The 288,358-nt window shown below is 44.2% G+C and overlaps 2 protein-coding genes across 7 annotated transcripts; one reads left to right on the top strand and one right to left on the bottom strand.

Annotated features, from left to right (window-relative positions):
* The first annotated feature begins 6,606 nt into the window (after positions 1 to 6,606).
* Positions 6,607 to 32,803, top strand: ESD (esterase D). Of its 6 annotated transcripts, none has more exons than XM_062194177.1 (12): positions 6,607 to 6,691; positions 7,339 to 7,536; positions 10,723 to 10,763; positions 12,965 to 13,023; positions 13,137 to 13,208; positions 13,924 to 14,012; positions 16,176 to 16,274; positions 19,546 to 19,670; positions 20,289 to 20,408; positions 25,174 to 25,272; positions 27,105 to 27,266; positions 32,575 to 32,803. In XM_062194177.1, exons 4-12 carry the CDS (start codon positions 13,004 to 13,006, stop codon positions 32,653 to 32,655), a joined length of 867 nt encoding a protein of 288 aa, XP_062050161.1. In that variant the 5' UTR covers positions 6,607 to 6,691; positions 7,339 to 7,536; positions 10,723 to 10,763; positions 12,965 to 13,003; the 3' UTR covers positions 32,656 to 32,803. The 6 variants fall into 6 exon arrangements, with proteins under 6 accessions (XP_062050161.1, XP_062050159.1, XP_062050162.1 ...); XM_062194175.1 differs by lacking the exon at positions 12,965 to 13,023 and adding an exon at positions 11,255 to 11,310; XM_062194178.1 differs by lacking the exon at positions 7,339 to 7,536.
* A 20,778-nt stretch (positions 32,804 to 53,581) lies between these two features.
* Positions 53,582 to 261,071, bottom strand: LRCH1 (leucine rich repeats and calponin homology domain containing 1). The gene is made up of 19 exons (XM_062194174.1): positions 260,734 to 261,071; positions 157,485 to 157,629; positions 136,630 to 136,756; positions 126,796 to 126,901; positions 122,496 to 122,632; positions 121,598 to 121,725; positions 120,121 to 120,184; positions 117,117 to 117,225; positions 115,323 to 115,450; positions 111,289 to 111,356; positions 109,163 to 109,249; positions 103,893 to 103,982; positions 103,751 to 103,787; positions 97,350 to 97,403; positions 96,222 to 96,294; positions 84,698 to 84,807; positions 78,781 to 78,918; positions 73,328 to 73,405; positions 53,582 to 56,111 (listed from the first exon to the last, which is right to left on the bottom strand). The coding sequence occupies exons 1-19, from the start codon at positions 261,041 to 261,043 to the stop codon at positions 56,001 to 56,003; spliced, it is 2,100 nt and encodes a 699-aa protein (XP_062050158.1). The 5' UTR covers positions 261,044 to 261,071; the 3' UTR covers positions 53,582 to 56,000.
* Positions 261,072 to 288,358: the final 27,287 nt, after the last annotated feature.

The raw sequence follows: 288,358 nt of genomic DNA, 5'->3' as shown, positions 1-288,358 counted from the left end.
TGGTAAACAAGCATATAAAAGGATTCTGTACATCATGTCTTCCAGGAAGCACAAATTAAAATAACAGTGAGAAGTCAGATACCTATTAGATTAATCAAAAACCAGAACATTGACAACAGGCTTTTCACTCATGTAGGCCTGCAAGAACGAACAGAAATGTTACAGCTAAGTAATATCTAGATACTATTACAAATACTTCATTTATTAAAAAATAATATTTTTTTTAGGGCTGGTGCTGTGGTACAGTGGGTAAAAACTGCCGCCTGCAGTGCCAGCACCCTATATGGGCACCAGTTCAAATCCCAGCTGCTCCACTTCCAATCCAGCTCTATGCTATAGCCTGGGAACCAGTAGAAGATGGCCTGAGTCCTTGGGCCCCTGCACCCGTGTGGGAGACCTGGAAGAGGCTCCTGGCTCCTGGCCCCAGATGGGTGCAGCTCCAGCCATTGTGGCCATCTGGGGAGTGAACCATTGGACAGAAGATCTCTCTCTTTCTCTCTCTCTCTCTCTGCCTCTGCTTTTCAAATAAATAATAAACCTTTAAAAAAAAGTTGTTTTCATCTTGCTTAATTGTCTTGTTATTAAGCCAAGAATGAAAATTCCAGAACTTCCTATTTCTTGTATATGTTGCAATTTTGTCATATCAAACTGAGTCATCAACAGTGTCAAATTACTTATAATAGCTTAAAAAAAAATCTCACTGGCAACTTGCCAACTTCAAACAATGCACAAATAGAAGATGAGGCCGTGGCTTTGGCTTTAAGTAAAAAGACAGTAGCTGTACTTTTATAACACTTATTTGTCTGTTAGATGTAATTACAAGTGAATTTTCTCTAAGACTTTTGCTTTATTCCTCAAATTAATGAGGTGAGATATACGATTACTTTTCAAAATTTCATATAGCATTGTTTTTATATCTGGTTTATGAACTTGCTGCTACCTTTAAAACTTCACATTTTTATGGCATTGACATGCGAGAGTCCACGGTAACCTAAAGTCTATTACAGTATGACAATTTTTTTCTTAGTAAAAAGAGAAAGTCTAAGAAGAATGAAAAAAACCCTTAGATTATGTAATTTACAAACAACACAAATGCATGGTCCGTAGCTCTGGAGGCTGGGAAGTCTAAGATCAGGGCTCCAGCAGATTCAGAGACTGCTAAGGGCTTTCTGCTTCATCGATGACGACTTTCTGCTGTGTCTTCCCATAGTGGAAGGGGCAAGAAAGCTCCCTCTGCCCCTTTTATAAGGACACTGATTCATCAGGGCTCCATTCTCGTCTCTTATCACTTCCCAAAAGACACCACTTCTTTATACTAAACATTAGGGACTAGATTTCAGCATAGAGATTTTGAAGAAACACATACATTCAAGACACAGAAATCTTTCAAGGCTTCCAAAGCTACTGGGTGCCTCATATCAGTAAATACTACAACTAGAATCGGACTCAGCTCCTGCTTTCAAGGAAGTTATGTTCAAAATCACAATGAAATAGCAAATGCTATCACAGAGGTGTGGTTGGACAAGGGCCATGCACTGAGGAGTACTTTGTTCTACTTGAGTATTCAAAAAGTTTCCAGGGTAATATGCATTTAATCTGCGACATGAACAGCATGCAAACACTTGTCAGGAATATTGTGCACAGCAAGTGGTGTGTTATGGGAAAGACAAAAGGAACAGCAAGTGCAAAGTCATGGTGACATAGGCAGGCAGATAGGATTAAACCAACTAGACTTAAGAGCTGGAAGACCACACCTTCACCCTGTCCCCTTTTATGATCTCATGCCCCTACCTGATCCTACCTGTATGTAACCACTCCCCTTTTGGAAGTAAATAAAATGTGGAGGGTGCTGGGCCCCTCTCTTACTGTCCCCACCTCTCTGGGCGTGGGATTTCTAGCCATCTGCCTGCCCCTGCTTTCCTGCCCACGTGCTCTCTCTCCCTTGCAGCCTCTGGTCTACTCCCTGGAAAATCCTAGGATGAAACCTCCAGTTTAAATTCCTGACTCCTTTCTCCCTTAAATAAAGCCCTCACTCCTGTGTATTTCTCTCACTACATAAATGCTAAAGCTTACCATGTCGCCTGTTTTATTCAGAATTCTTATCTGAATAGATAGCAAGGACCCGAGAAGTATTACTATTAAAATCATTACTAAAGGTAACCCACAACAATGGTGACATAAGGATATGGAGGAGGCAGGATGAATAAGGGTGGAGGGGATAAAAGAGAATGAATAAGGGGTGGGGAAGACTGGAGATCTACAAAGCCATGGTGACATAAGAATATAGAGGGGTGGATGAATAAGGCGGGAGGAGGAGAGAGGCTGCAGACAAAGAAAAGGGAGAATCCATGACCAGCATTTATGTAAGGGGCAAAAAGAGAGGGTAATTGGGGGTGATTGTCGATATAAGTGTCTTACAATAAGCCCAAGACATCCACAAGAGATTTCTACCTAATATCTGATTTTGTATCACCTGCAAAGATATCCAAGTTGCCAGCCTGAAAAACATAAGAAAATAATCTCTTAACATAGTAAATGAAAGCGAAATGCTATTCCCCTGGAGCTACTGGACTGTGGGGACATAAAGCCCCAGTACTCACTCTCTCTCTCTCTCCCTCTCTCTAAGATTTCATGTATTTATTTGAAAGGCAGAGTCCAGAGAGAGGGAGAGACAGATCTTCCATCAGCTGGTTCACACCCCAAACGGCCACAATGATAGGGCTGGGTTTGACCAAAGTCAATAGCCAGGAGATTCATCCTGGTCTCCCATGTGGGTCTAGGGGCCCAAGCACTTGGGCCATCTTCTGCTGCTTTTTCCAGGCATGTTAGCAGGGAGCTGGATCAGAAGTAGAACAGCTAGGATTTGAACTGGCACCCAAATGGGATGCTGGCACCGTGGACAGAGGCTTAACCTTCTATGCCACATACCACCACCCCCCCATTCTCTTCTAAATCCTTGGTTTCTAGCAGCAAAATGCCAACCATGGTTGATCTGGTAATACCAGCCTTTCTCAACTTGCTTTACTTTTCTCTCCATGTTTGTAAACAATTTGAGAAGCATTTGTAAGCATCTTAGTCCATGTGACTAGTACACAAATAAACATGTAATTCTATCACATATGTCCAGTCTGGGTCAGTTATTGAATTACTGCTTCCTTTTAACTACATAAATCCAATTTGTGTCTTGCTCTGTAGGTTTATATCATCTTCTCATGATTATCTCCATAAATAATCGCCTCCTTCAAAGGAGCCCTCATCCACTTAGGAAAACAGAAGAGGGTCAAGAAAAGTTAATCCTTTCACATGAAAACTAATTTGCACTCAAAAAGTTGTTGAATTTAAAACCCATATAAAGAAAAAATGCTACATAAAATAATACATGAGAGTCATGTATTACTCCACATCAGCATTTCTACCAGCATTTCCTGCAGTGTTAGGAACATTTTTATCTGTGTCATCCAATGCATCATAGCCCTAGCCACAGGTGGCTATTCAGCACTCAGGTTGCGGCTAGTGTACATACTATAAACAAAAAGTGTTCCAACAGAATGACTACTGTGTGGGGGAGAGTATTTAACTAATTAACTTTCACCAAAACAATTTGTCAACTGGCCTTTGTCCGTTCCCATGTGTGCCAATGCTTAACAAATGGCTAGCAACCATTTTAGTCCAAAGAGACTTTGTAAATAAACCAAGAAACTGAAAATCAACAAATATGTAAGATGTCAAAACTGAAAGTATACTGTCGTAGAGCAGAGACTAGGAGTCTCTTTGGACAGGAAGAAATTTATAATTTTAGTTCTATTAACAGAAAGAATAACAATGGCCAATACAAAGTTCTTGTTCTGTGTCAGTTACATTTTAACCTCTGGCCCTTTTGGAGACACAGATACTAGGAATGTACTGTAAAAAGAACTGTAGGAATTAGAATTTAAAGGAGTTAAAAAAAAAAACACCACCGGAAAAATAAAATGGAAATCAATGCATGAAATTTGGATCTTTGCAAAGTGAATAAGAGATGGAAACAACTGCTGTTAAGGTCTGTCTGTACTATCTATTCTAGTTTGCTCTGTAGTTGTTATAAAGTTAAGAAAGGACACTGGCATAGGGCTACAAGGCTGCAATACTTGGTTGAGTTGCCAAGGTCCAAAGTCTGGTCCTCAGAGGAGTACACATTTAGAAACTCAATTTTATTGAGTAAACATCACATTCAGAAAAAAAAAGTCTCTTAGGAAATTTATCATTCCAACTAGATTCACCAGAGACTAAGGCATTATTAAGCTACATTCTGATTTATTAAATAACAAGTGAGGCTATTCTTTTCTGAAATGTCTCTAGGTGAGAATACCATCAAAATAAAGGGAGCTTTTGAAAACACCTATTAAGACCAATGGTTCTCAACTAGGGCTGATTTTGCCACCCTTTCCTTACCCCTGCACCGGTGGACATTTGTCAATTTCTAGAGACATTTTGGGTATGCAAGCATGTTGGAGGTGCCAGTAGTGTCTGGCCAGTAGAGGGCAAGGGTATTATTAAGCAGCTTACAAAGTACAAGACGGCCTCCCACAACCAAGCATGATTTAGCTCCAACGTCAACAGTGCCAAGACTGAGAAACCTTGATTTATCGATAGAAAAGCTGTAAAACCACTTCTCAAGCAGCATCCCTAACATTCAGTACATGATGTCATTCTCCTTGTACAACACCGTTTCTAGACTTGCTGAGAATCATTTCTGCTCTAGACTGAAGGTTTGTGTCTCCCGAAACTCACATGTTGATGCCTGAATCCATAATGTGACAGAATGTGGAGGCGAGCCCTTTGGGAGAGGTAATCACTTCAGGAGGAATGAGACTGATGTCCTTATCCATGGCACTAGTGCCTTTCCTTGAAAGACCACGAGACCCGAGCTCACCTTCACTCTGTCAAGTGAGGCTTGAAAACGAAGGCGTCACTCTGCTAACAGGAAGAGGGCTCGCACCAGAAAGGCCCACAGCTCATACTGGACTTCCAACCTGCAGAATTGGGACAAATATTAACGTGAAGAATAGATTTCCGTTAAGCCACCTGATATCTAATATTTCTGTTGTAGCAGCTGAGCCGAAGACAATTTCCTTTGCAGAGGCCTCACCTGGTTTTGGGTTCTTTCACTTTCATTGTATCATTTTGTTGCCTCCCTAAGATCACATCCGACTCATTATAGCTCAAACTGATAGTCCCTAATTCTTAACCATAAATTTAATTTTGGATCATTTACTTGGTAGTTAATATTTACTCACTTTTTATTACAAGTTTCATTATCTGAAATGTCATCCTTAATTTCTGAATTCAGCTTGGTTTGCCCTTCTATGCAAATAAAAATATACTCCTACTAATTTAAAGAAATAGATGTTGTGGATGTTATCCTTTTATTTATGCTGGGTAAAAGAAATTTCAGTTCTGATTATTATCACACTGTATTAATACACTAACCCTTTAGTAAAAGGACTTCGCACTTACAGGTCTTAGGCTAGTTTGTACCTCACAGCCATCAATTTATTAAATGAACATCTGTGACTTCGCTCAAATATTCATCAGTTCTAAGGAAATGGTAACCTCAAAACTGCAATCCGTTTTAGCTGTGAAACTCAATTTGAGGAAAATCCACTCTTCAGTGATTTATATTTTAAATCAGCAAAAAGGGAACTAAAAACCTTTTACATCAATGCTTTCACAAAAACGTGGTTTTGCGTATACACTGTTTTCAGCCTGAGTCTCAGTGACTCCACAGGCCCACAGGTTAGTTCGGGTCAAAAGGCATTTATGGCAAGGACGTGCGGCACACAGCAGATTCGGCACATCATCTCCCGGTGCCAGCTCATTCATGCTAGCCCACAGGTTCCCCTTACTCAGCAAGATCAGCTCCAAAACCTGCAAGGTCCCAGCTCGCCTTCAACAACTCTTGAGAGACCAACCCCAAGCGTGCGGCCCTTCCCATCAGCGGCCCTAGACACACAAGTTATCTGCCCAGAAAGTCAGCCTGAACAAAGTGCCTGTTTACAACTTGGCATTCCAACCACTTGACGTTCCTACAAACACTGGTGCACACATTTAGCTCTTCGGGATAAGTTTGGTTAAATCCGAGAAGCCAGAATGAAGGGACGATTTGCAATACCCAGCAACTCTCAGGTCAGCTTTTACTGAGGGAAGAATTAAAACCAGGACGTGGAGGGAGCTCCCACCACCTGTCCGGCCACCGGCCATTCCAAACGCCTCCTGGTTCACGCAGATACCAAGTTGGAGGCTCTGGTTTGTAAGTAACCGTACACCCTTTCCACGAGTTAAGCGAAGCCAGACCTCAGCTTTATTAAAGCCTCGGCCTCCCGTGGGCGCGCCCCGCGTGCCGACCCCGCAGCAGGTGAACCCATTCCAACTTCAAACGCCCGCGGCACTGCTGACGCAACCACGCCGGGAGGAGGGAGAACGAGATGGGCAGGGGGAGGGGCGGCCGCCCACGCGGAGGACGCCGGGAAGCGCCTGGAGAAGGAGGCGGGGCCGAAGGAGGACCCGGCCGCTGCGTTAGGACGAGAGGGGGCGGGCCCGGGGAGGGGTGGGGCCTAGTGTGGGCGGGGCCGGCCTGGTCCCCCGTGGCCATATTGACTCCCAGCCCTTCCCTGCGGCTCCACTGCTTCTGCACCGGGGCTTCCGCTTACAGGTAAGACCCGATCCTGGCAAAACACCTGGACGTCCTTGGCCCGCCTGAGCCTGGGGTTGCAGCGGTGACGCGGTAGGGCCTTCTGGGGACGGACGCCGAGGCCTGCAGCCCTGAGGTCCCCGGGCAGGACGTGGGGACAGCGATCCCGGCCCGGGGCGCGCGCCTCGCTTCCTAATCCCATTTGCTGCGCGGAGTCCGCCCGTCCCCCGGGGCGCTCGGGCGTGCTGGGAGGCTGGCGTAGTTCTCGTGCCAGCTACTTGGCCAGCCCCTCTCCGCCTCCTGGGCCCGTGCCGGGGCGCGCACAGCCCCTCGGAGCATTGGTGGCGCGGCTGGCTGGCCGGCAGCCTTGGGCCCTGCTCTCTCTGGGGGCCGCGACCTTGACCCGGGGGCGCGGTCAGCGGCGCACCCCGGGGGCCGCAGACCGGGGTGCCCCATCTTTGCGGTCCGCGAAGTCTCAGGGGTGTTCAGTGCCCGCAGAGGTGTGTCGGGACGGGCTTGGCGGCGTTTCTTTTGGGATCCTCATGGAGCTGGCATTGCTGGCTGCAGGAAAACTAACGTGTATGTGCTGCCTATAGCAAGCATGAATGAACTCCTTTCGTTCCTGGAGCAGCCCTAGCAAATCGATACATTATATACCCATTTTGCAGACGGGGAAGTGAGGCCTTGGATTAAATAGCTTGCCCAAATTCGTGTGGCTGTTAAGTGGTAAAACCGGAATTTGACCTCAAGGATCTGGTTGGAGAACCTGGGCAGAGACTGTTATACAGCGGCATCAAGGACAGCCACCCAGTAGAAACATCCAGGCCATCCTGGAATGATACGTCATTGGATTCGAGTGAAGTAAGGTGAGACCAGAAAATGTAGGGTCGGCCCCAAATTCAGATTTTAGAGCCACGTGAAAGTATTCAGAGTTGACAGATGCCGTCCTTCTCCACAGTGGATTAGATGTTGGTCAGTGATCAGGCCTTGTGCACTTTTATGGAAGACACTGCTTAGCAATAGGTAAATTAGGTAAAATGTGACAAAGACATTTGGGACTTCATTTGTCCTTACCTTTCTGTCATCAATCCTTCATTGTTTGGACTTTGTGAAAATGTAAAGGCATCAAACATCAAGAAAATTATATAATTGACTGCATTGTCTTCAATTTGCATGACTTACTGGTTCTTAACGACTGGTCTGATGGCCAGGTCAGATTAGCTCGCTAATCTGTCACAGCCAGGGTGTGGTCAAACATTTACTATTTGCGGATTAATTTGGGCTAGCTAATCCTGTTTCTTAAAAATGACTAACGATATACTTAGCACTACTAAAATAGGTAATTACAAATGGTTAAGACAGTAAATGTTATTTGATCACAATTTTAAAAATAAAAGTGATAATAGTTCTATGTAGGCCATGTTACACCACAGAACAGCCCCTCAGACTGGTTGGAGGAACTGCTATAGAACCCCCCAAGTTGGGTTCTTTTCTCTAACATGCAGAAAGCCAATCAGTGACATCAGGCTAGTGAGGAAAGGAAATGTTATAGAGTGCAAAGCAAGGAGTCAGGTAGCTAGGACTTCAGTCCCTGGCCCCCACCACCCAAGGGTAACACGGACAGGGTCTTATAAGTTCAAGTTGGGCTTGAGAGGCGCATACTCTGCTAGTGCCCAGGTTCTTAGTTGCTCTGAAATGCATGTGACCCTCCTTCAGTCAGCAATAATTCATCCTTCATGGAATTTTGATTATGGCAGAGTAGGAGTCAGTCTACTGAGGGCTCCAGGCCTGCAGTTACTGGAAAAGAAACCCTTGAGACCAGACAGCACATCAAGATGTTAACTGTTGGAGAAACGGAAGAACTCTTGAGTCCAGGGATTCAAACTTTGTGGGTGCTGCTGCGCCACTCCCTCAATTCAGCAAGTCAATTTTAGTAAGTGGTTTTGCTAAGCCAAGGCAGGGCAAGTATACTAAGTTAATGGAGGGAGGCTGAGGAGACCTTGGGAGATGAAGAGTTGATGGGGCCTGGCATCTACATTCAAAGCACCATAGGCTCAGTTCAGTTAGGCCGCAAGATCTCTTCATAGGGATCTGTTGAGTGGTGGTTTATATGGATTAGAACCCTGTGTTTTCATGCAGAAGTGGTTATAGTGGGACATACTGCTAGAAAGACGAGGAATCGAAGTTTTAATTTAATTTCTTAGGCATAATTAGGATGATGGCACTGGGAATTCAAAAGATCACTTCAGGATTCTTGAAATGTAGATTTGACAAGAAGAGCAGGGGTCTGGCAAATAGAGGCAAACAAAAGAAACGTTTAATGAGGGATGTAAAGGCTTGATTTTAGATTGGGTGAATTTTGCTCGCGAGTGAACATACCTTCACATACCTTGCCAGAAAGCTCCGGCAAGAAGTTCCATTTCCAGCACTAATGTGGAGGAAGATTAGATAGGAAGGTGCAGATTTAGATTCTTCCTCCCAAAAAATGCAGTCGAATGTAGGTGAGGGGGTTAGGGAAGAGGAGAGCAAAGGAAGATGGGGAGGGGGGCCCCAGAATTTGACAGAGGAAGATTTGAACAGAGGCAGTGGTTGCAATGTCAGGTGCTGCGTTGCCATCCACCAGTTTTGGGGATCTGTCTAGGTTGTTAAGAGCCAGTGGAGTGGGACACACTGGCATTGAAGACATGGGTCAAAATCCAAGGCATCTGAGGAAATGAGGACAAAAAACACAAGCAGAAGTATATATAGGAAACTGGAGACTGGAGAAGGAGAGAATAGGTAAAAATAGAAATAACTCAGATTTCTGGTCACTTCTGAAATTAAAGAGAAGAACAGTTAGATTGGACCATTTGGCCTTTTAGGAATGGATGCTTTGTAAATAGATGACTTTTTTTTTTTTTTTAACCAGATTGGCTTTAATGGTTTTTGACCATTCGCATGTGTCATGTTCTAAGAAAGAGAACTTTTCTTTCCCAAAGAATATCAGTGTTAACTTTCTAGAAAAATTATGTAATTCCTTCCTGGTATTGAAAATGTCTTTGATGGCTGGCGCCACGGTTCACTAGGCTAATCCTCCACCTGTGGTGCTGGCACCCCGGATTCTAGTCCCGGTTGGGGCGCTGGATTCTGTCCCAGTTGCTCCTCTTCCAGTCCAGCTCTCTACTGTGGCCCGGGAAGGCAGTGGAGGATGGCCCAAGTCCTTGGGCCCTGCACCAGCATGGGAGACCAGGAGAAGCTCCTGGCTTCAGATCGGCACAACGCTCCAGCTGTAGCGGCCATTGAGGGGTGAACCAACAGAAGGAAGACCTTTCTCTCTAACTCTGTCAAAAAAAAAAAAAGTCTTTGGGGTCTTTGTGGCAGGGGCGGGGATTGTTTTGTGCTTTGCTATTTACCCAACTGTCACCCTGTTCCTACCACACAATGTTAGAAGCTAAATACACTTGTTTACCTTTAGTAGAACCTACATAAGACATGCAATTAAAAAAAAAAAAAAGCACATACATATGTCAGTTTCTACATATGCATGTACATCTCTTTTCACTTTGTATCATTCATCTCAGCCGTCTTCATGAGCCTAGCCTGTGTTCTTAGCATGTCCTTTCTAGTCAGCCAACCCAGTGGTCTTCCAGCCTTGTCTCTCCTGCCTTTTCCTTCCCTCATGGTAAGTTTGGCCTCTCACTCCGAGCCAGGTGGAGCTATCTTCCTTGCCCTTCCTCTCCTCCACTCCTGTTTCCTTTACACTCAGTTGTCGACTGCATCTCATACTTCTAAATACCAGTTTGAGACTATTTTTAATTTACTTAACAGTGGAAATATAATTTCTTCATTACCCCAGCAAAGGTTTCTGACTAAGCCCCAGGCCTTGAAGCAACAAAGGTAATTAAGAGCCAAGGTGAAGTGGTGATGGGTGCTGCAGTGTCCAGGGTAGACAGTCACCTGCCTCAGAAGAGGAACATGTCTTCGTGTAGAATGCGTTGTGTGGAGAGCCTCTGTCTGATCTTCGCAGTGTAAAGTATCTCCCATTTGTACATGTTGGTTTTTTTCCTCGCCAGGATCATCAGCCCGTGGTGCAGACAAAAAAAAGAGTAATCAGGTAAATTTAAGTTCTACTGTTTATGAGTTACTCTGAAAGTTGAATGAAAAACAACCTAATAATTTGCTTTAAAATAGCTATTACTTTTCATATGGACACTTACTGAAAAATATAACATACTGAAAAATATAACAACCTAGTATTTCATAATATATAAAAGTATATCCTATCTAGTTCTTACCTTATGTAATTTTTTTTTATTTGTAATTGAAGGTAGTTTATAAAACAGTTGGTTGGGTGAACAAAAAAAAAACTTTAAAAAAAATTTTAAGGCATTCCACAATTTAAAAAAAAGAATATTTTAACTTTTAACTTTGTATTTGAAGTATTAGAAAAATACTTGCTTTTTAATTTAGAAACATTCGAAGAGCAAATAGAGTACTTTATCTAAAGTAGATGAATAATAGTACAGAATGATAGAAATAAAGGACAACCTAATTTTTTAAGTTTCACATAATTAGGCATTTAAAAATTATTCATTAATTCAACAGATAATTATTAGGAAACTCCTGTGTACCAGACACATGCTCAGTATACCACGTTTTGGGTAAGCAGACATAATTCCTAATAGGAAACAACTTAGCAAATTTTATTCTTTGGAGTCACGTGCATATGTATTAAAATTATACAGTATCTGTATTCATTATTTAAAGTGCAGTCATAAACAAGAATAACTGAAGTTAATATAAAATAATAATATCTATGGGGCAATTTTGCTTTTATAGGTTAAAAACCCATTAAACCCCGGGTGACCATTGTGCAGCAAGTCAAGTCGCCCCATGGGACACCCACATCCCATTTCAGAGTACCTGGGATCAAGTCACACCTCCCCTCCTAACCATCTGGCTTCTTGCTGTTGTGCATGGGAGACAGCAGATGATGGTTCAGATACTCAAGTCTCTGTCACTTATGTGGGAGACCTGGACAGAGTTCCTAAGTTCTTGGCTTTGGCCTGACCCTGCCCTGGCTGTTGTCAGCCTTCAGGGAGTGAGTGAACCAGTGGATAGAAGATCTCAGTTACTCTGCGTTTCAAATAAATAAGTCTTTAAAAAGAAATGGAAAAAATTAAAAACATAAAACACCTATGAACAGAGGATAATCTCTGTGAAAAAATGTTCTATAGAATTGGTTATTCTTAGAGGGTGTCTTTTTTTCTTTTAAGCATATTTAAAGATCCTTTAGAGAGGCAGCCAGCATCTTAGCTAAAGGTGGAGGCTCTGATGTCAGATTTCTTGGGTTAGAATTCATGCTCCCCAATATAAAACTATTCAGATTTATTGAAGAGATTAAAGATAAGATTGAAGCTGTTCTGACTTAGAATTTTGCAAAGATATAACCAACATTATTTCTTAAAGATTATTGTTACTTATCGTTATAATAATCATCCTCAATCTGCTAGTACATCTCCCTGAGAGGACCCCAAGAGTGGCAGTGCCCATTGCTGGTATCTGAAGCTGTTTATTTGGTGTGTAGGATTTCCTGCTTTATATTTCAATGCAGTGCTTGTAAGAACGGGAAAGAAATGCTTCCTTGAGAGGCACACAGTCAGTCAGTGTCAACAGACACTGATGATAAAGATGGTTTTTGAGGTATTTTTCTGTTTTAAAAAGTAATGTGTGGTATTTTTCAATGTCAGTTTAAAATAACTTTTATGTGAAAATTAAAAAGGTTTATTGATGAGAAATTAGTCACCAAATTTCCTAGTGACTTAATTCACTTATAGCAGGTTTATGTTTTATCATAACATCTGTCTTCCTTCATTTTAAAATTAACCATGACTATGGGGCTGGCATTGTGGTTTAGTGGGTAAGGCTACTGCCTGCAATGCCAGTACCCCATTTGGGCACCGGTTCATGTCCCAGCTGCTTCACTTCAGGTCCAGCTCCCTGCTGGTACCCTGGGAAAAGCAGTGGAAGATGTACTGAGTGCTTGGGCCCCTGCCACCCACATGGGAGACCCGGATGAAGCTCCTGGCTTCTGTCAGACCCAGCAGGCCATTGTAGCCATCTGGAGAGTGAATCAGCGGGTGGAAGATCAGTCTCTCTCCCTGTCTCTGTAACTCTTTGAAAATAAATATTTAAAAAAATAAAAATAAAACAACCATGATTAGCCCAAGTCCTTGACTTTTTTGTTGCAGTTGACAGGCTGCCTATTAATGTCTTAATATCTGAGATAAGTAATTAGTACCTTGAAATCTACAGAGAATTTTGGTCAGTGGACAACAACCACCAAACTTGTTAATGAGCGATGCTACACGAAGGTACTGTGGAAACCAGTTCTATGTTCTGGAGTTTATCTGACAGTGATCAGTTTGGTTTCGAGCTTTTCTGGAACCAGTGCTCTAGAATTAACGAGATTAATCTTCACTACCAGGAGAATGGCGTTGAAACAGGTTTCCAGCAGCAAGAGCTTTGGAGGGTTCCAGAAAGTTTTTGAACATGACAGGTAACTGCTAAGAACAAATTTAGATTTCTCTCACTTTATTTTGCTGTTTGCTTTGATTTTAAGCAAATCATCATGTTTAGGGTATCTCGTGTCACTTTGAATCTTTTGTGTGCCGTCTTATCATCTGACAATTTCATCCAATTTGATGATTTATTGATTTGACTGTATGAGTTAGTGGGGAGCCTGAATAAAGGCTGTCTTCATGTTTCACTTGTCTTGTAAATCTGTGAAAATGCCTGTGTTACGTTAAAAATTCTGAGAACATGATTAAACACAAACACACATGTTTATCTGCAAATGCATAATAAAGAAGTGAGAGAGCCAAGGACAATATTTTGGAGAGAAATACAGATGGGCAAGTAGTCCTTGACTCAGTAAAACTAGAAAGCTGAATTTTAAACACTAGCAAGAAAGAGCTGTGAAATGACACAGTTTATACAAAGCCTTAGGACTTGGAGGCACCAGGTACACCTGGAAGTGTAGGTAAAAATGGACCTCAGAAAAAGGAAGATGAGAGTTTTTTAAAAGCAGATAAGATCTCAGATCTTCCCAGAGTTTTGTGCAGCTGTTTAAGGGACAAAGTATCTTCCCCTAATGGCATAATCACTTATTTTGTGCCTTAAATCACTTGCTTTGGACCTTTCTGGATGTCTTTATAGAGATTAATTACTTGTGTTTGATGAGTGGCATTCATATTTTGTTGTTAAAATTACAGTGCTGAATTGAAATGCAAGATGAAATTTGCTGTCTACCTGCCACCAAAGGCAGAATCTGCAAAGTGCCCTGTATTGTATTTTCTATCTGGTAAGTATTATGCATTTGAGTTTTGTAAAGGAGTTTTTTTTCTAACTGGCTTATCTTGCCTTTTTATTTTAAGTTACTGGTGTGCATTCTGTACCATTCACAAAAGATTTAGAGGCCTATCATGGTCAACTCTGTTACTTTACTTTATCTTAAGGATAACTGTAGATGGCCTGAATTACATTTACTTTGTTTCTTTCTTTTTCAATTAGAACAATTAGTTTAAAAGAGAATGTGAAGCTTTGGATTCAATCGCAAGGGCTTGGAAAAATTATTTGAGTTTGTACCTACCCAGGCATTTCTGGAGTTTGTATAGACCTTTCCAGTCAAATGGGATGACATTAGATGAAACTGGGATGCCATGAAACTTCAGGTAGAAATCATAGACAAGTAACTTCTTTAAATGTTCTCTAGAATATTTTAACTGAACTCCATAAAGCTTCTCTGGCAACAATCTGGAAACCTTAAGGCTTCTTCATCTGTGGTTAATATTAAAGACTACAGAAATAGATTGGGAGACAGTAATATTGACATCCATAGTTTTGAGCATCTGTACTAACTTTCGTTCACAAGGTGTTGCTATTTCATCTTTTGAAGCAAACGTTGCAAAAAGAGAATCATAGCAACCACATTATGAGACAGGGTACAGGATTTCTTTTATGGGTGATGAAAATGTTACAAGTTAGATGTAGGTGATGTTTGCATAATTATGACTATTATAAGAATGATCGAACACTTAAGGGGATAAATTATATGTACAAATTACTCAGACACTTCATGTAAAATAATCATAGTTGCTCAAACAGAATTTAATTAACCATCTACATGGTTTTAGGAGTAACTCTTCTAGTGGAATTAAATTCACTCTATAATACAGTTCATTCCCATCTACTTTAATCAACAAAACTTTATTCTAACTAGAAAAAGGTCCACACATTTTCCTGTAGTATCTAATAAATTTGCATTTCTCAGGTGTGAGACATTATTTTCTATGTCCCAGATACAATTCAGGGGACTACATTTATCATCACATTTACTGATCCATTTGAGGTAACAATAGGCAATATGATCCTTGGTTTTGAAATGAAAGAACCGAGGCTCATAATAATCCAGATGGCTAGTTTTTAAGTGACTGAGTGGCAGCTAGGATCAGATCTTGTCTGAAATCCAAAACTCATGTTTTCTGGACTATTGATCCTGCTTCCTTTGAACACATTCACGCTAAGGTCTGCAGAGTTGCTGGTCTTTGGTCAGTATTTGGAGTAGTTCACCATCCTGATTCTGAAGTCTCTGAAAGGGTGTGCCAGGAAGGAACATGGTGGGCAAACAATGACCCTGTTTGTCTGCCATGACTGGGGAAAATCTGCTATGTCCTAACAGAATTTAACCATAAACTCCCATGACACTGTGTCCAGTGATACTTGAGACTTCATGTACGAATCTTAAAAATGTTTAAGGTCAGCTTCTTCATAAGTCTCTATGTTGGTTGTTAGGGAATAATTAACAACTGTGAAGATGTTCTTTAATTCAGAATTGCATCATGCTTATCAGTAACCTTGATGTTAATCATCAGATGTAGGGGATTATCTGGCCTTGGCCACGGGAAAAGGGCTGTTGTGTTTGGTGGTATTTCACTCAGGCACCCATTGCTAGTTCCTCTTTGGCCATTCTCACATTTTTATATTAGGTACCTGTAGAAAGAGAATTAAGTCCTCTCCTTTATTACATGACTGAAAAAGTATAGAAGTAGGAAAAATGACAGAAACAGTTCTAAAAATTGGGGCTAAAACTCAGTTTAAGGAAAATATAATGGTCTTTAATCTCATTTTAGTTCAGCGAGGAATACAAAGATGATTATGCTGAATTGTAGTGCTGAGAACTGTCTATTAAGGATATTCAGTTATTTGTGTTACGATGGCCATAGTGTTAGCTCCCTGTGAATATTTGTGTTTTGAAATTAAAACGAGTAAGTGACTTTAATAGCCTGGTTATAAGCTAGCTTAGTCTAAGACAGTTCTTATATTGATACTATTATAAATTTTGTTGAAAAGGATCTGGAATATCTTACCCAAAATTATTTCTAAGGAAAGATTTCTATTAAAAAAAGAATAAAGCTTAAGAGCCATTTCCATTATAGCATGATATAACGGTATTTTTGATCTTCAGGTTTGACTTGCACAGAACAAAATTTTATAACAAAATCTGGCTTTCAGCAAGCTGCCTCAGAACATGGCCTTATTGTCATCGCTCCAGATACCAGCCCTCGTAAGTGTTCTCGTTCAAAGATCCTTTCTAAAACTCTCAATCTTAAAGACTGTTATAAGTGGTATAACATACTTATGCATTCTGTAATCTTCTCTCAGTTTTCAAGTAACATAAAAACACTGTGCTGCACCTTTTCCTCACTGCATTTTACTCTTGACATGGCTCCCATGAGCAGTTAGTTTCTCTGTAGCCATTTAACAGATGAAGATACGTCCAACCAGAGTAGGAAGCTCAACTCATACATCATTTTGGTGCTAGTATAAAAGTAATAATGTGCAATGCATAGCAAATGCCTTTTTTTATTCCATAGAAAAACTGCCTTATTCACATAATTCATGTGTTTTTTTTTATCCTTGTTCATCAGTCATGCATTTAAATAAACATGAGTTTTAATGTAAATGACTAGAATATTCAGAGACATGAAAATATCAAGTCTTTGAGAACTCAGCCCAGCAGTTTTGTTGACTCTGAAAGTATAAGGAGATAGAATTTACGTAGTCGCCAAAGCTGGCCAAGTAAAAGGGCTGGCCTTTAGAAGTATTGTATTTCCTTTCATGGGCCATATTGGTTTTTTGTTTTGTTTTGTTTTTGGTTAATGTGTATTTTTTATATAAATTTTATTTAAGTTATACAAGTGTCATATTTCCTTTATACCACTATAGGAACATAGTGGTACTTCCCCTTACCCTCCCTTCCACCCATGCTCCAACCCTTGCCTCCCCCATATTCCTACCCTTAATTTTTACAGTGATCTTTTTTTAGTATACTTAATGATCATATAGTTAACACTACCCTAAGTAAAAGAGTTCAACAAATAGTATGAAAACAAAAAGCAAAACAAAATATAATTCCTCAATGAAAGACACAAGGGCTATAAACCATCACTGGTTATCAAAATGTTTATTTTACTTCAATACATTATATTTCAGGTACTCTCTTCATTACCTCTGATCAGGAAAACATGATATCTGTCTTTTTGGGACTGGCTTATTTCACTAAGCATAATAGTTTCCAGTTGCAACCATCTTGTTGCAGAAGACAGGATTTCATTTTTTTTTTAACAACTGAGTAGTACTCCATAGTGTATATATACATAATTTCTTTATCCAGACATCAGCTTATATACATTTGGGTTGATTCCATATGTTGGCTATTGTGAATTGTGCTACTGTAAACATGGGAGTACAAATAACTCTTTTAGATACTGATTTCTTTTGGTTTGGGTAAATTCCAAGGAGTGGGATGGCTGGATCATTTGGTAGGTCTATGTTCAGATTTCTGAGGTACCTCCATACTGACTTCCACAGTGCCTGCACCAGTTCACATTGCCACCAACTGTGGATTAGGGTACCTGTTACTTTATATCCTCACCAGCATTTGTCGTTTATTGATTTCTGTATGTGAGCCATTTGAACTGGAGTGAGGTGAAACCTCATTGTGGTTTTGATTTGCATTTCCCCGATGGCTACTGATCCTGAGTATTTTCTCAAGTGTCTGTTGGTCGTGGGCTGTGTTGTACAAAAGCAAAGATATGTCTAGTTAGAAATGGAATAATAGGCCGGCGTTGAGGCTCACTGTGCTAATCCTCTGCCTGCAGCGCCAACACACCAGGTTCTAGTCCTGGTTGGGGCGCTGGATTCTGTCCATTGCTCCTCTTCCAGGCCAGCTCTCTGCTGTGGCCCGGGAAGGCAGTGGAGGATGGCCCAAGTCTTTGGGCCCTGCACCCGCATGGGAGACCAGGAGAAGCACCTTCAGATCAGCGTGGTGCGCCAGCCGCAGCACGCCGGCCGCAGCGACCACTTGGGGGGTGAACCAATGGAAAAAGGAATACCTTTCTCTCTGTCTACTCTGCCTGTCAAAAAACCAAAGAAAACAAAACAAAACAAAAAAACAAAAAAAAAGGGAATAATATTTTAATTCAAAATAGCATCAAAAGTGTAAAGTACTGGGAGTAAACTTTTAAAATATGTATATGTATAAAAAGAAAACTAAAATTCTGCTAGAGATCATAAATGAAGACTTTAATAAGTGAGAAAATGCTGGGTTCCTAGTTGAGTAATTATATATCATGAAGAATAACTGCCCTCAAAATACATATGACTGTAATTCTATTCAGAAATTCCGGGTTTCGTGCCCTGGCTCTGCTCTCCATTCCAGCAGGAGGTCATGGCTCAGGTGGTTGGGGCACCCACATGAGACCCTGATTGACTTCCCGGCACCTGGCTTCCCACCTGGCCCAGTTCCAGCTGTTGCAGGCATTTGAGGAGTGAACTAGTAGATGGGAGACCTCCCTCTGCTGCCTCTTGTGTGCGCTCACTCTCCTCTGCCTTTCAAGTAAACAAATATCCCAGAGGTTGGCTTTGTAATCACATGCAGGTGTGTATAAAATAAAAACTAGTCAATTTAAAAGCGAATTTATAGGCCGGCGCCATGGCTTAACAGGCTAATCCTCCACCTTGCAGCGCCGACACACCAGGTTCTAGTCCCGGTTGGGGCGCTGGATTCTATCCCGGTTGCCCCTCTTCCAGGCCAGCTCTCTGCTATGGCCCGGGAAGGCAGTGGAGGATGGCCCAAGTCTTTGGGCCCTGCACCCGCATTGGAGACCAGGAGAAGCACCTGGCTCCTGGCTTCGGATCAGCACGATGCGCCGGCCGCAGCGGCCATTGGAGGGTGAACCAACGGCAAAAAGGAAGACCTTTCTCTCTGTCTCTCTCTCACTATCCACTCTGCCTATCAAAAAAAAAAAAAAAAAGCGAATTTAAAAATCTTAATGGGATATGTAAGGAAAACATAATGGAATGATTCCAAAGCACATTAAGGGATGTGTTCAGTTCAGGATACCTAACTGAGCACAGATATGTGCATTTCTTCCTTGCTAAGACCATAGCGGTAAAGCGAACTAAAGAAATGTTGGTAGTGCAGGAGGGTCATCAGGGAAGGGATCTCAACACAGTCACGAAGAATAAAGAGAGAGTGCCAGTTCCAACAGGTCAGACAGTGCGGAGACGCATATTCAGAGTACTTAGAAGGAAACTGCATTACCAAGGCAGGCCTTCTCCAGTGTGAAAGTCATTCCTTCTCATCACGTGGCCCCATTCAAAGATAATGGGGCCAAGAAATAGAATCCTACCATGTGTCCCAAAAGGCAGAGACTGCACAGTATTTAGTGAAGTGCTCTAACGCAAATGGATTTTCACATTCATCCAGAAATGTGGTGTTAAACATGAACACTTATGACAAGAGATGAAAGCACAAGATTGTTCCTTCATAGGTGGCTGCAATATTAAAGGAGAAGATGACAGCTGGGACTTCGGCACTGGTGCTGGATTTTATGTGGATGCCACTGAAGATCCTTGGAAAACCAACTATAGGATGTACTCTTACGTAACAGAGGAGGTAATTTAATTTCTATCATAATTATTAACTGATGACTGCCCAGAGTTTGGTTTTGGACACAAATTCTTCCAGTCTGGAGAATTTTAAACTAAGTACAATTTTAGCATTTTATAATTACTTTGAGGTCTGTGTTATCAAAGGAGATACTATATGAAACCCCCTTTCATTTCCCTGAAATTTCTTTTGAGCTGTCTTACGATAATAAATAAAGGCTGAGTTTGAAGGGATAAGTGTTAAAGCCATTACTTCTAGTAATACAGTATTGTATAGTCTTTGTACCTCTCTAAATTTTATAGGAGTTATAATATCTTAATCCATAATTCTTACCCCTCAATTATGTTTAGATATATTGCTGAATTTCTTTGGTGATTCACATAACTGTAAAACATTCTTATCCTGTTTTTTATTGTATAAAAAACATTTCCAATATTACTACATTGCTTATCTTTGTACATGTAATAACTGTTACCTCTGCCTGAGGTGTTTTCCTTACTTTTCACCTTTCTTAGTTCAACCCATTGTAAGACTATAATTTGGAGGTATTGATTGTGTAATTATTTTATATAACCTTGAAGTGATTTTCTGATATATTTTTTCCTGCTATTAAATTTCCTCCAGCTTCCCCAGCTCGTTAATGCCAATTTCCCAGTGGACCCCCAAAGGACATCTATTTTTGGCCACTCCATGGGAGGCCATGGAGCTCTGATCTGCACTTTGAAAAATCCTGGAAAGTACAAAGTAAGATTTCTGAAGCTCCTAGTGCTAAATATTGCTTGAAAATGTAATACTAGCAACTTCCGAAGATTGAAATTATGAAATTGTTTCAGTATTAGAACTAAATGTTTCTGTTGTAGGGCGTATGGGAGGAAGTTGTTAAATTTGACCACACATGTGTGCTACAGAACCAATAGCACAGGAATCTCATCAGTGCGCATGCTGGCTTACTAGAAGTGTTATAAAATGCAGCTTGTGTTTTATTGCTTTTATTCAAGCTATAGTTGTGAGCACATTTTCCTCTAAAGATTGTTGCTCTTAAGATATTGTGGCAGAATCTGTTAGTTATATTTTTATCATAAATATTTGTAAAGTGGATTTTGATTTTCTAAGGTATAAAAATATACTCATGGGGCCAGCACCGTGGCTCACTTGGTTAATCCTCCACCTGTGGCGCCGGCATCCCATATGGGTGCCAATTCTAGTCCCAGCTGCTCCTCTTCCAGTCCAGCTCTCTGCTGTGGCCCGGGAGGGCAGTGGAGGATGGCACAGGTGCTTGGGCCACTATACCCACATGGGAGACTGGGAAGAAGCACCTGGCTCCTGGCTTCGAATCGGAGCAGCTCTGGCCATGGCAGCGATTTGGGGGATGAACCAACGGAAGGAAGACCTTTCTGTCTCTCACTGTCTAACTCTACCTGTTGAATAAAAAAAATTATATATATATATATATATACTCATGGTTCATAGAACATTAAGAATTCTGTGTTCTTTCTACCTCTAATGAAAATTGAAATGTAGCTTGATTGAAAAACTTCATTCTCTGGCCGGCACCGTGGCTTAACAGGCTAATCCTCCACCTTGCAGCGCCAGCACACCGGGTTCTAGTCCCGGTTGGGGCACCGGAGTCTATCCCGGTTGCCCCTCTTCCAGGCCAGCTCTCTGCTATGGCCCGGGAAGGCAGTGGAGGATGGCCCAAGTCCTTGGGCCTTGCACCCGCATGGGAGACCAGGAGAAGCACCTGGCTTCAGATCAGCGAGATGCGCCAGCCGCAGCGGCCATTGGAGGGTGAACCAACGGCAAAAAGGAAGACCTTTCTCTCTGTCTCTCTCTCTCACTATCTACTCTGCCTGTCAAAAAAAAAAAAAAGAAAAGAAAAACTTCTCAGCCTCTTTATTTGAAGCTTCCCATATTCTTTCAGTGAGCCAAGTTTGGATAACTACTATTTGTATAGTGTTGTAATGTGCAAGCCAGCATATACAAGGGCTGAAATGAGGAATGATCAAAACAATGAGCATTTCCATGTTGCTTCTGTGTTTTAAAGGCTATGCCTGACCTCAAGACCTTCTTAATCCATTTCTTCCATTGTGAAGCCCTTCATCTTTTATTGAAAAATGACTATATTTCTCATAGTGTTTTATTGCTGTATCAAATATTTTACTTATAGTAGCTATATTACCAAAGTGAGCTACTTTCATGGTATGATCCTTGGTTTCCTTTCATTTAAATTAGGGGGTTTTTTTGTATGCAAGTCGATTTTTTTGTGTCTGAGGTAGAGCACTGAAACTATTTGAATTTTTTACTCTTTAAAAATGCTAGTGGACATTGCTAAACATATACATTGGTAAGTACTCTGAGCTAAGAGATTCTTTATTTTACAGAAGCACAAATATGTACTAAAAATTCTATTATATTTAGAAGCATTCCTTACTGTTTTCTCAGCAATATTTAAGGGAAGGAATGTCTTAGATTTTAACAAAAGGCATGCTTTTTTTTTTTTTTTTTTTTTTACTTTTATTTGATGAATATAAATTTCCAAAGTACAGCTCATGGGTTACAATGGCTTCCCCCTCCCAAAACTTCCCTCCCACCCACAACCCTCCCCTTTCCCGCTCCCTCTCCCCTTCCAATCACATCATGATTCATTTTCAATTCTCTTTATATACAAAAGATCAGTTTAGTATGAATTAGGTAACGATTTCAACAGTTTGCCCCCATATAGCAACACAAAGTGAAAAAAAAAAAATACTGTTGGAGTACTAGTTATAGCATTAAATTAGAGTGTACAGCACATTAAAGGCAGAGATCCTACACACTATTTTTTTTAAAAAATTAATTTTCTATGCCATTTCCAATTTAACACCAGGTTTGTTTTTTTTTTTTTCATTTCCAATTATCTTTATATACAGGAGATCGATTCAGTATATAATTAGTGAAGATCTCATCAGTTTGTGCCCACACAGAAACACAAAGTGTAAAAATACTGTTTCAGTACTAGTTATAGCATCACTGCACATTAGACAACACATTAAGGACAGATCCCACATGGGATGTAAGTACACAGTGACTCCTGTTGCTGACTTAACAATTTGACACTCCTGTTCATGGCGTCAGTAATCTCCCTAGGCTCTAGTCATGAGTTGCCAGGGCTATGGAAGCCTTTAGGGTTCGCTGACTTTGATCTTATTCCAATAGGGTCATAGTCAAAGTGGAAGTTCTCTCCTCCCTTCAGAGAAGGGTACCTCCTTCTTTGATGGCCCCGTTCTTTCCACTGGGATCTCACTCACAGAGATCTTTCATTTAGGTCTTCTTTTTTTCTTTTCCATGGTATCTTGGCTTTCCATGCCTACAATGCTCTCATCGGCTCTTCAGCCAGATCCGAATGCCTTAAGGGCTGATTCTGAGGCCAGAGTGTTGTTTAGGACATCTGCCATCCTATGAGTCTGCTGTGTATCCCACTTCCCATGCTGGATCTTTCTCTCCCTTTTTGATTTTATCAGTTAGTATTAGCAGACACTTGTTTGTGTGATCCCTTTGTTTCTTAGACCTATCCAAGCCCTCAAATGTGAACTGAAATTGATCACTTGGACTAGTGAGATGGCATTGGTACATGCCACCTTGATGGGATTGTATTGGAATCCCCTGGCACATTACTAACTCCATCATTTGGGGCAAGACTGATTGTGCATGTCCCAAACTGTGCATCTCCTCCCTCTTTTCCCACTCTGAAATTTAACAGGGATCACTTTTCAGTTAAAATTTAAACACCTAAGAATAATTGTGTGTTAATTACAGAGTTCAACCACTAGTACTAGAACAACAACAACAAATACTAAAAAGGATAAAGTATTACATTGTACATCTAGAGTCAGGACAAAAGCTGATCAGGTCATTGTTTCTTATAGCGTCCATTTCACTTCAACAGGTTTCCCCTTTGGTGCTCAATTGTCGCCGATCAGGGAAAACAAATGATATTTGTCTCTTTGGGACTGGCTTAATTCACTCAGCATGATGCTTTCCAGATTCCTCCATCTTGTTGCAAATGACTGGGTTTCATTGTTCCTTACTGCTGTATAGTATTCTATGGAGTACATGTCCCATAATTTCTTTATCCAGTCTACTGTTGATGGGCATTTGGGTTGGTTCCAGGTCTTAGCTATTGTGAATTGAGCTGCAATAAACATTAATGTGCAGATGGCTTTTTTATTTGCCAAATTAATTTCCTTTGGGTAAATTCCAAGGAGTGGGATGGCTGGGTTGTATGGTAGGGTTATGTTCAGGTTTCTGAGGAATCTCCAGACTGACTTCCATAGTGGCCTAACCAGTTTGCATTCCCACCAACAGTGGGTTAGTGTCCCTTTTTCCCCACATCCTCTCCAGCATCTATTGTTGGTAGATTTCTGAATGTGAGCCATTCTCACCGGGGTGAGGTGAAACCTCATTGTGGTTTTGATTTGCATTTCTCTGATTGCTAGTGATCTTGAACATTTTTTCATGTGTCTGTTGGCCATTTGGATTTCCTCTTTCGAAAAATGACTATTGAGGTCCTTGGCCCATCTCTTCAGTGGGTTGTTTGTTCTGTTGTTGTGGATTTTCTTGATTTCTATGTAGATTCTGGTTATCAACCCTTTCTCTGTAGTATAGTTTGCAAATATTTTTTTCCCATTCTGTCGGTTGCCTCTTCACTTTCCTGACTGTTTCTTTTGAAGTACAGAAACTTCTCAATTTGATGCAATCCCAAATGTTAATTTTGGTTTTGACTGCCTGTGCTCCTGGGGTCTTTTCCAAGAAGTCTTTGCCTGTACCTATATCTTGCAGGGTTTCTCCAATGCTCTCTAATAATTTGATGGTTTCGGGTCATAGATTTAAGTCTTTAATCCACGTTGAGTGAATTTTTGTGTAAGGTGAAAGGTATGGGTCTTGCTTCAAGCTTCTGCACATGGAAATCCAATTTTCCCAGCACCATTTATTGAATAGACTGTCCTTATTCCAGGGATTAGTTTTGGATCTTTGATCAAATATAAGTTGGCTGTAGATGTTTGGATTGATTTCTGGTGTTTCTATTCTGTTCCATTGGTCTATCCATCTGTTTCTGTACCAGTACCATGCTGTTTTGATGACAACTGCCCTGTAGTATGCCCTGAAATCTGGTATTGTGATGCCTCCGGCTTTGTTTTTGTTGTGCAAGATATGCATTGTTTTCTATTACAGATTAACTTCTAGGAGAAAACAAAGTTGAAACTCTGAACAGAAATTTCCATTTGTGCTTTAATTGTAATGTGTTGTTGCATTATTTTAAACATCTATATTAGCTCTTGATAGCATCTACAAAAATTATATTATGAAAGATTTAGAATCTAAGCCCAAAATATTATCAAAGGAAAAATTGTTCCTGACAAGTCAGTTTTTAAGCAAGCTACCAATAACTTCTGTTTTAAGCAAGTTTTAGGTGTCGATGTTTGATTTAGCAAAAATATAATTTGTTTCAAAATTTCTTTTGTTTTTGAAGTCTGTGTCAGCATTTGCTCCAATTTGCAACCCAATGCTCTGTGTTTGGAGCAAAAAAGCCTTTGGTGAATTTTTGGGACCAGACCAAAACAAATGGAAGGTAGGTACTGAATGATTGTCTTAATACTCATTCTTAACAGTTTTTAATCTTGTTAAAAATGTATACTGCATACCACAAGCATTGTATTCCAAGACTGCTCAAGTTAAGGCCTCAGAGCTAAGAATGTGTGTATATGTAGGTAGATGGAAGATATCCTAAGCTGTTTTTTTCTGCTAATTTATATTTTTTATTTCTAAATTAACAGAACCAAAAAGATCACATATTATTGCTATTTAACTTCCCTCCTATCAACTATATGTTCAGTTGTATAATAGGAACCAAAAGACCTGACTTTTTAACTGTTGTTGTATCTGTATCAAAATGCGGCATCTTAGATTTGGATTTTAAATTTCAGATCTGGAAAAATCTTTAAAAGTAGATCTTGCTACACTTACATAACTAATACCAATGGCAAGGCTGCTTTTTCAAGCATGGGAATAGGTGCTTCAAAATGGAATTAAAAACAGTCCTTTCTCATGAGAGTCATTTCTAACTTTACCTTTGTCCAGAAATGGGTCATTTGCAGTAGAAAATATGTGAGCAGATTAAAACCAACTTCTTTGCCCTACAGCATTTATCTGTTCGGGGTCATTTCCACATGGATCCCTACTTTCATTTGATGATCATTGGAATTCTAACAAATTAGAGTATTAGTTCTTTGTCACCACGTTACCGTCTTGTTCAGGCTTAGATAGTGTCATAGTGGCAGAGTGACTATGACAGGAAGAGTGCTGCGAGTGGTTAGCGGTAGGCACTCGGAGCTGGCGATGCACATACATCAGGGTTTTGGGTCTGCTTCCTGTGCAGTCTGTGCTGTTCCGAGGTCTTCTGTTGTGAAGATAATCACCCTCCCACTCAAAGTGTTGGACGAAAGACCTGATAACTGAGGGAGAGTAGGAAAGGGAAAGGCACAGGTAACCCAAAAAGGAATCTACTTATGTAATCTTCTCCAAGAACAGTATGCTTTACTATGTTAATTGTGTTGTGTTTAGGGTATTTAATTTACGGCTGAAAAGGAGGCCGTGTAGAATTGTGAAGTCAGGATTGAGAGCTCATTGGACTTTACAGGTTCCCTCCTACTTTCTCCTTTTAAGATAAACGGAAGCGGTCTTTAAAAATGTATTACTTAGGGAAAACTGGTTGTTGTTCATCTTAGTCACTGCCTAAAAGTAGTGGTTAGTGAATGTATTTGTGTATAATTATGCACAAATATTTGAAATTCCGTGGTAAAATGTGAAATTGTAACTAGTGGCAGCTCCTCACAAAAGACATTTGATGTGTTGACAGATTCAGATTATTTAAATGAGACCTGTGGGAACATGCATGTAGACAACAGAGATTTAGAGCTGTTGAATAGCAAAACAGAAGGCTGAATGTATTCCTATCTGGAATCAGAGTTAAAAAGAAACAAGACTTTGAAATAGAGAATATTTGGAAATAGAAGATCTAATGGAGTTAGAAGAAATTTTTGGATTTCCAGTTCGTGGAAGGATTTAAAAGAAAAAAATCATGATCTATTTGAGGTGAGAGGTGATTCACAATTTTGAAAGCTTAGAACAAAAAAAAAAAAAAGGCCATACTGTAAAGAATGTTTTTGGCACAGGCTTCTTGCCACCAGTTTTGGACAGCTTGAAAGCAGCAAAGAGGCTGTTACTAGACCATGCTGAAGACCATGTAGATAAAAACCTGGCAAGTCAGACTTTGAAGCCAACTTATTGACTTACTCAACCTTGGATTTAAATGACTTTAAAGCTCTGGTTCTGTAGGGTATATTCTGAGGAGTTTTTTGCTGGACACTTTAAGATTATTTCTTTAATGCTTCTCTCTTACAGGCTTATGATGCTACCCATCTTGTGAAATCCTACACAGGTTCTCAGCTGGACATACTAATTGATCAAGGAAAAGCGGATGAGTTTTATGACCAGTTACTCCCCGAGAACTTCATAGCTGCCTGTACAGAAAAGAAAATCCCTGTTGTTTTTAGATTACAAGAGGCAAGTACTAGGAACTTTTAGCTTGACCACAGTATCGTAACTATAAGAAAGCAAGATTGCATTGTTCTTTGGCTTTATTTTAGAATATGAAATACTGCCTTCAGTAAGGTACTTTCCAATCCTATTGAAATACTTGAGAAGTCCCCATTAAATTATACCTAAGACCAAATTTGATAGAAATAGGAAAGCTTTGGGCACTGAAAAATACCTACAGCTTTCTCCTCACCCTCATACTGATAAATAAGTTTAGTGCTTGAGTGCTACATAATCTTCAGCGTTCACGGACACACCTCTTCATGCATGCCCCACTGTTGGCAGTGGAATGGGCATCTTAGCCTCCAGAGCTGAGCACTGTTTATCGCACACACAGGCACTTCTTAGCTGTTATGTGACTTGCTATTTTTAGTTGAAGAATAATGACTGTATTTCAATTGACTTGAAAGTGTTTCCTGACTAAAACACTTGATTCTCTACCATACACCTTACTCAAAGAAATTTTGCTTTTATTTAAAAAAAAAAAAATACAAAATCTAAGTAGAATATAAACAAAATCCTTCAGGATAAAAAAATGAACACTGAAAATTATACCTGATCATTATTTTTAAGACTATGATTTTCATTCTTAAGAGTAATGTTAAATGACAGGCATATTGATCTAAAATGTGGTTTTGATGGTAAATGTTCATATATCAATAAGGCATTGCACTTCGTGGTATGTTTCAGTTTATAAAATGTTCAAACAGCACAAACTCACTTCAGTGTTGATACCACTAAATAAGAGTTTATTCCTTTCCTGTTCATCTGTTTGACAGGTGAGGGGACAGATCCGGAGAAATAACCTCCTGAGCTAAGGTCACAAAGCTAGGTTTGCTGAACCAGGGTTGGAGGCAAGGTCACTTGACTGCAGGTTCTATTTCTGTCATCCATCTAGCTTCTGAGGAGCACAAGGCGCAGTTGTGCATTACCTCCGGCTTGTCTAACTTGTGCAGCAGCTCTCAGCAATCTCCTTTCATTGTAGTCCTATATGGCATGTGAGTTTTTTTTAGATTTATATGAACATTTACCAACACAATCAGATTTTAAGTCAAACCAACCTTGAGAAATCTGAATACCAATTTGATGATAAAAACAATGTTGTGCTTAACCATATTAATTGTAGCTGTAAGTGATGTAAGAAACCATGTTTATTTCTGAATGACCTGAGGTTCTTGGCATCAGCCACGTTTGGTGCCTCATCTGCTTCCCTTGAGGCTATGCTAGGAATTCTGTTGTTTCTACAAAGTTTCTGCCTGCCAACAAAGTCTGAAAATCCCTGGAGTTCTTTTATAAAAACAGCATAAAATTAGAACACAGATGACATTCTTGTGGGGGGAAAAGTAAATCAACTTATTTCTCAAATGTCTGTATCCCAAGCAACTGTAATAACATAGTTGGCTGTACTTAATGAGGAGTCAAGACGAAGCCGTCAACTCTCCTTAAAAAAGAAAGTGTGGCGTCACCACAGTCACAGTCCTGAGCCAGGGACAATTTTGTGTTCGCTTTCTTGCCAGCAAGGCCAGTGTGAAGCAAAATGTATTTGAGTTTGTTGTAATCAAGTCAACAACCAAGTGCACGGGTCTGAGTAGTGGCTCCAGGGAGGCCATGTTCAGAGTTCTGGCCAACTCCCACTGACTTCCAGTTGCCTCAGGTCTGAGAGCTTCATCACCAGCCTCACTGGCTAATGATGAACACTGTGTAACTATTTCTTTGTGAAGTGGAAGCTACGAAAGGCAAAGTCATCTGGAAATAGGGAGTATATATACAAGTAACTGACCTAAGAAGAAAGAAAATCATTTCAATCGCATACATGATTTGCCCTTCATTCCTTTTCCTCTTTATCCTGGTGCTAAATGCTCAGTTTATACTTTATCAACCGTCAAATTGTGTTGAGAAGTGGATATAAGTGCATGGGATTTTTATTTGGTTAGGATTTTTATATACTATGTTTTATGTATTATATGTATGTTTAAATGTATATAATGTCTTGACTTCAGATACTATAAATTGAAAAAAAAAACAGTAAGTAGAATTCAATATCTAGTGTACAGAGATCAAATCTTAGCCATAAAAGGAAGTACTTGGGGCTGGCACTGTGGCATAGTGGGTAAGGACTCCGCCTGCAGTGCTGGCATCCCATATGGGTGCTGGTTCAAGTCCCAGCTGCTTCACTTCTGATCCAGATCTCTGCTGTGGCCTAGGAAAGCAGTGGAGGATGGCCCAGGTCCTTGGGTCCCTGCACCTGCATGGGAGACCTGGAGGAAGCTCCTGGCTTCGGATCAGTTGGGGAGTGAAACAGCAGAAGGAGAGGCAGAGAGTGAGAGAGAGGTCCTCCTTCTCTCTGTGTAACTCTTTCAAATAAATAAATAAATATTTAATAATTAAAAAAAAGAAAAGAAGTACTTAAAAATCCCAGTGACCTAATACTGAGGAAAATTCCAGAAAGAGCATTCCCTTTTTGGGGACTAGAAAGGGAGGACTGTCATACCTCTTCAAGTCTTAGAAGCTCTTTGAAAACTCCAAGGTTGCTTTGGCCCCTGCATCTACCTCTTAGAGAATTCCAGAAATGCCAGGACCCCTCACTCATCTCTGTATCCTAGCTTAGCACAATTATCTAGCACATGGACTCTCAGTGTTTGTTAAAGAAGCAAATGAGGCTGGCGCCATGGCTCAACAGGCTAATCCTCCGCCTAGCAGCGCCGGCACACCGGGTTCTAGTCCCAGTCGGGACACCGGATTCTGTCCCGGTTGCCCCTCTTCCAGGCCAGCTCTCTGCTGTGGCCCGGGAGTGCAGTGGAGGATGGCCCAAGTCCTTGGGCCCTGCAGCCCATGGGAGACCAGGATAGGCACCTGGCTCCTGCCTTCAGATCAGCGCGGTGCGCCAGCCGTGGCAGCCATTGGAGGGTGAACCAACGGCAAAGGAAGACCTTTCTCTGTCTCTCTCTCACTGTCCACTCTGTCAAAAAAAAATAAATGAAAAAAAATTAAAAAATGAATACCTTCGAGCATAGCCAGGCTTTTCAAATTGAGTGGGGAAAATGTGGGAACATACTGCCTGTTAGAGTAAATGTCCATTGCAGCTACTGCTGCACTGTTTCCTTTTTGAGAGTTGGGCGAAGGGCGACAGAATGCATTCGTGTATTTTCAAACTCCAGGAGTCAGAGCTGTGCCACCAAGGATTTCTCCACTTCAAGTGTGAGGCAGAGGACAAAACAAAGGCCCTAATTACAGACAGTGGCACCACGTGCCTAACATACCCGACCAGCTCAGTGAACGAAGCCACCCCTGTTTAATGAGATTGATAAACAGAACTTGAAACTAGTCAGGGTAACACTGGAGCTCCAAATCTGTAACAGCCTAGAGAACTCAAAATTGGCACTTTGACTTCTCCTGAGCCTTCTCTAACGAAGACAGTAGCAACCAACGGCGGAGGCTACCAGTTACCTGGCGGCAGCCATGCCAGCACGTCACACAGGTGAAATGGAGAGAAAAACCTGGTGCGAGAGCTCTGACTTGGGCTTTTGTCACATACGTTTGAGACATCTGTTTCCTACACCTACGTTTTCTATTGCATCCATCTTTTGATGGCAGTACATTTCCCAGGTATTTGGCCTAAAAATCAGCCTGTTTAATTCACAATTCAGGAATTAGAGTGGAAGGTGCTTTTCTTTAAATACTTTTCTTTGTGTAAGAAACTGCCTTTAGTTCTAAAGTTAATCAAATGGAACTGGTCTGATCACAGGGAGATGTAAATCCAAGTAATTCAAAGTTCAGCCTTCGTCTTGCCAATATTCCTGTCCGATTCACTTCCCCAATAGAAGGCAGATTGCTTTTAAATTACTTTGATGACTTTAAGCTAGAACGTTTCATTAACTCCTGAGATACACATTCTATACTTTTCTGGAAGTAACAGATTGAGAACATTCACTGATTCACCAGAACCCTGTGGATTGCCCTTGTTCCCTGAAACCAATGGGTTTTTTAGTCTATTTTTATTTCTTATATGCTTATAAAAATTCCCGTTTTCCCCCAGAGACCATTTACTAGTTAAACTTTTAAAAAAATCTTTGCTAGACTTTAACCTGTGGCCATTTGTTCTACCTTATATTTGCCCAGTGTAGCTGGGCAGCAAGGCTGTCCTAAAATTGTTTTAACACCCTTACAAGATCTTTCCCACGTTAATTTTTTTCCTTTAAGAGCTACCACTCTTTATATATTAGCACAGGTGTCAGAAGAGACTGCCTCCCGTTTGCCTACAACACTAGTTGTAATTGATAGGATAGACTGAGATGTTTCAACTCAGTTGCTTGGCACATTGCATTTTCTGTTTCATGGTAGTTTTCAAATGGTTTATTGATTTTTTTGCCCAATTTGATATAGTGCTAAGGAATGTCCACATGTAATGAATTATTCCTTTCTCCTCAAGTAAAGATATGATATGCTTGTGTAGGAGGTGGAATTCTTGCTTTTTTGGTTTTTAAGTGTTTGTTTTCATATACTTGAAAGGCAGAGTGACAGAAACAGACTACCTGTTCACTCCAAATGCCTGTAACAGCTAGGGCTGGGCCAGGCTGAAGCCAGAAACCCAGAACTTAATATATGTCTCCCATGAGGGGTAGGTAGCCGAGCACCAACTACTTGAACCATTACCAGCTGCCTTCCAGGGTATACATTAGCAGGAAGCTGGATCAGAAGCAGTGTAACCAACACACCAGTATGGGTTGGGGTACTGTGAGCAGCAGCTGAACGACCAATGACCACCCAGGAAGTGGAATTCTGTGGGATTTATAATGGCTGTATTTTACTTCCCAAGCAGGGATAGAACGTTTGATCATTTTTATGTTCTTTCCTTGTACTTTCCATGTTGCTTATGTTGTATTTTAAATCGTTACTTATTGATGTTAATGTACTTATTTTGTTAGTTGAAATGTTCGTGCTTCTAAGGTTTTTTTTAAATCTTGATTTTTTTAATCCTTGTTGCATAACCACTTGTCTACTCTGCACATTTAATTAATGTATTCTTTTCTGTCTTATGTTAACGGTAGCATTTAGTAGCTTGGCTATGTAGAATGTTTCCTCCATGCTTTTGTTGCCCTTTTGACGTATAATGAAACCATTTGAGTACAACAACAACCTTGATTTTGATTATAAACCTTTCATGAACTAGTATTTTGACTGCTTAGAAGCAAATGAAGTACCAGCAGAGAGAATGTCCCTGGCATTGAACTGTCCGAATGGTAAACAGATGTCTTCTCTGTATTTCATCTTCTAGGGTTATGATCATGGCTACTACTTCATTGCAACCTTTATTGCTGATCACATCAGACATCACGCCAAATACCTGAATGCGTGAAAAGCTTCACATAAGGGAATCACTTCTGGATTATGAAAGTTCTAATAAAGAATTGCTGAGAAAGATTTCAAAACATTGGATTTTATAGTGCGAAAATGGCTTCATTCTACAATTGAATCACCTTCTGAATAAACAAACCTACTTTTGACTTAGTTATTTTAGCATTGTTCACATTGAAAAGTACTACTTTATAGATGTTTCAATGTCACTTGGAAAGCCTTGTTGTATTAACCACAAATATTGTCCAGTCGTATGCACAGATTTAACCTGAAGTCACCAAGAAAAGTAATGTATTTCGTAGATACAAAATTGTATTCCTTTAAGAGATTAATAAATTTGGGGGCTGGCATTATGGCATAGCAGGTTAAGCCACTGCCTGCAGCACTGCATCCCAAATGGGCACTGGTTTCAGTCCTGGCTGTTCCACTTCCAATCCAGCTCCCTGCTAATGTGCCTGGGAAAGCCGTGGAGGATGGCCCAAGTGCTTAGGCTGCTGCCCCTATGTAGGAGAACTGGATGAAGCCCCTAGCTTCAGCCTGCCCAGCCCCAGACATTGTGGCCATTTGCTGGGTGAACTCGCAGATGGAAAACTTCCATCTCTATCTGTCCCTCTCTCTAACTTTGCCTTTCAAATAAATCTTAAAAAAAAAAAAAAAAAAAGTTTGCAAGATGATTGGAAAGACTGGTTGCTTTAAAGTGTATATTTTTCTGTTGAGGAGCACAAAGAACACATTCTAAACATTGAATATGAATACATACTAAGTGATAACCAAAGATGACGACAACAGGTTCTTAGAGTTCTAAGATTTGTACTATTTAAATATAGACTGTGCTAAAAAGTAAACCAATAGTACCAAAAAATGAGTGGTTTAAATACCACTAGTCAAAAATGAGCTTTAGAGTGAGTTACACACAAAATTTCTAAGGTTTCTAATCTGTATAAAAATAATTTTCTTCCAAAATTTGCAAAAATATGAATTTCCTAAAATTACTGTATTTGAGGTTTTAGTAAGAAGAACTAGAAGACTTGGGGTTTTCTGTTTTAATAAGGAGCTGTCATATATGATGCTTGGAGGCTTGCGTTAGCAAGTCCAGAACCCATGGGGCAGCAGTCTGGAAGGGAAGACCACAGCCAGGATGGAGCTCCACAGCAAGGGCGCGAGCTGCTGTCCACAGCGGGATTTCTGTTTCCCGGCAACTGCAGTCTGGCTTTAAGGCATTCTAACAGCTGGCGGTCCACCACATTCTCTCCCTTCTTTAGAGAGTTGATGAAATACCTAGAGTAGTACTAGAATGAAATAACTAGGGACTGTAACCTAGCCAAGGTGGCACATCATTATAAGAAAAGTTCTCTGGGGCTGGCGCTGTGGCATAGCAGGAAAGGCCACCGCCTGCAGCACCGGCATCTCAAGTCCTGGCTGCTCCACTTCCAATCCAGCTCTTTGCTACGGCCTGGGAAAGCAGTGGAGGATGGCCCAGGTGCTTGGGCCCTGCACCACCTAGGAGACCTGGAAGAAGCTCCTGGCTTCAGATTGTCCCAGCTCTGGCCATTGTGTCCATCTAGGGAGTGAACGAGCGGATGGAAGACCTCTCTCTCTGCCTCTGCCTCTCTAACTCTGCCTTTCAAATAAACTTTTTTAAAAAGTTTCTTTGCATTGTTTTTAGGTAAATATAAAATATTTAAATATTCTGTAAATTGACATACAGGATAGTTATATCAAAAACCCTCAATCACAACATAGAAATGACCTTTGAGAAGTCAATAGGTCACAGCTTGCTATTTTTTTTTTATATATGCTGCAAATACAGGCCTAGGGAAAGATCCTTGTCTATGCTTAAAAGATGAATTTCACACAAAAAATTCTGGAAGTCACATCATAAGGATCTTCACAGTAAAGAATCTGGGGCCGGCACCGTGGCTCACCTAGTTAATCCTCCACCTGCGGCACCAGCATCCCATATGGGCGCCAGGTTCTAGTCCTGGCTGCTCCTCTTTCAGTCCAGCTCTCTGCTGTGGCCCGGGAGGGCAGTGGAGGATGGCCCAAGTCCTTGGGCCCCTGCACCCGCAAGGGAGACCAGGAGGAAGCACCTGGTTCCTGGCTTCAGATCGGCGCAGCTCCAGCAGTGGCGGCCATTTGGGGAGTGAACCAATGGACGGAAGACCTTTCTGTCTGTAACTCTACCTCTCAAATAAAATCCTTAAAAAAATTAAAAATTGTCCTTTCACTGCTAGCTTTAGATGCTTCTATAATCACCTGACAGATTTCAGGTACTAGGGGCTGGTGTTGGGGCATAACAGGTAAAGCCACCACCAGCAATGCTGGCATCCCATGTGCATGTAATTTAATGTCCTGGCTGCTCCACTTCTAATCTGGCTCCCTGCTCATGGCCTAGGAAAAGCAGAAGGTGGTCTGAGTGTTTAGACCCTTGCCGCCCAAGTGGAAGACCGGGATGAATCTCCTGGCTTTGGCTTAGCCCAGCACTGGCCTTTGCAGCTATGTAGTGAGTGAACCAGCAGTTGGAAGAGTGATCTGTCTCCCTCTCTGTAACTGACTTGCAAAATAAATTTTTTAAAAATCAAATTTAAAACAGATGAAGGAATTTGACACATTTCCAGGGTTATATAAGAGATAACTTCTTAACACTCTCTAAGAAACAATAAAGTTACCATTAAGAGTAAAAAGAAAAACCACCACCACAAAATGGGTGGATGGAAACACTTGCAGTATATATATCTGGCAAACAACTTGAACCTAAAGTACATGGAAAACCCCCAAGTTCGTAAGAAACAAAACATGAACCAGCAAAATAGGCAAAAAATTTGAATAAGTATTAATTATGGCTAATAAACACATGAAAATATGCTTAACTTTTAATACTGGAAAAAATACAACTAAGAACTACAACAAAATGCCTCCACGGATCCATCTAAATTGCTCAAGACAGCAGGAAATCCCAAGAGTTGGCAAGGCTGGATGAGCCCATAAACTGGTGGCACTTGCTAAGGTGAACACTTCCCCACCCAGTGATTCCATGGTGAGATCCAAACAGAAACATGCATACAGAGCCTGTACGGGATGTTCACAGCAGCACTAACCATAATAGCCCAAATCTGGACATAACCTGCAAAGTGCATCTACACCAGAATGGGTGAAATGAGTCTAGTCACACAATGGGATACCCCCCCATGAATGAAATGAACACACCACAACTTGATACAGCAATACGTAGGGGTCTCAAACATGATCTGGAGTCAAAGAATCCAGTTACAAAGTCACATTCTGTTTTTTCCCCCATTTCATACAAATTTGCACACCAGACAAGACTTATCCATGGTATTAGAAATCAGGATGGCTTTACCCACATGAAGGGAATGGGTGCAGTCCAAGTACTGGTGGACAAGAGTTTGAAAGAGCTTTCATGGCTATATGAAAGCGCCTTTGGGGGAAGCGGTGATGCTTGCTTTCTTCATCTGGGTACTCAATATGTACAGTCACTCAGAAAATTCAACAAGACACACACTGGAGATTGATATACTTTTCCTTAAGTGTTAGGTGCCAAAGTTTACATTAAAATGAATTAAGTATTTACACAGAGAAGATCATAAATAAACTGTGAAAATGAAAAGTCCTGATGTTACCACAAAGGACACTTGCAAAATGAAATGTCGGGTGGTTATGTCACACAGAGATCCGAGTATCTCAGACCACTGAGAAGTGAAGGCAATGGGTAAGGCTGCAAGAGCTGACTGTCATGATGTCACCGATCTTGAAGATGCAAACAAAAAGCTTAGACAAAATTACGTCATGAGATACTGCAGCGGAATAGTAAATATTTCTAAGCTGACATTTAACTTTAAAAGATGTATTGTTACAAACAGGTATGAACTTTATATTTTAAAATATAAATATTCAAATTAGACAACAGTTTTGGGTATTAGCAAGTTTCTAGACAATGGAATTGAAAGATGTTTATTTTTGTGCAAAAATACGTAGTTTTCTTGTAATACACATTTTCCATGAACTTCTTGGAGATCCCTATTGCAGGATATGCTAGATTACACTGCATTGTAGAACTTCTAAAACCACAACCACTTCACTAAAATTAAAAACGCCCGGATGAGCGTTTGGTCTAGAGTGCGTGGGACACCCTTATTCCACAGCAGAGAGCCTGGGTTGGAAGCCCGACTCCTGAGTCCAGGTTCCCTCTGATGTACACTCTGGGAAGCAGCAAGTGACAGCTCAAGTAATTGGGTCCCCACTACCTACAAGTGAGACCCAGAATGGGTTCCAAGCCACCAACTTTGGCCAAGTCCAGCACCCCTCTACCAGCCACGTGGGCATCTGGGGAGCAAACCAGTGGATGTGATCTCTCCTCGCTTTCTCTCTCTCCCCTCTGCCAATAACTGAATCAATAAGCTTTATAAGTTAACACTGACGATTTGGGAGCCAAGATGGTGGATAGTGAGGACATACGCCAATAGTCTGGAAAATAAAGTTTCATAAAAGTGGAATTACTGTAGCCTCAGGAAAAGATTCAAGATAAAAACTGCAGAGGAAACGCTTCCGGATCTAGTGGATGTGACACAGAGGACCTACAAGGAGCCCACCGCGTGGAAACCCAACCGCGGGAACCGAGCCGCAGAATCTCCCCAGCACAGAAAGAACGGGAGGTAAGACAAAAGCCTCAGAAACGCGAGACATTAGTGGGGAAAGGCAGAGGCCCCTCCCTCCACTTGAGCAAAACAAAGAGCAGGCACCATTTTACATATGTAAAGCGGCAATGAGTACACAAACTCAGTAACTTTGGGTCTAAGGTGAAACTTGAGAACACATTGAGGGCTGCATAAACTCTGTGTGGTCCCAGGGGTAGATCAAATGAATACTCACAGAGGCCAGATTTCAACTACCCTCAATTCCACTCAGCCTTTCAGAATTACTTCCCAACGGAGTTAAAAAAAAAAAAAAAAAAAGAGAGAGAGAGATCCAGCAAGGAGCAAGGTGAGTCACTTTTGCACAGCCTTAAACCTGAAGAATCAAGCAGAGCTCTCTGGCCACACCCATCACAGCCTATAAGGATCCATCAAAGCAGACAGCCCACTTAGAGGCATAGTATAATGAGAAAAAAATCACCACAGCAAAAAAAATTTATGGTTTTTTTTTTTTTTTTTTTTTTATCTCCAACATGCCAAACAACAAATGTAGAAGCCGAGGTAACAAGAGCAAGGAAGACACTATGATGCCCCCAAATGAACAAGACACCCCAATCCAAGATTATGAAGATGATGAGATCGAAGAAATGCAAGAAGCGGATCTCAAAAAACTGATAAGAACATTAAGAAGTTCTCAAAAACAAATTCTTGAACTACAGAAATCCTTAATGGACAAGATAGAAAATCTCTCATGAAAATGAAGTATTAAGGAGGAATCAAAATGAAATGAAACAACTAGTAGAACATGAAACTGTGATAGTGAAAGAAACCATAATGAAATGAAGAACTCAATAGATCAAATGACAAACACATTAGAAAGCCTTAAAAACAGAATGGGTGAAGCAGAAGAGAGAATATCGGAATTAGAAGCCAGAGAACAGGAAAGGAAACAGTCAAATCAAAGAAAAGAAGAAGAAATCAGAAATCTAAAAAATACTGTCAGGAATCTACATGATACTATTAAAAAACCCAACATTCGGGTTCTAGGAGTTCCTGAAGGCATGGAGAGGGAGAAAGGATTAGAAGGCATTTTCAGTGAGATACTAGCAGAAAATTTCCCAGGTTTGGAGAAGGACAGAGACATCCTAGTACAGGAAGTTCATAGAACCTCTAATAAACATGACCAAAAGAGATCCTCACCACGACACGTCGTAATCAAACTCACCACATTGAAACATAAAGAAGAGATCCTAAAATGTGCAAGAGAGAAACGCCAGATTACTCTCAGAGGATCTCCAATTAGACTCACAGCTGACTTCTCTTCAGAAACCCTACAAGCTAGGAGAGAATGGTGAGACATAGCCCAGGTACTAAGAGAAAAACTGCCAGCCCAGAGTATTATATCCTGCAAAGCTCTCATTTATGAATGAAGGTGAAATAAAGACCTTTCACAGCAAACAGAAATTGAAAGAATTTGTCGCCACTCGTCCAGCCCTGCAAAAGATGCTTAAAAATGTGTTACATACAGAAACACAGAAACATGGTCACCAATATGAAAGAAGGTAAAGGTAGGAAACCTCACAGCAAAAGATCACAGGAATCTCAAACCATATATTAGAAAATATCTTTGGCAAATGACAGGGCAAAGTTACTCCTTCTCAATAGTCACATTGAATGTTAATGGCTTGAACTGTCCAGTTAAAAGACACCGATTGGCTGATTGGGTTAAGGAACAAAACCCATCTTTTTGCTGCTTACAAGAAACTCATCTTTCCAACAATGATCCATACAGGCTGAAAGTGAAAGGCTGGAAAAAGATATACCATGCCAACAGAAATGAAAAAAGAGCGGGCGTAGCCATCTTAATATTGGACAACATAAACTTTACCACAAAAACTGTTAGGAGAGACAAAGAGGGGCACTATATAATGATTAAGGGATCCATTCAACAGGAAGATATAACGATTATCAATGTATATGCACCTAATTACAGGGCACCAGCTTATTTAAAAGACTTGTTAAGGGACTTAAAGGGAGACTTAGACACCAATACAATAGTACTGGGGGACTTCAATACTCCACTCTCAGAGATAGACAGATCAACAGGACAGAAGATCAACAAGGAGACAGTAGATTTAAATGACACTATAGCCCAAATGGATCTAACAGACATCTACAGAATATTTCATCCTACATCTAAGGACTTTACATTCTTCTCAGCAGTACATGGAACCTTCTCTAGGATTGACCACATACTAGGCCATAAAGCAAGTCTCAGCAAATTCAAAAGAATTAGAATCATACCATGCAGCTTCTCAGACCACAAAGGAATGAAATTGGAAATTAGCAACTCAGGAATCCCTAGAGCACGTGCAAACACATGGAGATTGAACAACATGCTCCTGAATGAACAATGGGTCATAGAAGAAATTAAAAGAGAAATCAAAAATTTTCTGGAAGTAAATGAGGATAACAGCACAACATACCAAAACCTATGGGATACAACAAAAGCAGTGTTAAGAGGAAAGTTTATATCAATAGGTGCCTACATCAAGAAATTGGAAAGGCACCAAATAGATGAGCTTTCAAGTCATCTCAAGGATCTAGAAAATCTGCAGCAAACCAAACCCAAACCCAGTAGGAGAAGGGAAATAATTAAAATCAAAGAAGAAATCAACAGGATTGAATCCAAAAAAATTACAAAAAAATCAGCCAAACGAGGAGCTGGTTTTTGAAAAAATAAACAAAATCGACACCCCACTGGCCCAACTAACTAAAAAAAGAGAAAAGACCCAAATCAATAGGATCAGAGATGAAAAGGGAAACGTAACAGACACCAGAGAAATAAAAAGAATCATCAGAAATTACTACAAGGACTTGTATGCCAGCAAACAGGGAAATCTATCAGAAATGGACAGATTCTTGGACACATACAACCTACCTAAATTGAGCCAGGAAGACATAGAAAACCTAAACAGACCCATAACTGACACAGAAATTGAAACAGTAATAAAGGCCCTCCCAACAAAGAAAAGCCCAGGGCCAGATGGATTCACTGCTGAGTTCTACCAGACATTTGGAGAAGAACTTACTTACTCCAATTCTTCTCAAACTATTCAGAGCAATCGAAAAAGAGGGAATCCTCCCAAATTCTTTCTATGAAGCCACCATCACCTTAATTCCTCAGCCAGAAAAAGATGCAACATTGAAAGAGAATTACAGACCAATATCCCTGATGAACATAGATGCAAAAATACTCAATAAAATTCTGGCCAATAGAATGCAGCAACACATCAGAAAGATCATCCACCCAGACCAAGTGGGATTTATCCCTGGTATGCAGGGATGGTTCAACATTCGCAAAACAATCAACGTAATACACTACATTAACAGACTAAAGAAAAACCATATGATTCTCTCAATAGACACAGAGAAAGCTTTTGATAAAATACAACACCCTTTCATGATGAAAACTCTAAGCAAGCTGGGTATGGAAGGAACATTCCTCAATACAATCAAAGCAGTATATGAAAAGCCCACGGCCAACATCCTATTGAATGGGGAAAAGTTGGAAGCATTTCCGCTGAGATCTGGTACCAGACAGGGATGCCCTCTCTCACCACTGCTATTCAATATAGTTCTGGAAGTTTTGGCCAGAGCTATTAGGCAAGAAAAAGAAATTAAAGGGATACAAATCGGGAAGGAAGAACTCAAACTATCCCTCTTTGCAGATGATATGATTCTTTATTTAGGGGACCCAAAGAACTCTACTAAGAGACTGCTGGAACTCATCGAAGAGTTTGGCAAAGCAGCAGGATATAAAATCAATGCACAAAAATCAACAGCCTTTGTATACACAGGCAATGCCACAGCTGAGGAAGAACTTCTAAGATCAATCCCATTCACAATAGCTACAAAAACAATCAAATACCTTGGAATAAACTTAACCAAAGATGTTAAAGATCTCTACGATGAAAACTACAAAACCATACAGAAAGAAATAAGATACCAAAAAATGGAGAAATCTTCCATGCTCATGGATTGGAAGAATCAATATCATCAAAATGTCTATTCTCCCAAAAGCAATTTATACATTCAATGCAATACCAATCAAGATACCAAAGACATTCTTCTCAGATCTGGAAAAAATGATGCTGAAATTCATATGGAGACACAGAAGACCTCGAATAGCCAAAGCAATCTTGTACAACAAAAACAAAGCCGGAGGCATCACAATACCAGATTTCAGGGCATACTACAGGGCAGTTGTTATCAAAACAGCATGGTACTGGTACAGAAACAGATGGATAGACCAATGGAACAGAATAGAAACACCAGAAATCAATCCAAACATCTACAGCCAACTTATATTTGACCAAAGATCCAAATCTAATCCCTGGAATAAGGACAGCCTATTCAATAAATGGTGCTGGGAAAATTGGATTTCCACATGCAGAAGCTTGAAGCAAGACCCATACCTATCACCTTACACTAAAATTCACTCAACATGGATTAAAGACTTAAATCTACGACCTGAAACCATCAAATTATTAGAGAGCATTGGAGAAACCCTGCAAGATATAGGCACAGGCAAAGACTTCTTGGAAAATACTCCAGCAGCACAGGCAGTCAAAACCAAAATTAACATTTGGGATTGCATCAAATTGAGAAGTTTCTGTACTTCAAAAGAAACAGTCAGGAAAGTGAAGAGGCAACCAACAGAATGGGAAAAAAATATTTGCAAACTATACTACAGAGAAAGGGTTGATAACCAGAATCTACAAAGAAATCAAGAAAATCCACAACAACAGAACAAACAACCCACTTAAGAGATGGGCCAAGGACCTCAACAGACATTTTTCGAAAGAGGAAATCCAAATGGCCAACAGACACATGAAAAAATGTTCAAGATCACTAGCAATCAGAGAAATGCAAATCAAAACCACAATGAGGTTCCATCTCACCCCGGTGAGAATGGCTCACATCCAGAAATCTACCAACAGCAGATGCTGGAGAGGACGTGGGGAAAAAGGGACACTAACCCACTGTTGGTGGGAATGCAAACTGGTTAAGCCACTATGGAAGTCTGTCTGGAGATTCCTCAGAAACCCGAACATAACCCTACCATACAACCCAGCCATCCCACTCCTTGGAATTTACCCAAAGGAAATTAATTTGTCAAATAAAAAAGCCATCTGCACATTAATGTTTATTGCAGCTCAATTCACAATAGCTAAGACCTGGAACCAACCCAAATGCCCATCAACAGTAGACTGGATAAAGAAATTATGGGACATGTACTCCATAGAATACTATACAGCAGTAAGAAACAACGAAACCCGGTCATTTGCAACAAGATGGAGGGATCTGGAAAGCATCATGCTGAGTGAATTAAGCCAGTCCCAAAGAGACAAATATCATTTGTTTTCCCTGATCGGTGACAACTGAGCACCAAAGGGGAAACCTGTTGAAGTGAAATGGACACTATAAGAAACAATGACCTGATCAGCTCTTGTCCTGACTCTAGATGTACAATGTAATACTTTATCCTTTTTAGTATTTGTAGTTGTTGTTGTTGTTCTAGTACTAGTGGTTGAACTCTGTAATTAACACACAATTATTCTTAGGTGTTTAAATTTTAACTGAAAAGTGATCCCTGTTAAATTTCAGAGTGGAAAAAGAGAGGGAGGAGATGTACAATTTGGGACCTGCTCAATCGGACTTGCCGCAAATGGTGGAGTTAGAAATGTGCCAGGGGATTCCAACACAATCCCATCAAGGTGGCATGTACAAATGCCATCTCACTAGTCCAAGTGATCAATTTCAGCTCACAATTGATGGCTCTGATAGGTCTAAGAGTCAAAGGGATCACACAAACAAGACAAGTGTCTGCTATTACTAACTGATAGAATCAAAAAGGGAGAGAAGGTTCCAACATGGGAAGCGGGATACACAGCAGACTCATAGAATGGCAGATGTCCTAAACAACACTCTGGCCTCAGAATCAGCCCTTAAGGCAGTCGGATCTGGCGGAAGAGCCCATGAGAGTATTGTAGGCATGGAAAGCCAAGACACCATGGAAAAGAAAAAAAAAAGAGGAAGACCTAAATGAAAGATCTCTGTGAGTGAGATCCCAGTGGAAAGAACGGGGCCATCAAAGAAGGAGGTACCTTTCTCTGAAGGGAGGAAAGAACTTCCACTTTGACTATGACCCTATCAGAATAAGATCAAAGTCAGCGAACCCTAAAGGCTTCCATAGCCCTGACAACTCATGAATAGAGCCTAGGGAGATTACTGATGCCATGAACAGGAGTGTCAAATTGTTAAGTCAGCAACAGGAGTCACTGTGCACTTACATCCCATGTGGGATCTGTCCTTAATGTGTTGTCTAATGTGAAGTGATGCTATAACTAGTACTGAAACAATATTTTTACACTTTGTGTTTCTGCGTGGGTACAAAGTGATGAGGTCTTTACTAATTATATACTGAATTGATCTTCTGTATATAAAGATAATTGGAAATGAAAAAAAACAACCTGGTGTTAAATTGGAAATGGCATAGAAAATTAATTAATTTTAAAAAATATTATGTAGGATCTCTGTCTTTAATGTACTGTACACTGTTATTTAATGCTATAACTAGTACTCCAACGGTAGTTTTTTCACTTTGTGTTGCTATATGTGGCAAACTGTTGAAATCTTTACCTAATATATACTGAACTGATCTTCTGTATATAAAGAGAATTGAAAATGAATCTTGATGTGAATGGAAGGGGAGAGGGAGCGGGAAAGGGGAGGGTTGTGGGTGGGAGGGAAGTTGTGGGAGGGGGGAAGCCATTGTAACCCATAAGCTGTACTTTGGAAATTTATATTAAATAAAAGTTTAATAAATGAAAAAAAAAGTTAACACTGACTTTGCTTCAGGCTTTCATTTTTGAAGTCCAGCCTCCAAGTGATCTGAAGGAGGGGTGGGGGGCAGGGGTGAGAACAGAGACATCACTAAGGGCTGCAGCGGTGAGAATGACAAAGGTAGTAACCCAGAGGAGACTGGCAGAAGAGGCCAACTCCAGTACAGCAATGGCCCCAGCAGCCTAGATCATTGTCAATATGTAGTACAAGATGTTAGAACTGACACGAGTGCATTGAGATCGCCAAAAAGGAGATCGAGCTCTCCAAATTAGTATCTTGGGGCTGGCACTGTGGCAGAGCAGGTAAAGCCGCCACCCGCAGTGCCAGCATCCCATATGGGCACCAGTTCAAGACCCGGCTGCTCCACTTCTGATCCAGCTCTCTGCTATGGCCTGGAAAAGCAGTGGAAGGTGGCCCAGGTCCTTGGGCCCCTGAACCCACATGGGAGACCCTGAAGAAGCTCCTGGCTTCAGACTGGTACAGCTCCAGGCATTTTAGCCATCTGGGGAGTGAACCAGTGATAGAAAATTCTCTCTCTCTGCCTCTAACTCTGCCTTTCAAATAAATAAATCTTTAAAAAATGTATACATTTTGTGCATGCCTTATATATTACAGTGGTATGGTTATACACACAATTATAAATTAAAAGACCATATTAGTGTGGGCACATGTGGCAAATGTGAGATATCCCTCCCCTCAGATTATTTTACCATGACTATTTTAAACCACAGCTTTCTGAGTACTGTGAGGTCAACACAGCACATGTGCTGAACTGGAAATCTATACCCTGCCTGTACCAAGTCTGATTTCTAGAAACAAAATATCTTCTTCCAGAAGAACACAGTTTGTAACTTTCTCATCCATTAGCAGCCCTGGCAAGCCCAGGACAACAGGTCCCTTTGTCTTCAGAGCTGATGTAACAGTTTCTGTATTCTTGTCGCGTTTGGCTTGAGTCTGGGACTCCAATCCAAGGGGAAAGTTTCTGATTTCATATGTGTCCTTCACGACACGTCAGCCCTCGGCCCCCAACACTTGCTGGGCAGTTCACTTTGATGATAGCAGATGAGGAATAGAATTCTAGCACGTGCTCCTTGAGATAAGGGAGCAATCAGCCAGTAAATAAAGGCACATTTCCATCTCATTGAGTTTATTAGCCAAGTTGAGATATGGCTAAAAAGGAAGCATGGAACTGGGTGAAGCAAGAGACATGCCTGTGTGTGTTTAAACACTGCAATACAATTTTAATATTTAGCACAAGCTGTTCAAATTGTAGATTGCAGGCAAATTGCCTTATTGGTCACTGCCAGTTAAAGGATTATTCTACCCCAAAAAAAAAAAAAAAAAAAATCTTAGAAGAATAAAATCTACCCCCTTTTAAATCGCTTCCGAAACTATTTCAAGTGAAAACATTGCCACCTAGTGTTTCAATCAGGAGAAGCACAATAGACCACACTTTTGAGAAAAATTTTAAAATACGTACTGATACTGTTAACTGCTTTCCTTGAATGACAAATTTCTCCAAATATTAAATGATTTTTCCATGGTTACAAATTAAAAATTAAAGTTTATTCAAATCCTCTAAGTATTGCTTTCAGCTGAGGAATATTTTTAAAGATTTTATTTATTTGAAAGGCAGAATTAGAGAGAGAGGCAGAGGCAAAGAGAAAAGTCTTCCATCTGCTGGTTCACTCCCCAGTTGGCCACAATGGCTGGAGGTGCACCGATCCCGAGCCAGGAGCTGGAAGCTTCTTCCGGGTCTCCCAGGTGGGTGCAGGGGCCCAAGGACTTGGGCCATCTTCTACTGCTTTTCCAGGTCATAGCAGAGAGCTGGATTGGAAGTGGAGCAGCCAGAACTTGAACAGGCATCCATATGGGATGTCAGCGTTGCAGGCAGCAGCTTTACCCACTACACCACAGCACTAGCCCCTCTGTTTCTTAGAATCCCTAGCATCCCATATGGGTACCGATTTCAGTCTCAGCTGTTCCACTTCGAATCCAACTACCTGCTAACACACCTGGGAAAGCATCAGAAGGTAGCCCAAATGCTTGGGCCCCCATACCCATGTGGGAAACCCAGATGAAGCTTCTGGCTACTGGCTTTAGTCTGGTCCAGCCCCGGCTGTTGTGGCCATTTGGGGAGTAAACCCTCTGTAACTCTACCTTTAAAACAAGTAAAAATAAATCTTTTAGGGGCCAGTCCCAGCTGCTCCTCTTCCGATCCAGCTCTACTGCTATGGCCTGGGAAAGCAATACAAGATGGCCCAAGTCCTTGGGCCCCAGCACCCACATGGGAGACCTGAAGAAGGCTTCTGGCTCTGGCTCGGCCCAGCTCTGGCCATTGCTGCCATCTGGGGAGTAAACCAGTGGACGGAAGACCTCTCTTTCTCTACCTCTTTCTGTAACTCTTTCAAATAGAATAAATCTTAAAAAAAAAGTACATTGCTATAAGGACAATATTTACATGCAACAGGAGCCCGTCACACACACGGGACATGTTTTTGTAGGCATCTTCACTTTCTTGGCTGATGTTGCCAAAGTCTTCCTCTCCCTCAGAGGTGGAGAGAGTACATGTTTTTGAAAAATCAAATTTCCCAGAATGCATAGCAAAGAACTCAATTTCTTAGTTATCTAGTCAGCACCTGACTCATGGCGAGCCATCTTCTGATTTTTTGACTTTATGATGATACAAAAGCGACATGCATTCAGCAGAGGCCATACTTGGCATTTAGATGTGATCTTTTCTTGAGCTAATGATATGCCGTACCATCTCTTATGATGCTGGGCAGTGCCCCAGCGCAGCTGCCAACCAGCTCTGGTCTTCAAGGGGAATGCCCTCTTCAGTGTACCGTGCTGCTGTGATGGTTGGGAGTTTAGGTGTATTAAATGCACCTTTGACTTAAAGTATTTACAACTTACAGAGGGCTTATTGGGATGGGATACCATGATAAATCAATGAGAATCTGTATGCAAATAAGGAGCGACAGACCATAGAAATTTCCTGCTTTAAACAGAATAATCCAGCCCATATCTTGCTGCACAGAACAGAGGGGCTATCCCAGATATTGGAACAACACTTTGATTTTAAGTATGGATTCTGAAATAAGCCTTCTTGTGTTCCAGCTTTATCTAGTCATTCTGACCTGGCTTCTGACCTGGAGAAACCAAAGCCTTGTGCCTCACCCCAGGAGAAAGCCCGACTCTCCCTGCCCCATTACCCCCTAGAAGGGCCGATGACTCAGGTGGACTGAGCTGGTCAGAAGCACATCAGAAATTGGGCCCCTGTGTCAAGAATCCTAGGGAACACACAATCAGGCCTTCCAAACAGTCTCACCCTCACCCACGCCCACCCAGCCAGCAGCCATTCCCGTTGCTGTCCCCATTCCTGGGGCAGGGGACGCGTGGGGGAAATGCCCAGTACTCCACCATCTCTAAACCTTTTAGCCTCCTCACAGCGAGTGTTGGAGAGGCAGGCTCTGCACTCCCTCTGCAGATGCCTTGCCTTTTGGAAGGGGATGGCACCTGTGCCCATTATGAGGGACCTGTTTCTGAGCAGGCATAGGAAAAGCCCACACTCATATCCTGCTACACATAGTAGTGAGAGGGAGGTTAATAAGCAGAGTCTTTCCCAGGGTCACTGAGAGGATCAAACGAAATAACCCAAATAAAGCCTTCGGCCATTTGCTCTTTTCATTATTAGATAATTGGTGAATGCCTGCGTGGCAGAAGATCAAGTGGCTGTAGTGTAATGGCGAGAGCATGGGTTCCAAGACAAACCGCAGGAGTTCTGAATCCCAACTGCACTACACAGGATTCTTAGACCCTTGAACAAGTTACCTCCCCTGTGAAATGGGGATTGATTAGATGTGACCTCACAGGGTCACTATGAGACTTATACACCTTGCTCCGTGTCCACCTCCTGAGCCAGTCAGTTAGGTTGTAATCACTTTTCACTAGGGTTCTCCAGAGAAGCAGAATCAATAGGAGATTAGTAAATAGATAGATGAAGGATGATATAGATAGGTAGATAGATAATAGATATAGATTGTGGGTGATCCTGTACCTGGCGGGGAGTCTGCCTGCCCTGCCCAGGCAGGAGGTTGAGAGGGCGTGGTACACCACGCCTCCTGGGAAGGACCCCACACCTGACTGCTGGCAGCTGGTGGGAGCCCCAGGCACTTTTCCCGACCCCTGCTCCCTGGTAAAGGGCCCTGTGATTGCCAATCAGGTAAATAGCTGCCGGGTGTGGCCCAGACCCTTTAGGACCACCTGGAAAGCTATCCTAGCTACCATGACCTTCAAGCTGATTGGAGAAGCGTAGCGGCTCCAATATTGGTTCTATCCTGTAGAAACAGTGTGGCCCTGAATTAGTTATGCCCCTTCTGCTTCCCGTTAAAAGGTGTGCTTGGTCATTAATAAAAGGGACCTGTTCACCAAAACTGTCTGTGGAGCTTCTTGCTGAAGAACGCCATCGCTCCACCATCCCGGCAGAGCGTGGGCCTCACGGGTTGAGCCCGCAATATGTAGGCAGATATGTAGGTGATACAGATGACAAAGACATGAGAGATACAGATTAGACAGACTCAATTGAGAAGGGATTTGGGTCCTGCATTGTGGACCAGCAGGTTATGCCACTGCCTACGATGCTGGCATCCTGTATGAGCATGGTTCAAATCCAGGCTGCTCCGCTTGCAATCCAGCTCCCTGCTAATATGCCTGGGAAAGCAGAAAATGATGGCCCAAGTCCTTGGGCCCCTGCCACCCATGTGGGCAACCCGGATAGAGTTCCAGGCTCACATGATTATGAAGGCTGAGAAGTCACATGATCTGTTATCTGCAAGCAGGAGAACCAGAGAATCCAGTAGTGTGGCTCGGGCCAAAAGGCCTCAGAGCCAGGGGAGCCAACAGTGTAACATCCTGTGCAAGGCCAAAGTCCTGCAAACTAAGAGCTCTGGAGAGCAGGAGAAAACTGTGTCCTGGTTCCAGGGGAGAATTTATTTTTCTTCTGCCTCTTTGTTCCATCCAAGCCCTAAGTCAGTTGGATGGTGCCCACCCAACACTAGTGAGGGCAGATCTTACTCCATCCACTGATTCAGATGCTGATGTCTTTGTTTAAAAAAAAAAAATCACCCTTAGAGACATGCCCAGAAATATGCCTTAGCAGCTATCCGGGCATTCCTTATTCCAATCAAGTTGACACCTACAATTAACCATCACATCGCTTGGCAAGCATTAGGTATTTAAAAAAAATTTTTTCCATCTCTTATGTCCATGGCTATCTTTGTTAAGATTTTGAAAAGAAATGAATTATTGTAGGTCTTTTATGTTCTTTCCCTGTTAAAAGTATTTGTCCACTCTCACTGTCTGTAATTCTACCTGTTAAATAAAAAAATTATTTGTCCAGTAAGAGTTTGATACAATAGGTTTACTAGGAAGTGAACATTCAAATATAGAGGCACAGAATCTTCCTCAGAAGCACCAAGGAGAGAGAAATAACTAGGAGGAGCTGAGGGACGTCTCCCCAGAAAGCAGATGTTGGTAGACATCGGCTGTCAGTCTCGAAGGTTGGGTAGCACCACACAAAGTCAAGAAGATGGGAGCAGACATCCAAGGCAGCTGTGGCTCAGGGAACAGATGCAGGACGTGGCAAGGCGCGTGACAGAAAGGAGACAGGAGCAGCTGCCCGGTACGGTGTTAGCAGGAAGATGGCAGCAGAACGGAGAGAGTGTGTACGGCACACAAGTCCATTGTGCAGGTAACAGTGAGGCGCTGAACACGTTTCCAATAGGAGGAGACAGGAGACTCGTGTCTCCAAAACACTGCTCCAGTTGCAGCAGGCAGAGAAAAAAGAGGGAGACGGGGTGGGCAGTTGGGCCAGCGGCCACTCCTCCCAGGGGGAGATGCGGGCTGCTACTAAGGTGGTAGGGTTGAAGGGGAGATGATTGGGATGAACAGTGTTTCAGAGGGATCTGCGGGGCTCCGTGACCAAAGGAAAGGGACAGGGACGCATCAGTGGCACTCCTGCACCTGGGGAGCTGGCGATACCTTTGAGCTAGGAGATGCATGAAAAGGAGGAACTGGGGAGAGCAGATAGAGATCAATTTGAAACACATTTGATGAACGTATACTCTGTCCAACTGAGAACATACCATTCTGGATCTGTGAGAGACCTGGAACTGTGAAGATGGCTAGACTTTCAGGTCACTGCTGCTGGCAGACATCACCAGACACCTTCAGCATGGGTGCAAGAGTATGGGGCACTCCTTTTTTGAAACGGGGCATTGGGCATGGAAAGAAGACACTGGAACAAGATGGGGAGAAGACCCTTGGAGATAAAACTAGCCCAGGAGCAAACCAGCCTGAGGGATATATCAAAAGAGAGGGAAGTCAGTCAGCAAAGTTGTGTTATGCAAAAATAGCGTGGAAATAGCTCAAAGAGAATATTTCAAATGTTTTATAGCTCTCTAAAAAGCAGAATTATGGCTCATCTTCCAATTTTTTTATACTAAAGTTTGTGATAAACAAGTATCACTTCAGTAACAGGGAGAGAAACTCCCAAATTAAACAACAGCAACGTGGTAATATTCCGTTATACTGGAAGAGAAGTGGCAAGGAAACCTGGGCTTTTCCGGTTTGTCTTCCTTTCTGCTCTTTTTGCTTTGGCCTTCATCTATCACAGCATTAAAACCAGCCTGGGTAGGCTCAGTTTATCAGGTTTTGTATCATAAATGTGCTGCTTTTTGTATCTCCAAACATCTGGGTTACTGTCCAGGACTTTTCATTTCTAGGAACTGAAGTTGGGTGTGGCATAGCTAAACTCAAACTTGACTCTTTCCTACCTGCTCTGACCTTGAACCAATTATCTTAACGACACATCTCCCGTTGGCCTTCTTAGTTTGCATTCTGAATTAGAAGTGATGGAAGCCCAAGTAAAATTGACTTCATGCAAAAATTCACAGCCTCTTGGAAGTACTGACAGAAGGGCTGGTTACCCAAGGTTCCTCTCCTTTTGGGCCTAGGAATGCCAAACCAGGGATTTCTTTGTTGTTTCTGTCCCTACTTTTTCTTTCCCTGCATGTCCGTTTCACCTGCTAGATCTCGTCTAGCCTTTATGTTTGTCACCAGGAAATGAATTAAAGTCCTGGGTGGCTCAGTCCCTTTTGTGCCATTACAACAAAGTGCTGCAGATCAGGTACTTCATAATAATAAAAGAGACGTATCTGGCTCACCATTGTGGAGGCTGTCAAGTCCCAGATGGAGGGGGCCCAGCTGGCGGGGGATTTCTTGCTGGGTCAGCCCACGGAGGAAGGCTTCACACGGGCAAGGGAGCTCACGCGCATGAACCGCTGGGAAGGCACTGACTGCCTCCTTTTTAAGGAGCCATCTCCCTTGCAACAAACCTGCTCTATGGTAAGGAAACCGCTGCCATATGACGTTCATCATGGCCTGATCACCCCCTTAAAGGTCTCCGCTCCCAGCCCTGGTCAATCTTGAGTAAGACAGCTGCTCCTAAACCAATTAACAGCCAGGTGGACTACATCATGTGAAGAGCACAGGAACCTCCCGGTGCGTGCAGCAGGGCTAATTCCTAGAAGCATGGCGGGGGGGGGGAGGGGGGGGTCATTGCATAGGTGTCCCTGTAAATCTCTTCCTTCCAGGAACAAAGCCATGGTTTTTTGAGCTGACAAAGATGAAAGTGCAATTCTTCCAGCATCTTTTCAGGACCTACTGCAGACAAGCACTGCTCTAGAAATGGGCATCCGCAGAGGACTAAGCAAACGAGATCATTCAGACGGAACCAACCAACACTGGCACGTGGGTGAACGTGGGAAGTGAAGGCACTGGCTTGGAGGAGAGTCCTGTTTTTACACCTGTCCATGCTCAAGAAGTCCCGGTTCCTAAGAGAACTGCTGTGTTATCAGCACTCTCTGAGACCCAGCCTGCAATGGATCTTGGCTAGCTGACCTATGTGGAAGATGAGGGGTCATGGCTGCCAGATCTGACTCACCCAGGAAGACCTGGGAAGCGCCCCATGCAGCTGTTGGCTGGGGCGTGCATGGGCTCCGGGACTGTCCCCAGCTATGGCCAGTTCCATGTGGCACCACTGCTTGAATGGCCCTAATGCAGTCTTGCCCCTGCCAGGTTCCCCCCCGCCACACACACACACACCGTGCTGCCGCCTCTCCCATTGCCCTTACACACTCCCTGGCAGTCCCAGCCGACTGACGGTGGGAAGTGTGTGACACACTGGATTTCTGCAATGTGCAGAGGGACACTTCAGATGCTGGGACTTAGCACAGGAGTTCATCTCAAATCAGAACATCACAGGCCACATACAACTTTTCTGAACTGCACAGGTAAAGTTCTTAAACACTGACACTGGTGCCTGCAATGCCTGCTCAGGCTAGTGGACCCGGGTTTGTGACATGTTTGGTGGGATGAGCAGACTGGCCTAGATCAAGCGAGGTGTCATTGAGGCAGCCACTTCCCTCTCTGGGTGTCAGATACCATGGTTTTACAATGTGGGCTGAGCAATCTTAAGGCTCTGTGGAGATGGCTCTGGAGCCATCGAACTAAGGGTCAGGTGGGGGTCCTGAACCTGCACCCCAACTCCACCCATTTAGTTTGCTTTTGCTGTATGTTCTGTGATTCCAGTTTAGGAGGGAAAAAAAGGAATTATCCTGAGGTCTGTGGTGTGTGTGTATTTCCCACCGCCATATGGAGTCTTAAAAAAGTTGATGGAAAATGCATATTATGAAAAAAAGAGTATGCATGGATTTCAAAGATTTTTAGCACCAAAATATACCTATTAATTAATTCCATTTTTTCCTGTACCTTTTGAAATGCTCCGGTAATATGGTTCAATACCTCCAAGGGATGCCTGAAACCATGGGTAGTACCATATATATACCATACATATATATATGCTGTGTGTATATACTGTTTTTCCTAGGCATGCATACTTACAATAAAATGTAACTTATAAATTAGGCACAGAAAAACAATAACAGAATAATGATAACATCATAATGTAGTTTTGTGAATGTGCCCCTCTCTGTTGAACAAGACAAGACAGAAATTAGTTTAGGGACTTCAGTTGACTGTGGTAACTGAAGCCTTGGGGAGTAGAATCACAGGTAAGGGTGTACTGCTGTCTGTGTTTACACACAGACACATATATTCTTCTGATAGCTATATGTAAGTATGTATTTACTCTCCAGATGTTACACACACATGCACACACACATTCACACTAGATGACCTTCACAATGCTTCAGCAATGACATTCTATGACCTTTGTGTGTGTGTATGATCTAAGTCAATTTTGCATCACATGGGTAAAACAATCAAAGATGATTTGTACAAATTATAAGTTTTAATGGCTGTTAAATAGAAGGAAAGATATTTGCACTATATACATTCTGTCCACTTAGAGTACTGTCAGCCAGCCATGCACATTTTATTGCACATATAAACAGTGTACAAGGATCTTGAAGATGTCTTAGCCATACAAGAAGTGCATTTTAAAGGAAAAAAAAAAGCCCTTTTACAAAATACTGAAGCCATTTGTACTATACAGCCAACTTCAAAAAATACTGAAAATTAATATCAAAAGAAATATTTTAACTTTGAAAAAAAATCTCTCAAAACAATGATTACAGAGCTTCATAGGTTGCCATATATACATGTAAAAAAATATTTCAGGACCCTGCATTCTGAATGCCCATGAAGGTGCAGCAGTCTCAATTCCAACAGACAGAATGGATCTTTGAGTGTTGCTTCAATTGTATACGCTCTTTGTTCAAAAAAGTTTTTCCTCTTTACATCATCATGCTATTGACAAAACACGTTTCTGCGAAGTACAGGAAAATATTAAAATATATTTGAAGTTAGGTTAAAGTGCACAGTACGTTTGATAAGAAATCATTGCTAGCTGCCACTCCCAAGTCCCACGTGCAGAAACCCCTCCCCTGGCCCAGAGCGGGGAGCAACCTTTGCGCTGGTTCCTGTTGGTCTGTGCCGAGTGCACACTGCCTTCTTCCTGGGCTCTTTCCTTTTGCATTCACCTTTACATTTGTCTTAGAAACTGTGGCTTCTGCTGCCCCCAAACTTCTAATGGCTTTTCACAGAGGTGGAAGTGCAATGCGGTCAGCATTCACAGGACTCTGGAAGATGAACCACTGGGCTAGCCGGAGCTGCAGCGTGAGTGTGCATGCACGGACCTGCCTGGCGTCGGGGGTTACATGAAGCCATCTGTGAATCAGGCCAACACGGATGGGTTCCTTTCTTTCGCTGACGCTTCTCTTAGTCCTGTTCTGTTCGCACCTGCTCCCTCCTTGGCCGCCCAGACTCACAAACTCCACTTACTCAACCTTCTCGTTAGCCTGCTGTGGCCATGGTCGTGCTTACAGCTGCTCCACTGCTCACAGACAACTCATCTCGGAGTTTCACAGCAGGGATCGTGAATCTCGCAGTATTTTACAAACTATTTTGAAAACCACCAACTGGATTACAATCAAATGAACACATCTACTTCTCAAGAGTCCCTTCTCCTTTAAAATTGGCAGTTACAAGAAGTGCTGGTCTCCTGGCCTACGTCCTATGTGCCTTAAGGAATTTTTGATCACTCAAAGCTTCCTTTGAAAAACTTTTTGGTTAAACAATAAACTTTGTGTCTTCTCCCCATTTTCTTATAGCCTTCCCTCATTATCTACCTTTGGTGCTAGACTCTTTCTAATTACCCATGTTACAGTGCAAAATTATACTTCAAGACACATATGCTAACACTTATTCTTTGTGTTAAAACGTGAATGTTTTGTGCATAGCAAAAGAAGTATGAATCCAAAAAAATAACTGTTCACATTTTATCTTCAAGTTTAATGTGTCTTTTTTTTCCCATCACAGCTATTTACAAATAACTTTGGGGTGCTCTCTTGATTTCAGTCAGTTTTATTATATCAGGGGACAAAAGGGCTACTGGAATGTAGGAAACTGGATGGAATGCAGAAGTATAAATAAGAACAATGTTCCACAAACCAAAGTGGAAGTAATGCCTCCCCAGAAAACAGTTCTTTGTCACAGAAGCACCTGTTGTTTGCTTACTTTTTTTTTTTTCTGAATCATATACACCAGAAAACGTGATTACCAAGACCTAGAACTACTGCACACCAAAGAGGATAGAAAATAACTCAATATTTATATTAAAATAAAGTGTTTAACCACAAAAAAGCAGTAATAAAATAGTTTCCTAATTTACAATTTGCATCCAAAGGATGAATAACAACTCACTAATAAATAATATTCATATAAATATTTTGTATGTCGAAAATAGTTTTTTAAAAGGCAATGGTCTCAAGAAACTTCTTGAAAAATTTGGTGGTGAGAAACCTGATTGTGTCCCCCCCTCCCCCTACTAAACACATCATGAGTTTGGTTGTAACGAAACAAACACGTCTTGCTGCAAAACGGTTGTGCTTGGCGTTCTGGCAATGGCAGTCGGTGAGCGTGGAAGGGATGAGGAGGTTGTAAAGGCATTGATGCGGCGCTCAGCTCTTCACCGGCTCTCCCACCGTGCTCTAGATAAAAGTACCTGTCAAGTCGTCGCGTCCTAGGTCAGTTCTGCCAAGTGGAAAATCCTCCCTTAGTCTGAAAACCTTTTCAACGCAACAGAGTTGGGAAGTGACAGGCAGTGAGTGGGAGAGAGGGTGGACCAGGTGCCGGGAAGAGAGTTCAGGATCCCTGATGGAGCACAGTCTGAGTGACCCCAAAGGAGAGAGAGGGGCTGGATTCATGTGAATAGAGCCTTCGCGACAGTGACGTCTAGCAACGCCTGCACGGTCATGCCCACTTTGACCAGGCCTTTCTCTTCAAGGATGTGATGGGGTAGACATAATTTCTCCTAAAAAGAAGAAGAATAAAACATCAGTTTGCAGATGATCAGACTCTAATGGCCAACCTCCGCTACATCACAGCTGGGAGTTAAGTCGAGCGCTGGCCTGTGCCAGCGGCTTCACCTCTGTCTGTGCTCCTTGCCTTGCTTCTAACTCACTATAAAGGCATTTCTGTGTTGGCACAGAAAAATGACAATTTTTTTGCAGATGAGACTTGTTCCTGGAAGGCTCCTGATCACCCTGAAATCTGCAAAGGATCTAAACATTTAAGAAACCTCTACGTGGAATAACTGAGCTACATAGAGTCTGTAGGAAGACACACATCCATAATAGCTTCTATTCTTATAAGGCAAAACTGCAGAGAGCATCTCTCATATTTTAAGGGATCTCAAGTGCTGCGTATACAGAGCACACGCTGCTACACTGACCACAGACCCTGGTCAGTTTGTCCTGCTGCCTGTGATCTCTGAAGGCAGGCATGTTCATGAATCGGCATTCTTTCTTCATGGCTTACATAGAGAATTACAAATAAATAATTTTAACCACAGCCTTCAACTGTCTCTCTTCTAAGGCTCTTTCATGAAACTGTCAGTCGCAAATGTGCTACTACTTTCTCATGTATCACATCTGCTCTTGGGATGTGCCCTGCACCTATTACTCAAGGAAAATAATCACCACTTTGTATATAATAATCACTTCTATCATAATTACTTCTATTATAATCACTTCTATCATAATCCCTTCTTGTGTATAGAAGCTCGCATGCTCCCCAGAACAGTTTACAGAATAACATGACAAAATAGTACCACGACTTTGGCATCTGGCCCTGGTCTGATGTCACTCATGGGAACCGAGGGTGTCCCCTCAGCTGGGAAGTGTCCATAACAAATATTCTCCCCAATCTACCTGGTGACAGAACATTCTCCACAGCCCAGTGGTTAACTGTGTCTTGTTGTTTTTTTTTTTTCTTTCATTTTTAATTGACAAACAAAAACAGTATGTATTTATGGTGTACACAATGGTGTTTTGCCAGAAATACACATTGTGGAATGGTTCAACCTAATTAGCATATCCATTTCCTCACATACTTCGTTTGTGTGTGGGTGGTGAGAACACTTCAAATCCACTCTTATCAAGTCTCCAGTGTACATTATTAACTGTAGTCACCATAAACATCTTGAACATGGTTCTCCTGTCCAGCTGAATTTCTCTACGCCTTACCCATTGTCTAAATCCCCCTATTCTCTTACCCTTTCAGCCCCTGCTAAGAGGCTCTTTGCTTCTGGAGAATTCAACTTTTAGACTCATCATATGAGTGAGTTCAGGCAGCATTCGTCTTCCTGCACCCAGCTAATTCCACTTAATATAATGTCCTCTGGGTCCATCGATATTGCTGCAAACGACAGAATTTCCTTCTTCTTAAAGGCTGTATCAGTGAACAGCATTGTTTTCAAGGAGACCTTAAGTGGGATCTGCATCCAGCCCCAGGAGTGCAGCCAGCACCCAGCATGAGAGGACCAGAGCGCCCTGCACATGGCTGCTTCTGTTGCCGCGACTCGTGCCAGTGGAACCAGATCTTCCTGCTGCTCCAGTGCGGGACCCTCCATAAATCGTCACCCCTACAGGCACTCTGTGCTTAAACAGGTCTTCAAAGGACTGTCTCAAAGTTCTGGTGAGTCCTACACTCTCACAATCCTCCCATCCTTCCCCCTTCCCTAACTTGTGATTAGTTCATAGCATTTCAGACATGGACCCCAGGCCGGGGGACATGGCCACATGTCACCATAAGACAGCTAATTCTTCAAATTACAATTTTAACCTTGATTTCACGTAGCTGCTGTGTTCTGAATTAGAATGGTTTTGTCAATGGCAGATGAGACAGGCATGCAAGTTGATAATGCTTGCCAATTTAGCAGACACAGATCAGCGTGAGAGAGGAGGGGCTTCCGTATGAGTTGGGATCCAGAGGCCAGATCAGGATGCGTGGTGGCACAGTGAGGGGATGCCTGCAGCCAGATGTCAGTGCCCACTCTTCCTGACACCATCTGCCCCCGCTCTCCCTGGCATTTGACTGCCAAGGCTGATGCCACAGAGCAGGGACTTAGCGTCCTCATTCTGATGGCTTCTGGGTCACTCAAGCTGACATCTGGCTTGGCAGGAAATGATAAATGACGGCTAGGCACAGTGAAGCTCCTGGTATACCAGGCATTACCTGGGGAGAACAGGTCTTCAGTTCACACCTATACTAAAGTCAATTCAAAATGAATCAGAGTCAACTGTCTGAACAAAAAAATCTCTCCCAGCAAAACAGACAAATATTTAATATCTTCTCTAACAAATAAATGGGAGAAGTTTTCCAAACTAAAAAAAAAAAAAATAGAAAAAAAATCACCAAGGAAAAGATCAAAATAATTGTCTAAAAATATCAAGTTTCCCTGTGTCAAAACCTCTCAAACTAATGAAAAGATAAACAATAAACTGTAAAAGGTATTTGCATCAAATTACAAACGTTTTTATCTGACATGTAAGCTCAATAAACCAGTAACAAAAACACTAGGAGTTCACTGGAACACTGGGAAAAGAACACGAACAGAAACTTTAAAGAGACAGATTTGCCCAAGGCAGCAGGGCAAGACATCTCATTTCTGAATCTCAGTGTTTACTTCTCTTTATTCTCAGATGTGCCTGAATTCTAGCATGAATATTCCCACAGAGCCTGCCCTCTGTACAGCAAGGTTTTTATGGGACATGGTATCCTAGCCTGAGTCCTGATCAGACGACTGGGGCACAGTCTGTCTCCTCCAGTTAGAAATGGGTCCAGTCCCTTGGGGCCAGCGCTGTGGTGCAGCAGGTTAACGCCCTGGTCTGAAGCCCAAGCATCCCATATGGGCACTGGTTCGAGACCTGGCTGCTCCACTTCCAATCCAGCTCTCTGTTATGGCCTGGGAAAGCAGTGGAGGATGGCCCAAGTCCTTGGGCCCCTGCACCCACATGGGAGACCTAGAAGAATCTCCTGACTCCTGGCTTCAGATTGGCGCAGCTCCAGCCATTATAGCCAATTGGGGAGTGAACCAGTGGATGAAGACCTCTCTCTCTTTCTCTCTGCCTCTCCTCTCTCTGTAACTCTTTCAAAAAAAAAAAAATCCTTAAAAAAAAAAAAAAAAGAAATGGGTCCAGTGCAATCAGTGAGCACTACTTCCAGTGGTCTGCAGAGTTCCATGCTAAAGGTCAAGGGAGGGGAGGGTTCGGAGGTACAGAGACAGGAACGTGAAGGTATTGAGGTCTCAGCTTCCTACCAGCAGGACATTTGGACACTTCACAGACTTAGGTTAAGGTGGCTCAGGCCTGTACTTTTCCAATGAGCATCTCTCACCTTCCTGGTCTCTGCACTCCTAAGCCAGTACAGGGTCCAAATGCTCCCTTCCACCTACATTTATAGCCAGTAATGGGGAGTAGAGATGCTTTTCAACTTAGCATGGATGGGGCTACGTCCTGCTAAATATCTAACCCTAGGCACACCACAGCGTAGCTCCACCCTCCTTTAATGTGCTCAGAACACTTACATTGGCCTACAGTTGTGCAAGATCATCTCACACACGAGAAAGCGCTGAGCATGTCATGTAATTTATTGACTATGATACTGAAAGTGGAAAACAGAATGGGTGAAGGGGTATGGCTTGGAGCATGATAAAGTTGAAGAATTGTTAAGTCAGACCATCATAAATTGGGGGACGTCTGTGCCTAGAAAACATACAAAGGCCTCTTTCCATCCTTCCCGGCTTTCCCTCTTCACTCAGATTCCCTGAATAAACATGGAGGTGCCCCCAGTTTACTTTGATGGGGCTGAGGCTCCTAAGAGGACCAGCATGAGGAAACAGAAACCTTAGAGACACACAGCGCTCTGGCTATTTTATCCCAGGACTGGCAGGAAGACTCACAGGAAGTGTAAGTCAAGGTGCTCCCCAGAAGGAAGACCCAGGAGGACTTGCCAGAAATGGGGCAGGAATATCAAGGAGTGGCCAGAGGGCCATTTGCCCCATACCAATCCTACGACCACATATCCCGCAGCCGGGGGACAACCCTGCAGTGAGGTTAGACCCTGGAATGGAGAAGGTTGAGGACCGACAGGAGAGAAGGGCCTTCCAAGGACCAGGCAGGTGAGCTGGCCCTTCCAGGGCATGCCTGGTACACAGGGGGCCAAAGCAGAGAGAACTGGGTATTCATGTTCACTTTGATGACCTGAAGCTGCCAGGTCATAGGATCTTAGAGGTTTTTGGTTAAGAATGTGATTTCCTATACCCGTGGGCTGCTGCTTCTACACAGTGGAGACACGAAGTAGCGTTCTGCATAAAAATAATGTTTCTGACCCCTGTTGAAAAAAAAAAAAAAACATGCATCTGTTACTTCTCCGATGATGGAGCTCATTAGTGGCATTTACTCCACTTCTGAGCCACAGCAACAAGCCTGGAAAAGGCAGGCAAGCCATAGAAACCAAAAGCTAAACAACTCTGAAAGAATTCTCAGGCACTTCCTCTGCGCCTGGCACCAACGCTACAAGTTTGCACTGGATATATTTCTTCACGACAATCCTGCCAGGTAAACATGAACATCTCCATTTTGCAGAGGCAAAAACAGAGTTCAGGTAACTTTGCGAACATTACCCAGCTGGGAAATCCTCCACCTGGGTCTGATCCTGGAGTTGGGGCTCTTTCTAGGATATCATGCTGACTCCCATAAGGTCCTGAATCAGCAAGTTGATTCAAGAAAGGTTCCATGGGCCCTGGAGTTCTTTGATGGCAAGTCCCAACAATTTCAATGTCACAGGGACTTTCAATGTCACGGGGACGGACAAGAGAACCCTCAACTCAGTGAGGGGTATTAGCTTTGCCACGCAGATAGTTTGGCTTCTTTTTGTAGTGAATGATACATATCCCCTCCCAGCAGAAAGGACGCCACAGCAGGTGACTGAGTGGCTGTCACTGCCTGGTTTTCCCCTTCCCTTAGTTTCTTATGATCTTAAAGAGCCACACACATACTCTTAGTTCAGCCACTAGACTAAAATGAAATCACTCACACCAGCATATTCTGTTCAGATTATTTCTTCAATATCAAGACCTGAAGCTAACTTAAGCCTTAAAACAAAACTGTTGGGAGCCGGCGCTGTGGCATAGTGGGTAAAGCCATTGTCTTCGGTGCTAGGATCTCACATGAGCACAGGTTCGAGTCCCGGCTGCTCCACTTCTGATCCTGCTCCCTGCTAATGTGCCTGGGAAAGTGGTGGAAGATAGCCCAAGTACTTGGGCCCCTGCACCTATGCGGGAGACCCGGAAGAAGCCCCTGGCTTCGGTCTGGCCACTGTGGCCATTTGGGAAGTGAACCAATGAAAGGAAGATCTCTCTTTCTGTCTCTCCCTCTATTTCTCTCTCTGTTACCCTGCTTTTCCTATAAATAAATAGATCTTTAAAAATAGAAAACAAAGCTCTGTATTATTTTATCATTCCAGCACTTTCACCCAGCGACCTTGGTTTCTTCTAATGCTAAATAGAGAAAATGTCAACCTCTGGCCACTGAGAGGGCTTCTTGTCACTCCTGATTCTCTGCTCTGTGGCCTTACTACCGTCTAGTCCCTCCTTTCCATAAAACACCTCGTGCACACTCCCCTTACCTGACATTGCCCCGTCACTCATCTCCCTCTTCACGTGGCTATTGCAACATCCCTTCTAAGCCTTAGTGGAAATGTCACCATCCCAGGAAGCCTTCCTGGTTCCCCAGGCCCCATCATGGTCCAGTCCTCCTTCCACGCATTTCACAGAACCCTATACCTGATCTGTCTCGGGCTCTCATCTGCTGAATTCCCGTTTCTTTACCGAAGGATTCACTACATCAAGGGTCTGCAAACTAAAGCCTTCTAACCTAAAGCACTGCCTGTTTTTGAAAACAAAGGTTCACTTGTGTCGTCTATGTCTGCATTAGGCTACAAGGCAGAGTAATGTAGTTCAACAGAGACTGTATGGCCCTCAAAATAAAATATTTACTATCTAGGCCTTGATAGCAAAAGCTTTCTGACCCATAGCATAGACTGTAAGCTTTATGAGGTTGGGGTCATGGATCATGATCACTTTTTAATCACTAAGGTCTTCTACGGGGCCCATTCAGGGGTTGGTGTTGTGGTGCAGTGTGTTAAGTTGCTGAGTCCTGGTTGCTCCACTTACGATCCAGATCCCTGCTAATGCACCTGGGAAACTGGCGGAAGACAGCCCGAGCGCTTGGGCCCTTGTGACCCATGTCAGAGACCCATATGGAGTTCCAGGCTCCTGGCTTTGGCCTGGCCCAGCCCTGACAATTGCAGCATATCTCTCTCTCTCTCTCTCTCTCTCTTTCTCTCTCTCTCTCTCTCTTTCTCTTTCTCTCCCTCTCACTCTGTAACCTTTCAAGTAAATAAATAAATTCTTAAAGAAAAAACCCAAGGAAGGCCCATTCAATATCTGAGGAATGAATGAAAGAATGAACACAAGAAACAACAAATCTGCAGAAAGAAGTCAAAGTACAGGACCTTGATAGAAGGAAAAAACTGCACATTCTACATGAAACATAGATTCTTTTTAAATTGAGAACTGATTTTGAAATCTGAAGCCTAATTTTAAAAACTAAATATTCTGAAATGAAATCATATACAATACTTTGCCTCTAATCCTAAACCATCTTCAGCCTCCTGAAATGTTAATGCCTCATCCCTACCTTCTGCATAGCTCAAAGTCCCTTTATCCATGGGACTCCTTCTGAGACTGATGTGATTGCTTGAGACAACCGAAGCCATCATACACTAAATTTACTTTCTTAGAAACAAACAGCACTGGGGTATCCAGTGCCTTTATTTACCTACTGCCACTGATGATGTGCCTGCTCTGGGGTTTCTGCAGAGCCCCTTCCCACAACCATTTCCTAAGCCTTTCCCTTAAGAACAAGGAGAAGGAGGTACATACCCATCAGACAGCCCTAAATCGAAAGCACTATTATAAATTAATTAGTTGTCACAAATTCTGGAAATCTTGACACTGAGAGTTGCCACTAATCGGGGTACTTGGAGAAAAACCGGAAATGGCACTTTCTAAAGGAGACTATAAATGCATCCTTGGTTCTTTTTATCAGGCGTTGGAAGGAAATGACCCTTTCTGGGAAGAGGAGACTCAGTATGCACCATAAGCCACACAAACTGGATTCCTTGATCACCTCCCCGACCACAGGTGTCCTCAGGAAAGCCGCAAGGGCAGGCACGCACCAGGCTGGCACAGGAATTGCCATCTTGTGCGTGGGTATCTTGGAGAAGAGCCACAGAGAGGTCCAATAATTCTGAATAGAAATTAACAGTGGCAATGGACAGGGAAGTTCATTCACAGTTTTGTCCAAAGGACTAAATTAATTGTGTTCTGCCAGACACTGAATTTCTGAATGAAAAAGTTTCACTCAATAAATCCCACAAAGTGTGGCACATTAGGGTACAGATAGATTAATGACATAAAAATGTAAGTATATCCAAAAGCATACTTTGGATGAATTGAATATTAAATTTGGATGAATTGAAATATTAAAACAGCTAGAGAACTCCATCCATTCCATGCTGAAATTTTACCTGATTGTTCCACTCAGTTCTTACTGGTAGTGTTTTCCTTCAAATGGCAATCCTGTAAGTTTTCTCTCTTTTCCCTCCCCCCCTCCCCAGTGAAGGGGGAAGCCGATCAACAGTGGTGACCATTAAAACGGAAGCCTCAAGGCGCTGCAGAGTGAGGCGGAGATGCTGAGAGCCACGCTGGGTGCGTGTGCACAAACATGTCCATGGGTCCACAAGGACTTGGAATAATCACCCAAATGATGTTTATTAAGCAACTTATGGCTCAGAGCGCTCATTCATCGTTGTGCAAAGGGATTTTATTGTGTTACAAGAGTACAAGATAGCACCAAATGCAATTCAGTACATCTGTGGGTTATTCATACACAATTGAGGTGAAATAACTTCCACATACCCTGTATTTTACCAATCAACACAAAGCCAGGAGGAAAAAGCTCAGATAATTCAAGGTAGTATCATGGAAAGACAGTTTTCAGTTAGAAAAATCTGATGTGATTTAGCAGCAAGGACTCTTCATAAATATATTCTTCTAACTACTGGGTTTTCCATATTCCTCATCCCTTGCGTTAATGAAATTATTGAGAAAAATAAGATTATCTTTGTAGCAGCCATGAATGAGGGCTGTCGTCATCTCATTAAACTAAGACATTTATCTTAAGGAAGTTAACTTCATCATATCCCAACCTAAGAAACAGCATTTGGCAAACAGGATGTAAAACAAAGCATAGAAGAGACTGGCTTGACCTTGGAGAGGGCCGTCCCGGAATCCAGAAATATCTTGGCCTAGATAAGACTCTAATATAGTGTTTCTTTTACTTACAAACTGATTACATTGCTCTAAAAACACAAATAGTTGATATCTAATCCTCTAAGCTGATTTAAAAATAAAGCGATTTGTTACTTAATGTCACTGGGATCCAAGTTAAATGGACATTGCAAGACCAATTTTATTATTGGCTCCTGACATTGTGACCCAAGCCCCAGGACCAGGAATGTTGCATGACTCATGGCTTTTATATATATATATATATATATATACACACACACATATATGTATATATATATAATTATATTATATTATATATAAAATGAGTGCAGTCAAATCCATCGCATTCTGGACTTGCAGTTATTATGCGATGTAGCAAAAAAGCAAAATAATTCATTATATTATTCAAAAATAGAAATCCCTTCCGGGAAGCCGCACAGCAGGTCTAACAAGGATTAAGTAGTAAAATGTCATGAAAAAGTTGTGCGTAACCCAATCCTCCAGGTGGCGCTCTAGCAGCAGCGGCGCCTCCTTCCCTGAAGAGCCCCTCCCGCACCGGCAGAAGTGGGCAGCGATCTTTCCAGGTGCCCCTCGGGGTCGCCTTTACAGGACGCCGCGGGGAATCCAACTAAAGCTAGCAACGCAGTCCTTCTAAAGTAGCAGTTTTCAACTTGGTCCACAGCGGCATTATTAAAGGAGTCTACAGACCACGTTGGACTAAAATATGGATTTTCTGTCTCCTGTGCCCGGCGGCCCCACTACTGCTCATTTGCCAGGTGCTGCATTAGGACTGGAGTGAAATCCTGACAGCAAGGACAGACTACCCCATGCGAAATCCTGTCTGTCCCAGACCTGGAGCCCCCTCCCCTCAACTGCAGGCAGCAGCAGCTCCCTGGGAGAGAGCAGGGGCCTGGGGGACACTGCTGCTGGCACCCTGTGGGGCAGGGGGACCCAGCAAGGGGGGGGCACTTTGCTGTCACCATTGCTTTTCAGTAAAGAAGAGAAAGTATTGAGTGAGAACTGCAGTCTACAGGGTTTGTGCTTCTAGGAAATCGGATCTGTAAACGTTCAGCTTCAAAACTCGAGAGATCACTGAAGAGATGGCAGGAATGGACTTTGCAAGGCAAAAGGCTCAGATGGAGGAAGGACCCTGGGCCGGGGCCAGGGTGCGCATGCAGACGTTAGGCGGACAGAGCATTCCAGCGGTAAGTGATATAGACCAGTACTACAAAGAGAAGATGGACAAGACAGAAGCCTATAAGGTCCCTGGTGCGGAGGGCAGAAGTTGATTGTGGGGGTTTCTCCCCGAGTGCCAGCAGAGTGTCAACAGTCTTTCGAATGTGACGAAAATCCAACTGCAGGATGTCACCCGGAGAGCAGAGGTCAGCCTATTCCGAGGGCAGCCATTAGAACAGAAAGAGACAGTGCATACAATTAAAAATACACAGAAGAACAGCTGCAAAGAAGCACACATTTTTGGTTACTAGCACATAGCAGGAGGAAACCCTTTATTTCAAGCAGGTAAAACCCTTTCCACCATCAAAGATTTCAAATCCATTACAAAAGCAAATGCCAAGGTGTTTTAGGCCAATAGGTCAAAGAAATCCTTCGCCCAGAATCTCAGTAATGAGGAATGGCATATTCTGCATTTTATACACATTCTGGCATTCAAACAGCTTTCATTTCAAGTGGTATTATGTGCTAACCAAAAAAATAAGAGCTTTTTCACTTACAACATTTATAACTTGACCTCAAGGGGAAAAATATAAAGATTAATCCTCACTTCTCTTTTTGGTGCATGTTTGACCATGGTATATATAGAATCAATATAAGGTATTTCTCTTTGAAAGTTGACACATACACCTAATGAATTTTCAATTTGGAACTGTCAACAAACTCTAGGGAACATGAGTTCTAATTATGTTCCAAAAATACATTTGATTTCATATTTTGAAAAATGCACATAAACCGCAAGTCCAGCAGAAGTTCTTAGATGGGCAGTTAAAATACAAGGCCATCCCCACACAGGGTTAGCCAATGGATTCCTTCACCACTTAAGAAGACAGCAGGGGACTTCCATGTCTGGTCCCCTTGATAGTCCCCATAGGAGGAGGTGGAGTATCAACTTTATCAACAAGATGCAAAAATCAGATGAGTTGTTCTCTAACAGCCTACTGCTGCCAGGAAGCAGTTTTCTGAGATACCGAATGCCTGAACCAGAAATGACCACACGGAAAATTAATAGCAATTATAACTGGTAGGCAGTTAAGTTTGCTTCCAAATTCAACAAGACTTGAAAATATCTGTAATATATTTCACAAACACAGCTTTATCTCTAATTAGGCAAAGCATTTAAAAAATATATAGAGGTAAAATATATTTTTTCATACTTTGCTACAACAGAATCCTTAAGTTAAGCCTCACTGCTGAGGAGACACAAACTACAGAGTGACCGAAAGGTGATTCTAAGGCAGAGCTTTGGTCTTGTGCCCTGTGAAGTTAGCTTGGTGTCCTTTGGTAAGGAGGAATCGGACAACACTGGGTGGTTTGAATAAGATTAATAACATCCTAACGATTTCATTCATGAAGGTAGGAATGTCCATAAGAGATTTTTAAAGATTAATTAATGAGCCATGCTGTAGCTGTCCAGATTTCGCATCTTTTCTCAGTGGATTTGGAGCTACGACTGTCGAGTGTCTCAAGAAATAAAACAGCTACACACAGACTGGATTTCCCTGGGAGACAGGTGCTGGTTAAGGATTAGCAGGTAGGGAAACATCTCAGAAAAGAAGTTCCTATTGCAATGAGAAGTTTCTGTTGCAATGTTGTTTTTGTCCAGTGACATCTGAGCAAAGTAGACCTAAGATGGAGGCTTAGATGCGAATGGAAACGGGATTGTCACACAAGGGGTGCTTCCAGATTACAAGCACACCCTTCCTTCTGTAGCCAGCATTTCGCCACACTTCCCTGAAGCCTGTGGAAACAGGCTGGACTGCTCCCCTGAAACACACCCAGGGGACTGGGGTGGAAGTGTCTGTGCAGTTTCAGTGGACTCAGTAGGCAGGCAATACACTCCATTCTCCCATCCAGGACTCAACCGCATGATGTCCAGATTCGGGGCTTAATTGGGTGAGGCCTAGAGTTACACCCCGTGGTATAGGTTTAAACTGACTCATGGGGGCAGGCATGTGTCCCGTGGGTAAGACACCTGCATCCCATATGGAGTGCATGAGTTGAACACTCGCCTCTGGCTGCTGACTCCAGTTGCCTGCTCCTGTGCTCCTTTGGAAGCAGCAGTGACGGCTCAGCTAATTGGAATCCTGCCACCCATGTGGGAGACCTAGATTGTGTTCCTGGCATCAGCCCCAGTTATTTCAGGCATCTGGGAAGTGAACCAGCAAACAGGAAGTGCTGTTTTGTGTTCTCGGTCCCTTCTCAAGTAAGTTAATAAAATAGGTTAAAAATAAAATTAAAGTAAGGTATGTTTGCAGAATTTCAAGAAGTTGCTGTAAACACTGCGCTTGGGTCTTAAATAAACAAACAATCTAAGTCTTGATCTCTAAAGAAGAAGGAATGGGCCTAAGACTGGCAGGCAATTATCTGAACCGCCATAATTAATGCTCATAATTAATGCGCGGGGCGTGGGCCGCTGTGGCTGTCTGAGAACTGTACCTGATTCCAGCCCACGTCACAAGCCCACAGGCGGTCAGATCCAGCCCTTGTGATGAGGCTACCAGGCAAGGCACAGCTGCAACTCCCAAGGGAACTGGGGACCTTCTGATCTCTGTGCTTTCCAAAGCAGTCTAAATAGAGGGACTCAGAAATCGCACTTTATTTCTTCCTGAAAATTTAAAATTGGAAACTACTAAAAAAAGAAGGAAACATAAGATGGCAAAATTTCCCCGTGTGTTTACAGAGTGCCTGCAATTGCTGGAATGTGTTTGAAAACCACAGTCAATTCCCTCGGAGACCCCAGAGGCAAGTGTGATGATCATTCCCATCCGGGTGAACAAACACCAGTCCTTACAGCAAACCCAAGTGTGGGCCTCAGGGTCCTGCTACAGATGCCCAAACACTAGGAGCACAAAGAGAAATGGAGACAGACCCAGCAACGAGTCTACTTTTTATGGAAATTCTGAGAGTCAAAATTCTAAGAGGCGATTGTAAATTTCATTTAGAAATCTGGAATATATTTAATTAAACACTTTACTTTTGGAGATTTATTTATTTGAAAGGCAGAGTTACATAGAGGGGGAGAAAGAGAGAGAGAGAAAGAGTGAGTGCTCTTCCATTATTGGTTCACTCCCCAGATGGCTGCAACTTTTTGATGGTGCTGCTTCTAAAATGATTTATTCTCAAACATGTGCATGTGAAAGGCCATCAGGCCATGGAGCAGAGGTGACCAAGGGGAATGCTATCTACAAAAGAAGAAACTGATTTTACAAGTGAGAGATGAGCTCTCTTAATAAATTATGAGTATAAACATTAACGTTAATAATAAAAATAACAAACCCGTCAGTTGGCATCTCTGGTTATTCAACCTTAGAATAAACCACAATGAAGGAAAATTAAAATTAATCTTGTAGTAGGAGTCTCATTTTCTCCCCCGAAGTGTGAGTTATGAGTTAAATTGATACCAAACTCATTGATTTGAGGGAGAAAAAGAGGCCTAGGGCTCAAAGAGGATAACTAACTCATTTCTCCAATTCTCAAGATTAAAACAAACAAACAAAAAAAAAAGTAGCTTCAATTTATAGACTGTCTTTCAATAACAAAATTTCCAATCATTTACGTATCAACAAGTTTCTAAGTCTTCACAACAGGAATAAGTCAAAGAGTTTGACCCAGAGTTATGATCCCCCGGTAGGACATCTGAGTGTTTGGGTCTGAGTCCTGGCCCTATTCCTGATTTCAGTTTCCTGCATTTCAGGCCCTGGGAGGCAGCAGGTGATGGTTCACGGAACTCAGTGCCCCACCCACATGGGCGAACTGGACTGAGTTCCCAGCTTCTGTGTGGCCCAACCCCCAACTGCTGTAGACAACTGGGGACTGAACCAGCCAATAAGCGCTGACTCTGTGTCTCTGCCTCTCAAATAAATAAATAACTTTCAAATATAAGATCCTCTTGTAGAACTGTAAAAATGCAACTATGAAAGGCACTAAAAAGAAGACAAAGCTGTAACTCCACTGGTGCAGAAGCTGAGGAATTGAGCGACCTGTCCACATGGACATGGAATGAAAACCCTCTGCCGTCTACAGACTTCACGGGATGCCTGGGAGCCCCAGACTGGCAGCAAGGGGCCACGGGCTGTCAAGGGCTTCACAGCACCCGCTGAATCCTCTTCCCCATCTTCTCTCTGGAAACAGTGATGGAGACCAAGGCTGGGCAATCAAGTAACAAACTGCATTTCTATTCGAAGTCACCTGCCCACCTAGAGAGGGCAAGTCTGTTACATCATAGCAGGCTGAGCCCATATTTAAGATTGAGTAGGAAAAATCCCCTGGTGAACCAAATTAATACCCATTTAAAAAAAATACTTTGGATGCCTCACAAATTGGCGATTTCTCTTGACTTGAGAGGATGCTGAGAGCCCTACAATGCCTCTAAATTTAGATGGATTTGGAAACCCTCAACAGCCAACTCTGAATCTTCTATCTGGAGGTTGGAGGCCAGGCATGGCCAAATTGACTCAGAAATGGCAAAAGAAACCTCAATATACCAATACATAGCCTTATGAGCCCAAGGCTTACTAGAGCCAGATTCTTGTGTGGTACAAAGGCTATCTCCTGGAAGATCTGGAATCCCACCCAGGCCTGTCTTCAAGACCAAGCTGACAGAGAGGTCAAAACAGCAGCAGAATCTGACCAACCAGCCTCAACACCACAAAGGGACACAGGACAGCGCCTCACCCATCCTGCGATTCTGAGTGGAGCCAGTCTGAAGAAGCCCCATTTATACATCAGCGACACCAGAAACATCTTCTGCAGGAAGCAGGCTTACAGCACCGCTGGGGCACACTCGCCCGCTAACCTCTACTATTGATTCAGTGACTGGAGGGGAGGCCCAGCCGCATCCTGCACACACGCATTTCCTGACCATCAAACAAATGACAAGCCGGTGCCACGGGTCCAGCTTCGGAAGCACACATAAATGTTCAGGAACCATGATCAACCCTGAGGTTGCATTCAGGGAGACGTCTAAAGAAAATATAATAAACCATAACAATCAATTTTAAAATTGCCTCCATCCCATCCTATGACTTTATGTGCAGTAATATAGCTGAATCTGCCCACCTACTGTATTCCATCCATATGACCTGATACAATTACACAATTGTGCTGACTCTGACTTTGGTTTGTAGTTTCAAATTGTGATTCGATCAAGAAGGGCAAAACCTCAAGCCAAGAGTGCAGCTGTGACTTTGCAGCCTGTATAGGATGATTTATCCTCGTCAATGAGATACTGAGCTCACCAAATGCAGAGCTTAAGGTCTCTGCAGCTTGTGTGAATGTGCAGGTAAGACATGCAAGGCCAAGAAAATAGAAAAATCTTGCAAATTAGAGGGAACATCTATGCTGATTAATGGGAAATCAATGACTGTCTTGGTACCCAAGTATTAAGTTTGTTGCAATAGGAAAAAGTAATGTTATAGAACTATTTTTTGTTAGGTATCTGCCTTTCAAAATGCCTCCTTATAGATGGAGAATTTCTGCAAGTGGTCTTGTGATACAATTACCTTTTTAGTATCAAGCACCAGTCTTACTGTGCCAGACGTGTCTTCAAACATCAACCCTCCCACAAAGTGAAAGTATAAAGACCTAAGGGGGAGGAAGCCTTGTGACCGCTTACTTGTGACTCCCCAACAACTCTGTGTTATATTCCTAGAGGAAAACATTTTCTCATGCATTCTGTGAGAGGGAAATGTGCTGTCTTGACTACACAGGAAGACTGATCGATTGCTTTCCAATTGGGAATTTCTGGTATTCCACTAGAATATGCCTCACATCCTTTTAAAAGTCTTACTAAGAAGTCCAACTGCTAACAAACTTTTATAGTAGCAATGACCTTAAAGTAACTCTAATCACCAGTAAAGTGCCGTTGGATTATATGGATATATATATGTGCATACACACACACACACACATACACACACTGCATCCAGAGAATCACTTTAAACCTTAAAAACAATTTCAAAAATATTGTAAGCTATATACTGCTTACTAAGTATAATTAACTGGGACAAAGATCATTCCCTGTATTCCAACCTTCCTGGGAATTGTGAGTTGCCTATTAGTTTAGGGCCACTGTGCTTGGGGCATAATTCAGAAATTATGCTAGACTTTGCTCTGCATTCTATGATAATTTAATTTACCTTTTCCTCACTTTAAAAGGAAATTATAATTATCAATCTTGACTCACAATAAATGGCTTAAGGGCATTTCTACTTAATTTTGTTTCGATGTAAGCCAAAAAAACATTGATGAGTTTAAAAAAATCTCAGAGGGTGAGATCATAACTCATCAGTGCTTTCTAGCACAGACACAAATAATTTATCATGAATCCTGGTCTGAGAGTTTGGATTCACACATGGGAAATCTTACCAGCCCATGACAGAATTAGAAAAACCATTAGAAAAGGTTTGTTAAATATTTCACATATGTTGAAAGCCGAGAATGTATATGCACACAAACAATACAGACACACAGATTAACATTCTTGAAAGCAAAACTGATCACAAAGACATTAGTGCATCATGTAAAAATGGCAGTCTTTTAAAACTATTTTTGTAAGCTTCCTTTCACTGAGACAGGTCAAACCTAAACATTCTTTCATAATGCTCTCCTTTTCCTCAAATCCGATTAGAAACCAGTCACTAGCTCCTGACTGCTGAACCCCGCCAAACAAAAACAGAGGGAAGACAGAATAAGGAAAAAGAAGGAAAGAGAGGGGAGGGGAAAAGCTCCTTTGTTCATTTCCATAGGGTAATTCTGTCACACACTCAAAAGAATCTCAAGATTGGTTATTTTAGTTACTTTATCTTTGGGACATTAGGAAAACAGAAGATCACAGGAATAAAATTTCTATCCCTTTCTGTTTATCACACCCATGATACACTTCTCAACTTATACAGCTACCCCTGAATTCTGAGTGGATTGGCTCTTGTCCACCTAAGAAATACTTTTATGCTACTACTAATGGCAAAGTCTTTGAGGCACAGGGATCAACCCTTTCCCTGAGGCTTAGGCGGGGGCTGGGCTTGGGCAGGGAAAAGGTAGAGAACTGCCAATTGAGCCTACAGCAGACTAATGCAGAAAATGTCAATGTAAATCGTTAACAGACTATGAACCAACACACACACACCGCTATTACTGATGAAAATAATAGTGGTAACTAATATTTTCAATGTCGATTGTTTTGATCCACATACCAAAAATATAACTATAGGGATGAAAATCTACAATGAGTAGATGGCTGCAGGTCTTTTCCAGAGAGCGTGGCAGGAGACCCTCCACCTCCCCAATCCTACCCTACTGGACCTGTGAGAAGGCCCACTTGCACCCTCAATCATTTCTACCCTTCATTGAAAATCAAGCTGATTTTTTTTTCACGTTTAGAATTTCTCATTTATTTTCTTTCTCAGAATGGAACATACTCTGTAAAGTTACTTTAATTTGACTGTGATAAAGCAATTTAAATGAACATATCATTAGCATTTCTTAAGAGAGGCTGACACTTAAAAGCATGCTTTACATCCATTGAACAGTTCAAACACATGTATGAAGTCAATGTTTCACTACAACACAGTTATTGGAATGAAGTTTGATGTTACCTCTGGGACTCCTAATTTTCGGCAGGCTTCCAAAAAGTTTTCCACATTTCTTCTGCATTTGGCCATGCTGAGTTTGGGCTATAGATACAAATATACATAAATAGTGAATTAGCAAAAGACAAAGACTTTTAATAACAGGTTAAATTCTTAAACTTTATATGTGGCACAAATAACATGTTTATCAGAGAGAGAGAAAATAATACAACAGCAAATAAGAACACTAAGAATTACCCATCTAGAGATAAAAATTGTTAATATTTTGGGTTGTATTCTTCTAGACATTGTGTATATGTGTATATATGCAGTTAACTGTGTGTGTATATACGTACATCACACATTTTACTGGTATGTATGTATGTATGAAAGGTTTTCTACAAATATATATGTGTGTGTATATGTACATATACACATACATACATACATAGTTTTTATAGGATATTATTACTGTTGTATGACTTAATTAGTTCTTAAAATATATCATAAATATCACATTTCCCATCAACAAGTATATTTCTAAATGAGAGCTTTAATTCACCAGGTCAATTAATCTCTTTCCCACTCAAGCCATGCATTTAATGAGAAAGAGGCAGCATAAGGTAAATGCACTAAAAACACGTATGTTCAGGACTTAACCAAAATCTTTTCACAACTGAGTTAACCTCGGTTATGGATGACCTTGACGTTGCAGAATGGATAAGAGATTTAATTCAGATGCTGCAATTTCTACATTGTGAGCTGTAAACATTTTCCTGCTAAATTTGAATGTTCTGATCTTAGTTCCCTTGGAAAAGAAAGCAAGAACCATGAGTGATCCCAACAGTCTAGATGTAGGATCCATGTTTTATGAAGACTGACCATAGCCTGTTAAGAGTGAGAGTGAACTTGCTCGTACTCTATCTCATAAGGGCACAAGCCAATCATCATTAAATTCTGATTTTACACAGCATTTATTAAAAAAAAAAAGAACAACAACACAAGTACTCCTCCCTTACCCACTTCCTCAGAAATAAATAAATAGAAGCCTGTTCCCATGTGGAAGGATTTTATTTTCAGGCTAAATAAGTATTGTCCACTGTGGCTGGCCACAAGTTGTACCCCTCAATCCAACTTATAAAGATGTGACAAGCAGCTACCTGGGTGATTTTGCCCACCTCCCTGGTATGTTTTAGGACAATATCATTGCATTAGGCTTCCTGCAAGCAGAAGGAACAGACAGAAGACACGTGACATGGAGCACCAGAAGAATGGGGTCTGGCCCTGGCAGACAGGACACCAAGAGGCATTTCAGCACGCCAAGACTCCAGCATTTGTCTCTTTGATCATCTGGGCCCACTCTCTTTCTTCACCTATGTAGGATGTAAAAGAGTCTATTCTGAAACTCCAAAGATGTCCAACATCATTCAAAATACTTAGGTCAGCCCGGAGGAAGCCAGTGGGAAAATATGTTTGAAACTACAAAAGATAATTCAGTACCTCTGGGAGTGAGGGATTGAATTCTAGATTCTAAGATTGAAAGCTAGATTCAGATAGAGAAATATGTGCAACACATACAGTGGTTAAGGGTTCAACCTCATCATTGGCCAAAGCATCAAAGTTACACCAAAAAGTCAAAAAATACAACAGTCATACCAATTAGGATGTCAAAGTTTTTTGCTTATCAAATTCTTAAACATTAAAGAATTTAATTCTTCTAAAGAACAGAATCTTAGTATATTGAGAATGATAGTGATTCTGTTCAACACTATGGTCACTCAGTTTGGCATAAAAATGGACAATATTAGTTTCGTAAGTAAAAGGTGAGAATGTTGAATCCTGCCAGAGTACCAGCAGACAAGGCAGTCTCCCCCACTGTTGCTGGTGCAGACACAACATACCCAATCATATTTATTACTCGCCCTATACCAGATACTTGATGATCAGAGATAGAACTGTGAAACCCAAAGCACTCGTGGCTGTGGGTGATCCTGTACCTGGCGGGGGTGGGGGGTGGGGGTGGGAGTGTCTGCCTGCCCTGCCCAAGCAGGAGGTTGAGAGGGCATGGCACACCACACCTCCCGGGAAGGACCCCACACCTGACTGCTGGCAGCCAGTGGGAGCCCCAGGCACTTTTCCCCACCCTCCACTCCCTGTTAAAGGGCCCTGTGATTGCCAATCAGGTCTCTGGTGCTCTTGTTGCTTCTTGCTGAAGAACACCATTGCCCCACCATCCCGACAGTACGTGGGCCTCGAGGTTAGAGCCCGCACGTGGTCACTTCGCTCTAGTGTACCGGAAGTATTAACAAATTAAAGGAAACTACAGCATGACACAGGAGGGTTCCTAGTTGTGATGGGGTTGCTATGAGGGGACAAAGAGTAACAAGGAAGCTCAGTTCTCAAGGGCCAGGAGTGGTTTGCCTCCTCTAAATGCTGTGGTGGAGGAGAGCTGGGAGAGACAGACACTGAAGGGCTGAGGAGTCTGGGGAGGGAGCAGCTTTCAGGGCAGGCAGCCCCCTGTGGCATGCCGGGAATGGAGAGCAATGCAGATGGATGGCAGCAGGTTCTACGGCCACGGGAGGTGGGGAGGTCTGGGTGTGGTCAGATCAGAATGGCTTCAAGGAGCTCAAGGAAGAATGTTAATTTGTTAATAATATAACTGCATATTTAAAAATTTTTTTTTCTATTAAAGAAACAGAGAGAAATCTCCCATCTGCTGGTTCACTCCCCAAGCACCTGTAACAGCCATGGCTGGGCCAGGCCAAAGCCAGGGCCTGGGACCTCAATCTGGGTCTTCCATGTGGGTGGCAGGGACCTGACAACTTGAGCCATCACCTGCTGTCTCCATGGCGTGGAAGCCGGAATCAGGAGCAGAGCTGTGACTGAAGCACAGGCACTCTGCAGCTGGACAGGCATCTCCAGTGGTGTCGCAATCACTGCACGGCTGCCTTGCAAACTGCGTATCTAATGATAGTTCCTACACATATTGTTATACTCTAACATGTGTTACATGCTACTCTATTTTTATTCCTTATTTTTTGAAGATTCTTATTTATTTATTTGAAAAACAGAGTTACAGAAAGAGAAGGAGAGATACAGAGAGATCTTCCCTGTACTGGTTCACTCCCCAAATGGCCAAAACTGCAAGAGCTGGGCCAGGCTGAAGCCAGGAGCTTTATCTGGGTCTCCCACGTGGGTGCAAGGGCCCAAGCACTTGGACCATCTTCCGCTGCTTTCCAGGCACATTAGCAGAGAGCTGGATTGGAAGTGGAGCCGATGGAACTGGAGCTGGTGCCCATATGGGATGTGGATGTCACAGGAGGAGGATTAATCTGCTACACCACAATGCTGGCCCATCCATATGTTACTTTAATACAAAATGTAGGTGAAATGTGTCTAAGTTATTAAAATGGATATTTTAAAGATTTTCAATGACATTGGGAAATTTAGGTTTTGATAGCAAGGTGTAAAAACTAAATAATACATGTGAGAAACAATTAAAATAACTCAAATGTTCAAAAACGTTAGTAGTAAAGATGACAAATGTTAACAGTGGTTGACTTTGGATAAATCATGAGTTATTTTTATTCTGCTTACTTCTATTTTCTCCTTTTCTACAATCGGGCAGTATTTGCCCTTTTTTTCAGTTTAAAAAATTTTACTAAAAAAAGGAAAAAAGGTGAAACCAAAACATTTCTAAACAACCCTAACCTTTTTCCTAAAGAATTAATATAGTACAAGGGTACTTCAAAAATTCATGGAAATACATATTATGAAGACTGTGCAGGGTTTCAAAATTTTTTTGCACCAAAATAAATTTATCTTTTACTTCCATTTTTCCATGAACTTGTTGAAGTACACCTGCATACAAAGGAATATAGATACACAGTTGGCAGTGTCCTCTTATATCTTGTAAAATGATGACAGCACACTCAAGTTGGAGGTCAAGGAGTCTACAGCATCTCCCTCATGATTTGGGAAAGACTTCTTCATCTTTAATTCAAGACAAATTATTAGCTCAAAAGCTGGCGTGCAGCTCAGACAACTTCCCAGCAGCTTGATCTTCATCTGTGGAGGACACTGGGAAGTCTCCTACGGGACCCCAGAACAGAAGCACTGTCCTGCACTGGGGCTGCCAGGGGCAGATTTGGAACAGAAGACCTTTGTCTTCTGTTGTAGCTCCTCCCACCACGCTCTAAGGGAAAACAAGATGGGTGTGTGTGTGTGTGTGTGTGTGTGAATGTTCGGAAGGAAACTATGCTGAATATTACAGAAAGGAAACAGACAATTGAAATGGTATCATCAGCTAATTTCTCCTGCTGTCAAGAGAAAAGAGAAAAAGTAGGACAAGTAATTGCATGGTGCAGCCTTCCTGGAGGAGGGGCCCCTGCAAGAGGGTTTCACCAGAGCTGTCACCCAGCACAGTGATGACACAGTACGTTAGGGACATGTGTCTTAGCACTGGGGCCTCTGAATTTTAACAATCTCATATATAACACACACACACACACATAACATATATATAAATGATCACAACAGAGGCTTACATCTGAGTGTGTATCATGTAGCACCTCATCACATCCTCACAAAAACATTTCCATGATAGAGAAGAGCAAATCACATTAAACAGAGGATGAACAATCATACGGCTTTCAGAAGTGGACCTGCAATTTTAATGCAAACCATACATCTTTAGCACCTCAACTCTGCCTCTCCTAACCAATAGCAACCAGGGGGAGCGGAAATTCTCCTGCCTTCGTCAAGGCCCCACAGAGGCTCGACACAAGCTGCGGACTGACCCCTCCACTGGCAGCTGAAGAACTGTTGATGGTGGCTCTCATCTGGCTCCTAACACGCTCTGTGTCATCCGGGATGAGAATCTCCCAGGCAACTTGGATCTCCCCCACCAGGGAGAAGAGGATGTAGGGGGCAATAATGGAGTCTTCCCCTGCCCTCTCCCAGTATGTCAGAGCTCAGCGACTGATGGATGAAGTGTTGAACTCACCACTGGCCAACCCACCTCTGGCCTCACAGGTTATCCCATGGTATTCCCCATGGACTCCGCACCTTTTCAGAACTATTCTAAAATCCCCAATGATGAATCAAGGAGAGAGAGACTCCAAGCAGAAGGGAAGCTACCAACTATCAAAAGCTTTCCGCAAAGACTTCTCACTGTTGAACTGCACGAAAGAAAGGAACTGGTATGTTCCCAAAGTATTAAAGTCAGCATCTCAATCAGGAGTTTCTTTAAATTTGACATGTGACATAGTATTGTTCTGTTACTCACGTATGATTTTTTAAATATTCTCCCTTTCTACAGTGAAAATGTGCTTCAGACCCATACTGTTGCTCCATTTCTCTTTTTCTACTATTTGGGGCCCAACAGAAAGGATCTAAGTAGCATCCTACAGATCACTTTGGCATCCTTAACCAACAATACTGTGCAAACAGAGAGTGTCTCTTTAAGCGGTACTACTTACAACTGCTGGTGAGGGGACATGGATGCTTGCTACGGACCGCGGGCGAATGTGGTTGACCAGATGGCAGAGCACGACACCATCCATGAGTGCAGCCCCCAGGTCTTCGTGGAGACTCACCTTCAGTCGCATCTCAATGCTCTGTGGGGGAGATCAGAAGGAAGTCAGCTGCACCAGGTACAGCACCAGGTACATATGACCTGAAACGTTAATGTCATCACGCAAGATAAGGATAAGAATGCTTGGAAAACACTGACACTATTTAAGTCTTTTCAAACAACATCCAAAATCCCTCTACATAAAGACAATTTCAGTTGCATCTAAAAATTTTAATTAGGGGTTGGTGTTGTGGCACAGCAGGTTAAGCCACTGCTTGTGATGCTGGTATCCCGTATCAGACTGCAGGTTTGAGTCCCGAGTCCTGACTGCTCCACCTTGGATCCAGTGTCTGGGAAGGAGAGGGCCCAAGTCCTAGATGCAGTTGCTGGCTCCTGGCTTTTGCAGCCATTTGAGGAGTGAACGAGCAGATAGAAGATTTGTCTCTCTCTCTTTCTCTGATACTCTGCCTTACAAACAAATAAATCATTTTTTAAAAAATATAATTTTCCATTAGTATAATGAAAGAAATAATGAAATTACTTCTTGCAGCCAACGCTTCCTCAGCCTTGGTTATGAAAATTAAAATGCAAAACCAAACCTGATGGGTCTGGGATAGCCTGCACGGGGTAGAAGAGGGATTCAGAGATGCTTGTCTCGTGGTCTGTTTTAGTTGAGAAATCAGTATTTGATCTTTAAAAATAATTGCATTTTTAGCTTTGAAATCTTTCTAGATTCATGTGCATATCTAAGAAATAACAGATCCCATGGACCCTTGGCCTAGTTTTCTCCAATGGTAACAATTTTCACAACAATGGGGATATTGACATTGACCGTCAAGATACACAATGTTTCAGGGGCGGTGCTGTGGCACTGTGGCACAGTGGGTTAAGCCACCGCTGGCAACACCGGCATGCCATTCTGCTCCTTCAATTTCTGGATGCTCTGCTTTTGAATCAGCTTCTTGACCACTGGAAGGTAGTAGAACGTGGCCCACATACTTGAAGCCCTGCCAACCATGTGGGAGACCAGGATGGGATTCTTGGCTTCTGGCTTAGCCCTGGCTGCTGCAGCCATGTGAGGAGTGAAAGAGCAGATGAAAGAGCAGTCTCTCTCTCTCTCTCTCTCTCTGTCTTTCATTATAAATAAATAAATTTTAAAAAAAGATGCACAATGTTCCCATCACAGGATCCCTCCTATTGCTGTTTCTTGGCCCCACCTCTTCCCTTCCTCCCCAAGTACCTCTTTGGCCCTGCTCTCTCTCCCCTTTTCTGCTGGGCCTCCCACGTCAAGAATGTCAGATCACTTGTTATACTTCCACAGGCCCCTGAGGCTAGGTTCAGCTACTTTCTCCCTGTTTCACACTACTGTTCATACTAGACAATCTCTGTTTCCTTCTTACACTTTCATGCCAGTTCTTTCCTTTGTCAACTTAATTCTGCTGTGGAACCCATCCGCTGGGCTTTTTATTTTGGACAATGTACTCTCCAGTCCTGAATTTCCATCTGGGTCTTCTTTAGGTCTTCTAGTTCTTGCTGAAACTTTCTAGCTCTTTGCCGTGGTGTTCTATTTTTTCTCTTTCCAATAGCGATGTTCCACATTGCCAGGTGAAGCACTTTTATCATGGCTGCTTTAAAATACCTGCCTGAAATTCAAAACATTTTTATCTTATCGGTGTTGTCATCTGGGGGGTGTCTTTTTTTCTTTCAGTTTGAGATCTTCCTGGTCCTTCATGTGATGAGCAGCTTTTGTTGTAAACCTGGACACTCCTGTATTATGGAGTGAGACTCTGGATCCTACTTGGATGTCTCTTTTAGTTGTCTATGTTTTGGGTCATAGCAGAGGCGAGGGTTCCAATCAAGTTACTCCCAGATGGATGCAGAAGTCTGGGCTTCCCATGCGGTCTCAGTTGGCCAGCGGGGAGGGGGTGAAGGTAGATGACTATCTTTTTTTTCAGTCCAGATGTCTTTTATGTATTTATTTTTTATTTTGTTATGCCATGAGTTCCTAGGGAGCGGGTTCCAGCAGCTCTGGCTCCCTTCCATTGGTTCTGATGAAGTGGGCTTCTCTGGGTGGAGCAGGCTGGCGCTTTAGTTCAACCCAGGTCTTTGGCTTCTCTTTGGCTTCCTTCTCTCTGGCTTGCTTCTTTTTCTGATCATTTTCCTTCATGTGTTTCAGGAAGCTGTCGCCACTTAATATGTTCAATACGCATGCTTATTCTCTTGCCAAGAGTCTTGCCCTTCACTTGTTTGTTTATAATGCCAACAGCATGCTCGGTAAGATGGTAGACTCTTCCAGTGTTGCCACGATGACATTTATGGGGCCTTCCTTTGTAAACAGTACCCATTCCCTTGATGTCTTACAACATCACCTTTCTTGTAAATGCATGTGTATGTGGCCAAAGGAACAACTCCAGGTTTCTAAGAGGCCTGAGAGCACGTATTGGGTATCTCTCCTCTTTCCCTGTGTGTTCGTCTTCTTGGCGAATTCCTGGAAGATGGCAGTTCCGGCTGAAAGGAAGGGGAAGATGACTCTGAATGCTGGGTGAGGGTGGAATTCCAGGTCCCCTAGTCTCCATTAAGACTGCGGGAACAGACAGGCCTCCATAGCAACCGCTGGTGATGAAATCCCAGCTCCTGACTGGTCTTCTGTGAGATGTCTCAGCCAGGGGAGAAGGTTAGCCTCCTGACTTGGCCTTTCCTGGCGTAGGTAGGAGGACTGTCACATTTTTCTCTGCCGTTTAGCTGGAGTACACTTGACTGTCTAAAAGTTTTGTCTTGCTAGAAGGCTCCACTCCTGGTAGTTCAACTAAATAAATTTTGTTGGTTTGTTTGTTTTTAAAATTTATGCCCACTAGTGATTCCAATGACTTAATTTCTAAGTCTCAGACATAGGCAGCAATGAAAAAATCCAGAGAGCTTACAACCATGTTGTTCCTCTCATCTCCAGGACCTTAGCTGGTCTCCTCCCTGTCATCACTTTTCAGTGTTTGTTTGTGTATTGTGTATACAGCGTCTGGGGTACTGGGTGTACTTAGTGGAAGCAGGAGGGAAGAGCATATCTGCTCCATCCCTGGGGAAGAAGAAGTGATTGATTTTAAAACACGAAATGAAAGTTTGCAATAGAAGCTCGTTTAAACCAGATAACAGCCGACACAAGGACAACTTAATTTGGTGATCGGTAAAAAAACGAAGACTTGAAAAACAGTGCATGGAATAGTGTTAAATCTTCAGAGCTGTCCTATGTGTAGATACCTCATTTTGTTAGGCATTCTTTCAGTCTCTAATTTTGTATTACTAAATTAAAACATAAATGATCAACATGACCCATAATTAAGGGTGTCACACTTCAAGAGACATATCTAAGCTTCCTTGTATCTTGAAAAGTTTCCCTTTTAAGTTTACAGCACATCTAAATACTATGGGCAAATGAGGGACATGTGACTTCCCCTAGTGCTTGCTGAAGTAACCAGAGGGGCTCCAAGTGGAGGAAAGAGGTTGCTGCTTTTCAGTTCTTTCCTCCTGACTACCTGCTCACCCTCACAGAAAATGTCACCTGCAATAACAAACAGGCTCATCTATCTCAATTCAATTTGACTAAGCTTATTTGTACAACTCACTGCTCTCTGCAGTTCTGCACTTATGCTTCTTTTTATTTACTGTATGTTCCCAATAGACTACAGACTTCGGAATGGCAGGGGTCTTCTTCCTAGATCTATCCTCTGGAATGCCACCTGGCAGAGAGGGGCAGTCCATAAACATTCCTCACTGAAAGATTTAACATGAAACCTACCTCTTTCAAGAGGTCTGCCTATGCTCTTCTTGTTTGTAGCTATGGAACTTACCTATGAACCTAAAGAACTTATGTCGCCATTCACAATGTGCTGCCTTTGGTAACTAATAACCAGTGCACTATTCCTTGGGAATTGACCCTTGTGCTGTTATTTAATCTTCCATACAGCGCTGTTCTTTGTTATTTGTGGGGGATTGGCTCCAGGATCCCCCACAGCTTCGAAAAATCCGTGGATGATCTAGTGCTTTATATAAAAATGCTGTAGTATTTGCATGTAACCTACATACATCCTTTTGTATGTTTTATGTCCAGATTACTTATAATACCTAATCCAAAGTAAATTCTATGTGCATAGCTGCTAGGCTCTACTGTGTAGGGAAAAACAAAACAAAACAAAACAAAAAAAGGACTGTACATTTTCCTGAAGATGCAATTGGGTTGTTTTTCTTAACAGATATATTTGATCTGTGGTTATGTGATTCTGCAATGTGAGGCCCACGGTTACACAGAGCTGGCTGTATTTATTTCTGATCTTCCTAAGTAGACACAAAGACAGTGAAGGCAGACAAATACTTAAAAAGTGCCCACCAGGAACTAAGAAATATCACAAGGAATGAGCCAGGGTCCCTGCTTGACCAGCGACCACGCTTAAAATCTTAAGCTTTTTAAAACTTCAAATCTTCGATGGCACCCAGTGTCAGACTGCATCCTGGGTTTGCCCATTAAATGATGTAAAAGTTCTGATTAGGGCAGGGTACAAAGTGAGGAAAATGGGACACATCTTTACATTAGTGGAATATTATTCATGAGTGATAGTTTTTAAAGTAGACCTGAATTCAAACAGAACTAGCATTTATACATATGCATGAACATTTCCACTTAGATCCCTCACAAAGCTAGAGAGTAAAACTGTCTTTGTAGCACAGGAAGGAATGGGAGCCCTGAGTTGCTAACTGATTTACCCAATATCAGTTAGTAAGTGACCTAGCTGGATTTATTTATTTATTTGAAAGAGTGGATGGAGGAGGGAGGATTTTTCTGCATCCAGTGCTTCACTATCCAAGTACCTGCAATCGCTGGGGCCAGACACAGCAAGGAACCAGCAATTGAACTTGTATCTTCATGTGGGTGGCAGGAAGCCAAGAACTTGGGCTACTAGCTGCTGCCTCCCAGGTGCATTAGCAGGAAGCTGGATCAGAAGCAGACGTGGGACTCAGTCCCAGGCACTGCAATAGGAGATGTGGATGTCCCAAGCGGTGGCTTAACCCACTGTGCCAAAAAACCCACCCCCCAGCTGGATTTGAACTAAAATTGCTTACACTGCTTCAAAGTCTGTTATTTTTTTTAAAAGATGTATTCATTTATTTGAAATGCAGAGTTACAGAGAAAGAGCTCAATCTTCCATCCACTGGTTCACTCCCCAAATGGCCACAACGGCCAGGAGGGCTGGGCCAGGCCAAAGTCAAGAGCCAGGAGTTTCTTCCAGGTCTCCAATGTGGGTGGCAAGGGCCCAGCATTTGGACCATCCTGTGCTGTTTTCCCAGGCCACTAGCAGGGAGTTGGATTGGAACTGGAGCAGCTAGGACATGAACTGGCACCCATAAAGGATGCCGGTGTCACAGGCAGTGGCTTATACCACTATCCTACAATGCCAACCCTTAAAGTCTATTTTTAAAATGTTTGTTTATTTATTTGGAAGGCAGAGCAACACAGACAGACAGGGATTTTCAATTTGCTGATTCACTCACCAAATGCCCTGGGAAGGGCTGACACCAGGAGCACAGAACTCAATCCCGGTCTCCCATGGGGGTGTCAGCTGCTGCCCCCCAGGGTGTGCATTCACAGGAAGCTGGGTAGGAAGCAGAGCAGCTGGGACTCAACGTCCGCATCCCAGTATGGGATGCAGGCACCCCAGCAGCAGCCTAACTCCCTGTACCACACCACCTGTCCTCAGGCTCTGTTTTTCAAAAACGTAAAACACCTTTTCAAGTTCTGAAAATTACTGCTTCGTCGCATGATATTTTTTGGGTACCTCACGGAGTTGTCCCACCAGCTCTTTTTCTTCTCTCATCTGTTCCATCTTCCTCCGAATTGTAAATTGTGGGTCTACAGACTCCAAATTTCTCTGAGGTCTGAGAAACACTACAACAGATAAAGGGAAAAAAAACACCTTTAGGTTGTGCCCTCTACAGGTTGCCAGGCAGGCTGTTTATATTTAAATTAAACAAAATCTCCTTTTTTTAAAAAAAAATCAATTTACCCCTCAAACAAAGAAATCAGGATTACAGAGAAAGTTTGATTTGAATATTCTAAAGAACACTATAACTTAAATTATCCTGGGTTCTGTGGACTAAGCAGCTGGTTTTTTTTTGATGATAGTAATCTGGATAATAAACTGAGTCGGGCAGGTCTGGCTCATCATGGGGACCATTCCAGGGGCTCTGCCTCTCTCATCTGCCCACTGCTGTCACTCTAACTTTTAATTTACACTCACAATCCTTTTATTGAATTCAGATAATTTCTGTCCAATAAGAAGACTGTCAGAATTGCTTTACAGTTTAAAAATAAGCACAGGTTAATGCCGTGGGCTAACACTTTTTCGTGAACCTGGGTTAAGAGCTACATGGTTCTATATGGTTCCCATTTGAATGAGGAGGGGAAATTCTGCCTTCCACCACGTCACTGACAAAGACGTCCACAAAGCCAGCTCATGAGAGAGGAGCGGACACTCCTTTTAGAAAGGTTGGCAAGATTAGAGACAGCTTCAGAGATCATGCTGTTGGCTCGGGCTCTTAACATTTTAACTGCCAAGAATAGTAACGACCCGGTTCTCCGGGAAAGGAGGCCCCAAAGTGCCTGCTCTTAACCTCTGAAGGAGAACTTCTCTCACAGCCCAATCAAGATGTCAAGAACAAAAAATCTATATATGGAAGGGTGATTATAGCAGGGGCTTTAATTCAGTTTTTTATGCTACCAAGCCCAGGGCAGACTTAAAACTTGAACTTTTGTTCTTCCTAGAGATTTTTATCCTAGACTGCCAACATTCTGTGCACAAAAAAGGCAGCAAAGAGCTGTTAAAAGCCGAATTTGGTGTCATTTTGGACACAGAAGTCCAATTTTAGATATCAGTATTGTATAGGAGGCTGCATTGGCGCAGTGTAACGACAGACATTTCAATCGCTAGAATTTAAACAACAATTTAAACAATTTAAATCACATAAGAAGGGTATGCAACTTTTATTCTATCCTGACAAACACTTCCTATGGACTAGTTCAGAAACTATTTCAATGTATTTGGTTTTTAAAAATTAAAAATGACTTGCAAATATACTTTGAATAAAAAGGAGTTCTTGAGTCCACTCCATATAATCACATATCCTGTGCTCACCTAATTGTATCATTTTAATTTGTACCTTCCTATGTTCTTTCTCCATCAGCTCTAGGATGTTGGACTCAGCATGCTGATACTCGAGGGGCTATTAGAAAGTGGACACATCCTTAGTCCCTGACTCACAGTCGCTGGAGAAAAGAGGATGCTCTACCCCGTGAGGCCATCTGCCTTGGGGAACCTCAGAGAGGAGTCAGCCTGGGCCTGCGTGTCTCTGCTGGAAGCTACCCAAGGAACCTCAGGCAGACACTGCCAGAGGCACCTCACAAGAGGACTTTCACGGAGGCCCAGGAAAACCAAACCACACAGGAAGCAAGCCCAGTCGCTGAAAAACTAAAGTCGAGGCCCGCAGAGGGAGGACAGCGTGGGCAGAAAGGAAGAGATGGGAGTTTCAGGGAGCAAAGGGCTATGAGACAAACGCAGCAGCATGCAGCAAGTGGAGAACGTGCTAAACTTGCCTCTACTGCATCTCGACAGAAACAAAGCAAAAGAAATCTACCCAACGAAGCGTAGCTCTGGGAAGAGAAATATACTTAAATGTAAGACCGAGAAATAATCCGCACCCCCAAAGGCACCAAATTTACCAAAAAAGTCAAGGAATGTGGCCAGAGCTCGGTAGTTCACACAGACGCCAGCAAGGGGCGCTGCAACACCGTTTAAAAGAATGTAACCGTTTTCTTTGGTGGTAGAGCTTTCCCTTGCTTTTCTTCTGGGGATAATTTATCTAACAAGGCAAGCTTCGTATTTTCAGTGTGTTTCTATTGGCAGGATCCATTGCAAATATGAAGCTATCAGGAAGTTAAATGAACCGTGGGCTTTTGTTGAACTGCAGACAATCTGAGTCTCTATGAGATACCAGGATAACACAGTGCTGTCATTTGATTTCCTGGTGTTGCTTTTCAGTTTAAATATCTGCGCATCTCAAAAATACAAGATGCATGCTTGAGGGTTTGCTTTATGACTGTTCCACAATCAAAAAGTGTTTCCAAACATCTGAATTGTGGTTTTTAAAACGAACAGCTCAGGAGCCGGCGCGGTGGCTCACCTGGTTAATCCTCTGCCTGCAGCACCGGCATCCCAGGGCGCCGGGTTCTGTCCCGGTTGCTCCTCTTTCAGTCCAGCTCTCTGCTGTGGCCCGGTAAGGCAGAGAAGGATGGCTCAAGTGCTTGGACCCCTGCACCCGCGTGGAAGACCGGGAGGAAGCATCTGGCTCCTGGCTTCTGATCGGCGCAGAGCCATAGTGGCCATTTGGGGGGTGAACAAATGGAAGGAAGACCTTTCTCTCTGTCTCTCTCTCTCTCACTGTCTAACTCTGTCACATATTTTTTTTAAAAAAAGTAAAATGAACAGCTCAAACACATAACAAATTATTAGAAATAACTATATTACTACCAGTTTTCTAAATGTATTATACACTATGGAATACATGAGAATTGAAAACAAACTTTAGGCTCATAAGAAATTTATTAGCTTATTTTTCTGGGTTTGTTATGACAGTGATTTTGGGTAGCTCTATTTTTTTTTTAAAGATTTATTTATTTATTTGAAAGTCAGAGTTACACAGAGAGAGGAGAGGCAGAGAGAGAGGGAGAGAGAGAGGTCTTCCATCCGATGGTTCACTCCCCAACTGGCCGCAATGGCCAGAGCTACGCCAATCCAAAGCCAGGAGCCAGGAGCTTCTTCCCAAGGACTTGGGCCATCCTCCACTGTTTTCCCAGGCCATAGCAGAGAGCTGGGTTGGAAGTAGAGCAGCTGCGTCTTGAACCGGTGCCCATATGGGATGGAGGTGCTCCAGGCTAGGGCATTAACCCGTTGCGCCACCCCCAGCGCCGGCCCCAGGTAGCTCTAATTTTAAGGTAACTCTAATTACTTACATTTTTTTTCTTTTGAGTAATATTTAAGTCATAAATCCTGTGACCAAGTCTTCAGGAAATTCATCTATGGAAGAATTATTGTGGTTTTCTTAATTCCATAGCACTACATTTCAACATCCCCCCTACTTAATTTAAGAGAATACAAGTTGAACTTGAGGCTAAAAGACTAGATTAAGAAGTAGCCCTACAGTGAACTAATGCTTTTTTGTGACATAACTTATTTATTTATTTATTTATTTACGCTCCAGAGGGACAAGCAGAGCTCCCGTTCATTCTTTCCTTAAATGCCTGCAAGGGCTGGAGATGAGTCAGGCCACAGGCAGGAGCACTCCAGGACGCCCACGTGGAAGGCAGAAACCTCATCACCTGAGCCATCACTTGCTGCTTCCCAGGGTCTGCATTAGCAGGAAGCTGGAGTCAGGAGACAGGAATGGAACCCAGACACTCCAGTGGGGAAAGCAGGCATCCTGACCCGCACAGTAGCTGGTAGGCCAAGCACCACTCCCAGCACCTCCTTTCAAGCCACGTGCTATCCTGATTGTTTAAGTGTAATTTAAGGGGGGGGGGGGGGTCAGGAGAGTGAGTATGAGTGGTTGCATCTTTGTGCACTCAAGAAGAGACAGGGGGTAGGTGATTTAAAACATCGGAGGAGAATTAAACGTTTAACTACTATACGTCAAATAACTAACACTGAAATGAAAGGAAAAGTAAATTGTTTGTAAATGTAATTATTTCGCAGACCTGACAAATTTGCAAGCACAGCTCTGCAGAGAATGATGAGTACACTCACGAAGAAGATCAAGTTCATCCTGCTGGGCGGGGCCAGCATGTGGACAGCGGGCTGAGCCACCCCTCGGGATGCCAGCATCCTGTATCAGAGCGCTGGTTCAAGTCCTTGCTCCTCCGCTTCTAATCCAGCTCCCTGCCAATGTGCCTGGAAAGGCCCTGGAAGACGGCCCAAGCGCTTGGGGCCTGTCACCACATGGGAGAGCAAGATGGAGTCCTGGCTTCTGGCTCTGGCTCGGCCCAAGCTTGGCTGTTGTGTGGCCATTTGGGGAGGGAACCAATGGATAGGGGATCTGTGTTTCTGTCTCTCTCTCCTTCTTCTCTCTCTGTTACTCTGCCTTTCAAGTAACTCTTTAAACACAAACAAGCAAAGACAAAAAAAAAAAAAAAATCCAAACCCATCCTTGCAGGTACTGGTCAAGTTCCCCTGATGTTCGCATTGTCTCTGCCTTTTCCTTCGCTGTCCTCCCTGCACTCAGGCCAAGCGAAGCACCCTCCTATGAACGTATGAAACTTTCTCATGTCCAAAACTCTCTCACCCCCTTTTGTCTGACGACACAGACTTATCTGCCTCCGTCACAAACTGTTAGCTTCTGCCAACTGGTTCTCCTCCACCGCGGTACCACAAAACAGAGGGTGGGGCAGGATGAGTGTGTGGAATGAATAAACGAAATGGGTGTTTCAAATGCTGCCTCTTTCGAAGCTCATGCTATCCGGACAGTATGTTTGCAGAGACAAGCCTGTCCTGACAACCAATCAGCTGCACTTTTCCTCTGTAAGCTCAGACTCGAGGTCTGAATACTTTAGACTCTGAAGTCAGTTCCTTGAGAATGGATCTTGTCTGTCTTTTACGAGCTGTATCAATGGTAAGTGCAGCAGGCGCTCTGTGGGCGCTCAAGGATGTACACAAGACCATGTCTCCAGCTGCTGGAGAACAACTCTTAGTTCAGCAAAGAAAGCCTGCTGCTCGCAAACTCGCCCCAAATGCACTTCATCATTTAATTATTGCCTGAAATGCACTCTTTATGTAAAAAGCACCAATCCGTAGTCATTGTCTCAATTTAACTCAGTGAGAGATTTCTTCTGAGTAGAAACTTGAGATTTTGAAAGTTAGCTTTCACCTTCTCTTTGAAAGTTATGAACCTAGATAGGGTGTGATGTTTAAGATAAACAAATTCAAGGGTAGCAACTAGTGGCTTTGAAAAAATAGAATGACCTTTATATCCAGGCTACTGTGAATTATAAATCTGAGCAGATCACTCATTCATTCCCTTCTGTCCCCAGAGGAACTAAACACATTCTCTGTCCTCAAAAATGCTCCAGTTTCCACTCTCTGGTCTTGGGCAATCTACTTAATTCAGTGGCTTTCAACCTCACTTGAATACAACATCACATAAAGGGACAGGACCTAGGCGATTCTAACATAAAGCCAGAGTGGAGAACCCTGCAAGAACTCTGACATCCTCCATTTCCTTTTTTTTATTATTTTCTTTGTAATGGGAAACATAATACCTTAGTGAAAGATGAGTGTAAAGAAATGAAGGAAGCTGTCTATGCACTGGCTCAGGACTGACATGTCTGTTCATTCATTTTCAAGGTGATTAGTTAAATATCAACTTGAACTGTGGATAAATTAGCACTCATTAATTCATGGCAAGGGAAAAAGCAAAAATGATTTAGAAGAAGACAGGAAGGGTCTTAACTCCAAAGAGAAAGGACCAGGGGGAGAAAGTGCAAGGGCAAGGCAAGGAGCCGAAATTATGTTTTCAGGTTAGGAAGAAACCAGGGCAAAGCTGGCGCAGAACAAGACACACTTCCACCTCTCCAGCCCTCTCGGGATGGAGGCAGAACTTCGGGGACTGTGGGAACCCAAACTCCCAAGCGCCTTCTCACCAGTTCCCCACTGAAAGAGTCTCTTGGAAAAATCACTTCAGAGAAAATGCGGGATTTAAAATGAGAGAGAGTGGGAATGAAGCATCGGCGAGAATTTAAGTAAAAGAGGGATTCTTCCAGAAAGCAAGACCGTGAGAGAGGTACACAAAATGCCAACCTGACCCCAAAAAGAATAACTAGAACATATAAGTGAAAGTCAGCCAGCATTATGTTAGGGCGAGCTGGCCATAAGATGCCTCTCATTTGGAAAGGGTGAGACACCTGCGGACTATGAGGCAACAAACGTGCTGTGGAAGTCAGCTTTGAAAGATGAAGAGAGGCCCCCGAATGGGATCTTTTCCTTCAGAGGAACCAGCCTGGACAGCATAAAAAGTGGGCCGCGCGCCTCTGGACACACCAGCACGCACCCCTGTGGACCCACAGTACAGCCTCTTCCACTCGCAGCCTGTACGACAACATGTGTTCCAGTTACCAGGCAACGCTCGGCACAGAGAATGAAGGTGCACAGGAATCATCAGCTCCAGGAACCTGCACAGATAGCTGCAGAGAATTCCTACCACACAGAAAATCATCCGCTGCCTGGGGCGCCTTAGGGCAGATGACAGCCACCAGACCACTGGCATGATGCACAGGTCCAGGTGAACACCGGAAACAATCCTTTTCTTTTTTTCTTTTTTAATTTTTTTTTTTTGACAGGCAGAGTGGACAGTGAGAGAGAGACAGAGAGAAAGGTCTTCCTTTTGCTGTTGGTTCACCCTCCAATGGCCGCCGCAGTAGATGCGCTGCGGCCGGCGCACCGCGCCGATCCGATGGCAGGAGCCACGTGCTTCTCCTGGTCTCCCATGGGGTGCAGGGCCCAAGCACTTGGGCCATCCTCCACTGCCTTCCTGGGCCATAGCAGAGAGCTGGCCTGGAAGAGGGGCAACCGGGACAGAACCGGCGCCCCGACCGGGACTAGAACCCGGTGTGCCGGCGCCGCAAGGCGGAGGATTAGCCTAGTGAGCCGCGTCGCCGGCTACAATCCTTTTCTTACTAATGGGATTCCGCTTCAGAACCTCACGTGCATCCCTGGAAGTTTCACGCACAGACTACAATGCCCAGGAATGGTGGGAAGGCTCTTTTATTTTCACCAAGATTTCCACGATGATTCTTTCCTATGGAAATCTCAGAATTTTTCATAAAAAGAAGGTAGCCTGGCTTACCCCGGGGCACAGAGTGTGCACAGTGAACACCCGCACAATGGACGTGGATCTCACAGAGAGGAGACTCTGAAGGGTTAGGGCTGACCCAAGCAGCTCACCTCACCTTTCTGGTTTTGTTCAGTTCAGAAATTCTACTGCCACGGGAGACATCTAATTCTTTCCCAACTTTAAAAAAAAAAAAAAAAAACTGCTTTGGTGTCAGATATCATTTCTAAGGAAATACCAAATCAGACATAAATCTTTCACTCTCAGCTTTATTTCCTTTCAACAACACCAGACCCATAAATAGCCCTGCTTTGAAAAACAAAAAGGCCTCCACTCCTCTAATTTTTATGTTTAAGTAAAGGAATAGTTTACCGAGGAAGCTTCCAAGTGGCCCTCTCTGGCTTCCAACATTAACAACAGCACGATCTACAGAGGGGTTTGTTTCACTCCTGTTGTTTCTTAATCATATGGATTTTCAGTTAAAAAAATTCAGAAATTTATGCAATACTAAAATTCCTTTTATAACTATACTTCCTTCTATATAAGGAAACCATAGTATCATATTTGGTTGAATTTTAATCAGAAATCACAGCAACTGTTTTAATGACATATTTCCCAAGTATTGCATATAACAACCTCAGAAACAAGTAAGTGTTATCAGAAAACGTGTCATCCTATTATCTGAAACTGTATCATCCTATTGTATTTTCACTGTGATTACCTCTCACTTGCCTTCCCTATAAATCACACTGCTTCATATTATCTTTATCAATGTGCATCTTGAAGTAAAATGTTTAAAATTTAACCAGCATTTGGAGACTGAGATATATGTGGTGTATAGACCCAGACAATTCTGTTTGTTTTATTTTTATGTTTTAGGCTATTTAGGTATTTAATGGCACAAAACTGAGACAGTCATATTAATCCTAGTTGGATGTCCTCAATTTTTTATTCACACATTTGGTTCTCAGGCTAAGTTATCATTCTTGAATATTTTACAAATGAACTTATGTGCCAGAAACTATCAAAAGTCAAAATGTACAAATAATTTTTAAAATAAAAAAGAGAAGGCAAGTGATTTTTCTTCATTTTAGACAGTTCTCAACATTAACATTATTTTCTGTGCAACACTCAGGATCAGTCAAGTAACCTTTTTAATTACCTTAAAAATTGCCTATGGTTAAGTACAGATCATAAAAGATCCAACTCTTGAAGCATTTAGTTCAGGTGCAGAGCAAGCAGAGATATTCCAAATGTGCAAACCCCACATGGTTGTAGCCAAGCCACCAAACCCAGACACCCAAGCAGAAAAGCTAGGAAAGAAAGGAATGTCAGGTCTCCACCAAACCCAGAATAGTGGAGATAATTAAACTGTAGTTTAACAGTCGGCTAGATAATCACCCACATGCAGCTTTCTGGGTTTCCCTTTCAAGCTTACGCTTCCTTTGTCGTACGTACCAAGCACGCAGGTGAACACACGCTATCTCCGGCTGCACAGAACAGACAGCTCAGTATTGGCTCATTAATGAGAACATTGAAGAAGAGGTACAAAGCCACCTACCATTGTCACTGTCTCCTGCAGATGGAACACTGTAGCTAGAGTTGTCCCATGTTTGTGCCTGTGTAAGTTTGTTGAAGGAGATAGGAGGGAGAATGAGGGCTGGGTCTGCAGGAGAGCGAGAGAGCCAGTCCGCGTATAGTTGCACAAGGACCAGGGAAAACCAAAGGGGCAGCAGCATTTCACAAATGGCATAAGGGGCGAATGGAATGAAGTGGGTTTCATTTATATGGGATTTAATTTCAAATGTACGATATAGGAGGAGAATGAAGGGTGGCGCATGGAATAAAAAGAATGACAAAAACGGAATGTTAGTACTCATCAATCACATATTGGCATGCAGATAACACTGTTCGTCTTAACAGTTCTGTAGGCCCCTAGACTCAGAGGACTAGCGAGTCGTGTCCGCAGAGAGAAAGAGCAGCCACGGGTTACACCACTATAGGCCAAAGATCTCACCGACACCTTTCTAAATAGCTAAAATTCTCCCCAACACTAGTCGGACACAAAATTATTTCTTTCCAAAGAAATCTGCAAGTCTACTGGCAGGCTTTATTGACAGCTGAATCTCTTGCTTCAACTCTTGCCATCTCCTTCAATGCTTTAGGGGAGTGGGGTGGGGTACTCATAGGGTCTACTTAATTTAAAAATCCGCTTAGCCAGTAAATATCAATTTCAAGAATTTCTTAAGTTGGTCATTTATGAAATGATGACATCTCTTACATTTGCACTGAATATTTAAATAGTAATTTCAAATTTAGGAAAGAGCGCCATAATCTGTAATCCGATCATAAGGCATGGCTGGTGAAAACAAATGGACGTGGTCCTCAGAATACATACTTGAGTACTGCACTAGCTTCTTTGGGGGGAAAACACAGATGAGAAAAAATGTTTCATTTTTAGAAAACTATTAATCTACTTTAAAAATCTATGCGGCTATTTCAACTTGCTAATTTGAGCAGACTGCTTTTATTTATAACACAGCAATCACATAAATCCATATACTTAATTTTAAAATAAAAAATTACTTGGCTTTAAGCATTCCAAAGCTACTCAATCAAAAATGGTGGTTCTATTTACAGCATATGATCTCTAATTAATATGACTACGTGTATTAGTCTCCAGAAAAATGTGAAAAATAACACTCTCATATTTAAAAGTTGCTTATTAAAGTGAAAAAAAAATTCCCAATACATAATGCTAGTTTTACAGAGTTATAATATTGTCACTTGCTGTTCCTGGAGATAAATCAGCATTAGTTAGAGCAACCAAACTCCACAGAGCTTTCAACAACCAGAACAATTTCCACACTGGTTAGCACTGTTGTAAGGGTGGATGCCTGGGGAGGAAATGACCTTTGTTTTCTGTGGTTTGAAATAAATACTCTGCTTAGTTCTCACCGCCTCAAAGAATCTAAATGGTTTCGCAGTGCCAGTACAGTGCACACCCTAACTTCGGTCAGTTGACTCTGGACTCCATAAAAGCAGCAAAAAAGTCACTGAAGCAATTTTACAACTAAATTGCAAAGTCGCACATTCAAAAGAATATTGTTCTTTGGAGGTCCCCTCGACGTGTGATGTGCTCCATTGTGAAATATTCTAGGTTGTGTAAAACTGTCTAGAAAGTTTAGGAGAAAGTCTGTCGCCCAGAATGACGTCCAGCGGCCCTCGTGGAAGGCATGGAGGAGGTGTGCACCCAGACACAGCCGAGGGCGCAGAAGTGGCGCAGCCAAGGCCCACCCTGCCAGCTCAGGCCACATAGGCTTGGCTCCAAACACCAGCCACTGCAGTCTTATTTCACGTCCAATTTGCTTCTCCACAAAATACATACTAATTCTCTTCATGCTCAAGCATTTTCTCAACAGCGTTTTCCTTAGGAGCCTTGTTCCAACTTCCAGGAAACCACTACACCTGGCCACATGCTACTCATTCATCAACTTGAGAAGGAAAAACACTTCCTCTTAAAGAATCATCTTTGTTTCTTTCTTCCTGAGGGGGTGCCTTTTTTCCAAGATATACACATGCCCAACGTCTTCTGCTGTCAACACACTCTACTGCAAAACCCAACAACATCTGAGTTCTTTATAAGTTTTCACTCAAAAGTGTCTGAATTCTTTGTTAGTGCTGGCTTAGAAGCATTAGGAGTGCATGTGTGCTATTAGATAGCAAACAATCAAAAATTCCAAAACAAAGAAAGTCATACAAGAAGGCAGACAGCACCAGAACCTTAAATAAATGTGAAAATCAAAAGAACTAGGTTTTCTACAGAGAACCTTCCTTTTTAGGATCAGTAGTTATGAATGATGCAGATTGCTCTACTTCTGTGAATAAGGTAGGTAATGTAAGCAGAATGTTTTTCCAGAAGACTTAAAAAAATGATTGCTGACCACTCCTGCAAGCCTTGAAATGATCACTGTTGACAGAGCAAATACAGAGGACAACACACCAGGCTCAGAGAGCAAGTGAGGGATGTCTTAGGATGGGGTCTCTCACCCAGAGGCTACCCTTTAACTCAGCAGAGGGCCAGGGCCCACCGGGTGTGGAGAAGGGGCAGCTACTTTGTCTTCCTTGGGTAAAAAATCCCAGTACATTCTTTCTTCCCCACATGCATGCACCCACCCTCTTTGTTTTCTCCTTTGCTCTAATTCAAAAAGAAAGACGTCCATGCCTGACGACGGGGACTGAACACCTGATTCCCTGGAAACGAAGCTGCCAACTCCGATCTCCCAGAGCTGCTGCCAGGTTCTGATGCCAGGACCCCAGCAGGCCAGAACTGACAAGGATGTTCACACTAATCATGAATACACTGACAAGGCTAAGTAGAAACCACGGACTTATTTAGTGTGAGAAGGGGTGGAGGTTTGCATTTACCTGATCGAGGCTTCAGGCCGAACGGAGCTCCGCTGTTTGTGGTAGGAGAGACTGCAGGAGAGTTCTCTCTCAGCTGTGGCATCGAAAGGGAAAAGCGTTATTGAAAACCGAAGCAGAACTCTGGGTGCTTCTGCATGTTCAAGGATTATAGTAAAACCACTCCTGCTTTGCACACGCTGGTGTGCAATGAAGTCCTGCCTTTACAAAAAAAAAAAAAAAAAAAAACTCTCTGCAAATGTTTCCAGGGCGTAGGCAGCAGAATGTTGTCTTTAGGTGACCGGCTTGATTAGCATTATTATTATTTTTTTGGTTCATTATAAAAATGCTTCACAATGGCATGGAACTGGGAAGCCACCTCTCCCCGGGGCGTAACTGTATGCCTCCCATGAAGACGGGTGTTAATGCAGCCAGATGAGAAACAGAAAACAACATCCGGGTCTCTCACCATCCAGAGAACCCACACACAGAACCATGCACCCAAACAGGACATTCGAAACGCTGCCTGTTTGAGCAATTTTCATTCTGCTTTCTGTAAAGACGTCCCCTGGCTTGTTTTTGAAAACACCTCTCGGCCGGCGCCGTGGCTTAACAGGCTAATCCTCTGCCTTGCGGCGCTGGCACACCGGGTTCTAGTCCCGGTTGGGGCACCGGATTCTATCCCGGTTGCCCCTCTTCCAGGCCAGCTCTCTGCTGTGGCCAGGGAGTGCAGTGGAGGATGGCCCAAGTGCTTGGGCTCTGCACCCCATGGGAGACCAGGAGAAGCCCCTGGGTCCTGCCTTCAGATCAGCGCGATGCACCGGCCGTGGCAGCCATTGGAGGGTGAACCAACGGCAAAGGAAGACCTTTCTCTCTGTCTCTCTCTCACTGTCCACTCTGCCTGTCAAAAAAAAAATAAAATAAAATAAAGAAAGAAAAAGAAAAAAGAAAACACCTCTCACAAAACTAATCTTGAAGTATGATTAGGGCCAGAGAAGGCTATGGCAGCTAAGCAGAGTGAGATGGATCCCCCAGAGACTCTTCAATTAACTCATTAATCATAACAGGGTGAGATGATCTATTTCTGCAGAAGACAGTCTCATTCGGCCGGCATGAAATTCCTTCGCTTCTATTAATCTTCAGGAAATTTACCTCATTAGCAGAATACTGGCTCCCGTTACTCTGCAATGTGGGATCACTCTGCACCTGAAAGAAGAATAAAATGCACTATATGTTATATTAGACCATGAAACTGATGAGCCAAGAAGGCCATCTTTCTTACCTCATCCCTGACCCATAGGCACACAATGACTATACACCGAATTAATTAGTTAATGTGCTAAACAGCTAAGTAGGTCAGACTTCCATTTTTTCAGAATCAGCAGCTCTATTTGTAGAAAAATCCAAAGCACCAGGTGACCATTCCAAGGTATTTGTGATTATCACCTTGCCTCCGTAGCCTACCGAGCTATGGGTTTTATAAACAATCCAAGGTAGTAATTCTGATATACACAGAATCACACTGGGAACTTTTAATCGATACACACACTTGGCCCTTCAATGCGGTCAGTTCAACATCAGTTTACTCATGTGGCAACCAAAGGTTAAGAGAAGAGTGTAGGGAAAGTTCCATGCCAGAGCACGCACTGTCTGTAACTGTCCATATGACAGCCAGGTCTCCAGCAGGAGGGGCCGGGTGGGTATTGGGGGTCACTGACTACCCCTGAGGGTGCCAAGCAGTTCAGGAGGCCTTGACAGCTTCGGTTCAGCCACCAGAGAAAGACAAGCTCGGGGCTTGGGAACAAGATCTGCACACTGGGAGATGGGGAAGGGGCTTGGAGCCTAAGCCAACAGATTTGAAGCTCATTATTATTTATGGGGCACAGGAGCCCACGAGGGTGGCCAGATACTCTCTGGACACGGTAAGGATCCGTGACTGAGGCAAGAGCCCTGGAAATTCAGCATGAGAGGGACACAAAGACAAGGGACCCACAAGGGGCGCAGTCTAGTTTAGCCTTTTGTGCATGGCAACCAAGAGCCCCACTGATCCAGCTTAACAAAAACTTTGGTGATAGGGGCTGGTGCTGTGGAGCAGCGGGTTAAAGCTGTGGCCTGCAGCGCCAGCATCCCATATGGGTGTCTGTTCAAGTCCCAGCTGCTCCACTTCCGATCCAGCTCCTGCTAATGTGTCTGGGAAAACAGCAGAAGATGGCCCAAGTCCTTGAGCCCTTGCACCCATTTGGGAGACCTGGAAGAAGCTCCTGGCTCCCAGCTTCGGCTTGGCTCACCCCGGTTGTTGCCACTGTTTGGGGAGTGAACCAGTGGATGGAAGATCTCTCTCTCTGTCTCTCCTTCTCTCTCTCTGTAACTCTACCTTTCAAATAAATAATTTTTTTTTTAACAATTTGGTGATAGCCAATATAAGCTTCTTCATATATCCTACCACACAAATATAACTTTAAGATGCCAATTTTTATTTGTCATTGAGGAGTGCTACTGAAAATATTCCTGTCCTTGAAAAAAATCCAAGGGAAAAATGTATTTTTAGAATGAAATATCGTTAATGTCCCTTTAAAAAATGACTTAGAACTGCTAACAAGTAACTTCAGGTGTGACCCCTTCCTCTAATTTTTTCTACTGACTACCTGTACCCTAGGTAGGCTATACCTCATACCTCCTGTGTGTACAATCTGCCTGATTCCAGCAGAAAACGCACTGTGGAGAAAAGTGTGCAGTAACTGGCTCAGAGGCCCTCGTAGCATGGAGCCCTGGGCTTTTGCAGTTCAGTGTTGACCAGGTTAATGGCTGGCTGGTTGATGGAATCAACACACTCCTCATTAAAAGCAAGCTAGGGGGCTGGCGCCATGGCTCAACAGGCTAATCCTCCGCCTCGCGGCGCCGGCACATCAGGTTCTGATCCCGGTCGGGGCGCCGGATTCTGTCCCGGTTGCCCCTCTTCCAGGCCAGCTCTCTGCTATGGCCCAGGAGTGCAGTGGAGGATGGCCCAAGTGCTTGGGCCCTGCACCCCATGGGAGACCAGGAGAAGCACCTGGCTCCTGCCTTCGGATCAGCGCGGTGCGCCGGCCGCGGCGGCCATTGGAGGGTGAACCAACAGCAAAGGAAGACCTTTCTCTCTGTCTCTCTCTCACTGTCCACTCTGCCTGTCAAATAAATAAATAAAAATAAAAAAATAAAAGCAAGTTAGGGACATGGAACCGACTGAATGATTGATACATTCCCTGGAAATCAAATTTTACATTAGCATGCCACTAGGCTTCTCCAATAACTGAATGATGCAAGCACAACTGAGCTTCAGCGAAGTCCATGTGGTTTCATGAGCACAGAGCAAAACGTCAGAGAAGTTGCAATCTACACACGCACAATGAAATGCATTTCGGAGCATACATATATTGACTTGCATCAGGAATTCAGCTACCAACGAAGACGCAGAGGCCAGCACATCAAGTGAGCGGGGACGCTGAAATTCTGCTCACCAAACCTGTTCCTTCCTGTCTGTTTCCTGTTCCCTTCCCTTTCTTTTCCCTTCTGTTCCACAGACCCTGAATAACTAATCATGCTGTACTGGAGGGTCTGAGCCATTTGACTGAGAAAGAAGGATAACGGGAGATCAAAAAAAAGAGGGGATCAAAAAGTCGCATAAAAATCCACTTTAAAAAATGTAGATACAGTATACTTTCGCTGATGGGAATGAGAGCATGCTATACATTAAAACTATCTTGCACTGACAGGATGGGAATGTGACATGTTAAACATTTCTTTTTCAACTCCACCGAAATGTTTACTATCAGCTGCAATTCTTAGTAACTCTTTGAATTGGCAAGTTAAGTCACAACACCAACAAAAGACATTCAATCATTGTTATTAGAGTAGAAGATGAGATGAAAACCAGACCTAGACAAACTGGGAACTGGGCTCCTCTAGATTGGCTATGAACTCATCACCTGTTCCTTCCATACTCCATCGCCATTGCTGCATTTTCATGCACACGTAAGTACTACGGCCTCTCCCCGCAGGCCAATGCCTGCTCTTAAGAGGTATGATGCAATCAGGCCCCACTAAGGTATGTATGGCATGACCATGTGTACCATTGGTCTCCAGCATGGGAAGGCAGTATGTTACAGCAAAAGCAGAGCCTACCCACTGACCACAGAAGTGGCCCAGCCAGCACCTGGGCTTCTTGAGTTTCATGTTCTCCATCAGTAAATTGGACACAAGAGCTCCTACCTTTGGCTAGAACTTCATCTGGGGCACAAACTCATAAGAACAAAGATGACTTTGCTTTGTTCACTGTTACTTCTACAGTGTCCAGAGTGGTGCTTGACATGTGGCTGACATTCAGTGAATATTTGCTGAAGGAACAAAATAATGAGAACCTCTGACAGTACATTAAAAAGTTCATGGAAAACAGAATTGAAAGATGTTTCTTTTGGTGAAAACTTTTGAAATCCATGCAGATGAGGGGTCTTTAACAAGTTCAAAGAAAATGTGGATTATGAAAAAACTATGTATTGATTTCAAAAAGCTTTTTGCGTGTATGTTTTTTATTTAAATTTTTATTTATTTAGTTAGTTGCGAGAGAGAGAGAGAAAGAGAGAGAGGGAGACTGACTTTCCATTTTCTGATTCACTTCCCAAATGCCTGCAACAGCTGTGGCTAAACCAGGTCAAGTTCAGGAGCCTGGAACTCAATCTGGGTCTTCCATGTGAGTGGCAGGGCCCCACCTGCTGCCTCTAAGGGTGTTCATTTGCAGGAATTGAGAGTGAAGCCAGGACTCAAACCTAGGTATACTCCAATATGGGATATTGGTATCCCAACTGGCAACACTGCACCAAAATGCCCTCTCCTAAATTTATTTTTTATTTCCACTTTTCTGCAAACTTTCTGAAGTACGTATCCTTATATAAAAGTTTGGCATACAGAAAGACCTAGTATAAAAAAATCAGAAATACATGCCAAATTAACATCACCAATAAGGGACAGATGGACTTAGAGTAGCCCCAAATGTGATACCCCAAGGACACAATATCAACTATTCAATATCCAAATAAGGTTGCAGAACTTCAACCTAATCATGAGGAAACATCAGACAAGCACAAAATGGGTCATATTCTTATTTAAAAAAAAAAAGAGGAAGCCTCTGTTCTTCAAAACTTCAGAAAAATCAAAGAAGGTAGGGAAATGTTCCTTCCAGGTTAAAGGAGGCTGTGGATTCCTGACAAATGAACATACCACCTGCCACTAGACTGGGGAAAATGCTTTGAACAGTATCTATCATTTGATCAACTGACAAACAAGGAGTATAGATGGAAGAGTAGTGACAACATGTTGTCACTGTAATTTATGAAGCTGAAAACTGAAATGAGGTTATGTAAGATACAATTCCTGCTCTTAGAACACACCCAGAGAAGGGGAACTTTGGGTACTTCGGGTGCTGCAGCGGAGTTACTGCCTGGGAAGCCCTCATCCCATATCTGAGTGCCTGATTGGACTCCCGGCTACTCTGCTGCTGATCCAGCTTCCTGTAAATGCAGACCCTGGGAGTCGGCAGCTGATGGCTCAAGCACTTGGGTTCCTGCCGTGCATGTGGGAGACCTGGATGTAGTGCCGGGCTCTTGGCTTCAGTCTAGCCCAGTCCTGGCTGTTGAGGACATTTGGAGAGGGAACCGGCAGATGGAAGACCTCTCTCCATCTCTCTCTGTTTTTCAAATAAAAATAAAAGAAAACACACTGAAATATTTAGGGGTAAAGGACTATGATATATGAAACCTAATCCAAAGTATTTCAGAAAAAGATCTACACATATGTGTGTGAGGAGAGAGAGAAGCTGAGAGAGGGGTGGAGGTGGGCGACAAATCACACAGCAGCAAATTGGTAGAATGTCAACAACTGGGAAATTTGGGTACAAGATTGTGAGTTTTTGAAACTTTTTATAGACTGTAAATTTTTTGCAATCTTTTTCATAAGCTCAAAATTATTTCCACATAAGAAGCTTTATATAAAAAAAGTAAGTCTGCACAAAACCTAAAATCAATCTCATTTGGACAGCTCCAAGAAATGGGTTCAGGGTAGGGCAGCCTGCAAGTAAAAGACTTCCTGATGTTCCACTACTGGGTAATTCAGTGATGCCTCCAACCAGGGAGATAGCAGCACTATGACGCATTCTAAAGACTACATCAGCGACAGCAACAGAGTAGGAGAGCAACGCCTAACGCTTAGCCTTATGTGTGAGACCTTTCTTGAATCATCTCATTTGATCTTTGCAATAGTTATTATTATTGATCCTAATTAACAATGAATGTTACACTTAGAGAAGATAATTAATTTGCCCACAGTTAGCAAGTCTTTCGAGATGAGACCCAACATAATTCCGTGTCACTGCACTTAACAGTGAAATCATACTCTCTCCTCTGTTTTTTTTTTTAATAGAGACACTCAGCTACAGGATGTGGGCAGACACCTCAGGTGGTGTAAACTGGTTTATGGCCAATCTTGGCACCCAAAATTAGCCATTCTAAGCCCATTCACTAAGAAAGGATGAAACAGCTGTAAACTCTGTTACACTTCCAGATTACCAGCTCAAATCTTTCTCTATGACTGGGGCAACTTCATCTTTCTTTGGCACCTTGCAGTATCATCTGCAGTTTTATGTGCAAACTGTTTTCTCCACAGCCTACAGAATTTCACTCCATGTCACTCCACCAGCCCACCTGTCCCCTGTCCCCTGTTTCTCTTTACAATATTCTCTCCAAATTGCTAGTTCCCGTCTTCCAGGTCTCTTCTAGCTTATGTTCATCTGGCCAGTTCAGAGACTTCTACTGTGGCTCTAAAATCTACAAGGAAGGCCAGCGCCGTGGCTCAATAGGCTAATCCTCTGCCTTGCGGCGCCGGCACACTGGGTTCTAGTCCCGGTCAGGGCACCGGATTCTGTCCCAGTTGCCCCTCTTCCAGGCCAGCTCTCTGCTGTGGCCCGGGAGTGCAGTGGAGGATGGCCCAAGTGCTTGGGCCCTGCACCCGCATGGGAGACCAGGATAAGCACCTGGCTCCTGCCTTCAGATCAGTGTGGTTCGCCTGCTGCAGCGCACCGGCCGCAGCGGCCATTGGAGGGTGAACCAACGGCAAAAGGAAGACCTTTCTCTCTCTCTCTCTCTCTCTCACTGTCCACTCTGCTTGTCAAAAAAATAAATAAATAAAAATAAAATAAAATCTACAAGGAATGTCCCTACTCCAGTTTCTGAACATACAGAGCAGGTTCCCCATGTGTCTTAACTGCTGTGGCCTGGCTCAGCCAGACTACCTAATGTAAAAAATTCAGAGAACCTGATAGAAATGGCAAACTCTCATTTTTATTGGAAGAATTGGAACTAATGAGGGTAAAAGCACAAAAATGGAAAAACTGTCTGGAATAAATGTGAATATTGGCCTCACGCAGGAAAACATCCAGCCCCAACCCCATACGATGTTTCAGAGTGCGGTGAACAGCCGGCAGCAGCAGAACACGCACAGAACGCTGGCTCTTTCAACAGCAGCCTTACCTCACACCGCGGGGATGTCTCCAGCTGTATTTGACCACTGTAGAAACAGGGAGGGAGAAAAACATAGAAAATGGAATTCAATGCCCAAAGACTTCAACGTAGAAGGAGAAAAGACACTTAGCTCTTGAAAAGGCAAACGTACTTTAGTGCAGGATCTTGTAATTCTAAGGCTTCTGCTGATCCCACGGGGTACAGGTTTAAAACACCGCTGTCCGTCATATCTGTGCTTAATCTAAAGAGCAGGGGGGAAGCAGGTCAGCAAGGTGATTACACGGCAAGGTGGATGACTACTACACGTTGGGGCCACACTGGTCAAGTTGATATATTTAAAAAGTTCCATTTATCTTTAAGATTAAGTGATGCAATGTTTCTGATAGCAGTTTCAAAAATATATAATTTCAGAAAAATATAATTTTTTCATCTGCTATTGATACTGAAATATACCTTCTTTGCAAAATAACAGTAATTTCTGATAAGACACAATTTTTATATGTAGCATTTTATTCTAGAAGCGCGTTAATTTATAAAAAATAAGTAAAGATGTTAAGGATACATCACAGTAAATGTATAAATAGCATTTTGTTTTAACAGAGGGATCTCTCTGTAAGACACTAATACCCCCTCTTAAAAAAATAAGAATTCATAAGCAATTTGATATTCACTTTCGCCTTTGGAATGTCTTACACACAGCTTCTGAATTTCTGCAATTTTGATAGCTAAGATGTGTAAGACATCTATAAATCCAGGAATTACATAAAAGTTGCAAAACCATCTTGAAGGCATGAGTTCATATTATACAAACCTATGAAAATGTCAGCAAACCAACAAGGAGACCTTGAGAGAAGCAAAGACACAGGCAAAACAGGAAAGCAACAGCCAACTACATTTTCTGATGTATTCAAGTTAAACCTTGAAAATTTAATCCTACAACCAATGGCTTAACTAAAGAAAAAAAACAAACAGATCTGTGCAATAGGAGATAAAGGAAAAACTCAATGTGTGTGTAAACCTTTTACTACTAATAATTAGTCCCGGGCAACTAGAAATAAATGACCTCTTGAAGTGCCCTCTCTTTATGAGAAGCAAAAACAGAGCTCTTTCTTTATCATTATTAAACTGAATCACAGAAGTATTCTTATAAAATTAGATTTTTCGCATTGCAATAATTATTTCAGGATAAACAAGAAAGATCTAATGTGGCCAAAGTACTGAATTATTTTAGGAGGAAGTAAAATTCACACAATGGTTTATAAAATGATATAATTTAAAAGAAGCACTCCATAAAGATGAAAATTAAATAACAAGTTATTCCAGAATGTTCTCACTCAGAATGCAGCACCCACCAACCATCCTGACTTGCTCAACACCCTTAGCAAGTCATTGCCTTGCACATTTCAGAGCTGGAAGAATGCAGAGACCCTGAGGTCAACCCACTGCAGGATGGAGGAGGGCAACACGGAGGCCAAGAGGGAGGCAGTTCTTGCACCCCTCGCACATGACCATCGGGTCCCAGGCCCAGGATCCCATGCCACTGCTACTCCACCTGACATCTGTCCTCATCAATCTAGGCTTTGTACAGAGAGTTTCCTGGAAAAGCGATGTCAAGTTTAGAAGACAGAAGGGGGTAGGAGTTTGGTGTGGGAGTTCAGACACTGCCCAGCTGCTCGCACTTCATATCAGAGTCCTGGCTCTGCTTCCAATCTCAGCTTCCTGCTAATGTGCATCTGAGGGAAAAGATGTTGGCTCAAGTACTTGGGGCCCAGCTGCCTCTCTGGGAGACTCAGACTGAGTTCCAGGCTCCTGGCTTTGGCTTGGCCCAGTCCTGCTATTGTACGTGTTTATAGAGTGAAATAGAAGATGAGAGTTCTGTCTCTCTGTTGCTCCAATAAATATAAATATAAACATAAGTATATATATAAATTTTTAAAGCACAAAGAAAAGCAATAATTTAGAAATATTGCACAGTAAGACAACTGTTAACAATGATAAGGCATTATATATTTTTCTTAAAAAAAGCTAAAAGAAAGGATTTTCAGGGGCCAGCACCGTGGCGTAGTACGTTAATCCTCTGCCTGTGGTGCCAGCATCCCATATGGGTGTCCGTTCTAGTCCCAGCTGCTCCTCTTCTGATCCAGTCTCTGCTATGGCCTGGGAAAGAGGTAGAAGATGGCCCAACTCCTTGGGCCCCTGTACTCGCGTGGGAGACCCGGAAGAAGCTCCTGGCTCCTGGCTTTGGATCAGCGCAGCTCCAGCTGTTGCAGCCAGTTGGGGAGTGAACCAGCGAATGGAAGAACTTTCTGTCTCTTCTTCTCATTGTCTGTAACTCTACCTCTCAAATAAGTAAATAAACTCTTTTTTAAAAGTTTTTAAAAAAAGAAAGGGTTTTCAATGTTTTCACATGTAGAATGTTTGATGAGGTAAATATGTTTACCCTCATTGACCATTATTATAGAACATATAGATGTAATACAACATCATATGGTACCCCCCAAATATGTACAATTTTGTATATCTGTTAAAAAATATAAAAGAAACACAAAAATCGATCTTAATGTATTTCCTTCTGGTTTTAATTTTTTGTAAGCTTCTTATACAACTGGGACCTATACATACATATCTTTATATATGTATAGATATATCTTTATAATTGAGATGAAACTATACATTTTATACATTTTTAAAAAGTCAACATTATATGAGAAACTTTCTATAATATCACTAAAAAATCTTAAAAACATTTTTAGTTGCATCATATTCCACCTTATATTTAAGCAAATCTAAATTGTTTTTATTTCTTTTTCTTTTCTTTTTTTTCTTTTTTTTTTTTTGACAGGCAAAGTGGACAGTGAGAGAGAGAGAGACAGAGAGAAAGGTCTTCCTTTTGCCGTTGGTTCACCCTCCAATGGCCACTGCGGCCGGCGCACCACGCTGATCCGAAGGCAGGAGCCAGGTGCTTCCTCCTGGTCTCCCATGGGGTGCAGGGCCCAAGCACTTGGGCCATCCTCCACTGCCTTCCCGGGCCACGGCAGAGAGCTGGCCTGGAAGAGGGGCAACCGGGATAGAATCCGGCGCCCTGACTGGGACTAGAACCTGGTGTGCCGGCGCCGCAGGCTGAGGATTAGTCTATTGAGCCGCGGCGCCGGTCCTTTTTTTTTTTTCCCTAAATATTTGCTGTTCAAAGCATTGGTCCCTCATCCTCACCCCACGATCTTTGTTCACGTCTTTTCGTTTCTTAGGCTAGAACGTTAGAATTCATTTGAAAGATTTATATTCTTTTTTTTAAATGAGTTTTTTTCTTTTTAAAAAATATTTATTTATTTCAGAGACAGAGTTACAGATAGAGAAAGGGAAACACACAGAGAGAAAGATCTTCCAACTGTCGGTTCACTCTCCAAATGGCCAGAACACCTGGAGCTGAGCCAATCTGAGGCCAGGAGCCAGGATCTTCTTTGGGTCTCCTGTGTGGGTGCTGGGGCCCAAGCACTTGGGCTATCTTCTACTGCTATCCCTGGCCATAAGCAGAGAGCTGGATAGGAAGAGGAGCAGCCAGGACATGAATGGGATGCTAGCACTGCAGGCAGAGGCTTAGCCTACTATGCCACAGTGCCAGCCCCTAGATTTATATTCTTTGAATGATTGTTTTGGATTTTGATTACACTTGCATACTACTAAGGTGACTTGTGGAATGGTTTTTGTCAATTTCCTACCAATAGCACTGAATGCAACCCTCACAAGCCTAAAAGATGGGCACTTGTAACTCCACTCTAAAGATTAGGAAAGATAATGTGGAGAAGTTACACAACCCATCAAGCTACCTGATGTTGGGTTTGGGCTGGGGACCAGTTCCTTACCTATGCAAACTCAGTAAGCAGCCATGCTACTTCCTGATTCACCATAATTAATCTCTCTCTCTCTCTCTCTCTCTCTCTCTCTCTCGTCCTGTTTCCCACCCTCCACTAACTGCGTTGGTTTAGGATGTGGAATTCAGCTCTTGGAACAAGCCTTGATTAGGTGCCTATTAAGCCAGGCCCTGAGCCAAACCCTAGGGGAAATTAACAACATGAATAATCATGTTTACAAACCACCATTGCCTCCCTTCACATACAAAATACAGTCTCAGCTCCTCACTGCAGCACCGGGAGCCTCTCCTGCATCGCTCCTCCTGCCTTCTTGGGGAGCTGCCCCTCAGGAGCACCACCCCCCGCTGAGCCCAGCTGCTACGGCCTGGGGGGTCCCACAGCTTACACTGAAGCATGCCACCAGAAGAAGCTCTGTTCTCCCTGAGAGTTTCTCTGCTGCTCCCATTTCTTTACCTCAGCTTTTCATTCAATCCAGAATTTGCTTTCTCCTTGAACTTGCCAGTCACGAAAGGCCCAGATTAAATACCCTATCTATGAAAGCCAGCTCCGGTTTACCACTTTTCACCATCACTTCAACCAATTCCACTTATCAACAACTGCGCGAGGCAACCTCTACTACTCTAGTTTCAATTCTTAGAAGACAAGAACTGTGTTTCTTCATCTTTATATCCCCCAAGGTGCACACTGTAGATGTCCTACTAATTGTGCTCTGCTCAATTAATGTCTACAGAATTGAGATGCTTTCCAATCGGTTGCTAAAGATTTTCTACACTCAGCCTGACTTGCAGTATTCCTTCAGGACCAAAGGATACCAGTGGGACTTACTAACCACCCTTTGTGTGAGGTCTCAGAACCCAGCTAGGATCACTGAGGTATGATTTTTCCCATGCTCACCATGTGATAAGACTATATCATCTTCATATTTATGTCCCCAGGACGCCTGGAAAGTTTATCAGGATAAAGTTGGGATCTACTTCTCTAACAATCATATAATAGCCTGTTATTTGATATTGTCTTCCTGAAAAATATGTTGTCCACTGAAATTTCATTATCCATAGCTAAGAAATAAAAAAGTATATATATATATATATATATATATATATATATATATACACGCACACACACACACACACATATATGGCCAATTCAAATAAATAAAAATACTCCGCGCTTCAATTCCTAAGAAGCACTTATTTAGTTAACATATATTTGGTACCATTAGAAATAGGTATAGTAGTATTTGTAGTATTTGATATACCAGTTCTTTCTTTTTTTAAGGAGAAATTTCCTTATATTTCTATAAATTAGGATTTAAACCTTAACCAAGATAAAATATGCCCCTCTATCATATTTCTGTTTTCTAATATGAATTTTATGAGGAAATTCAATCCCTCTAGAAGTTTCATTCTTTTACTTTTGGATCTGGAAAAACAGGCAATTAAAATGAGCCCAAATTACATGTAAAAGTATACCAGAAATTGAAGTAATGTATTCAATAAATCAGTATGCATTATTTACACATAAAACCTGGGCCAGGGAAAGACACACGTACCCATTGGGATCTTGCAGCAAATCTACTGCTTCTCTCAGCTGCTCAATCATGGCTATATCCATGTCTTGATCTTTGGATGAACTTATTCTGTAACATGAAACCAAGCATGAGAAGGAAAACGGTCACCGAAACATGAACAGCATCCAGGTTCTTAAGAGCAAACATAAAAATCCATCTCATTCTCAAAAATGATCTTGACACATTCAACATTCCAACGAAGACGTGTCAGTGCGCTGCAGGGTGGGGCGCCAGCGTACAGTGGGGAGCCCCCAGTGTTGGGGGAAGCCCAGCTTTGCAGTGAAGCAGCTCGTGCGAGACCTCAGTGCCCATGGGTCCCAGCTCCCGTGCTCCACCAGGCGCTGCACAAGGTGGGCAGGCCCTCCAGCGTGCTTCGCTGATTTCCGGGAGACTTCCTCGGGGGCTCCACTGGGAGAGTCTGCACTAATTTCGGGCCTTCCAACTTCAGTTCAACCAGCAGAGTTGGGTCTTATTACCTCCCTATAGTACAAAGCCCTCACTGTGGCACAGTGGCTCCTGGCTTGGGCTCTCTATGCAGTAATATCATCTATGGACTCAAAAATAAATAAATAAATAAATAAATAAATATAATTTAAAAACAAACAAAAAACATGCTAGCCCTGATACTCTCAGTGAGTGTCACCAACAACTGCACATCTTATTTGCAGATGACCTATTTTACAGGCAGGGTTGAGAACAATCCTACATTGAGAATGAAAGTTCCAAAGTTTGTGGCTGGCACTGTGGCATGGTAGCCTAAGCCTCCACCTGCTGCACTGGCATCCCATGTGGGTGCAGGTTCATGTCCCAGCTGCTTCTCTTCCAGTTCAGCTTTCTGCTAATGGCCTGCAAAAGCAGCAGAGGATTGCCCAAGTGCTTCGGCTCCTGTACCCACATGGGAGACCCGGAAGAAGCTTCTGGCTCCTGGCTTTGGATCGGCCCAGCTCTGGCTGCTGTGGCCATTTGAGGAGTGAACCAACCAGTGGATGCAAGACCTTTCTCTCTGTCTCTTAAATAAAATCTTTAAGAAAAAAGTTCCAAAGTTTTATATAGTTGTTTATCTATAAAACAACTCTCTTTCCACATGGTTCTATAATCGAGGTAGGCCTCCTTGCTTTCTCAGAAGTATGAGTATATCCAATAAATACATGATAGTATAGAGATCAGAGAGGAACTGCCAGTGTTTTTGAAGACAAAGAGAAATCTCATCGTGGTAAGCCCCTTCCGCTACAGAACAAAAGCTAATGACGTTCTATAAGCAGAGAAACATTTAAACAATGTGGTAAATCCTCACCAAAGGGAAAAACCCTTTGGAAATTTCAGACCTACATCTAAGGTGATAGAAAACAAAATCCTGGGACCCGGATCCCAAGAGACATGGCCCAAACTCAGTTTCCCTGAAAGGGCTCATCATCTGATGTCACTCATTACCTTCTTTCTGGAAAGCTTGTCAGTTACATCTTTATAGACAATAGAGTAGAAGAGGTATCTGACTGGAGCCAGATTTCTTGGGTTCAAATGCTGGGGGCAAGATGATCAACCTCTTCTGCCTCAGTTGTGTCAACTATGAGATGGGTGAACAACAAGAAATCTTATGTCTCATAAGGACTGTTGTAAAGATGAAATGAGTTATAACCTAAGAAGTATTTAGAACAGGGTCTGGCATGTGGTATCTAATAAATGTTAGCCATGGCAATCAATAGACCTGGGGCCGAGGCATTGGAGTCAATGCTTTTCTCAGATCTTGAACCTAAAGACTCCCCATAAAGGAAGGGACCAGAATTGCACATGGCTTTGGGTCTAGGTGTTGCCTCCTTCAGGCAAATGGAAAGAAGGTGAAAACATTTCTAGTCTAGTTCTAGCCAGTTCTCCAAACCATACATCTACCCACAGCCGCAAATCACAACAGTCAGGCCGGAGAAGAGGTATTTCCTTGCACTGTACTGCCCAATGCTGTGCCAATCAGCGTGAGACGGGGAAAACTTACAACTTCTCAGCAAAATCAGCAGGTAAGACTACCAGCATGCCCGAAGGACAGTGGATCAAAATTCTACTCCCACAGGGCCACCTGTGTGCTTACAGAGTGGCTTACAGGGCCCAGCACTCACATTCCCTCGGTCGGCCAGTGCACGTCCTCTTCTATCCGTAACAGCTCTTCACAGTCTTCTGCCCTATCCTGCGGACAGAACACAGGGCCCTCTGAGAACCACCAGCTGGTCAGTGGTCATCGAAGCCTGCCCCAGCCCGTCCCGTGGCGGCGGCGTCCACAACAGCCGAAAGGCCGACACAAGCCACGTGTCCACTGGTGGACGAGCAGCCAATCAAGTACACACACACATAGGTGCAGAGTGGGGCAGTGCTCAGCTCCAACAGCAGGAAGCTCTCACACAGGCTAGACACACGGACAGACCTGGAGGACGTGCTGCTCGGCGAAACACGCCAGTCACAGCAGACAGACACGGGGCGACTCCACTTGGGTGAGGCACTAGGGTAGTCAAATGCGTTAAGACAGAAAGTACCATGGAGACTAGGAATGGTCTAGTGAGTACAGAGTTTTGGTTTTGCAAGACGAAAAATTCTGGAGATTGCCTGCAGAGCAATGTGAATGTACTGAAAGGATACTGAGGTGTACACTCAAAGACGGCTAATTAGTAAAGAGGACTTTGAATGTTCTCAACATAAAGGTGGCAGACATACAGTTACCCCGATCTGATCACTACACACTGGATACTCGTGTGTCTCACCTTGTAGTCACACATCAAAACTTCACATCCCACGCCATACAAATACATACAACTAGCATGTGTCAATTTTTCAACTATATAAACGTGGGAGAATAGCTAAGATGGTCAATGTTATGTTAACACAGTTATCATAACCGAAACATTAAAAAAGGAAACAACCTGGCCCCGGCCCACAGCATATGCTAAGTCAGCATCAGAAATGTAACACCCAACTGGATTCATTATCACTGCCCTGTTAGCACAGACAGATCCTTCCCTTGGGCTGGTGAGTCACAGGTGGATGTGCGTGCTAGTGCTGGGGAGAGGTGGTGTGTGTGTGTGTGTGCGCGCGCACACCATGCTGTTGGCAAAAACAAGAGTATTAAGGACTTAAATTGCATCTAATGGTTCTCATGTGCACAACTCTGGGGATTGGCTCCAGTGCTCCCCCTTGTTTCACAAAGACAGCGAGGTGGGAGTGGACACTGAGGCAGGAGGAAGGAGTGTCCCACTGAGGGCCTCCGCTCCCCTGCACCTGCATTTCTGACACACAGAGAGAGAGCTGCTGTACTCTGCCACCTGCCAGAATGGAAGCCACCCCCATGGGGACTGTGTCCCCCTGGCGAGGAAGGAACACAGACAAAGGACTGCTTTCCGTGGCAAGGTTCTGGCACGTGGGTGACTGACTCAGGACCAGCCAATTCTCCAGACGTGTCATCAGGACGAGGCTCTTCCTGAGCAGGTGGCTTCAACTGTGGGCCTCTGGCTCGAAACACACTGACTTTTTCTGTACTGACTATATTTTCAGTGCATATAGTCAGTGAGCATATAAATTACTGCCCCCCCCCCATGACAGTAGGTGAAAACAGACCACCAGGAATGACCAAGACAACTTGCTGTTATCTCTTCCTATTGAGTTTCAACCATGGGAGCCATGACTGTTTCCTTCTAATTTTCAGCTTCAACATGAAAGGTAACCTAGAGTATAAAACAGCTAGTTTTTTTTTTTTTTCCATGCAGAATAGGCTTATTGGGTTTCTTCTGTTAAGCAGGATGAGTATACAGTTGATCCTCATTATTGGTGAATTCTGTACTTGTGGATCTGACTCCTCACTGAAGTTTATTGGTAGGTGTCAAATTACTGCTCATGCAGCTTTTGAGGCCATTTGCTGAGTGGTGAAAACTGAGTCCTGGATGCGCCGGTTCCCTGCCTTCCTGCTTCAGCTCTCACACTGTGAGCAAGTGTAAATGCTGTGACTTAGTGTCACCTTTTCACTCTAGTGCTTTCTGTTGCAGACATTTCTATTTGAAACAGCCCTAAACATAGTGCTGAAGTGCTGTCTAGTGATCCTAAGCCCAAGAAGGCTACAACGAGTGTGTGTGTGACAAGCTTCCCTGTAGGCATTGAGTTACAGTGCGGTTGGCCATGAGTTCAATGTGAAAGAATAAGAATTACCTTCATATTCACATAAGGCATCCTTACACAGGAGGTCATGCATTGACTGGCTCACAAATATTTTGTGACCAAAAGCTCTCAGGAACCTAAGCTTGTATTTGCCCTTGAAGCAAAGACTCCTTATTGGCTAATTCAATATGCTCAGTGATAATTCAATACAACCACCATGAATGATCAAAACAGCCCACAAGTTATAAAAGTACAAGATGCTACTTTGTAAAGAAAATAGGGTTATGCAAAGCACAGAACCCTTGATGGTCAAGATAATGAGCAGGTTGGCACTCTTGCCCCTCCAGGACACACTCAGACACCGTTAAAGTGATGCAGCCATGCCCAGTGGGGGCCTGATTTTCAATGTATGATGTTTTCCTTCATTTGGTGTGGATTTATGGTTTCTTTTATTGCTAGGGTTCTTGAGCTAAAGTTCCAAGAGAAGGGTCTTCCAGGAAACCTTTGCCAACTTGAACTTCAGCACCTCTATTTTGCACCCCTGTTGGTCCAAAGGATCCATTCTGTAGAAAAGCAACTTCCATGGAACCTTTTGCTTCCTGAAATTCATGAATCTAATGATATCTGCTTTCTGAAACAATATGCTTCATTTTACTGATTGCTTTGTTTTCCTTGAGAACTTAAATTTGGGCATCTTTTTAATACATTCTTCAGGGCTTCCATCTTTATTTTAGGTTCTCAACTTCATGAACTCTTGATCAAATTAGAGAAAAACTCCAATTTTCTATGTTGTTGTGACTTGATTGTCCCACAGAGCTGAAGACGGGGGTTAAACCTTGGAGAACATGATTAGATTTGTACTTAGGAACGTGTGTGTGTCTATGTGTGTGTGTACAAGTGTGTGAATGTGTGCATGTGTGGGCGAGCACATGCGTGGGGGAATGGGAATGGGGGCATGCTGGGACTGGGGGCACTCGTACAGTCATCAAGTGAGAGATGATGAGGCTCAACTGGAGCAGTGTCAATGGAGACAGATTAATGACAGATTAGAAATACAGGGCAAAGAACTGAACTGGATTTTGAGCTTTCTCAGCCTTTCATGTAACATAGGGCACCACTGTAGATGGTATTCTACACACATCAGGTCCACTACCCCTGTCTGAGGACACAGGACACCCTGAGGACCCCAGGGGCTCACACAGTATAAAATTCCCTCCCAATTTCCTTCCCATCGATGTTAGTCTGCAGTGAGTCCAGCCACCATGATTTGGTCCTCAGAAAATAAGGAGGAGCACTTAGAGACCCCGTTCTTGAAGGGGACGTTTTAACTCCGAGATTACCACCTCGCCCAAGCCACAGCAAATCCGCATGCTACCCAAGCAAGAAGCCTCCTGTGAGAACCAAGGGCTGGCAGAAACAGACCATGCACCTGCTCATGAGCTGAAGAGGAAGCTCGCCGCCTGCTTTCAGAGAGCGCTCATCGTCCTCTCCTCCCTTTCCTGCTGTTAGGACAAAGCTTTGGCTGACAACTTGGGGACATCACCTGCCCTTTCCACAGCACAAAGAAGCTACAACAGGTCAGGAACAGGTGTCTGCAGAGTGACCTTTCCCAGAAGAGAAGATATTCACTTCCAGGTCCCCTCTTCTCTACACCCGAGGGGCACACTCATTGTGCAAAGCATTCACCTTGGAGGCACAGAAAAGAAGTTGCTACTCAGCTTCTACTAAGTGGTCGTGGTAACTCTAGTAAGTCTGCTAACTCACAGGACCCACTGGGAAGTGCGAAGTGGAGTGATTTCTGAATATACAAGAAAATCACGCCCATCAGCTGACAAATGGGAGGCCCGCATGGTCAGAAGAGACACACCAACTTTGGGAAGATGTTCTGAAGGCTGCAGGGTGGTTGCAACGAGCTGGAGGTTGAAGGTGATGCACTGGGAACCTTGAACTTAAAACCACAGGGGTCAAACAGAAGAAAACGAGTGAAAGGATTAGCTGATCCTCGAAACCTTGCCTTGACATAGCTCCGAAAGCCGGGGTGCAGGACATCTGCTCCGAGAGTAAAATGGTCCCTTTCTTCTCCTGCGTTGTCGTTGTCACCCAAGAGAGAAGGTTCTGGTTCAAATTCCTGATGAAATTCCCCTGTTAGGAAAATGTAAAAAGAGGAAAATGTGATTTCACGAAAAGAAGAATCAAGCACAGATGGTCCTCAGATCTGTTATCTAGTTATTTCAATCTCCCCTCTTGCCCAAGCTTTCTCTTACCTGTAGGATATGAGGAAGAGAAATTTTTTAAAAAGGAAGAGAAGGAAGAAAAGTAAAAGCAACTGAAGGGGCCGGCACTGTGGTACAGGGAGTTAAAGCCCTGGTCTGAAGCTCTGGCATCTCATATGGGCTCCGGTTCTAGTCCCGGCTACTTCTCTTCTGATCCAGCTCTCTGCAATAGCCTGGGAAAGCAGTGGAAGATGGTCCAAGTCCTTAGGCCCCTGCCCCCACGTGGGAGACCTGGAAGAAGCTCCTGGCTCCTGGCTTCGGATCAGCACAGCTCTGGCCTTTGCAGCTATTTGGGGAGTGAGCCAGTGGATGGAAGATCTCTCTCCCTGTCTCTGCCTCTCTCTGTAACTCTTTCAAATAAATAAAGTAAATCTCAAAAAAAAAAAAAAAGAAAGAAAGAAACTGAAAGCCCCAGACTGAACTTAAAAAGTCCGGGCCCCCGGCGCCATGGCTCACTTGGTTAATCCTCTGCCTACGGCACCGGCATCCCATATGGGTGCTGGGTTCTAGTCCTGGTTGCCCCTCTTCCAGTCCAGCTCTCTGCTGTGGCCCAGGAGTGCAGTGGAGGATGGCCCAGGTCCTTGGGCCCTGCACCCACATGGGAGACCAGGAGGAAGCACCTGGCTCCTGGCTTTGGATCAGCCCAGAGTGCCAGCCGCCGCGGCCATTTGGGGGGTGAACCAACGGAAGAAAGACCTTTCTCTCTGTCTCTCTCTGTCTAACTCGGCCTGTCAAAAAAAAAAAATCCTTAGAGGAAGAAGTAAAAGTAAACATGTTTGAGTTACTTTAAACCCTTCTCCCATCACTAATAAGAGCGCATTCAACTATTAGGGAGACAATCTGTATGTTAAATCAGTTCTGTACTGTTTACAGGGAGAGCAGTCACTGACACAAATCAATAAACAGCAAATTTTAGTATTTTCTTTAAAAGTCATTGGGCAAAGAGGAGCGACCAAAACATTGTTATCATGTACTCTGCTGTGGGCTTCTCATCGAGGTACAAAATAGAGTACAAAGACCCTGACAGTATGTAAGATACTGTGTGTAGTGACTACAACAGAACCCTGAATTTTAGAGCTACAAAGGATCTTCTCACTCAGGTGTGAGGGGATTAAAGTTAGTAGACTTGTCAAACTCAAGTAGACTGATGAACACACATCTCAACTACATTTCCCACCACCCATGTAGTTAGATGAGGTCATGGGGTGCAATCCACCTTGCAAGTGATGGGCTCTCCTTCCAGGCCCAGCCCCTCAAACTCCCCATGAGCAAACCTGCATGCTCAGCACCCGGGAGACTTCAGGAGTCCTGGGTCAAAGGTCCTGGAGTCACAGCAGGCAAGAAGCTCAGGTCTTGAATCAATGCCTGGAAGGAATTGCCTTCCAATCACTAACTCCCATTTCATAGTACCTGGTCCAGAGGAGATGCCCCACAGCTATTAACTGTTACCACTGTGCTATCTGTACACATGTTACTTTAAACAGAACACCTGAAGCAGAAAACAAGCACTTTCTCTGCACTTCTCATCCTCAGACCTTTCACTGGGCTGAGGCGATGATGGCACACATCCTCCTTGGTGCTCTGGTCTTCTTCCATGATATTTGACATTGGCACATTGAGGCTCACAGTGTCTTCGTCAGAAGGCTAAAACGACACAGCACAGTGCACTGTTTCATTCAAGAGAGAAGTGTCATCCACGGAGAGAAAGAAAACATCATTAATAAAATACCCTGAGATTCATGCAAACAGCATCGTGAGTAAAGACACCAGCCACAGGAAAAGTCTCCTGCCATGTGTTCAGAAGTTCAAAAACTCAACAGTGACTCAGTCCTTACACTGGGAGCTGATTACACGGGTGTGTGCTCCCTTTGTGGGCACTCATTGAGCTAACACCTGCTTTTCTCTGCATGTGTGTGTTTGAGAGGAAATCTTGTTAGATACCCAGCTTTTGCTAACCTAACAGCCAGGGTCAGGGCACTATAAATGACTGGGCAGTACCTTATATAACAGAGGAACTGTTATCAACATACCATCGCATTAGCTAATCTAATCTACTGGTCTCAGAGCAGTAAATCTAATCAACTATTTTCCTAGTAGCAATACTCAGATCTGTCAACAAAGTTGATTTACCAAAAATACACTAAAGATGCATGCGGCCTGCCATAAAGTCAACCTCGGAAACTCTATCTCTTTTCTCTGGAGAATACGTGCAACATCAAGCTTGGATTTATTTCCATCTTAGGCCAAGGAAACTATATTACATATATGCATATAAAAGTGCTTAGCAATTGCAGTAGGCAAAAATGACGTGCGTCCTGTGCACTTGTCAGAACAGAGCTTTGGTTTGTCACTGGAGTTAGTGCTCTCTGAGGTCTCGCCTCCCACGCGGACTGACAATGTTTATGCAGGAACCCTGGGACTCTGTCACAAAGGAGACTTGTGCAGCCTTGTTTATCTCCCTCCACCCCATTTTAGTGCTGCTCTTTGGTGAAAAACTTCGCGTATCTCGGGGATCAGGACCCTCCACGACACACAGCTGATGGTGGTTGGCTCCTAAGTCCTAGGGGCTGTCTGTGAGTCCCAGGGTTTGCCCCCATGTGCCTTTGGACACAAGCAGATTGGCTAGAAACTGGCGGATGACAAGCATACATGCCGTTCAGTCAACATATATTCATAGAGCCCCACACGCTCTTGCTTGCTGACCTTGATGGGAATATGTTAGAGGCAACTGTTAACTAAATCAGACAATGGCAACAGCCAAAGGAGAAATGATTCCTGAATCACACAATGAGACATAAGCGGGGAGGGAGAGTGACAGACCTTGGATGCTAACATATTTGCCTAAAACAATAGAGAGATATAGACTAATTCAGAGCCCTTATCATTCTAAAATAATACATTTCTTGGAGGTGTCCTTAGCTAATGAGGCTATAATGGGAGGCAAGAAAAGGCCAAAGGGAGGATTGTGCATTTTATTCTGTCACATATAATCCTGTCTACAATTGCTTTTTCTTCCCCCACCGCCCTTCTTAAAAATATAGCAAAATTCCAAAGACATGCATCTAATTAAAAGAAGGAATGAATCCTTGGGCTCTTTTTAGAATGATATTAGCATCCTACTTATACTAAGTGAGAACAAAAGGATAATAGAGTTCTTTGTGTAATGTTTTATTAATGAGCTTAATTAGCCTTGGAAGAGAGATAAAGGATAAAGCGGAGTCTGTTTAATAGGAAATATAATAGAATTTAATAGAAAATAAGCTCAGGGTGAGTAGTTTCTGAAACAATGGTCCATTGAGGGGACTTAGGAGGTTAATAAAGTGTAAGGGGATGAATTAAAATCCAACCTAGGAAGCAGCCTGTTTAGTGTCCAACTCTCCCCAGCCACAATAAACTAGTAATGTGGCTCATTTTCTTTTATTGACATTGGCTTTCTTTTTCTGCCTACTAACTCTTATTCCCTTTAATATATTCTGTACTGAAAGCTTTTTAAAGACTCCTAGGATTTTAAAACACACTGCTGAGTACAGCATTTTGTAGGAAAGAAAGTCAAATACCTTAGCGACTTATGAAACCTCAGAGTCCTGAGGAGAACTGGGAAAAAGCTTTCTCCTAGAGTCACACGTAGTAAAAATGCGAATTCCTTAGGTGGCGTAATTGATGGGCTGATTATAACGTCAGAGCGTTCAATGCTTCAGAACCCAGTAACTCCGAAAACCCAGTACCTTCCTGCATAGGGAAGGCTATGTTGGGGCTCCATTCCCTACCACATGGATCCTTCCAGTTCTCTGGGTCAAGCAGCGCCACTTAATGGTGAATAATAACAGATGTGGTAACCAAGACTGACTTTATAACCTCCACAGGAAGCCCTAGTGTGTGCGGCCTCTTAGCTGACAAACAACCAAACTTCTATTTGAGCAGATCACAACCTAAGAATCTCATTATAAAAACTACAGCTACTCATAAACGCATTTTCCGGAGGGTAACTGCAAAAACACGCCACCACTTGCCTCCTTAACTTTTATGCATAAACATCACAGCAGTCCCTGGTCCCTAAATCACCTTGTCACCTAACAGCAGGCAAATTCATAGAAGAACTTCCTGGGCACCTGCACACCACAGAGTCATATTTTAGGATTTATTGAGCATTCAAGGATATCCTACATAACCTATGGCTGTGGGAGAGGAAGACAGAGAGATTCTACTCTTGAGGCATTTACAAAATATTAAACATACAGAATAAGCCACCAGCACCCGACTTTTACGTAGAACTTTTAAATGGCTTCACAAACATCATCACATATTCTACGGATGCATCCATGCTCTTTCTGAGAAAGAAGTTCAATGAACGCTGGCAGGTGTGAGGCTACTTTAAAAAGTTGGTCAAACAAATGGATTCAGAGAGAGAGGTTTATGTTGGTACAAAAATGGTGAGAATCCCTACCTGGCTTTCTCATAGTAAGCATTTTCCACAAACTTTTTGAAGACCTAAAATATACGTAGGAATACAGAGGGGAGAAATCTGAACCCAAACTTTACCTCAGTGGCAGATAATCGCTTATCTCCATTATCACTTCCAACTCCCGAGTCAGAATCCTTCTTGCTGGGATAGATGTCATCAATATTGAATTCATTTAGGAAAAAATAAAATCACAAACTTTATACCAAGACACATCCATTCAAGGTCCAAAATGACTTTGCTATACTTTTACTGTTATTACAAGGGAACAAATCAGTGCAGGAATAAAGAATATTAAGACGTGCAGCTAATGAAAATTGGGTCCTCGTTCTGTCTAAATACAGAATATGATTGATTTTATAATCGAAGTTCATGCATTTACCCTCTCACTATGTGGTCTGCTCTTAGATGTCAGGCTGGTTCTTTGAAATAGTTGCCAATACCCTTATTTGTTATATAAAACAGCAATAAACTACATAACTGTTTTTACCTGTTACCTGGGGTTGGTGCTGTGGAGCAGTGGGTTAAGCCATTGTTTGTGATGCCAGCATCACATATGGGCACCAGTTCAAGTCCTGGCTGCCCCACTTTGGATCCAGCTCCCTGCTAATGCGCCTAGGAAAAGCAGCGGAAGATGGCCCAAGTGTTTGGGGCCCCACTATCCATGTGGGAGAACCAGATGAAGCTCCTGTCTCACAGCTTTGGTCTGGCCCAACCCCAGATGTTGTGGCCATTTGGGGAGTGGACCAGTGGATGGAAGATCTCTCTCTCTGTTTCTCTCCCTCTCTCTGTAATTCTTTCAAATAAATACATAAATAAATAAATACTTTTAAAAATATGATTACTTTCCCTAGGTCTGGAAACTTTTATCAGGTGACTAAATAAATTTGATAGTGTCTTTACAAAGATAAAATAATGAATCCACAGTTTAAGCATCATAAAAAACTAATTTTAAGTCACCTTGGTTAGCAGAACGGAAAGGAAAACTTTCTTCAACGAAGACTTCTCAAAAATAAAAAACAAAACCTGCAGTTTTATAAGGGTGTTCAGTGTGGGAATTTTGCTCAAGGCCTGATTTATGCCAGAAAAAGTCCAAGGACATGTGAAAGGGTTCTAACACTTCCATTCTAAACAGGAAGTGGCGAACAAAACCCATGCACACTGCATTTTTAAAAGACAATTCAACAGTAAAGCCTTCACAATGTCCCGGGGGCGGATAAAAAATTAAAAATAATTGTTAAAAAGATATATCTGACCTTAATAAAGTTATTTCAATGAAGTAAAAATGGCCCATATTTACAGATCTTAGTTGTAAGTATATCCACATATGAAAGGATTGATGACTGATTCAGAAAGGTTGTGTGAGATTTGAGAGATGCCAAAAATTTTCAACAGCCTCAATCTTCTCTTTCTTAATCCAATAATTCCTCAAACTCTGAGCTGTAAGCTTAAATTGGCTGCGTGAAGTAAACTGACTTTTGCAGTGAGTTACTTAGAAGGCCTGGGCCTAAGGAAATCCTAAACAGGGGCTATGTTAAAGTGAAGGCAGAGACTCACCTGTCTTCCACATGCTGGTGTAAATGGGGCCTCTCCATGGCGTGGAGATAAAGGGAGTCAGCTGTCTTCATCTGACACGCTTGTATGCTCAAATACTTAAATATGTGCACTTTGCCCTTTGTGCAAATCTATGGAGACATTAATAATGCACAGTTACTTGTCAATGAGAAAACAGAATGTAAACACTGTTACATGGCTCTGTGTATCTTCTTTTTCACCACTTCATTTTAAGTAATATCTGAACAATGCACACTCAATTTGACATCTCCAAAACATCCAAGGACTTTGGGAACTATTTCCTCCAAATCCTACTTTGAATAGAAAATCATGCATATTCAATTTCCAGTTTTTTTCTTGAGTCAAACAACAAAATGCTAACAGAAATGTGTTTTGAGTGTAAATATAATAAAAAAGTATAAATGTCATGGAGCTAGCTGAATTGTAACACTCTAATTACAGAAGGTTTACAAAGTTCTGAAATTACTGAAAAAGAAAAGAAACTTTAAATATTTCCAAAGCTAAGCATATGAGCTTTATTTCATTCTCATGCAGGTTAATATTTGAGCAGGCAGTCGTATTTTAAGAAGTTTAAATTCCATTTTCTGGGTAAGGAATTATTGCTACCTTTGTGAGCTACATGCTCCATGATAAGTTTCCAACGTGTGTACCAATGATCCATAAGCACACACAGAATTCCAGGGTTGGGGCCATCACAGGAGGGAGCCACACGTGGGTAAAGGGACTTGCCACAGCAGAAGGCAGCTTGGTGTGGCCAGATTCGCCCTAGGTTTCGCCTTTTCAGCGACAGTGACTGCTCTTGCTCACTCTAGCCCATAGGGCCCTAACTCAGCGCTGCTGCTCAGGCGCCTCCCCGGGGCCTGGAGCCAGGGGCCCTCACCTGCGCAGGAGGCGACTGCAAAGGATTGTTCTCCAGCAGCAACACCTGCAGCTGCTTCATCTCCCGAAAACAGATCGGAATCACCAGCACTTTGTTGCAGGAAAAGTCAAACTTGACCAGGGGAAGATCTACTAGTTCTAAGAGAAATTTTAGAAAAGAGAGAAACCTTAGAGAGCAATAAGATTAAACGGCTAAATACGCAAAAATTAATTTCCGTTGACCAGGAAAAAATATCATTTAGCACAGGTAAAAAGCGAGTTGTACATGAAGAACATACACTGTGTGTAGAGTATTTTACCAAAGGGAGTAAAATCTTTCATTGGGAACCCAATAATTTTAAACTGTTCTCAGCTCTGATAAAAGTTGGGAATATTTGACATTTACAGAATCTATTGTTTAAAACTTTTTTTTTTTTACCCCAGCAAAAGATTCACACAGGCTATGTTACATGGCATGTTTATGCTTTAACTTCAAACTGTTTCCAAGTAGCACTAGCAAACATATGGACGGTATGCTAATTACAGAATATTCTTATCCACTCAATGTATGTGGGCTGGTGTAATTCCAGAACTAGTTATAGTACCCAGGCTCACACTGTTTTTCCAACTGCATTTAAAAAATAGATGCTATCTAATAGAAAATTCTAATAGAATTTTCCAATGGGTGCTGTCATTCTGATTTGATGAGGCTTTCTTCTACTGGTTTTAAAAAGTCTTGCAGCTCTGCTAACAAGACAGACGTTATATTTAGCTTAAAATCCCCACCCAGTGGCACAGTAAACACTCAGTAATTTCAAGCATTCAAACCGACATGGGCAGCTGCTAGAGATGAAGTCAAATACATTCCATAGCGCAAGGGGAGGCTGAGCCATGCCACAGTGTGGGGTGACACCGGCAAGCCACCCGGGCCACTGTGGGAAAGGCGACAGAGGACAGCTTCCCCACACTCTTGGTACAAGACAAGTGAAGGCCTGAAAGGTGGTTTCTGAAATACACCAGGGGTTCCCAAGTGGAAACAGAGCAAAGCCTACCCTACATAGGAAGAGGAGCTGCAGGCAGTGACCCAGTGACAGGGACAGGGACCCACACTCTCTACCCTCTCCCCTCCACTGCCGGAGGGCTGTCAAGTTCAGCTCCGAGGACTTCCAACTCCACCAACAAAGGCTCTCTGGGTTCTCAGAACTCACCAGCTCTGGGAGCCAAGGGACTTTCCTGCTCTCATACCTATGCAAATGACGTGTCCCACAGATGGGGTAATGGGACTGAAATTCCAGAAGGAGGCAGAAGAGCTCCTAATTTCACAGGTTCCAAACTCAGGTCCATGGCGGGTGGGCTATGCAGGAGAATCTTAGGGAAGTGCGGTTTTTAAAACAAACAAAAAACAAAAACACAGACTGCTGGGCCCAAAGCCAAGGAACTGGTATTTTGGCGAAGGAATCAGCATTTTAAAAATTGCCCAGAGTAGACCACTGCTCAAATCCAGCTCTCCTCTCAGCCAGCAGGCTGAAGATTTGGCTCGGATCACACTAGCCATGGAGATGGAAGAGAGGGACTGCAGGTTCTGGAATCATGAAATCAAAGGAAGGTCGGATCCCGTCTCCCTTCATCGTGTGTGTCTGAGTTAGGGGTAACACTCCAAGAGGAATCCCTCCTTGGAACCCCTGCCAAGGCTAACCTGGCTCCTCACTCAGATTAGGTTGGCCAATCTGTGGTAAAACTGAACTGGACTCTGGATCTTTAGCAATTCTTTGTCACCTAAAGTAAAGACTTTGAAGCCAGACCCGAGGGCTGAGTCCATGGAAGCATAGCAGGAGGTAACTCACAGGTAAATAAAATAAGGAACGGTTTGATAATGACTATTTTCCTTCCTTTTAGTACCAGTCTGGGACACAATTATCATCGCAGTGTAGGAAAATAAGAACCAGACAGTTTCACAACAAGAAAGCAGGGGAGAAAATGATAACCCTGCAATGCCAGCACAGAAAATGTCAAAGAATTGAAGCAGAAAAAGGGAGTAAAAACAAACAAACAAACAAGCAAGCCCCACTTCCCCCTCACCACTGCAAAGAGGGACAAGGAACGGCTATTTTAATTCTCTGTTCATACTGGTCCTAGAGAGGACAAAACAGCTCTCCTCACTGCAGACCTGGTAGGACCCCACCGCCACACTGATCTGGGTAATTAGGCCACAAAATTGCTTTTCCTCCTCAAATTGAAAGCACATGAGGCAGGGTACCCAGAGAGGAAAAACATGTAAGTAAATATGGAAAGTCTTTAAATTCGCTTCCTGAAAGTCTTATCAATGCTCCTTTGTCAATGGAGCTCTAAAGTGAAGCAAAGTGACACTTGATATTCAGGAAATTATTTAAAAAAAAAAAAAAAGAAGAAGAAGAATATTTTCCAGTAAACTGAAGTTTTAGCCTCGAGTGTATTTTAAAACATCAGAACTGAGAAAACATGATTAGGGAAAGTATAGTGATTTGTAACTGATCTTGTTAGGGAAAGGAATGGTTTTAAGGCAAATGAGTAAGGGGGAGTGAGAGAAACAAAAACCTAGGTTTTGCAGGTGTATCTTTCTTTCCATACATTTCTCTACACTTACAGGCAGCTGTAGAATGATCGATTTTTTTTCCCCCTTTGAAAATCAGAGTTCATTACCTGTGATCGGTTCACAAGGATCAACATGGAAGCTTAAATCTAAAGTGTTCTTTAATGTGTAAAAGAGGACCTGTGTATAAATTTGCTGTTATTGAGAATTTTCCCTCTGTACTTGCTTAAACCAAGAACAAGAGTTTCATATATTCTACAAAGTGGGATTTTGGAGTGAAAAAATGAAAAATCAATAATATTCTTATGCTGAGTCATCTCATGTAATACATCTACATGGAGACTGCCTCTACTTCTACTTCTTAACATGCCAGTCACCAAGAGAAAAGGGCAAGATGACAGTCAGGCGCTTTGACCCTTCGTTGGCTGAAGTATGTCTCATTTCACAAAGTCCTCCCTTTCTCGAGCTCCGTTTTCTTGCCTGGAATTGGGGAAGCATTTCCAGCCACAGGTCAAGACGCAGGAACTGGATCGTGAGCATCAGGCAGCTCTCAAACAGCTGCGTGGAAGTCAGTTGCACCAAATGTCAATGGTTTCAAACCTAGGCTTTTGCTCTATGTTTTTAGAAATATATGTTTGAGGTCAGGTATGTCTAGAATCCCCAAACAAAACCAGAGGAAATCCACGTTTTAGATCTTTGTAAGCCAGAGTATGTTCCAGAGAAACCATGCTGTCCATCGACTCATTCCTGACCCAGGTCCAAACCCCAAGATGAACGCCAGAGCTGCTACCACCTACGACGCTTGCCCTCAAGCCGTAATGGTAAACATTTGCTGAGGAATTCCCCCCTTTCCACTGGATCTCCCACACTGCACATCATAGGACACACGGGAGAAGCCTTCAGCTGTCAGGGCAGGACAGTCTAGGACTCTGCCTTGGTGCTGGGTGCCAGGGAGCCGAGGCTCAATGCTGAGCCCCCAAAGCCATCATGGGCAACATTCAGTGACACTACCAGTGACTTCAATGCAAAGATCACTCCAGCAGCGGCAGGACCCCCGCCTCAAGAACAGACCCTAGATGCTGGGGGCTCCCAGTCAAGGATGGAAATTCTGACAGCTGGGCTCTGCAGGGCCAAGCAGGCTCCTGTGCTGGAATATCACACGGCCATGGCTGCCCTTTGTGTGATTGGCTGTGCTCCCTGTCACTCTTCTGCAGAAGTCTTAAACCCCAATACTGCAGGATGTTACTGTACTTGGAGACCAGGTCTTGAATGGGATAGTGAACTTAAAACGAGGTCATCAGGGTGGGCCCTGACCCACTGGTGTCTTTCTGAGACGAGGACACAAGCACACACAGGGGGAGGACCACAGGAGAACACAGGGGGAAGACGGGCATCCACAGGCCAAGCAGAAAACCCCCTGGCCAACGCCTGGAGCTCCGCCTTGAGCCTCCAATATGCTGAGAAAATAGATTTGTGATTGAAGCCACCCAGCCTGTGGTTCTTGTATATTCGACCTAGCAAACTGATCCACTCACCCACACGGCAGCATCAGAGAAGGGAGGGAGGGAGTTTTTTTGCTGCTGTGGCCCTTGACTAAAATTATCCCAGGAACATCGCTGTCCTGTTATCTGCATGTGACATTCTAACTCACAGTAATAGGCACATGGCCACGTGACGAGACCCACCCTCTTGAGAAGCGTAAGGCAAAAACAAAGGCCCCACGTGTTTCCTTCTGCATTTTCCCCTTCTTTACCTGGTGGCAAAACTTTAAGGTAATTTCTTCTGACATTCAGTTCTCGTAGAGACTTCAATTGACCTATTTGCTGGGGCAAAGCTGTGATCTCGTTGCAGCTGACATCCTGTATCAAAAGCAGAGAGAAAAAATACAATGTCTTTTCTCAGGAAATCAAGCGACATCTCCTGGGGGAATCTAAGTGTTGGGACAACTACACGGGTACACTTTTAGACTAGCCTCCGAGGTCCCTACCCAGTGACACCCAGCCCAGGGGAGAACAAGGCAGCTCACATCTTCAAACATCCAGAGGAGATGACAACGTGGAACAGAAGGCTGGGAGCAGCATTCGGGAACTGTTTCTGCCACTGACATGGCCTGCAACCCTGCTAAATGCTCACAGCAAACCCATGAGGCAGTATGATTTAGCCTAGTGTCCACAGATCAGAAAAACAAGGCTCAGTGGCCCAAGGCTGCCAGCGTCAGAGCTAACACCGAGAATGGATGACAGGCCCGCTGTTAAGTGTCTCTCCCATGGTGCCTCTCACCAGGAGGAAGACCACAGTGTATCTTGTCTTACTAAACTCTCCCAGGAGTACGACTGCACGGACTGGATGCACATCTTTGTAGAAGGAAGTTCTTATCATGTGGCTGATGACTTTCCCAAGCACTTGACAAACAAGACGGTGGGGTGTGTGGATTTGGTCCCTTACTTAAAAAGGCCTAGATAATATGCTGGTTAGCCTTGATTGGAGCTACTCCTGGTCATATGCGAAACGGAGGCCATGGCACTGACAATCAGACAGATCCTTATGATCTCCCCTGGTCTTGCGGCTCCTCTTGGCTCAGGAGCTGTGCCGCACCCTCCCCTCCATATTCCCAGCAACCACTTGCGTCTGGACCAGCAGACTGGTTTCCATACACCTGTCTCCTCCTGGGATCCATCCTCCACCGGGCTGCCAGAGGGCAACTGTCCCGGCTTCAACATGGGCAGGGGCTCCTCAGCAACTTCAGAGAACGAAGTACAAACAGGGCAGCGAGGGCCAGCACTTCTGACGCCCCACTGTACAGAACACCCTCTCTAGCATCCGACACTCACACCACGGGACAGCTGCTCCCCATCTCCGTGTGTGCCAGGTGACTTCGCAGTCCCAAGCCTCATCTGGTCCTCTTGTCCCCCAGAAACCTCATTCAAGCCTCAACCTCCTCTGTGAAACCTCTCACGAGGCTTCCGCCACCTCTCCCACGCTGATCCGAACAGAGACTGACCACTTTTCCCTTTGTGATCCCTTACAGAGCAGGAAGGCGCCTTCAACAGTTCATGGAAAATGGAGTTAAAAGACAAGTTTATTTGGGTGCGAAAAAAGTTTTGAAATCCATGTACAGTTTTTTCATAATATGAACTTCTCTCAAATTTTTTGCAGATCTTCTTGTATGTTATTATAATTCTCTCACTCACCTGTCAGCCTTTCCACTTTAAGCCTAGGGGTTCCTAGGTGGAAAGGACCCTATCTTAGTCACTCTGTCCTCTTGGTGGCGAACAGAATGCTGGGTTTGGAGTAAGGGATCAATGTTGGGGAAAACTTGTGAGGTCCATCTACTTTGAGACTCAAAATTCTGTGGCTACTTCTGCCTCCAGGCTGAGACCCCCAGGATGCTCCAATACACACCCAAATCTCATATAGGCCCCACTTGGTATCAGAGAACCAAAGATGTACTTGAACTAGCAATGACCCTAGTGAGGTCATATCCTTAAACATGTCACTCCACTTATGAACCTGCAATACTGACCCCCACCCCACCGCTTTCACCATGGAAGGCTGCAAAGCTTTACTTCAGTATTGTTTTACTTTCATTTAGATGAGCTGAACTCATCACTGACCGGTACCCTGAAAATCTTGGAGGTTCCCAGTTTTGGCAGGGCCATCCCTGCACAGCACAGTGGATCCCCAGGGGACCCAGCAGGCTGCCACGTTCTTGAGAGTGCTCAATGGATACCACTTGCTGAAGAGGAGCCACACCAGTGCTGGTGCAAGGGAACAAAGCTGCTGTCTGCATGGTCAAGTGACTATGGTGGTATAGTAAACCCATCCTATAGTTCTGTCCTCAGTTGTCCAACAGAGAAGAAGGGCGGGGTGGATTACAAACACAAAGTGTTCAGTGGCATCACCTCTAAGCTACTGTTGCTGTGTTGCTCAATTTTCAAGCAAAGCACCCCTTGTGTTTAAAATTAAACATGACGGTGATGACAATGACAACAACAACTCCATGGGCACATCTGCAGAGGCAGAAATGTCCAAGGAACTAGTTACAGAATTAAGAGATTTCTGCAGTCACCCCCATCCCCTTGGTCTGGATTTGTTTCCACGTGTGCTAAGCCAACAGTGAAATGCCGTCTTTCCCTCGTTACTGTGGTATCTGATCCATCAGAAAAGACAACAACCAATCCTTTCATTGAAAGCTGTCCTTCCTTTGCAATAACTGCTACAAAAGCAGGTGGTACTGGTCTGTTCTATCATAAATACCCTCCCACAACTGCAACACAGGCAAGTACTAGAAATACATGAAAGGAACTTACCCTATTGGATTCATGCCCAGGAAAGTCACTTGGGAAAAAAAGTTTTGGGCAAGAATTAGCGAAATTATTTTGCATCTCCAGAGAGAACTTATGCTACCGACATCTAGACTAAGTTTTTCTAAGTCTTAGGAGTAACAGCACAAGAAAGACCCTCATGCAGCAGATGGAAAGCTCAGTGAAACTGACAATGTTAAGTTCCAGACTTAATATTTAGGGAAAATCTTTCTCTTAAACACTAAAGAGGAGTGGGAGAGGTGCAGAATTATTACAGATCTATTTAGGCAGCATATTAACAGCATTCAGCTCCTGCAATGAAACTCAGCCTTATTCCATTTTTAAAAAATTAGCTGACAGGCAAGAGAGACAGAAACAGACAGAGAGCTCTTCTATTCACTAGCTCGCTCCCAAAGTGCCTGCATCAGAGAGGAAGCTAGAATCGAAGGGGAGCCGGGACTCAAACCCAGGCACTCTAATATCAGAAGCAGGCGCCCAGCAGCATCTCCACCACTGCCACAAATGCCTGCCCTGCTCCATTTTTGGTTGCAAACTACATTCACCTTGCTCTCTGCTGATAATTCCTGGGTCGCTCAAGAAATCAAAGGCCACTGTTTTCCTAAAAAGAAGGCAATTTTCTCCAACATATATTTCTAACATAACAGCTTCATCAAAGAAAATCAACTACCCCCAGCTATATTAACTACTTAATTACTGGTAGGGAAAATGGTTCTCCAATTTACTTTAGAAAGAAAACTTCACACCACGATTAAAACAACTTTCCACAGACACACAGGGCAGGACATCTGTAGACAATTAGGCACACAAAGTTCAATTGTCCATTCACATGTTGAAGGGTATATATGCTGAAGGTCAAATGGTTTTCATAGTCCTGTGCACTGTTGTCAGTTACTTCTGGTCCTGACAAAATAATGAGGGAGAAAGGCCCAGAGGGATCTGGCACAAGAGCAAGATAAAGGTTGCTCATGACTGCACAGGCGAATATTGTGGAAAATAGCGCAAACCTCTATTTCCCACGAGTCATTGGACCTTGCCAAACTTTAAAGAGGTTATGAATTTCATCACAAAAATAAAACCCCATGAGTAACTGTGGCTTAATTAGTTGGAGGATGAATTAGAAGATGGAGGAGATAATGGTCTAGTGTTTGGGGATATTTCCATTTTGAAAGCATACATTCAATATTCCTTGAAATCAACAGATACTAAGATAAGATGTGGATTTTTTTTGGAGTTACTTAAAGAAGATAATATTTAGGCAACTAAATGTTAACACAGACAACACTAGTATCTCACACTTATACAACTGGTCAGAATTTAGGAGATTATAAATCAGATTCAGTATCTTATTAGTCAATGAATTTTTTCTGAATTTCTTTTAGCCTTAAGCTATGTCTCAGAGAATAATTATTTCAAGCCTCAGTGAAATCAAATTACCATATATTTAGTGTTATAAATTACAAATGTACAGGTAGAGAAAAAAATCATAAGCTTTTGGTATCAACATTGACTGACTTTCTTATGACACAGAAAAAATTAATTATAATAATATAAATTCTCAATCTTATATTCATAGTGGACCAATAAGTCTCATTTTTTTTCATTTAGATAACAACAAAATAGAGAACTCTAAGCATGATTTTAAAATACTACTTTCTTTTTTTTTTTGACAGGCAGAGTGGACAGTGAGAGAGAGAGAGAGAGAGAGAAAGGTCTTCCTTTTGTCGTTGGTTCACCCTCCAATGGCTGCCGCGGTTGGCGCACTGCGGCCGGCGCACCGCGCTGATCCGATGGCAGAAGCCAGGTGCTTCTCCTGGTCTCCCATGGGGTGCAGGGCCCAAGCACTTGGGCCATCCTCCACTGCACTCCCGGGCCACAGCAGAGAGCTGGCCTGGAAGAGGGGCAACCGGGACAGAATCCAGCGCCCTGACCGGGACTAGAACCCGGTGTGCCGGCGCCACAAGGCAGAGGATTAGCCTAGTGAGCCGCGGCGCCGGCTTAAAATACTACTTTCCACTGGCAGAATCATCATGTTTTTAAAGAGCCAAAAGAAAAGCAGTGGAAATTAAGTTTTGATCTTCATCACAATAAAAGAAGTCTCTAGAAGTGTTAGATGCGTGCTGGAGAGGAATAGTTTTCTGTCATCAAGTGCTAGTTGCTACCTTAACTTCAGAATGGAAAAATGACAAGGAGCTAAAACATCAAAATCACTTCCGGGATTACTAAGCTAGGTACCACTCACGTTCAGAAAACAATACTGTTCAAAAGACTAGAAGCAGTTTTGTCTACAGGAGGGACGTGGAACACAAACCAGCATAGATCTTGGTTAGAGAGAGGGTCCAGCGTGATCAGGCCACACTGTGGAACCGCAGGTGGTGTTCTCCCAGGTGACCTTGCTCTGACAGGCAGGGCTGCGAATCTTAGTGTGCTGCTACAACTGCTTAAGTCACACTTTTGCAAGAAATCTGCCTCTTTCCTGAACGGAATGAAACACAATTGTTTTACAGGAAATGCAAGCTATCAACCCTTATCTGCCATTATACAGCCATGCTTTTTTGTAGGGCACACTGTGTAGGTAAATGTCTTACCCTCTCTGTGGCTACGTAAAAAGAAGAGGAAGCAGTCACTAATTCAAATTGTCTTCCAACATCAGGAAAACCCATTTACGAACTCAGAAATAATCAACACACTTTGATGGAAACGTATTTAATACAGTAATGCCAATTTTTATTTCTCAGTAATTAAAAAAAAAAAAACTCTTATAGTACCTGGGTTCAGAACCTTGCCTCTTTAAAGACAATTCAATATGTTCATGTAAACTTGAACCTTTCCCAAGCAACCTCTGTATGGAACCTGACCACCTCAACACCAGCAGAGAACTCCAGCTCATACCTCTCACATCCACTGACACAGGCCCTGCCCCACTGCTGTTCACAAGAAAGGCAGGCAGAACTAGAAACAGCAGAAGGGGCCTGGAGCAAGCCCTGGGTTTCCCATTGTCCCAGAGAGGTCAGGTGGCATCTCCAGGGATTTTCCCAGAAGCCAATCAACGCATCATGTGTCTATAACCGACTCCTGAGTTTAAACTCTCGCTATTGCGAAACACCGTATGAAGAGAATAAAAACAGGACCAGGCAATGCACCTTCCACGCTGTAGATACCTGAGCCACTGCTGTCCAAGGCAGTGACACTGTTCTCTGATATGAGGGTGAGCGAGCTAGAAGCTGCATAGGACGGGGGAGGACAGAACTAAGAGGAGCCGATCAAGAGGCAGACCTCCTGAGCCCAGCACGCCACCACGACAGAGAAGCAATGAGAAACTCCTAGATCTTTGGCCAATGCCCATAAAAGGCTCTTGGTTTCACTGTGTTCTAACATACTTTGGCTTCGTAGCTGTCTGGTTAATTAGAACATGTGGCACTTATTCAGTTCTTCTTCATGATGCCACGGTGTTAAGAACCACGTTTTCAATGTGTTACCAAGGCTTTAACGAGTAAAATGAAGTTTAGTCAAGGCAAGAGAAGTCCACAGACTCCCACCTGACTGTGGGTTCCACAGCAGGAAAACTTTCAGATGGACGTGCCCACCCACTGGAGTCATCACTGTGCAGGGCGTGCCACAACTTTAATGCGAGAAACACTGCAAGCTGAACCAGGGAGCTCCAAAGAGACAAGCAGGGTTCCCTCCATGAGGGGCTTATGGCCTGGATCAGGGGTGGGGAACGTATGGCCTGCAAGCCTTATCATTCGGTCTGGCCCTGCCAAGGCAGCTCAAAATTCAGCAAGTCTACAGCAGGTTAATTTTTTTAAGTTGAAAATCTTGTGTGGCTCATGAATAAAGTTATAAATGTCAATATGGCAGGAAAAAAAAGATTCCGCACCCCTGGTTCGGCTGAAGAGACAGTTGCTGTTATGTGGTATGGACTTTAACCAGACAAACTTGGTTTTGAACCCAGCCCTCCTGTCTAGCCCCAAGGCTTTGAGTAAGTAATTTCCATACTGAAACTTAACTGTAACATGTAAGCCATGACACCTACCTTGCTGGTTTCTTTTCCATATTACGTGCACGAATATGCATTATGTACTTAGGAATGTGCCTGGTACACAGAGGGTGCCCATTAATGCTTTACTTCTTCCCCTTATACATTACATGCAAATATACAGATTTACAATGTAGCACACACATACAGCTATCACTGTGAGGACACAGTGGGTACAGAGGTCATTCAGGACGCCAAGGTCAGAAGTTCTAGATCAACACAGGGACCAGCTCCATGAACCTAAGAGTCCATAAGTTCTGTATCTGCAAATAAAAGGATGGCGGCTCACCTTTGGTGTAGCGGTTTGGACCCTTCTTGGGATACCCACATCACATATCACGGTGCCTAGGTCTGACTCCTGGCTCCTCTCGGAGTCCAGCTTCCTACAGATGCACACTCTGGGAGGCAGGGGGTGATGGCTCGGGTGCTTGGGTTCCTGCCACCCACCTGGGAGACCTGGCTGGGGTTCCCGGCTCCTGACTTTGGTTTGGCCCCATCCCAGGGTATTGCAGGCTTTCAGAAAGTGAACCAGGAGATCAGAGTTCTCCCTGTCTGGCTTTAAAATCAATTTTAGAAAGAGAAAAGGAAGTTTCCATAGTGCTTTTTAGTGGCTGCTTCAAGGAAGGAAGGACTTTTCTGTATTTCCTGCACAACCTGAAATGGCTGGACGAGCCAGTGACTGAACGGGGTGCTTTAGTGTTGCCTGCTTCTTAGATAACTGTGATAGATTTAGAGAGGTAGCTTACTATTTTCCAAAAGCCAGTTTTTTTAGAAATAGGAAAAGACAACTATTTTCTTATAGATGACTAGGCTGCTTCACATTTGGAAGAAAAGAGAGTTCACAACTCAGTTGGGCATATACTTTGAGTCTGATGTGAAAAATTTTTTTAAAATATGTCTTCCAAAGTAGTTAACAAATAATGCTTTGAGCCTAATACTAATAAGTGGAGAGATTTTATCAGCACTCAAGCACTGGGTGGCTTCAAATCTTCTGAATGCTTGGGGGTCTACGGCCATACCACCCTGAACGCGCCCGATCTTGTCTGGATGCTTGGGGAGCTCCCAAGGTTTTTTTTTTAAAGCAAGTTGGTTCTGTGTGAGAACAACACAGAATCCTCCCACTGCCATTCCAGAATTACTTAAGGCTCTCTGGGGGATTGCTTTTCCCCTAATTGATAGCTAAAAATAATCTGACATGGTTACCTATGGTAACACTATTTTAAGTAAAAAGATACAAAAGATAAATAAGAATGGATGGAAAATAATCTTTTTTTAGTCTGCGACCTTAAGCAAGGTCAGTCACTCCTTGTGGTTAAATAATGTCAACTTTCTAAATCTTCACCAACTTGACAACTAAATGCTTGTGACAAATGCCATGCTTTTGCATCCACAGAGTGGAAAGAGCTGCCACACCCAGCAGGGTGGCCACCAACCACAGGTGGCCATGGAGCATGGAGATAATGTGTGCCATGATGCCAGCACACAATGCACACTGGACTTCAAAGCCTTGGCATGATAGGCAGAATGCAAGACATCCCATTCACATGGTCTACTTTGCATTCATGTTGAAGTATTCATACTTGGCTCTTTGTGACGAAATTTTTTTTTTTTTTAAACTTTTTGACAGGCAGAGTGGACAGTGAGAGAGAGAGAGAAAGGTCTTCCTTTGCCGTTGGTTCACCCTCCAATGGCCGCTGGGGCCAGCACACTGCGGCCGGCGCACCGCGCTGATCCGAAGGCAGGAGCCAGGTGCTTCTCCTGGTCTCCCATGGGGTGCAAGGCCCAAGCACTTGGGCCATCCTCCACTGCCTTCCCGGGCCACAGCAGAGAGCTGGACTGGAAGAGGGGCAACCGGGACAGAATCTGGTGCCCCGACCAGGAATAGAACCCAGTGTGCCGGCGACACAAGGCGGAGGATTAGTCTACTGAGCCACAACGCCGGCCTGTGACGAAATATTTTATTCAAATTAATTTCACTTACTTCTCTTAATTTCTTAAAATATGGCTACCAGGACATTTAAAAATCACACTCGTGGCCTATATTACAGGTAGTTTCATCATACAGTGTGGGAGCGATGTTTCAGCTTAGCTTATGACTTGGCCTTGCCAGGGTGCCCCTCCGTGCATCGCTCATGGTCTCTCTGCGTCGAGCTCCTTCATCTGGAAGAGACGCAGCGCTTGGGCCACATGCTTGTTTACAGTCCTCTGTGGCTCTGTGATTGCTGCTAGTGGAGCAAAAACACAAGGTCTGGTGCTAACAGGGCTGTCGTCAAGACGCAGGGCAGCTCCTGCTGGAGGTGGGCTCAGAATAGGGCTCCTAGAAGAGGTTGGGGTGAGCAGCCCAGCAGCTCACGTGTCTTAAGTATCCAATCAGAGCACTCTGTTCTGTCTTCCGACTTAATTACATACCTTCACAAGGTGCAACCCACTAGGTTATTTTGTCAGCTTCTCCATAATTTCTCATACATTTATATGCAATCTGAAGCAACCGTGCAACTACAATGTGATAACCTGTGAACATCAGGAACTACAAACTACAAGAAACCTGTACACTTGGAGCACTCTGTCACCGCTAAGTCAAGGCTGGTGATGGAATGTCTCTCCACTCAGTGTCTCCATCCCACACTTCCCCCAACACCTGCAGCCCTGGCACAGCTTGGGTGTGGCATGTACCCAAGGACTCCAGTGTTGGAAACTTGGTCCCCAGGCTGGTGGTGTTAGCAGGTGGTGGGACTTTAAGAGATGGAGCCCTGTGGGAGGTGGTGAAGTCATAGGGGCACAGCCTATAGAAGTGACTGAGGGAACCCTGTTAGTTCCTGACAAAGTGGGCTCTTAGGAAAGAACAAGACCGGCCCCTGCCTGCTCTCTGGCTTCCTGGGTGCCCATGTGAGGATCTGTTTCCCATGTGCTCCCACTGTGATGGTGCTGGCTGCCATGATGTAAGGGCCCTTGCCAGAAGCCAGACGGATGATGCTGTCTGACCTGGGGCTTTCAGCCTCCAAAACTCTCAGCTAAATAAATTTCTTTTCTATGTATGTATGTATGTATACACACATACACACACACACATATATATAAAGTATTCAACCTCAGGTATTTTGTGACAGCAATGGGAAACACACAAACACGGGGTCAAAGCTGTCCAACCTTAGCAGTCTTTATGGTAACCCAGCCAGGCTAGGATCAGTCAACAATCAAAAAGAGCACCTTTAAAACAGGAACATACCAACTCCATTAACTGTTTGAGCTGACCTATCTCTTCCGGGAGTGATCCAAGCTTGTTGTTACTTGCGATTAAGACTTTGAGAGGCAGACCACACAGGCAGGCAGGCAGGGCAGACAGCTGATTCCGACTGCAAAGACAACACAACAAGAACACACGTGAACAGCGAGGCCACTTCACACTGTCTAGGAATGGATTTTTTTAACCAGAAAGCAAAAACACAGTGACCTGAGAAGACATTTTACAAATACAAAAAGTCCAATGCACCTACTGGATGTGTAATAACTCAGACGGCAAGTGCATAAAAGGAAGAAAAAGTACAGTTGAGAAAAAGAAAGGCATGGGCAGTTCCGAGGGGACAATGTCCCCCAACACAAGGGATGCCACGGAGGCCCAGCTGGCTGAGCCCCTGGCCAGCCCTGCAGCACACAGACGACGCGTCCTACACAACCAGAGTTGAGGGGAAGCTGGCACCAACGGTCCTCTCCCAACCATGTGTGCAGAAACTCAGGCCGACTTAGTTCCATTCTGACACAGCTTCTCTTTGTTGGAACGAGAGCTGCTGCAATTAAAGTCTGTTTTGACGTCTGCAAGAAAGCTAAGTAAAGAAAAAGTCAAGTTGGCCTTCTAGCAAACTGAACCTGAGCCCAGAGAGGATTGGATTGGTTCTGCATAGAGGCCATAAATCCTAAGTAGGGCCTGGCGGGAGGAGGTCCTACCCAGAAAACATGGAGCTTTCTACTTCTGTCATCCACGCTCAGATTCCTGAGAGCTGGAAAAACAATGGATCCTGAATTCTATGAATCATCCATGTTTACACTCAGCCGTTTATTTCACATTACTCCCCCACAAGCAACCCTTATTTTCTGCAACAAGATAGGAGACAGATGGCTTTGGGTGTCCGGGACCTTCTTTCCCACCACTCTGCTGATGAAGCCACCGACCACACACTGCAACATCCACAACTCGGTCAGGCTACTGCAGCTACCTGACAGTTCCCCTCCCTGTGCACACAAGCGTCAAGTTCAAAGGTTAAGTTAAGGCCTGTGGGGTGCGTTTAGAGACACACATGCATCTGCAGCTGTTGCGGCAGGGGGGTGAGAGACAGAGTGGAGATATACAGAATTATTTCCAGTAATCATTTTGAGGTAGAGGTACAATGAGTGCTTTTTATTTTCTTTATTATATTTTGTGCTATTTTTCAAAATTCTTAAAAGTGCTTTTTTTTAACGATTTAATTTATTTATTTGAAAGGCACAGCTAGAGAGAGAGATCTTCCATCTTCTGGTTCACTCTCCACATGGCCACAACAGTCAAGGCTGGGCCACATGAAAGCCAGGAGCCAGGAACTCATCCTAGTCTCCCACATGGGCCCAAATACTTGCAGCGTGCTCTACTGCCTTCCCAGGCACATTAGCAGGGAGCTGGATTAGAAGTGGAGCAGCCAGGACTCTTGGATGCCAGCAGAGAAGAAATGTCAATTATAAAAGAAAAACATCCAACTTAATCTGGATGTATCTGATGTAATCTGGATGCTGTATTTCAACTCAAAGTTTTACTTTCCCTGCTCCCCACGTGAAGAGCAGGAAGTTGGTGAATCAAAGGGCATCTTAACTGATGGGCTCAGAAAAAGCAGGTGCTGTGCCGTGCAAAGAACGTTTCTAATCTGGGCACTCCACTGCCAACACCTCGATTATCACTCCTACTCCAGGCACCCAGTGCCGGGGAATTAGGTCTGGGCAAGAAATGAGATAGCTGTATGTACTTCCATTGTGCAGATCTGCAAAGAAAGCTACTTCCAGAGAGCAGCAGCAAAAGTGCTTTCTCTACCAGGGTCCAGCACAGGGAGGGAGGAGACAGCCTTGCTGGCGCTCCAAGGACCAGCTGGCTCTTCAGTTCCCCAGCGACGAGGCAGAGGGCAGAGGGCAGAGGGCAGAGGGCAGAGGGAAGGGGGTGGCAGAGAGAAGCCGCTGTTGCTCCCTCTCTCCCTGCACGGGCCCAGGGAGGCTCTCCTGGCTGGATGAAGGATCTTCCCAGTTCCCCACCAGGAGGGTGTTCTCCAAGCTCTAGAAGAGAATTCAGTTTAGGAAAAGGGGGCAAACAACCCATCTGAAATGTAGTTTGTGGTTAGAAAATATTCATTAGTATGCAATTTTGTAAAGTGGCTGCTAGCAAGTAAAAATGTTAGTAGGATAATTCTATTGCTTTAGAGTCATATTTAAATTTCCTTTTAAAGAAAGGATCATGGGAACAAAAAGCAGTATTTTCAGAAATTTCTGCGGGATTAGCAATTACAGGTTGAGATCTTTCTTAAGTTTCCAAGGGGATAAGAGTTACATTATTCCCAATCTCATAACCATGATGCAGGTAATCCAGCCAGGTTAGCAGACACAGAACTGGGAGGGTCATTTATTTATTTACTTGTTTGTTTAGCAACACAGACAGGGAGGTCTTCCCTCCACTGGTTCACTCTCCAAATGGTGGCAACAAGCCAGACCTCGGCTGGACCAAAGCCAGGAGCCAGAAACTCATCCTGGTCTCCCACACGGATGGCAGGGGCCTTGAAGTACGTGCACCTTGTTCCACTGCCTTCCCAGGCACATTAGCAAGAAGCTGGATCAGAAGCACAGCAGGTGGGACTAGAACTTGCACCCTGACATGGGACGCCTGCACCTCAACCTGCCAGCCACATCGCCGGCCCCTCCCAAAGGATTTCAAGTCCTGAAAAGCCGTCTCTGCTCACTCAGACGCATGAGTGTTCAAGATGGCATTGGCTTTCCTCTCACTGGAACTCCTCCAGGATGGGTACTAACTTAAAAGCAGACTTCTGCTTGTGGAAGTATCTGTCATGTCTTTGATGGGAATGGATTCTTTTGCCATTAAAAGCTGCTGATGGCATAGCCTGTCTCCTACTTGTGCCCCAAACAGTCCTCTTTTACACTGAGTTAATCACTTGTAGACTTAACAAATCCTGGATGCCAGGAACTCAGCAAGGGGACAGCATGCCCTGGACCTGGGGCACATTTCCTCTACTTCATCCATCTGTTCCCCCGGCCTCCGCTTCATATATTTTATCACAGGATGTTCCTGTATTACTTGTAATTTCCCCAATAGAAAAAGGAAATATACATGCACACAAAAACCCATTAGCTCTCCAGCAAATATTTATCAAGCGGAGGAAAACTGCACTCCCTTTAATCCTGTACTCACTGAAGACCACATCAGCAGCCTTGGCTTTCTGAAACTGCTCATCTGGCAGCAATTTTTCTTCAGCAAGTAAGAGCGCCGCAGGCCATGGTCCACCAGCCTGCCCCACTTGTCTCCTGCAGGCCTCTGTGCTATACACAGACCCTTGCAGAAAGCATTTTAAAGCTAAGGCCACAGAGTATTTGGTGAGGTTATGGCCAACATCAATTTTCACATGTAGCCTACAAGCTACATCTAAAAGTAAAATTCAGGAATTTTTTTTTCCCCTCACTACTACTGAAGAGCAAATCTGTAGGAAAATGGGGCTGCCCATTTGGAAGTAGAGACTATGCACTTAGCTCAATGCTGGGAGATTTCTCGCCCTCCGCAGAGCTGGCCTGCCTGTCTCCTGCCACTGTCCCTGCCCAGACTGGGTGGCAGATGGAGCAGGGAAGGCAGCAGGCTGTTAACAGGTACATGCTTCGTGCTAATGCTTGGGTTTCCAACCTTTTAAATTGGACGACTCTCTGCCAGATTTGTTTCCTCATTTCAGGATGAAATAACCAAAATGTTTCTGGCAGCCTACACTTGCAGGAATAAATTTCTCTTGGCTTCAAGTATCAGTCTCTCATTTAGTTCCGAAATTAAGGAATTCACAAGCCAAGTCACTTCTTATGGTTAAAACTTCTAGATAACTTTTAAAGCATCTAATTTTAACATATTATGACTCTGGCACTAACCCATGTCCATATTTTCAGACTCAATGTCAGTATCTACCATTAGTTATTACTGGTTTCTTCAAAAGGTAACTTTTCAGAATTATAAAGACATGCCATATTTTCTAAGTGCTGTTATGATGAGGGCATAATTTTACTATTAAGGCTTAATTTTATTATTAAGACATAATTTTAATCTATTGGATTATTATTTTTTATTTTTAGTGTATGGGTTTAATTAATAACAAAATAGAACTCACTTGGGAACCAACTGAAGGAAAATTTCTGTAAGAGATTTACTGGGGCTGGCGCTGTGGTGTAGTGGGAAAAGCCGCCACCTGCAGTGCCTGCATCCCATATGGGCACCGGTTTGAGTCCCGGCTGCTCCACTTCCGATCCAGCTCTCTGTTATGGCCTGGGAAAGCAGTGGAAGATGGCCCAAGACCTTGGGCCCCTGCACCTGCGTGGGAGACTCGGAAGAAGCTCCTGGCTCCTAGCTTTAGATCAGCGCGGCTCCTGCCATTGTGGGCATCTAGGGAGTGAATCAGTGGATAGATGACCTCTCTCTCTCTCTCTCTCTCTCTCTCTCTCTCCCTCTCTCTTTCTGCTTCTCTATAACTCTGCCTTTCAAATAAATAAGTAAATCTTAAAAAGAGAGAGAGAGAGAGAGAAAGGGAGAGAAAGAGAGAGAGAGATCTATCTACTCAATCGGCTTCTTGGTGTAGTAGAAAGGCCACCAATTATGGAATCTGCAGATCTGGGGGTTCAAATCTCATCTTGGCCACAAATTCTCTCTAAGACTTTAGGTAAATCATTCAAGTGCTCTAGTTTCATTGGCTATGAAACACAGACAATAAGACCTAACTTATGTGAGCCTATGGATGCAAAAGTGTTTAGCCCAACACCACATCCATATATAAAAATTAAGTGATACTCAACTATTAATGTGGCCAGGCAAAGGGGAGGTTACCAGAAAGAACTTAGGTGTTTAGCTTGATTTTATTTATTAACTTTATTTATTGTATTTTTTAATTGTTAAAATTTTAGCCACTGTTAAAATATTATTTTGTGCTTCATTTATTCAAGGTATATCAAATAAAAATAAAGATAATCACCCAGAGACAGGCTAGGCTAGAAAATTCTAGGGCAAACAAACCAAGTACCTTTTCAAAAAAGATTTATTTATTCATTTGTTTATTCATTTGAAAGGCAGAGTTACAGAGAGACAGAGAGAGAGAGAGAGAGAGAGAGAGAGACATCTTCCATCCACTAATTCACTCCCCAGTTGACCACAACAGCAGGAAGTGAGCCAAGCTGAAGCCAAGAAACAAGAACTCCAACAAGGTATCCTACATGGGTAGCAGAAGCCATCTTCCACTGCTTTCCTCAGTGCACTAGCAGGGAGCTGGATTGGAAGTGGAGCAGCCAAGACTAGAATCAGATCTCATATGGGATGAGAGCATTGCAGGCAGCAGCTTAACCCACTGGGCCACATGCTGGCTCCTAAGTATCTATTCCCAACATGGATAATCAAGACACAGCACAAAACCCCTTGAGTTACATTTTCCCTCCCATCTTCTCTAATTTAGGGTCCTTTCACTTCTCTAGGAATACGGAAACAGCCAGAGACCCACCTCTATTTACTACTTGATTTTCAAACAGTAATAGCAATGATGATGTGGAATCATTAACCATCACAAAATTGTTAAGAAAATGCCTTGGGACACAGAGAATGCAGAACATGCCTCCGTATGTGGAAACCCCAAGCTCACTCTACAGTGAGTCCCAGCAATGGAAGGAACTAGTAAGCATCCAGCAGTTATTATTTGTTTGAATATTGTTGCCTGTCATTGCTATCAGACCTACAGCAAACAGCAATTATCTTACTTTAGCCAAGGAAGTTCCCCTTTTTTGACAAGATCCTTCACTCAATCTTGTTCTTATATTGTTTTATGCATACTCTGCTTACCTTTCAGTTAAAAAAAAAAGTAATTACTTACTGTTTTGCATATGACACCTGTTAATTGTCTTCAAACACACATGGCCATAAACAATATCCATACAGAAGAACCATTTCCTTTTTCCTGCTTGAACCATTCTGAAGAATCTGTCATGCCAAAATGTCTCCCCTAACTAATGACCGAGAACTTCCCTTTCATCACCAGCCCTCCCCTCATTCCCACCATGTTCTTTCAGACAATTGCCAGTAACAACAACAGCCTTGCGTGAAGATGCCTGCTGATGTTTCGGTCAACTGTAACTTCATGTTCCATAGTTAAAATCAACTGAAGACTATCACAGCACTCAACTGTACAGCTGAACTATAATATTTACATGAAGTGTTAAAGACTGATATCTAATTATGTGTGTGTGTGTGTGTGCATCAAGTTTAGGAGCCCAAGTTTCAATCTAACTTTGAAAGCAGTTATGCTAACTACCACTTCGGTATGACAATCATTTGAAATCTGCAAATGTTTCAAAACTAGAAACACTGAATCATCGTGTCAATTGCATCCTGAACCAGTTCTTGAAAGCTATACCAATCAATTCACACTCCGCACAGAAAAAAGCCACCTGTTCAGAGGTAAAGAATTAACTTTAGAGAGAACCGTAAGATAAGGAGGAAGGAAATGGAGTCAAAAAACCACTCGGATCAGGCACATTTCTACAACAGCCATTTACTTCACTGTGCATTTTCACGGTGCATACCTGCTCCATATTTGGGCTACTGCAACTGCGCTGGTTTCCCACAATAACATCCTATCAGTCTCCTCTTGAGTACAAATGAACCGCTGCTTAAAATACCCCATGTGTTTCTGTACTCAGAGCAATCAGCAACTGCTGTCTATAGTTAGATTTCAAAGGGCAGTTATTGATCACCAGCTCCACCTCAGTTATTTTCTCTCTTTCTTCTAAGTCTTTTCAGTTCCCAGAAGATTAGGCCTATGTGGTATGCTCAACTATCTCTTTAAATCCCCCTCATTTTAAAATTAAACTGGTCAAAATCAATGGTGGTCTGGCAGTTCAACGAGAACTCAGTATTTAATACCAGCAAGAATATTAACTGGCCAAACACCTGCAGAGGCAAGCGTGTATAGTTTTTGGGGTTTTAAGTATTAAGACTGTAACAGACTGAGTCCCATGTCTTAAAAAATACTACCGTGGAGAACTTTGCTCCCGGAACATAGGAAAATCATCACTAAATGGCTGGGAAAGGGGCAGGTGGTAAGCCTAGCAGTTGAAATGTTGGTTAGGAAGCCCACATCCCACATCCAAATAACGGTGTCTGATTCCAGGTTCCTGCTAATGCATACTCCAGAGGGCAGCAGTGGTGGCCCAAGTAATCGGGTTCCTGCTACCCACTGGGAGACCTGGATTGTGCTGGCAACTCATTCCCAAGCCAGCTCCAGCCACTGTGGGCTTTTGAGAAGTGAACCAGCAAATGGAAATTCTCTCTCTCTCTCTCTCTCTCTCTCTCACACACACACACACACACACATGACATTTTCTTTTACAGAATGTAATGGCTTGGAAAGATGAATTGGAACTGAAGACAGTTCTCTCAATTTTTAGAACTATATTCCGGGAAGAATGGGCTTTATTTCCTATTACAAAGAAGATATACCTACTGTATTTTCCTCCTATGCCACCCCATTAGATCCAAGAAAACATAAACTTGTACTTCAGTGTCCAAGAAGAATTGGTTCCAGGACTTCCGTCAAATACTGAAATCTGTGGATAGTCAAGTCCCTTCTACAAAATGTCATAAAATTTGGACACAACCTATGCATATCCACCTGTATTCTATAAATCCTCTCTAGATTATTTGTGCTAAAACAAAGAAAGTGCTATGTAAGTACCTGTTTTACTATATTGTCTAGGGAATAACAGTAAGGGGGAGAAGTCTTTACATGCTTGGTACAGACATGTTTTCCTGAATATTTCGGATGGCTGAATTCATGGATAAGGAACATGTGGATATGGAGCGATTGACTCTCTGTATTTTGTACTCCAACATCCCTCTCCCCCTGTAAAAAAAAAAAAAATGGGATACTGACATTGACTTAAATAAACAGAGGCTACTCAGATCAATTTTTTCAGGGACATTGACTTCATAAAAATATTCACAATAAAATTAAGATATTAAAATGCTGGGTGGGGAGGTGGTCCTGTGGCGTAGTGGGTAAAGCTGCCACTTGTGGTACTGGCACCCCATATGGGCACCAGTTAGAGATCCGGCTGCTCCTCTTCCAATCCAGCTCTCTGCTTGTGGCCTGGGAAAGCAGTGAAAGATGGCCCAACTGCTTGGGCCTCTGCAACTGTGTGGGAGACCCAGAAGAAACTCCTGGCTCCTAGCTTTTGATTGGCCTAGCTCAGGCCATTGCAGCCATTTGGGGGAGTAAACCAGTAGATGGAAGATCTCTCTCTCTCTCACACTCTCTCCCTCTCTCTCTTTCTGTCTCTCTTACTGTAACTCTGCCTTTCAAATAAATAAACCTTATAAAAAAAAAAAAAAAGATGCTTGGCCCAGCATTGTGGCATGGTGGGTTAAGCCACCACCAGCAATGCTGGAATCCCACACTGGAGCTCTGGTTTGAGTCCTGGCTACTCTGCTTCTGATCCAGCTTTCCACTGCTGTACCTGAGAAGGCAGTGGAAGATAGCACAAATGCTTGGGTCCTTGTCACCCAAGTGGGGGACCCAGATGGCATTCTGTGCTCCTGGCTTTGGTCTGGCCCAGCTCTGGAAGTTGCAGCCACTTGGAGAATAAAACAGCAGATGGAAGATCTCTCTGTGTGTCTTTCCCTCTCTATGTCAGTCTGCCTTTCAAATAAATAAAATTGAAATATATAAAAAATAAAGATGCTTGAATATTGCTACTCACCATTTAAAGGTACGTCTCCCCATCTTTTTTAAGGGAGTTTTGCATGTGTAACATTGACATGCATAAATACTAGTCTATGTACATCCTCTTTTTCCCACTCCTTCTTCCAAGGAAATGAGTCTTCAGATGACTTTTACTGTGCAACTTGATATCATTAAAACTAAGTTCTTCTCAACCACTCTAATATTTTTACATACCAATAACACATGCTCTTTATGAATAACACTATAAAATCTACCTACTTTACTCAAATACTGGGTCCTTTTTAACCCACACCACAATTTGTATGATGACATAACATGCCACAAAACAGTGCTGGCACTTCAATAAATGGTATTTATATCTACAACAATCCTGTAACATAAATATTAATATTCTCTGCTTCTCAGACTCAAAAGCCAACACTGCACAGGTAACTGAGATACCATGCTCCACATTCCTGGCAAATGAGTCACTTTGTGTCTAGCTTTTACATCAGGTGAGCTGGCCCACAAATCAGATCTGAGGTCTTCCCTCTAACAACAAAGCCTCCTCACACTTACCCTGGGATACAGCGTGAAGGTAGGGCAGGTGTTCAACCTAGGAGTTACACCACTGGCTGGGACACCTTCATCCCATACTGGAAGATATGGGTTCAATGATTGGCCCCAGTTCCTGGCTCCTGCTTCCTACTGATGTGGATGCTGGGAGGTAATGGTGATGGTTCAAGTAGCTGAGTTGCTGTCACCCATGTGGGAAAAATGGACTGAGTTATGGGTTATTGCAGGGCCTTGAGGAGTGAACTAGCATGTGGAAGACTCTCTCTCTCTCTCTCTCTCTCTCTCTCTCTCTATTTTCATCTCCCTTCCCTTCTCAAATAAATACATTTTTAAATGTTTTTGAAGAAAGTGAAAGTAAGCCAAGAAAACAATAGGAAAAAGGCACAGAGGCCTGAGCAGGAAGCAAGAAGATGTTGAACCGGGACTACTGAATGATCTGTGTAAAAGGATGATGGAAAAAAGTCAAAAATAACTTCTGAGGTTCCAAGCTGGGGTGCTGGAGACAAACAGGAGGAGCACGAGCAGGAAAGCATCCAAGTATACCAATTTACAAAAGAAGATAAGGAGCTCAGTTTAGTACACACTTAATTTTGAGGTGTCAATAGGACATCTAAGAGGAAATGAATGTTAGGCAACCAGGAAAATGAGTGTTAGTGTTCAAAGAGACAGAGAATGTATTTGAGACACGCAAGACATGAGGTATGAGGAAGAAGGTTTAAGGGCCAAAGCTTGGAGGACTTTTAGCATTAAGGTACACAAAAAGAAAGAACATTCACACGTGGGAATACAGAGAAGCAATAGAAAGAGACAGAGAAGAGAGTACAAAAGTATGTGACTGAAACCAAGGAAGAAGGTGCTGTGGTTTCCAACACTGAATAGCAGTCCATTATTTCCTACACCCTTTGATTGCCTACTCTGGGCAAGAACCTGCTCTAAGCTCTGAAAATCAGACATTCCCAAGACGAAGCAGCATCTTGCTCTGCTGGTGTCTCCTAGATCCTACACGAACTCAGAGCATATATTTTAAAAGCTGTGGCAGCTGATATTGCCTACTGAAATTCTAAAGCCAAAAAGACCCCTAAAGAAGAAGGAAAGCGAGACTTCTTTTATCCATCGGATCACATGAGGCGGAATGAGAAGTTCCGTGTATCCCTAAGAACTCTTTACACAAACGCCTGCAGATGTGGGGCATGGCTGTCCCGGGCTGAAAGGCTGCTTCCGCTCAAGACCCAGGCTGGCTCTCCTGGTGCTGAGGTCAACATGGCCTCTCTCCGGGACTAATCCTCTAGATTAAGTGCTAACAGTTCACTAAAATCCTTTCAAGATCGCCCATTCAAATTACTGACCAAACATAAGGTCATGCACATGAGGTGCCTCCTCAGTCCAATCCACTTCCCACGCGACGCACAGTCAGACTCTGACTTTCGGAGACAGGATCTAAAAGCGACTTTTGCAATATCCACTGAATATCATTCGGGTTGCTTTTACAGATAATTTTTTAGATATTTTATTTGTTTGTAAGGAAGACAGAAAGACCTCCCCAGTCCACTGGTTCACTCTCCAAATGCCTAAAACTTCTGGGTCTGGACCAGGGCCAGAGTCAAGAGCTAAGAACTCAATCCAGATCTCCCACGAGGGTGGCAGGAACTCAACCACTTCAACCACTTGCTGCCTCCCAAACTGTGCATTAGTAGGGAGCCAGAAACAGGAGCCAAGCATGGACTTAGCCAAAAAGTCACCCCATTTATTTAAATACTTACATTGCCACCTAGAAAATCCCCTTACAACTATTTCTCAATTATAAAACCATCCTGAAGGGCATACAATGCCAAGGAGAGAGTTTGTTCAACAGGATAATAAAGATGGAAATACTCACTCCGTAAACTGTAAGAGGTCAAGATTTAGATTCCCCTTACTTCTATTACTTATGAAATAGTGTGACTTAGGGATAAGTCCCTTCTATTTCTACAGGAAAGTGTTGAAGCACTCAGATATGACAGTATGATGGCTGAATCCTAATAGCTATTAACCAACAGTGATTATGACGATGATTCCCCAAAACCACACCAGTGTTGAAATAAATTATGATATTGTTTCAAAGTTGTTTTTTTTTTAAAAATCTGTTTAATTAGGAAAATCAGAGTAGTTGGAGCACATTTGTTTGGGGCTTGAAGAATAAACTTGGAGAATTACTTTGGGTGAAAAACCAAACATTGAATTAGGATGTATCTACCCCATTTCCAGAGACCTGACTTGCAGTACACAGATCTTAACATCTCTGTTAAAATCAGAAACTGAACTAAAAACAAAGCCAACAAATTCTGACAGGGCTCCAGCTATCAAAGCCATAATATCCCTTTTGTGTGTCTGGGTTCTTTTTTCAATACAAACACTGAACTAAATCAACATCTGTGACCAGGTAATGTGCATAATGGAAAAATCCTCTCAGGAAGCCCTGCCAAGTATGGGTTATACTAAAAGGAATGGAATTTGATAAGAAATATCCACTTGCTAACTCATTTGCACTTTGCAAAGCCTGGAAGCTACCAATGTCAACAGACATAATTTTACAGGCCCAGGAACTTATAAACACATTATGATTTTTAGGGACCACTGGCCATAGGGTCCACCTTGAAAAGAAATGACCCGTGAGCTCTCGACAAGGCAAGGCTGGGGCCAGGGGTTTGGCATAGTGGTTCAGGTCCATATCAGAGTGTCTGTGTTTGAATCCCACCGATGCTCCTGATTCCAACTTATTACTAACTTATTACCCTGAGAGGCAGCAGGGGGTGGCTCAAGTCCTTTGGACTCTGCCACTCATGTGGGAGAGTCAGATTGAGTTCTTTGCCCCTGGCTTAAGCCTGGCCAAGCTCTGGCTGTTGTGGTCATTTGGGAGTGAACAAATGGATGGGAGACCTCTGTCCATCTCTCTCCTTTCAAAATAAATAAATAACTTAATTTTTAAAAAGAAGAAAAAAAGGCTGGCGCCGTGGCTCAACAGGCTAATCCTCCACCTTGAGGCGCTGGCACACCCGGTTCTAGTCCCGGTCGGGGCGCCGGATTCTATCCCGGTTGCCCCTCTTCCAGGCCAGCTCTCTGCTGTGGCCAGGAAGTGCAGTGGAGGATGGCCCAAGTGCTTGGGCCCTGCACCCCATGGGAGACCAGGAGAAGCACCTGGCTCCTGCCATCGGATCGGTGCACCGGCTGCAGCGCACCGGCCGCGGTGGCCATTGGAGGGTGAACCAATGGCAAAAAGGAAGACCTTTCTCTCTCTCTCTCTCTCTCTCTCTCTGTCCACTCTGCCTGTCCAAAAAAAAAAAAAAGGCAAGATTTGAACCACATATGGCTGGTGGTATCTGTGTACTAGACCCCTGATGGTCTCTTTCATCTATTATTCTTTGCAACTATTTTTACATTTTTAGATAATTTTGAGTTCCTACTCAGTTCACTGTATTTTTATATCTGGCTGCTGATTGGTCCATTTGACAATACAACATGGTGACCACAGACCAGAACCAAAACATATACACTTAGATAGTACAGTATTTTCATTTGCCCTTTGAATGAAATAAGATCATCAAGACGAGATATTGGATTCAAGTAAAATTATTCTAAAGGCAGAGAGACAGAGAGACCTTCTATTTGCTGGTTTACTCCTCAAATGCCTACAACTAGGGCTAGGAGATTGAAGCCAGGAGAGAAGAACTCAATCCTTATCTCCCATGTGGGTGGCAGGAACCCAGCTCCTTGGGCCATCACCTGCACCTCCCAGCATTCACAGTGGCAGGAAGCTGGAACTGGAAGCAGAGCCAGGACTCAAGCACAGACACCCCAATACTTGGCTATCCCAAGCTGCACCAATGCCTGCCCCAACAAGTTTGCTTTAACTTGAACAAAACGCTTCCCTTTTTTCAGTTTGGAAGACAGCACCGATTTTCTTATTGTCCACAAAGAAACATTATCTTGTAATCGAGATATTCTTCAGAAATGCCAGTAGAGAGAGAACGGCAAAAACTAATTTTTTACTTTACAATAAAAAATTGAAAAAAAAACTTGTGCTTTCTATGGCAACTCTGCATGTGGGAAATAGAGAGTGACATGCTGAGGATTAAGGATTACTTCTCAGAATGACTCCCAAAGGAATGTGGGAATACGGGTTACACCACCATCAGGAAGCCGAGTTTCTGCACATTGTTTAGCAGCCAAAGAGGATGCCAGGTTGCAGAGAAAGCAGCCAAAACAGATTCCTTTTTATGGCATGATAACTTTTTTTTTTTTCTTCCCCCAAGAGACTGCCCATTTCTGTACAGGCAATGCCTCAGAACCCACTCCCAGCAGGCTGGGAAAGACAGAGACTTCTAAGGAATAAGGCAGGCCTGGCTGGGTTTCACTCTAGGAAAGTCAAACCACGGACCAAGAGTTCTGGAAGCCACGTGATCCAAGGCTGGAAAGGACTTTCATTTGTTGGCAGCCTCCATCCCTGAACCTCTCTGAGCCGAGCCTTTGAAGCCAAGGTCTCTATTGTTACGCGAACAACATCCCTCGCCTCGCCAAGGGTTCTGCTGCTCTCATTATTCCGTTTTCCTACGGCACATGTTCTTCATGAGCCTCCTCTACAACAACCTCTCCAATAACTTGAAATAGATTTGAAATTTCAGGAGGCTTTTCTGTGGAGTTCAGGTTCAAAGTGTTTGTTCCTCTATAGGAACAAGCCTTGCCTTTCATTGTTATTGGTCTTGGCCACATTTCTTGAATTAGATGCTTTGTAGCAGAAAGAGACACAGAAGCACATATAGGAAGCTAACATAAACTTTTGTTGTGAACACCAAGAAGCAAAGATTAGAGGCCCAGATCCTTCAGCCAAAGGCTGTATAAACAGCAATAAATCACTATTCTCACAAACATTTCTATCATGGGAGAAAATGTGGAAAACATTTCAATGTTTTTAACTGTATTTCACACTGAAGATTTTTTTTTCATGTGCTAATTAAACCCATCACTAGTTTAAGACATGAGTGAGGTTGTTGGCAACAAGCACCCTCTGGATATTCAAGACTAATACTTGCTGAGAGATTCTGTCAACAAGAAGCTTGACACCACTTCTGTTATCACTGTCATCATTATCATCACCATCATGTTTATCATAATTCCAGCACCAGCACTACCGTTACTACCCTTATACTATCACCACTATGATCTCCTCATCACCACCATCACCACCACACTCATCCTCCTCCCCATCGTCATCCCCATCACCACTATCATCCCCACTATAATACTCACCACTATCACCATCTTCACCACCACTATTCTCTTCAACACTACTGTCACCATCACCACTATTATCTCTTTATCACCATCACCACCTCCACCAGAGTCATCCTCACCATTATCACCACCATTATCATCAGCATCACTACCACTACCATTTCCATTATCATCATCACCACCATTATCATCTTTATCATTATCATCATCATCACCACTATTATCCTCACTATAGTCACATCACCACCAATCACTATCATTACCACCACCACCACCATCATCCTCATCACCACCATCACCATTAAACATTTACAGGAATTTACTATGTTGCAATATACAACACACTCTACAGAGTGCAATGAAATTTTTTAAGAACGCTTTTATTTAATAAATATGAATTTCATAGGTATGGCTTTTGGAATATAGTGGTTCTTCCTCCCATACCAAGCCCCACTCCCATCCCACCTCCTACTCCTTCTCCCATCCCATTCTTCATTAAGATTAATTTTTAATTATCTTTCTATACAGAAGACCAACTCTATACTAAGTAAAGATTTCAACACTTAGAGTGCAATAAATTTTGATTGTTTCTCATAAATTCAAAGTAGCTTCATATGGTATCCTTCTTGCTTTGAAATGCAATTAGTAACTTCCATACATAATTTATCAAGTGAAAAAAAATGAGTATACAGTGAGACCATGCTTAACTTTAAGTATAGAAATATGAAACTGTCAAGATTGGGCATTCGGTTTTCTTTGCACTATGTCATCTACATGTTTTCTTAGTTAGCAGAAACAAGGAGGGGGATGGGTGGATGTGCTGCGGCAGGGGAGGCCACCATTTGGGACACCTGCATCCCCATCTCAGAGCGCCTAGGATCAAGTTCTGAGGGAGCTCAGGACCAAATGCAGTCCAGACTACCACGACCCCACAGCGCCTCGGCAGCACGTACACACTGCAGCGCCGTCCCGGCACGTACACACTAAACGGAACAGGGCGGCAGCCCCTTGTAGCACACACTTATCAACGATGACAAGATCTAGGTTTCCATGACAAGATCTAGGCTTGATAAAAACAAGCTAGAAAGGGCTGCATGAAGACTGCCCCCGGCCTTCACCATAACTAACGGATAACCTTACCTTTGTTCCTTGGAGACGACGTGGTAAGGTCATACAAATACCCTAGGCTGCTCGACCTCCACAGCTGAGTCTCTCCACCCACCAGCCCCTCTGATGGAACTGTTCAGAGCTTCTTACATGAAACGTCACGTCTTCCACTCTCACCATTGTGTCTGGTTTTGTAAATCGTCACTGACACCAGAACACGAACTCAGCCTCATCTCCCCAGTTCTCCTGTAGCAGTCCCGACTCCGCTTCTGATGCACCTTCCTGCTAGTGCACCAGGAAGGCAGCAGATGATGGACCAAGTGCTTGTGTTCCCGTCACCCACATGGGCGACCTGGATGGAGTTCCTGGCCCTCTGCTTCGTCCCAGCCCAGCCCTAGGTGTTGCAGGCATTTGGGGGGTGAACCAGCAGGCAGAAGATTGCTTTCTCTCTGTTTTTGTCTTTTTCTCCATCCCTCCCTGGCACTGCTCCATTCTCTGTCACTCTGCCTTTCAAATAAAAAAGAAAAGAAAAGAAAAAAAGAAATGAGGAAAGATCTTTACTAGAGAAAAGAAAATGTTTGGTGATAATTATTTGTAAAATCAGATGAAGTTTCCTGTTTGCTAAAGCTGTTTCAAATAAAAAGCTATATTTTATATGCTATATTTTATATATGCCCCCTTAAGTGTGACCTCAAAAATAATTTGTATTTAATTTTCTGAGATCCATACCATCTCCCCCAATATATTTCTTTTAAAAAAAAAGATTTTATTTATTTATTTGAGAGACAGAGTTACAGACAGTGAGAGGGAGAGAGAGAAAGGTTTTCCATCCACTGGTTCACTCCCCACATGGCTACACCTGCAGGAGCTGCGCCGATCTAAAGCCAGGAGCCAGCAGCCTACTCCAGGTCTCCCACATGGGTGCAGGGGCCCAACTGGTTTCCCAAGCCACAGCAGAGAGCTGGATCAGAAAAGGAGGAGCCAGGACTAGAACTGGCGCCCATATGGGATGCCAGCACTGCAGACGGAAGATTAACCTACTGCGCCACAGTGCCAGCCCCAGTATATTTCTAAATTAATGATAATGCCATGTTTTGACTGACGATATGCTTCCTGCTTTGGCAACTCAGTAGCTTGCTCAATCTGAGTCTCCATTTCCTGTTCAAGTGAAGGGATTGGCAGGCTTCCCCAAAAGTCAGAAGTTAACAAGGCCCATCATGCCGCTTTGCCACATCCAAGAAGATGCACACTTTATCCTGTTGACTTAATAGTCTTTTAGGGCCCAAAAGGCCACAGTGACCATCTGTGGTTGTTGTGAGACTTGCTGTCATGTGCACACACAGACACACTATTCTGAGTTCCTCCTGGTTACCGGCTTTGGAATGGCTAAGGGATGCAAGGATGGCATTTTGCAAACAAGAAACCACCCAGACAGCACTACTCAACGTTTTAGAAGACTTAGCAACTTAATTAGATGCTAGCATTTTCTAGATACTATTACACATTACAGATGGGATAGTCACCTGTCTATTTGACAAATTTTTTTTTTTTAGGTCAGAGCTCTATTGTCTATATTGTACTCTACCTTAGATCACCCCAAAACAGAGAAATAACTTAATTTCAAAGGTGCAATTCCTAGAAGGTATGTCTCAACTCCATGCAGTGATCAAACAGGGATTAAAAGACTTGTAATTGACCAGCTTCCTGATCACTTTAAAGCCTGTCCTCAACACAATTTCATGTTTACACATTTACACTCATTCAGCAATTTTTCAAGGAAGAATAAAAATAATTCTGTATGTATTTATAGCGTCTGGCCTTCCAAAAGCTTAGATGGTCATATGTCGCTCACATGTCTTCCACACTACCTCTGAGAAGAGATGTACTTTTCCTTAATTCCATCCAGTTCTTGCAAAAGGCACATGAGTCAGCAGAGAATAAGTCTCAGTCACAGTAGCATTCAAAGTAGCAGATTTGAGCAAAGAAACAACACAAATATGACCAACACAAATGGAAGCAAAGAGAGAGGCAAGCATGACACTAAATCATTATGGTGAAAAACAAAACTAAACAGCTGGGTGCTCAACAGTCCCTTCATTTCTTACTCCTTGCCATCCCCTGGGAATGCATCACATAACCGTTTATAAAGTACAAGGTCTTCTTGGGACATGATCAGCGTCAACGACTTCCCTATGTCCTCGCCTTAAAGCATTCTGAGATCCACGCTCCATCTTACTCTTCCTACTCATCTACAGATAGCAACAATCGACTTTCAACTATGTAGAACAAAAAAAAAAAATCACCATACCATAACAAATGTTTGCTTTAAAAGTATAAAATAAATGTTAAGATTATATTATTATCTAGTGTTTTTGTTTTAAAAATTTTGTACTCTGTAGCATCCTAGACGAACACTGCCATCCACACCCAGAAGCTGCTCAGCTCACACAGACTTAACACAACAATTCAGTTAAATTAATTTACTTATTGCCTGTAGAACCACTAGGGACAGAAATGCCACAGCAAGAAAAAAGTGGGGAGATACACGACTACTCTGTAGGTTTTTGGAATAGTTCCCTTTTGGGGGTTGGGAATACAGGATAGATATCTAAGGGAGACACTGAACCAAAATCTACAAACACCACTATGGGTGGTTCCACTAGGCAATTCCAAGGTAGCTGACATTCCACTGTGGCAGAAACAGCAAGAAAAAAGAACAGTCAGATGAATTGGAACCTGCAAAATTGAGGATCAGATATATGAGCCTCCCGATCACCCTAACAGTAACCTACATCTTATTTGTGGAAAAGAAATTAAGCCACTTACAAACAAGCCTAGGTTTTTTGTTTTTTGCAATTCTGATGAAAAACATACACACTCTTACGGATACGCAATGGAAACCAATTTTTTAGCTGCAATAAAAAGCATTGAAAAAGCCTCCTAATTCTCAATAACTCACCCCCCAAAAAATCCTGTTTTTTTTTTTTTTTTTTTTTTTTTTTTGACAGGCAGAGTGGATAGTGAGAGAGAGAGAGAGAGACAGAGAGAAAAGTCTTCCTTTTTGCCATTGGTTCACCCTCCAATGGCCGCTGCGGCCGGCGCATCTCACTGATCCGAAGCCAGGAGCCAGGTGCTTCTCCTGGTCTCCCATGCGGGTGCAGGGCCCAAGCACTTGGGCCATCCTCCACTGCCTTCCCGGGCCATAGCAGAGAGCTGGACTGGAAGAGGGGCAACCGGGATAGAATCCGGCGCCCCGACCAGGACTAGAACCCGGTGTGCCGGCGCCGCAAGGTGGAGGATTAGCCTGTTAAGCCACGGCGCCGGCCAAATCCTCTGTTTTTGTCTGTCATAAAGTGATGAATTGGTGCACTGGAATTCTAAGGTTTTTTTTTTTAAACTTATTTATTTATTTGGAACGCAGGGGTAGGGGGAGAGAAGGAGAGAGTTGAAAGGAGAGAGAAAGAGGGAGAGAGAGACACAGAGAGAGGGACAGAGAGCTTTCATCCGCTGGTTCACTTTCCAATAGGCAGCTCTGAGCCTGCCTGAAGTCAAGAGCCAGGTACTCCATCCAGGTCTCCCACATGAGTGGCAGGGGCCCAGGTACATGGGCCATCATCTGCTGCCTTCCAGGGTGCATTGGCAGGAAGCTGGATTGGAAGTGGAATACAAACTTGCGCTCCGATATGGGACACCAGCATTGCAAGCTGCTCCACGACGCTGGCCCCTGGGATTCTGAACTCCAAATCTGAGTATGTTTGTTAAGCAGCACGAGCCTTGCTTCATCAGGTGCCACCTCCGCACGAAGATGACAGAACTGACATGCATGAAGGCTGTACCCTTGAACTCTACGGGCTCATTTTCATAATAGAGAAAGTTTGATAAAACAGTTCCACTCTCTCTTCTGAAATCCCAAACATGAGGCAAGGATTTTGGAAGTAAGGAGCCAGAATGTGACCAAAGCACCACTCAGCTTGAAAGCCTAAAACAAGGCCTTAGAGTCACTGACTTACCCCACTCCAGGGCTACCGGGGGTGTTGATATATCACTCAGCCTATGTCATGCACACTCTGGGAGTCAACGCGTTAAACCGTCCTCCGAGAGCACGGACGGACTTTAGCAGGCTGTAATAGGGCAAACTTTATCTATGGCTAGAGTGACTTTCTGTTCCTTAACTTTCTTTGGGAGGCTTACAGTGAATGGGCTCAATGTTATCAAGAACACCTGGAGACTCACCACATTTTGTCTCTCGCTTTTAAAATCTGTCTCCGCTCTTCAATGCCTTTTTTATTTTTTAAGGATTTATTTATTAATTTGAGAGGCAGAGATCCAGACACCGACAAGGAGAGACAAAGAGAGAGGAGGTCTCATCCACTGGTTCACTCCCCAAAGGGCCGCCAATAGCTGGAGCTGGGCCAATCCAAAGTCAGGGGCTAGGAGCTTCTTTTGGGTCTCCCATGTGGGTGCAGGGACCCAAGCACTTGGGCCATCTTCCACTGCTTTCCCAGGCCCTTAGCAGGGAGCTGGATCAGAAGTGGAGCAGCCAGGACTTGAACCGGTACATGAACTGTATGTATGGGATGCTGGTGCTGCAGGTAGAGGCTTAACCTATTATACCACAGTGCTGGCTCCCACGAATGCCTTTCAAAAATTAATTAATTAATTTCTATTTTACTTGTTTACTTGAAAGTCCAGAGACAGAGAGAGAGAGACAGAGAGAGAAAGAGAATCTTCCATCCACTGCTTCATTCCCCGCTGCCTGCAACAGCTGGGAGTAGACGAAGCTGAAGCCAAGAACCTGGAATTCATAATCTTTGTCACCTCCCTTATCCTTCCCTCTGATCTGACAAAATCTACCTTAGTATCTGAAAATGGCATGCCTACAATCTTACAAGCCCCAATTAAAGAAAGATTAATACAATGTAAATCATTTTCAAAAAATCTTGTCATAAGACGTTCAGAAAGTCTGGTACCAACAGCAGTATTAAAGGCACTATAAATTCATTACAAAAAGGTATTTCTTAAATGATCTCCGTGGTGGCTTATTTCTAAGAATGGTCAAGGAATTGCAAAGAGGGAAAACTACAGAAATAAAAACAAAAAGCAAAACTATGTTGTATTTCTTCATTGAACCTGACCACAGCGTTCACAGGTAACCTACCTCAAGTTTAAGTAAGTCAGCATCTGCAGATTGACGATGGCCTCGGGAATGACTCGGATGCAATTGTGATACAGATTAAGAATTTCCAGTGATACGAAATGGCACAATTCCATTGGAACTTCAACCAGTCTGTTTTTAGATAAATCTGTGAGAGAAGAAAAGAATATTTTGTCAATAAATCCTCAACAAACTCATATTATCTTATTATTCATGAATATTTTTCTCAATATTATAATCTGAAGTTAGATTGACATGATCATTTTTTGCATCTGTTACCATAGTGTTATGATTTCTAATTTCTTAGCTACATTCAGCAACACATGGGATAAGGAAAAGCAAAAGAATTGGTAAAACTTTTAGCTTTCTTAATTTGCAAACCATGCCATGAGAGGGAAATTTCTTCCTCTATCTTGTAATTATCTCAAACTCGTGCTACTTTATGCATTCTAGGAAAAAAAATCCATTCTTTAATATATTTGAGTACATATACTTACAATAATTATTAACTCAATTTGGCACATATATGTGTAACACACATATATATATATGTATAATCTTTTGAACTGGGGAATACACTCTTATACACAAGCAAGATGGCTTTCATACCCTCTGCACGTAATAAAACTCTACAAAAACATTTTATTCACTAAAACCACAAGAGAAATCAACATCTAGAAAGAACCAAGTCTTTCTGCCACATGACCACCAGGAAAACTGGAGTCCACCAACCAAGTGTATAAAAACGGTAACACTGGTCTACAGAGTGACATAAGCACGCAGCATGCATGGCTCACAGTATCATCCCTCACCAGTAAAATGACGGAATAACCCCCAATACCTAAGTCTCGGAATGGGAGACATGACCGCCAAACATCACAAAACACTGGATATGAGGAAAGAGCACTCCCGAAAACACGACCTCGACGGTAAGACATCACCTCGTCCTGCAGCAGTGAAAATGCCTAGTGAACAACACGCCACATGCACCCTGACCAAGGGGAGGGATGAAGAAAACACGAGTAGTTCAGTGCCATCCTGGGAGTGGGAGTGAAAGAGCTACGTCCCCTGACGCCCCCACCAGTAAACAAATATACAAATAAACAGGACCAAATGGCTCCAGAGGGAGAATTGTAACAAAAATTTTTAAAGGAATAATCTGATAATATTTCAATCATTCCAACCCATATAATAAGAAGGAACATTGCCAAAATTTTACTTAAAAAGTTAGGTATAATATTGGCATGATCACCTAACAAGGAAAGTACATGAAAGGGAAACTACATATCCATGAACCCACTAAACATTGATGTCAATCCCTAATTCTAAACATTAGCAAATAGAATTCAGTAGAACATAAAAATATTAACATACAGTAAGTAGCATTTATCTAGTAATAAAGGTTATTACAACAATTTGACATACAAGTAGACCAAAGGTGAAATAGCATATGATAATCTCCATGGATACTCAAAAGACACTGGATAAAATGATACGTTCATTTGTTATTAAGAACATTTTATTGATGTGTATTTTTATATACCAAAAACTGACCCATTTCAAGTTTACAATGCATTGACACCCCCCCCCCCGTAACTTTACTGAGTTGTGTGTTCATCATCACATATCACTTTTAGAACATTTATATTCATTCTCTTTGTTTTCCCTGTTTTTTTTTTAATTAACATGAAGAAACTGGACTTTTTTTTTTTTTTTGGATAGGCAGAATGGACAGTGAGAAAGAGAGAAAGGTCTTCCTTTTCTGTTGGTTCTCCCCCCAAATGGCAGCCACAGCCAGCGCACCGTGCTGATCCGAAGGCAGGAGCCAGGTGCTTCTCCTGGTCTCCCATGCGGGTGCAGGGCCCAAGCACTTGGGCCATCCTCCACTGCACTCCCGGGCCATAGCAGAGAGCTGGACTGGAAGAGGGGCAACCAGGACAGAATCCGGTGCCCCGACCGGGACTAGAACCCGGGGTGCTGGTGCCGCAGGCGGAAGATTAGCCTATTGAGCCGCAGCGCCGGCCAAACCTGTACATTTTTATGGGATACACCGCTATATTCTAACACATGTAAAGAGTGTAAACTGATTAAGTTAATTGACGAGCATTTCCATTTTCTCATCTTTTATTTCTGCTTAGAGACTACCGGCTCCTCTCTCCCAGCTCCACGTGCAGCACTGTGAACTGCAGTCACCCCACCGTGCCGTGGAACTCTAGAACCCACCACCTGCTTCTGACTGTGCTCTGGTGCCCAGTATACAACTGCTTAGCAAAACCAGAAGAGTCAGATACTTCCTTTCATGTTATACACACACACACACACACAAAGAGAGAGTGGATGAGAGAGGAGAAGAGAATGCTTTTATTTACTGCTAAAATTACCACTTATTTATCAGTGTTCAGAAGATAATCAGAGGAAGGTAGACAAGGAAAGGAAACAAGACTCAAAGTTGGAAAGGATAAGACAAAACTACTTATTTGTAGTTAAGATGATTGTTCTGCTGTAAAATCCAAGAGTTATCAACAGAAAATCACCTAAGAGCGTAACAATGATACAGGGACGAAAACTAATATGCTGAGACATCAGGCTTCACACACGAACTAGCAAGCTGAGATAACAGCAGAGACCTACCTATGGCAATTACAGAAGGGTGAGAGACTTAATTTTTTAAGAAATAGCATAGAGTTTATATGAAGAAAATGGCAAAACGCAACACAAAAGTTAAACCAATCAAAAGGCTGTTCCATTAATTAAAGAAAGCTCCATATCAAAAAGGTGTCCATTCTGTTATACCTGAAAGATTTAAAATGCACTCCTAACTTAAAAAAAAAAAAGTAAGGATTATCAGACAAGGTGATTCTAAAAGGCACATGGTAAAATAACAGCACAAAATGATAACACCTCTCTCCAAAAAACAGGAGTTATGAGAGGAACCAGCTGTGCCAGACATCAAAAATACATGAGAAAGCAATGTGGCGGAGAGATGGAAAGCTCATTGGAACAAATTGCAAAGATGAGAAATGAGCCAAAGAGATACACATATGGAAATCAACTGTGCAACCCAGGCGGCACTTGAAGTCAACAGGGAGAAAATGCAAGGTCAGGTGGTTGCTTGAGAAGCTGCTGAGTACCTGAAGCCATCCAGAACCCTGCCTCACTGCCAACAACAAAGTCATAGCAGCAATAGGACAACAGGTGGGAAACTAGGGTTTAGGATCTTAGGATAAGGAAGGCCTTTCCACAGATGACATAAAACCAAACAGATAAATCTGACACATAAAAACACACTCAAGGCATTTTACAACAAACGGAACTTCACCCATGCATGCGTGGGGGTTGGGGGGTTGGGCGAAGTCCTACCACTCATAAATCCAACAGGCTAATCTTTTTTACATAGAAAGAGCTTCTACAATCAGTAAGAACGAAACTGAGCGAAATACACTAGGAAAAAGATGGCTCACAGAACAGGCACACAAATGGCTCCTAAGCATAAGGATAAGAGTCATCAACCTCACTCGAATCACAGCAATGCAAAGGACAGCCCCATGGAGATAGTTCAATTAGGCTGATGAATAAAAGATCGGATAAGCACACGGTAATGCTGAGGATGTGGAGGACATGAGGTGAAGAACATTTTAGGAATATCTACCAAAATGAGGAGCTTAGAGCAAAAGGTAGAAGACAGCAGCTCTGTAGGGTGAGGAAGCGCCGACACTGACCAAACTGTTAATCATATCTTACTATGGCCTGGAAATGTGCTGAGAGTAGACTGTTAGGTGCTTTTGCCACACACACACACACACACACGGAAAACTACAGATGGTGGATTAGTTAATTTGGTTGACCACAGCTGTCATTTCACTATGCGTGTATACGTGCACCAAAACATCATGTTGTCTACCTTAAGTACCTAGGACTTAACAGTTACAAATGTAATTCAGCTTAGCAACCTTTCTTCATCTACGGATGCATTCCTATGTGCGCAAGTGATATATTTTGAAACAGCAAAAGATAAAATGCAATTTAATTATCAGTGAAGGCTGGTTAAATATTAATTTACCATTAGTAAATATCATAAAGATGACTAAAATTAAGACAGCCAATCCATACTAATGTGATTTTAATTCTGATGGAACGTAACATTAATCATATTCCATAATGGAACATTAAAACTGTGCAGCTATTAAAATGAATGATGTAGCTCTGTATGTGCTGATAGGAAACCACCTCCAAGACACAGTGTAAATGGTTTTTTAAAAGCAAGTACAAAACAGTGCAGAGTATCTGTGTTTTCTAGTGGATATTTACACAATCATTTAGCTATAAATATTTTATCTCTGAAGGGCTAGACAAGAAATTGGTAGAAGGGTTATTTCTGGAGCAAGGATCTCTGTCTAGGTGGACAGGAGGAGTGAGAGGGAGGAAGCTTCTCACTGTGGATCCTCTGTATCTTGAGATGACATGACATGAAATACATGCACATTTCTATAATATGCATAATCATCTGTGTGTGTCTAATTTTTTAAAGCAAAGAACCCTCTCATCAGTATTGTTATTCTTTTTCTACTTAAAGAATTTGTTTTATGAGAAAAGAGCTAAAAAGCCAAAGAAAACTGTGATGTGAGGTCCTTCTTAGTCAATTAAAAGGAAATACTAAAGAAAGCTTCCTTTCATGAATGTTTAGAACCTAAACAGAAAAAAATTCCAGAAGCCTCTTGCATTCTTACTTCCCGAAACTCTTCATTAGATGTGGGTGATTGCACCGGACTATAAATGTTGGAAACTTGCCCGGAAAACTCGTATTTGTCCGTCAGGTTCAACTACAAGAAAATTCCACTGAGGTTCCAGTTTACGTTCCAACTTTACTTCTCTGAGAATTGCTAGAACTATATGATCCAGTTGGATGCAGAAAGATATAGAATGTTTCAACAACTTTCAGTGTAAAAATAAAGTTTTCAGTAGTTTCAGCGTCACTAATGCTTTAATAAATTTACTTAAATTTTTTGAAAGGTGGAGACAGAGGGCTATCTTTTTACCTGTTGGTTTACTGCCCAAATGCCCACAACAATCAAGGCTGGGCTGGGCTGAAGTCAGGAGGTTGGAACTCAATTTGGATCTCTCACTTGGGTGCCTGCTACCCAAGTACATGAACCACATATTAGCAGGAAGCTGGAATCGGAGGTGGGGTTGGGACTGGAACCCAGGCACTCTAATATAGAACACAGGTGTACTAAGCAATTGTATCAAATATAACAGCTCCACCAAATGTCCACTCTTAATGCTTGTTTTTTTCAGCCAAAAAAAAAAAAGTTATTTAGGGTTTTCTTTTTAAAGAAACATTGTTGTACAACCACAAACTTCTTAAAAGACAATAAATTATCAAATTTCTAACAGAAACCACTCCAACCTGAGAGCAGAAGAGCAATTCTAAATCTACAACAACCTGAGATACGTAAGCAAGTTACTCAGTGTTCTGTCTCTGATTGCAGGTAGGTAAAATCAGAGCACACGCACACCTGGCAGCTCTCATATGCCTCTCAGAGCCTAGATCTCTGGACTTCAGAATTCAATTATTTTAAGACAGAAGTACTGGAATCCAAGTGATTTTATTTCCTTATAACAATCAATACCAGCAGTTAAATATCATAAAATGCAATATTACAAATATATAATATCAGAAAATTATTATATTACAAAATACAAACACATAGTAAACACTGGCACATCCTTTTAACAAACTGGTCACTGCACTATACAATCTATGTTCTACAAAGTAATCTGAATTTTGTTTTCAAACTTGAGGGAAATGGTAGGAGAACTAAAATTATAAAATTGCTTACAAATTAAGCAAATTTGGAATACTTGGTTAAGTTACTAAAGGTAACATTATTTACAACTTGGTAAAAAAAAAAAAAGGAAAGAATCTGGAATAATGTGATAATTAGGGTATGAGTCTGGTATTTCATCACTATTTACAGAACAGATTTTATTTGCTCTCTTCCCTTCTTATCTTCTCCAGAATCTCCAGTGTCGAGGGGAAAGTTTAACATTTTTCCCAAGGCTTCTCCGGAAGCCTGACTTGGTCCAGAAGCAGAAGCTGCACCCAGGGCTGCTCAGAGCATCTCAGGGACGGGATGAGTCCTGCCTGCTGCCAGCAAAAGGTACACCTGCTCAAACCTGAATGCCTCCCCTCCCCCAGGCCGGCCCTTCAAAACTGCAGCCAGTATCTTATCTTCAAGTCTTGTTTAGTGTGCTGTCCTGTATGGACTTCTTCAGGAACCCCTTATTAAAAGTTGGGCCATACATTATGTGCAAGTAACTACAGGCCTATACCGCCAGTCAAATGATCAGATTTCTTGTGCACTGAGTGAGTGAGAATTTCTCTATGCCATGGGCGCTCTCTCACCCTGGGTTTGTGTTTCTAGATGAAAAGAAAGAAGCTATATTGGAAAACCTACACAGAGCTCAGACACTCTTTTAATGTCAATACCAAACCAGTTGCCTTTATCAGCATTGTTCAACTTCGAACAAAACTGAAAAATAGAAAAGTCTGACTTTTTTCCAAGTTAATGAGTGATATGCTGATTTATTCCTCTATTCATCAGCATATAACGCATGACCTGGGCTCCTGTCCCAGCTCTGCTTCCAACCCCAGCTTCCTGCTAATGTGCACCCTGCAGGAAGAAGCAGGTGATGGCTCAAGCAGTTGGATCCCTGTCACTCACACAGGAGACCTGGACTGAGTTCCTACACACTGGTTTTGGCTTCATCTGGCCCTGGCCATTGTGGACATTTCAGGGGTGAACCAGTGCATGGAGCATTGTCTGCTTGGCTATTGCTCTCTCAATAACAAACTTATTAAAAATTATCAATTTTCATCATTATAAAAATACCTACCTATGATTAAAAGAGGTTTATTTTGTCGCATGATTTTGGAGGTTCACAGTCCAGTACTGAGGGCGGTCCACTTGTCCCCAATGGCAAAGCATGAATGGAGCAATGATGACATGGTCATCCAGGGGGCAGAAGGAGCAACTGGGTCTGACTCAGGATTTCGTAACCAACCCTTAGGGAAGAACTGCCTTCCAAGGGCATGTACCCAATGACCAGAAAACCTCCTACTAGACTCACCTCCTAGACACAACTGGATGAATCAAGCTCCCACCTCTTAGCATCATTAATCCATGACTTTGAGACCTGACCATTGATATGAGCCCAGGAGCCATTGATATATTCAAAGCACAGTATCATCCAAAATAAGGTGCACAAGCTCTGAGAATTTGCCCAGAACTTAGCAAGTTACCAACATCGTGCACCAAAAGGAAAGTGCTGAAAATAATGTGAACGGATAGGCTTCATTCTGGGAGTACGTGGAGCTTGGCAAACAGAAACCCAGGCCTGACCTGCTGCTTACCCTAAGTACCCTACTTCCCTGAAGGCAGCGTCCCATACATGACCTGCTTGTCTCTGCGTGGCATTGAACTCTCAATTCACTGCATTACTGGGAAAGAGAGTGCAGAAATGGGGCACGCTCGCTCTCCTCTGCTGTATTTAGGCTAACGTGGAAATCATCTTGTATCTTCAGGAACCCACTAACCAACCCTAAGGAAGATTCCCAAAAGGGAAAGGAAGTCAGCCGCAATTGAGACACCTGACTTTGAAATTCCTCCCCTGCCAGTTTCAGATACCATCAGGAAAAAAAAAAAAAAATCCGGCCTAGGATGATGAAGTTTTGCTGTTTATAATCAGCCATGACCATGGAAAATCAGTGTCCCCTCCCCTCCACTTTATCCTCAACACAACCTAGCTGCACCTGCAGCTATAATGCCCAGCTACAATGCAGACACTAAGGACCAGACAGGTGAGTGAACTTGCCTAAGGACACACAGTAAGTACAGGAAGTTCCACCCTGAACTTGCAGGATGGGGAGGCTCACGTAAGAGGCAAAGAATTGTTCACCCAGGCCTATCTCATAAAATGCAGGAAAAGACAGATTCATTTCAGATGCTGGTTAGCGGGCCTTAAATACATTCTGCAGCCCTGTGCTACAAGTAAGGGGCCTCTCTGTACCAGGTCCCTAATACATGCTCCAGAAGGGAGAGGTCCTGTCGTCAGTGCTTGCTCCCCCCACCCAGCCCAAGCCGGCACTGCTTCTTCTCCCTGGAAACCCAGCCTGGGGTCCGGCCGTGCAGCGAGAGCCGCGCAGCTCCGTGCCAGCACAGCCGGGCAGCAAACCGGAAGCCCAGCACCACGAACTCCCCGCGTCCGCTTCTTAATTGAAGCATTCACATGAAAGCCGTGTGCAGCCAGAAATAAAACAATACGGGTGGCCACTGCCAAAACAAGCTTTGCAAAGCCCTAAAATAAAGTAGCCAGCTGAATAAAAATAAGCAGGGTCGGGCAGAAAAACAGTCGATGTGCAGGCAGCACCGTCGGAGGGGGCATGCTGCTGCTTTTGTGAAAAAAAAGGAAAAGCGGTGCCTCAGGAGGAACCAGGCCCCCGCGCTGCAGCAAAAACATCCCAAGTTCTCGGCCACCCAGAGCCAGGAAGCACAGGCATGAGGGTCCAGCAAAGCCCGGAGCCTCGTGCGCAGCGGCCTGCTGCCCGGCCAGAAGGCAGGCCTAATCCTGGACCTCAGAACCATACCCAGGTCTAGAAGACCACATGACACCAAAAACGCAGGATCCTGGATATTGGATTTGAGGGCATTGGTGCCAATCGTAATGTCTCAATAATAAATGGACCACATAACGTGTCCTTCATATCTGAACCTAAAGCCTTGGACCTCCACGAAGCACACGGGGCCTGCTGCTTCCCTAGTCCTGATGGGGGCTGCCCTGGGCCTGGCATCTTCCCCAGCCTCTGCTTGGCTCCTCCTGGGACCACTGCCTCGGTGGGCCAACCCATGCTCTTCTATACCGACACGGGAGGGCGCTTTCCACGTCATCCTACCAGGCCCCACCTTCCTCCCCACTCCACAACATTCCTGGTGGCTGCCTCTCAGTCCTCACCCCTCTCTCCACACAGGCATCCCTCCCTGACCCCACGATTCAGCACCCAGAGGGTTGCAGACCCAACAAACACATGGCAGTCGGGGAGGGCTACTGCAGCCAAGGGGCAGAGCCAGGGCTGACAACTCCCCAACTCCACAGACAAAACTCCCCCACGCTGCCAGGATTGCCGGGGCAGAAATAAGTGGATTCCTGCAAGTTTTGAGCGAACCAGGATCTCGGGATATGGCACTAGAGACCAACAAAGAAATCATGTCCAACAGTGGAAATCTAATGAGTGATCCAAGAGATCTGCCCTCATCACCTGCTTACAGATCAGCATAGCCATCTTTACCCTTTGACTCTGGCCTGTGCTTTTTTTTCCTCTCTTTTTCTTCTCTCTCTCTCTCTCTCTGCTTAGCACCTAGTTGTTTATTTATTCATGTGTGAAGGTGGTTAATTTTCTCTCTCCCACCTCTTAGAATACAAGGTCCTTGAAGGTCCTAACCCTTGCACTGCTCACTGGTATACTATTACAGCTCAAAAATTATTTGTTGAGCAAACCAAATGGAAAACGTGGCAGGAAAACTGGTTCTTGGGTCAGACAGCTTGAGTTCAAATCCTGGCCCTAGCTGAGTAGACTAGGAAATAATTACGTAATTTCTCTAGGCCTCAACTTTTTCACTTGTAATAGGAGAATTCTAACAATACTGGTCCTACACTAAGTTACTGAAAGGACTCCATGAGAAAACATATATATATATGTTTATATATATATATATATGTGTGTGTGTTATATATATATGTGTGTGTGTATGTATATATATATGTATGTATATATATATATATATATATATACCCTTGGAGCAGCACCTGGAAGAGAGCAGAGCACTCTAAGAAGAATCTCTATGGGACAACATAAACCAAGGTCTGGCTTCAAAGGAGCTAAAAATCTAACCAACAAGCACATGAAACACATACTGTGGGCAAAATCTGCAAGTCCATTTGAAGACTTCCTTTTCCACTAGGTTAGCAGTCAGCTTATCCAATGGTTTCCTCCAGCTCCATCTGCTGACCAGTGTGTCCATCCCCTCACTCATCCCAGTGTCAGATGTATGCCTTTGCCCCTCGTAAATGCTGGAAGGAAGTCAGCTGATAGACACGCAGCAGTCAGCAGCGTCTAGAACTCCAGAAATGGCAACTAGAAAAAGACATACTTGTGTAATGAGGCCACAGCTCCTGCTCTAACAGCCTCAGGGTGCAGAAAGGGAGACACACACAGCCCAGTGGCGACATTCCAGAGAGCAGAGCGCGCACAGACAAGGGACAGGCGTCCCCCTGCGCTTCCTGGCTAGTACAATGGGGTGTGGGCTCTGCTGGGGGCAGATTTTAGATTTTTCTTTTATTATGTCCTTAAAAAATGAAAACATTAGGGAAGTTGATAGCACCCCTCAGAGGTAAAGAGGATGTGGCATTATGGTTTTCACAGCACATTCATGTATCATTGATTTGGTCCTTCCTGTTTTAAAAAGCCTTCTGGCGGCAAATCAAATGCTATCATCTTTCTTTTCTTACAATGCGCTGTAAATAATCTAGGCATGAGGCCATGTCAAGACTGTGACACCCTGGGCAGGGAACAGAAAGGGCAGGCCACCGACATGAGGGGAGGGCAGGAGGCTTGGGGTTGTCTGTGGCACTGGAGGGAAGACAGAGGTCTCTAAGATTTTCCCCGGTGAGGCCTGTCCCTAAATCACAGGCCTCAGTCTCTCAAGGAATGCCGTGTTGCTTGGCAAAGTGGAGCAGCTGATAACAGGCTCTAGCCAGCAGCTCAGACGGCCTCTTCACGTGGTAATTAGAGGGAGACGGGTTATCAGTGATTAAGGCACCTGACAAGGGCTGCAAGGTGAGTGATTTGGGGAATGCAAAGACAGCAAGAGCCAAGGACGCTGAGGCACACTGGCCTCCACCGTGCCCAGACTCGCGTGCTTATGCGGGGGTCACAGAAGGGAGTAGACTTCTGTACAGGGAGGGAAAGGCAGGGAAGCAGGCTCAGAGAAGCCTTTGGCCCCTGGCTTGCAGGGGTTTTATCCTCATTCCAAGCTTACTATCCAGAATGAAACAACGCCCTGCTGTGAGCAGGTGATTATGTAAATACTGAAACTCTCCACTATAAAAAAAAAAAAAAAAGTTCAGGGCCAGCGCCATGGCTCACTTGGTTAATCCTCGGCCTGCGGCGCCGGCGTCCCATATGGGCACTGGGTTCTAGTCCTGATTGCCCCTCTTCCAGGCCAGCTCTCTGCTGTGGCCCAGGAGTGCAGTGGAGGATGGCCCAAGTGCTTGGGCCCTGCACCCACATGGGAGACCAGGAGAAGCACCTGGCTCCTGGTGTCAGATTGGCCCAATGCCAGCCGTAGCAGCCATTTGGGGGGTGAACCAACAGAAGGAAGACCTTTCTCTCTGTCTCTCTCACTAACTCTGCCTGTCAAATTAAAAAAAAAAGTTCTTTGCAGCAAAGAAAGCCCTTTATAATAAAAATGATCAGACCACACACACACACATTTCCTAGGATTTTCACCTTAGTTTCCAACTAAGTTTCCAACTTAGTTTCCAAATCAAATATACTGAGAAAGAGTCTAGCATACTTCAGTTAACCATAACCCTCATCTAATTAAATGTTCGTTTACCATACACTTTACAAACAACAAACAGAAACACTAGGGAAGCTGATACTCCTCAAAGTACAGGGGATGTAGAGCTTTTCCAGTTTTCACAGCACATTCACATAATATTATTGATTGGGTCCTTCCTATTTTAATAAGCCTTTCTGAAGCAAATCAAGTATCAATGTCCTTTTTTTTATAATGTACTGTAAATGATCTCAGGCAGGAGAAGATGTAAGATCTTTTATCATCAAAGATGTAATTATTGACTCTCTAAATTAAATTTGGCATAGAAATGTGTTAAAAGAGCTCCAAGATAAAGAAATGAATCCTCCCTTTTATGTGGAATAAATTACGGACTGACTAGTCATAGAGCTCACTGCTCAAGTTTTCCAAATACCTGAGTTAAACATCAAGTAAAGTGAGGCAGTAGCTATCATTCTGAAGTAGAAACCATGTGGAATTCACAACTTCCGCCATATGGCATTACTTATAACAGTAATTGATTACTCTCAGATAAGGCAAAATTCAAACATGACCCTGCAAGTTCTGTTGTCAGTTTCAAGGTGTTGTGTAATAAGCTGAAGAAGGAATTCTTACCATAAATTTTATCAAGAAAAACCTGAAAAATATTACTAGTGATACTCTTAAGTAGATATGATCCTGGAAGTTTAAAGCTACTGTAGTATATTTAAATTTAATATCCTATAAGAAAACTTTATATACATATTTGAAAATCAATAGCAATATTCTTGTACATAATGTGAATAGTATTTTTATCACTAATGGCATTTTATGTGCATAAAAATGATGAAAGCAGCCTAAATTATAATTTCTTTTGTATATCCTTAGAAAACATTCAACTTTCGGATTAAAATTAAAATTTGGAATGTCCAATGAAGCCTATTCTTTAAGAAAGGGAAATGTTTTTTTTGTTTTGTGAAAGTTTCTTCTGAGTGGAGTCACTCAACCAATACACGCCAGCGACAGGGCTGAGCAGCGGGCTGACATGGCCCACGGTGGCCAAAACCCTGTCCTCGGGAACTTATGTTCTAGGGCGGGGTGACACAGACAAAACTCTCGGCAGAACTGATGGTAAGCTAGATGGCATGTGCCAAAGAGAAAAACAAGCTAGGAGTTCTGGGGGAGAAGAGGGAGTCTTAGAGAGGATGACTAAGGGGACCAGTGCTGGGGCCCAGTGGGTTAAGCTGCTGCCCGCAATGGGGAGCACTCAAGAGTGAGAGAGCGAGCCATGGGCACACCTGGGAGAGGAGGACCCTTCCCTGGTGTGAAGAGCAGGCAGGCAAGCCCTCAGGTGAAGATGGGAGGCCTCTAGTAGAGGGAACAAGAGTGAGAAAACAGAACATGACACCGCTGGGTAGCCAGTCACGCAGGGTTTAGCCACTGTAAAAGATCTGACCGCTTCGTAAAGTTTGGTACAGGGTTTGACTCACCTTTTGCAAAGCTCTTCCTGGGTATGTGTTCAGAATAGACTGTGCAGAAGCAAGGGTGGGGGCAGGGAGACCAGTGAGGGGCTGTTGCAATCCCTCAGGCCAGAGACGGCAGCTAGAAGACCCGAGGGCTGTAGAGGAAGTGGTGAAAAGCAGTCAGACCTCAGGTTGGATCCTCTGAAAGTAGACCTAACCAGATCTGGGTGTGGGTTTGAGAGGGGAAAAAAATGAGCTAACTACAACTGCACGTTCTGGCCCGGGCAGTAGAGGAGTGGAGGTGCCATACTCAGCCGAGGAAGCCCGTGGGCAGACATGGCAGAGCAGGTCAAGAGTCGTTCTGGAGCTGTTATTTGAGATGCCTGAGAGATGGGCAGGACAGGGAATCAGCAAGACACGCAAGGCTGGGGCTCGGGGGACACATGTGGGGAGTGGTCAGAGTGCAAATGGCATGGAAAGACATCAACTACAAAGATCACCAAGGGACCAGAGTGAGGACTGGGGACAGGGCCAAGGACTGAGCCCTGGGACACTCACATCCAGAGGCAGGAGAACAAAGGAGACTTCCCAGGGAGTGACCTGCGAGGAGGGAGGAAGAAGGCATTGAAGGCAAGAAGCAATGGATCCACTGTCCCCAGTGCTGCTGCTGCTGGGTCAATGAGCCACAGACAACTGGGTGCAAAGGGAAGAACTGGTGATACGGGAAGGAGACAACTGGTGGAGTAACCATTGTCAAGGAGACAGGAGGGGACGGGGCCTTGGGGCTCAGCTGGAGACATGGTCTTCCCTGGAACACCTGTAAGTCCTCTATGGCAGGAGACGTAAGCCCAACGCCAGCAAAGGAGCAGAAGCCACGGTGGGTCTGCAGGTGCCATCCTCCTGGGTGTCTGCAGGCTCAGCCGACACTGAGGGATGGACAAGTCTGAAAGCTGTCAGAAGAGAACGCACAAAGTTGTCCAGAGAGAGAGGGAAGGTGAGTGCTGGGAGGTTCTGCAGACCCACTCCAGTGTGAACTGAAGCTGAGACCCTGGGATGGCCACGCTGCATAAAGATGTGCATCACTCACTGTTTCATCAATAAGAACGGCCCTGTGAGCCGTCAGCCTGGGGAAACCACGTGAAAAACAAGGAGAGGCAAGGAGCACGGAGAGAGCCTTCTAGAAGCTGCTACGGTGAGGCCAGTGCCTCCCTCTTTCCCATCATGACTTCTTAAAACATGAAGGCTGGGCTCCGTGGTGCAAAGGCCACTGCATGTCAGACCTCCTGAGCCCAGATTCCGTGTTTCTTGCACCACAGCGCTCTGCCCCACAGTTCATGACATAAGTTAGTGACACTCAGGGTCACACTGACTCCCTGACCAAGTGTGCCTAACACAGTGACCGGACTGAATTGCTTAACATTGTCTGTCACTTTGTAGGAAATAAATATGATCCGTGCTTTAGAAGCAAGTGTTCTTGCCGTTATACTTAGGGTCACTACCAATTTCCAAAACAACAAAAATCTTGTAGGCTGAACTACCAAGGCAACTGAAGAGTTAGACTTCGTCCAGAAATACTTCCTTAGGAACTTTTTTTTTTTTTTCCTGTAGGCCAAGAATATGAAACAAAGAGTGAACTGTCTAGAAAGCGCCTGGTTTTCCAATTTTTAAAGTTCACATTTAGCTAGAGAGCAGCTGATAAGAAAGACATTTTTGTGACGGCAACTGAATATAGAATATTCCACTGTGGGAACATGAATTTTAAAGCTAGAAATTGCTTGTTATTCCAGATGATTTTTGCATCCTTTCTTACAGATCTGGTTAGAAGCTTCTTACTAAACTAAAAAGAAATAAGATTTTTAATAACAAAATAGAAATCATTCCACATTATTATTTACTAGAAGCTTTGATAGAAACAGTACTGAAATAATTTAAAGAAATATATATGGTATATTTTTTCTGGTATAATATTTTCTAGAAGATTTAAATGTAAATAAAATACTTGTTACCTGAGACTTCTGTTTTTTCTTATCATTTTGATCACATTCATCTAGAATTCATAAATAAAAAATAAATACTCTCACTCTCCTGTGCATTTCTCTCACTGAATACAATCCTTAAAAACTTAAAAGTAATTACTGCCCACATTTTTTAAAATGAGATCTTCTCAGAAGCTCTAAAAAGAGGTCGTTTATGGAACGAGCTCCAAAGTTTACTCTCTTCAAGCCTCCTGCATTAGGCTTTAAACTTGAACTCTGTTTTACTGGTTTCTCTGCAAATAATGTGACTCTATCAAATCTAACATAGAAATTGGGAATTTTACAGCAATGCAGTGCTTAGTTAGCATCTAAGGGAGCAGAAATTGTTCAGCTCTTTGTTACATGGGGCTTTGGGTAATGATCTTTTATGCACTTCAAAACTGCACAGAACCCTGAGTTTGTTCCTATACTCTGGAATCACTGTTCAATGGAGTCCTCGTGGTTGGAGTCAATAAAGATCAACAAATCTTTCCAAAAAATTTGAAATTCAAATCTGTTAGAAAATCTTTTTTCACCCTTGAACTTCACACTGCCTGTCAGACCTATGCTAACGTGGACATACAAGTTATGCAAAATTATCCAACGTGCACAATGAGAATTCTGCAGGTCTTCAGTGAGATGCAATAGGCAATGGCTGGCACCACTCACACATGTGCACAGCCAGACCTACGCCAATAGGCTCATCAAGACTTAAATCAGTCAGCGGCGGCCTGCCAGCAGTCTTCAGGGCTACTAACCAACAGTGGGCACTCACTGTGTCCTATGCACACCAAATATTTTCTATAAATGAAATCACAACCTCGTAAAAAATTTAATGAGGGTGTAATTCTGACTTGCAGAAAAGGAAACTGAGATACAGCAAGGTAAATAATTCAACCTCTAACACATAGCTAAACGGTGGAAAAGTTGTGAGTGTACTTAACACCACTGAACCACTGAATTGTAAACCTAAATCAAAAGGGTTAATATATTAAATTCTATGGGGCCAGCACGACGGTGCAGTGGGTTATGCTGCCACTTCTGAGGCCGGCATCCCATATCAGAGTGTAGGTTTGCATCCTAGCTACTCTGCTTCCTGGGAAGATGCCTGGGAAGGCAGTGAAACATGGCCCGGCCACCCACATGGGAGACTTGGAGTTGGCTTTGGCTTTGGCCTGGCCCAGACCTGCCTTTTGTGGCCATCTGGGGATGAATCAGCATAGTGAAGATTCTCTCCTCTCTCTCTCTCTCTCTCTCTCTCTGTCTCTCAAATACATAAAATAAATACTTTTAAAGATGGTAAATGCTGTTACGTGCATTTTACCACAACAAGAACAATAATGTCAAAAAGAGTAAATGGGGGAGAGCAGTATCTGGCACAGAGGTGAAGATGCCGCCCGAAGTGCCTGGGTTCAAGTCTTGGCTCTGCTTCTGATTCCAGCTTCCTACTAACGCTCAGCCTGGAAAGCAGCTGATGACTGCTCAAGCAGCCGGGTCCTCATCACCCACGGAGGAGACCTGGAAGGGGTTTCTGGCTCTTGGCTTCGTCCTGGCTCAGCCCCAGCTGTTGTACGCACTTGGGGAGTGAACCAGTGCATGGGAGAGCTCTGTCTCTATCTCTGCCTTTCAAATAAAGTGCAAAGAAATTTAAAAAAATAAATAAATAAAACAAGGTGCAATCACTCACTGCTAAAAAGACAAAGAAAAAGAAGAGCTAGATCCAAATCTGACTCCTTACACCAAACCTACATACTTCTAGATCAAAATTTTAACACTAAAAATCAATAAATCAATTAATTAAATTACTAGGGGGAAAAATGTGGAAAAGCCAAGTAATCTAGCTTCGGAATCATGTGAAACAGAAACAATCTTCCACAAATTCCTGTTTTTTGGGTGACAACAACCAAAAGTGTTATTTTATAGACTCACCTCATTATCATCAAATTAAGTTTCCAAATAACTCGATAGTGCTTCCGGGCTGGCTGCGGAGTCTGTGAGGGACGAACCCCAAGACAAGGCTGGAAGCCTGCTAGGAAGCGTCAGAGAGACAGTCACTCCAGCTCGGGAAGCATTCCTACCACGCCAAGTGCACGAGGGTTCCTACTTTCGGAGCCTGCAGTTTAGGGTGAAATGTTTGCTATGGAAAGGTTGCAGAAAATAATCACATTCATGTTTGCGGAAACCACACGCATACGGCAAAGAACAAACAAAATTACAGTTGTCCAAAATACTCCGAGTTGAAAGCTTGCAAAAAGCCTCAAATCTTTACTGCAGATCTAAAATAGAAGTCAGAGGGTGGAAGGGGAGGCAGATTCAATCTTGAGGTCTCCTGGTAGCCTTTGGAAAAACAGATTCCCAGATTGGGGGGGGGGGGGGGGGCTCGCTCCCTGGAGGCAGAATTAGAAGGGATCGGCATGCGATGGCAGAAAACCAGGTCTCCAGAGGCAGCACATACACCATGGAGAGTTCATACACGCCCTGCATCTATGACCAGCCACCTCATCTATTTTACCATCTTTCATGTATTTAGTTAGCACTTTCTCACCATTGTTCTGGGTATCAGTTTATATGCATTTTATAAACAAAGTTTATATCAGTTTACCTGCATTTTAGACACCTCTCCCTGTGCATTGGAGGACCCTTCCTAGCCCCAATTTCTTAATGCACACAAAACCTTGGCGGGGAACTGAAAGAGAAACAGAACTGACTGTTTGGCACAGCTCTTATCAAATTGGGGCACTACAGGGATGAGTAAATGCACGGTGATTCCCATACAACAGGTCAGCTAAAATAACAGACATTACCTGCAGGTCCAGTCGGCCTGGATCCACAGAGGCCTGAAGTCTACCCTTGCTAAATCCAAGTAATCAATAGCAGTCTTTCAACAGTTTGCAGAGGAAGCAGTGTTCACAAATAGTGACATCCTTCCTTAACTTTGGAAGCTGGGCCACAAAGAGAATGCCCACTTCTATAACCTACAGTGAACTCTCCGTGGAAGGAAGAGAACAATATTCTACCCCATCCATCTGCTGCTCTTCCACCCACTGATTATGCCCTGGGGACTTAAATCCCAGATAAGCTCAGGGACTTTCCATGTGGCCATTATCATCAATTTTCAATGAGCATGCATTGAGCAAGAGGTAAGAATATGGAAAAAAAAAAAAGTTTATCAGTTACCCTGTGGTTCCAGCAATGAGGTCCGTTGACATCATAATTATCATCCTCACAGGCATTCAGCAATAGCTTTGAATCTTTCCTTTGTCCCAAACTGGCCCAAAATTCTTTCTTCCCTACCTTTCCTTTTACTATCATCTCCATTTATTCCAGTGCTATCTATTTTTTAAAGACCTTCCTACCCAGCTCCTTGGTAATGTGCCTGGGAAAGCAGAGGAAGGTGTAACCAAGCGCTTGGGCCTTTGCCACCCACGTGGAGAGACTCAGATGGAGTTCCAGGCTCCTGGCTTTGGCCAGGCTAGATCCGGCCACTGTGGTCATTTGGGGAGTGAAGCAGCAGATGGAAGATTGTGTGTGTGTGTGTGTGTGTGTGACATATAGCCAGAGGCATTGTGTTTATTTTTATTTTTGGTTGGCACACAAGATGACACAAAATTTGACTATAATTTCATAGAACTAGCATGGTAAAGTTAGAAACAAAAATAACAAGATTAAAAAATAAAAGACAAAAGGGCTTACAAACAGTGAGAAGCAATGTTTTCAATGGTACTCTTTCACTAATTGGGATAAAGTGTCTTTTTCCTCCCTAAAGGGTTTTATCCTGGTTTCATCTGTTTGCTTTCCTGCTCACTGACTTTGCCTCAGGTTCCAACCTCTGGGAAGTTCTGCAACCTTGCCCTTGGCCTTTTTCATGTTTTCCACAGCTCACAAGGGGAAAAGTTCCTTCACTGGAAAGGTCCACTGAGATACCTTTATGTACTTTATGAGTTCAGGGTGATGAAACAGGTCACTGACAAATTCAGAATGAAGAATACATCCAAAATAATTTCGAAAACTTACTATGTGGACAACCAATGGGTACATCCAGTGATCTTCCGTTGTTCTAGTAGGGCTAGACATTGTCCTACCCCAGGACCTGTTTCTAGAACATGGATTAGAATGGTAATAGGGGACTGATGGTGGCATCATGCAGGATTCATGCTGGTCCATCAGTGATTTGCCCCCATACAATGCCATCTTGGATCTCCAGATAATACAGCTGGACACAGCATCCACAGTGAAACAGAATAGAGCAGTGCACATGGCACCAGTGCCCACTGCACCTGCTCCCCTCAAGGCTAACTCTGTTGGGCTGTGTCTTAGATGCACCCTCTGCATGATTCTCAGAGATCTCTGTACACTGTCCCCATGTCTCCTGATCCTTGCCAACCTTATACTATGCCAACCTTCTACTCGCCTCCATCAAGCTACCTCAGATCTTTTAATAAGCTAAAGTTGCACTGACCACAATGTGTCTGTATATTGTAAGAATTTAATATGTCTTCTGAACTGTCCTGTTTTTACTGTGATTTTTATTGGTTGTATTATTTCTCTGGTTGCAAAATAGTATCAATTTAGAGTGGTTGGCTCCAACCCTTTATTTCCCCTAAAGCTATGTTGAAGGAATGATTTTGCAGAACATGAGGTTTTCAGACTATGTATGTTAAATTATAGTAGAGATATCTCTAATAGCAATACAGTTCATAAAAAGAGAAAAAAAAATTATAATGTGAATGATTCAAGGATACCGTGAGTCCAAAGGCTATAAATGGAAAGGAAAGCCTAGAAAGAGAAAATTAAATTTAGCCTTCCAAAGTACACTATTGTGAGTGATCAACAACCAAAACCCACAGCTAGCGCGGAACTGGACTGGCAGGCTCTTCTGGAAAGACGGCCTGGGCTCAGCATCCTTCTTGATCTCTGGGGCATGCGTGTATGTGCGCAGATGTGTGCACATGTGCACCTGTGTAGACAACCCAGGAGAGAGCGGACACAGGCCACCAGGGAGGGGGAGGAGGGAAAGACAGGGAAAACGGTAGGGTGGGTGGTGACATAATGATAAAACAGAACACTAAACCAAGTCCCTAACTCTTCCTCTAATGAGATACATACAGGGATTCACACAATTCATTTAACTTTTCTGGACCTTAATTTTCCTTCTGTCAAATAAAAATTTTAGCTGTATCTAAAACTCTATGATACTAAGCCAAAGGGCTAGAGACAGGACCATCCCGCGCACCACCCGAGTTCCCAGGAAGACAGATGAGTGTATTTGAATCACACTCCCATTCACTAACACTAGCACCCACAGAATCACACAGATGTATAAACCCAAAACTACTACTAGTTCTGTACATAGGCACACTCTCTCAAACTGCCCACCTGGGTTGAACTCAATCTCTTCCAAATCGTCTCTGAGATCAGCGTTTTCTTTTACCAAGGAACGGATTTACAAGTAAGTGACAGAGCCAAAATGCAAATTAGGCCTATCACACTTGGCATCGAAAGCTCTTTCAACTTTACCGCGAAGTCTAAATAAAAGATGTAAGAGGCATTTGAAAACACTCAGCTATTCCTCCAACATATGAAGAAATTAAAGTAAAATATTACCTGGTGTTTACCTCGTTGACAACGGAACAGGAAGGCAGAATATTAGAATCACTTTCATTTGTTATTGTTTTAAATTTAAATTTTGTATAAATCTACTAATAGAGGATGGTTAATGAAAATCTACAAAAAAAGCCAAGGTTGGCTATTTACTTGATATAATAACATATGCCCTCCTTCTGTGATCCTTAATTTAAAAATAGAAGGGCAACATAGCCTCAGTACATTCTTATTTGCTATCCATGCCACCCATGTCACTAACAGTGATACATCCACGGGGCCTGTGCTTCAGAGGGAGCTGCCATTACCCATCTCTGCACATGGAAAGTGTTTTATTCAAGCATAATATTACACATTTCACACATAAAAACGTCATATCAAGGCTTCAATGTTAATTGAAAAGAAGCTGATCAGTACCCAAAGGAAGTGGTTCTGCTTCTATAACCCCTAACAGTACACAGAACATCACTAATGATAGATCACTTGTTGAGGTCAGAAAATGATGGCAACTTATTAAGATATCACCTTACAACTTCATAACCTATTTTCCAATTGCAATTTAATTCAGCAATAACCCAAATTCATAAAATGCTCAATCTGTGCCAAGTGCTACGCAGGAAGTACTTTAAAATAACAGCGCTCAACCCTGAGTGGTTTTAGGAGATATAGCATAGGATGAGCTCAGCAGCAATCTGCCAAGGCCCCTTCACACTTCAGAAATGAACTCTTCCATCCTGTACAGATAGTGAGTGCCAGTCCATCCATCCATCTGTTACTTATTCAACAAACACTTTTTGTGCTGAGCTGGGCCATGGGGATCACCAGAGGCAAAGTCGCAGTTCAATCCAGGGAGGAAAAAGACCTGCAGAGCCAGAACGCACTGGAACATTCTGGTGATTTTAAAACTTCACCATGTCTAGCAGCATTGTTCACAATCACCAAAAGGTGGAAGCAACCCAAGTGTCCACCAACAAATAAATGGATAACCAAAATGTGCTGTATATACACACAAATGGAGCATTACTTAGCCATAAAGTGGAAGAAAATTCTGACACATGCTATGATGCGGATGAACCTTGAAGGCACTGAAACAAAAGGGAAAAGGCCATTTACAGAAAGACCAATACTGTATGACTCCTTTTATATGAGGTCCTTAGTCAAGTTCATAGAGAACCAATAGTAGATCCCTCTTACGCCAGGTTTCTATTTCTATGGTTTCAGTCATCAATAGCCAGCTATAACCAAAAATATTAAACAGCAAATTCCAGAATTAAATAATTTCTAAGTTTTCAATGCATTCGGCTCTCGGTAGCAGGATGAAATCTCATACCATCTTGGGACCGGCACTGTGGCACAGCTGGATAAGCCTCTGTCTAGGATACCAGCATCCCATATGAATACTGGTTCAAGTCCCAGCTGCTTCACTTGTGATCCAGTTCCCTGCTAATGTGCCTGGGAAAGCCGCAAAGGATGGACTAAGTATTTTGGCATCCACCATTCATACGGGAGACCCTGATGGTCTCTTGGCTCTGGCCTGGCCCCAGCCCTGCATGCTGTAGCCATGTGGGAGAGTAAATCAGTAGATGGAAGATCCCCTCCTCACTTTATTTTCAAATAAAGTAAATCTTAAAATTAAAAAAAAAAAAAACACCTGACACCACCCACGTCAGATGTCAATCATTCCTTTGTCCAGTACCCACACTGCACACTACCTGCCTGACAGTCACTTAGTGCCATCCACAGTGCTTGTATTCAAGAAGCCCTCATTCTACTTTCCTGAACAGCGGCTCCAACAAACAAGAGTAGAGCTGCTGGCCATCTGGATATGCCAAAGAGAAGCTATAGAGTGCTTCCTTGAAGCAAAAAACGAATAGTCTCAACTTATTGAGAAAAGGGAAAAATATGCTTTCAACATCTTGCTGTGCCTAATTTATAATGAAACTTTATCACAGGTATACACAGGGAAAAAACGCAGGAATGTGGGGTTTGGTACTAGCCACTGTCTCAGGCAACCACTAGTGGTCTTGGATCATCTCTCACTCAGACAAAGAGGGACAACTGTCCTCACCATTCACAGAATGGTGGTTACCAGGGGCAGGGGGAAGAGACAATGGGGAGTTATTGTTTAATGGGTGCGGAGTTTGAGTTCTGGATAGATGGGGGTGATGGCTGTACAATGTGAATGTACTTAACACCACTGAATTGCATGCTTAAAGATGGCTAAGATGGTAAATATCTATTCTGCCATAAAGCTCGGAATTTGAACAAACAACCCTACCCCACGTTTTTGGACCCTCCTCCCATCAAGAGGTGGAGAGTATGGACCTCCAATCCCCATCCCTTAACAGGAGCAGGCCTTGTCACTGCTTCAGTGGACACAACGCAGCAAAAGTAACCTCCAAGGCCAGGAAGGTCATGCCACTTTCCCCTGGGACATTCACTCTGGGAGCATCCAGCCACCAGGTAAGAAATCTGGCAACCTGAAGCTACCATGTGGAAAGGCCTCATGGAGAAACACAGAGTTGCCCTTAAGGGTTTACCAGTCCCAGCCTCTCCCAAGCCCTAGTATTAGATCACAGAGCAGAGAAATATTTGAGATGGGAACGAACCTACAGCCGACTCCACACCAGAACCCCCTTGCTGAGTCCAGTCAATCCCCAAATTCATGAGTAAGATAAATGATGGTCAATGCTTGCCATTTTAAGCCCTATAAAAATAATATCACAGACTGGGGGCTTAAACAGCAAACATGTCTTTCTCACAGTTCTGGAGGTGCAAGTCCAAGATCAAGGCACCAGCAGATTCTGTGCCTGCGGACAGCCCAACTTGTTGGTCCCCAGACAGCTGTGTCTGACATGGCAGAAGGGACGGGGGACCTCTCTGGGGACTCAGAGGTAAGAACAGTCATCCCATTCATCCCCACCAAATCACCTCCCCAGAGCCCCATCTCTCAGTGCCATCATCTTGGGCTTTAGGATTTCAACATGGATATATTTCATTTAGACCATCATCCTAAGGCATTGTTTTGGAGCGGTCTGCTCCATGGGAACAGGCAGGCGGAGGTATACAGAGGCACACAGATGTTAAGGGAGTCTGGAACAGGACACTCCTAACTGCTGACTGAGTCAGGAAAGGAGGACACAGTTGAGCTAAACCTCAGCACCCCAAGAGGCCATCACTTTAAACCCTTGGGCGAGGGAAAGGATTGGGAATGGAAACAGATATGTGAGTGTAGTGAGAACGTGGGCTCCAAGAGATAATGGTGGAAGGAAGGTAAGGCTAAACAAATGGTCCAAGGCCTCTGTGAACATAACCCAGAGGCTGTAAGCTACTTAAGCTTTGTTGTTATTTTTTTTTTATAAAGATTTATTTTATTTGTCTGAAAGACAGAGTTACAGACAGAGGTAGAGATAGAGAGAGGTCTTCTACCCACTGGTTTACCCCACAAATGGCTGCAATGGCCAGAGTTGGGCTAGGCCAAAGCCAAGAACCAGGAGCTTCTTCTATGTTTCCCAAATGGGTGCAAGGGCCCTAGCACTTGGGCCATCTTCCTCTGCTTTCCCAGGTGCCTTAGCAGGGAGCCGGATCGAAAATGGAGCAGCTGGGACATGAACTGGCACCCATACGGGATACCAGCACTGCAGGCCAGGACTTTAATCCATTGCACCACAGTGCCAGGTCTTCCTACTGACCGTTTTTAAGGAAGGATATAACAAGAAGGACTTCCTTGGGAGGAAGATGGCGGGTCACAATGAATCTGCATTATACAAAAGTCCACTCCACAAGTAAATGCTACTGTAATAAGGGCCAAAACGTATCTTGATAAAGGGAGTAACAGCTTGGAGCTGGCAGATTAACTTCACACATTTGAGATTTCCCCATCAAGGTGTTAATGGTGTTTTTTTTTTTTTTTTTTCATTCTGATAAAAACAGACTGTGTCAGCAGTATGAAAACCTGAATTCTGACCTTGCAAGCCCCACCTGTCCAATCTGCCCACCTGCCCCAGGACATTCTCATAATGGAGAGCCCCATTCAACACGGACTCCTCACAAGACATTTCACCTCTGTGGGTCTCCCAGAATCCTCAGCAAACTCACACCACCAGTGGGAGAGGAATTCATGTTCACTCACCAAGGAAAAATCGAAGAGCAAGCCACTGAGAATGTTGACTGAACCATTGCAATAGCCTGTTTCCAAGAGCAGGGCCGGGTTAGGAAATGGGAAAGTCTGAGGAATGGCCACAGTGCTGTCACGCTGATACTAAGCTGAGTAAGTCCTGGCCAGTTCCCAAAGGGCTTTACTTCATAAGGCGTGGAACACCTCCATCACCCAACTGCACGGCAGTCAAATCAAACACTGGAGAACACAACTAAGGAAGCAGGCTCTTATAACGAAGTGTTCCATTCTGTTCACAAACCTTATAATCTCCGTTCAGCATTGTAGGAAACTTACTGCAAGTTAACAAGAGAGATAGCATTGCAAAAATTGGCTTTTGGATCAAGAAAGGAGGATGGGGCAGCAGTAATGGAAAGAATGATCCAATTGGCACCAACCACCAATGGAAGACAGCAGGCTTGAACATATTCCTAGAGGAAAAGGTTGACTTTGAACAACAAGTGATCTCCCACCCCCTCCCCCAGGCTATGAGTGGACATTTATAAAGGAAGCTAGAGATTGGAACTTTGACTTACTGGTACTGGAAAGATAACATTTTAAAGACATTTTAAGACTCTTAAACTAATTGTGGCTATCTTCATCCCACAGAATATTCCCATTCTCCCCCTCACTATCCTTTCATTAAATATTTGCCTCCCCCTCCTACCTTTTTGCCAAAGCCCCTACTCACTCTGCACATTCTAATAACCGCAAGCATTATCTTTCGCCAAGATTGTGATTATTATTATCATTAACAAGAAATTGCTCCCAAGATGGCACAGGACTGCATTAAACACCCCAGATGATTGGTCTCCAGCTCGTATGGGAGCTGCAGCCTTCTCCCAGTTGCTCTCAGTGGAAGTATAATGTAAAGCTCAGTCTGAAACCACTTGCCCAATTACAGTGCATGCAAATGACAGACCGGCATCTTTTAACTACAGTAAAAGCTTCCAGCCCTGCTCGCTCTGGGACACGCGCCAGTGGGATCAGCTATTACACCATGGGTCTCTCTCCAAATGCTGTTTTCCCAAAAGGCTTCAGCTCCACTGAGCAGTAACACCAACAATAGAGCTGCTTTCCTGAAATGACGCATGGCGAACGTTTTTAGAGACACTGAAGCAAATGTACTAGGTTCTCAATAGACGCGGCAGCGTTTTCACAGTGCTCCTCCGTGTTGCTGGGTAATTCTGCAGGCAGTCAAGTTGTTCAAATGAGAAAGTCATTTTTTGAGCTTAATTCTTACCATAAATTGGTCTCAACAAATAAACTAGCCCCAGAATATGTGTGCTGTTTCTGGATCCTCCTCATCTTACAGGTCTCCTTTGGTTCCCCTTGGGTCTCTTTTAAAAGCTGGCGCCGTGGCTCAACAGGCTAATCCTCCGCCTTGCGGCGCCGGCACACCGGGTTCTAGTCCCGGTCAGGGCACCAATCCTATCCCGGTTGCCCCTCTTCCAGGCCAGCTCTCTGCTGTGGCCAGGGAGTGCAGTGGAGGATGGCCCAAGTGCTTGGGCTCTGCACCCCATGGGAGACCAGGAGAAGCACCTGGCTCCTGCCATCGGAACAGCGCGGTGCGCCGGCCGCAGCGCGCTACCGCGGCGGCCATTGGAGGGTGAACCAACGGCAAAAGGAAGACCTTTCTCTCTGTCTCTCTCTCACTGTCCACTCTGCCTGTCAAAAAAAAAAAAAAAAAAAGCACCGTGGAGGGGGTTCTAATCACATTAAGTATTCTAGAACCAAACTTCCATGGCGGCATGAACATAGCGAGGAAGCTCTACTGACACTGGAAATGCAATTCAGTTACAAGAGCTCTGCAAGTCGCAGCCTGCTGCTGGAGACAGTCCTGGGATTTGCACTGATTTTTAATGAGCTTCTGTAGGCAATACTCTTGCACATGCTTGCCTGCTGGGAAGATGCAAATCACACCTCCTCAAGCTGAAGTGAACTGAAATCTACTTAATAGCCAAGACTGTGCACGGTAAATTACGTTTCATTTCCTCTGTAGAGTTTCAGTGTCACCGACTAAGTTAATGGGATACTCTATTAACCAGGCAGGTGGCTGGCCAACAGCAATTCTGTCAACATGGAAGACACGGGATACCCAGCCTTGAGGGGAAGAAACCATAGAAACAAGTGTGCTTATCTGGATTCTAGTTTCTCAAAGTTCTTTACTATACGAAAGTTTCATCACAGGGCTTCTTTAAATAGCAACCTCTGTTAGCACACCCCATTTCATTCAATGTACTCAGAGCTGACTTACACAGCCTTACATAAACACTTTTATTACGTAAGGGAGAATAATGGACTGTTTGTTTTAGTTTGGAATCCAAGGTCTGGAACACAGACATAATAAGCCTATATCTTATCCATCCTTTAAATCCCTCCAGTCAAGCCTCTCAGGGCACAGAGAAGGGACTAGATAAATGTCCACAGGATCAAGGGATGAAAGCCAGCTTCGACTGGAACACCCCCACCAACTTCATGAGTTTTCTATTTTACTACCCTAACACAGCATACAAAAGTGTCAGCTGTGTAAAACAATATATCCTTACTGATTATCAGGCAGTTACCAACTCTCTATATTCTGGTAACATCCTGGACTTCATGTAATTCTATGATACCAGGGCTATTATAATGTCAAATATATCCAATTACAAAAACAGTAAAAAGCTGACATAAGATTTACTTTTTCTAAGAAATCTAGTTACAGCAATGGGGTATAAGCATGACACCCAAAGTCACTTGCTAGACCTAGATGGAAGTCTGTCACTCGCCAGCTCAGTAACTTTTGACTGTTTCCTGCTTCCCCAGACCAGTCTAAAGTTGATGCCACACTCAGAAGTGAGTTCTGGCGAGTGCGCTGAGTCTCCATCCACGGAACCAGTGTGCACAGCATTGCTGCCATGTGGAGACTCTGGGGGAGAGACACAGCACTGGCCCGCCTGCAACACGGCCTCCCGCCGGACTGCACATGTCATGTGGCCGCCAGAGAAATTCCTGATTCACTGCCTTTACTGGAAGAACCCATGTCAGAGCAGAGAATGGGAGGCAGGGGTAAAAATCCTGCTAGCCACCAAAACACGTGCTCACACACATCCTTACTTTAGGACCCACAATTTTCCTGGATGCTGAGGCCCCAAACAGGAAAACACATCCGCTGGGAGGAGCAGCCTGGGTGAGCAGGACAGGGGACCAAGACCCATCCCTGCTCACAGAGCCACGGGTGCCTACCACCCCCTCCAACAGTCACAACCCACTGAATCAGACTACACCTCCTATGTATGCCCAGAAAGGTAATAAGTCCCTACAACATTCCAGCATGTGACCTAAAATAGTTAATTATCCTTGGTTAATTATTTACTCATCGACTTGGTAAATTAAATGTGCTCATTTAGCCCACTCCAAACTAAAACACCAATGGAATGCTAAGCATGGAACCAACTCTAAAGGCAAAATGATCCATCAGTTACACAGTGAGCAGACATTCTCTGGAGTCTTCGGCTCTAGAACGCACTGCTGCTCCAAACGCAGTAGATCGTGGACAAGCACTACTGCACAGCTCCTGATACTGCTGCATTGCTTCACCACGGTCTGTCTGCTGTTCAGAACAAACCGCCTTCGAACTCCACACCACTTTCTAGCAGGCAATGCCACAGACTTTCATTTTACTCTGTGTGTTTCATTATAACTGGACATGGATGCACACACCGTGTAACAGTGGACACAGCATCTTAGTATCACTGTAAAAATAGGAAGAAAATCTTGGATGCTCTTGGATGTGTTGGTACCTACCAGGAAATGCACAGAACCAGTAACACTGCTCGCCCGGGGAGATAGATGGGGAAGCTGGGCACGGACCTGGGAGGAAGTTCCCTCCCCTCTGCTCCTTTTCATATCTATCCAATGTGGGAACCGGTAAATGTATAGCGGGCCAAAACATCTTACCAAACACAGACACTAGAATTACATTATCTCCCTTCCTAATTTAAATTAAGACTGGACCAAAAGGAAATGAAACGTACTCTTCCCTTTCAGCATGTATTTAATCCAACATTAAAACAAGACATAAAATGCAAGTCTGCACTTAGACGATGGATCACTGGCAGTAACACAGACCGAATACGTAGGTGGAGAACTGAGGAAATACTTCAACATAAGGATCTATTTCAGCTACAATGCTCAATGCAGGAAATCAACAAGGCTAACCATTCACACTGTCTTCCAAAGAAAAAAGAGGAAGACTCCTGCAAATCCAACAGCCGCCTCTCCCTAACGTTCTCTCTCTTCCAGCTGCAAAGCCAGACTTTGTATGCGATTTCTTTCTAAGGATAAAATTGGCCCAAGGATGATTTCTGTACTGAGGCCTCCTCTCTGCCACCTCTCGCTGCCTCTGTGCCCCTGACCTTGGCCCGCACTTTGAGCCTGAGCTGCTGAATAATTCATTCCTTCAATGGTTCCTGAAAACACCTGGCCAGGGCTTCACACTCAACTTCCTAAATTGAAAGCAATGCGAAGGAAAATGTTTACATAGGGCCTTCAGTTAGGAAGCTAGTCCAGAGACCTCAAGAATTTGGCAGGATTTTTCTAAAAATACTTGTAAACTCTGAAGCACCACCCTCCTAACAGTCATGATTTCACCTAAGGGGTATTTCACTCAAGGAAAATTCCCTTCCCTGTTATGAGACAGCCCCACACTGGGAAACAGAATGAGGGACAGGTGTGGAGACAGGCACGCCTCAGGGTCTACTAACAGAATTCAACTCTGGCCGCCATGGCTCACTAGGCTAATCCTCCGCCTGTGGCGCCGGCACACCAGGTTCTAGTCCCGGTTGGGGCGCTGGATTCTGTCCTGGTTGCTCCTCTTCCAGTCCAGCTCTCTGCTATGGCCCGGGAAGGCAGTGGAGGATGGCCCAAGTGCTTGGGCCCTGCACACATATGGGAGACCAGGAGGAAGCACCTGGCTCCTGGCTTCGGATCGGCGCAGCGCTGGCCATAGCGGCCATTTTGAGGGTGAACCAACAGAAGGAAGACCTTTGTCTCTGCCTCTCTCTCTCTCTCTCACTGTCTAACTCTGCCTGTCCAAAAAAAAAAAAAAAGAAATTAAAAAAAGAGAAGAAATTTTAAAAAAAAAAAAAAAAAGAATTCAACTCTTAGCCTCCTGATGCACCAAACTAAAAGAAAACCAGACTGGGTAGCAAAGGCACAGCTCTAAGAAACCAACAATCCTATACATTCCTCAAAGTACACCAAGGTCTGTGGTGACGGGGACTGTGTTAGGTTAAACTGCCGCCCTGCAGAAATGCCCACCGAGTCCTTCTCAACGGGGACGCACTGTAGCACAACAGCCAGTGTCCTCGACATCGCCACGGGACACGCCCCGTCACAGATACGCAGCAGCTTCTGCAGAGAGCATTGTTCTGCAGCCGGTTACAGAGAAAATACCAGAGTGAAAGTCAGTGCAGACCATGCAGAATGATTTCCTCACACCTCAGGCTCCATGTGTACACACACACACACATGCACACACTCACACACACACAGCACTCTCAGGGAATAAAGCTTCAGAAACCTAGGGGCCGTGTCTCAGTTATCTTCGTGTCCAGCTATCAACAGTGATACCAGTGGCTCAAATAAAAAACATTTGCTAACTGAATGAACAAACCAACAAGAGCAAGCGAGGAAAAGCCTTCCTATGGGGAAAAGAAAAGAACTTTCTCAGGCCTGTCTTGCGTGAGAGCTTGCACTGTTGTTCAGCTGCTTAAAGACTCCCAGCAGAGTCATCCCATTTTCTCGGGAGAATCCAAGTGGTAAGTGTAAGGGCGCCTACCAGCCGCAGAGAGAAGGCCTGAGCTGGGTCCCTGAGACAGGAAGGTTAGGTAAGGATGCCCGGAAAGAGAAGGCTCCCCACTCAGGAACAGCTGAGCCCCCCGAGACTCACTACACAGCAGCTCCTCTCAGCCGCCCCGGGCACACGGCAAGGTTGGGCTCGGATGACCGGGAACCAGCTCTGAGCTCTGATACTCAAGCTCCACCTCAGGAAAACAGAGTTGGAAGGGACCCATGCATGCCTCAATACCTTAATTTCATAAAAGGAAAAAAGGGAGGTGAAGATAAATGAAGTGACTTGCCCACACAGGGAGTTAGTGATAGACTCAGGACGGGAACCAAGTTCCCCAGGACGTTGGTCCAAAGCTGTGTCTAACTCACTACACTCCTCTGCCTGACTCCCTGCCCGCTCCCATCCCAAGCTCCCCAGGTAAACACCCAAAAACCCCTCCACAGACAGCCAGGTCCACCTGCAGAGCACTGCACCTGTCCCAGGCACTGGGTTCTGTCATCCATCAGAGACACACAGGAAGAGACTTCAGTTGGCTTCATGCAGAAATAAGATGCGGACTCTGGGGCGTGTTTTACAGACGATGGCCCACTCCTGATTTCCCACACAACACTACCTCGAGTTCTCTTGGAAGGATCTGGAAGCAAGCAGCTCAAGACATCAAGCTTTCACTTTTGTTTTTAGAAACTCACTAAATAATGGAAACACATCAGCCTCCACTGCCACTAGGAACTGGTACCTCACCCTGTTTACATCCAAGTGCTTGGGTGAGACATGCTGGCAGGTTAGGAGCAAAGTCATCCATCCAGCGATGGTTCTGGGAATGCATATTTTGTTTTGTTTTGTTTTGTTTTTAAAGATTTATTCTATTCATTTGAAACAGTAACAGAGAGCAGTAGAGCCAGAGAGAGAGAGAGCATCTTCTATCCACTGGTTCACTCCGGAGATGGCCACAATGACTGGAGCTGCACTGATCCGAAGCCAGGAGCCAGGAGCTTCTTCCAGGTCTCCCAGGTAGGTGCAGGGGCCCAAAGACTTGGACCATCTTCTACTGCTCTCCCAGGCCATAGTAGAGAATGGGATCAGAGTGGAGCAGCCAGGACTTGAGCTGGCACCTATATGGAGTGCCGGCACTGTAAGTCACAGCTTTACCCACTATGCCACAGCGCTGGCCCTGGGAGGCTTATTTTGAAAGCAAATCAGTTACCTTTATGACATCATAGCTTCAAAACCTAGTTTATAAGGCCGTCTTTCTGCTATTGTGCCACTTACTTTTTAAGTTTGATTTTGGAAGTTGATCTCATGCCCAGGAAGAGAAGGTACTCCTATCAGGGCATCAGGCCTCGTATTGTTCCGCCTCACTAAATAAAGCCATTTTTCTCATCTGCAATACACAAACCCACTCCAGGATATTTTTCTTTTTCCAATACCCAGTTCCTCTGCCAAGTACATTACCACACCATAATCCTAAGTCCTATGTTTACATTTTCAAGAAACAATGTTTTAATTACTCTAGAAGCAAAATGTAAGGGAACTTTTCAAATTGTTAACCAACTGTAACCACCAGAGTTGCTTTACAATAACTCTGGGTACCAACACAGACAAAAGTCAGAAAAGGGACAAAGGACCAGGCATTAAGCATTAAGCTTCCTGGGAAAGTTTCACCAGCAAACCATTAGTAACGATAGCTTATTTTTAAGGCCATCCACACAGAAAACCAGTCAGGCATGTCTGCATGTCTCAGAAATGTTTAGAGAAAATACGACTGAAAAATATCCAATCTTGGGTACAAAAACATCACTGAAATGCTCGCACTTAAAGCCTCTTTTATTCTTGAGAACAACAGGACAGAAACAGGTCCCAGTGCGCATCCACAATGAAGGTCTTGCTGAAGGAATGCGACGGGGCTCAAAGCTGGGTTTGAAAAACAGCAAACATTGCTGTAACTGCATCTGAGCTACTTCCCCACGGCAGGAACTAAATCGTCATCAGGACTCATAAGCCAGATTCGCTGCTCTTCAATGAATTCACCACAGTGAACCAGAAACCAGTGGTGTTCCTAAAAAGAACAGCATCCTCCCAATAAATTCATAAGGCCACGGGATCATGGGACAAGGTCAGAGGCCCAGAAAGCCAAATGTCAGATGGTTAATCTGCAATGACTTCCTATACCATCATACAAGCCCAACAAAATTTTCCTAGCCACTGCCACCCCTTCCTTGGACAAAACGTTTTGTTTCACCAGGATATCCAACAGGGTAATTCCTTCTTAGATCATTATCCATCCTGAATGTCATCACATGCTTGGATCGGGCAGTTCCTGGTAGAGGTAGTTAACACAGTGACTTCTAAGGAAGTTGCGACAAGAGAATCTACTGTATTCATTTTCAAATAAAAGACAAACAAAAACGTCAAACAGAAAATACGATTCGGGATCAAATTCTAGACGTGATCAGGAAATGGCGTCTACCACCAGAGATCAGATTGTATTAAGAATTTCTTTACAGGGGACTGCTAGTGTGGTGCAGTGGGCTAAGCTGCCATCTGTGATGCGGGCATCCCACATGGGAATCAGTTCAAGTCCCACTGCTCCACTTCCGATCCAGCTCCCTGCTAACGCATCTAGGGAGGCCGTGGAGGATGGTCCAAGTGCTTGGGCCCCTGCACCCACATGGGAGACCAGATGGAGTTCCAGCCTCCGATTTTCAGGCTGGCTCAGTCCCAGTTGTTGTGGCCATTTGGGAAGTGAACCAGCAGATGGAAGATCTCTATCTCTCCCTCTCTCTTTCACTCTGCCTTTCAAATAAGTAAATCTTTAAAAAAAAATGTTTTCCAGATGTTTCCTTAGTTGTGCATTTTTCCTTCTAAACAGTTTGAGTTATTCCATTCTTTATGAATTTGATATTTCTCTTTTCCATTTTTCCTTCAGGGGATTTGCTTGGCAGACGGTTATGATTCAGTTTTATGATTTATCATCTTTAAGCTCAGTTCATATTCTTCCTTCTAGTCTTTCTCTAACAAAATCAACACCGTGGAACCAGACAGAAAGCAAACAAAATTCAGTGATGGGCACACTGACTCAAAAAGCAAAATTAGGAGGGATGAGGGAAATGGGGATAAACAAGTCAAGAAGTATGAAGATGCACTATCTTGAAAGAGTAAATCTAGAGACAAAAGGTACAACATGAGAACTATTATACAGGAGAAATTTGCTAAGTAAGTTTTCAATACTCTCATCACACACACACAAACACAAAAGCTACCTATATGAAATGATGTATATGCCAATTTACTTGAGCATAATCCTGTCACTGTATACAGGTATAGCAAAAACATTGTGTTGTATGTCTTCAATCTATATGATTAAAAATTTTTCTAAATCTGAGTGCAAAATTAATGTAGCCCATTTCAAGAGACTAACAACACATAGAATCTGGCTCACCTGAGGAAGTGCTAATGAAGAAAAACAACTTGCTAACGCTGCTTTTGTATTATCCAAGACAGAGAGGGAGAGAGAGAGAGGAAAGAAGAGGGAGAGATGAGAGAGAGAGTAATAGCCAGAGAGAAACCTCCTGGACTGACTCACTCCTCAAATGTCCACAATGGCCAGAACTGGACCAAGCCACAGCAAGGAATGAAGAACTCAGTTCAGGTCTCCCATGTGGGTGGCAGGAGCTCAACCACCCCGCCTATCATCAGCTACCTCCCAGGGTCTGCACTGGCAGAAAACCTGGAATCAAAAGCTGGAGCAGCGTATGGAACGCAGATACTCTGATATTGGGCACAGGTGTACCAACCGACTAGCGCTCACCTGCTAGGCCAAATGGCTGCCCCTGTTAAAATTTTTAATCCTGCAATGTAGATATTTGGAACAGGCCACTTCAAATGACTTAGGGTAGAAGGTGGGGATTTAGAGGGCATTTAGGAACATATCAGATGTGGATGATGAACTCTGTGGTAGCCCTGCTTACCTGGTGTCTACTGACTACCTGAATAGTTTCAGCTATAAGCTACAGAGAACCCATTGCCAAACAGCTCAAGCCAGGGCCTGTACCAACTAGATCAGAATTTCCTGACCTGACTATTCTAAAGCTCCCAAGGTGATTCTGATGCAGACAGACCCAGGGTGAGAAACCACAGCCCTGGCCAGTCGTGCTTCAGTCCTCAGGCCGTAGACCACTTACGAACCCAAGCACAGGGAAGGCCGGCGGCTGAGCAAGGCTCACAGCTGATTATGAAGGAAGAAGGGCGGAGGCAGGTGCTGCTGGCTGGTGAGGAAGGAGTATAGCATGTCAGCAAAATTCTAGAGATGCACAAGTTTTGTTTTGTTTTTTAAGGAAACTTAAAATCTGGTAACATTTACTCTGATGATCTGAAATTACAATGCACACATCACAAACTTCTGCAGTTTTTCACTGACTTTCAACAAATGATATACACTGAACATATATATATATGTTCATATGTGAACATACAGACACTGAACATATATATGAACATATACATACACACACACACAAACACACACACTGAACCAGGAAGACTCAATTATTTATTTCATTCCGTGATGTCAACAGGTTAAAAATCAAAGTGTCTTCCTTAAACTTCAGTTTTTGACCCAAAGCTTAAACAAAAGACACCAACAGAAAGAATGAGGACAGAAAACAGCTCTGTTACCCTCAAAATCATATTGCAATAATTTTGAGAAATCATTGCTTATCTAGCAAAATTCACAGAAGTGCAGAATTGTCCTTTTACTGTCATTTTGTTTTGAAAACACAAAATGCACCCCATACTCTGAACAGTCCCAGCATGGCGGCTGTCCAGTTCCCACAGAAACACAAAGGTGAACCCACAGAGGTGCCCGTGGGGGGCAAAATGATCCCCCGCCAAGAGGGCTGCTCCAGATCCAACACAGGCAAAGAGGTGGGAGTTCCAACAAAGCTGTGCACTCTTGGGAGTCTTCATTTGGAGTGCATAATGTCACAGGCAACGTGCCCAAACATGATGGCACGTCAAGTTACTTCTGGCTTACACACACTTAGAACTACAGGATAGAAAGACAGAACCGTTCCTAATTATTCCGTTCAATGTGTTCAGACCTTTATACCTGTATATAAAATACATACGTTTGTACTGACGCTATACATTGTTATTGACAGTATTCAGTGCAAAAAAGCAGCAAACATAAAAGGCCTGGCTTGCCCTATTTTATTTCATTGCATCACTAATAAAGCTGTATTTATATCTTTTAGGTATTTTTATGAACCTTTTATATGAGGGGTATCAAAAACTTCATGGAAATTGTATATTATAAAAAAAAAATACTATGGATTTCAAACTTCTTGCACCAAAATACACTTACCTTCTAACTCTATTTTCCATGAACATTCTGAAATGCCCTCACGTAACGACTGCTAGTTTTGTTTTCCTAGGAAAAACTGAGGTCCCCTTAAGGGCCAGATTAGCCGTGCTGTTTTTTAATGACAGTGACAATACCGTGTGGAAAGGGTATCTACTTTGCTTCCTAGTCCTGCATGCGACATTCTGACACCCGTGGCAAAGAGTGCCCTTGTAGCTTTTCCTCAGTCAGTCTGAAACCATTACTAAAAAACTGAAATATAATGTAAGCCACCTGTGTAATTTTAAGTTTTCTAACAGTCACATTTTTACGAGGGTAAAATTATTTTAATATTTCTTTCTTACCCTGATATACCCAATATATTATCTCGGTATAAAAGCAACCTTTGAAAACTATTTGACATTCTTTCTTAAATATTAAGCCAAAAATACAGCATCTATCTTATATTTATAGTATATCTCACCTTAGATATTAAATTTTTTTAAAAAAATATTTATTTACTTGTTTGAGTTACATAGAGATAGAAGGAGAAACAGAGAGAGACCCTCCATCTGATGGTTCGTTCCCCAAATGACTGCAATGGCCAGGGCTGGGCCAGGCCAAAGTCAGGAGCTTGGAACTCCATCCAGGTCTCTCACATTGGTGGCAAGGGCCCAAGCATTTGGACCATCTTCCACTGCTTTCCCAGGCCATAGCAGGGAACTGGATTGGAAGTATAGCAGCTGGGACTTGAATAGGCACCCATATGGGACGCCGGAGCTGCCTGTGGCTTTACCCGCTATGCCACAACTCTGGCCCCATTCGTGCACCTTTTTTGTTGTTGTTGCTGTTAAGATTTACTTATTTATTTGAAAGGCAGAGTTACAGAGAGAAAGAGAGAGAAAGAGAGAGAGAGAGAGAGAGAGAGAGAAAGTCTTCCATCCATCGGTTCATTCCTCAAACGGCCACAAAAGCCAGAGCTGAGCCGATTGGAAGCCAGAAGCCTGGAGCTTCTTCTGGGTCTGCCATGAGGGTGCAGGGACCCAAACACTTGAGCCATCCTTCACTGCTTTCCCAGGCCATAGCAGGGAGCCAGATGGGAAGTGGAGCAGCCCCGCTGCCCTTATTGCTGACTTTATCAAAACGATTTTTAACCTCAGAGAGGATGTAACTGAGTCACAGTGGACACACGTGGGACCCAGACTTGGCAGAAACAGACGCCCCTGTCATGTCAGCAAAGCCATCCTCCTCTAGGAATGAAAAAGGCAGGTGCTTGGTCCGAGGCTGTTGTCCAGAACAGCATCATGAAATGGGGAAGGCGCTCGGGCCTCGTGTCTGGGCCAAACAGGAAGCACGTGACAAAGAGGCTGCACACAGCACTCAAAACGGTGCCTGTGCCTGCCCTGGGCCAAAAAGTCCACCTGGGTTTATTTACATCATGGTGCCAAATAAAAGACACTGACAGCTCATCTGAGTTCAGTGAGGCTTTGCAGACATTCAGTTAATGCGTGGGAGGAGGCTCTGTGTACCTGGCTCACTCAGGTGTGTCATTCACTTCAAGAGGCCACACAACCACAAAGCAAACCGACTCCCCTTCACGAGATGAGCACGACAGGGAAAACCAAGTTCCTGGACGTCCCATATTTCAGGACTGAATCAATTCCTGTCAATTTTGCTTAAAAGGAGAATGTACACAGTGTATAGTCATTTCTGGAAAAACTTAAATATCTATAAAGTAACTCACAAAATTCATTGTCAATTGCATGGAAAATGAATCTATTTTTTTAAAGATTTATTTATTTATTAGAAAGGAGGAGTTACAGAGAGGCAGAGGTAGAGGCAGAGAGAGAGAGAGAGAGAGAGAGAGAGAGAGAGAGAGAGAGATATCTTCCACCCGCTGATTCACTCCCCAAATGGTTGCAACAGCTGGAGATGGGCCAATCCAAAGCCAGGAGCCAGGAGCTTCCCCGGGGTCTCCCATGTGCATGCAGAGGCCCAAGGACTTGGACAATCTTTCACTGCTTTCCCAGGCCATAGCAGAGAGCTAGATCAGAAATGGAGCAGAGGGGTCTCGAACTGGTGCCCATATAGGATGCCGCCACTGCAGGCGGTGGCTCTACCCGGTACGCCACAGCACCCAACTCAAAAATGAATCTATTTTAAAAATTCATACTGCATTATATGAAGATCAGTCTGAGTCAGAAAGTTCATATTACTCTTTTTTTTTTTTAGCGACAGACAACACATTGACAAATGCCCCAAAATGTTAATGATCTCCATTTGTAACTAAACTTCACCTTCTTTTTTCTTTTATTTGAAAGACAGGGTTGGAGGGAGAGGCAGAGAGAGAGAGAGATACCTTTCACCTGCTGGCTCACTCCCCAAATGCCCACAGCAGCCAGGGCTGGGCAAGGCTGAAGCCTGGAGCCAAGAATTCAATCCAGCTCGCCCATGTGGGCATTGCAGTGAGAAAAGAGGAATAACCCTCTAATGCGCAGACACAGGAAGCTAACCTGGTGCGAGGGTGGGCAACAACAGCATGTCCATCAATACTTGTTAGGAAAAGACGGTACACCACTCTACTAAGCGTTCACTTCTTTTTTTTCCAGAAACTACTCCAATTCTGCCTTATGGTCTTTTCATTGCATTGAGTGGAATCACAAGTCAACATTACCCCACATGACCCAGGGCACTATCAGTGGAAACAACAACCAACAAGACAAACACCACATGCCAGTCTCCTCTTAACACCAAAGCAAATCAGTGCCAACAATGAGAGCACCATCTTCCATCTCTTCACAGCACATCTGGAAGGGACGTGGGAGTGTGTCTGCCGTCACTTCTATCCTGTGATTAGAGTTAAACACAAGGGATGGAGAAACACATCTGGCCTTGAAGTGAGAGCAATGAATGTCCACTAGGCCCCAAGTCCCAGCAACTCTGGAAAAGCAGCCATGACGGTGACCCACAGCTGCCCCGACTTCCTGGATGGCACCATGGGGTCACGGTGCATCCACCAGCAATGCACAGCCTCCTGCTTTGATCAGAGCGTGAACTGATCTACCTCCAGCCCCAGGCTGGTGTCCCGTGAGAGCAGCGCCAGGGCAGCCCTGCTTCCCACAGCCCTCCCGCCTTCAGTTCTGCTTCAGAATGAATCGTATCAGCAACTCAGCCAGAGGTGAACACACGCCCCAAAGGCGGCACCGGCTCCCAGTGAAGCTCTCTGTGACCAACAGGACTGTGCCTCTGCACCTCTACCCTCCCCCACCCCACCCCACCCCTCAATAAACGACAATCATTTTCCAAAGACGTCTGAGGACCTGAGATTCGATGTCGAGAGTGTTTAGTCGGGCCAACACTGTGGCATAGCAGGTGAAGCTGTCGCCTGCAGTGCTGGCATCCCATATGGGCACTGGTTCGAGACCCAGCTGCTCCACTTCCCATCCAGCTCTCTGCTATGCCCTGGGAAAGCGGTGGAGGATGGCCCAGGTCCTTGGACCCCTGCACCCACGTGGGAGACCTGGAAGGTGCTTTCGGCTCCTGGTTTTGGACTGGCCCAGCTCTGGCCAATGTGGCCCTTTGGGGAATGAACCAGAGGGTAAAGACTTCTCTCTCTCTCACTCTACCTCTACCTCTGTAACTCTGCCTCTCTCTGCCTCCCTCTAACTCTGCCTTTAAAATAAATAAACAAATCTTTTTTTTTTTTTTTTTTAAGTGCTTGGTATAAACCACAAGTAGAATTTCTCTGTAGAGAGTTTCCAGTGAAAAGAAAGAGAGTGAATCACGGACCCAGGACAAATAAGTCCACACTCAGAATCCAATCCTAATCACTTGTCTACTCCATGTTTCCAAATTAAATGGCCTTGTTTCTAGTAGTAAATACATCTGGTCTTTTATTTCAGTCTAAAAATAATAGAAAATCCACCATAATAAAACAAAAAGCCCACCCCGTATACCACCCCTCCCAAAAAAGGTACCTATTCTTCCAGACATTTCTCTACGGAAACCACACAAAACACGTAAACACCTTCCAACAGGTTTGAGTTAAGTCGCTTCTTGGATCACCACCCAATGAAATGCAGCGAGGTGAGACTGGAAGGGTTTTCTCTGATGCTGTCGTTATTTCTTTGTCATCTATTAGTTAACAGGGTTGAAACCCAATTGGTTTCTGTGATCCAGAGCCCACCTGCTAAGCCACCCCTTCTCAACTCTTCCACACCCACCCCTTCCAGTCAAAGCCCCCCCCCCCCGACATTACTTAAATAAGCCAGTGTCCTCTCTGCCTTACCGTTCCCATGGAAACCCACGAAAGGCTCTGGTCTAGGCCCCTCCTTCACTCCTGTCCGGCTCCTGACCAAGGCTGGCCCTGGGCAGCACAGCATGGCCCCTCCTCCTGGGAAGTGAAAGTACAAAAACCTGCCACCACAGGCATTGGCTGGCTTCTCTGTGGCGTCACTCAGTCACCTCCACACAGGAGAATCCTGCGGGTACGACAGAAGAGGAAAAGGCAAACAGAGCCAAAGGACCATGCGGAAGGGCACGGAGGAGTCACAGAATCACAACGCAGTCACGTGCAGGGGCTTCAGCAGATCCACACGCTCGCAGCAGGGGGGCTCCATGAGTCAGACCACAAGCACCCACTGATGCTTCCAAAGCCGTGCTGGGCCTGAGGAGGCTGAGAAACGGCCAAGGTAAAGAAGGTAAAGAAATTCAGAGCAATTCACCAAAAGCTACGAAAATCTCAGTTTGAGCACTGCAGGGACATTTCAGTTGTATGGAAAGTTAATCACGCTGAAGTCTGCTCCCCGACAGCTGGGGAAGACGCTACTCTGGGGTCAGGTGAAACCGGTTCCACTCTCAGCTTGACCACTAACTGACCATGGGGCGCTGCAGACGTCCCTTCGCGTCTCCGATGAGGAGTCACACTGACCCAGACAGCATCTAACATTTTTCCCAGCTCTGCTGCCTTACATTCTGTGATTCATCACTATGAAACCTAGAAGGTGCATTCCAATCAAATACATACATCATCATCACTCATTACAGCCTTGTTTGTGCTTCAAAACCATATATGCCATGGTTTTAGACAGCAAGGAGAATGAAAGAGGAGACAATCCAACAGTCAAAACTGTCCAATTGCTCCTTAGGAATTTAATCATGAAGAAACAGCCACCCTCCCAGATCAGGATGTTTAGAAACCCCAGTCAAGAATGCCCAACAAAAAATACTTACAGGCACATGACAAGAAAACACATGCTTACCATCATTTTTAAAAAGAAGAAGGGATCGACATTGTGGTGTAACAGGTTAAGTCCCCACCTACAATGCTGCCATCCCATGTGGGTGCTGGTTTGAGTCCTGGCTGCTCCACTTTCAATCCAGCTCCCTGCTAATGCACCTGGGAAAGCAGCAGCAATGTGTTGAGTGCTTGGACTCCTGCACCCACGTGGGAGAACTGGAGGAAGCTACTGGTTCCTGACTTCGGACTGGTCCAGCCCCAGCCATTGTGACCATTTGGGGAGTGAACCCATAGATGGAAGACCTCACTTTCTCTCTTTCCCTCTCTCTCTGTAACTCTGCCTTCCAAAGAAATATATCTTTAAAAAAGAAGAAGAAGAAAAATAGAGAGGGGAAATTTGGGAGAGAGAGAGAGAGAGAAGAAAACGAAGTTCCTTTGTTCTTAGCATCTATAAGGTGACTTCAAAAATTTGTGAAAAATGTCATGAAGAGATAAGTTTAGGGGTGGGTGTTGGGTGTAGCAGTGAAGGCTATGCTTGGGATGCCTATATTAGAAAGGCTGGATCTGAGTCCTGTCTTCATTCCCGATTCTAGCTTCCTGCTGAAATAGACCCTCGGAGTCAGTGGGTGATAGCTCAAGTACTTTGGTCCCTACTACCCATGTGGGAGACCTGGACTGAGTTCCCAGCTCCTGGCTTCAGCCTGGCCCAGCCCCAGCTGTTATCTGGGAGTGAGCCAGAATGTGTGTGTGTGTGTGCCTTTCAAATAAATAAAATATATTTTTTTAAAAATGTTTATTTTAATAAAAAATGTTTGAAATCCATGCATATGAGGGATCTTCAAAAAGTTCATGAAAATGCATAAGATTTTAAAAACTACATGGATTTCAAATGTTTTTGTACAAAAATAAACTTGCCCTTTACTTCCATTTTCCCATCAACTTTTTGAAATACCCTACTCTGGGGCCTCTAAACAGAAAATCCTCCACAACTTTTCTAACTGTGCTCCTGCAGGATGCAAGAATGTTTTCAAAGTGGATATGAATGGATGAAAGGCACAAGGCTTCTGTAAAATAAATACATAAAGTAGCATGGAAAGAACACATTATTGTTCAAGAGGCAGGAAGCTTTGGAGCCCAGCCCAGGAAAACACTCTGTAACCCAAGGTGTGCCCTTCCAAGTCCTGGTCTGTTTATAAGGGACTCCAGTAATTCCAGACATGTGTGATCCAGTGTCAATCCAACTTTCCTTAGAGAAAACATGTTTCAACTCAGAATACTCAAGATTGAGAAAGTGGAAAGAAGATTCTTGGAGTATCCCTTTCAGCTCTGCTCTGTGCTGAGAAAGCATAGCTTCTGCAAATGGAGGCGTGACCAGGACAGTGTCTTGGGGAAACCAGCACCGTGACATCACTGCCTGTCCCTCAGCCCAACCTTGCTCTCATCCCTCGGAGCTTTTGCTCAGTATTCCTCAGCCAATAGCAAGCATGGCTTCGAACATTTTCGGATGTGCTTTCTTCCTCAAAGCATGAGGACTTGAAGTCTGCGTGTTGCTGATTTGATGACGGTCGCCATGCTATCTGGTTCTGCAGAATGAGGACTGAAAACTCTGTGGATAGTGTGGTGGTGAGAGAAGCGACATAAAATGACTTCCGTGCTAAGCTCACCTTCACAACTTCCTGCTAGATTTTTCCAGGATATCTCATTCCTTGGATAATAGCAGGAAAAGCAAGATGAAAGGATAAACTTTGAAGGAAGCCAGAGGCCGAGAGCAGACAAGAGCAAAAGACTTCAGTCCTGCCTGCCCTGCCCCAGCTACAACTTCATGCTTATTCAGTATCACGGGGAAAGGCTGACAACTAAGAATTAAAACAACACCATCATGAAGTCGATTTTTCCAGGAGGCTGGCCCAGTGTGCTCCTTTGGAATGAAGCTATCCTGGTGTCTCATCACTGTCACCCTTTGCTGAGTGACCACAGGGAGAAGGCAGACACAGCGAGCAAGGCGACCTGCTGCAGCAGCCACAAGGACCACCTGCACCCCTGGGACCACGCTGATGACCACAGGGACTCACCTGTACCCCTGGGACCTCTCTAACGGCCACACCCTGTACCCCTGGGACTTCTATGATGGCCTCAAGGACCACCTGCACCCCTGGGCCCCTCTGATGGCCACAAGGACCACCTGCACCCCTGGGACCCCTCTGATGGCCACAAGGACTACCTATACCCCTGGGACCGCTCTGACGGCCACAGGGACCACCTGCACCCCTGGGACCGCTCTGACAGCCACAGGGACTCACCTGCACCCCTGGGACCGCTCTGACGGCCACAGGGACCACCTGCACCCCTGGGACCGCTCTGACGGCCACAGGGACTCACCTGCACCCCTGGGACCTCTCTAACAGCCACAAGGACTCACCTGCACCCCTGGGACCGCTCTGACGGCCACAGGGACTCACCTGCACCCCTGGGACCTCTCTGACGGCCACAGGGACTCACCTGCACCCCTGGGACCTCTCTGACAGCCACAAGGACTCACCTGCACCCCTGGGACCTCTCTGACGGCCACAGGGACTCACCTGCACCCCTGGGACCTCTCTGACAGCCACAAGGACTCACCTGCACCCCTGAGACCTCTCTGACAGCCACAGGGACTCACCTGCACCCCTGGGACCGCTCTAACAGCCACAAGGACTCACCTGCACCCCTGAGACCTCTCTGATGGCCTCAAGGACCACCTGCACCCCTGGGACCTCTCTGACAGCCACAAGGACTCACCTGCACCCCTGGGACCTCTCTGACGGCCACAGGGACTCACCTGCACCCCTGGGACCTCTCTGACAGCCACAGGGACTCACCTGCACCCCTGGGACCGCTCTAACAGCCACAAGGACTCACCTGCACCCCTGGGACCGCTCTGACAGCCACAAGGACTCACCTGCACCCCTGAGACCTCTCTGATGGCCTCAAGGACCACCTGCACCCCTGGGACCTCTCTGACGGCCACAGGGACTCACCTGCACCCCTGGGACCTCTCTGACAGCCACAGGGACTCACCTGCACCCCTGGGACCGCTCTAACAGCCACAAGGACTCACCTGCACCCCTGAGACCTCTCTGATGGCCTCAAGGACCACCTGCACCCCTGGGACCGCTCTGACAGCCACACCCTGCACCCTCTCCACCCCAGGTCAGTTACTCAGCAAAACATAAGATGCACAGTCCTATGTGGATTTCAAATAAATAACAATTTTTTTAGTTTAAGTATGTCCTAAATATTGCATGGGATATAGTTATACTTTTAAAAATCCATTGTATGTATAAAATTGACATTTAACTGGGTGCCCTGTATTTTTATTTGCTAAATCTGGCTACCCCACTCCCCAATCCTTCAATACACCTTCAAGGTATTCCATGATACAGGGAGAAAAATGACAACACCACTACAGAAAGAATCAACAAGCCTATTTTTTAAAAAAGCTTCAACACCAACAGTAAATGATTTTAGAGGATGTCGTAGCAGTCAGCCAAGAAAAAGTATGTGTTACTGAAATTAAAGAGTCTGCAATCTTAATTGGAAATAAATCCAAGAACACGGAAGGTCTAGATGCTGGAGACAATTTCCTTTCACAGTATTTGAATATTAATGCAATCAGAAAGGTGAAAAGAGATTTTATAATGTTTTCAAATAGCATGCTTAAAATTCAGAAACATGGAGCAGACATTTGGCCTCCTGGTTCAGGTGCCCACTGGGAAGCCCACAGCCCCTCTCAGGGGGCCAGGGTGCAAGTCCCAGTTCTGCTCCTGATTCTAGCTGCCTGTGAGTGTGCACTCTGAGAGGCAGCAGCTGCTGGCTCAAGTCCTTGGGTTTCTGCCACCACCTATGTGGGAGACGTGCATTGAGTTCACAGCTTCTGGCTTCAGCCAGGCCCTGCCCCTGTCATTGCATGCATAAGGGAAGTGAATCAGTAGATGGAAGACCAATCTGTCTCTGCCCTGCAAATAAAATTAATTAATTTATTAATTAGTTCAGAAATATTTACAGCGTGTTTAAATACAATCAACTCAGTTGTCTATGGCAGATGTAACTTTTAAATTCTCTGACAGCATTCAGTGTTAGCACTGTCATTTTCCACTTAATTACTTGCTTTAGCAACACACGGGAACCCTCCCTGCATTCCTTTCTGCTCTAACACCAGCTCTGGAAACATCAACAATGGAAACCTGCTTGGGTTCTAGAAAGAGGCCACTGATGGAGCGAGAACAAGGCTGGCAGCAGGCCGCAAGGAAGACCTGAGTCAGGGGCAGATGGAGGAAACTGGACCACTTCCCAGGACCTCGGGGCCATAGGGTGGCTTTGTTGTCCCCTGTAATCAGACACACCCATGCCCACAGCACAGTGCCACGCCAAGCAGAAGCAACCTGACACTGTCCACACCTCTGCTCCCTCCGTGTGCACAATGAAGAAGATGCCTCCACCTTCCCATGTCACAGAACCTGCAAGAGGGATAAAGCATGCACGAGACGGAACCATGGGATGTAGACATTCTAGGATAAAAACACGGCCACCTAACCAGCAAGGGACAGATTTGTTTAAATGTATTCAATGATTGGTTGGTTGACTGAAAAAGTGTTAAAATTCAGCTATTAATAAATAACTCGGATTGTGCAGAATATAGGCTTGGTGTTCAGGTAGGAAGTTGCTAGTAGAAAGAATAAAGAATGCTTTCTACACCAACCTTCCATTTCATTCCAGGCATCAATACCTTTGGATTAAGAAATAACAACAGTGCTGAGCAGTTTGTAGGTACCAACCATTGTGCTAAGAACTTTGCATCGATTTATCATCTCACTCAATCCTCACCACACCCCTAGAACAAAATCCTTAATTCTGTTTCATCTCATGGGAAGCCTATGTCTACAAGATGTTAAGGAGCTTGTGTAAGGCCACAGACGTGGGAAACTGCAGGGCAGTGATTCAGACCCACTGCAGACTAATGCAAAAGCTATGCTCTTCACCCTGAGGGGGACCCTGTCCTAGATTAAATAACATGCGTTCTGGGTGGTAATCATGACCCAGTAAACAAGAACACAGATGATTCCAGAGAACTCCAGTGAACTTCTCTGGCCCGCAATTATACAGCAAAGTTATTAGATCATTTCCAGAGGCCTTCTCGTCTCCCAAAATCCAGGCTTTATTGAATCAAACCATACATTCTCCAGGTTCAGCTATACATAGTCGCCCTTCACCTTTCTGACCCCTGTGAGGCTTAGAGAGGTTAGGTGGCCTTCTCAAGGCTGCATAGCTACTCATAGTCAGACCTTTCAAATCCACATCCACTAAATGATTTAGTCACCACTAAATCGCAGCTGAATCCAGGAACTCTGATCGCATAACCACATTGCAGGATGGCAGAGATAAACATAAAACCACCTGTGCTTCCAACCTTACTGTAATGCACCAGTTATTAATTCTTTGGCTTATCAGACAGGCTCTTATCCCTCAATGAAAAAGAACATAGCTGAAAACTCGGATTCTGTAGTCGGACATCAAGAAGTGGGCAGCCCCAACTGGAACTAGAACCTGGTGTGCCGGTGCCACAAGGTGGAGGATTAGCCTGTTCAGCCACGGCGCCGGTCAATTTACAGCTTTTTTTAACAGATTTTTTGGAACATTCAATCTACTCTGCAAGTCCCACTTCCCAAGGAACTCACAGAGGTAAAATGAAAGCAAAACCAGAGCTAGCATGATTTTTTCACAAAGTGCTTCAAACTGCTGATAGAATCACACGGCAACAGGCGAGATCAGCCATGAGCAGAAAAGCTTATTGTTGCTACAGAACATGAACCACAAAGTTCCATGGTGCCATCTGCTCAGATGTTTTTTTCTCCCCCGAAATCTTTTATTTAAGGTCTACAAACTTCATGCATTTCATAAATACAACTTTAAGAACATAGCCATTCTTCCCATCGTGCCTGCCCTCCCACCTCCACTCCCACTCTTTTTCCTCCTCCCTCTCCTTTTCCTATTCTTCTTACTAAAATCTATTTTCTAATAACTTTATACACAGAAGATTAACTCAATACTAAGTAAAGAGTTCAACAAACAGTAGGGGAAAAAAAACTGTTCAACAATTTTTTGATTTCTCTTTTGATTTCTTCTATGACCCACTGTTCATTCAGGAGCATGTTGTTCAGTCTCCACATGTTTGCTCTAGGGATTCTTGAGTTGCTGATTTCCAGCTTTATTCCACTGTGGTCAGAGAAGATGTATGGTATGATTTTTATGTTTTTGAATTTGCTGAAATTTGCTTTATGGCCTAGCCTGTGGTCAATCCTAGAGAAAGTTCCATGCACTGGTGAGAAGAATGTGTTTTCTTCAACTGTAGGATGAAAAGTTCTGTAGATATATGTTAGGTCCATTTGGTCTATGGGTTGATTAACTCTGTTGTTTCCTTGCTGATTTTCTGTCTGGTTGATCTGTCCACTGCTGAAAGTGGGGTATTGAAGTCTTCCATTACCATTGTATGGGAGTCTATGTCTCCCTTTAACTCCATTAACATTCCTTTTAAATAGCCAACTGCCCTGTAATTAGATTCATATATATATATATATATATATATATATATATGTATTATAGTAACATCTTCCTGTTGAATTGATCCTTTGATAATTACATAATGTCCTTCTTTGTCTCTTTTAACAATTTTTGCATTAAAGTCTACTTTGTCTGATATTAGGATGGCTACATCAGCTCTTTTTTCAGTTTCTGTTAGCATGGAATATCTTTTTCCATCCTTTCACTTTAAGTTTGCATGCATCTTTGTGAGTGAGATGTGTTTCTTGTAGGTAGCAAATAGATGGGTTTTATTTTTTAATCTATTCCACCAGTCTGTGTCTTTTAATTGGAGAGTTGAGGCCATTTATATTCAAGGTGACTATTGATAAGTAATGACTTTTCCCTGCCATTTTTTCATAAATATTCCTATTGTTTCCTTTGGATTTACTTTGTACTTTTACTGGGAGATTTTCTGATTTCACCTTCTTTCATAGTGATGACCATGTTACTGGGTTTCTGTGTTTCTAAGTGCTGCACATCCTTAAGCATCTTTTATAAGGCTGGAAGAGTGGTGACAAATTCTTTCAATTTCTGTTTGTTATGGAAGGTCTTTATTTCACCTTCACATTCATAAATGAGAGCTTTGCAGGGTACAATATTCTGGGTTGACAGTCTTTTTCTCTTAAGAATTGGAATATATCTCCCCGTTCTCTCCTAGCCTGTAGGGTTTCTGATGAGAAGTCAGCTGTGAGTCTAATTGGAGATCCTCTGAGAGTAATCTGGCTTTTCTCTTGTGCACATACTGGAATCTTTTCTTTATGTTTTACTGTGGAGAGTTTGACTCAGTGTGTCATGGGGAATATCTATTCTGTTCATGTCTATTTGTATTTCTATGTGCTTCCTGTACTTGGATGTCCCTGTCTTTCTCCAAATTAGGGAAGTTTTTTATAATTATTTCACTAAAAAGCCTTCTAATCTATTCTCTCTCTCCATGCCTTCAGGAAATCCTAAGACCTGTATGTTGGGTCATTTGATAGTTCCCATAATTTCCAACACTGGTTTTAGTTTTCTAATTTCTTCTTTGGGTTTTTTTTTTTTTTTTGTCTGATTGTAAAATTTCCCAGCAATTTGTCTTCTAACTGTGATATTCTTTATTCTGCCTCACTGAGTGTGTTCTTAAGGCTTTCCATTGCATTTTTTATTTGATCTATTGAATTATTCATTTCCAATATTTCATTTTGATTTATCTTTAAAATCTTAATTTCATGGGAAAATGTTCATTCATGTCATGTATAGATTTCTTTAATTCATGGATTTGCTTTTGATTACTTCTAAGTAATCCCATGATAACTCTGTGAATGCTATTTCCAGCATTTCTTCAATCTCTTCATTTTCACATTCTAGTATTGGAGTGTTGTGTTCCTTTGAAGGAGTCATGTTGCCTTTCTTATTCTTGTTTCTTGAGTTACTGCATTTACTTTTAGGCATTTGTGGAGATACTTGTTGGTTGTTTTTTTTTTTTTTTTTTACCCCCTGTAATGCTTTTATCTTTGGACTATGCCTCTGTGGATTAGTGGAGTGCCTGCTCTTTCAGTGAATGCCCTGAGGTATGTGGTGGGTGTATGTGACCAGTGAGCTCTGTTCAGTGCTCCAGGGTGAGAGGAGTGTCCAATGTGACACTCAAATTGGATGTGTAAGTCTCTGTGACTTTTTTTTTAATCGAGGGGACGTTTAATCTGCTCTGTTGGCATCGTCTCACATTCACCCCCTCGCTGCCACTATCTTGGTGTCTCTGTCACTCAGATTTTTTCAACTGCATTTATGAGTCATAAAATTGATTCATGTAATTAAATTGAAACACATACCCTTAGCAACAACTGTAATACATTTGCTACTTGCAAGAAATATCATAGGTTCATTCTGTATGTGTCTACAAAACTACTCAGAATATAAAATATGTTTCTTCATTGGTTGCCACAATTTTAAGAGTCTGGAAAACACTGTCTTAAAAATTTTATTTTAATTTATTTTCATTTTAAATTAAAGGCAGCAAGGGGCCAGCACTGTGGCAGCAGCAGCTTAAGCCGTTGTCTGCAGCGCCGGCATCCTACATGGGGGTTGGTTTGAGTCTAGCTGCTCCACTTCTGATCCAGCTCCCTGCTAATGTACCTGGGAAAGCAGCAGAGGATGGCCCAAGTGCTTGGGGCCCTGCACCCATGTGGGAGACCAGGATGGAGTTCCTGGCTCCTGGCTTTGGATCAGCCCAGCTCCAAACTGCAGCCATTTGGAAGATCTCTGTCTCTCCTTTCTCTCTGTATAATTCTGACTTTCAAATAAATAAATAAATATATTTTTTAAAGTAAAGGCAGAGAGAGAGAGAATGTCTACTGATCTTCCACCTGCTGCTTCACTCCCCAAAGGCCCACAACAGCCAGGGCCGAGTCAGGCTAAAACCAGGGACCCAGACCTCAATCTGAGTGTCCCACATGTGTGGCAAGAACTCAAGCACTTGAGCCATCATGACCTACTGTTTCCCAGGGAGGGCATTAGCAGGAAACTAGAATCAGAAGTGGAGCCAGGCAGGACCCAAGCCCAGGTATTCTAATAGGGGAGGCAGCTGTCGCAAGTGGCATCTTCACCTTTGCAATAAATGCCTGTCCTTGGAAAAGACTGTCTTAGGCACAGTAGCAAATTCAATGTTGGATAACTGTAGCCAAAGAGAACAGCAATAAGAGCTAAAGACAACAATGAAAAAAAATAATTACTTCACTTGAAAGACTGACCATAGAATTCACAATCTTGACCCCAACATTGTTGTTGGTTTAAAGGATTCCAAGCAAGAAAACTACTGCAGGATAGATGGTTGCAATGCAGGTGTCTGGAGGGTCAACAGTGAAACAAATAACATCATGTTTGAAAGGACAGGACTCTGCGTTCTGAACCAGTACAGTAAAAAGCTTATGCTACTACGTAAAAAGCCTCCCAGCATGCACCGCACACTGCAAGCATGAAGAGACGTAACATCACAGACAATGCCTCACTGTGCAGAAGCAGACAAGGTTTATCTTCTTATAAAGGTCCAGCACATTTTTCCAGGTTTTCTTTTTAATTTGCTAAATGTCTGTGTTTGATCTTGGATGCAAATAATTTTGCTTTTGAAATGGCCAAAGTTAACAAAGAGGAGGGCTAACCCAGATACCCTAATTCTTTCTCAGTTCTATTCCATAACAAGTAACATGAGCTGCCTTTATGGTCACTGATTCACTCCGTGGACAATGATTAGCTGAGCACAGTTTTAAGGTCACCTATGGCGAATCAGTTCCATCTGATTTGTTTTGAACCTACTGAGTGCCGAGAAATATTTCTAAAGTAACAGCATTTATTGTCAGGATATTATAACAGTTCTTCAACAAAGTTAAAAATGTCAGATAATTATTTTAAAAATCAAACAAAATAGGCCGGCACCGTGGCTTAACAGGCTAATCCTCCGCCTTGCGGCACCGGCACACAGGGTTCTAGTCCCGGTCGGGGCGCCGGATTCTGTCCCGGTTGCCCCTCTTCCAGGACAGCTCTCTGCTGTGGCCCGGGAAGGCAGTGGAGGATGGCCCAAGTGCTTGGGCCCTGCACCCGCATGGGAGACCAGCAGAAGCACCTGGCTCCTGGCTTTGGATCGGCGTGATGCGCCGGCCGCAGCGGCCATTGGAGGGTGAACCAATGGCAAAAAGGAAGACCTTTCTCTCTGTCTCTCTCTCACTATCCACTCTGCCTGTAAAAAAAAAAAAAAAAAAAAAAATCAAACAAAATAAATGCTGGAAAGAATGCAGAGAAATCTGAACCCTGTGTACTGCTGGTGCACCTGCTATGGAAAACAGTATGGTGGGTTCTCAAAAAATTACAAATGGAATTACCATATAATTTAGTAGCTCTACTCCTGCGTGTTTACAAAAAAGAATCATCAGGGTCTCAAAGAGATATTTGCAAACCCATGTTCACAGCGCTATTCACAACAGTCAAAGGTAAAAGCAGCTTGAGTGTCCACGGACAGAAGAGCACATAAACAAAATGTAGTATATACAGGAGCAGGCGCACGGCACCGTGGGTAAGCCAGCACTTGGGACACCTGCTCCCATATAAGAACGCCTGTTTCCAATCCCAGTTCCTGTACTTCCAATCTAGCTTCCTGCCACTTTGCTCCCTGGGAGGTAGCAGGTGACAGCTCAAGTACTTGGGTCTCTGCCACATACATGGGAGGCCCAAATCAAGTTCTGAGCTCCCAGCTTCAGCCTGCCTCAGTCCTGATTATTATGGGTATTTGAGGAATGAACCAGTGGGTGGAAGATCTCTCTCCATCGGTCTGTCTCTCTGCCATTCAAATAAATGAAAATAAATCAATAGTTTAAAATGTATGATGTATATAAAATAGAATATTATTTGTCATTAGAAGAAAGGAAAATCTGACCCATGCTATAATAAGGTTGAGGACTAAGTGAAGAAAGCCAGCCACATAAAGATGCACACTGCAGGCTTCCGTTTAGCAATCAAGAGCAGTCATGGCCGGCGCCATGGCTTAACAGGCTAATCCTCCGCCTTGTGGCGCCGGCACACCGGGTTCTAATCCCGGTTGGGGCCCCGGATTCTATCCTGGTTGCCCCTCTTCCAGTCCAGCTCTCTGTTATGGCCCGGGAAGGCAGTGGAGGATGGCCCAAGTGCTTGGGCCTTGCACCCACATGGGAGACCAGGAGAAGCACCTGGCTCCTGGCTTCGGATCAGCAAAATGCACCGGCCGCGGAAGCCATTGGAGGGTGAACCAACGGCAAAAAGGAAGACCTTCCTCTCTGTCTCTCTCTCTCTCACTATCCACTCTGCCTGTCAAAAAAAAAAAAAAAAAAAAAAAGCAGTCAGTTGCAGAAGTGTGGAAGTGGAATGCTGGTGCCCAGGCACTGGAGGGCGGCAAGACTGGGGAGCTATTGTTTACTGGATAGCCAGCTTCAGATGACAAGTGCTCTGGGGGCGAGGCACAACAGTGTGAACGTACTCAATGCAACTGAACTGCACACTTACAGCCGAGATGGCTCATTTTATTAATAGTGTAACCGCAATGAACATCTCCCCACCCACCCACCCCCGCTCTCTTTCTCTACATTTATCTCTGGGGTTGTATGCACCACCAAGTGTAGCCCAGGGTTCTGGAAGCAGAGAAAACCACTCAAGGGCTCCGGAAACAGCACCCCAGACTGCAGCAGCCCTCCCGTCCCCTATAGAAAGCCCATCCCGGAAGTCCTGACCCTTTAATTCATTGTCTAACCAAACAGCCTCACAAAACCATTTCCTCAAAACGGAACAGGGCTGTTTGGTGTCTTTTTCATTTCGTTTTGTTAGCAGAGAAACCACAAGAGAAAAAGTTATAGGGAGTGTAGAAAGGTAGACCACCCTCTTCCTCGAGTTTTTATAAATTAGAAAATTTTTTGCCCTGTGGAACTTCACCCTAAAGTTGGACTTTTGAACCTGTAGAATGTCATCCCTTTTAATGCAAAAGACTGTGCAAATCTGCAACTACCTCTTTGCCCTAGACACACAAGTTCCTGTGCTGTCTATTTTTGTACCAACTGTTCACCGAACTGGGGCACCCTGGCTGCAAGGGGGCCAGGGGACTGATCAAGGGGCCACTGGACACATAAAGAAAGAATGTGTTTCTGGAACTTTGGGAGCCAAGTGCACACCCCACACTGAGACCTGTGGAGTTAAAGCTCTGCCTCCTTTTACAAAATGCACAGCCCTGGACTCACACAGCAGCACATTCGCGTACCCACCGCTGTGGTCTCCACCAACGATAAAACAGGATCAAGAACCTTGATGGCCTGACCATGCTCCCCAGCTTCAGAGTGACCGAATGGGAGGAAAACAAAGGGACTCCGCCATGCAGTGCCCTCCCTGACTCATGGTGACAGCTCTTGATCTACCTACCATCTCAGTCCCTGCATTAGCAAAGCGCAGACCAGCGCTCACAAGGGAAATACAAGCCATTGGTCACAACACTTCCACCAACCAACTGGCACGCAACATCGTGTTATGTGTTGTTTTTTTGTTTGTTGGTTTTGGTTTTGGTTTTTTTTTTTTGCTTAAAAAAAAAATATTGGGGCCAGCACTGTAGCGCAGCGGGTTAAAGCTCTGGCCTGAAGCACTGGCATCCCATACGGGTGCCAGTTCTAGTCCTGGCTGCTCTTCTTCCGATCTAGCTCTCTGATGTGGCCCAGGAAGGCAGTGGAGGATGGCCCAAGTCCTTGGGCCCCTGCACCCATGTGGGAGACCTGGAAGAAGTTCCTGGCTCCTGGCCTTGGATCAGCATAGCTCTGGCTGTTGAGGCCAATTTGGGGGGTGAACCAGCGGATGGAAGACTTCTCTCTCTGTCTCTACCTCTTTCTATAACTCTATAAAATAAATTAAAAAATCTTAAAAACGATATTAATTGACTTATGCTTTTGGTGCATGAATATCAGGGTCACAGGCAACAGCACGATCACTTACAAAAGCTTAACTAGCCCACATATTTTTCTCCTTAAGCTACACTTCAGCCATCTTGCCCTGAGAATACTGAACAGCCTTTTGGGTCTGGGCTCAGAAGCCATTTTCAGCCCCAAAAATCACAAAGCAGAAGCATGAAAATACAAAAATCCAGTCACCAAGCAGACTGCAACAAGGACACGGGTACACAGTCGGAGCGATGAAACAAGAAGGCAGCGTCGCTTTGTTCAACCTCAGCTGCCTATGTGCACCCTGAGCTACTCAAATTCTGTTGCCCTCCGTGTGTCTGCCAATGATGACAAAAGGCCCCCAAGTGCTGATCTGAGGGTCACAAATAAATTTTAACAAGCTGACAACTTCACGAATACAGAATCCTTGAATACCAAGGATCGACTGTACTAACCATCTTGAAATGTACCTAGAACTTTCTAAATGTACAGTAACACTATGAAGTCTACCCAACCAACAGTGGTGACCCTTGGAAAAGGTCATTTGAAAATTCAAGTTGTCAGAGCTGCACACACATTGTGCACCGGTCACTGCCTGCAAGGGGTGGAAGCTACATTCCCCAGGTCACCAAGTACAGCAGGTGGAGTGCGGGGCCAACGGCCCATGGCTACAGGCCCAGCAGTGTGGACCACCAGCCTCTACCACCACATCTGCAGGACTCTGATCCAGTCCCAGGCTGCTCGTCCCCCCAGGCTGGGATTTCCCACAGCCTCCAGAAGGCACTTCCTCAAAATCACTCCCTTTGTCTATTTATGCCTTTAGCGTCTCATCTGATTGTTACTCCAAGTTAGAATTCATGGACATCCTTTTACAGTCCAACAACAACTTATGCTCTGTTCATGAGATCTCTGTGTCATTTCCATACATGTGCTTAAGACAAAATTCAAGATTGGATGAATGCCCAATTTTTTTTTCAGTTTGCTACCCACGGCAACACCAACTCTCATACACTGTATAAAGATGGAAACATCTGGCACAAACACTGCAATGCACACAGGATCCTTGTAAAATAACTAATGACTTTTGGAGAAGCACAGCCTTTGATTTACAGTCCCTGCCAGATGGCACCACATCACACCACACCGCCTCCACGAGGCTGGAGAGAAGGGACAGCCATGGTCCCCAGGGTCCTGGGAGATCCACGGGATCACAGCACTCCCCCAGAGCTGAAGCCGTTTACCTATAGCAAGTGCAACTCTCTTGTCAAGGAAGAGCTAAGGACCCTAACTCCCTCCCCCATGGCAAGCTTCCCATGCTCAGCTCCTCCTCCTTTCCTGTGATACCAAAGTAGGAAGTCACTGCTCTCGGAAACTTCTGCTTTTTAGAAGTCTCAAAATGGAATGCTCTTTGAAAAGCCTTGTTATTATATTACAACTGAAAAAGTGTGTAAGGGACTGGCATTGTGGCACAGTGGGCAAAGCTGCTGCTTGAGACACCACAAGTCACCACTGCTCCACTTCCACCCCGGCTCTCTGCTATGGCCTGGGAAAAGCAGCAGAAGACGGCCCAAGTCCCTGGGCCCCTGCACCCACATGGGAGACCTGGAAGAAGCTCCTGGCTCCTGGTTTTGGCTTGACCCAGCCCTGGACGTTGTGGCCATCTGGGGAGTGAATCAGCAGATGGAAGATCTTTCTCTCTTTGTCCCTCTCCTCCTCTCTCTGCCCAACCCTCCCCACCACTAACTCTCTCTTTCAAATAAACAAATCCATAAGAAAAGGCTTTTAAGTCTTCATTAAAATGGCTGATATAATTAAGATCTATTGGAAGTCCATATTTACTTCCCACCTTTCTTACACCGAGTGGTCAGAGACAACGCTGGGCCGTGCGCTGAGCTTCCTAAGGCTGGCTTGACGCCATGCTAGTCGCCAGCAGATTCCACGTCTGGGCCAACTCACATGTGCCCAGGGCCTTTCCTGTTCTCTCACTTTCCATGAGTCTGTTCCTGTCAGGTGCAAACGCTCCAGAAATGTAGAACTGTGACATCTGAACTCACACTGACTCATAGCTGGAACCCATCTTCCTCTTCGGAGTTCACAACTGCAGACAAACGAACTCTAAGATGACAGTTCAAACAGAAAGGTACGCACAAGTCTCGAGTGCAGATTCGGCTTCAGTCCCAGCCGCCTGTGCCTGCGGGAACAGATTTGCTAACAATGCTAGGAGCGCTGCAGCCGCTAGTTTCTATCCATCTCAGGTCCTCCGGGAAGAGGCCGACATGGATATAAAACTGTGTCTCCCTATCCAACAACCTGGAAAAGACTCCGAAAGCATCGTGGACATGCAGAGCCGCTCTGCCACGCCAGCGATGAGGACATCGGAGTGGGACACGGTTAGGCCAGGCTCACAGGCAGCTCCCTCGGGAGAGCCGGGAGAGCCGCGCTACCTGCCAGCAGCCAAGCATCAGACCTTCGCCTGCCCTTAGCTCCAGGGGTGGGGGCGGGGGCAGAAAACAAGTCACCTGCATGCAGCTCAATCAAGTCTGCCACAGAGGTTGTGGTCTACAGGGGTGAGAGAACACACCTATACATGACCAGGACTTTTAGGCTGAGAGTGCCCAGGGCAACAAGTCAACCTGGGTACGACCATCACGAGGAGGGTTAGTAAAAGACATACGGTAGACTCAGCATACGTAATGCAGACCCTGGAAGGTCAGAGACGGTCTCAGTAGCGATGCCCAAGGGTGTGAATGTGGCTTAGATAAAAATCTACTCGTGAGACTCTATTTACAGGCACAGGCCCTCGCAGCACCTAAACGAGAAACGATCAAGTCTTTGCGGAGAATGCGCTCGTGGGGTGGCGCTGTGGCACAGAGGGTTAAGCCGCCGTCTGCAGTGCCTGCATCCCATGTGGGCGCCAGTTAGAGTCCTGACTGCTCCGCTTCCAATCCAGCTCCCTGCTAATGTGCATGGGAAAGCAGTGGAAGATGGCCCCGAGTGGGAGATCCAGAAGAAGCTCCTGTCTCCTGGCTTCATCCTGGCCCAGTCCAAGCCATTGCAGCTATCTGGGGAATGAATCCCTGGATGGAAGATCTCTCTGTAACTCTGACTTTCAAATAAATAAATAAATAAATAAAAAAGAACACGCTCGTTCCTGCCTCCCGAGACAGCCCCCACGTGTCAGAGCAGGAATGTTTTCGTTTCAGGAGGCACTACCCATACACTTGAAAACTGAGGTGCAGGGCCGGTGCTGCAGCTCACGAGGCTAATCCTCCGCCTGCGGCGCCGGCACACCAGGTTCTAGTCCCAGTCGGGGCACCGGATTCTGTCCCGGTTGCCCCTCTTCCAGGCCAGCTCTCTGCTGTGGCCCAGGAGTACAGTGGAAGATGGCCCAAGTGCTTGGGCCCTGCACCCGCATGGGAGACCAGGAGGGAACAACTGGCTCCTGGCTTCTGATCGGCTCAGCGCCGGCCATAGAGACCATTTGAGGGGTGAACCAACGGACAGAAGACCTTTGTCTTTCTCTCACTATCTGTTAAAAAAAAAAAAAAAAATGAAGTGCTTTCCTTTTCCATAGTGTGCAGCCAGGTAATTTTATTCACCAATGCTAAATGAGGCCATCGCTTACAAAGTCACAGGACTGACTTAGCCCAGTCAACCCGAGCATCTTTAAATCTTAAATTCTACTGGGAGAGATGAGCTGAACGTCTGCTCTACCCCCATCCAGCTCCCCAATCCCTTACGTTCTCCACCTCACCGAGACAGCGTCATGTGTTCAAGGGACAGTGACCAGAGGCCCCAGAGGGAGATCAAAACAATCCAGGAAGATCCAAAAAGTCATTTATTACTTTGCAAGGATCCTTCCACTGAAGTTTTTTAAGACAGCAGCACTTGTCAGAAAACAAAGAATCTGCACCTATTACTATTTTCTTGAAAACACCATCAGGTTTTTTAAACAATTCACCATTAGCTTGAGAACCCACTGTAGTCTATGTTTATTTTGCTCAGTTGTTAAATATGTGCTTTCCCATTTTTTCCCCCTGGAATTAAAGAGGAATCCAGTTGCAAACTGTTAGAAGATAAGTAAGAAAACTGAAAAGACAACGAATATGTTAATTTGTTTTCTGGAATCACACTGCCTGGCCTTAAACTCCAACTCTGCAACTTAGGGACCGTGTGTGTGTGGTTTTTTTTTTTTTTTAACATTTATTTTACTTATTTGAAAGGTAGAGTTACAGAGAGAGGTAAAGACAGAGAGAAAGAGAGAGGTGTCTTCCATCCACTGGTTCCCTCCCCAAATGGCTGCAATAGCCAGGGCTGGGCCAAGCCTAAGCCAGGAGCCAGGAGTTTCGTTCCGGTCTCCCACATAAGTACAGAGGCCCAAAAACTTAGGCCATCCTCAGCTGCTTTCCCTCCCAGGTGCATAAGAAGGGAGCTGGATTGGAAGTAGAGCAGCCAGGACTTGAGCTGGCGCCCACATGGGATGCCAGCACTGCAGGCAGGGACTTTAACCCATTGTGCCACAGCACTGGCCCCACTGTGTGATCTTAGGCAAGTTATTTAACCTCTTTGTGCTTCAGTGAGGATAATAACATTCACTCATGGGGTTGTTTTGAATATTAAATGGGAAACTAAACATGTAGAACACTTAAAATTGTTCCTATCACATAGTAGATAAAACCTGAGTTTACTATTGTTTATTATTATTTACATGAGTATATCATCCCAGATTCTATAGCATTTTAAGATATAATTTATTCCATAGTGATACCTTCATGTTTTACCACATCAAAGTAAATTAAACTTATACTGAAAATGGTACATGATAGAAATACAAAAGAGAAAAAAATCCAATGATCTTTCTATATTGTTATTTGGGGACCAACAAAACCAAAGTTACCACAACAAAGATGAAACCAGATCAGGGTGAGTTTGAAATGAAGAAGGGCGAGTGAAGTTGGTGAGATTAGGAGTTGCTACAACAGACACGGTGGTGGCCCCACCGCAGGGTCTCACCATGAGAAAGATGGATGCCCTCCTGTGGAGCCCCTGGGCCATGCTGCAGGCAGCCATGACCAGCTGGGCATGGGCAGCAAATCCATGGGCTTGCCCACTGGGGTCCTGGGCAGCAGGCCCATCAGCCCACTGGACAGAGACTCAGAATATTGCCTCATTCAGGACACCGTAGCTACTCAGATCTCAGTGGCACGCCCCTCAGGTCACCCTGGTCTTTCTCACTCTAATGTCCAGCGACTCCCTGGGAAGGCTGTTTAATTCTCGCCTTCGTATTCTCCAACCACCAAGTATCTGGATTCCTAGAAATGCTGAAAGAATGGAATGTTCCACTAACTAAATCTGTCTAGTCAACTCAGGTCTTAGGATGTCCAAAAAAATTTAAAAATAATAAAAAAACAAAACAAAACAAAAAAAAACAAAAAACACATTAGAGAAAAAGAAACATTTTTGTCTTAAGTCTTGTAAAATCAATGTTCAACTTTTGCATTAAACAAATGGAAGTATTGCTTAATATTTTCGATGATTTGAAGCCTAACCTTCCTAAGGGTTTTAAGAGAGCTATAAATACATGGTTAGAAATCCAAAGTAGGGGAAATTCAAAGTTTGAGAGGAAACAGGAAAAGCACATTGGGGCACCGGCTGTCAGGCACCTGCATCCCAACGGAACAAGAGAATTTCTGTGAGTGGAGACTGGAAGGGAAAGAGACACAGGAATGAAGGAAGTGAAAAGTTTCAAGTAGGAAAAAAACCAACAGACGACATAGGTCATAAACCAAAGAGCATGGTGCGTGTTTTCCATGCCAATGTGAACATGAAGGGGAGGATTAGTTTGGAAAGGTAGGACAGGGCCAGATCATACCACAAATTAGGGAATTTGGGAACTATGCTATTGGAAATTTTGGTCCATAAATTATTGGGAAGAACAGATTGGGAAGAAGATGATCGAATGACAGACTTGGCAGAGATGCTAATACAGTGGCAATACAAGGGGCGATTTGTAGCCTCCCTGCCACGTGAGTCACACACTTGCCCAGCTGAATCTCATCCTACAGATGAGAAATTGAAACACTGGGGAAGTAAAGAGGTTATCCAGATACATCTGACTCCAGTGTCTTCTAATGACCGCCAAAGAGAGGCAGTGGAGAGAATTTCATGTCCACATAAAGGACTGAACATCACGTCGGGGAAAGAGCAAGTGCTCCATATTGTTAGCACTTCCCTTCTTGCCTTTGCCTATTTTGGGTTGAAAAGAGAAACCAGAAGCTAAAAGAATGTGATGGCACAGTGGCTGACTTCATGGGGCACTGCCACAGGCTTGACATTTTCAGAAGCTGTAAGTGGTTAACTTGGGAGGCAGTCGATCAAAAATCGCTGCCTGGAAGCCGTGGCTCACAACGGCTCAGAAACATGCCTGCTTTTAAACAAATACTAGCCATCCAAAGCCAGGAGCCCACCGTTCTCTATAAATGGAGCCCTCCATGAAGTGATGACTCTAAAAATCCACCCAAGTGTGCATTTCACTGGAAACTCTCATCATTGCACTGCACATCCAAACGAAGGGCTTGAGCTTCAGAATGTAGTGCTGGGTGGGAAGTTTTGCCTATTCTGTGGATCCTAAAATAAGACTCTATTAATACCACATGATTCTAGGGAAGTCTTGAAAACCAGGGAGCTTGTTCACCCAGTTTCACGATCAAGTTCAAGAAGGACTTTGGCAAATACTGAGGTTGCAAGTAGATGATTATGCTTCTCTCGTGGCCAAAATTATGCACAATATCTTCCTCCATATTAATCTAATGAACTGAATCGAAAATAAAACTATTGGAGCTGGTGCTGTGGCGTAGCAAGTAAAGCTGCCACCTGCGGTGCCGGCTTCTCATATGGGTGCCTGTTCAAGTCCCAGCTGCTCAGCCTCCCACTCAGCTCCCTGCTAATGCACCTGGAAAGGCAGTAGAAGATGGCCCATGTCCTTATATCCCTGCATCCACGTGAGAGACCAGGAAGAAGCTCCTGGCTTCAGATGGGCCCAGCTCCGGCTGCTGCAGCCATCTGGGGTATGAACCAGTGAACAGATTTCTTTCTGTCTCTGCCTCCCTTTCTCATTCTAGTTCTGCCTTTCAAATCAATTGGTCATTCTTAAAAAGTGTTTTCAAAAAACAGAAAACTTCTAATCATCTTTTAAAAAGAAGAAAATAAAACCATTATTGGAACCTGGCGCCGTGGCTCAACAGGCTAATCCTCCGCCTTGTGGTGCCGGCACCCTGAGTTCTAGTCCCGGTTGGGGCACCAGATTCTGTCCCGGTTGCCCCTCTTCCAGGCCAGCTCTCTGCTGTGGCCAGGGAGTGCAGTGGAGGATGGCCCAAGTGCTTCCCCATAGGAGACCAGGAGAAGCACCTGGCTCCTGGCTTCAGATCAGCGCGGTGCGCTGGCCGCAGCGCACCAGCCGTGGCGGCCATTGGAGGGTGAACCAACAGCAAAGGAAGACCTTTCTGTCTCTCTCTCTCTCACTGTCCACTCTGCCTGTCAAAAAAAAAAAAAAAAAAAAAAAAACCATTATTGGAGAAGGAAGAGTGCCAGGAAAGACGACAACCCAATGAAAGGGAAGTCCACATTCTTTCGTATCTGTTCTAAAGATCATTCATGGGTTTCAGCTATTCTTGTCTATCGACAAGGGTTAATATCTCACGTTACACAATGATCTAATGGTTTTCTGGGCTCCCTCCAGGCCCAAATCCTCCAGTTTTAATTAGGTTTGCTAGATTGAAAGCTCTCCAAACTCTCTGAACCGCCTGCAGGCCCCAGGGGGCTACCTGCATAAATGACACCAAGGAGGCCATCCTGGAGGCTGCCTGCCCTGTCAGTCAGTGCACAGAACATTATTTCTTATTCTTCAATGCTGCTCAAAGCACCCCCTCCATGACGCCTTCCCAGAACGGAGTCCCAACCCAGTCACAATAATCCTGCCAGAGTGCTTTTCATTCCAACAAATTAGATATTAACGAAGGTTTATTCTTACAATTGACAAAAGGAACTCATTCATTGTGAAAATAACTAACACACATATATGCATATCATGGGCCCCTAAAATAAATATTTTCATATGAAAGCTGTGTTTTTTTATCCTAAAATTATTTCCAGCATTTGGCATAGAACCAAGGCAATTCAGTAACTTTGCCATTTATAGCAAAGTTTAGGCTAAGTTGCAGGGCATACAAAAAAAAAAGCATACTTGCTTGACATTTCAAGGCCATAGGGCAGATCAGAATGTCCACGCAGGGAGGGATTCTGTCTAACTGATGTGCCGGGCTCAGTGAAAGTGAGAGAGAGTCCACATGTCTCCACGTGTGCGAGGGTCACAGAGCACTTACGGGAAGCAAACAAAACAAGACCCCACAGGCAACAGAAAACTGAGTGCAGAGAAGACACACCTTAACTCCTAACAAGGGAATGCCAGAGACAAATAACAGGACATTCCGTGAGGAACAGACCTGCCTTCTCCCTTCACCTGGGAGGACAGGAAGACTAGTGGGGTGAAGGTAGCTAACCTAGGAACAGAGGGAAGCTGAATCCAATCGTGCACTTGAGAAAACACCTAGCCACCACGCAGACACAATTCCGCTGTGGGTCCAGAAAATTCCTTTCTCCTCCCAACTGCAGAAGAAAGCTTTAAATGGAAATAAGAAAAAATTAGCCTGTGATGACACTGCATTGTGTTGGGCTTCGGGAAATCACTGGAAAATCAACTCCACCCTGCAAGACAGAAAAGCAGAGCAGACGGCAGCCACTCTGTGTGCACAGCGGCTGGTGGTGGTACTCATGCCTTCCATGAAAGGCCAAAGAGACAGGAGGCACGGGAGCGTGAGCAGGGGCGAGACCTGGCGAACTCTGGGTTTGGTCTTGGAACAGAAGGAAGAGACTCTGACTTCCAATAAAGCGATGACTCTTCTCCACGTTTCTCAGTATTCTCAATCATTCTGCAAACACGACACTCTACTCAGCTGCCTCTCTATTCATCTACCTCACCTCATCTCTCCCAGAAAGATGAAAAGAAACGGCAAGCTCCAAATGTTTGGCCTAACACAGAATGAGAAAACGGAATGGCCCCCTGAAAAACAAAACTGTGGGGCTTTATGGCAGGTGGCCTGGTCTCTTTAAAAAGGCAATGTTACGGAGAAAAGTCTGAGAGCACTTTCCTAGACATCTGTAAAATGCGCAATCTGTTAAGATTTCAGAGCCACCCCTGCTCTGGGATGTATGAGCACGGACTAGGTCTTAGCCCCATGGAGGGGAATTAACCCACTACCAGGGACATTAAACATGGACTGTGTATCAGCTATCATGAGAAAATTAGTTAACTTCTATATCTGAAAGTGTGATTGTAGGGGTGGACATTTGGCACAGTGGTTAAGCCACCAGTCAGGATGCCTGAATCCCATTGTGGGGTGCCTAGGGTTCGGGTCCTCGCTGCACTCACCATTCTAGCTTCCTGCTAACACACATCCTGGGAAACAGCAAATAGTTGGGTTCCTGCCAACCATGTAGGAGGCCCAGATTAGGTTCCAAGCTCTTGGTTTCTGCCTGGCTCAGTCCTGGCTGTTGCAGGCATTTGAGGAGTGAACCAGCAGATAGTTTATTCTCTCTCTCAAATGAATAAGTAAAATATTTTTAAAATGTGACTGTGGTCATAAGAATGCCCTTATTTTAGGATATAGATGTTCATGAATTGAGGGGGTGAGCATCATGCTATCTATTTACTCCAATATACTGACTTCCAAGAGTTCAGCAAAATACACAGATTTATTTACTTTCTTTGTTTATAGATTTCCATTTCATTTTGGTCCCACATAGTAGCTAAGACAACTAGAATTATGAGGACACTTACACACACACACACACACAGATACAGCAAAGATAGCACATTTTAAACAACTAATAAAGCAATGTACTATTCTTTCAAGTTCTCCCTGATCAAAATTATTACAGTAAGATGAGAGAGAATGAAATATTGCTAGGAATTTAAACAAGTAAAAAGAAAAACATAGCTATAAGGAAAGGTAAAAGTCTACAAGGAAACTTATGTATTACACATCATGTAACTAGCAAAGACATCTAATCAGACTAATAGGTTACTTATTTATCTTTGAAAACTGCTACCACTTTCAGTATCTCAGATCTGTAGGAGTCTTCTACTATAATCTCTTCCAGATTTACTAAATAAATAAAAAATACTTTATGACTTCAGATGGTAGTGAAACTGTGTGGCTCTGGTTTTCACGCTTTAGTGCCCAGCATGTTGTAAATATAAATGACTTCAAGATAAGTTAGGCAGGGAAGATCAAATAACTCAGCATTTACAACTCTATCAGAGATACACGGCTGGATTGACTCAGGAGGGAGAAATACAGCCCAGAGTCTCACATGCCTCTGATCTTTCTGAACTAGATTATATTTAAATATCCTCATAAAGCTAACAGTCGTAGCTCCTCCATCCCTTAACTACCCTGTAGGACCAAAATGAAATGGCAACAATTTAGAAATAATTTCTTCAGAAGAAATTATTGAGAGAAGGAAGCAGAGAGATTATTAATTTTATGCATTGTGTATAATAATAAAAGTAATATATGGATTTTCACTGTTTCTCATAGCTCCTCTAAAACATGCTAAGTTTATAATGTCAAATTTTTGTCATCATAGATGTTAACAATAAGCTGGATTTGTTTCAACTCCCAGCATTCCCTGAAGTTCATCTCCAAAAGCTGACTGTAAAATAACAAAACAACTAGCTACTCTGAAGTTTGTCTCTGTAACTCCTAAAGAATCATAATTGCCAAAGGAAGTATTTGCTGAGACTCATGTGCACGTCGATTTCATTTGCGCTGGATCAACACTTCCTCCCAGGCATCCACGCTGCGGTCCATCACCCGGACTCTTTCTCTTCTGATGCTTCTCAAGTATCTTTCACGTATGCCCGGTTATCAGAAGTGCCCTGACAGGCTGCCTGGCCTGCGTTCATTCCTCTGTGACCCTCGCACACGTGGAGCTCCCGTCTCCACATCGCCTCACTTACACAGCAGCACTGAGTGCACGCTCTGTTTGTAAAGGAACCAATCAGACTCTTGGCAGCGGGCACATGATGCGTGACAGGTCAGTGTTTTCTTTCAAGGAACTGGCCGTTCCATTGGCTAAAGAAAGTACGCCACACACACTGAGTCAGAGGCCCACCCTCCACTCTTCCCCAGCACTAGAGAGGAAAGAGATAAGAGGCTGCCCCAATGCAAGCAGGGCCCTTAGGGTGCTCATTTTAGACTCTGCAACTCAAACAATTTGGCTTGGTAAAGAAAGGTCTAGACTTGCTAAGCCTCTTCTAATGTCTGTCAGGAGCTGTTTAATCCTTGGCAAATCACAAAACGTTTCAAGGTCTGAGCTAGAAGCCACCACCGAGGTCACTGAATGGACAACTCCTCCTTTTTCTGATAAAGAAGTTGGGACCCAGGGGGATTCACTGTCCCAATGCTAAAACCAAGGCCAAAACCTGGATGAAGGGAATCAGAGCCGTACAAAATGCCTAATAATCCTCTCTGCAGGGAAGGAGCCTACGCCAGGAAAAGCCGCTCGTGCCAACCAAAAACACCAGCTGCAATTCCAGGGTCCCGTCCCGACCCCCAACCCTAACTCGGACACCTACAGAATCATTCCTTTTCCCAGGGAGGGAATGCAATAAAACTTAACTCAAGGAAAAGCAAAGGAACGGAACAATACTCCCCTTACGCTTGCTGAGGCTGTTTTTGGCTGCCACCCCCCCTGAGACAGGTGACCTCTGACCCAATTCATGGCCCTTCCATGAAGCTTTCCTGGACAACAACTGCACTGCTGAATTTAGTAAAATGTGTCTTCTCTGTGGCCACTGATGTCTCACCCCCATCATCCTTGCTTCTCTCTCATTTTACAATCACTTATTTTGAGTCCTGGATGAGTCAGCATTTTTCTAGATGCTAGGCTAGCCATAAGCATACACCACGGCCCTGTGCCTGGTGCTAGGGGCTGCGAAAAGAAGGCAGAAGGCACTAAGACGGAAATGAACAGTAAAAATACAAACTAAAGGGTAGAGTCTTTGGTTTTGTTTTTCTCCAATACTGGCCATGTTCCTGGCTGAGGACTGCGATACTACCAAACAGAGAACATTCTAAAGCCAGACACCAGCAACGCGCAACCAGATCTGGATGTATGGGTGAGATTTTAAAGGCAGAAAAGGGATTTACAAAAACTGAAATCAGTCTTTGTGGCTTGTCCCTTCCATTGGGAAGCGTTCCTTAGTGCTGCGATTATATTTATTATACCAACATCCTAGGGAGAAAAATGACAGTGTCCATCTGTATCCCCAGCAAGCCAAGTTCCAACCAAAAAGACAGAGGTCGTCTAGAGAATGAAAATCACTACGGCAAGCAAAACATTCCTAGGTGAAGCATAATCAAGACAACTAATTCCAGGTCCCTCTCATTTCTCCCAACTTGGGGGACACACTGTTAGGAGCCACAGAAATGCAAGTGCCAAGAGCTCTGGAAACGGCTTACTTAGTAAGTACATTCAAAATGTTTTGAAATCCATGTCAGAGATCCTACCACGCTGTTCCTACTCATTTCCAAAACCTTACAAATCACGAGAGGAAAGGACATCTGTTCATTTTAAGAGCTGGAAGTGCTTCCCGTGACCAGTGCAAAACGCAAGCTCTCTTGAAGAACTACTTCTCAATGTCACTGTCACCCCATAAATTTCTTTTCCCTTCTCAGTAGTGAGGCAAATGGAGACTTTCTCTGTGCTTCCATTACTGAGCTACACGGCAGCAGCTGCGGAAGGAGCGTTCACAGCAGAGCAAGATTTACCTCCCCACCAGTTCCCCACTGGCACACAACTCCCATCCATATTTTACATACAGCTGCAGCTCAGGAACAGCCACTTTTTTTTTTTTTTTTTTGTAAATGCGGTGCTTTATAAAAGATTATTAATAGATTCCACATGAGTTCTGACTATAAAATTGTCATCAGACTGAAATAAATGTTAAAATTAAAAAATAAAAACCTACTAAATTCAGAACACTGAAGCAATCAAGGGACCAAACCTGGAAGAGCAGCAGCGTATGGAAGTATAGTTCAAAAGCCCAAACGCTGGAACACGGAACACAGGGACCATCTGCCGGTGGCCAAGAGGGCTCTGGGTCATTGAGGGAAAGAAGAACGTGCCTGTGTCTCTGCAGCGGCAGCCACAGGAGCTCTGCAACCCAGACTCAGCGCTGGACATGGACTTGCCGTTGCAACAGCAGAACGACAGTCCACCGTGGTGTCCTGAGCGGTGCGCTTCAAACTGCAGCGCGCACACAGATCACTGGGGAGCGGAAGCTGTGAACATACAGACTTTGATTCATGAGGGCTGGAATGGAGCTTGAGATTCCGCATGTCTCCCAAGCCCCCAGGTGTTGCCAGCGCCGCTGGGCTGTGCAACAGACCTTGCCGGGCAAGATCTGAAGTCTTGGAGGAAAAAATGGAACTAGCATAGCATACTGTGAGGAGGAAGCAGGCTATGTGTGTGAACTACTTTAGGTTCCCCGGAAGAAAGACACAGGCAGCTAAAAACAGAAGCATCCCATCGCGATAATAATTTAAGTTAATTTACATTACAACACTGTAATTCAAGAGTCTTAATTATCTCATGTCTTTGAGTCCAAGGCTTACTGTCTAGAATCTCTGAGTTCTATAGAATGAATAAAATTACAGATTAATTTTTACCAACAAACACAATATTTTCCAACCTTTCGTGGTCCTTCTAATAGTTAAAATGAATGTCTCATAAAAGGAGTGTATATGGGATATTAAAAAACAGTACCATAGTTTCCATTATTTCTTTTGATTGTTTTCTAAGCTGTTTCTAAAATCATTCTTTGAATAATTAGGCTTTCATTTATTTCACAACTTCATTTTCTCAATTTTTAAAGAAAATCACTGTAGTAGTCTACATGTCACTGATTTGATGACTCTCAGAAAGCTACAAAATGACAACAGAAACATCAGTTAGCACTTACTGTACGTTTCTTGTTTGGCAAGCACTGTGCTTAGGTGTATCATCTCATTTAAACCCCCTGCCTCCCTGTGTCATCACCATTTTGTGGGATAGCAAAATGAGGCCCAAAGATTAGGAGACTTGCCCAAGACCACAGAGCTAACAGGTGGCCAGGCCAGCATCTGGATAAGCATGAGGTTTCAGAGGCTCATGACTTGTAGGACTGCCCACATCATCACTAAAACATACCTTAGAAATTATTAAAGAAAGGAAAGGGGCCGGAACCGTGGCATAGCGGGCTAAGCGTCTGTCTGTGGCGCCGGCATTCTGTATGGGCGCCGGTTCTAGTCCTGGCTGCTCCTCTTCTGATTCAGCTCTCTGCTATAGCCTGGGAAAGCAGTAGAAGATGGCCCAAGTCCTTCGGCCCCTGCACCCGCATGGGAGACCCAGAGGAAGCTCCTGGCTCCTGGCTTCAGATCATCACAGCTCTGGCCATTGCAGCCATTGTGGGAGAAACCTACGTGGTTTAGTTATGCTCAATGGCCTAGAACCTAAGAACTAAATACCTGGTTCAGAGGTGAGCACTAACACCAGTCGCACCCAGGAACCTTAAGACACCTGCGGATCTGTATGTTCACCAAGTGGGTTGTGAATTAGGGGCTTCCATTCTTACAGATTAACGAGCAAAAGAACAAACGTGTCTCAGAAGGGGACACAGCCACATTACCAAATACCCAGCCAAGATCTCTAGTGCAGGATACAGTTCACTGCCTTAATTTAGCTGGAAAGATGTCCTGGTACAATTAACCTCATTCTTCTCAATGTGGCCAGTATTCTCCCATGTTTCAGTATGTCTTTTTTTTTTGCAGCATTCAGAAATAGGCGGAACAATAGTGCTTCCAGCATAGCTGATGAGGGTTGGGTATGAAGTTAGAGCAAATTTCACCCATTTGGAAAAAAATGCAAGCTAGAATCAACTTGTCTTGATAACTATTAGAAGTGATAAACTTAGATAAATGTCAGTTTGATGATAGAAAGACCAGTCCTTGGAGAATCCACGGGAGAATACTCCATGAGAGTGCAGCATATACCAACTGGATGGTCTCCAGCTTCGTCGGAGTGGATGTCTTGAGAACACTTTTTTGAGGCACACGTTGCATTCCTGGCTCTGCCTTTGGCTGAATGGAACTGTCGTTTGTTTTCTGACGGGGAGAGCAGGTGTTGGTGGTGGTAAGAACTGGGGAAGGACTTCTATTCCTGAGTCCCATAAACTCCAGGAAGTGCTTGGTAACACTGACTGACAGTAACAAAGGCATCTGGCTCGCGCGTGTACGTGCACACACACACTCCTACCCCTGTTAAGACACCCAAAAGAACTCAAATGCAACCACAGAGACTCTCTGATTGCGCTCAGCCATGGAAAGACGTAACGACCAAAAAGTAAGAGCAATAGTTGTTTGCTCGTTGATGGGAAAGTCTGGTAATAAGAGTACACTTTCATCTTACAATTTTTTTTTTTTTTTTTTTTAGTTTTAAAAATTGACTTATTTGAGAAGCACAGAGAGAGAACTCCCATCTGTCAGCCTACTCTTCAAATGTTGGCAGCAAGGGGACAGGTTGGGAAGCGGTGAGCTAGGAGCTAGGAACTCAACTCAAATCTTCCACGCGGGTGACAGAGACCCAATTATTTGAGGCAGCACCTGCTGCCTCCCAGGGTCTCTATGACTCGGAAGCTGGACCTGGCAATCAAACCCAGGCACTCTGATGTGGGATGCTGATCTCGTAACCGCTAGCCAAATGCTCCACGACATGAATTTTTAAAACTGCCAAGATACCATGAAATGAGCATACTTTAGCTAATCTTTTATTTTCCTAATACAAGTTTAAAAGATTGTTTTGAACATCCAATCATGAAATGCAGGGGAGAACATAAAGAACTGGTGTATGTGGACCTGAAAAGGTGGAAATATCCATGGAGGCACAAGCTACCTTCGGCTGTGACCTTTCCCTCCTTCTCTCAATATGGCATAATGTTTAGGGCATTCACTGGGGTCAGACTGCTTGTGTTCAATCTCTGAAAGGACTAATCAGCTAACAAACTACCCTTCCGTGTTCAGATTCCTTGTGTCTAAGATGGAGATGGTAATAATAGTACCCTGCCTTATAGAGTTCTGGTGACATGAGGAGAAATTAAAAATCTCATGTGTTTGGAACCACGCTTGTCCAGTTCAATAGTCACTGGCTATTCTCATTAGACCTCTCTCTTTCCATTCCCAAGTCCTTTGGGGGTCACAATTCTTTTATCCCAAAGGTTGTTTTGTTGATGTAGTTGCTTTGTGTTTATTTCTGTCTCCAGTCTTCCCACCTTGACTCACTCTCCTGAGTATTCTAGGCGCAGGCAATACCACTGAGGTCTGGGGAGAATAGGGTGAGGCAAAGGAGACAAAAGCTCTCCTGGGCCTTATCCAGGCAATGAAAGAGATGAGGAGAGTGCAGATGCAAACAAAACCCACACCTGCAAGGTTCCATATGTCACATCGGAGTTGACGCATGTACCAACTTATTACAGCAGCACTGCCTGAACTCTGTTTTACTTTGTTAACAAAGCAGTGCTAGACCCACTGGTGAAGCTTACCCAGTAATATACATTAACAGGATGAGCTCCAGCTGCACACTTCCATATCCAGTACAACTGCCATTACTAAAAATAAATAATAATGGAGGCCTAGAGTTAGTCCTTTTGAAAAACTCTTACTATGGTTTGGATATTAGTGTGTGTCTCCCAAAAGCCCACATGTCAAAAGCTTGGTCCCCAAAGTCTTACGTTAATGGTATTGAGAAGGTAGGAACATAATCCAACTATGGTGTCTGGAGGAAGAGAGTCTTTGGGAAGGATGAGACTGGAGTAGGTTGTTAGAGGTGCCCCACCAAGATCAGATCATGTGGCTTTATAAGGAAAGACAGATAAACACACCCCTACCTACTCTACTGCTCTGTGTTGCTCGGAGATTCTGCCAGCAATAAGGCCGTTGACCAGACGGCAAATCAGTGGGGTTCCTGGATCTTAGACTGGGAACCTCCACAATCACTAGCCATAAATCTTTTCTCCTTGTAAGTTAGCTTCTCTCAAGTATTTTGTGGTAGGAATGCAAAGCTGACTAACACAATTCCCCTTCCTTGAGCTCTATTAGCACCAACCCAGCACAGAAAATTTTGGAACTCCTACCTTTCCCCTTTGGAACCTGTCCTGTTTCCAAAGCTCTGCGCCTTTGGGAATCACTGCAGTACATTTCAGCACTTCCAATCAGAAATGTCTCAGAGGTGGCAGTGAGTTTCTTCACTACATCTGCACTAATTAACCTCCATCTAATAGGATCAAGAATGGCCCAAAGGGAAGGGACTTTCCTTTTAGTATCACAAAAGACTCATCATACAAGCTTTGCTGCAAGATGTGAATTCACCAGCAGCATGACAGTCTGACAAACTTGTCCAAGATCAATAAGAAAGTGTCCCCAATCCCTATGTTAGGGTCCTCAGAGCAGAACATGCTCTGTGCACCACCCTACATGCTGGCATTACAATGAGACATGGGCTCCTTTGTGTCTCTTTGCAGCTTTGCTCTTGTAGTTCCTCTGCTGGGTAGGATGCACATTGCAAATTGCCCTCTGGATGGTTTCATATTCTTACTGTACTGACAGCACAGAAGTGAGAGAAGAGCTCCATAAGAAAAAGTAAAATAACTGAAGCTCTTTTTACAATTTTAGAACACCAGACAAAGGCTATGCTCAGGTTATAATTTGATTACAAGTGGTACAACTAGTTTTAAAACCCACTTTCCATTGAGAGTAGTTCTACGAAGCTTTTTCAGAGTGATCTCGTCATTAGCAAACAAGAATGGGTTAAAGGGAACTTAATGTTTTAAACATAGGAAGCAGTGGGAGAGGGACTGAGAAAAGAATAAATGCAAGACAGAGGCCCTGGGGGCCAGCAAAGTGGAGCAGCGGGTTATGGCATCCCTTATCAGAGTGCTGGTTAGAGTCCTGGCTGCTCAGCTTCCCATCCAGCCCCCCACCAATGTGCCTGGGAAGGCAGAGGAAGATGGCCCCAATGTGTGGGTCCCTGCCACCAGTGTGAGAGACTCAGATGGAGTTCTGGGCTCCTGGCTTCAGCCTGCTCAGTCTTGGCTGTTGTGGCCATTTGGGGAGTGATCCAGCAAATGGAAGATGATCAATTGATCTATATCTCCCCCTCTCTTTCTGTTGCTCTTTCAAATAAATACATAAATTTTTAAAAAGGAAAGAAAGAAAGGTAGGAAGGAAGAAGCCAGCCAGCCCTGGCTAGAAACTGAAAACGAATGTCCAAGCCCACACGCAGAGGGTGGCTGTTGCTCACCCCACCTCACTGAGAGGTTTCACTTCATGAACCACTTTCTAAACCTGTGTTTCTGAGGCATACTGCAAGCTTCTCATAGTACTCTGAAGCTCCCCAAAGTAGATACTGACACAGAGCTATAATCCTTACAACTCAGGCTTTGACATTTTAAATCACCAGATGAGGGGCCAGCATTGTGGTGTAGCGGGTAAAGCCACCGCCTGCAGTGTCGGCATCCCATATAGGCACCGGTTTGAGTCCTGGCTGCTCCACTTCCAATCCAGCTCCCTGCTAATGCACCTGGGAAAGCAGCAGAAGATGGCCCAAGTGCTTGGGCACCTGCTACCCATGTGGGTGACCAGGAAGAAGCTCCTGGTTCCTGGCTTTGGCGTGGCCAAGCTCTGGCTGTTATAGCCATTTGGGGAGTAAACCAGTGGATGGAAAATCTTTGTGTGTGTCTGTCTGTCTGTCTGTCTCTCCATCTTTGTCTATAACTCCACCTGTCAAATAAATCACCATATGAACAATTGTACATGTTTCTTTTTTTATTACTAGTGATAACCTAGGCAGCAATCTTTACATTTTTTAAAAGATTTATTTATTTATTTGAAGGTCAGAGTTACACAGAGAGAAGGAGAGGCAGAAAGAACGAGAGGTCTTCCATCTGCTGGTTCACTCCCCAGTTGGCCACAACAGCTGGAGCTGCGCCAATCCGAAGCCAGGAGCCAGGAGCCTCCTCTGGGTCTCCCACACAGGTGCAGGGGCCCAAGCACTTGGACCATCTTCTACTGCTTTCCCAGGCCATAACAGAGAGCTGGATCGGAAGTGGAGCAGCCAGGACTCGAACTGGCACCCATATGGGATGCTGACACTTTAGGCAGCGGTTTTACCCACTACGCCACAGCACCGGCCCCTACATATGTTTCTGAAACAAGACATTCTTTTCTTTTTCTTCAATATTTATTTATTTATTGGAAAGGCAGAGCTAGAGAGAGAGAGAGATCTTCCATTAGCTGGTTTACTCCCCAAATGGTTGCCATAGGCAGAGCTCAGCTGGTCGAAGTCAGGAGCCTGGAACAACATGGGTGCAGGGGCCCAAGCACTTGGGCCATTTTCTTCTGCTTTCCCAGGATATTAGCAGGAAGCTGGATTGGAAACGGAGTGTCAAGACCTGAACTGGCACCCACAAAGGATGCCAGTGTTGCTCTGTAACACAATGCTGGCCCCAGAATTTTCTTTAAGTGACAACGATTTGGATGCTTACACTGCTCGGGGACATCAGGAACCAGGCTGACAGCGGCTTCCCCTGAGCTTACACAAAGAGAAACTCTGAAACATATAAACAGGATGGTGATACAGCAGAAGTAATTTGGCAAAGAAGCTGGAGATTATTTGTTCTCATGATTATTGAGATATCATGACCTCTTTATTATTCACATTATCACATGGACAGTGATACACCCCACAAAAGGAGCCAGTGACTCTACCCCCAGACCAACTCAGCTGAAGAAGAGATTCAGAGAAGGAACAAGACTGTGTTTCCCCATAGCAACAGTGTACATTTATGGAGAAAAACATTCCCAAGAGAAAAAAAATAACCACAGGCAAACAGACACAGCATACATTGACACCTTGCTCCATGGGTCTCTAAGATGGCCCACCTTTTCATCCTGATGAATATTTCTCGGACAGGTTGAATGGACACACAATGATGACTGCAGACAGAGCCAGAGTCAAGCCGCGCTCTGTGGGGCCACATCAGGTGGCCAGCAGTCTGCAGCCTTCCATAATCAGACAGCATAACCCGGCATAGTCAGGCTCGCTTGGCCAAGTCGAACCCTGGACCAGGGTTTAAAAGCAGCCACTCTTGTATGCTTTGCTCTTATTCCAAGGGCTGCATACAAATTCTTAAAAAGTAGCCCTGGGGACCAGCGCTGTGGCGCAGTAGGTTAATCCTCCACCTGCGGAGCCAGTATCCCATATGGGCTCTGGGTTCTAGTCCTGGCTGCTCCTCTTCCAGTCCAGCTCTCTGCTGTGGCCCAGGAGGGCAGTAGAGGATGACCCAGGTGCTTGGACCTTTGCACCCGCATGGGAGACCAGGAGGAAGCACCTGGCTCCTGGCTTCAGATCGGCACAGCTCCAACCATTGCAGCCATTTGGGGAGTGAACCAACGGGAGAACCTTTGTCTCTTTCTCTCTCTCTCTCTCACTGCCTGTAACTCTACCTGTCAAATAAATAAATATTAAAAAAAAAAAAAGGGCAGCCCTTCCCCTGCACGCAGCAAGCCCCTTCCTTCACCCCTGCTGCCTACACGCCAGTGGAAGGAAGCGTCCCAAACCTCTTCCCAAAGGAGGCGAATTTCATCAGCCTTAGGTTTTCTGCGCAGAGTTGGGAGGCTAGTCTGGCTGAACCACTCAAAAGCATGAATAAAAGTACAGGAATGCCTCTTCCTCCAGGGAGCTGCCCCCAGGGCGTGCTTGCCTGTCCTTCCTGGCATGAGAGCCACACCCCGTGCATCCAGCTCCCACCGTGTTAGCATCTGACTGCATGATTCAGATGTCTCCAAATCCAAGCCACCAACTGTCACTTCTGCACCAGCTCAGAGACCGCCAGGGACGCCTGCTGCTGCTGCAGCCCTCGAGGGAGTCCAAAGGATCAGCTTATTGTTTTTGGAGGGAATAAGGGAATTGAGAAACAGGGACAGGCGATTCTAAAGGAGAATAACACAGGACTTTCATCTGAAATGCTGGGTCTTACCACGCAGGAAGGCCCGCAGAGTGAAGCTGATTGTTAACCAGGACGAGACAAAGACTCTTACTGTCTGTGCACCAGCAGTCTCCAGCCTCCATATTTTCTCGGAATTTCAATGAGATCCTCCAGCTGCTGTTAATGCGTCCTCCTTTTGCCTCGGCCCTGTGCTAAAAGCAGCAATGTTTACACAAGGTGGCACCCAGGCCCTGGAACTGTCAGGGAAGCAGTGCTATTGTCTGGGGCTGGGCAGAGTAGTCTGAAGTCATGGAGACTTTCACCACATGGGCGCCACAAAGCACCCGTCCCTTTCTGCTCTTCCAAATTAAACACAGACGGCCGCAGTTTCGATCTGACGTTTAAATTGCAACTACAGCCAGGAGATCTGAAATGAAAGCTTGCTTTCCAAACAGAATGCATCCCTCCGCCGGGCACGCTATGGGGGTGCCACATGTGTGTGCGGTTTAAAGGATCAAGGGAAGATTCACACCCAGGGTTGTTTTTCCAGCCTAAGGCAGAGACTCCATCTCTGGAAACTCCAAGTCAGACTCGAAAGGGGGTTCCCGTTGCTGGACGCCTCTGCCCTTGTGCAACCACAGCGGCTATGGACAGAAACCACAGGAGCAGAACCGAGGACAGACTCGCGGCTCTTGGTCTCCGGGCCACTGTCCATGGCTGGGGGATGGGCAGAACGCCACAGAATTCGCACCTGGCATCCGCCCAAGACTCATCATTTCCTTCTCCTCTTTTGCTTCTTTCCTTTCATGCTATTTCTGATCTTCTGCTAATGCCTTATAGTCACCAAGAAGCAACTCCCAGGTGATGCAGGATGTGCAGGTGCACCCTGTAAGGAGCTCACACGGCTGGTGGCTGTGTTGCCACCTATCTAGCAGAAAGTTTCATTCATTCGTTCTTCCAACACCATATCTTCAGCCCTGGTGTACTCATTCTGTAAAAACCCTTCCCGTTGAGTGTGGGTGGGATCTGTGCGCATCATGGGACATCACACCATTGAGGACAGACGGTAAAGGGGTTTTATAAGTGTAACTGACATCCCTCAGCAATGGAGTCTCCCAGTGGAGGTAACCTAATCAGGCGCTGCCTTTGAAAAAGGCGCTGGGACCCACCCTGAGACCAGAGGCAATCTCCTGCTGGCCTGGAAGGAGACAGCCACCGTGAGTTCTACAAACCTGTTGTGATTTGAATAGGATGTGGTCCCTGAGTGCAGGCAGATGGCATTACAGAGTAGAAGCTTAATCGGATTATGGTGTTTGGGAAGTGGAAGGCCCTTAGGTCATTAGGGGAATGCCCACCCTCGGAAGACAGCTCTTGCCAGAGGGTTGATTACAAAATCCGGAGTTTGGCCCCGCTGCTCTCTCCACTGCCTCTAACCATGTGATTCTCCATCCATGCTCCGCCAGCCACCACCTTCATCAGACTCTAAACAGTGGGGCTGACTGATCTTGAGCCATGAACCTCCAAAACTATGAGCCAAAAACATCAGCTCTTTCCTTCCCAAGTTGCCCGCATCAGGTAGTTCACGGTCAACAGGTTGGCTAACACAAAACCACAAGCAAGTGAACTCAGCCAATAACCTCAAGAGCTTAGAAGAGAACACCATGCCTCACGTGAGATCAACTCCAACCAGCACCTTGATTATGGTCTTCTGACACCCTGAGCAGAGTCCCACGTAAGCTGTGCCCAGACTCCTAACCCACAGAAAACGTAAGATGAGCAGTGTGTATTGTTTAAGCCACTAAGTTTGAGACAGTCTCTTAAGAAGCAGCAATGGCCATGTGGGCCGAGCACTGGGCTAGGATGCTGGGGTCAAGGACGTAGAGGAGGGGAATGTGACAGAGTAAGGCTGGCAAGAGGGGAGCCGCCAATTCCATGAGATCAGGGATAGGAGCCTTGAGTTCGGGCCGGGCAAAGGGGAGAATGTAGAAGACTGGCTCCCCAGCTAATCACAAGGCACTCAGTGAGAACTCAGCTGCTACAATGGCAAAGTGACCAGGCTGAGATCGCCCTCCTCCGCCTCGAGACACCCACGGGTCAGCACTCAGCACTCAGCATGCGATGCCTTCTGTTGACCTAGCAGCAAGGGACGACGTCAAGCTCGGTGCCCACTTAGCAGGCATGTAAGGGCTTCACTTGGGAATTCTACCAAGGCTGGCACGGACAACCTGATTTCTAGAAAGAAAAGAAAATTAGAAAAAAGAGGCCCTCAGTCAGGGCTTGCATCAGAATATGCACCTGCGTGAGAACCTCTCTGAAAGGGCCTCTGAACAGAAGGCACGGGAACAGGGGGTCCTCGGCAAGTGTCTGATCCAGCTGGTTCCAAGCCCGGTCGCCGGCAGGCCTCAAGGCTGCCTCTTTCTTTGGCCATGACCAGCACGTGCTTAAGGAATGCTCACTAATTCCAGCCTTTGTCCAGGCAGAAGGCAGGGACATAAATCCATTCCCAGAAATAAAAATGCATTCCAAAGTCAAATGTGAGCTGCCCTGGGACCATGGGGTGGCTTTCATCAGCCCTGCCTGTTAATCACCGTCAGTCCCCCCTCCCCCCTGGACTCCTCAGCTGATTCTCTGCACTTCTACACACAGCTCAGGAGCCTGCCTCACTCTCCCATTTCCAGGCCCCACCCCCCAAAAAAACACCTCCCTACGTGCATTTTAAAAGGAAAAATGCACAGAGAGACAAGAACACATGATGTGCCTAAATATAAATTGGAAATGGTTTCATTTGCTCACATTTAAATTAATCCCATGAGCATCTCTGCTTTCCTTTTTTTAAAAAAAAAAAAAATTATTTACGTATTTGAAAGGAAGACTGAAAGAGAGAGAAAGGGAGAGACACAGTGAGATCTTCCACCTCACTCCCCAAATGGCTACAACAGCCAGAGCCAAAGCCAGAAGCCTAGAACACTATTCACATCTCCCATGTGAATGGGCAGGGTGCCAAGCTCTTGGGCACATTAACAGGGAGCTGAAGCGGAAGTGGAGCAGCCAGGACTTGAACCGGTACTCAGATGTGGAATGCTGGCATCGCAAGTGGCAGCTTAACCTGCTGTGCCATTACACCAACCCCTCTAATTGTCTTCAAGGCATTGCCCAGCTTGAAGCAGCATGGCTAACACCAAATCAACCCATGAACTGGAAAAGCGCAAGTCCTACTCAAGGCTCTGAAAACCCCTGCCTGAAGTTTTTCAAATGCACAGCTTTTAATTTTGCAGATTTCTGATGCAGAGCAATGTGTCCTTCAACATGGAGAGCGAGCATTTATGTGCACAACCCACGAAGGAGAAGGCCCTCTGAAACCCAGTTCTGCGCCCAAAAGGTTGCAATGAGGGGCCGGCACTGTGGCGTAGCAGGTAAAGTCACCACCTACATTACCAGCATCCCATATGGTTGCTGGTTCAAGTCCCAGCTGCTCCACTTCCCATCCAGCTCTCTGCTATGGCCTGGGAAAACAGTGGAAGATGGTCCATGTGCTTGGGCCCTTGCATCCACATGAAAAGACCCAGAGGAAGCTCCTGGCTCTTGGCTTCAGATCGGCACAGCTCTGGCCATCGCGGCCAAATTGGGGAGTGAACCAGGGGATGGAAGACCTCTCTCTCCCTCTCTCTCTCTTTCTCTCTCTCTACCTCTGCTTCTCTGTGTAACTCTTTCAAATAAATAAATAAATCTTTAAAAGGGGGGAGGGGGCAATGTGAGTTCTGTATTTAGATGACCATACACACATCTATGGACTCTGTGACTCTATGCCACACACTAGAGGTGACCTTCACCAACGTTGCTGGGCAGGCACAGCCAAACTTGAACTGCACACCTAGAGAAATGTCCTAACTCCTGCAGAGAACATGCACAATCCTTTGTGCTAGTGATGGCACAGGGGACCAGCACACTTCTTTTCCACGTTTTTCTGGTCCAGTGGAGTCACTGACAAAGCAGAATAGGAATGGAAAGAACATCTTAATGAGGATTTAGGCCAATTCAGAGAAGGCAGTGCTGAGGCTGGGGCTGTGGCGCAGCAGGTTAAAGTCACGGCCTGCGGTGCTGATATTCCATATGGGCACCGGTTCAAGTCCTGGCTGCTCTGCTTCCCATCCAGCTCCTGCTAATATGACTGGGAAAGCAGCAGAAGATAGCCTAAGTGTTTGGGTCCCTGCTATCCATGTAGGAGACCTAGATAAAGTTCCTGGCTCCTGGCTCCTGGCTTTGGCCTGACCCAGCTCCAGTCTTTGCAGCCACCTGGGGAATGAACCAGCAGAAGGAAGATCTCTCTCTGTCTCTCCCCCTCTCTTTCTGTAACTCTGACTTCCAGATAAATAAATAAACCTTTAAAAAAAAAAGGTTAGTTCTTGTCCATGAGGTTTGATTTTCTTTTCATTTATCTCACAATGCATCAGCCAAAAGAACCTGTTATTCTAATATTCAAGAATGTACTTGTAAATATTTCATGTAAACCTCACCCAAAGACTAAGATGAAGCAGCATCATTATTATTACTGCTGCCAAAAAAATTCTGCTGGCTGGAGTTATCCAAAAAGATAAGGAAAAGATTAAGAGAAACCAATAAATATCCCATAAACCAAAATGAAACACACACACAAGCACACACAAATTAATCCCAGATGACCAAAGTAAACAAGTGAGTGTTTCATAAGCAGTTTTAAGTTACAGGAGTTGCCTTTTAAAGATCTTTTATATCATTAAAGTGTGTTTGCCTTCTTTTTAAAAGCTTGAAAAGCCTCCATCGAGCAGTGTGTATGATTCAAGACAGGGAATAATTGCGATGCAAGTGCTTTAAAAAGCAGGGAAGACCCACAAATAAGAATTTCTAAGTCTTCAAGCACTTGAATGGAAAACGCTGTTCTGTGTATCAGTCAAGCACCCCACAGAAAATGCCACTTCCTCCAGGAGCAGCTACCCAGGGCAGTCCCACCCAGTTCTTTCCACTCGTTCCCTTATCACTTTGTGTGATTATCCGAGGGCACTGCAAAACGTTCATGGAAAAGATGGAATTTTAAAATGTTTATTTTGGTGCAAAAAAAGCTTTGAAACCCATGCAAAAAGTTCATGGAAAATGTGTATCATGAAATTTTTAATCCACTTTTCCACAGGTATTTAGAAAGGACCCTGGTGTAACTGCAGGTCTGGTCTCTTCGCTCCATTAGCTGGCCACTCCCTAAAGGCGGGCCTTTTGTTCGCCACTGCTCAGGAAGCACCCAGCGCTGAGTCATTCATTAATTCATTTATGGAACTCAAATATTTACTAAGCTCCTGCCATCAGCCAGACACTGTTCTAAGAATAGGATACAAATTCCAAGAGAAAAGGAGAAATGGGATTTCTCTCAGTGTTTCATGATGGAAGGGAGTATGACAATAAAGAAGCAAACAAATACGCCAGAAACTGAAACAATGGCTAACACTTGAGTGTCTCTCATATGCAAGGCGCTACTGTGTTCCTTGCATGCCACCTCCTGAAAGCCCTCTGTGATAGGCACTATTCATTATTCCTACTTTAGGAATGAGAAAACTAGAGCTCAGAGAGACTATGGAACTTGCCCAAGGTCACTGGGGCAGGGATGGAGGGGCAAGAAGGCAGCTCCAGGTAGTGTGGTGCCAAGCCACTGGGCACACTGCTCTCCCCACCAGAGAGGTGCAGGCCACGAGCAGGGACAAGCTCAAAGGCAGTTTAGATATACTGGATAATAAGTATTTTTTGAATGAATGAATGAATAAATAAAATAACACAACACTTCTTAGTTCATGAAATGTGAAATGTGAATGCAAGATTTAACAGAAGAGGCCGGTGCTATGGCATAGCGGGTAAAGCCACCATCTGTAGCACCGGCATCCCATTTGGGCACTGGTTCAAGACCCGGCTGCTCCACTTCCCATCCAGCTCTCTGCTATGGCCTGGGAAGCAGTAGAAGATGGCCCAAGTCCTGCACCCGTGTGGGAGACCTGGAGGATCCTGGGTTTTGATCAGCTTAGCTCTGGCCATTGCAGCTGACTGGGGAGTGAACCAATGGATGGAGAACCTCTCTCTCTCTTTGCCTCTCCTTCTCACTTTGTGTAACTCTTTCAAATAAATAAATAAATCTTTAAAAAAATTAACAGGAAGCCTTTTAAAGTCTATATCAGTTTTCACTACCACCTGCAATACCTTTCTTTATATAAAGGAAAAGTTTATTTAGCTCACAGGATTGGAAGTTCAAATCCAGGATCAGGTGGCCCCACTGGTTTGGCATCTGGTGAGGGTGGGTGGCTATGGCAGAGCAAGTGCAGAAGAAGGGGCCCCTGATGTGATGAGCAGGGAAGCAGAGAGACAGGCTGGACCCAAACCAGGGCTCTACAGCAACTCTGTCCTAAGAACCACCTTCTGAGGGCAAGCTACCAGTGATCTAAGCACCTCCCACTAGGCCCGCCTCCTAAACACATACTGGATTAAGTTTCCACCCTCTTAATACCACTGACTTACGGCTTTGGGATTTAAAGCCCTGCATGAATTCAGAGGCCAAATCACATTCAGACCACAGCATCGTCTTTGTGCTGCCTCACCACCGTCTCTTACCCACACCTGTGTTCCACCTTCTCCCTCTAACTTCTGCATGACTCCACAAGTTGGAAAAACCGGATCGAGCTTCTCTTCGGTCAATACAATGAGCCTAATGACTATACCCATTTTTTTCTCCAAACGATAGCAGTGGTCTACTCAGAATCACCACTCTGAGTTTACTATGTTGCTTTTGCAGAATTTACTTTGGACCATTCTGCTCTCCAACCTGCATCTATTTGCCACTCTTCTTACCTTCATGCACCCCTCTGTCTTTCATCAAGAGCTAAGAGACCATGTGATAGCAAATACTGTGATCCCAACTACAGTGATTCAGCTTGAAGAATGATTGCAATGAGCCCCAAGATGGCTCAAATAACTTGCTAAACGTATCTGGTTGGAGGACTATGGCTTCAGAGGACCTGCACCCACTTCTCGGACATTCTAGGGGGAAAAAGAATCAAAACAAGAGCCAGGCTGAGTGGACAGTAGGATAGCAGGTCTCCACACTGCCCAGGGTGGGAGTGCAACAAGGAAGACCAGGGCAGGGAGTGGCCCCATCTCCGTGCTGGCAGACTAAGGGAACAGGGAGGGAGACAGCTGCATCATCTGCCAGGAGGTATGTCCCCACACTAGTGGCAGGGACAGATGCAAGCTGCCAGCATGGGTGGCAACTGGAGCAGTGAGGAGACCCCTCCTTCCCCAAAATAGCTCTCCCTGTGTGGCCACCATAGATCAAAAAGCAGCTACTACCAATGTTATACATGCGTGAGCATGCACACACACACTCACTCTCACACACACACACCCACACACACACGCTATGTACTCTGAATTTCTTTCATCATCACAGCAACCCTGAGTTAATGAGGAATCAGAGGCTCAGAGAAGTGCACGACTTGCCCCAAATTACCGCACTAATAAGAGACAGAGCTGGAATTTGACCCTGTGCTGGATTCCAAATGCATTCCCTACACAGCTATAAAGGTTTTAAACCTCACGGAGGGTCACAGCAAGACAGGCATGGGAGTCGGCTAACCAAGACGCGGTAAGTGAGCACTTCATTCTTTGCTCATTCTGCGAGAGCTTTCACACCATGTGCGGTTCTAGGATGCTCCAGAGCCCTTGCACATGAGACTCCATAGCTGCTCTGAGAAAACCCAGTGCCCATGGCTAGCGCTTCCCCGGTTACTGAGAGCGCACAGGGCAATGTGTGGAGCACAGAGTTGGCACTTAAGTCTATACTGGAAATCTCTCCAGCACTGGCACTTCTGCAGATACCACTGACAACTGTTCTCCTGGCACACGGCACACCCAGCAGAAGCACTTTGCCAAGAAAACCCAAGTGGAAGACATCTTCCAAGGCCCAGGAACCCTACCCGATGCAGATCTGTCCTTTCATGGTGCTGTGTTACCTGCACTCATGGCCAAGAGGTACAAGATGCATGGGCAGTCAGAGTGTGTGTTTTGATCACCAAGATTTTAACACAAAGTGGCATGTTTTAGAACACAAAGGAGTTCTGTTTTTGTAGGGGAGGTGCTTTTTATTTATATTTTGGGGGTTTTATTTTTTATTTATGTTCATTTTATCTGAAAGGCAAAGTGACACAGAAACGGGGGTGTGGTGGCAGAGAGAAAGAGAGAGAGAGCACTATCCACTCCACAAATGCCCACAACAGCCAGGGTTGAGCCAGGCTGAATCCAGAAGCCCAGACTTCAATCTGGGTATCCCATGTGGGTGGCAGGCAGGGACCCAAGTCCTTGAGCCACCCTCCCAGAGGGAACATTAGCGGGAAGCTGGATGGGAAGTGGAAGAGTCAGGACTCGAATCAGGGACTCCCAAATGGGATGTGGTATCCCAAGAGGTTACTTAACCTCTGCGCGAAACGCCCTCCCTGGGTTTCAGCCTTTTAAATACTTAATAACCCTGAGGGGTGAGCTGCACGGGGAATTTCAGAGGTCTGCAATCCATCAAGAGAAGAGGGCAAGGCCACTGGCCATTCCCCATTGATTCTGTATCTGAGAATGAAGTTAGAGAAGCAGTGGAGTTGGTACCTGGGGAAGGCTCACAATGCACTAATTGAAAAGCTGGAACATGAATACCAGCTCACTCTCCCCTTTAACTTCAGGCACTCCTCCACTAGAGGAAAGGTATAAAGCACACCTCTCAAAAGGTAAACAAGGAATTCCACGGCTGCCATGCTGTTCCAGTATTTATCTCACCTCCTCTTTGTCTCTGATTATCTCCTCCAAAACCCAACATTCTTTACAGAGTCCACTCTTCTCTACTGGAATATACTTTCCCTGCCCATTGCTCCTAACAAAATAAAAGCAACTTTTGTTTTCTTTCAGCCAACCCATAACTAATGAAAAGTTTCCCTAACATCCAGCCCTAGGCTGGGCCCTGCAGAGAATAAAAAAAGAAAAAAAGAAAGAAACAGAAGAGGAATCGGGGGTCAGAAACATCTGATCTAATTTTGATCGGTCCACTTTTCACCTCGCTGACCTTGAGTTAATCATTTAAACAGGGCCTCAGTTTTCTGGAGATCTTGGCAGAAGGGTAGGGATCACATGACAGAATACAGCGACCAACCTCTACCACGTGCTCAGGGGAAGTCACTGTGAACGTCAGATTCCTTGTCTGTTCCCATCAAGGAGTGCACCATCAGGAATCGACATCTGTGGATGGAAAAGGTCTCTGTGCACCTGTCTCTGTCTCTCTGCCCTTTAAATAAATAAGTAAAAATAAATACTTTTTTAAGATTAATTTTTATTTATTTGAAAGAGAGTTCATAGAGAGGCAGAGCCAGAGGAAGAGAGAGGTCTTCCATTTCACTGGTTCACTCCCCAGATGACCATAACAGCCAGAGCTGAGCTGATCCGAAGCCAGGAGACAGGAGCTTCTTCTGGGTCTTCCACATGGGTTCAGCAGCCCAAGGACTTGGGCCATCTTCCACTGCTTTCCCAGGCCATAGCAGAGAGTGGGATGGGAAGTAGAGCAGCCAGGACTAGAACCAGCGCCCATATAGGATGCCGGCACTTCAGGCTATGGCTTTAATTCACTGCGCCATAATGCCAGCCCCTAAATAAATACTTTTCTTATAAACAAAGAACAAAAAAAAAAAAAAAGCAAATAAAGCTCAAGTCACATGGTGCTTCAACCTCAGTATCTCATAACCTTAGTAACCATGTGATCTGGGGCATTTCTCTTTGAGCCTCAATTTTCCAATCTGTCAATGGAGCAAAAAAACGGTGTGTATGTTCCTCTAAAGATTGTCTCAGGCATTAAATGAGAGGAGCCACAGAGTGGAGACTACAATATCTGACTCCATCAATAACACCATTATTGTTATGATCACTGTTATTAAAGGAAAGACATGAAATGAAGACTAACTCATTTCATCATTGTAGACCGCGTATGAATGACCAGAAGACAGAGGTGAGTCGGGGAGAGGGCGCCTGGGGCTTGGGGAATTACAGAACAGGAGGAAGCGGCCTCTGGCTGCGCCCGCTGACAGTGATGGGCAGTGCCTGGAGAACTCGGGATTTTTGGTTGTTGTTTTGTTTTCTGTCCTATTCCACTTGGCAAGTGCAGGAGGAAAGAAAGGGTGTGATCAAAGGCCAAGTGGAGTCACTTAACCTGGAACAAGGGGGAACATGAAAGGAAAGGGCAGCTGGTCCCCAGAGGCCCTTGGGGAGGCAGAGAGGAAAACTCCACAGGATAAGGAGGGTGGGCCAGCTCCCAGGGGCCCTGGAGACCCCACGGCCAGGCAGCCTGGGCGGTCAGGCTCGGAGGCAGCAACAGGGGTCTGAGCAGAGAGTGTGCAGGCTCCCAGTGTGGTCAGCAAGTCTGGCATTCATGTGCCACTTGGTCCCTGGGCTGCAGGGACAACAGGGGAGCTGGCCAAGCCCTCAACTCCCCTGCCAAGCGCAGCTCTCCACGATGGCGGTGCTCCTGGAGGGAGGGGCTCGTCATGCTTGTGAGTCAGACGGCTGTGGATGGGGCCCTGGCTGCCCGACGTGTGCACGGGGATCGTAGTGAGCCGCTTACCACTGGGGCCTGAAGTTCTGCACAGGATAGTCAAGGGAAACAAACCTATTGTATAGAAGTTGGGGGAGGAATGTGATCCTGTGTACAAAATGTCTGGTATTCAGTAGGTGCACAACTAATGCTCTTAGGCCTAGGACTCCACTAGCAAACACTGCCCCAGGGATCCTAGGAAGCTTGCCATCAGTGTTTTCCATCAGGAAAATAAAGGGCCACTTGTTACTAAGACAACTGGAATATTTTATAAGATTACATAAAGAAAGTTTATCAAGCTGTTTCAAAATCAGGAAAAGGAAGATCAAAGAACCTGTCCACTGAACTAGAAACAGCAGTCTTCTAAAAACAGGCATGGAGTCAGCTATAGAGCTCCACTCTTTTTCTGTTTTTAAAACAGCTTGTCCATGGGGAATCTGCTGCAGACGGAAAGGTAAAAAATACTGGGAATGTTCTATATTTTAAGCTGGAAAGCAGAGACACAGGCGTATCTTCAGTCTGCTCCAGGAAGGCAGGATTTACAGACATAACGTGCACCCATTGTAAGCGTAGGGTACGCTGTGTTCTGACAAACGCATACACCCGTTTGCTCACCATGATGCTCAAAACAGAAAGTTCCCAGGATCCTGTTAGCCTTCCCCAGACAATCACCACCCCCCACCAGTCCCAGCCTTCTGTCTTCTACATCTACTGTGTTATTGTTACTTAAATCATGTATACCCATTGTAAAATTTCCTTTCTATGTATAAGATGCTTTATAATTTAAAAACTAACGATGTATTTTGCCCACTGAAACTGAAGACAAACAGCAAAGACCTCTCTGAGGGGATTTCTTGGCAGGAGCGCTAAAACTATAAACCAGAGGTGGGTGTTTGGCACAGCTACCAAGGCATCTTAGGGACACAGACATCCCATATCAGAGTGCTTGCATTAGAGTCACAGCTCTGCTCTGACCTGTCCCGCCAACGCGCACCCTGGAAAGTAGCAGGTGTTTTCTCAAGTACTTGGCCCCCACCCCGCCAGCCCCAAGGGAGACCCAGATTGAATTCCAGGCTCCTGGCTTCAGCCTGGCCCAGCCCAGGCTGTTGAGGGTGTTTGGAGAGTAAACCAGTGCATGGGAGATTTCTCTCTGCTGCTGCTGCCCCAATAAGTAAAACAAACAGATCAAAGTGTTTAAAAAGAGAGAAGCCAACATGGGCAGCCAACAAGGACACACCAGTCCAGTCTAGACCTGATTTATGCAAGGCTGCAGGGACTTGGACAAGTCACTTCACTTGTCTACATTTCAATTTACTCTTAAAATACAGGGTTTCCCATCCATCATATCCTATATATGTGGGAAGGTTATATAACTTATCCTCCAAATGCGGATGTTTTAACATGGGGTGCTTTTATGAACAGTCCAGGGTGAGAGCTATACACCCACACTCTCTATCAAACCTGGATTTAGGGTCTCACTACTTTTGAGCATCCCTTTAAGAGGATGTGATATCCACAGTGATCTAATGCTCTCCCAAGAAACCAAAGAATGCTACAGTTATGCAAGGCGACTGGTCTGAAAACTGATGTCTTTTACCCAAAGGTGATGGGGTCTGTCCACTCCAATCTACCGTACAGTATCAGAGACTGAAGAGATCTGAGACCAAGAGACACGAGAGCCCACTCGCCCTAGAATTGCGAGAAGTCACTTTGGAAGACGGAGCTGCCTGATTATGAATGCACTGAGCTGGGTTACGGTGTCTCTGTCAATCACCCTCCTAAGAGGCAGACGTCAAGAGCTCTATTAGGGCACATTACCTCCCAACTCCCACTGTGCAAATTTCATATTGAGAGACCAAATCCTCATTAACATATTGATTCCATGGGAGGAGCTTGGGATGGGGAGGAGGGGAGTAGAGCAGATGCAAGTCTTCACAGCTGTCTACTGGATTTTACATTAGATTTAGGGGTATTTGCACTCACGAAGTCACAGCATAGCACCTGTAAAGTACTGCACAGATACAAGAGGCATTAACTATAAATATCTGAGCAAACCACAGCTAAGAGTTTGTTACAAGACCATAACCACTGGCTTGACTGGCATAAATGAAATCAACTTGGATTTACTCAGGCTTTCTGAAGACCAAAAGAAAAAAAAAAAAACATAATTGCCTCAAATTGTATGCAGAGATTATCATCTACACCTCTCAGGGAACAGAACAAAGAAAGATTCATTTGCCTTCAACTGCACAATCAGATTTCCTTAAATTAGACTGAATCTGCATACATGCAAAAAATCGTTTTTAGCTATAATCTTGTACTGCCCTGCTAGTTCATTAAAAAAGAGTGTAAAAGCAACTAATGTTGAGAAGGATCTTTATTTTAAAAGGACATATTTTTAGAAATCAAGTCCATGATTCTTACCACTAATGAAACAGGTTTTAGAATATTAAGTATTCATAGCCCACAGGGAATGTTCTAGAAAGTTAACTTCTTGATCTCTCATTTGATGACTATTTGTTCATTTCTCACTGGAGGGAACAAGACTGAGTAAAATATCAATTAGGTTATATATGATGCCCAATTAGGTTTTTTATGATGGAGTTTAACAAGAATAGGGGCTGGCACTGTGATCCATTGGCATCCCATACTGGAGCGCCAGTTCAAGTCCCAGCTGCCCTGCTTCCAATCCAGCTCCCTGTTAATATGCCTGGGAAAGCAGAGGAAGATGGCCCAAGAACTTGGGCTCTTGTCACCTATATAGGAGATCCAGATGGATCTCCCAGCTATGGAGGCCATTTTGGGAAGTGAACCAGTAGATGGAAGATCTCTTTCTCTCTGTCTCTGTCTCTCTCAGTCTGCCTCAAATAAATAAATAATTTTTTTAAAAAAAGTTTTGAGGCCAGCATTGTGGCATAGCAGATAAAGCTGTCACCTGCAATGCCAGCACTTCATATGAAGCATCAGTTCGTGTCCCAGCTGCTTCACTTACCATCTAGCTCCTTGCTAATGCACCTGGGAAAAGCAGCAGATGGCCCAGGTGTTTGGGCCCTTGCACTCGAGTGGGAGACCCACAAGAAGCTCCTAGCTCCTGGCTAAAGTCTGGCCCAGCCCTGGCCACTGCGGCCATCTGAGGAGTGAACCAACAGATGGAAGATCTCTCTCTTCCCAAAACTCTTTCAAATAAATAAATAAAATCTTAAAAAGGAGAAGTTTATAACAAAACTAAATATCCAAATGTATATCTAGGGTTTTAAAATAAGACACCTTGAAGAAAATGGAGCTGAAATTTGGCTCTGAAAATCAGTGGTTAGGGCTGGAACACGCCCCGTGCACACGCCTGGTCCTTCTGTGGATGGAATCACGCGCAGGAGAACCTGGGTATGGCCCATGGAATCTCTGTGTGATCCCAAGCACTGCCTCAGATCGCTGTGGGCTTGGTTCTCATCCTGAGAATCTTCTCTAACCTTTCTCCCTCCACCTCTAAATACTCACCGGCACTAAAGCGCAGGAGGCCCCCACTCCTCTTTAGCAAGAGCTCAGGTTCCGATTCCGCCTCTGTCCTCGCTGGCTCCACACCTGTGCTGAGAATGCACACGGCCAAGCTCCCATCTCATTCACAGCGATGCTGGCTGCCCACCTCTCAAGGCTGATCTGGGAGCTGACAGAGGAAATGTCCTGAGGACCCTGGAGCCTTAACCAGCAGAGTCTCCCTCTGTTCCCTCGGACAGGAGACTTCAAAGCGTTGGTGGGAAGATGGAATTCAAAGACAAGTTTACTTCTCACACACACACACACACACACAATGAAATCCATGCAAAGTTTTTCCACAATACACATTTTTCTCCACCATTTTGAAGAATGCTGTATGCATGGATTTCAACTTTTTTACATTGATACAAATGTCTTCGAATTCCATTTTCCACAAATGCTGCAAAGGACTGCAGAATGAGACTGAACTTACTGCAAGGTTTCCAATCACTTCGGAGTGGAGTTCGGAATGAAGGCAGGACGCCAGTAAGAGAGTGAGGAAGAAGAGGCACGTTTAAACCTACTACATCTATTAACGCTCTGCTTCCCCAGGCACCTTTCCTCGCTTCTTACAGAACCAGCTTCTGATAGACATCTTCAGAGCAGGTGCCAGCAACAAAGATTCACCAACTGGCTTTTCGCCAGGAGCACGAACAGATACTCAATTTCCTTCTCTCATTCTCAGTCTGGCAGAGCTTTCCCGTCAATAGCAGAGGGGGCAGAAATGCCCCTCGGGACTTCGTCCCCACCCAATTGTGAGGTCAAAACACAAGCTGGACCCAGCGCCCTTGCCCTGAAAGCAGCAGGCAGCTCCCTGCCTGCTCTCCCCTGGGATGATCCTGATCTCATTCTTCTCTATCGGCCTTGTCCCCTTCAGGATCTAATCAGACCTAAGGACCCTGCTAAAGTGAGGAATGGACAAAAATAGCATTAAGTCTCCGATGATGTGGCCCTGAGCCAACCACCGTGGAGCAGCAAACCAGGGAAGAATCATCTCACCAGCCAGCTCTGGTCTCTGCCCCTGTAATAATAATTAGAATAAATACCATGTATTCCACCAGCCTCCGAGGCTGTCAACAGACCGTAAACATTGCACACTGAAATCACGGATACCCAAGCTTTCAAGATAGTGAGTTTATTTTAGTAATGTCTCCATATTTCTAGGCATTTAGTCTTTCTGTGCCACCTAAGACTGAACGTCCTTTCTAAAAATACAGAGTCTGATACTAATAGTAATGGTTGAACGAGTGCCAAGCATTGACCTAAGCCCTTGACATATATATTAAGTAGTTTGCTCCTCGCGGTAATACTGTGATTATCATCCCCAAATTATGATGAGCACGCTGAGGCACAGGTAAGCGAGATTCCATGCAGGCCTGTGTTAATGATGTGCTGACACCTTCCCAAGATTTATTTGGCCAAAGTCACACAGCTCCCCGTAGGCACCCGGCAGAGAGGTGACACTCATCATCACTCATTGAGTGGCCGACCTGCTCCAGAAACTCTGTGTTGCCTCACGAGTCATCACAAGTACCGGAGGGGCACAGTGCATTTTTTGCTTTTAACAGAGTACAAGCTTGAGGTTCAGAGAGATTCAGCAACTTGCCTCCAACTCCAACACTTAGCACAGCAATTAGGACGATGCTTGGGATACCTGCATCCCATGATCAGAGCGTCTGGGTCCAAGGTCCAGTTCCACTTCTGATTCCAGCTTCCCGCTAATGAATACCCTGGGAGGCAGCAGAAGACGGCTCAGGTAATTCAGTCCCCGCCACCCACACGGAAGACCTCGGCTGAGTTCTAGGCTCCAGGCTTTGGCCTGCACCGGCAGGCAGTTAGAGAACAAATCTGCGGATGAAAGATCTTCGTCTATCTCTGTCTCCTGCCTTTCAAATGAGTTAATTCATTCATTAATTAAAGGTCATAATACAAATTAAGTAGAGAAGGGTCAAAATCCCTGCCTCATGTGAGCAGCTCCCAGGCCTGCAGGCCTGCCTGGCAGCCTCCCCCAGTCTCAGGCGTCACCACAATGGACCCCTGACTGACACCAACCCTTGCTCCCTACCGAGCAATGGAGACTGACCCAAAGACCAGGCAGAGGGGTGGGGAACTCGGCCCCCCGGCCAGAAAGGGCTGCAGGGGAGAGAATTATTTTCCTGAGTCAAGAACCTCTTTTACAGCAGAATTCCATGTTAAAAGTGACACTGCATTCATTCTTTTTTTTTTTTTTTTAAGAAACCACTTCTAACAGGACGGCCCATGTCTGCTAGGGTTAAATAAGCCTTCATGGGCTGGTGAGAAAACCGAACCACCAGCAGAGACACTGTCTACAGGAAAATGCAGTCCAGGTTCTAGAACAAAAAGCCTGTTATGAAAGACTTCTGTGAGCTCCCCGCTGGAGTCGGGGCTGCCCAACATGCCTTTTTACTACTTGGAATCCACTGGGCCCGTGCATGTCCCCCAAACCACATGCAGTGAAACCCTGAACTAACATGTTTAATTTGTAACTACTGTTCCTGTTATATCTTAATCTCCACAGCTTGGGACCAGATGTTGTTAAGGTTTCTCAGTCATTTTTGTTCTTTCGCGGAGAGCTGACTGCCTGGTTGGTTCTGGGTGGGTCTGACCTGCGAACTCTACGGAGGGAGTAGCAAGCTCCTACAGTGATCAAAACAAAATAACTAGCAAGCCTTCAGCGGGGTAACACTTATCGTATTACACTCATTCACATAAAAGGGAACTTCAAAAAGTTAATTAAGAGAAATTTAAAAGATTACAGGTTAAAAGATTAAAAGAAAAATTTACTTTAGTGCAAAAACATTTGAAATCCATCCTTAGGTTTTCCTTGATATACACTTCTCATGAACTATTTGCTATACCCCCCAAATAAAGCCGTTAAAGCAATGCCTGGTGCAGAGAAAGCACTTCAAAATGTTCTCTGCTGTCACACGTGACCAGTGTCTTCACGGTAACTCTCCTAAGCGCATTCTATCACCACTCTCCTACAGGAGAGGAACTTGATGCTCAGGATCAGGAATCTGCCCGTTTATAAACGCCAAAGCCAAGCATCGGACCGAGATCGTTAAGCACGCACGCCCTGGTCAAATTTGTCTTTCCCAAAGATTGATTTATTTGAAAAGCAGAGTGAGAGAGAGAGAGAGGAAAAGGCAGACCAGACACAGATCTTCCATTCAGTGGTTCGCTTTCCAACTGCTCACAATAGTCTGGGCCAGGCCAAAGTGAGCATCCAGGAACTCATTTGGGTCTCCCCCGTGGGTGCAGGGGCCCAAGCACTTGGGCCATCCCTTGCTGCTTTCCCAGGTGCATCCGTAGGGGGGCTGGATCAGAAGTGGGGCAGCCAGGACTCAAATTCATGCTCCAATATGAGATGCCAGTGTCACAAGCAGTGGCTTAACCCTATGAGCCACAATCCCAACCCCAAGAAATCCAATTTTCAACCACTAAACTAGGCCGACAGGAAAAAAGGGAAGAAATTTCCACTGTCTAAAGGATGAGAGGTTTTATCACAAAATGACACTTCTTGAAAATTCTAGACATGTAGAACACTTACAAATATAGTATTTCTTTAACTCTTAGCCAATTCTGTGAAGTAAAACGTTGTCTCAACTTGTTAATCATCTATAACTCCTTACATGACAGTAGCTCCAAAAATGTTTACTGAGTTTTCTTTATTTGCCAATGTCAAGTGCTATTTGACACAGTAACACCTGCTCCTGGGGCCAGCATTGTGGCACAGGGGGTTAAGCCACGGCCTGTGATGCCACCTGTTCCCTGCTAATGTGCCTGGGAAAGCAGTAGAAGAAGAAATGTGCTCAGGTCCCTGCACCCACACAGGAGACCCAGAAGAAGCTCTGGTCTGGCCCAGCCCCAAACCATTGCAGCCATTTGGGGAGTGAACCAGTAGATGGAAGATTTCTCTCCTTTTCTCCCTACCTCTGCTTCTCAAATGCATAAATAATTAAATCTTAAAAAAAAAAAAAAAAAAAAAACAACAACTTATGTCCGTCTCCTTCAGAATTCACAATCACTTATTTGATGTCTGGATGTAACACTGTTTACCAGTCGCTTGCAAATGTTGATGAGAAGTCACCTCACCTTGAGTCAGAAAAAGAGCAACTTTAGGGATCCACAATCACAGAGGACTCTAAACCCATACAAGATGGAAGAGGAGCTCAGACAAGCCAGAGCCATCCATTGTCAGCGTAAATGTGCCCCCCCACCCCACCCCCACCCTGTGGCGTTTACCTGGCACTTTCTGTGCCAGCCATGGGAGGGACACAAAAAAAGCAGGAAAAGTCCCTTGTCAGCCAGATGTCACAGGCCAGTGAAGTAGAAATGGCTCCACCTGGGGAAAGGGTAGTAGCTCTCACCATCTGAAGACGCATTCCAAGACCCCCAATGGATGCCCGAAACAGTGAACAGCACTATAACCTATTTAGTCTTGGGCCGGCGCAGTGGCACAGTGGGTTAAAGCCCCAGCCTGCAGTGCCGGCATCCCATATGGGCGCCGGGTCAAGTCCCAGCTGCTCCTCTTCTGATCCAGCTCTCTGCTATGGCCTGGGAAAGCAGTAGAAGATGCCCCTGCATCCACGTGGCATGGGAGACCTGGAGGAAGCTCCTGGCTCCTGGCTTAAGATCAGCTCAGCTCTCGCCGTTGCGGTAATTTGGGGAATGAATCAGCAGAATGGAAGACCTCTCTCTCTCTGGCTCTACCTCTCTGTGTAACTCTGTCTTTCAAATAAATAAAATAAATCTTTAAAAAAAAAAAACTATTCAGTCTACACTGTTTTCTACATACATATATACCTAAGATAACATTTAATTTATAAGTCAGACACAGGACATTAACAATAAAAATAAAATGAACACTAAAAATAAAAAACACATACAATATAAAATAAAAAATATAAAATAAAAAAACATAATCAAAGTTACATGGATATGCCGGCACCACCTTGGCTTAACAAGCTAATCCTCCGCCTTGCGGCGCCGGCACACCAGATTCTAGTCCCGGTTGGGGCGCCGGATTCTATCCCGGTTGCCCCTCTTCCAGGCCAGCTCTCTGCTATGGCCCAGGAGGGCAGTGGAGGATGGCCCAAGTGCTTGGGCCCTGCACCGGCATGGGAGACCAGGAGGAAGCACCTGGCTCCTGGCTTCGGGTCAGCGAGATGTGCCAGCCGCAGCAGCCATTGGAGGGTGAACCAACAGCAAAAAGAAGACCTTTCTCTCTGTCTCTCTCTCACTATCCACTCTGCCTGTCAAAAAAAAAAAAAAAAAAGTTACATGGATATACTCTGCCTCCCTCTCTCCCTCTCTCTCTCTCTTTCAAAACATCATAGTGTACTGAATTGATGCTTCTTGTGATGAGGCAAGCTGACACAACACTTAGGGGATGAGACCAAGTGAGGTGACTCACGTGGACGGGGGAGGCAGTGGCAGGCCTCTGTGTAAAGTTCCTGTGATACCAGGCCAGGCTGTCTGATAACCAAGATGGCCACCACGGGAGGGCCAGGCATGTACAGTGAGGATACCATGAACAAAGGGAGGGTTCACAGTCCAGGTGGGACGGAGCAGACCAGCGCCAGATTTCAACACACTACTTGGAATGGCGCCCAGTTGGAAGCAGACATGAATTGTTTCTTTCTGGAATTTTCCATGTAATCTTTTCAGACCACAGTTGTCTGCAGGTACCTGCCATGGAGGAACTGAGAGAGCAGAAAGTACGATCTCAATAAGAGGAGACTGCTGTAACCGAAAGAAGAAAGCTATAGAACAAGCCATGCCATAAGGAAATAAAGCACAAAGATGCTCTGGGGCCAGGCAGGACTCAATGCTGAGAAAGGCAGGCAGAATGGGCAGGCTGACCGCCTGGAGCAGGTGTGGGGACTGCATGAAACGAAGCTGGGATGAGGGCAGAGGGGAGGGGAGCCACGAGGGCAAGGACTCCGGAAAGCCAAAGGAGGGCCATCTAGAGGTGGGATGAGCCAGGTGGTCTATGGATAGTGCTCTCTTCGCACCTATCCCTGTTGCCGGCAGAGATAAAGCGAGTTACATCAGAGCTAAGCTGACCGGACCAGGTCAGACGTGCAAGGCCACGAACGCTGTGTGGGCTCCACCTCCAAAAGAGGAAAGACTATCAGAGAAAGACATCATGCAGCAAAACCGAGTCCTGTGCTGCGGGGCTGTTGTCAACACCCAGGCCTCCCTCGAAGGCAGAGGATCAGAGGGACCAGGCTGGGGCTTCTTGCTGCCCATTTGGCAAGGACAGGGAAGTGGAAATTCAAGACTCACTGCGCTTTCACATCACGCCCTTCCAGGTCCCCTCCAGCCAAAGGACGGAGGGACACAGCCAAACAAGGAGAACCAAACTTCAAGGAAGACCCGCAGCTGGCGTAGCCTTCCCCTAAGACTGTTCTGAAGGAGCTGCAGCACGGGCCTCAGGCTAACCACAAGCAACAACTTCTCAGCAAGCAAAAACGTGACGCGTTTATGTGACATGAATCCAGCATACTGTCCTTCTCCGATCCATACCCCGCCACCCGGCTATTTCCTCCTCCATGGCCAGCGCCAGAGAACGTGGTTGGGAAAATCTCAGCACATACGCAGAAATCATTGATTTCTCTTCACTTGCGTTGCTGGAGAGAAAAACAGGAGAAGCCAAATTCTCACAGTTCGTCAACTTTCAGTTCGTGTAAACACTCTCACTTTATTTTTGAATTACTTTATGGGAACAGATGGTTTCCAAATGTACTATTTCTTACTACAGTATATGGAAGCAACATCACTGAACTCTTAAATTAAAGTGAAGAATAAGGCAGGCATACTTCAAGCTACAGCCTATTTTGGTAAGCCAATTTTTTTCCTAAACTAAGTCTTACTTAGAATTTTTTTCTGGCTCCAGTTTTGTTATTGTTGCTGTTCAAACAATTCAGATCACACACAAAAAGCTATCTGAAATATCATGGCAAAATTGACGTAAAAAAAAAGAACAAAGCTTCCATCCAACACAAGAATGGGAGCGATAGCAGAAGCCAGGCATACGTGATTATGAATTATGCATAATTAAAGGCATCAGCTTTGTGGACATAGTTGGGTTTTGCATCTTAAAATTTTAACAACAGATATCATTTTATAACTTGAAATAATCACTGTAATGAACACCAAATTACCTTCAACTCAACCACTGACACATCATCAAAAGAGTTCACAGGCTGGCAAAATTCTCACCTCCACACCCAGGCCCCTTTCCTCTGACACCTCTCTAAGGGAGAAGAAGTTCTATTTTCCAAAATGTTAAATGAAAAAAAAAAAAAATTCCTATAGAAAACAGCCTCCAAGCGGGCTTCTGTGAGGCTTGGCCAAAAGCTGCACTTACGGGGTGGCAAAGCCACCTGACACAGAAGCAACGGTGTTTCTGCCACTTAAATTAAAGAAGTCTCAGCGCGAGCGTTATGACACTGCCTGCAACGCCAGCATCCCGTACGGGAACACCAGATCAAGTCCCGGCTACTCAGCTTCCAATCCAGCTCCCTGTCAATGCACCTGGGAGGGCAGCAGATGATGGCCCACGTGCTTGGGCCCCTGCCATCCATCTAAGAGACCCGGAAGGAGTCCCTGGCTCTTGGCTTCAACCCGGCCCAAACCTGGCTGTTATGGCCATTTGGGGGAGTAAACCACAGGATGGAATATCTCTTTATCTTTCTCTCTGTCCCTCCCTCTTTCTCTGTCACTCTGTGTTTCAAATAAAACAAATAATTTTTTCTTAAAAAAAAAAAAACTAAGTAAATACATGAAGAAATCTCTGTAAAAGCTCACACAATGCAACACCTGGGGGGGGGGGGGTGATTATGGGGAGATATTCAGAGTAAGTAAACACTTCTCCACTTCAATATAAAGTCTTAAGATCTATGAAGCGGAATAGAAATACACCCAAAAGAGTCTGAAAATCACATATTTAAACAAGCAGTGATGAAGCCGAGTAAGAACACAGAACAAGGCTACAGACACGGGCCAGAAGGATAGCAAAGCATAAGGAGATCTATTTCTGAATTGATCAACATCAACATGGACTTTGAAATCTATCCTTTAAGTGTGTACACCAAAGAATCCCCAGAATCATGATATGAAAAAATACAGTAGCTCAAAAAAAAATAATAAGCAAAGTAAATAAAAATATGGTAAATGGCAGGGCATATCAAATGTTGGCATGGTATCACAGTAACCCAAAATCAATATGATTCTATCGGGACTGTCAAACTCGCCAGCAGGATCAGTACCATGACAAAGGTCAAACCAGACACTGTTCTTTTATAAACTGGCACACACAGAAAAAGCCCATCCTTGGCTGATGACTGCAAGCTCTCATTCTGGAAGCATGTTGGGTATACTCTTGGCTTTTCAATAAAGCAATGAGACTAGCACTGATGCTTGTAGAGAGTGTGGAGTAACACAGGTGCATGGAGCACATCCGGATATGATCCAGAACCACCACATCTGTATGTATGTTGAGCCCTCATTATTCTGAAGGCTTTTAATATCAGAAGCCCTCTAATCTATTAAGAATTTGATCAACCGCGGAAAAATAATAATAGAAAAAGGAAATAACTTACAGTTTATCAATGGAGAATTTAGAAAATATGTGTGTGTGTGTGTGTGCCATTTATATGATAGGGACTACCACAAAAAGTGGGTTGCTTATTTGTTAGCTATATTACTAATAAATGTAATGCAGTAGCAAAAAAAAAAAATTCACCACTAGATATACCCATAAAAGAACCTATGTTTTAAGAACACATATGACGTTAAATGGTTCATTTTATGGACAATGAAAAGCCCTTTGTGGCCAAAATTATGGAATTTTGGATTATGGATTCCAACCACTAAAGAATGTTAAAGTCCCCAGCGCTCTGGGACTACAGAATGGGAGTGGGGTGGGAAAAGACAGCCTTCAGCAGATAGCTCTGCTCACCGGTCTCAGAGAGGAGTCTCTGCATCTGGACAGACATCTGAGAGCTGATGCAGACAGACCGGGGTGTTGGTGACACCAGCTGACAAACGCCAGGCCTCACCAGAGGCCTGTGTTCTGCCGCAGGAGAGGGTGAGAGCAGGGAGAAGTCAGGACCTCTCCTCCTCTGTGCTCAGAATCTCAGCCTGTCAAGTTTTCACTCCTCCTCCTGGAACCACCTTTCAACCACAGAATGTTCACTGCCCTTCTACCCAGCCTACACAACCTGTTCCGAATCCTACCGGGATCAGCTGTCAACATTTTCCCTCACCGTCATGACAATGACCTTGTCCTCTGAATGCTACACACCACATCTAGCAATGCTACTTGTATCTGGCAACTCACCTTGACCTGCCCCATGTCTCCAGCAGCTTCCTGGAACCGATACTTAGCTATTCTTGAATTCTTGTCTCATCTGATCCTTTGCATCCCATCCCCTACAGAAATCCTCTCTCAAATATAAAGAAACACATGTTTGCTGAGCGCTTTTGAACCTCATCTCTATATTCCTGCCTTTTCCCATAGTCCTTTCTGCTTAACAGTCACCTCGAAATCATGACAACAACTCAGCCCAATCCTCCTTGTGGAGACCGACTCCAGCGTGTGTTGTGCACACCAAGTCCGAGGGCCTCCTTTGTATTTTCTAGAAACTGCTGCATTCGGCTTGAGACACTTTCTTTTCTTACTCCTCTTTTCAATTCCCTTTCAATCATACCAACACCCTTTTGAACTTATTCATCCAAAATGACACTACTTCATAAGTCAGCACTGGGCAAACAGTTTGCTTTGCTGATGTATTTGTGTACTTCTTTGTATTGAGCCCAATTCCATGCTTTGGTTGATATTTATTTCTAATCATCGTTTTGTGCTCTTGTTGTTCCCCAGCTCAATTCAATACAAAGCAGCTTGTGTCTTTCTAAAACAAAGATATTCTCTCTACCCCCCAATTTTTCCTACTCGTTCGTTCTGTAGAATCAGTTTCTTAATTTATCTCTCTGTGTCCGCTCCAGTCAGGGCTAAAGATGCCTAAGAAGGGATACGGGGATTCTCTTTTAGTCACTGCTGTATCCTTGCTCACCAGATGCAATGTGTGCCACGCGGCCAAGCTCAGTAGATCCCTCGTGGAATGAATGTGGGTTGGAGGAATGAATGTCCAGAATGCTGCCCAACTCCGTCCTCTCTACCCCTTCCCTCTGCTTCACAGGAACATGAATGCCAGAGGGGGCGCAGGCTTCCAATCACACAAGTGCACCGCTGAGAGGGGGCACAGCCTTGAGCACATTACTGGATTTCTCCCCACCTGTAAGTGACTAGATGACCTGACTTCTACTGACGGTGAGAGTACGTCGACCAAGTACTCGGCACACAGCGGAGTCTACACAATGGTGCGCTGGTTATGTTGCTTTCAATGCCAGTGTTTCTTTCCCCTTCTCATCTGCACCAAAGACAAGAAAATCTGACAATAAAAGCACTGGACTCACCTACAAGTAAAAAACGGCCTCAAAGTGAGAGCCTGAGTTTTTCCGATGACTAAAGTGTGTACACTCTAGTGACAGAGCTTAGACCTCTACTGAGTGGGGCTCAGAGCCTCCCTATTTCTATGCATACGTCTTGGTTATCCACTCTGCTCGGATAGGGTATGTTGCCTAATAGTGCAAAAGAGTTATTTTTTAATGATTTTTTTTTTCAAATTTTACTTATTTGTTTGAAAGGCAGAGTTACAAGGAGAGGGGGAGAGAGAAAAAATGATCTTCCATCCACTGTTTTGTTTTGTTTTGTTTTGTGGACAGGCAGAGTTATAGACAGAGAGAGAGACAGAGAGAAAGGTCTTCCTTCCGCTGGCTCACTCCCCAAATGGCCGCTACAGCCGGCGCTGTGCTGATCCGAAGCCAGGAGCCAGGTGCTTCCTCCTGGTCTCCCATGCAGGTGCAGGGCCAAGCACTTGGGCCATCCTCCACTGCCCTCCTGGGCCACAGCAGAGAGCTGGACTGGAAGAGGAGCAACCGGGACTAGAACTCAGCACCCATGGGATACCGGTGCCGCAGGCAGAGGATTAACCAAGTGAGCCACAGCGCCAGCCCTCACTGGTTCACTCCCTAAATGGCCACAATGTCCAGGGCTTGGGCCAAAACCAGGAGTCTGGAGCTCCATCTGGGTTTCCCACATAGGTGACAGGGGCCCAAGCACGTGGGCCATCTTCTGCTGCTTTCCAAGGCACATTAGCAGGCAGCTGGACTGGAAGTGGAGCAGCCAGGACAGGAACCAGCTCCAGCATTGGATGCTGACATCGCAGGCAGCATTTTGACCTGCTGTGCCACAAGGACGGCCCCAGAAGAGTTACGTTTTACGTGGCACAAATTAAAAGGCCTGTCTTATAGAATTTAACAGGGAGGAAAAGCTGGCAATGTCACACCTTGTCTTACAAGATTTATGAAAAGCTCCTTAGGGATCTTCATATGACATTCTGATTTTAAGATACTCTGCAAACTAAACAGGAGCCACTATTTTTATTTATATGTTTTATATATATATAATCTCTATTTCACTACTCATACTTGCAACTCTACTAGAACTCTTTCTGTGCAGGAAATGTCAACAGTGTGCACACTGGAGGCAATTTCAACTCTTGTTTTATTTTCCCTTTTGTTCTTCCAAATGTTCAGTTAAGTCGTTAGAACAAAGAGAAGAATACATGTGGCTTACAATCAGCTTTTGATCTGAGACAAAGATGTTTTGAAAAAAGTAAATCTTCAGCACCTTTGGGTATTCATATTTCATAATAACAGGCTACACTAAATACTTTTTTTTCTCTTTATTGGATTGGCTTAAAATGTCTACAAACTTGGGTGACATCCCTCTGCCTCTCCCTTCCCCGAATGAGGGATTAACACTAAGCCTCTGAATTTTTCACTAGACTTCTCAGAATATTAAATATGTGCAACCGAAGCTTCTAATTGAAAACTCAGAAAACCCACAGCCTCAGTTGGCAATCAGCAAGCAGAGAGAACAGGCCGTCTTACCACCCAAGGTGAGATCTTCATTGAAAGATAATGGTCCCCCTTTTGAAACGACCGCTTTTCTTAAATGCCAAACACAGCAGACACACAAGGTTCACCCAACTTTGAAAGAAGCCTCAGCATACTCAAGGTAGGAGAAGAACCTGGAGCCCCTCCACCGAGCTGTGCAAACCCCTATTATGACTGTAGTGCCCTGTGTACTCGATGGCGGAAGCCAAGTGGAATTCAGCCTTATTTGAAGTTAATCATTCAGGCAATTCTCAAAGTAAGTGACACTTGAGAGGATGTAGCTCCAGAGATTCTATCAAAAGAGACTCCCCGGCTGCTGGGAACTCCACTCTGGAAACCCCCTCTTTCTGGGCCATTCTTGTCTATCCTTGAGTCCAAATGACAAAGTTGAATGACCCCGGAGGGCCAGTGCTCTCTGCCTCCAATGAACTCAGAACCCTGTCTCAGTATTCGTTAGGGTTCCGAATAAATGTTTATTGAATTAAAGGAAAGGAAAGGGTGCTGGCAAACTGCCTTCCAAAACCCCAACTGCCGGCGCCCTGGCCTCACTGCCTTCTCCCTTTCAAATGGAAACTGGGAGATCTTAAACTGCCAAGGATCCAAGGGAACCGACTCCGGGTCTGCGATGACAGTGACTCACAGCGGGGCACCCACCGCCTTGGGAAATGTTGGGTGCTTGCCAGGAGGCAACCACTCCCAGCCCCCAGTCCAGGGAGCTGTACCAGACGGGACAGTCAGAAACCAACAAGTCCGTTTTACCCAGATCCCAAGGCCCCGGCCCCAGCCCCAGCCCCAGCCCACCACCCGCCTTCCTGTTTATGGATCCCGCTCCTACAACCAACCCTAGCCACCAAAGAGAAAGCAGACGTCTCAGAAATATGTCAACACATGACATAACTTGAAAAACGCTGGCTGCCTATTGGCGCGAGTTACAACTTGCCGGGCTCACGCAGGAAAACCGGCTCGCTTTAATTACTTTTCTTTTAATAGGCTACGCTTTGCCTCCCAGGGCCCCCGCAGAGCTCGAGTTACTGGGCACCGGGCAGCCTCCCTCCGAGGAACCACACCGTGTGGGCGGTGAACGAAAGGCATGGCAAGAAGGAACCGATCGCCTCCGAAGCGGCGGCCGAGGCGGATGCACACCGTCGCCTGGGCACCTCCTCCAAGGCGGCACCCGGTGGCACCCAGGGGGGGACCCCGCGGCGCGGCGCCGATGCCCTCGGGTCGTCCGGGGCGCGCCACCTTTGTCTGGTATCCCCATCGGGGACCCGGGCGAAGCCAAGCTGCAAAGGGGGTTTGACCCGGCTGCAGGCGCGGCCGCGGCCGCCTGCAACCTTCCACTTCCACGGGGCGCGCGGCGACCGCCTGGAAGTCCCAACCCCGCGCGGCCACGTCCCTCTGCGCCGCCGCGGGGTGGGGAGCATGGGACCCGCGCGCTCACGGGTGCACCCCGATCTTCCCAAGCCCGCTTCTCCCGCGCCCACTCGGGAGAGCTTCTGCGAGCGGACCCCCGGCGAGGCCAGATCTCAGACTGGTCACCGCGTCCGGGCAGGAGCGACAGCCAGCCGCACCGACCTCCACACCCACCGCCTGCCCCCGGGGCCCTCGCTCACCTGCCTGCACCGTGTCCGAGAGGTCGTGGCCGGGGGCCGCGGTCCTGGGAAATTCCTTCAGTTTCCTGGCACTGAGGTTCAAGCCCCCGGAGTGGACCGCCTCCTCCAGCGCGCGCTCCAGACCCCGGTTCAAGGGCAGGTTGAAGCCCCCGCTGCCGCCGCCGCCGCCAGTCCCGCCGCCAGCCCCGGTGCCCCCGTGGTGTTGGTGGTGGTGATGGTGGTGGTGGTGGTGAGGGTGATGATGAGGGTGCAGGCTAGCCGCCGAGAGGGCAGGGACGAAAGGTTGGGGTTCGCTTGCCGGCGTCGCCATCTTCGTCCGCGCCCCCCCACCCCGCCCCGCCGCTCCTGCGGGGGGGGTCGCAGCTTTTCCCCCCGGCAGCCCCTGCCGAGTCCCTAGGGTGCTCCACGGAGAGACGCCGGCAGCGGGCGAGCAGGCTGCGGGCAGGCGCGCGGCTGGGGGCGGACGGGAGGCGGCCGCGGCGGCTCAGTCTTGAAGGTTTCCTGTCCCCGGGCAGCCGCGGACTGCGGCGGCGGCGGCAGCAGCGCGCATGTGTCTCCTCCTCCTCCTCCCCTGCGCCCTCCTCCTCCTCCCCTGCGCCCTCCTCCGCCGCCTGCTCCCTCCGCCTCCTTCCCCGCGCGCGGCCCGCGCTGCCCCGAGCCTCCCTGCGCGCACGGCTCGCGATCGGGGTCCATGGGAGCTGCACGTGTGCTCGGGGGTGGCTTACAGTTAGGGGCCCACCAGGTTTGGGTGGGGGGACACCAGATGTTTTAGGTGAGGGGAGAGGTAATTAGTGGATGCGGTCGCGGCGAGGGGAAGAGTCCTCTCTCTCTGAACCCCAGTTCCCCGGGTTTTGTAGTCTAGGGGCAGCCCAACGGGCACCCCCGGCGTTGAGGCTGGTCTGATTTGGCTACACTGCTTAGGCGTGTATAGCTGTTGGGTTGATCCAGCAACCCGTGGGTGTACAGAGCAAATTAAGAAACTTCGCTGGGGCAGAGGGGCAGCTGGATTCGAACTGGTAGCCCTGGGACTCCGGTTCGCGCCTCCCCCCCCCCCCCCCATTGAGCCTGTGCCCACGGCCCCGCTCCGGCGCCAACAACGAAATACTTGGTGCCGAGTGACTGGAGAGAGTTGCGGTATAGACGCGGGACCTTGAGCATGCAGGTCGTTTGCAGGGTGGACAGGACACTGTGTCGTTCGCGGGAGCCGGAGCCCTGGGATTGGCGGGGCCCCGAGAAGTCAGAACGCCTCGCCTCCTCCGTGCGCCCGGCGGGGCACCGGAACTCTGCCTTCCGACACCCGGCGGAGAGCGCCCAGGCCGAGGCTGGCACTTCAGGCGGTGATTTGCTTGGGGAAATGAGGCTGGGGGCGGTCAGGCACACAAACTGGAGCAGGGGAGCGGGTCTACAAGCTGTGGTGCGGAAGCGTGGCTGGAGCAACAGGCCGGAACGTGTGACTGCATGGACCCGGCGCTTCAGTGTGGCAGGAGCTACGTCCCTTGCAAGGACTACGCTTAGTCGCCCTTAAATCCTACGGGATTCTTGGCGGCGAGCAAAACGTTATCATTGCTGGGAGGAGACCGGCGCCACCTGCCGGTATTTCCCCCGAAACCTCCTCTCTCTCTCGCCAAGGACACAAATCAGACTTCAAAACTAGTAATAATAATATATGAAAGCACTTTTACACGACGAGAAAATTAACCTACCTCCTCCTCTCCTTAAAAAGCCGAGTGAACAACATAGATCAGCACAGAAAAAAACTGCAGTTCAAAATCTTCGCGGAAACCAGAGGGATGTGATGAGTGTCCAGGATGTGGGTGGAGCCACCTTCCGAATGCCTGCAAACTTAGTCCAAGAATTGTGGTATCACACACAGCAAAGTTTTTTTTAAAAGACCACCAATTCTCTTAGTAGAGGGAATGATGAGAATATGAATTCACGATGGGTCCTTATGCCAGACTGACCTAGTACTGCAGTTTGTTTCCCATTCTACAGATTATTAAAGTGTTGAAGCAGACCCAGTGCCCATCTTTTCAACCCCCTCCCCATAACCCGGAGCCCAGGGAAGTACTCTGTGCGCAGTGAGTGTTGGTGATTAAGCATTGCACGTTAGTTAGGCCGTGTGTTCAGCAAGTTGCTGCTTGTTGGAAGTTTCAGATCATTTCCCCGAACGAAGAAGTTTTTCCTTAAGATGCAGGAGAGCCCTTGACCCTGAAAGCGGATCTTGCTTCTCTCTAAATGCTTAGGACACTAGACGAGCCATTTCCCCTGGCCGAGCCATTTCCCCTGGCCGTCTTGCTTCTCCACTACTTCTTCAGTAAGATGGACATTTCTGGTTGGTTTAATACCCTGTTTACTTCCGAAAGCAGGACCCCCTCCCCGTTGGCTCCCTGCACACTGCATGCAGTCCCCTGGGAGCATCTGGCCATTGTTCTTTACTGGAGTTCTGACCAAACCACAGAGCCTCCTGACTGCAAGCCCTGCGACGTGACTGTGTCTGTGTCTGACTCCCTCTTTTTACCTCCGGCAGCTATTCAGTGTATTTGTAATGCATTCTGCTTGTTGATGAGTCCATGTATTTGATTTCCTGTGAGAGCATCCCAGAGTCCTAATTAACATATTGACCCTATCTTAGTCTTTACTCTCCTTATTTTCCTCTATAGCCCTATTTTTAGACAGTCTGATAATCTTTTACAAAGCATTTGGATGAGGGCGGCAGATACTTTTTCATGTTCTGTCTTTTGTAGCTGTCAATCATTCTATAAATTGGCATACTGAAATTATTCAGAAAGGGGGGAAAGTAGGGATATTTTCAGCTCAAAAGGATGACTGGCAGGAGAAAAAAGTGATCAATTTCTTCAACAAATAGTACCCAAAACATCGTCATTTTTAAAAAATTCTTCTTGTTCTAAGACAAGACACCAGAGTATAAATTCAACCACACTGAAGACCCAGCTTTTACTCTTGCTTGAAATGAGAAATGAGGCTGTGGACAGACTTCTAAGAACCAAACTTACCAAGAATGAGAGACAAATTTGGAGATACTCATTCAGCTATGCCTCCCAGGGCATGTGTCTCCCAGGGCGGGACCCCCAGATCATTGGCTGAGGGCTGGGTGTGGTCAGCTGTGTCTCTGCTTCCTGGTCCTGGCTGTCCTCTGCTAAGGGGGCAAGAGGAGGCTGGCACAAGGTCCCGTCATCCACAGCAGAGGAGTTTACCCTTCAGAATCTCTACTGAAAATTTATGGGGAGATGGTGGTCGAACAGGAACAGGCATTGGAGCCCCAAGGCAGGCAGAGCCAGGATGTGGTTCAATCTCTTTGCCTCCGTATTCTCTAAGTGCTCTGCTTTGGTTTCCTATTTCCTAAAAAGGAGCAAGAGTCTTCCATGATGCACACCGCCCTTTGCTGGCTCAGCCCCCACATGCTCTCAGAGCTCAAGCATTCTCTTTGTACTGTATCTGTAAATATTTATCGGTAAATATTTATCTGAGAAGGATCAGGGCATATTGTATTCATTAGCCTCCTAGGACATTAAGGGCAGGGATCAAGACTTTATTTTTTCTAACCCACTGCTTGGATGATTCAATAAATAATATTGTCTGACAGAGGTATTTTTATGTTGTAGTACAGCTAATACCACCAACATGAGGTTCTCACAGAAGACAAACAATACTATCTGGGACATGTTTCAGATTTTTCTAGTGTTTCAAAACACTAAAACTGTAAACTGGTTAGGGACAAAGTGACTGACAAAATGAGAAGAATTAGGTCATATCCTGATTCTTCAGAAATCCGAATGCATTCAGTCGCAAGAATTGTACGTAATTGTGAGACTGCACTTGCCCTATTTTTTTCTAGTAGAAAAAAATTAACAAGACAATGACAACATGGGTTGAACATTCCTAATCTGAAAATACTACATCCAAAATGCTCCAAAAGCCAAAACTTTTTGAGCACTGACATGATGTCACAAATGGAATATTCCACAGCTAACCTGATGGGTTGGATCGCAATCAACGCAGAGGCACACTTAAAAAATCATATAAAATTATCCGCAGGCCATCTGTGTCATGTGCATATGAAGCCTTAATGAATTTTGTGTTTAGACTCAAGTCGCATCCACAAGGCATCTCACTATGCATATGCAAATATTCTCAAAAATAAATCTGAAACACTTTGGTGCTGAAGCATTTTGGGTAAGGGACATTTAATCTGTAATAAATTGTAATGGAGAAACCATTTTAAGAGTTTATTTGCATTTTTTAATGTATTTGAAAGGCAGAGCAACTGAGAAAGAGAGAAAAAAGTTGTCCGAGCGTGGTTCACTCATTAAATGCCTGTAACAGCTGGAGCTAGATCAAGCCAAAGCCAGGAGCCAGGAACTCCATCAGCGTCTCCCAGATGGGCGTCAGACACAGTGAGCATTAGCAGGAAACTTGAAAGTGGAATCGGAGCGGGGACTTCCGTGTAGGGTGAGGGAATCAAGTGGCAGCTTAATCCCAGTGCCACAACACCCACCACTATGCCATTTTTTTGAAAAAAAAAAAAAATTGAAAGTAGGTTACTTGAATCATTTAACAAGTATTTTTTAATGTTATTTATCTTTGAAATTAAAAAACCGAAGGCCTATCTGCTTAGACTCTTGATTTTCTTAAAAGGGAGGTAATCATACATAGCCCCAGTCACCAACCTTCAAGCATTTTCTGAAGCTGAGTTTAGACTTCAGACTATGTTTAGGCACTAGCTCTAATTTAACATAATGTTTACCTATCTTTGTGAGAGTGATGGTTTATCTGTGTCTTCACTTCCACCTCCTTTCTAGTTTCTAAGCATTCTCAATCCAGAAATTTTTATAGATCTGGAAAGATGTTGCCTTTCATTATATGTTTAAATATGCCACAGCTGACCACTGTCTAGATCCATCTTTTCTACCCTCTCTGTCCCAAACTCCCCAACAGAAAACTTCAACCCTCCCAGGGGCTCATTACTGCTCATGGAGCAGAGGCGGCAATAATTGCCCTGGGCCCAGCCCTGCCTTCCCTCTCTCCTTGTTGCCTTTCAGACTAAATTAGGGTTCTGGCTCCTAGTCTGGGGAGACTTCACTTAAGTTCTTTCTGTGGAAGCTCCTACCACATAAACAAACTACAAAATCTGGACCTTCACGATAAAATTCTCTAGGAAACTGTCTTCCGGAACCATTCTCTGAATGACAGTAGAGGAGCAATTGATACACAATGAAAGAATTACTGATGTTTTGGACTTTGTTCTGTTTTCATAAATATATTTGATCTTAGGATGAAATGACAATTTTGTGTGATATAAAAGTCAATATATGTGTAAATTGTTATGAGATATTAGAGCCAGTTGTATGGCAGAGCTGGCCTTGTACTTATGAGGGCTATCGCATTTTGAAAGAAACTATGAGTAAGGCATGGCTTGGAGCTCTCAGGACAAGAAGCTGATTATCACCAAAAGAATATCTTCAGCTTAAGAAGGCTGAGGTCTCCTGGAATAAGCTGTCCAGGAAAATGCACAGAGTGAGGGCTGGCTCTCGGGATGCTTCGGCAGGTTCTTACAGAGGTGACCAGGGGAAGTCATTGGAAAATGAGAATTGCAGGGCACCAGCTAACAGGACTTTAACTTTCAGTGAAGTATATTTTTAGGTAACTCACTTGTTAGAGGTGGAAATATAAGTACCTGATAATAGATAACAGCTTTATTATGACTGGCTCACCTAAACTTCTCACCTATTCATCATCTTATATATTATATATGTATCATAGATAGTATAAGGGCATGTTGTCTTATTGGTTCATAATACAATGAGTTACTGACTTATTAGGGGAAAAAATGATTTGTTTATACATCAGCAGTTTAACTTGTGTGGATAAATTAAAGCAGCCTTATCCAGTGCGGGTTCTGTTGAGTCTTGGTTCTTTAGGCTGCTGGTAGGCTCTGTGCATAAAGAATTTTATTACCAAATAAATCTGGGGGACAGAAAGTTAATAAAAACATTTGGAAGTTGTTTTACTACAGGACCTCTCTGGGGCCTTGATGTGCTAATGTACATTGTGAATATGCAGGAAGGAAAAATGATTCACAAGCAGTTTGCTCATATATATTTCACCAAAAAAATCTCTTCGTGCAAGACTGCTATCCATGGGTCACTTGTTGAGAAACTCTAGACTGCAGTAATTTCTCCATAATATCTGTCACTGACATTATAAATATCTATATGATGATAATTTTATCTGATGTTATAGATGCTCTATAAAGTTCAGAGGTTATTTTACTATGGAATCTGAGTCTCTGAGACAATGTTAAAATGTTATCTAATATAACCATAGATATGAATCTATAGTATAATATAGGGATTATTTAATATACCACAATTTGACATATCCAAATATACCTCCAAATCATTTTTCAAAATGATGGCAAGTGCCACCAACGTCGCACCCCTCAGCAAATGGCACTCTAGGACTATATAGGCATTATCAAGTTGATTTTAAAAGAACAAAAAATTTGCCTGCTTTGACCAAAGGTAGTGTGCCTCTAACTAAAGTAGTAATTTATAGTTCCCCAAAGGGGTTCTTAAGGCTCTTGGTGTCATTACAGGGACATTTTCCAAGCCCGAGGGTGTCATTAGTGCCCGGGCAGATGTAGAGTGGCTCCCCGAGCAGCTCTTCCCCCAGATGTAGTAGGAAATGCACTGTGGCTATGATAACATTAGGCTTCCCATCTCCAGATGCTGTCACTGCTCATCTACCCAGGCTTTAAACATTAGATGTTGAGAACGTCAAGTTAATTCTCAAATCCTTTCAGTGCATCATTAAAGAGGGGTTTGTATGGGCAGATATTTGGTGCAGTGGTTAAGATGCACTTAGGATACCAGAGTGCCTGGGTTTGAATCTTGGCTACACCTTCCTGACTGGGTTTGAATCCTGACTCCAGCTTCCTGCTAATGCACACCCTGAGAGGCAGCAGGTGATGGCTCAAGTACATGGGTCCCTGCTACCAATGAGCAAGAACCAAATAGAGTTCTGTACTCCTGGACTCAGCCTAGTCCAGCACAGCTATTGAGGGAATTTGGAAAATCAGACAGCCAGTAGGAGATCCTCTCTTTCCCCCCACCAACCCCTGTCAATGTTTAAGGTTGCTTGATGCTTAAAGTGGAAAAATAAAGAGTCTTCTGGGTCCTGTGTGTGGCCACCACCTACAGTGCTGGCATCCATATGAGCAAATGTTCATGTCCTGGCTGCTCCACTTCTGGATCCAGCTCCCTGCTAAAATGCCTAGGAAAGCAGAGGAGGATGGCCCAAGTGTTTATGCCCCTGCCATCCATGGGGGAGATCTGGAAGAAGCTCCTTGCTCCTGGCTTTGGCCTGGCTCATCTCTAGCCGTTGCAGCCACTTTGGAGACTAAACCAGCAGATGGATGACCTTTCTATGTCTCTTCCCCCAATCTCTGTAACTCTGACTTATAAATAAATAATCCTTAAAAAAAAAAAAAAGAAAAAGAAAAAGAAAGCTTCAAATAAGAGGGCAGTTGTACTCGAATTCCCCTCTGCAGACAGGGCCATGCCAGAGCTGTTGGCTGTAGCCAGTCTGTTCCTCAGCTGGGGAGGCCTCAGGAATCCTGTCCAGTTTCTCCATTCTATAGATTGGGAAACGGAAATGAATGCTCAAAGGTAAATGGCCCAATGTCACACAGCCGGCCGGTGTAGGTCAACTAGAACTCAGGTCTCTGGTTCCCATGCAGTTTTTCCTCCTATTTGCTCATGGAAATAGAAGTCCTCAGCTATGCCACTCCTCACCATATCTGGGAGATGCGCTTGTGTCTGTCCATCAGTGTGGTTCATTTGCTTTCTGCTTTATTAAAGGGGGATCATCCAGGGTGCTGACTCGCAGTGCTGATGCTGGCTATGGACTGTGGTTGGAGCTGGACTGGAGAACCTGGGATGGTCCGGTCACTTGTCTTAGGTATAGGAGAGGCAGCGTGCCTTGAGCCATCTAGGAACAATGCAGGTACCCATGGGCTAGCAGAAGTCGAGGGCCATGAGTCAGCTGAGGTCCACTATGTGGGGTGACCTCTCAGGATTCTTCCTGTCATGATTGGAAAGGCTGGGGTTCCTTGGCGTCTAACTAGTGCCTACAAAATATATTGGGGGTGGCAGAATCTTTGAGGGTTTTGACAAGAGATATCATCTTCCCCCAAAAAAAGAACATTAACTCCAAAATATATAGTTTTGTACACAATTTCAAAGGTGTTAGACTCTGAACCCTCTACAGCAAATCAGCGTCATCTATTCAAACCCAACTCTGAAGAAACCATCTCCATTGTAAAACAAACAAAAATACTCTAAAGGCATGTAATTCCATGAGACTAGCTCAGAAAATATTCTACTTTCTACATCCCACAAATTTTCCTCCTCTTGAAACCCTGAATTTCCTTTGGGCACAGGGAACTGGGTGAACTTAGAACTGTTTTCTAGCTCAGAAGTGGGGAGAGGAGTTAGTTAAGATGGTGGTGTTGATGAAGATGTGTCCGTGCTGACAACATGCTAAACTCTTTAACACTCTAAATAAACTCCTGCTCCAACTCCCGTGGCGACACACCTGCTTTGATCCCCACGCAGCTTCTCCTAATCGCCTCCCACAGCCCAGGTTGGCTCATTCCTGTGTGCGCAGGCCCTCTCCAGCATTCCTGCCATCCGGCTAATGAGGAGTCCCCTACATCAACAGCAGGATATAGGCACCCACCTACACTTGCAGCATGGCTCCCCAGTATGCATCTCCTTCCTGAATGACACAAGGCATCTCTTGCAAGAGTCTGCAACTGGGACAAATGACGGAGGTTCCTCCCAGTCTGGGCTGAGTCTGTGGAAAATGATCTCAATGTGCTTGGGTAACATTTAAGTCATTCACCACCTTCTATTTACCAAGAACCAAGAGCAACTTGAGTTGTTTCACACATCGGCATGGATATTATCTAATTAAATAGCCTATTAGTCCTTTGAGTTAAAGATCTCAGGAGACAAGGGTTTTACTATTGGGTTCATTGGCTGCATTAACTAGATGTTCTCCTGACACCATCGCCAAGGGGGTTCCAGATTGCTCAGTGAGTTTTGGCATGGGAGTGGGGGGAAGATACTTGTGGAACCTAATGTCAAACAGCCTTATTAGATACTTGCAACAGAAGCAGGAACTCTGTCTTCGCATTTCATTGGATGGGAGACTGGGAAGCATGGAGATTGTCTTGTGTGGTTGGCACTGACATTGGAAGACCCCAAGGTGCAGACTCCCCAGGCAGTGGGTGATAGTCTCATGATGCACTAAGATCCAGAGAATCGCACATCTCTCAGGTCCTTGATTCTGATTAGGTCACACTGTTCACCACTGTTTCTAATTCCATGTGCCTCCTTCTCTAAGTCGCTGGGATCTGGATGACTACATTAAGTAATACTTTTTCCACTTTGTTACACTTGAAAATCCACCCCCCCCCAAAAAAAAAAAAAAAACTGATCTAGACTTAAGCGAGGCCAGGCTTTTATTTGCTTCCCCCTTCTAATTTCCTTTTGACTTACAAAGTAATTTGAATGCAAATGAGAGATATTAAATGCAATGCTCCTAAGAATTGACTGTTTTCTTAGTCACTAACAATTGAGTTAAGTAGGCAAACAAATATGTGCTCAGCACCCATTAGCCAATCTGTGCCTACCTTCAGAGAGCTGAGAGAAAAACCCAGAGGGCTTTCGTGCATTGAGGGTGGTAGAAGGTGTGGCACTCCTCTGACCTAGCCCAGTTAGTGAGATCAGGAGTGAAAACCAGGAATTAACTTAAAATGTATTTTTGCAAAGTGTAATTTAAATGCAAATTTGACCTTGCCCTTGGTTTTTCCCTTCAATTGAGTAAAACAATCAACTTTTATAAACTGAATGGTTTCATAAGATCACAGATGTTCAATAAAAGAGAAAATACTACAGTTATTCTGTGCTGTGTAGAGTTCTTAAAGGTCAAGGTCATTGAAATACTGTATGAAATGGAAAGAGAACTGAATCCACAGTGGGCAAGGTGGAGCCCTGTTTCTAGCAAGGCTGTCAGTCAGCTGTGTTCCTGCAGCCAAGTCATCCAGTTTCTCTGGAACTCCATTCTTGCACCTGTCAAATGCAGAGTGGACAGCTACTCTGCTGTCCATCCAGCTCCCTGCTAAGGCACCTAAGCAGCAGCAGGTAATAGCTTAAGTAAAGTTCCTGCCACCAAGGTGTGAGACCCCAGTAGAGTTTCCGACTGGCCCAGCCCTGGCTGTCATGGGTATTTGGGGAGTGAATCAGCTAACGAATGGAAGTCTTTCCTCTCTCATCTCTCTTTCTCTCTCTCTCTGCCTTTCAAGTAAATTAAAATAACCTTTTTTAAATGTATCTTTTTTTAAAAAGATTTATTTCATTTATTTGAAAGACATAGTTACAGAGAGATGCAGAGCCAGAGAGGTCTTCCAAATGTATCTTTTTTTTTTTTTTTTTTACAGGCAGAGTAGATAGTGAGAGAGACAGAGAGAAAGGTCTTCCTTTGCCTTTGGTTCACCCTCCAAGGGCCGCCGCGGCTGGCACGCTGCGGCTGGCGCACCGCACTGATCCGAAGCCAGGAGCCAGGTGCTTCTCCTGGTCTCCCACGGGGTGCAGAGCCCAAGCACTTGGGCCATCCTCCACTGCACTCCCGGGCCACAGCAGAGAGCTGGCCTGGAAGAAGGGCAACCAGGACAGAATCTGGCGCCCCAACTGGGACTAGAACCTGGTGTGCCGGAGCCTCAAGGCGGAGGATTAGCCTAGTGAGCCGCGGCGCCAGCCCAAATGTATCTTAACAGAGGCCACCACTGTATGCAGCATGTTAAGCTGCCAGTTCAAGTTCCAGCTACTCCACTTCAGATCCAGCTTCCTGCTATTGCACTTGGGGGAGGCAGCAGATGATGACCCAAGTACTTGGGCCCCTGCCACCTACATGGGAGAGTTGGATGGAGTTCCTGGCTCCTGGCTCCTGGCTTCGGCCTGGCCCTGCCCCAGCTATTGCCACCCTTTGGGGAATCAAGCAGTGGGTGGAAGATCTCCATCTCTCTCTCTGACTCTCCCTCTCTCTCAGTCACTCTGCCTTTCCAATAAATAAATCTTTTTAAGAAGTATTTTCACAGCACCCAGAGATAGACACATTTCTAAAGCATCCTCTGTCTAATTAGAGAGAGATAAAACTATGAATGACCTGAAGCTATCAAGAAGAGAAACTAGTATTCTGAAAATCCACAACACAAATAGTAATCTGTCATTTAATTAGATTGTTGAATTATGGGATCCGAGACCTTTCCCAATTAACCCACAAAGGACAGGCACAGATGCAAGGACAGGAGGATTTATTGTTTTATTGCCAGCTGGCTGGGGCCCCCACCGACACATACAACATAGTGCAGTGCGAGGGTGAGAAGCCCTGCCCCTCTCCTTCACAGCGTTTTTATACACTTGAGTAAACAAGTGTATTCATCATTACACACGTATGCTAGTTCCTTATTTTTATATGTCAATTACCTAAATGTGAGCATTTTATTGGTGCATCTCAGCAGTCCGGGACTACGCGTCTTAGAAGGAAGTGGTCACACAAGGAAGTAGGAGACCATTAATTTCAGGAAGTATTTACTAAGTTTCTAAGTTTTCTAAGAATTGGGCCTGCCCATCTTCCTGGAGTTTGTGAAGCCTGTCATGGAGGTACAATTATCCTCCCCCGCGTTATTACACTGGACATCTCACATTAAGTCATTGAGCAAGCAGTGCAGTACAGAAGCAAAAAGCAACTGATATTCAGCATCCGCCAGTTCTAGATATATATATATATATTATACATATTATATATAATATACATATATATAATTTTTTTCCATTTCAACAAGATGTATGAAGAACAGTAAGTGCTTCAGTTCAAAAATTCCTCTCAGCTAGGCTATTATTGTACAATCTCCTCTTAATAATAATAATCTTGTTTCCATAGTAATGGTAAGTAGAAAACCTTAACCTTGCAAGAAAACGAAAAGTCAGCGGGAAAAGAGAGATAATGCAGTATGAAGGCAGTGGTGATGCTGGGAAGGAAAATGCGAGATGGGCCTGGCCCATGATCTGTGGCTGAAGGTAGTCAGCCAGCCAGGGGTCCTAGGGAAAGTGCGCACTGCTTGAAATGCAGATGTCATGGGCACCTAAGTTATGAAAAAGGAATTATGATAACAGAGAAATAAATTATTCCTGATGATACTGACACACAAAACATATTCCTTTAGGAGATAATTGTAATGGTAAAATCATGACTTAGGCAAATATAAAATAAATAAATGACATATATAAAAACAAATATATAAAATAAACATGTCAAAGAATTTATTTAGCTCATAAATGAATGGGTGAACTCAGTAAGATATTATGGAAGGTTCCAAAGAAAAGTCAAATGAACATACACATATATAGGCAGAAAATAATTCTAAAATAAGTTCACAATTAGAAATACAAAGGAGTTTATTCAAAGGACAATAAGCCATTTCCTCCACAAGACCCAAATAATTGGCCACTCTGTGTATGAGTCATTGACATTAGCATTCATTTTCTACCACTGACACAAGGTAGAAGCACAAAGTAAGTAGGAAGGCAGCACTTGACAGGGCCTTCAATTATCCATATTTTTTTCTTTTGTTTTTCCCCCTTCAAAATTGGCCACAATTTCTGCTGACTCATTACAATGACAGAGCACAATGTGTTGGATGGTGTGAGGATCCCAGGCTATGGCAACAGGCTGGTCTAGAGTAGTTTGAACTCCTTTGTCATCTTGAGCAATGTATATGACTTCTCTGAGTCTCTGTTTCCTTTTCAGTAAAATAAAGGTGATAAATACCTACCTTTCAGAGTGTTCAGAAGGTTAAATTATATAAATATATAAAGAAAGCAATGCAGTCACCAAATAGGTTCTGTAAAAGTGGTAGCCGGGGTCGGTGCTGTGGCTCACTTGGTTAATCCTCCACCTGCGGTGCCAGCATCCCAGATGGGCGCCGGGTTCTAGTCATGGTTGCTCCTCTTCCAGTCCAGCTCTCTGCTGTGGCCCCGGGAAGGCAGTGGAGGGTGACCCAGGTGCTTGGGCCCTGCACCCCATGGGAGACCAGAAAGAAGTACCTGGCTCCTGGCTTCAGATCAACACAGCACCGGCCGTAGCGGCCATTTGGGGAGTGAACCAATGGAAGGAAGACCTTTCTCTCTGTCTCTCTCTCTCACCGTCTATAACTCTACCTGTCAAAAAAAAAAAAAAATTAAGTAGTAGCCTTTATCTGGTAGTCAAAATTATACAGAAAAGTTTGCAGCATATCTAAGAGATAGTATGGATTTACTTATGAAAAAATGTCTTTCTGTGACCCAGGTACAGTTAATACAAAAAAAAAGCAGCTTTAAAAAAATCTTACTGACATGAAGAGAACAGATTTCATGTATTTCATAAGTACAATTCTAAGAGATAACCATACTTTCCTGCCTTTTTCTTTCCCTCCTTCCTTCAATTTTTTTCTTACATAATTTTAATCTATTCTATTAATACAGACTTAATGCACCACTAACCATAATATTCAACAAATAAAAGGTAGAAAGAACACAGTTAAAAACAGTTAAATGTGGCTCTTAAATTACAAAATCCTGTATAAAAAATTAGTTCAAAACTGACTGGTTTGTAAATGGCATAGCCACTTTGGAAGATAGTTTAGCAATTTCCTAAAACTAAACATGTTATTACCCAATCCAGCAGTTGTACTCTTTGGTTTTTACCCAAATGAGTTGAAAAATATGTCCATACAAAAAAACTATATAGGGTTGGGGCCAGAGTTGTGGCATAGAGGGTAAAGCCTCTGCCTGTGACACCAGTATCCCACAGGGGCTATGGTTCATGTCCTGATTGCTCCACTTCTGATCCAGCTCCCTGCTCTTGGCCTAGGAAAAGCAGTAGAAGATTGTCAAAGCGTTTGGGCCCCTGATATCCACATAGGAGATTGGATGGAGCTCTTGGCTTATGGCTTTGGTCTGGCCCAACGCTGGCCATTGCAGCCATCTGAGTTCCATAACTCCGACTTCCAAAATAAATAAATAAATAGATTTTTTTTTAAATGTGTAATATGAAAAACCAGTGCAGAGATTTCATTTTTTTTTGCACCAAGATACATTTATCTTTTAATTTCATTTTTCCACACATTTTTTGAAGTGCTTTGGTAGAATACACTACACAAAGGATAAACCCTAATATAAACTGTGAACTTTAGTTAATATATCAATATTGGCTTGTAAATTTTAACAAATGCACTAAATCAGCAAAAGATGTTAATAATAGGGAAACTAGATGTAGGAGGATGGAGGTTATATAGGAATTCTGTCTCTGAACTCTCTACTCAATTTTTCTGTTAACCTAAAACTGGGAAGTTTATGGGAAAATTGGTATAATACATTTGCTATAATGGAAATTCTGATGGGTCAGTACTCATACTACTGTTCAGTATTTATCACATCCTTCCTCCTACCTAGTGAGTAGTAAGCCCTTGAGGGCTATTAGTTCTTATTGTTAGCATAACTATTTCTAATATTTAGATTGTGTGCTTTCAGCAGTTTTAATGAAAATGTCAATATCACATGGCTATGGATATGCCTTAAAACTTTTTTTACCGATCCAGAGCGGAACTTTTTTATTCTGCTTGCAGTCTGGGATGGAAATGCCCATTGCTAAGATTTAACTGAAGGATGATGAAAAATGAGGCAATTGGCTGATGTAACTGTGTTACATGGTTGTTTTATTCTTGTAGCATTATAGAGCTATTGGGTAAACACTAGAAATGAGAATCTTTTTTTTTAATGATTACAACTATTTTTTTTTTAAGATTTATTTTATTTCTTTGAAAGAGTTACAGAGACAGAGAGAAAGAGGTAGAGACAGAGAGAAAAGTCATCCATCCACTGGTTCATTCCCCAGATGGCTGCAACGGCTGAAGCTGCACTAATCTGAAGACAGGAGCCAGGAGCTTCTTCCGGGTCTCCCACACGGGTGCAGGGGCCCAAGGACTTGGGCCATCTTCTACTGCTTTCCCAGGCCATAGCAGAGATCTGAATCGGAAGAGAAGCAGCCAGGACTTGAACCAGTGCCCATATGGTATGCCAGCGCTTCAGGCTGGGGCTTTAACCCGCTGCACCACAGCGCTGGCCCCAGAAATGAGAATCTTGATGATCAAGTGATCAAAGTGAACAGCACCATATCTAATTTGGATGCCTGTTTCATTACACAGAAATCAGTTGTTGTCATCACTAAGAAATAAAGGGAGATGACTGTCAAATATTGTGACGTGGTAGAAATAAGGGTAGTGAGAGCGGTGAGCCATTATCTGAGAGCTGTGGAACATCCTTTTTCATTAAGAACAGTTTATTTCGCTATTTTGAGTTTGTCCAACTGTCGTAAGTGCCGCTTTCCCGTTGTCTGTGCTGTCTTCATAAAAAAAGTGACTGGAAGTAAACACAGGACACCCTGTCAATGGAACAAGGCGACAATCCTACACGATGGCCAGGCTGGCATTATGATAAAAGCTCTCTTTTCATTCCTCAAAACTAGTGAGAGGGTCCCTTTGGTTGGAGTAACAGAAAAGAAACCCTCCAGTAGGATCAACCCAATGGAATCAACTCCTCCATTCTAGGAGAACAGCTCTGGAGTCAGGACTAGGAGCCCAAGGGAGAGACTCCAGGGTAGCTCACCCAGATAGCCTCATTCATCAGGCCCCTTGTATGTCTGAATCTGTTTTGTTATGTTAATTGCAAGCATTATCTCTCCTTTGCTAATATGAAGGGTCTTCAAAAACGCCATAAAATGCTTATTATGAAACATAATACACATGGGGTCTTTCCTTTACAATGCAGAGATATGGCGGGCAGCATCTTAACCATCTGATAAATTGTAGAACAGCCTGAGTGGTTAGCCACTGCATGAGGTGCACCATGGGAAATACATGGGTGGTGTGATCCAAAAAGGGTGCTTGCTACTGATGTTTACCCTGAACCTATCCAAGCCCCAGAGGGTAGAAGAACAAGCTCAAGCGCACCAGGCAAAGGTCAACAAACTCCACCTGGGAGAGGGAACAAAGGACTAGCCTGATCTTTTCAAAAGATCAAAGTTATTTTTAAATTGTTTCCAACTTATTTTTATAATAAAAAGGTTGTTTTCAAAGAGACTTGAAAATTAAAGGTGAGAGACAGCTCCAAAAGAGATTCAAAAAACAAACTAACTAAATATAACATGTGATCCTTGATTAAATTCTGATTTGAAGGTGGCAGGGGAGTAACATATGACATTCTCAAAACAATTAAGGAATTTAATTATGGAATAGATATTAGGGAGCTATTGTTTATTTTCCTGAACATCATGTTAGTATCCTTATATAGGAAAGTGTCTTTATTTAAGGAGATATTTGTTGAGATCATTTTCATAATGATGTCTGCAACATAGTTTCATATAATTCAGCAATAATAAAAAACAATAAAATAATCCTTTTTATAATGTATAGTACTTAGATATAATGTGTATATATATAGCTATGCATACATATAATCATGTAGGCACATACACATAGGCAATAACAGCCAGAAATGAACAATTATGAACTGTAAGTAGCAGATATACTGATATTCATTGTATTATGTCTTGCAACTTTTCTGCTGTTTCAAAAAAAGTTTTCATAATAAAAAATTGAGGGAGGGAATAAAACTATTTGGTGAAGTTTCCAAAATAATTCATTGAGGCTTTTATTTGAACTACAGGAAAAAAGTAAGTTCACTTGAGACCAATTAATGTGTTTCTCAAACTGAATGTTTCTGTTCTGGAACATGCATTTCCCTGTTTATTTAAGCATTTCTTCATATCTCTCAAGAAATTATTTTTAGCTTTTTTTAAAATAATGGTCACGGTATTCAACAGCTTAATAGTAACCAAAAGTGAAAGTAATTTCACTCTGAAAACACAAACTGTAGTCTTTGCTTAATCATTTACAGTTGCACCTCAGAAGCCAGAGCTGACGGAACCTTCGAGATGTATCTTGTAATGAAAATACTGCAATTTACGCTGTCTTTGCTATCTTTCCAGCAACCAGAATTGCCTTATGTATTTGATGAGATGGAACAGAAAAAGGGACCAGACACACCATATGGCCTGCATCTTCCAAGCACATATTTTCTTGGAAACTTGGTATCACACTATTATAGGAAGCTGCATTTCTCTCAAGTCTTTTGTATCTATTTGGGGGCAACTTATCCCCTCCTCCAGATTCCAAACCCATTTTAAATAGACCCAAAAGGCCAGAGAGAGCAGCTCTCTGGTATCAGTCTTTTCTAAGGGAGAGCGGATGGATCAGAGAATGTGCCTTGACCCAGGGCTGGACTAGAGCTTCCCAGTCCCACCAGCCTCAAGTTAACTAGCACAGAACTGAGGTGCGAAATCTTTCTGGTGCATTTATGAGAGAGAGGAGGGGTGGAGAAGGGGCCTTCCTGCCTGTCGGCAGATGACTGAGAACACGGAGGCCCCTTGCCCCAGCCACAGTCTCACCACTCCTCTAGGCTCTCCCTGAAGGAACCACATAAAAAGATACAGTGGGGAAGTGAAATGCAGTCAAGCCATTTTTGGATGTTCTCAATGGGCTATTTAGGAACGGTTACAAGGTACTGTATTATTTTCATCTTAACTTTTGATTATGAAAACTTGTAAACAAACAGAAAAGTTGGAAGAAATCGTTCAATGAACATCAATATACCCACCACCTAGACGTGACAGTTATTAATATGTGGCTGTCCCTGCATTGGTGACACCAGACGGTTGTCTCTATTGTCCCCTCCAGGGGAGGTGAACTCAGAGAAGTGGATGGAAGCGTTCAGAGAAGCCTGCGAGTGAGGCTCCGTCCTGCCTCTGGCAATCTCACTGCAATGCTAGCTGGCTGTTCCCCGCAGGTTTCAGCTAGAATATCGTTAAATGGGTAATCATCGTGATGAAAGCCAGGCAAGCAAAATGAGTATCAAGTGGCCAGGGCTGTGAACTTAAAATAGCAAATGCAAACAGATTTTTATCTTTAAAAATTCTCTCTCCCACTCTTACCCTTCCTACTTTTCTTTCTTCCTGAAAGAAAAGTACGTGTGTGTGTGTTTCCATGTGTGTGTATATGATATATATGTATATCCCATATATATCTCACATATATATATATATATATATGAGGGAAATAGAACTAATAGTCGAACGAAAGCACTTTAGATTTAGTCTAAGAAACCACATGACTATGAAAATATAGTTCTAAGTTCTTAAAACCCTTGATTACACTTTGGATGAAGTGAATCAACCAATGATTCATCAAAGAGCCCCATTTTTACAAAACTCTGAAAGAATAAATATGTGGAGTTGAATCAGCTTCAGAACTTTAAACATTCACTGAAGAAAAGATTGAAGCACATTCATAGCATCTGGAATGCAATTTCCTAGTAAACGTTTTGTGATGATGAAATTCACATCTCAACCCGACCAGGCCCTGGGACGCTCTGCTGCTTGGTAAACAGTGCTTCTGGATGTGTCTGGGAGAGTGTTTCTGGGTGAACCTAATGTCTGAATTGGTGGCCTGAGTAACGTAGGTTGTCCCTCGTGATAGGGGTGTGGGGGCTGATGGAACCCGTGACAGCCTGCATCAGTGGAATGCCTCTGGCCTCAGTGCCTTGTCCTAGGACATCAGTGTTTTCCTGGCATTGGACTTGAACTGAAACTTTAGCTCTTCCCCAGTTTCCATCCTTCTGGCCTTCAGACTGGAGTACACGATTATTCTCCTGGTTTTCCAGCTTGTAGACTGCAGCTCTTGGAACTTGTCAGCCACCATAATTACATGAGCCAGATCTTTATAATCTTTCTACACATAACACCTGAGTATATATGTGTATAATACCTACACACAAACACACATGTCTTATCCTATTTATTCTTTCTCTAGAGAACCCTAATGAATACAGATTTGCATTGATATTTGTGTACATTAGGACTCAGCTGGTGGCAAGTGACAGAATGCTCTACCCAAATTGCCTACCATTAATGTAAATTCTGGAGGTAGCTGGCTTAGCCTTAAGTCTGGCTTCTAACAGTGATGCACGTGATGACATAAGAATTCACTTGCCTGCTCTCTCCATTTCTCAATTCTGCTTTCATTGGGTTAACTCTGTTCTCTCACAGGAAAAGGCTCAAAGGTTTGGTTTCATCTCAAGAGTTCTGGTTGGGTCACGTGCACATCCCTGTATGTGACCAGGCAAATGTGATATTGCTGGGACATGCATGTCACATAGCTCCCTGCATGTGCCTGGTGGATGTGCCAGACTGCACGTCCCAGCCTTCTGCTACTTGAGCATTTCTATAGCTTCTCACTAGGTCAAAGCTCTGCAGTTCCACTTCACCAGCCTGGGGAGGGAGAGGAGACTTGCCTATTTGTTGCTGGCTAAAATGTCCTCTGCCCACTGAAAATGTGCTTGACCCTGTGTTTCTCTCCCACCACAGAGCCTGTTACAAGTGCAGGTGTCTCTTGGCCCTCTCCAGCTCACCATGCAATTAGAACCTGGGGAACTGGGCTATGCTTGTGCTGTGAGGAATGTTCTTGGTGTGTGTGTTCCCTCTCAAGGAGTCTGTGTCCTGGGCAAGCACCCCTGAGATGGTGGCAGACTACCTAATCTTGCAAATAGGGCAAATCTCAGCCTCTTCACAGTTCTGGAGAGATGGACAAATGGGACTAAACCTACACCAAGTGCTCCAATTCGGCTTCACCTGGAACACCTTGACTGAGAAAGTCAGCAGGTGGTTCTCCCAGGAAATGTTGGACCTCTCAGTTGCAGAGATGCCCACTTGCTCGGGAGGACGCCCAAAGATCCAGACTCCAGACGAGTTGATGCAAAAAGCATGAGATTTTTATTGAACGTTTGCGCAAATGGGCCCCCACCTCAGGAGGTGAGGAGCCCTGAGCGGCAGTTTCACACAGGTTATATAGGCTACGAATTAGCATATTCCTAATATGCATGCGTAAAATGCGGGCGGAGAATGCAGAGGTGTTACAGGATTGGTCAGTTCAGAGGGACCATTAGCATATGGGAGAACGCTGGTGAAGAATGCTGAGGGAGAGTGCTGAGGTGTTACAGGATTGGCCGGTCGCAGTGACATCATAAGTGCGCGCCTAGAGACTCTCCGAAGGGGAGGGGCAGCTCTGCTCTGGGCACGCCCAGAGGTTTCCCGGAGGGGAGGGGCAGCTCTGCTCTGGGCGTGCCTAGAGATTCTCTGAAGGGGATTGACTTTTCCTTCCCAGAGAACGTCCTGCCCGCTAGACTCTGGGGAACATCTAACCTCTTAAGAAGCCCCTGATATTTGCCCAGGCCTAGTTTCTTGTCCCTCCCCCTGTAAGGGTCCTTCAGAAACATTGGGTACAGTACCCAGAGACAGGCAAATAAAGTGTGGGCAGGGAGAGTTCCCAAGTGCCCTACCTCAGTGTACCACTTCTATTAAACAGAGACACAGTATTTGTTAACTTAGTTCAATCCTTGGGCAATTCCACCTGCAGATGTGTTCACTGGGCCCATGAAGACTATCAGAATTCCTAAAGACCCAGGAAGGGACCCAAGAAACTCAAGGCTGCCACAAAGTGTTTAGCAGAATGATGCCACTAATTTCTTTCATTTCAAAGAAGGATTTTTTTTTCTGACAGGCAGAGTTAGACAGTGAGAGACAGAGAGACAGAGAGACAGAGAGAAAGGTCTTCCTTTTCCATTGGTTCACCCCCCAAATGGCCGCTGTGGCCAGCGTGCTGTGCCGATCCAAGGCCAGGAGCCAGGTGCTTCCTCCTGGTCTCCCATGCGGGTGCAGGGCCAAGCACTTGGGCCATCCTCCACTGCCCTCCTGGGCTACAGCAGAGAGCTGGACTGGAAGAAGAGCAACCGGAACAGAGTCTGGCGCCCCCACTGGGACTAGAACCTGGGGTGCTGGCACTGAAGGTGGAAGATTAGCCAAGTGAGCCACGGTGCTGGCCTCAAAGAAGGATTTTTTAAAATATAATTTATAATCTCAAGCTCAGATAATATTTACAGAAAGCAGATGAAAAAAATTCACCCAGTCTCATCTCTCCAAAAAAGTTATTTTCATTGAATTATTCAATTTTCATTCAATTCAATTTTCATTGAATCCTCTTCCAGAGGATTTTCAGACACACATATATTCTTATGAAGTTATAACAGAAACACACACTTGATTATGAATATCTGGTATTTAACTGGCCCCATTGGCATTTCCCCTTATTGTTTCTATTGATGGCTTCCATTTTAGTTAGGGCAAAAGATTTCATGTGAAAATATAAGTAGTTTTACATAACTATTTGCCATTCTCTTCTAGATAAGTATGTTAATTTTTTCCATTTCCTCCTGAAATAATACAATAATATTTATGTAATGTTAGGCTTTCTATATTTCATCTGGTTCTCCTGGCAACTCAGAGAAGATGGTCTGCTTAATTTTTTCTCTTTCTTCAGTGGAAGAAAGAGAGGCTTACAGAGCTGACATAGTCCATTCAGGAACACTGAACATGGCTGATGCCTTGAGCTCGGTGTTCCCAGGGCCTCTAATTCTGTTTGCTTTACCTGTGTGGGTGCTGAGGGATTCTTACTTTTACGACCTAACTGCCCAGAAATTTGTACAGTAACACAAGTATCAGTGTCAATAAGCAGTGCTCTGTGGCTTTAGGAGTAAAGAGGCTTTGCAGCTCCCGACATGGGGACACCTGAAGATTCTGGAGAGGATTCTATGAGCACAAACATCTCATTCATCAGGGCATGCAGTCCTCTGTTGGGAAAGCGTTCCTCTGAGTTTTGATGACCTTTACGTCTTTAAGAAGTCCTTGTTAAAACCTCCACCACACTGAGAAGGACCGCAGAAGCAAGGTCTTGCTAACCCCGGTGTTAAGAGATGACTTTTTTTTTTTTTCAAGTTCTGATGTTAGTGGACTGTAGCAGACATCTGTTGTTTTGTTTGCTCAGGCTCCCACCCCCACTCTCATGTAACAGAGTTGCCACTTCCTCTCCAGGACACGGTGATTATGAAGGCAGTGTGCTGGAATAATGTGATCACTGGTAGGGATCTTTCTAGTGTCAGAATTGAGTCTTTCCCTGGAACTTTAAAACTTAGATTCAGATGGGAGCTCGCTCTCTCTCTCTCTCTCTCTCTTGCTCTCTCTGTCTCTCTCTCTCTCTCTCTCTCTCACACACACACACACATGTATGCACACACTAAAAATTTCAGGGGTGGGGGTGTTTGGTGTAGCAATTAAAACACCAGTTGTGATGCTTGTATCCCCTATCAGAGTGCCTAGATTTGAATCCCAGCTCTGTTCTTGATTCCAGCTTCCTGCTGATGCACACCCTGAGAGGCAGCAAATGATGGCTCCCATACTTGGGAGACCCGGGTTGAGTTCCCAGCTCCTGGATTCTTCCTGGCCCAGCCCTATTTGGTGAGTGAACCTGCAGATGGAATCTTTCTGTCTGTCTCTCCCTCCGTCTCTCAAATAAACACAATAAATTAATAATTTAAAAAATCAATTTCGCAGTCTATACACAAGGTAAAAGTGGAAACCGTGTCCCAGTTGGATTGTGAAAATAAGAATTGAAATTATCTTAAAAAACCTACAAAGGCACAAATCTAGAACAGTGCAAATGCCATGGAGGTATTAAATTGATGTCAATAATCACACTGGTGCACATACAGTTCAATAAACTATTGGATAAACACTGTGTGAAAACCTATTTTGTGGACCCTGAAGCCCTAGAGATCAAATTAGTCCTTTTTTGCTGGCACTGTGGCATAGAAGATTAAGCCTTTGCTTGCAGTGCCAGCATCCCATATGGTCACCAATTCAAGTCCCGACTGCTCCACTTCTGATCCCGCTCCTTGCTAATGCGCCTAGGAAAGCAGCAGATGACCCATGTGACTGGAACCCTACAACCACGTGAGAGACTTGAATGAAACCCCTTGCTCCTGTTTTTGGATTAGCCCAGCTCTGGTTGTTGCAGCCATTTGGGGAGTGAACCAGAGGATGGAAGATCTGTGTGTGTGTGTGTGTGTGTTTCCCTCTCTCTCCCTCTCTCTGTAACTCTACCTTTCAAATAAATAAATCTTAAAAAAAATTAATCCCTTTCCCCAAGAAGCTCTCAGAATGAGGAGACCACTGGACAAATTATTTCAAAACACAAGGCCAGCACTCTAAGAACCATCAATGTGTTGAGTCCTGGAACCAAGCAAGATTGTAGAAGAAGAGAAAAGCCTGCGGGGCTCAGGATAATTTGAGTAGTCCTTGCTGGATGAGCGGGAATTTCCCTTTGCAGAGATGTTGGGCATGCAGACTATGGGTCTGGGCACATACGATGTAAGGAGAGAAGGGAGGAGAGACAGGGTGTGCTGTCTTGGGGACGGCTTGTAGTCTATAGGATTGAGCCAAAGCACTATGGTGGGGAACTGTAGGAATGGAAGTGCCAAGACAAGAAAGGGAAACCCTGGAATGAGTCTCGTGCTCTGGGCTGGCGCATTCCCTCCTCGGTGGGAGAATGACCACTTTGAAGCAGAAGAAAGGCAGGAAAAGAATAAAATGTGAAGTGCATGGGTTTGGGAGGCACATGGGCCAAGGTTGAGTCCAGCTCTGCTGCCCTGTAGCTGTATGCCCTTTTACAAGATGCAGACCCTCATAAACTGAAGCTTCCTCACCCCCACACTGACACTGAGATGGTGTATAATTCCATACCAAAATACTCAAGCCAGAAAAGACTTCTCGAGGGAATTAAAGTCAAGTATTCAAGCACTTAATACAGAGTCAGACAAATGCAACGACAGTTAAATGCAGAATAGATCCTAGTAGTAATGTGATTAGGTGTGAACTGATGGGTGCAAGTGGAAGGAAAGAAGCCTAGGGTCCAAGGAGGAAAAAGCTATCACCCGTCTTGGAAATGAGCTTCAAGGTCTTGTCCCTTAGAGATCATTTCAAGTACTCACTGATGATCATCCTGGAAAATGTGTTTCCAAGCATCTGGGTATAAAAAAAAATTGGGAAAAATTACAGTGCAATAATTTTCATTGACTGTGTAAAGTACAGAGTAGATGATCAAGGGCACAGGAAGGAAGGTTAACACATGGCATTGTGTTAAACCACACTGTGGTGCTTTGGGCTTCATTACACCGGGGAAAACCAAGCTTTCCCTGTCGTTTTCATAACGTAACAGAAGATAATGTTAGCCTTTGATGCAGATGTGTTCAATTGATTAAGGAATTTTCAAAATGTAGGGACTTTTTGTGTTGTCAGATTGGCAAGCAACATAGAAGGAGAGTTGTGTTTTAGAAAATAGTGTGGGAGGTTCTGTTGTGGTATACCTCCCATTAGCTGAACTATTAAAATCTACTCACTTATAAGCAAATACAGCGTCTGCAGGATGCCAAAACATCTGAACATGTGTCGATTGATTAGATGACAAAGGAATATTTGGCCAATGAATCAGAGTTTTGTTCTGTGCGATGCCGAACATCTGGACATTTTGGAAACAGCTGTTTGGCATGCTGTGGACCAAACAGAAGCATCATTGTGCCACGGTGGCCCAAGATTGCCTTCTGTCTGCTCTGCTCACTGTCCCTGTCATCCAGTCCCAGGAACACATGGCCAGTACTGGTTTGGGCCAAGGTCAGGAAGTAAAGCTGATGGAGACAGAATTGCTCATTGGAATTCAAGTCTGGGAAGTGGGTGTGGGACCCATTTCTTAGGAAGACCAAACTTTCTAAATACAATAGTTTGTGAGACCACAGTGCACTGGAGAAAGACCAGAGGTAGTGTGGAAACCAGGGTCAGAGTGATATCTCCTCGCATTCTAGACAAAGACACTTTGGGAAAGAGGCTTTGTGGAGAGCCAACACATTGGCTGAGTTTTCATTTTTCACTGAGCCCCTACTGTGATGAGTGGAAAGAGAACAGGCTCAAGAGGCAGGGGACTAAGACTCTGCTCCTGACTCTGCCACCAAGTGGCACATAGGACAACGTGCAAATGCTCTGAAATGGCTTTCTCATAGGTGAGGCAGAGAGGGGCATTACTCTCTCATACTCTCTGTGCAAAGGCTCAAATGTGGTCACTGGCATGCTTTTTAAACAGGTAAATGACATCTAGTGTAATTATAATTAAGAAATTTTTATTCCCATTTTTGCCATCATATAATCCTTAGAATGATTAGCTAAAATTATGAGAACAGTAGTAAAATTATTTCAGAAAGTACTTGATAGAAATGGGTTGTCCTGGAAGATACTGGGAGAACTTAGTCAGGGGAATGCTTGAGTTTTGGAGAAAAACAGACCTGGTTTTGAACTCTGGCGTCCGTGCAGTGTGGTTGTGGATCCTCTGATAGTTTACTCTTCCATGCTTTGGTTTCCTGGTTTGCAAAGTAGGCTAATAACAGCAGCTGCCTCGGGGAGTTGTCATGAAGGGTGAGGAGATCATGCCAGCAAAACACCTTACCCAGCTCAAAGCAAATGCAGAGATGTTGCTGGTGTTAGTAGAAGTGAGATTCCTGTCACTGAAAGGATTCAAGCAGAGGATACTCCCCATCTCTCCAAGGCCAAGACACCCAATGATGTCTGAAGAGGTGGGTCACATCCAAAGTCTTTGTGAGTTTCTGACATTAATACACACAATGGCACGAACTTGATCCTTGGAAAAGGGCACAACAGTGATGTGCCGACAACAACGGTTTAGTGTAACATTGAAAAGTGTGCTCTGAAGCTTTTTATTGGCACAGAATCCAGCCTATTATTTAGCAAAGCCCAGCACAGAGAACTAGCAAGCTTCTTCACAATGCTCTGGGCTTTGAAGTGTCAGGATTTCAACTGCTGCTTTTGTTGGGTTGGCCCTAGTACAAGATTAGGGACCCGAGGCTCCTGGTGGCAAGTTAAAGAATGAAAACAGCGGCAGCAGTTATCAGTGTAACCGTGCCATTAGTCTCAGCTTGGCTTGTAATTGCTGGCAGCACAGATACAGTTCTTTGGGGAAGAGCTATGGATGTTTCTCACTTTGCAAACAAAACACTATTCTTCCTGTTAAAGTCATCTTTCAAGAGAGAGGAAGGAAAGCCCAGTTTGGGACTTTTGCCCTTTTTGTAGAGAGACAAATTCTCCTTAGCAAATGTCAGTTTCTCTTTGCCAGACGCAAAGTTAGCTGAAAACCTTAATAAACACAAGCAACTTTTTAAAAAAGATTTATTTTGTTTATTTGAAAGACAGAGTTACAGGTAGAGACAAACAAAGAGAGAGGGAGACCTTCCATTTGCTGGTTCACTCCCCAAATGGTCACAATGGCTGGAGTAGGGCTGATCTGAAGCCAGAAACCAGGAGCTTCTTCCAGGTCTCCCATATGGATTCAGGGGCCCAAGCACTTGGGCCATCTTCCACTGCTTTCCCAGACATGTTAGCAGGGAGCTGGATCAGAAGTGGAGCAGCCAGGACTTGAACCCGAGTCCATATGATATGCAGGCACTGTAGGCAGTGGCTTTACCTACTACGCTACAGCTCTGGCCCCCACAGGCAACTGTTCAATATTTTTCTTCATATACTCTCACCTTCTTCAATTCAAATTTTGAGCTCCAAATGTGCGGTTGACACATTACAAAGCCTTTTGCGTGCTCTGCTGGGCCTTCTCCTTCGGCTGTTCCAGTTCTACTTTCTACCCTGCTCTGAGACCCCAGGAAGCTGCCCTTTGATGGAGAGCATCACTCAGGCTGCACTGACTTCTGGTTCGCTGTGGGGCTTGGCCAATGGGAAGCAGCAGTAAAAAGTAGTCAAAAAGACAGGAGGAGGTTAGTTTGTTCCCAGTATCCCAGTTCCTGTCTACTTGCTGAGTTTCAGGTACTAGAATCCAGGGCTGTGGGTGGCAATGTCATGCCTCACCATCCCTTATGCTTGCCTTTACCCTGCTCACACCTTTGTCAACGATCCAGAGACAGGTGGCTCTTTAGAGTGAGCCATCTGTTTTCTTCTGGGCCCCCGACTGATGACATATGTGATTATTTCCAATGGACTATAACCAGAAATGACACAGTAAGCCAGGGTGACTCCTCCATTCATCAGGACATAAATGTCTCTTAGATGTCAGAGTTGCTACTTGGAATCAGCCCAGGTCACTTCTGGAGAAAAGCCATCCGCCCCTCCTCCCGACTGTGACCTAAGCAAGAAGTCTACATTTGTCAGGTTAAGCCATTGAGCTCATGGGATTCATTTGTTAATGCAGGAAAGTCTAGCCTGTCCTTACTCATCCTCTTGTTTAATTTATACCTTATAACTACCCTACAAAATCTTACAGTAATCCCCATTTTACAGATGAGGAAACTGAGATGCAGAGAGTTTAAGTAACTTGTAACAACACCCGAAGGAGCAGAGCTGGTACTTGAAAACCAGGTCTTTCTGATTCTAAAGACAGAGCTGTTAGTAAGGCATCATGCAGGTTTCCTCCAAACCAGACTCCTTTATATGT

The sequence above is a fragment of the Lepus europaeus genome, chromosome 6, assembly GCF_033115175.1.
Source record: "Lepus europaeus isolate LE1 chromosome 6, mLepTim1.pri, whole genome shotgun sequence".
NCBI lineage: Eukaryota > Metazoa > Chordata > Mammalia > Lagomorpha > Leporidae > Lepus > Lepus europaeus.
This window is presented reverse-complemented; position numbering and strand designations above follow the sequence as displayed.

Excerpts from the sequence above, each read along its gene's own strand:
- ESD (XM_062194176.1), top strand. The coding sequence starts at position 11,288 with ATGCTCAGTATACCACGTTTTGG. Across the intron at positions 13,209-13,923 it reads AAAGTTTTTGAACATGACAG|TGCTGAATTGAAATGCAAGA; the intron begins GTAACTGCTAAG and ends TTAAAATTACAG. Across the intron at positions 20,409-25,173 it reads AAAATCCTGGAAAGTACAAA|TCTGTGTCAGCATTTGCTCC; the intron begins GTAAGATTTCTG and ends TTGTTTTTGAAG.
- LRCH1 (XM_062194174.1), bottom strand. The coding sequence starts at position 261,043 with ATGGCGACGCCGGCAAGCGAACCCCAACCTTTCGTCCCTGCCCTCTCG. Across the intron at positions 103,983-109,162 it reads TTGCTGCAAGATCCCAATGG|ATTAAGCACAGATATGACGG; the intron begins GTACGTGTGTCT and ends CCTGCTCTTTAG. Across the intron at positions 96,295-97,349 it reads GCCAGTATTCTGCTAATGAG|CTGAGAGAGAACTCTCCTGC; the intron begins GTAAATTTCCTG and ends TCGATGCCACAG.